This window comes from Sturnus vulgaris, chromosome 3 (assembly GCF_052056855.1).
Source record: "Sturnus vulgaris isolate bStuVul1 chromosome 3, bStuVul1.hap1, whole genome shotgun sequence".
NCBI classification, from domain to species: domain Eukaryota; kingdom Metazoa; phylum Chordata; class Aves; order Passeriformes; family Sturnidae; genus Sturnus; species Sturnus vulgaris.
In genome coordinates this window covers 58,519,179-58,807,536 of record NC_142245.1, presented here as the reverse complement: position 1 = coordinate 58,807,536, position 288,358 = coordinate 58,519,179, and the positions used below count along the sequence as shown (strand labels likewise).

The window sequence follows — 288,358 nt, the reverse complement described above, 5'->3', positions numbered from 1 at the left end:
GTTTTGTGCCCTTGGAAAGGCTCCTGGCCTTCCTTGGGCTGTCACTTGCTTAACAACACGAGCTTTCTCTGCTCTGGAACTGCGCCTGTGCAGTTCAGTCAGACTGAAAAATGAAAGTAATTTAAAATCTGCTCAGACTGGCATGTCCCGTTTGGCTGACCTGGCTCAGCAGACAGGGCCATTGGCCACGGTACAAGCAGAGCCCAGCCACCACTGCATGCCCTGGCATGGGGCTGTGCTGGGAGGGGAGTGCACCAGGCAGGGAGGGAGATGACATCCACTACCACTAGGAAAGAGTGTAGGGGAAATCTGGCATCATGGAGAGGCAGGGGAAAGGAAAGCCATGTGGACCTCTGCAGGAGGATGAGGTGGTGCCTGGAGCCAATGAAGAAAGCAGTAGAAGAAAGTCACAATTGAGACACTGTAGGAGAAGAGAGAGGGAGAGGAAGAGGGAGGTCGATTTGACAGGCAATATAAAGACCCCTTCTTTTCCTATCCAATTACTGGCTACTTCTACAGTCCAAAATTAGCTACTGTAGTCCATAACAATTACAGGCCTCGTTAAAGCCATGGAAGAATGAGCTGTCAGACTGAAGAGCTGTCAAGCCTTTTCGTCTAAGGAAAAGAATTGGGGGCCCAGGCTGGTGCAAGCCACACCGCAGGCAGCCTCAGCCAACAGGCAGGGATTTTCTCTGGAAACAGGCTTGGGGTGTGTATTGGAAAGGCAAAGCCAGGGGGATTTGTGCCTAAAGTGCGTGGCAGCTTGAGTTTGACAAGCTGCCGTGCTAGCAAGTTTGGGAACAGCTGAATTGGAAGGCATTTCTACCCCTCCTGCCTCTTTGGGAAATGGGGCTGCCATACTTCCTTAGGGGTGCATGATGGGATCATGTCAGATATCCTCCATTTGTATAACTGGTTCTTGCTCTAAGGGAAACTGTCCTCCAAGTGACTTCCCCCAGTCACATCAACTGGACAGTGTCACTGGCTGGGCCATGCAATGCAATGCCCTTCAGATGCATCCTTTCATTCATTCCTTCATTCATCCAGATGTGTTTCAGCCTACAAGAATATAGATTTTATGTACCTTGGGGTGTGGAGGGGAAGGCAGGACTGATCACATATGCTATGCCAAGGCTATCTGACATGTACAAATACATGGTTCTGCATGTTGGCATGAACATGGTTGCTTCAGCCAGTCTCATATCAGCCAGAATTCAGCCCCATGGCATGTGCCTACCAGATAAGAAGTTCAAGAGTGTGTACTCAACACAATATCTCTGATCACTTATGGTGCAAAGGTCTCCTTGCAACCAGATTGCAGGTCACCAGCTCCATCTCCTCCATCTTCCCAGCATTTGGCCTGTTCATATTTCCTCTTTTCTGGGAGATGGAATGAGATTTAAAGACTATTTAATGCTTAAAAAATCCACGCAGCCGTGTTCTACTTAACAGAGAAATTTTACATGGAAAATGTGTTGTTATTTCCATTATGTTAACTTCTCACAGCTCGGCCTGCCAGTGGTAGCTCTTTGTTTTCAAGCTACTGATGAGCCTCAGCATCTGTTCTTCTGGGCATCCAGACCATTTGCAGATTCTTAAAAGCAAAAGCCATGACATGCTCTTTTTAGAAATGATTGGATGTCTTCCAGGGTTGGAGTCAATTAGTGAAACAGCCCTCAATGTATTGCTGAAATTATGCTGCAAGAAAAGTAGGCTCACAGCTTGTCCATTCATTCTAAGGCTATTCTGCCTTCTTTTGTTCTAACCTCACCGGCAGAATTCCCCCAGGCACTGGGAAGGGGTTGGAGAAGTCAGTCTTTCTAGTACATGTCAAGTTGAAAAAATAGTTCTGAGTAGTGCTGACAGCCTAGATGCTCTTTAGACCTGCAACAGAACAAGGTCTTCTGACTTGGAAACAAATCACACTTTTAACAAGGCAAAAATGCAAGCAAAATCTCTGCATAAAACTCTGATGGCATTTTCCAGCTAGTAAAACTAGAACCTTACATTTTATAGCTGGAAAGGAAAGTATTCAACAGCTGTATGGGAATGAAGCCAAAGTTTTGTGACAAAGATTGTCACTCCTTCAGTATCCAGCCAAGTTTTACCCGTAGAGCTTTTTGACAGTATTGCTTTTAGTTTTTAGTGAATCTCACACAGAAAGAGCACACCTTATCCATTGCTGTTAATATTCAGGCAGGCAGGAGAGCCCAAAGGGAGAGATTATCTTTTGCTAATCTTCTCCAAATGAAGGCTCAGAATTCCTCCTGGACAGCAGAATCAAAGGTTTTACTAAGCAATGCACTGAGCTCTGTACTTTCATCACTGCTGAGGTGTTCTTGGACATGTAATTTTTTCATACTACTGCCAAGTCTGGGAAAGAGACAGTATGATGCCTGAATGTGAGTGAGAAGTAGCTTTCAGTGACTGCAAAGTTTTCACTTCATTACTTGCTGTAGCAGTTTTGACTGTTCATCCTGGGCCATTGTCACTTCAGGGGTACAAGGAACTGGAAACTAGTGTCACAGAAATGGAGACATAACACCAAAATTTATGAGAGTCTGCTTCCCATCTCTGACCAGATCCCTCTTGAGAAAGTCAAGGAAAGAGAGATGGCAAGGCAACATGAGTCTGTGTAAAGCTGCCATCACTGCTGGTGCAGTGTCAGTGTGCACGTGGCATAAGCCAGTCAAGTCCTGCCTCAAAATGGGAAGTGGACAGGAATAAGTCTAAGCAATTCTCAGTATATGTATCTCTTGGTCTGGATGCAAGTCCATTAATCAAGCTCCTTTTTGATCTTTTTTCCCCTTTTCATCAAGCTGGTCTTCCAAAGATATTTTGTCTCTTTCCATTCTCCCCCTTTTCATCATGCCAGTGACAGCAGCACTAAGATGGATGTGTATACAGCCCAGAGCTGGGCTGGTGTCTCAAATTCCCCTGTGCTGCAGACAATTGCATGACCTCACCCTCTGGTCACACAGCAGAAGGCCGAGGGGCTGCCAGCCAGCAATGCCCACCACTGTGCAGGAGTGGCTGCTCCCAGTTCACTGGCACCTGAAGAGATGAAATTCAGCAAGGGATACAAAGGCAGCATACCTCTGTCAAGAGGAAAACCATAGGGAGCAGGTTGGGGATGGGCTGTGCCTGTGTGTGTCTCCACCCCCCAGTTCATCCATCTGGAGAGACTGAGCAGGCTCAGATGCATGTGGGTGAATTTGCACCATACCTGGCTAGCCACAGTCTGGCTAGTGTGTACATCACTGTGTGTGTCACACCCTGCCCCAGGACACTTTAATGTGGAGCTAAGTCTTGCCCCGTGGCTCTGCAGGACAGCCCTATCAACTGTTTCTGATGTCTGAGGCAAAGTGAGGGAAACAAGCCCCCTTCTGAACAGACCACTGTGGGGCCAGCTCAGTGAGCATCACTATCACAGCCTTGCTTTCTCCCAGTTTGAAGTTTAGACATGGCAGAAGGGTAACTCCAGTTGTTTTACAGACTGTTTTGTTGCAATTCTGGTGAAAGGTGAAATGCCCATCTTCATTTTAACTTCATAAGTTCTCTGCTGTTACACAGGCTGAGGACATTGACAGTACCTGATCTTGGCTTCTGCTTTCCAGAGGCATATGATGAATTTCTGGCTTTACCTGCTGAAGGTCTGAAATTTGCTGTAAGGTGTTGGAGAGTACGCTGTGGCTACCAGCACTCGGTGTGTGGGGTCTGCCACCCATCCCAGCACACACAGCCCAGCCCTGGTCACCAGCTAGTCCCAAAGACAGGACCCAGAAACCCAGTTTTTTCCTAACCCAACATTGCTTAATTGCTTAATTAATCCCAGATAACAGCAGAGGTGGGTTTCAGTGTTTCAGAGTCCTTCAGAGATTTAACAAAGCAAATCAAGCTGGGAAGCTTGATCCCAGTTTGGGGCAAAAAAAGAAGATTTTATAAAGAGCATTGTTTTTCTCGTATTGCTTTCTTTAGAAATGTCCTCTAAAGCAATTTCACATTTCAAGTAGTTTAGGAATGCTCAGATTTCATCTCTGTTTTCAGACTCTTCTGCCACACTGAGGGAATATGGTGAAGGTTGGTTTGCAATGAGCCAAACTCAGACAACTGAGGCAGGTATTTTTGTTGCCTCCAATAGATTTCCCCATCCCCAATTTCCCCATCGGGATTTCCCTATTTCCCCATGCTGACTTACATATGTCTAAGAAAATCTTCTCTATGAGGCATGATCTTGAGACATTTTTTTTGCTAGGCTTTTTCCTGGTGATTTTGTAGTCAGATGGATCACAAAATCATGTATGTACTGGATGTCACCACCTTCATTTAGTATGAATTGCCACCTCAGCAGCACACTGTTCAGGAGCTGGTCCCATAATTGACTTTCTGAATCTTTTTCACATCCTGAAGCAGAGCTGGAACTCTTGCAGTGCCCACTTCTTGGATGAAGGCCAAGGCCAAATGCACATTTTAATGGATGTCACACAAATGAAGAAGATAAACCATATCATATTATCAAATGGCTCAATGTGTACTCTTTCCAGTACTAGTTCTAATGCTGAATGTGGTGTGTGAAAATATGAAACAACCACAGAGAAAATATGAAACAACCACAGAGAACAGAAGCCAAAACTCCCTGCAGATGTATGCTAGTCAAAAGGCCAAATCTGAGATGCAGCTTTGAACACCCTTTTCTCTCAACTTCTGTTATAAGAACAATACTTTAAATAATAAGAGAAACACCTGTGGTTTCACCTGATAAACTTCCTTCTTTGTCCTGGGGATTTAAAGTGGTCACAGCTTGCATGGTAGAAAGATGTTCTAACAGGTATTATGAAAGAGATTTTTTCCTACTCTGTTGTTTCCCTACAGGAAAGCTGTTGCAAATGGGTAATAAAGGAAAACTGAAACTTTTCACAAATAGGTGAAAAAATAAATGGAAGGGAAAGGGGTGCCTGGAGTCAAAGAGCTACAGGGCTGCATGGATGTTCATAGATCTTTCCTCCACCATTGTGCAGAACCATCAGCTCCACCCTTGAGGGCAGCTAAAAGTGTTTACAAGCCATTTTGGTACTAAGGAACATAGAACTCTCACACAGAAGAGGTCAAATCCCAGCACGAAAATCCTTGATAGCACACTGTGATTAAAGTAAGCATCTATATTAAAATGTACATAATTCCAAGTTGTTGTACATGTCAACAAATTATAGACACACTGCTGATAATGTCTCTCCTGTGCCCCACTAACAAATTGTAATTTGTAATTCTAAAGAACACTGTCATTTCCAATCTGATCTCCTCCAAGTTTTCTTATCATATTCAGAGCATAAAATGAGAAGAATTTAAATCTCGGGGAGCTGAGAGTCTTTTTTTTTTATGCACTTTCTCATCTTTGCTTTAGATATCTGAATCATAATTGCTTTGCAAATGGAGCTTTTTCCATCATTAAAATAACTGGGACTCATAATGTAGTGAGCTAAACAATGCTGTTTCTAGTGGGAATGCCACAAAAAATGAGAGGTGATGGTCAATATTTTGAGTTTCAGATGAGCTAGGCAAAAAACCAGTCCTAGCAGCAAAGAATTTGACTGCTGTGTCTAATTACAACTCTCCCCAGGGACCTTGGCATGGAAAGGTCTGGTGTCCACACCCCAGTCTCTGTTTTTTGGGAAGGGGCTGATGGGACTGAAGTGGAGTGTGTTTGCCCCAGAGCTTATGGGGAAGGGGGAGACAGCCACTTTCACCTCAGCTGAGCCAGGCATCTCCAAAGCAATTGATGGCAACCTTGGTGCTGCCCTGTTTCTGGCACTCAGGTCACCTTGCTCAAGGTAATCCTATGTATCTCCGTACTTACAGTGCTCTATTATAGAATCATCATTCAATCATAGCATGCCCTAAGTTGGAAGGGACCCACAAGGATCACTTATTGAGTCCAGCTCCTGGCCCTGCACAGGACAACCCCAAGAATCACACCACGTTCCTGAGAGCTTCTTGAAAAGCTTCTTGAACTCCATCAGGTTTGGTGCTATAAACATGTCCCTGGGGAGTCTAATCCAGTGCCCAACCACCTTCTGGGTGTAGAAACATTTCCCAACCTCCCCTGGCAGAGTTTCATATCATTCCCTCAGGACTTACAGCTGGTGGCTGGAGAGGAGACCTACACCCCTTTCCCCTTGTGAGGAAGCTGTAGACTGTTAGTTTCCCCCCTCAATCTCCTCTTCTCTAGGCTGAATAAACCAAGATCTATGTAGATGTTCCCATGGAAATCTAATTTCCTGACTTAGGAGAACAAAACTGGAAGCGAGACTTAAACCTTTCTGAAATTTACTCCCTTATTATATTTAGTTCTGCATTAGCTTTGCAAAAACTCAGCTGAATTTGCAACTACACCCCACGACCCCTCCAAGGAAAAGAAACCAAACCAGAATCTTAAACTATCCTTTGAAATTTCTGCCTCCTTCAAGGGTTTGGCAGGGTTAGGTCTTCCATGTGAAATGGACCAGTGTCCCAGTGTAGGTCCACTCATGTGTTACCACATTCTCCTCTAGGACTGTGGAAGGTTTAAAATGATCAGGGAAGTCCATGAATATAATTTTTTTCCCTCAGAATTAATCTTCTGTTCTCTTTTCATGTGAGAAGTTACCTGAATGAAGCACAGTGAATTATTTTCCTGGTGTGCCTTTCCACATTATTGTAAAATATAATCAGATTAGAAGCTATTCAGGGTGGATTAATACCAAGCAGAAACTAAGGTTTACTGTGGAGATCATCCAATAGAAATTTCTTTTTTCTCACCACAATTTTATATGGGATTAAAATCATATTCATCAGCACTTTTGAAAATATTTTTCACTGACATTGCAACTGATGTTTTCTCTTACTATTTTAAACAGCTTGATCAATTACCAAGCACAATAAGTTCCCAGTAATCCCATCTGTGTTATAAGAAGGAAGGTGTTTTATTAAGGTTTGGAAATTTCTGTTTACCACAGACATATGTTCAACATAGCCCTTCCAAGAGTTTGGAGCCACAGTTGTTAATTTTCTTCTTCCTTGGAAGGATGCCTGGTCATAACTGAGGTTCTTTTGCTTGTTGCACTGCTGTTGCATGTAAGGACTAACACTGCTTGTATAGATTTTGAAAAATGAAAGTTTGGAAAGGAATGGAAGGAGAGTGAGGTGGTGAGCAGGAGCAGGGTATCCACTGAAAGGAAAGGGACAAAGCTTAGCTATTTTTTTAATGCAAAAATGTGCTGGCCCTTCCCCTGTAGAGCCTGTTTCTAAGCATCTGAAGTAGTCTCAACAGTTTGGGACTGCTGCTTCTCACTGGCCGCATGGATAAAACTGTAAAAGCCTGTGACATTATTTCCACTTATCACCAGCAGCAGCAGGCAAATGCCTGGTTTCATTTCTGCTGTCCAGATGGAGGGATGGGAGCCAGGTTTACCCTCCATCCATGTGCATCAGACTATCTGGTTAAGGCAGACAGTTACACTGGGCATCTGAAAGCATCCAGCTGTCCTCCTGTCTTCTGGCTTGTGTAAGGAGATACTCACAGCTGGGCCAGGCTTCAGGACAACTTCAGTTTGAGACGAGTTTATGACAGCAGGTTTGAATGCATGCTGTGCCTCTGGCTTCCCACCACATTCTCCTGGATGTTGAAATATTTATGGGGAAAACAATCTTCTGAGCTGAAAGAAAGAGATAACAAGCTACAAAACTGCTGATTGCCGTAAGGACTCATCCTCCTCTGCTGACTTGAGTTTCTCCTACTGACTTGCAGAGATAAGCTTTCTGAAATGGAAATGACTGCAGTCCAGCATTTCATTTGTGTGATGAAATGGAAATAAACACCTCGCAGCCAGTAGCTCTTTCCAAGATTCATTCTGTCATTATTGTCCTTTCCAGTTCAGAAGGGTGAAGTCTTGCGACATAAACTGGGTGAGATTTTCCTTAAATCTCCAATCTATACTTGCTTTCCAAGTCACAATACTTTCCAAATTTTACATGGAATCCCCTATTTTTTTTCCCTTTTTCATCTCCTTTTTTTGCTTTCCTTTATTCATTTCTCTTTTTTCTTTTTTTCACAATGGCAGTAAAATGTTCCTTTGATTGATAGCAGAACTCAGACTCCATCAAGGTTCAAGCCACAGATTCCCCATGGCAGCCAAAACCACTGAGTAAGGGAGCTCAGCTTGGAAGGATTTAGGGGAGAGCAGTTCTGGGAACTCAGATTTGGGATGCCTGGAAGATGCTGGGAATGCGATGCAACTCAGTTTAGGGATTTCAAGATGTCATGAATTGTACTTCAGAGGAGGCAAGCTGGAGAAGCATTGATTCTGGTAGGCAGGTGGATAAAAACAATGAAATTGTTTTACATATCATTCTGAGATGCAATCCTAAAGCTAAGAAATCCCATTCTAGGATCAGTGCAGAAAGTCTTTCATATCATTAAAACCCATCAGGTGGCTACTTGCCCTAAGAACCAAGGATGTTTTCCTAGAAGATTTATATGGTTCTGCTGGCTGCCAGACCATTCCACACCAATTTTCTCTGGAATTATACAGTGGCAGCCAGTGTGAGCAGAGAAGCTCCCATCTCTGCAGTGAGCAAACATGGGAGTCATATCTGAAAAGAATAGGATGCAACACTTGTCTTTTAAGAGGGGTTGATATGGTCAGAAGCAAACTGGAACAAAGTGGGGCTGCTGAAGACCATAAGTACCTCCAGCTGTCACTGCTGACACACTGCTGGAAGGAAGACAAGTCCTTATGGCTTTAGGTCAAAACCTCACTCACAGGTACCTTCTGCATGGAGTGGAGGCCACATGGGTGGTGGGTGAGGGTCCTTTTGAAGCTGGCCTTTGTGGGAGCAGCCAGAACCAGCCTGGCCACCAGAGCCATGCCATGGGCAAACCCCTGTCTCTAGCCTTCCCCACATCTTGACAGGGAGCTGCCAGAGTCCTCACACCCCTGTACATCTCAGTGCAAAAAGAAAAGTTGGGGAAGAGTTGGAACATTTGGATTGTCTGGCATCCCAAGGATTTCCTTTCTAGCATTTGAAACGGCATTCCCTTTTGAAAGATTTGTTACTTGAGAAGAAAAAACATTTGGAAACATTTTAAAAAGGTCAAAATCAAAATAAAGATTTGGAAAATAGAGAATCCAGTCACTCAGTGTGAAATGTTAATTTCTTTTGGAATTGTTATATATAATTTTTCTTTTTTTTCCAGGACTTCAATATTTCTTCTTTTCTGGTCAGAAAAGAATGTCAGATCCTGTCAGTCCTTGTAGGGCTGGAGGAGCCTCTTCCACCTGGCCCTTGTATGCACACATCATTCCTATCAGGAACTTGGACCATAAACCAGCTCAGCAATTTGCTTCCAAAAGGAAACCACCACCAGAGTAGAAAAAGATGCCGAGAACAAAAGTTATTGCTTACTGTCGTAAAGAAAATCAGTGTTGAAAACAGCTTCCAGTGTATTCCATTTCCTACACTTGTCATTTGAAAACTAAGATTCTACTCTCTCTCTTCCACAGGCTTGACCTAAAGCTTATCTTTCTCCCAGTTATGTGTCACCTGAATTCCCTCAATTTTACCTTCCCTCTCTGACTTTGCTTGTTGGGGCCACAGTGCAGGGACACATTTGTTAGCTGCTTTCCAAAGCACAGTAGGCTACTGCTCCCTGATGCAGGCACTATACCAGTACAGATAATAAACAAAGGGGAACACGCCAAGCCATACAAGAGTTAGAACTTTGAAGTTTTCTCTCTCTGTTTTTCTCATTGCAATTTTAATGGAGTTATTTTAGAAGTTAATATATTTCCCCCTTGCTGCTCACTGAATATACTTGACTCAGCAGAGATGTAGAGCTGCTGAACACACTTAAAGCAAGGAGAAATTGATTGCCAAACAGATGCAGAACATTATTACTAATTTCTTGGTTTTCATCATTCCTCTCCAGTAAAAAAAAAAAATAAAATCACTAAAGTCTGAAACTGGTAACAGACCCTATGGCATTTGGATTCTGAAATAAAAGAGAAAGCCTGTGTCTGCACTCAGCCGGCAATCTGTCCTTTAGCCTAAATATGTTTGTTGTCCTTGGCGTTAATTTTAAAGCATCTCTATTTCAAAAGTGATCCTCTGACAAGTGGGGATTTCTAAGGTATTGGTGGTGCCCTCTCTCTGACCCTGTGGAGGCAACAGTCTGGGATATCTCTTGGTTTCACTGACCAGGCTATTGGCAAATACGGGCTTAATTGCCCTGCCTTTATTCTCACTATTGCCCTGGTACACCAAACGTGATGAAGCCACGACAAATATTTTGGTCCTACCATAGTGCAGGTTTCACAGTGATACTCCCTGAGTGTTGGGGTGCTGCCAGGAAGAATTTTGGCTTTGCATTCACCTTCACTGCCTTGCCCAAATATAGGTGCCTAAGGACGGGCACCCTGGGGGGTAAAACAACAGACCTATAGGTGATCCACAGTTTCCCGTGATCATGTCCAGGGACCACACAAGATACACTACTGGGACAGGCCTTAGGGACACCTTAGGGACAGGTCTGTGTTTAGGCATCTGAGTCCTACCTCTAGGAAGCAGCAAGCACCAACACTCAGGTGTTTGCCTAGAGCTACATCCCTCCCCTAATTCAGGGTGAGATGAGTCTTTCCATAAAACCTGTCAGTTTATTTTCTTTGACTGCACAGGAAATCCACCCAGCTGTGCTGCAGGTGCAAGGAGAATGCTGTGACCACCACCACCACATAGATAAACATTGAGGGGCTCTTCATGTTTGTGTGGCAAAATTCTTTGGAAGTATTGACTTCTTTCCAAGGAAATGTTTTAGCCATTTAAGGTGGAGAGAACAGTGGGAAATTATTTTGTTTCTTGTGAAATAAATATCAGGTTGACAAATTTATTTAACACTGACTAGCATGCATTTCTTTCCCATTTTAGTTTTGAAGTTTGCTAAAAACTTTGTGACTGCACATTCATTCCTCACATTGATGTTAAAGGCAAGCAGTGCTGCAGGCTGAAACCTCATCTAGCCAAAAATGATGGAAAGTCTCCTATGAACATCAGTAAGGGCAAGATTTTACCCCTATTTTTTGTGGGCAAAATATTTCCACAGACTCTAGCTCTCCAGCATATGATTGTTAGCTGGCCTACATCAGCACCGCAGTGAAAATTCAGATAAGTTGCTCTGAGATCTTACAGTGGGGCAGAAATACCCTTAAAGATCACATGCTTGCACAGGGATGCTACAAGGGAATTTTAAAGCAGTAGAGCAATAAAAAGCTGCAGGAGACTCTCAGGAGTAGAAATGGTTCTGGAGGAGGTAGGAGAAAAGCAAGGTGAGGACATTTCTCTGAACTGCGTGAGACTGCAGCTGGAAACTCGGTGAAAGATGCTGCCTTTATCCAAACCAGATTTCCTAGATTCACTCTCTGTATGCAGGATTATTTTTTAGTTATTATTTCCTAGTTTTCCTGTTGCTGTATGTAATCACTCCAAGGAATGCTCAGCTATTTTCAAAACTCTGTGCTTAATAACCCAGGTAGATTTTCGAGAGGCTGTGACTTTTTCTGCACCAACATGCAGTGTAGCACAGCTGGAACAGGTCTGGGAGTGGGTCAGTGCTGAGGACCCACCTCACATCACTCAGCTCTCCTCCAGCCTGGTTCAGATGCCCATGAAGGTTTGGCACATGCTACAAGGACTCCCAGGGATCCTTCTCAGCCTCATTTCACCTGCCAGTCTGAGTTCCCTGAAGCCAGTCTGCAGTACAAATCTTTGCAGGTTGTGCATGGGGAATGCAGATACCTCAAAAGCACACTCCTGCTGCAAGAGAATGCTGGTGTCAGCACAGCCCCAGGTTTCTGTAATGCAGGGGCAGCAGAGTAACTTCCCTCTTTGCCTCCATTAGAGCAGACAGAACCACAGTGCTCCTAGGCAGAGCCAGGCTGCTCAGCAAGTGTCAGTGGCACCAGAAATGAAATGAGCCTGAAGGGCTAGATGTGGCTGCTATTAGGATGTTAAATGTATTCAGCTCCAGCTATTTTTTCCACAAGCCACAGCAAACCATGCTGATCCAACCCATCCAAAACATCTGTGCCTACAGAAACTAGTGTGTAGGAAGTGATTAACAATTAGTTAAACGTGAAGCTGTCATTGTCAGGAGAAGGAGAAAGCTCTTTTCCAGTAACCTCTCCCAAAACGGGAGAGGGGTAACCTCATTTGGGTAACCTCTCCCAAATCAGTGCTAGCAAGTTAAGCTAAAGAGGCAACAGCTCAGCTTGCACTCAGGTGCTGAGAGTTTCCTGTTGGGATGTGAGTAACATCTGCCAGGATGCTTGCAGTTCATCCAGCTTGTAAAAACATAAATCACCTAACCTCTGGACTGAGCTTGAAGGGAGTCAGTAGCTCAGGTTCATTTTAATTGTAATTTATGTGACTATTCCTGCTTGGAGGAGCAGGCAGCAAAGAGGGAAGACCCTGCAGCCCTGTTCTCTCTGTGTTCACTGACCCATCTCTACCCTAACAGGGATGACAGATGCAGTTAGTGCAGTGAAAGATGGAGCTGTCATGCAACAGCACAGCACTGCCCAAATGCAGCACTGTCAGCTCTTAGGGACAAGTCTGCCATCTTTGAGGACAATTCTTGCAGTGCTTGCCCTCTGGTGTTCTGCTTGCCCTCTAACTGCTGAAAGCAAAGTAGCAGAAGTGTATCAGAGGAATTCCATTTCTCAAACCCAGCTTTTGCAGTTTTATGGGAAACACTGAGAGCAAAATGCTCCAATTCAAGAATGTAAATGAAGAGAACTTTAAATTTGTTGTTTAAAAAAATATTTCATTTACATGACTATATTTGGGGTGAGAAGTAGACTAACACTTGGTGATTTCGTGTGAATTGCAATATCTAAATAGCACTAAATCTGGACTATTAATAGACTAAGCACTTAGTCTAAGTCTAAGGGCTATCTAAGCTCTTCTTCTCTATCTCTCTTCTAAATTAAGTCAGTACTTCATATGTGCTTGCAGTCTCCTTATCCAGGAACAGATTCTCATCCCTAAAAACAGTTCAAAATCTTTAATTTGAATGACCTGAAACATTTTCCAGAATCCATAAAGACATAGCTCCTCCATTTAAGTCAGAAATTTCTTAAATCAAATGTTTCATGTTCTGATCCTGCAAATGCTCATAAGCAAATAAATCATAGAATCACGGGATATGCTGAGTTGGAAGGGAGCCATCAGGATCACCAAATCCAACTCCTGGCCCTGCACAGGACACCCCAAGAGTCACACCATGTGCCTGAGAGTGTTGTCCAAATGCTTCTTGAACTCTGTCAGGCTTGGTGCTGTCACCACTTCCCTGGGGAGCCTGTTCCAGTGCCCAACCACCCTCTGAGTGAAAAACTTTTTCCTGATACCTGTACTAAGCCTCCTCTGACTCAGCTTCACGCTGTTTCCTCAAGTCCTCCCACTGGTCACGAGAGTGAAGAGATCGGTACCTGCCCTTCTGCTTCCCCTCGTGAGGATGTTGAAGACCACAATGAGGTCTCTCCTCAGTCTCCTCCAAGCTGAACAAACCAAGTGACCTCAGCCCCTCCTCATATGGCTTCCTCTTTCTTTCCCTTCTTGAAAACCAGGACAATGTTCACCACCTTCCAGTCAGCTGGAACATCTCTGGATTCCCAAGACCACTCAGAAATCACCTGTGGAAATTGCTCTTGTGCATAAGTGTTTCAGATGGTTTACCTAAAAGGATATTCTTAGTAATGGTCAGAAAAATGCTGGTTATACTTACATAAACCTTGTGGATCGACAATGCTTGGCTGCAAATACAAGCAGTAAGAAAGTGGAAAGAATTTCTGCTATTAGTCAGACCCCTGAAGAGCAAAGAGCATCATGAGGAAGAAAAAAACACTGGAAATTAAGTTAACCAAACTTTGCTGAAATTGCAATCTGTAGCTGCAGATGGAAAGAATATGATATATTACCAGAAACAGCCAACCTTTCCAGGTTCATTGCAGTCAACCCTTCAGCAGATTTGTAACTTCAGTCTTCTTGTTTTCTGAAATGCAGCATGTCACTGCTCCAGGCTCCTGATCAGAGTCTATGTCTGAGTCATAGTCTATAATGCTATTGTCCTGCTGCTGGTGGCAACAGTCCCCCCAGGTCTCAGTAGGCAGCTGACCTGAAGCCCATGCAAGTGTTTCCCAAGCAGCACCATGACCATAAGTGCAAAGTATGTGAAAAAGGAATCACAGATGTAGACAGTCAGCTCAGCTCGATGAAGGAATACATTTTCCTTTGGCTCTCACTGACTTCATAAAGCCAGCATTTCACCACCTCTCTGAATTTCTGTATCAATTTTGTGTCTGCAATGCTGGAAAGAGCTCCACTATCAGCAGGGACACTGTACAGTCATGCAGCTCAGTATATGACACACTTGCAATGGAGCATGGGGGCCTCACAAGGTAGAGCTCTGAGGGAAACCTAGAGGGGTGATGCAGGTCTCTTAAGTCCCAGAAAACTCATGGCTAGTGTTTTGTGCACCAGTCACATGGAAGTGTAGGAAATTGGACGAGCAGTTAAAGATTCAGGCTGACAGCATCATGGAATTTGGTCTTGTGCTAGGCAGGGAGGAGGTGCCTGCCCAAAAAGGTTTTTGTGTAGAGCTGGGAGGTGAATTTAGCTGTATGAATCAGATAAACAGCAGTTTCTTCTGCATTCATCTCCTGAAGTTTTAATAGTTAGCAGTTTACAGATTCACTGGGTTTAGTGGTTCAAGGTATTTTAGCTATTTTTAAAAATTGGTTTCTGCATTCCCCCTGCTGCTCTTCTCCTTAGCTCATGATGGGAGACCAAGCCCAACTACTGAGGCTGAAAGCTGTTTACTCTGATCCAAATTCTGCTCTCAGGCCTGCCAGGATAAAATTAGTGGCTAATTTAAGCATGAGCAAAATCAGGACTGTTCTCTTGTCCTTTCAGTCCAAAGGCAGCAGAGAAGGCCAGCAGCTCCCTGAGCTGTGTGAGCAGAAGCACAGTCAGCAGATCAAGAGATGTCTGCTTTTTCCACTCAGCACTGAACAGACCACATGCAGAATACCACGTGGAATTTTGAAGTTCCCAATACTAGGAGCACATCAATAAGCTGGAGAAATTTCAGTGGAAGGCCACCAGTATGGCCAGGACTAAAGCACTTGCCTTGTGAGTAGAAGGTGAGGGAGCTGGGTTTGCTCAGCCTGCAGAAGAGAGTTTCAGTGAGATCTGAGAGCAGCACCCCCATACCTGCTGGCCTAATTTGTGAAGGAAGGTATGGGTGACCAGGTTGGCTAGAGAAGAGCTGTGGTCTGTGACATCAGTCTTATGGTCCCCAGCTGTCTGAACTTCCCTCCATCCTCATGCCATTCCATTACTGGACATGGTTAAGGGACCTGGCCAGCCAGAGTGCTTGGGTCTACTTAGCTCTCAGCAAGGAACACATTCCTCACTCCTGCTCTGAAGCAAACATCACATTTCAAAAGTGTTCAAATAGCTCAGCATTTTCTTGACAGAAGAACAAGTCTTTCTAAACACTGAATTCATAGTGAGACTTAATAGATGGGGGTGCTGGGGTTCTTTTCGTGATTGCTGTACTCCCCAAATTTCTAAAGGGCTTGTAATCGAAGTGCCAAACAGGGTATGTAACGTAGGTCTGCTTTTTAATAGCATTTTAGTTTCAGCATTGTATTTATAAAATGGAAAATGAACTACGGTTGTGGAAGCTACTTACTACAGCAAACTTACCTGTGACTTGCAGGAGGCAAGAGAAGCCTGGACCTGGAACAGGATGTCTCAGTCACAGAGGAAAGTGATTTGGCTTGAAAAGCACAGCATTACAGCTGCTCAATACCATCACTCTGTGCTGTACTGGCTGTACCGAGCAGACACAAACTCATCTGGGCCAGCCATGGTCTGGCTGTAATGTAGATACCCACCTCAGAATGTTCTGGCTCTGTTAGGGCTTTGCACTTCCCACTCCTGGCCCTTTCTCCTACTTCATACGTTTGGGAGGACAATTTGAACCATGGATGAGGGAGTAGTGTTCTGGCAGTGGCATTAGCAGGAGCTGTGTACTTTGGAATGTCTTCTCAGCACAGGCTAAAGAGTGAAACCACTGAAACCCCAAACTATGCTGATGACTTTTCATTTCTTGAGGGATTTTTATCCCTGTCCCAAACATCTTGGAAATGACAAGGAATGTAGAATTATTTTTCAGTATAAGATATTAAGGACTTTTGCAATGTTCATTAGGAAAAAAATTCTTGTACTTCAGTGCTTTGAAAGGTTTATTGGTGGGGGATGGGGTGGAAAGAGCAAATATTGGTATATGAATAATGTGTGGAGTACAAAAAGGGGAAATATAAATTGGGTTAAATATTTTTTTCTTATCTCTAACTCACTACACTTTTGTGCTTTTTCCATCTCAGCAGGACTTTTAACTAACTCACATGTTGCCTCAGAGACCCATAAAAGTTCTACAGCCCAGAAAAAGCCCCATAAAATAAGTAAAACCTCCCAGTGTGAAGTTCTGCCTCCCTCTCACTCAGCAATTAACTCTTCTTCCTCCCAATTTCATAGCAGTTGGCTTTCCACACAGTAGATGCCAAGTTTTCTGCTACTTCTTTTTCACACCAGCCTCAAGAGAAGGACATGGATTTTTAACCATTCTGTCCTTGGACTGTGCTGTGTTCTTGTCACCTCCAAATCTTTCCTGGGACAGCTGCAATCTGCTATGGGCCTGTCCCAATTTTATTTGCCATTGAAGGACACTCCATCTCCTTGCTTTCTCCTGTGGGAATATGTCTTAACCCTACCTAAATATCTTCCTCTTTCTTACTACCATCTGTCCTACCAGCTTAGAGGGAAACACACTGGCCTCTGGAAGCAAAGTTCTGGTGAAGGTCTTGACATTTGACAGCTCTTTTGCCTTGTGTCAGGCACATAGAGTGGTTACAGTAAAATAAAGTCCATTGGTCTAAGGCAACTCCCACATCTCCCTGTGACACAGCCCCAGCACTGCCCTAGCTCTCATCTCTCCTTCTTTGTTAATGGCAGACCTCCTAAAGGTCTCTTTTGGAGACCCATATTCACCTTCTTAATTTTTTCGTGCCCCTTTTTTTTTTCCTGGAAGATGAGAAAACATTTTTACCCTCCATTTCCTTTTCCTGCCACTCTAGATTATAGCTACTTACTGTCTGAGCATGTTTGCTCAGAAACTCTGGAAGCACAGTGCAGTTTGTTTCAAAGACCATTTGCAAGTGGAAAATATCAAATGTTGGTAGTGGTGCCAAGATTTATTATATGGAGTTTCCCCTGTAGCTGGTTTATATGAAGTATTCATCACACAGCATTGAAAAAAGCATGTGATTGATTGACTGGAACAGTGGAGCCTATTCTGTAGCTGGCTCCCAGACCCTCAACAACTGGCTAGCTTCTGCTAGCTTCATAGGGACAACCTGGATAAGCAAATTCATGTGTCTGGATGTGGCTACTTAACCTCTGTACAAAAAGTTGACAGCTCTGGAATACAAGTCTAAGCAAGCAAGATATAGTCAGATGTGGATGCACCATTCCTTGAGTGCTTCCTGGAATTCCAGAGCAGGTTAAGCTGTCCATGTCAACACAGACATCAGCTAGACCATCTGCACATCAAGGGAGCCAAATGCTGGATTCTCTGTGAGCCCATTTCCTACCTAGGTGCAAGAACTGCAATTCATCTGAGGATTGACTCTTTCTGTCCAACCATACCTGTATGTTCTGACGTGCATTATTTCCCATTAGATTTCTTCAGATCTTGAAGGAGAGCCACCTCCCTGCTTAACACCATAAAACACAAAACAACATAACAGTAGCCAAATAAATATTTCTCATAGAATAGGGAAACACAGCAATAATATGCATGTAGAGAAAGCCACATTAGCAGTGTGACTAAAACGGATGCCTAGAATCATTCGGGAAGGGAGGAAATGGCAAACAGATCCTTACGTGGCACTGCACTAAAATATTAATTTCTCTTTAGTCACTTCTGGCCTCAAAGTAATGACCCTCTCAGGTGAAGCTCAACAGAGGCATCTCTGCTGACCCACAGCATGAGTTTGTGGTCACAGCTGCTCTGCTCTCCTGCCAGCACATGGGGGCAGAAACTACAGCGTGAGACTGAACAAAAGCATTCAATTTACTGCATCTGTAAACAGTTAAGTTGTCCAATTTTATACACCTATTTAAATACAAGATCTCTAAATGTTCTTCTGTGGAGCTGAGAAAACTGAAATGTAACTGTAACTTGTCCCCAGTCCAGTACTGAGTCAACTAACTACTAATTAATGTCCCTTTTTTAATAGGAAACCTCAGCTTTTCAGAAGGCAGATTTTGCATTTTCAAGAAGTGAAAAGATCTTCTACTGCAATATAGGGAAGGAGGTGGGGATTAATCATCTGGTCTGAAGCCTCCAACTCCAGACTGTCTCCTTGTAGCTGTTGGCAGCTGGCTAACCTAAAAATGAAGGAGGAAGTTGTAATTCCAGCTGATAGTTGAGACCCTGAAAAAGACTACAGAACCATGTGTGTGAAATGTGTGGAGTCTGTACCAAAGTGCCTTTTTACAAAGTTTTTTCAGGCTCAGTGACAACAACAGAAACAAAAGCTTGTGGAAAAGATGCAAGATTGAAAACAAGACCCCATACTGAGGGTCTTTTCCTATAACTGGGCTTCCTAAACAATGCACAAGTCTCTAGAGAGCAGTGAAACTTGGAAAAACCCATGACCAAATTTTGTCCCACGCTGAGAGATCCCCAAGATATCTGAAGTTCAGTCCTGTGAAGCATCAGGAGTCAGTGGGGATTCCAAAGAGTCCCTTTTATACTTCCGTAATTGCATGAGCAACATTAAGACAAGGATAATATTTATCAAGGGGTTTTCTTGTAGAGGAAAACCCTCAGAGATTGTTCCATTGACATTCTTGCAATCTCCTTTCCTGTTATTCTTTGGGAGAGTGAGAACTGAGAGGATCAAATAGGCATTGGTTTGGTGTAGTGCTATTGAATTAAGTTTTTAACATAAGGAGACCTCAGGTTTAGTTGCATGCAGAGGATGAACAAGGCAGACTTGGCAAAGTCAGCAAAACTCCAGAGGGCACTGGGCCATTGTACTGATTCTTGTTTGGAAAACAAATGTGTTGGTTTTGATGTGGCTGGTGGAAGACAACAGCTATAGAAAAGTGGATGCCCACCATGGAGGAGCATGCTCACCTCCACAATAATGGAACCAACAACCAAAGCCTTGAAGGGAGAGAGGCAAATTAGGCAATCTCACTTGTTTTACACAGCAGCTATAAAAATCTCAGCATTCTACACAGTGCAGATATTAACCCACACCACAACATTTTTACCTCCCAAGTGACACATTACAGGATTATTCCAAGAAAAGGTTTTTCACAAGCCTGAAGCTCTTCTTCAGAGCTGCGACCTCCCAGGTGAAAGGAATGTTTGCAAAAATGAAAATTTGGATGATGAGAAAGGAAATCTGCAGTTACACACCAGGATGACAGGAACACCCCCCAGCACAGAGAAACTAGACACCTGTCTTCAGCAGCTTGCTTTTGCTACACAGCAAAGATCCCTGAACCAAGAACATTTCCATTGGCAGTCTGTGGTCTGTCTCTTTTTGAAAAGGAAGCCAAGGCCTGTGAATCTCAGAAGTTTGAGGGATCACAAAAAGTGCATCACATTTTAATCACTCAGCTTAATTAAGCTCAAGCTGTTTGGAGTAACTGGCAGTACCAAGGGACATTCAGTCTCTTGAGAGTGTTGTAAAAGGTGAACCAGTGAAAGTTTTCCAAATGTTTTCAGAATTTTTCAAGTTGTAAGCATCATAATTCTTCTAATACCTACTTAATCCACTTGTTAGAAACATCAGCATATCTCTAGAACTCACTAAGAATTTGTTATATACCATGTATTGTTCATATTATATCCTTCAGTGCCATACATTTTTCTCCTCAGATGCAACTCAAACAATCCTTTTGAAACATTCTGTCCCTTTATCTTAAATGCTGCCCCTTTAAAGCAATTCTGGTTTTAGTACAGGTTACTCAAATGTCTTCTGATATATTGATTGATGTATGAAATAATATACTATATAATTAACATAATAATTCACTAACTGTATGAATACTCTGAGCAGCATGGGGTTTTTTTTTCTGGTTGCTGAACCTTTGGTGTTTTAAGGAAAAACAGTCCAAGCAGATTTCTCAGCAGAGTTTTCTTTGCAATAAAAGATCTTGAAGCATGTTTCTAGTAGGGGAGCTAAAATCCAGAAAAAGAATATAACCTTAAAATGTGAAATAAGAGCTGCAGCAGCAGTAAAGGTAACTGGGAAATGGTTGGTCAGCCCTAATCTAACCTAGACCATTTCTGTGCAAAAAAAGCAAGCAGTAAAACTAGAAATCACCAGCCTTCCCATCAGAGAAAGATTCCCCATCATCTTGAAAGTAATTCCACGTTTGTTGGCAAGATGAGTTTTGAGCCTGTGCAGACTGAGGACCAGCAGAGTACCTGGTAGGAGAGCAAAGGGGCTGCAGCATCACCACAGATGATCTGTGCAGGAGCCAGGCTGATGCAGTAGTGGAGATGATCCAGTGGAGAAGACCATCAGTGTGCAGTTTTGCAAGTTTCAGAGCAGGAGAGTACCAAAAGATGAAGAGTGGATGCAATAATAACCCATAATGCTACTTGAAATGAATGGACAGGTCCTCATTCTGGTTGGTTATTTCTCTGTTTTGTTTAGGTTACACTGCCTAAAGCTGTTGTTGATAATACTAGTAATTTTGTAGGTTTTGTTTTTTCTCACATTTAGGGAGAGGAAATTGTACTATATTTAGAGCTTGGAACAATTTTCTCTTGTTTATTCACTGCTGATTACCAGCATAAACTAAACAGACCTCAGCTGACTTGTATTTACATATTCTGCTGTTTCAGTAGAGAACAAAAAAATACACAGAGTATCTGCTCTGGGCAGCCTCTCCTGGGTATGCTCTTGCCTTTAGGCAGCTCTGTCTGTATGGGTTACCATGGCACAGGTTTGGGCTCTCACCTTGCCCTTCCCTGGGGGAAGGGACTCCCAGTATCTGCCCACAGATGTCTGTCAGGGTGGCAGGTGCAGCAGTGCAGATGGCCTCTGCCTTTCTCAAAGCTGTCCCAGCCAAAGAGCAAGGCAGCTGTAACACTCTGAGGAGACATTTGGAGCAGCCTCTCCCCTCCCCTCCCCTCTCTTCCAAAACAGATCTATGATCTATCCAAAGTGATCCTCACCTGTTGGAGTCAGTAACTCAGGAGTCCCTCTGATTTCTTCAGAGAGAAATCAGAGTGCAGGGATCGAATTAAAGCCTTTGAATGGAATGAGTAAGTGAATAGATGGAGTGAATAAGTAAGTAAATGGAATAAGTTTTAAGTGCTTTTAGTGAGTAAAAGGTCTTAGATGCCTGAGAAGTAGTACATGTTCTAGTTGAAAAACATACTAGTGTTTCCTTAGAGGCTCCAAGAACCTGGCTTCAGACATAATAGAGTTAGAGTTAAGAATATTGCTTACATTTTTCAGTTAGAACAAGATAGGCCATGTACGTAGGCTATACATAGCCTGGCGTGCTAAGAAACCAGAATTCTAATAGGTTAAGGAGTAGTGGTCCGAGTTTGTGTCTTAGCTACTTGGAAAGTTTCTATAAAAGAGCATGCATCAGGGAGAGCTGGGGCTCTATGCCATGGCTCTATGCCATGTGCATTTTGCCATTGCATTTTGCCACTGCAGCTTTGCCATTGCTTTATGCCTTTGCTTTGCTTTGGCTTTTGAGACTGATGTGCTTCTACAATAAATAACTTTACAGCAACTATTAGCTGCCTTACTTTTTACACAAAAGGAGAATAAGCCCGACAGTGTGGGTGCTCAAGAGGCACCCAGAGGTTTGCCTAAAACTCACACTCACCACCCAGCTTGATGGCTTGTGCAGTCTTGGGCCAAGGTGACTCACTGGTGACTGACCAGCTCAGGAGCTTGCCCCAGTCAGGAGGTGCCATGCAGGCACTGCTGCTCAGCAGGGACACCCGTGGGCAGCACAAGAAGGGCTCACTTAGGAGAGCATTTGCAGCCCGGGCCAGGCAAGACAGGGGCCAGCATGAAGACAGAGATGCTGGGTGAGGTGAAGGAGCAGAGAAAATCTGATCCCAGGCCCTCTCCTGTGTTTTATTGCCTCTGTTTTATTCCCTCATGACGCTAATGACCAGAGGGAAGGAGGAAATGCTGCTACATTTTTTTTGGAGTTTGTGGCATCAACATATGCTATGCTTATGCAGGAAAGAAATGTGTGGGCAAGGCAGGTTAAACACCTGCTAGCAGACATTGAATGGGACAATACAGATCACGCCCATGGTTGCTAGGCAAGAACACCAACCTTTGAGTGAATTTGTGAAATATTTTTGGATATAGCTTAGATCATACTTTCAAGACATAGTGCTTCAAGAAAGACACTCAGCTCCAAGAAAGAATATCCAATTACCAAAGGAAGAAAGTAAATGAAGGGGGAAAATAGAGGTAAATTATGGAGAATCAACAAAAGTTTCTGGGAATTTATCAGCAGTTTAAACAAATACAGTCCCTGTTTTTAATGATGAAGAAGAAGACCATATAACAAAGACTTTCAGAAGAATGGAAGTGTGGAAAGTAATTAGGTGGGCAGAAACACTATTGCTACTACATTCAAGAAGAGTTTGAAAGCCTCCTGGAAATAGTCAGTAATGCTTTTATTCCTACTGCAAGAGAAACTGGTTCTTGTTGCCCATAGTACCCCTGAGAAAATCACATTGCCTGCAACCTTAGGAAAATTATCACCTGTGAAAGCCCAGCAGAATCACACAAAATCGCAGTGTTTTTGTACTTGTTTCAACTTACAACCTTCCAAAGCTTCAGAGAGAGCAGGCTGCAAGTTTTGTCTTGTGAGGGACAGACTTCTTCCTGAAGATTCTCTCTAAGTAAGACCTGAGAATACACTTTGCTGCTCCTGAACCAAAACTGTGCCTTCATTTTAAGAATTTTCTCACAATGTGTGTGGAATGATGAATGCACACAGAAGAGAATCATAGAATATGCTGAGTTGGAAGAGATCCATCAGGATCATCGAATCCAGCTCCTGGCCCTGCACAGGACACCCCAAGAGTCACACCATGTGTCTGAGAGCATTGTCCAAATGCTTCTTGAACTCTGTCAGGCTTGGTGCTGTCACCACTTCCCTGGGGAGCCTGTTCCAGTGCCCAGCCACCCACTGGGTGAAAAATATTTTCCCTGCTATCCGACCTAAACTTCCATTCCTCTGCCTCTCCACTCATGCCCCGCAGCACGGACCTGCTGTAAGACCTGGCCAAACAGCATCTCCTGCCATCTAGAGGCTTTCTGCAACACCATGAGGGCATTGCCCACAGCCATGCCTGACCTGATCCTCAGGCTCAGCTCAGAGCTTCCACAAGTCACATCTGGAAAGCAGGTGCAGGAGATACTCGCAAGAAGAAACCAAGGTCAGAAATTCTTCATGAGAGCCTAGAAGACTACACTCCTTCCCTGCTTTTGCCCTCAGAGCCTCCCTCACTTCCTCACAAATGACCATGGATTATCTGGGAGCCAGCTTGCAACTTCCATTTGGGAAAAAAACCCTACTTTTTTAAAAAATTGAAGATGTTTATATCCCTTTTATTCAGTGTTCCACACCTGGAGTCCTCTGTGTTCAAGTACAGATTCTCCAGTACAAGACAGATATGGACATAATGGAGAAAATCCAATGAAGGGCCATGAAGGGGATGAGGGAACAGGAGCACTTCTGATATAACAAAAGTCTGGGAGACCTGTGGCTTTTCAGTCTGGAAGCACAGTGGAATCATATCCTTGATGTGGTAGAGCCAGGTTCTTCTCAGTGATATCCAGTCGCAGATAGAAATCAATGGGCACAAAAACTCAAATACAGGAAAATCTGTTTAAATAAGAGAAATTTTTTTAATTGTGGGATGGTGGTTAAACACTGATCTGGGTTTCAGGCAAACTGTAGAGTTTGCATCATTAGAGATCTTTAAAATGCAAGAGGACATGGTCTTGCTATAGCTAACATGGCCTCCAGCAGGATTGGACTAGATGTTTCTCAATGGTCCCTTGCCACCTCAGCCATTCTGTGAATTTATGATAATTTTTGTCCAACAAATAAATCCACTGTGGAAAACATGTGGATATGGAACTTTGTGTTTTATGAAATTTTGGTTCTGGCTTTGTCTGGATGCATAAAGCAGTGGATGGTATCATTCACAGACTTGTATTCTCCAGGTTGGAGGAAGCTTTGAAAATCAGATCCAACACACTTGAACCTCAAAGCAAGGCCAGCATCAAAGTTAGATCAGGTTGCTCATGGCCTGTTATGAGCCCCTTCAGGGATGGAGTTTTCCCTCCCTCTCTGGGCTGCTGTCCCTGTACTTGGTAAGTTTGATGATACAGACATTTTCTTAGTATTTCCTGGAATTTCTCATGTTGCAGTCTGTATCCATTGCCCCTCACTCTTTCAGTGTGTGTATCACTCACAAAAGTGTGGGAACACCTTCCTTATGATTCCATTGGGCCATTTGAGATATCAAATCACTGCCAGCCAAGCCTTCCCTTCCCAAGGCTGAACAAACCCAGTGCTCAGCCTTTCCCTGTATGTCCACCCCCCTAACCATCATCATTATCCTCTCGTAGATGCTCCATGTGCAGGCTCTCCTCTGCTGAGGAGAGAAGAACGTCCCTGAGCCCACTGGCTGTGTCCCTGCTCATGCAGCATGGCCTGTGGCTCAGCTTTGCTAACACAAATATGTGCTGACCGGCATGTGGACATGTGGAGCTTCTCCAGCTCTTCTCCTGCTGCTCAGGCCATGTTTGGAGCTGGGTGACACTGGCACTGGCAACACTGAGGAGTGTCCTAGGGTGACTTTATGATGCTTATATCCCCAGTCATCCGTTCTGTTTGTGATGGATATTAAGTTCTACAACTTTAAGACTAATTCCAAAAGTCAAGGGGGAGAAAAAAAGCACAAAATTTGTTACGAAAAATTACACTTGCTCTCCCACATCTTTCACACAAACTGTATTGTCTATAACAGCCAGCAAGAAAAAGCTCTCCTTTACTTTTAGTTAGTTTTTAACCTGAACCAGAAGAAGGAGTTATGGCAAATTATAGTACCTGAGGGCCTGTCCCCCAGGCTGTTGCCTTAGACACCTGGCTTGCCAGTGTTGACACCAAGATTTTTGCACTCAGCTACAATTCCTGTGTTATTCTCTCCGAGTGCTCATTCTCACCAGGGCCATACATTTCACTGGCTGTTGTGATGCAGTTGGCAGAGTGACGTGGCAGATGTCCTGTGGGACTGCTTCCTGCTTTTTGGGACTCACAGGCATGGTGAGAAAAGGAGCAGCAGTACAAGGCATGGCTTTGTTTTCAAATGTTACCAGCTAAGGGCCCTCAGGCAGGCTGGCAGGGCTCTGTGGGTGGGACTTTAAACATCCATGGATTCCAGTTTTGCCTTAGGAAGCAGAGCTGGGCTACTGCCACATTGACCTCATTCCCTTCTGCATGTACCTCTTTCTCTTCTGCCAGAGGGACACAGCTTTTCACTTGAATAACATCTCTCTGCCTGGTAAGAAAAGAGGACGTGAGTTCTGCAGACAGAAAACTGTATAGTAGAGAGGAACTGCAAGGATCATTTCACATTGTTCAAAGCGTTGGGTTACCTCCCACAAAAGCCTTCTATTATCTTTCCAAGTGACACTCAGTGCTTCCTTCATCACCAAAGAGTTCCTCTGTTCACATGCTGGGTCCACATGCAGGGATTTGGCTGTCCCTCAGAACCCTTGGCATTTGTCACATGTTGGCAATTGTTCCTGCTGCCTTTGAGGCAGAAATCCTAATTCTCACACAAATATGGTACAGTGATCAGAGATTAGCATCTGGAACTGACCAGGCCAGACAATGCTTTGAGCGGCTTGCTTGTCTTTTCCTCCCCACCCCTTGCTCTGTTGTGTTTTTCTCCCTTTCTTTTACAGCTCTGCACAATTCCCCACTAGGCAGGGCCCTGGCATCCCTCCACCCCTGAGAGACTTGGACCGGAGGCAATGCAGGCCCAAGCTGTGTGAATTTTCTCTCTGTGGGGATCCTCCTCCTCCTCCATCCTGTTCCCTCAAGGTCACTTAGACAAGAAAGCAGGGGTGGTGCAACAGCCCTCAGAGCCTCTGAAGGGACATGGCATTCTCTGAGCTGGCACCAGGAGCTTGAAAACCAGATGCAGATGTGGTGTTGCCAGTAAGAGGGGCATGGGAGGAGAGCTGGGAGACGAAAAGACCCGTTCCTCTCCCATTAGCACTAACCAAAGTTGTATGACACTCCCCGACATGCAGGGCAGACACAAAGCTGTAAATTGAGAGCCAGTTTAGCTCCCAAGTGGGTGTGCTGCTTCTCCTATGCTGGCATGGCAGGACCAGTGTATCATGGGGACAGCAGGGAAGTAGGAAAGGAAAGGAGAGGATTGCCTGTTGTTCAGGACACTGACAGAGCCTTGGAGAAATAATCTGTATTGGGATATGGCTTTCCTGATCCAAATGGCTTTCAGTCACCACTGTAATGCCACCACCTCTTAGATGAACAAAGGGCAAGATCAGCATTAGCTCTTCAAGAAACTACCTAGTATCACCATAATATGTTTACCCTATGCACGGGGCAAAGGATGCAAATGTGTCAATCAGGTCGCCTTGTACAGCACAGAGGACGTATCAAAGTGAAGGCAACAGACTGCATACCATTGTACTTCATGTGTTTCCCTGCTGTTCCTTACTGCTGACTCTGCCCTGGCTGGTTTAGCCTCAGAGAAGATTTACACTGAAGGGGATTAGTGCACAATGCCCTCCACCCCTACCCCAGCACTGCCCAGTTCCTCCTCAGCTGAGACTGCAGAAAAAACAACTGTCTCAGATCTTGACCCCCAGTGACATCTCTGAATGGGACTGTCTCACCCCAAAGGTATTTCCAGCAAGAAATGAAGGAACCATGTCTCTTCACATGAACAAATTAGAATTTACATGTATTCTCTGAAGGTGTAATGCAGCTCTTCTGCAAAGCTGCTCTCTGGGCAGTCATCCCAGCCTGTATTGCCAAAAGGACCAACATGTCAGACTTTTCACTTCCCTTTGCTGAACTTCATGAGTTTCCTGACATCTCATTTCTCCAGCCCATAGAAGTCCCTCTTTTGAGCAGCTCTCAGCTCGAAAACCACTCCTCAGCCCCAGTTTAGTATCAGTGTCAAGTGCTGATGGTGTACTCCATCCATGCACTCCATCCCACTGTACAGGTCATTAGACTGTTACTGGACCCAGGACTGGCCTCTGGGGCTGGTGCTTGCAACCAGCTGTCGTTTGGACTTCACACTATTTTTGATCACAACCTTTTGAGCCTCACAACACAGTTAATTTCACATCCACCTTAAAGACCAACTCTCCAAGCCATGTTCCACCAGTTTTGCTACAAGGGGATAGTGGGAGACCATGCCAAGTGCTTTATGGAAGCCACTGACATTCCCTTTTCTCCCCTGTGCACGGCTGCAGTCATTTCAATAAAGAGGATGGTCGGGCATGATTTGCCTCTGGTAACACCACACTAGCTGCTAACCATCTTTGAAAGAGAACAACACATTCATGTGCTTCCATTCTCTTACAAAAAGTTTACACGTAGTCCTGTCCCAGGGTGGACTTTCTGAAAGCTAACGATTTGTCATTTAGATTATTTGACACAGATGACTAGAAAGGATGAAATAGAAATGGAACCATGTATCATAGATTTATTAGGGAAAAAAAATTATACTCAAGACCATATATTTGGCACTGTACTGAAGCAAAAATATGTGAGAAAAATTAAAATGTTAAAACCCAAATCACCATGAAAAAGAAAATGCTCCTTTAATCACTTTAATTCCCTTTTTTGCCCCCATACAATTTAAAAGAACTACAGGAAGCAACTCAAAGAGGTGTTAGACCTACACTACATGTAAGCTGGAACAAGAGTGAAAGATGGACCAAGACTGGATCTGTCCCCCAGGTTACTGCTTCTCTCCCATGCTGCCAGAACAGGTGAGTCTTACTAACATGAGCAAAGTTCTTCGAGATGTTACCATGAAACCTTATTGCAAGCTTCCAAATGCGTTCTAAAAAATAATCATTACACCTTTCATTCATGTCACTTTCTGCTTTCTGGTCTGCTTGGAAGAGATGTTGGTAGTATTTTAAATGATTGTATCCCAATTTGTTCCCAAACAATTATTTTTTGTTTTGTTTTTGCATTTTGTTGCTGCATAGTATTTGCATCATATGCCCCTCTCTTTCACAGTCAAATCAGCTTCCTGCTAGTTGACTCCCATATTGGTGTCTTGGGCTTCTTTTTGGAGGGCAAGTAAGTTAAAAGCAGTTTCTAATTTCCAAATTACTTATCCTGTGCCTCGGCACAGTAACATAAAAGATACTGACAAGGAATAAATAACATACAAAATAAGATGAGAATGGATTAAAGGAAAGTTGCACTAAAACTTTTAAATAGTAAAGGATAGAAAGCTTTACTGATGCTGACAAACTGCTGTGTATGTGTTTTTGCTGAACTATACAGTGCCAGTCTAACATGGATAGAGGGGTAGAATCCCACTGAATGTCCAGTCCAAAGGCAGTCAAGGAAGTAGGACACAGGTCTTTATCAATAATTCAAATGTTACATCAACAGTACTCACAAGAAGAATACAGCTCTTTCCTTGGTTAATATATTGTGCATAGCAATATTTCAAGGAATTAACAGCACCTTTTACATAAAAATTCCAAACATATTTATCTAGTGAACAAGAAGATCTCAGCATCTCTAAGAAGTATTTCTGCAGATGTACAGTACTGTATTTATATAGATATAGATACAGATATATCTCAAAGTGAATTTACACTGTGACCTGGTGATTAGTCCAGCAGTGAGTGAACCCACAGGGTAAGTCTTCAGAAGAATATACTGCCTTTGGTGGGTGGCCAGTTACATGGCATGATTGCATAGGGGAGCCCCATTGGGCAGCAGAAGACAGTTTAGCATCCCATTAAGCAAGCACAGCATGCTTAGGTCGTTCCTGTAAGATATAATAAACTTCCAAATTTTCATGGCTAACACAGTTCTAATTTTCACAGGTTGCACACATTGCAACCTTCTCTTTGTGCCTTAAAGACACAGAAGAGGAAGGTAGGACACCAGACTTATATCCTATCCCTTCTTCCAAGCAGAAATCAAGTAGCACCAAAGATTTAGGCTGGTAAAGGGTGTCCATGTTTGTCTTCATGAGGGTTTCTTGAGCAGCTGGTCTTCACTGGTTTACCCCATTTATTTTTTTTCCTTTTCCAAATCAGTTGCTCACAGTCCTCTGGTAGAAATAATTTGAAAAGCATGATCTACGTAAGGCAGGAAAGCAGACTGCTACCATTTCCCTGGGATGGGCACACCACATTCATACCAGCCCACATAGTAGTAGGGTGTTGTGTATCCAATGCGTCCAAATGATACAGGCTCCTGGCGGTACTGGCGGTAATACCCTGTCGGGAGAAAAGCACCCATTTCTACTCCAGAACACAGACACAGCAATTCAACCAGAGCAGCAGATGCAGTGAGAGTCAATCCCACAGCACAAACAAACAAACTGTCTGGCAGGGAGTTGTATCAAAAGGGTATTGGCTAGCCCTGGTATTTGGCCGAGATCTTTCTTGAATGATCTAATTCTGGTCCTTCATATTTCTTGTAGTTTTGATTGGTTTTACTGCTCAAAATCTCTTTAACTATTGTGTAATGCTGTGGTCTGCCAAAGAGCTTCTGCATTTCATTCCAAAAGGTGGGCATATTTCAGCTGTGTTTATGAAGTTTTAAAGTCAGTTTAAATATATGAAGGACTCTGGGACAAAAAATACCATCAAATCACATTATTTCACAGGGCTTAAGAGACTATCAGCAAAAGTCAGCTTTTCACAAAACAAAAGGGTATCATTTCATGCAGTAAATACTGAGTTAAGCCCTCCCTTTCCCTTTTAATTCATCTGCAGAAAGAATGTGACTGCTTAAAGCGTTAGAAGAGGTGCAGCATTCTTGTCTGCATAGCTCGTGCGTTGGAACATCTGAAACACCCATGGCTTGTGCCAATAATAAAACTTCTGTGTGCTCTCTATCTCTGTCTCCTAGACCTAGTATATACACATCTGGATTAATCATCTGTCTTCTGAGCTAAGAAGTGCAATACTTCATAGTGATATATAAAGGACTATTTCAGTTTCTTCCTGGTAACACCACCATGCAAAGAATATCGACACATAATTTAACATGGAAACCACTAATAATTTAAACCAACAGACTTACTGAAGAGACTGGCTGACTTCCATGATTGGTTTCATTTTGTGAAGCAACTTGTCTTCTACTTGGTTATGTGAGGTGAGCAATTTGCTCAGAGGAACTCCTTCAAGGTAAGAATTTTCCCTCTGAGAAAGGAATCTACCAGGCCAGAATAAAACACTGACCTTAAGTCACTAGACATATTCCTTTGTGTTTTGCATTGAATGAACTAATAGAAATAATTCACAAAAGCTGTGCTTGCAAAGATGGTCCCTTGCAGCTGGTCCCTTTAGGCACATGGAAGAGGTCTTGCATCTCAAATCAATGAAGTAGGTCTTATCAATAAGAGAAAGGCTTCACAGACCTATACAATTATTTTTTGTTTTGTTTTCGCATTTTGTTGCTGCATAATATTTGCATCATATGCCCCTCTCTTTCTGTATCTGTCTCTCTCTCTCTGCACCCACAAGCCCTCTGGGACTTGCATCATCTGCTCTCAGCTACTGCATCAGCTGTACTCCTTGGAGAGCTGCCAGCAGCCATGGACAGAGCTCCACTCTGTGCTCTGCTCCTTACCACTTAATCCTACAGATGGGATAACAGGCTCCTGGCCAGCATCCCACCCCCCCATTGCTGTACCTCGGATCGTGGGCAGGGCTTCAATGTATGACTGAGGTCCTGTTCTTCCATCCAGGTGTGAATCCACGAATTGGCAGTGGTCCTCACCCCTTCCCCAGCTATCCCCAATGCTGTAGAAGGTATCTGAAGAGTGATACAGACAGATTACTGAACTCAGCAATACTTTGGGATACTCTTTACCACCAGGAAAGCAGGTGTGGAAGAAAGCAGGAAGAATGTTGCAGTGACACACACAGTATTACCAATGAACAAATAGTGACTGGAAAGAGGAAAAATGCTACCTCCACAGTATGGAAGCAGAAATTAAGGAAAATAAATGGGTTACAGCTCAGTAAGGATTAATCCCCATTTTGCAAGTCCATGGGCAGTGCACCACAGGTGACAGGTGGAGAGAATTTCAACTGGATTAGTTGAAATATATCATGTGAAAGCAAGAAACTCTCAATATGTAAATACCATTAGTTTGACTTCAGTTTCAAATGAAAACTAAAAACTGTGGAGCTCTCTTTCTCAGCCAGGGCTCTTTATCTCTTATTATTCAAAGACAGTATTGAAACTACACCAAGGCACTACAATAGTCATAAGCAGAGTCTGAAAGGCCATTGACATGATTCCATTAACCCAGCTCAACAATATGGAAAGCTTTTTCATTATCTCTCAGGCAATGCACCTGTGTAAGGGCTACTGCTAATTCTTCTTGAGAGGACTCTCACATACAATTCTGACACATATGAAATGAAGAAAAACAGAAGATGAAGAGACAAGTAATCGTGTAGCAGGAAATTAATCACGGTGCCTACCTTTCAGGTCATCACTGAGGTAAATTTTGTACCTTAAGGAGTTGCAAAGAACCACTCCTACAAACTTGCGGTACCAAGTTCGTTTCACGTACTGCTTGCCAGTGCAGTCTGAGTAGGTGGGGTCATACTTAAAAGTGAATGGGATCCAGATAGGCTCACCACCTTGGAGAAAAAAGGTAAATTCCACATTAGGGACAGACTTTAACACTTCAGTCCAAGTTTTGCAGAGTTCAACATCTAATAATATGTTTCACAAGACATGCTGCAACAGATTAATGCATGACTTTTTTATATTCGGAAATAGTACTTCAAGAAAAAATATTAATTGAAAATAAAGTTAGAGACTTTATTAAATCCCTCCTAGGCAGTAGACAAAAATAACTGTTAAAATGATTAAAATATGATTTCATGTACTGAGCCACAGCTTTAAGTAAACAATCTTAATTGTTTCAGTAAGACTTCTTCTCTACCTCGTATTACACAGTTTCTCGTCTTAGCACAGCCTGATCTTAGGTCTGACAGCGACAGCAACTTGCGTTTTAAGACTATAAAACATAACCCTTTTATAGAAGAACAGATGTTAAGAACTCTGTGGTGAGCAACAGCTTGTGAAGTATCTTTTTGCTATTTGGTTTAAAAGATCATATCACAAATGTACTTTTCAGTTTTGTTTTCCCAGATTGCATCAAAACAGATTAGTTGCCAATAATAGACAAGTGAGACTTTTCCTGGGGAACCCTGTTCAGAGCATTGCTGCAGATAAGACTGCTTGATTGTATTGCAAAGGAATAATTTGAATAATTCGAATTCCTACTGGCTTACCAAAATATTTGCTTTGTACTACCAAGACGAAATAATTTATTTTGAAATTGCTGTTGTATTAATGTATACAGAATGATACAAAAAGCTTCCAGTGTGATAATTGGTATTTTTCTCTCTAGCAACAGCCCAAAGCCCTGTTTTTACTCTGCTATTTCTAGGTGGTTTACAAATGAGATTGGAAGTTTCTTCTGTTAGGCATTCTTCCTCTCACTAGGCACATGGACCAAATCCTGCAAACACTTGCATGTGAGAAGCAATCACTGGTTAGCAATCCTCAGAGACTTCCGAGGACACAAAGAAACCAGACTAGCAAGCACAATAAAACGGAGAAGGAAGGGATACACTGGACACTGCTTTCATGAGAAATGTAGCAAAAAATCCAGAACCAACCCTCTTAACTCCTTAGGAAAGCTGGCACAGCATAGGAACCATGAGGTCTTTTTTCCTGCATCTCTTCTAAGAGCACATACTGCCTGGGGTTACACCACCAATGTTCATGCCAGCAAGGTTAGTCCTAGCACCAGGAAATCAGATCTTCTGATTATGGGCTGAACTAGTTCATTGCAAATTTGGAAATACAAAGCAAGCTAAACAGCTTTGTGGCATATTATTTAGCTCAGTAACAAATCCTTGAATTTTTGAGCATTTATAAGGGCATGATGATTTGTACAGATGAGCACCAGAACTAGAGAGAGAGAGAAACCTGATCCTGCTCTACAAGCTACACTTAGGCAACTGAAGGACACAGATACTGAAGTAACATACTTTTCTGCTTTTTACCAAGCGATTAAAGCTGTTGTACCAGGGAGAAAGATGGGCCAAAATCAAGTGCTTATTTGAACATATCTTAACAAGATTTCTTTTCAGAAAATAAAAATACAGGTTCCTAAGACAAAAAAAGTTTTATGAATTAGTCCCATTAATTGCTACCTGTTCCCACTGAAAAACTGTACCTAAAACTGCATGTTTAAATGTTTCTAATTCCTATAATCTGTTTTGCACAGGCTTTATGCACTTCATGAATGAAACAACAGAGAAAGACTTACCAGGTGGCCTGACAATGAGTAGAGGATTGTCTAGAAGAAAAAAAATACAGAAAATTTAGTATTTTGTTCCAAACCTTGCTTTATAACATGAAACATACGAAGTGACTGATAGAGCATTTTCAATAAGATGCTTCATCCTATGATGGCATTCTTTATTGAATATTCCCAGCTCAAACCTTACACTTGCATTAGAAGACCACTGAATTAGCAATTTCTTTCTCTCATGACTTATTCCATCACTTTAACTGTACCACCTGGCCTTGCATTTAGCCAATGCTTTTTGTACTTGTGACAGCTGCAAAGCCACCTTTGGCCATGACAAATGAAAAGATCAGTGCTGCAAACTAAAATTTTAACTTTAACATGTTATATAAAGCTAACAAAGGAGTTGATTTTGGATGGGAAAACTAGGCATTCAGGCCCATATGCTGACAGTAGGAAAATGATCTGCAAGATGCAGCACAGAATCGTGGAATTGTTTAGGTTGGAAAACGGTCTTTAATATCAGTGAGTCCACTGTCAACCAAGCATTGCCAAGTTCTCCACTAAATCATGTCCCTCAGTGCCACATCTACACATCTTTTAAATACCTTCAGGGATGGGGACTCCACCACTTCCCTGGGCAGCCTGTTCCAAAGCTTTACAGCCCTTCTCTAAACATTCCAGCTCCTCAAAGTCTTCCTTGTAGTGAGGGGCCCAAAACTGAACACAGGACGTGAGATGTGACCTCACCAGTGCCAAGTGCAGAGGCACAATCCCTGCCCTGCTCCTGCTGGCCACTCTATTGCTGATCCAGGCCAAGATGCCATTGGCCTTTTTGGCCACCTGGGCAATGTCAAATATTATGCTTGCATTAATACTTGAGGCTCTTACTCATTTAATGAAAATCTGAATACATTATCCAGGACCATGGACCTATCTCACATCTCTGTGATGATTTACTTCCACAGTTGGTGGAGCTTCTGAAGTGAGCCATACAGAGTGAAGTCACATGAGCAAGGGCAGAGACTGTATAAACCCCATGCCATTGAAAGGGCAAAATTTGCAAGAAACAACAAGACCTTTCATTCACGTAAAGACTGAAAAATTTGTTCTTTATTATTCAGTGGAGTCATGGGCCTCTGGCTCAATGGAAGTAGAAACAGCAAAAAAATAGCTCATTTAAACCTACTATTTTTAGAAGGGGGTGCTGCTTTTGAATGTACTGTTAGCCTTGTGAAAGAGCAGCATGCCATGTCAAAAAAAAAAAAGAACAGAGAGCTTCGCCTGTCTGATGGAACTATATTTCTTCCAGAGACAACTGCTTCCAACTAATTAGGAACTAATTAGGAAACTAATTTACTAAATGTTAGGTCAATCTATCAAAGACCTTAAACTGCCCATTGCTTCTGTATTGATTAACATTACTAGCCCTTTGTATTTGAAATTAAATTTCCCCTTCCCCTTGAGCTGACTTTAACATCACTTATATTTTCATCGTGGCATTAGGAGTGCATATTATTTTCCTAGCTTAACTGAAAACAAATAATTAAAGTTTAAAAAACCCCAGCATAATATGAAAGCAGCAAGTCCAGAATGATCACTGTTATTGGCATGCTGGCTTCAGTCATTGCCCAGACACATCTGTTATTATGAGTTTTGAGATGAAAACAAAAAGCAAACCGTACCAGATTCCGTGATAAATGAGACTGAAGAGCTAACAGGTCCATAACCAAAGGGATTCTTTGCTTGGACTTTAAAATAATACCTGAAACAAGAAGAGAGGGGAAATAATATTGAAATAGATTTCACTGCAATGGCTAAATGACAAATAATACTAAAATAGGGTAAGAATCAAAGCAGAAGAATTCCACTGAGTATCCTTTGCATTAAATGGAGTTGGATATTGAGCCAGATTATGAGCTGGTTGTTACAGACAAATGTCTCCTTTTTGCAATTGCTCCCATGCATATTTTTGGAACACATATTAATATATCATCTCCCTTCCAAAACCCACATACGAAGACATCCACTTACTACAAAACAATAAATAGCAAAAGACAAATAGAAAAAGTTGCTAGGAAATAAAATTCTGATCTCAGGAACAGTTTTAAACCAGTTTTAAACCAGATTCACTCCTAGGAAAGCAGCGGAGTAAACTGCAAACTGAAACTGCATTATATTTATATGAGATCAGAAGTTAAGCTTTTGACTTTTTTGTAAAAACTCCGGCAGCATTAAGATCACAATACTTGAATAAAAGAAGAAAGCATCACATGATGTCTTATTGATTCCTCCAAAGTATTTAAATCACATGCTTAACTCAAAGCACATGAATCACCATTAGGACTCCATTCTTTGCTCATCAGAAGCAAATTTATCCTCACCCTTACAGAAGAATACATGTAAGCACATTTTTAGTTCATTTCCAAACACTATGACTTTTAGTTGATGCCTACCCTGACATTTTCTCCCAGATAATGTTTTCTTCTTTTCATTTTATATTTGTACCAATCCAACAGAAACCAAATGGAATGGAAGATTACTTAAAAATTTCCAGCACAGCATTTTTTAAATTCCTGAGCTTAGGTTTTCTTTTCTTGCCTGCTTCCTCAATTTCATTCTTGTAAAGAAATTCCTAAAAAAACCTAAAATTACTGTGCCTCGGTAATCTCCACATAGCATTTGGATCTTGATTTAGCCTCTCATCCAAAAGCAGACATGTCTAAAATCTCTACACACATAACAGGGCAAGTATGAAGCTATTCACAATGATAAACCAGAGGGGACATGGTTGAAACAGCCCTTTGGCAAAACTGATTTTTTTTTCGTTAAAAGGAATATCTTTTAACAGAAGATGTAGGAAGTAAGGTGAACTGCTCTGCCTTAAAATCAAACTGATCTTTATGAAAAGGTAGGAAAGATGTGCAAATCCTTCTTCTTTGGCCAAAGGGCGGTAGTCACATGGACACTGTGTTTTGCCAAGAAGCAAGGTGGTTATCTCCAGGGCATGAGCTAGGGCATCTTGTTAATTCCTTTAAAATTACATGTAGGTTGTCTAGGTGAAATCAATGTGGAAGCTACCAGAACTAAAATATACTGGACTTCATCAGTGGCACCAGATTTACCTTGTATCTGTGTTGTACCTGGAGCACATGCATGGTCAGACCCTCTGTGGGACACATTCCCAAATCTGCATGAGGGCCATGTCCCCTGTCCCTGCTGTGTCCTGCAGCTGATACTAGAAAAGTACACTATTGCTTTCTGCAGCCAGTTCTGCCTTCAATTAATGAGTATACTATGCTCACAAACAACTCATGGGTTTTTTTTAAAAGACACATATGCTGTGGTAAAAAGAAAACATGATAAATAGCAGAATTCAGCAAGGCTGCACTTTTTGCTCCTGCCCAGCACAATCCTTTTGCTGGCAGAAAAGTTTGCCCCTGTTTTTAACCACTGACCTAGATTTTTTGTATAAAAGAGTGTTTAGCGTGTCTGGGGAAAGAGGAGAGGGAAGGCAAAAAGGCTCCAATGTTCTTCTCCACTTCTGGCCACCCAAGCAGAGCATGGCAGCCTGAGCACTGCTTTAAACCCAAGTTGTCAATGCTCTCATGGGGCATCCACATTCATCCACACCTCCTTCACCAGCACTTTTGTCACCTGGGTCGGGACAGGGCTGAGCAGCACAGGCGGGATCCATCCATAGGGATGGGACACAAAGCAACAATTCCTCACTCTGGTTCCCAAAAGAGCTGCAACACAGCACCAAGCTTTACTGACTTAGCTCAGTGTTTGCTGTAACTGCCTCAGAAGAGCAGGAGAAAAATGTTTGCTAGCCCACACCTTTCCCATAATGCTCCAAAGCATAGTGGAAAGTATGGATGCCTGACTTCCCACTGCCTCCAAAGAAGTATAATCAGATACCACCTTTCAACACACTGAGTAACCCTTTAAATACACTTAATACACATGTATTCGTGGAAGCCTCAAAGCATTCCCATCAGACAGACATATGAGTGCCATAATCCCCCTTCTAACAGCAGAGAGAGCAGCCCAAGAACCTTGTACACCTCTTTAAGTGGGGAAAAACACGCAGATTTGTATCCAATGCATAATGCAGGAATTTATTACCTGTCAGTCAGGACGACTGTGCATTCAGCTATCCTGTTACACACATAGAAGCCCATGTAGGGCATATGATGGCTCATGTTGCCTGCCTGACTGTCTTAAAAATAAAAAAAGTGATGAAGTCATGAGTACATTTTTCTTCACTAAATTGGAAAATTGATTCCTAAGCCTTTATATACACAAGAAGGCTCTAGTCGTACCAGAAAGAGAGCCAATCTCATGACTTGTTGACCTGTGATTTAAACATAGACATGCTATGACTGCTGTATTAAGAACATCAATAAAATAATGCAGTTGGGATATCTTTCTTTCTCAGACATGACAAATAAAAAAATTAAATTGCCAAAGTCATTCTAGGTCCAGGAATCTGACATTTTCATTAGTCAAAATCCTTCAGCTGATGAATTTGCCAGGAAATCTTAAATCAGTATAACACAACTGGTTTTCATCACATAAATACATGAATAAAATTTGCAATATATAATTTGATTTACACTTTGCTTAGGCAGAACTGTATGAATTGTTGCCATTAGACACAGAAGAATCACAACATATGCAGTACCATTTGTTGTTAATTTTCCATACAGACAAGAAAAACCCTTTTCCTCCTGAGAATAAACTTCCCTTGAGATTTTATATACCAATTCTAGTGATACATCAAGAAAGGACATAGTGAACTGTAACAGTGCATTGAATATATAGCACGTTTTTTCATTTAGACTACATGACTAATCGTTCAACATACCTGTCATTTGGAGCAAAATTATTCTTTGACTTAATTCAAGATGTCTCCCGTCTGTTAGAATTAAATAGTTGGCACTCACAGTGCAAAGTTGAGATGATCACTCAGCATTATAATTAGGGAAACAGCTTTAAAAAAAAATTAGTTAGCTGTAAATTGCTTTTTCCAGACTTTCCAAAGGCATGCCTCCATGGATCCTCAGCCCTGTACTCTGTTCAGTGGCAGGCTGAGATGGCAGGATGCACCCCTACAGCAAGGGCTAAATTCCTCTTCCTGTAACTACACCATTCCTCAATAAGAAAAATGCATAAGAAAAATGTGTAAATCAGTGCCTGAAGGTTCTCCCTCCATCTAAAATGGCCCACTACCATATCCCTCATCAATATTTACCACTAATTTTATAATAAGACATTAGAGTCAAGCTGTCAGAGGAGCTTCCTACAGAGCTGGTGCGAGGTAGGTATGTGCCACACAGGTCTACCACTTGCACAGTTTCAAGGACATCTTAGCTCTTTTGTGTGGCCCTGGTGGCACAAAGCAGCCGTCTGTGGTTGATGCTGCTTGTTGGACACACTGTGGCTTTGTTTTAATGGAGATATACAAAGGAAATTGAAATTTTTGGTGCATCTGGCCCCCTGAAACAGAAGATTCAGGTTCTGTTTGCAGTTGTAAGCCCTGAGTAAATGTTTAAGAACCTCCTACAAAATACTTTGTACAGCACTGGAATTGGTAGCAGGCACTGTGGGATCAAAATATCCCCAGAAGGACAAAACCCAAGTGAACAGAAAGATTTCAGGAGACATGGAGATGGTGTTTTAAATCATGAGACTATCTAGCTACTCCCAGCAGACACTGACACAGCTTTCCTGAAAAAGTCTAACCATGCTCAGGAAGCAGAGTGAAATGTTTATGGCAAGGATTGTAATGTTTCTGACTGCAAAAGACTGGATTTAGTGGTTGAATATATGCTGTCCAACCCTTTGCATCATCTTCTGTGACAGCTTAGAATTAAAGTTAGGGAAGGGACCTTTTCAAGGGACCCGGTTTAAAGATTTAATGTGGTTTAAAGTAATTTTACTGTTTACAATCACATGTCACAAGGAAGCAGCTCCTGTGCCCACTGAAGCCGACAAGATTCATTAATGGAAGAACTTCCAAGTTTCAAATGGAGGTCAGACCAGGCCTCAGAAGAAAATTTATGACATGGATTAAACATGGATTTCTGTTCTGTTTGTAAAACCTAAATAGCAGGCAGATGTTTTCCAGGATACGTTGACAGCTTGAAATCTTCTCTGGTGATGACTTCAGCCAAGATGCCAACCTGCTTCTCATACACTGCACATGCTGCAAAATTGCACCACCCATAGCCCCTTGTGGGATGCCCAGTAGCCAACAGCATCTGCTTACAGTAAATGACTTAATCAGACATTTCTCACAAAATGCACTAACAATGCAGACACAAAAATTTTAGACTAACTTCAGCTTTCATGCCATATTTTCTTAGGCATGGTATCTTTTTCTAGTGGTTAGGGAGTTATTTTTAAGACAGAAGGTATGCAATCAATTCAGTCTGTGGGTTTGGAGAACGTAAATGAGAATAACTGATACTTGCAATTTATCATGTTATAAAGACCCTTCCTTCTCCATCACAGACCCCACAAAAAGCCTTTATTGTCCTCACAGAGCATACAATAGGGGCCAATAGATTATACCATCTTCAGGAAGATGCTAGTGAAACAATATGCTTAAGTAAATAGCACTTGCTTGAACTTCCCCATCATGAAACAGAACCTTAATTCTGGGTCACTAGGTTCATGGAGATGCATGAATCTATAGCTTTGCTGATCCTATAAAACTCCATTCAAACAAGGACAAACTGTGATTTTCTGAAGCCTGGAGTTAATGTACAACTCAGACATGCTGACACCTCAACTCACACCAATTCCTGCACTGAGCATGGCATGGACAGCAGCTGCAGAACTGGGAGCTTTCACTGCAAACTCTCCTGGTGTTCCGGAGCCCTTCAGGTGTTGGGTATGAGAAACAGAGAGTTGTCTCTGGCCTTCAACACTGTCCTCTGGGCATCAGGAGAGGAAGACTTGACTGAAAGACTGAAAAGGTGAGGAGCTTCAGTTGGAAGGTGAAAATGGCACAGAAGCAAGAGACGGAGGGCTGCAGCCAGGAGAAGCTGGGGTGTAAAGACAGTGCCTCCCTGGCCTGCAAGGGAGACAAAGTGAGAGGGGAGGAATGAATACGGGGAAGGGGAAAAAGGCTGGGCATACAGAGGAGTCTGGGATATGGAGGCAGGAACGGATTCTAGCAGCAAGAGGAGCGTTGTTTAAGGAAAGGGAGTCCTCAAGTCACAAGGATGAAGACATACAAAGGCAGAATGGTCTGCAACTGCTTCAATCACTATCTAGGAACAGGAGATCTCAAACCTCTTCTACCTTGTTATAATGGGTGAAACCCACAGAGAGCTGTGCCACACACCACCCTGTATACATTTGCAACAACGTTTTGTAAGGAGAGCGCTAGCAGATGCAGAGTATACCACTGAAGCTCCCCACTGTGAAGTAATTTTGCTTTAACACACCATGAACCAGCCTTAAAGACTGTCACTAAGGTCTAGATTACCAATCTTCTGATTAAGTGGCCTTTTTTCAGCTTGGATATGTAAGAAAATGCCTCATGAAGCGTGTGATTGACAGTACTGTAGACAGAACAGGAGAGGATAAGATGGACCACATTTTCCTGTAACATCTTATTTCTGTACTTTCAACTCTATAGGTGCTCTGAACGTGCTTATCCTGCTTCTCCATAATTAGCATTCCCCTACAAATTTTCCAGGTCTTTGACACTGCAGGTGTCCTCTGCTGAACATGACCCTTGTGCAACCACATAAGGAGCTGCTGCTGAAGTTGCTCAGGTTGTGGCTCTCTCAAGGAGATGTCATGTCCTCAGAACTCTTTGGTTGGGGGGAAGTCTCTGTGGAGGAGAGAGGTGAGCACACTCCCTTCTTTAAACATACTGCGATTTGTTGGTGCTTGGATGTTTCCCAGACAGGAGGAGCAGCCGCAGGGGTAAACCTGTGTGAGCCTATGCTGAAGTCTGGAGAAGTGTCATAATGTGGTCAGAAAAATATGCCTTATCATATTTGACACCCAATTGGCTACACTGCACTGGCTTTTCATAATTTATCTTATTTTATCTTTTTGTCTATTAAGGTTTTAGATGAAGACCATGCTCAAACAATTCTGTTTTCTAGGCAGAGGCTCTCAATCAGCTACTTTTAACGCTCAGAACCTATTTTGCCTATGAATTGTCTTGGAAAGAAAATATACTTTGGCTGACTGTGTTTCTTTCTTCTGTGTTGTCCTAGCACAAACCCTATGTCCCTGTCCAAGCAGTCAGTCCTCAGGTCTGCAGTATCACCATCAAGTAAGGGATGCTAATTCCAGCCCACAATCCCAGTGCATCTTCTCCACTGTGTGAGCAGCACCTTCCACCGGTGCCTAAGAGACTGCAGACAGCAGTCTTTCCCCCCCAGTGGCCACAAATTATTCCAGTATCATGTGAAGCATGCGTTCTTGTTCTGCCATCTCAGTCAGATTTTTTTGTAAGATAAAGACCTAATGCTCCTGCTAAACTGACTTCTGAGCAATTGCCACAGCCTCACTTTATACCACCAAGCCTTCTCTTCCAGCACTATTTATGCAAACAGAAAGCAAAAACAGTGGGCAGCATTTCCCCAGCAGCCTTTAGGCATCAAATCTTGGCCACATATGTTGGAATGGCCCACATCACATCAAGTCACATCACGGGTATATTTTAGTATATTTTAGTGCACTTTCCAACATTTGATTCAGTTATGCAAAGGACTAGAAAATGCATTTTAAAACAATATTTTCTTTGTTACTGATATGTGTTTTCATACACGCAAACACGTATACATGTACACACTGCCATCTGTTCCAGGGTTAATATGGTAAAGATATGTTGTTGTGCAGTTTATAGAGCAATTTGCTGTCCAACAGAATGAGTAAAATCTAAATCAGATGTAAACATTTATAGTAAGACCAAGAAAAACAATTCTCAAAATTTGTTTCATTTCCTTAATAGAACTGAAAAGGAGTGGCTCAAATCCTTACCGTGTGTTGGGCTTCAGGTTCTCAATTGGCAAGTGAGTAGACCCTGCAGTCCTGGTTGACCACTTATTCTTTAAAAAGTCGTCATAGGATGCACTGTAAACCAGATAACCTGTAAACAGGAAAGAGAAATAATTGTGAGGATTCTAATTAAATTTTAAATAAATTATATACCTAGGTGTCATGGTAAATTTTAAGTATTAAAGGGAGTTGAAACATCTTTAAATATGCAAGTGATTCCATGCCTAACTCTCCTGGAAAATCCTGGCCTATAAGAATTTTGCATCATTAGCTAATGATGGAGCATTACATCAGAGGATGGCACCCAGTTGTGAATTCTGATTTAAAACACAGTAAAGGCAAAAAGATGACAGAGGTAACCCACTCACTGTTTTAAGTAATACACTGACTGTGCAGACACTGGTACAAATGGTCATTTAGGACAACCTTCCCCACTCTCCCATCAGGAGAGAAACCCTCAGGAGAGTACCTGTTACCATGTCTCCTTGAGCAGGCTTGGCCCAGTCCACAATGACAAAGGAGTGACAACCTTCAACTGCCACAACTGTGATGTTGTGAGGGGCTTTCAGGGGACGCTGATCTTTCTCTCTGAAGTCGTTGGGAATGATTTCATCAAGGCTCTCCACTTGGAAATGCTCCAGGGCCTCTGTCAAGGAGCAGGGGGCTGCTGGATCCTTATTGAGATAGGTCACATAAGGAGCTAGAAAAGACAGGGAAGGGTGGCATTTAGTTAGCAGTTTGAGGTATCCCAGAGTAGCACACAGCCTGGCAATTTCCTAAAGAGAGTCAGGTTTTGTGGTGCATTTCTAAATTCCTCACCTCCCAGTCCAGAGGCTGCTGCCAACAAAGCATGGCTTACAGCCAATTTGATTGAGAAGGGGGAACGGGATGCCAACACTTGGGTTTACCTACCCCACACTCACAACTGTACCAAATTATGCAAAGATGGAAGGGCTGTCTTTGGTACAAGAGGCAGAGAGAAGTCTGACTGCAGCACCCTCTGCACACTACCTCCAGCTGCTCCGGAAGGTGGGATGAAAATGCTGCCCAAATTCTACCTTTCCAACATGGGAAGAGATTCCTGACAGGGCCTTCAATCACCTAAGACTTTAGAGGTCTAAATGGTTGGTTCTTACACAAACATCCTGAAGCTGGAGCAAACCAACAAAAGAAACGTGAAGAGTAATTCCAAGGGGAAGTCCAACCAGTTTAAAGGGATTATTGTGGTCCCCTGGGTACTAAGGGACCAGGAGTCATGAGTCCCTACCTTCCAGGCATGTGCTCCCAACCTGTAACTTCTATTTTTAAAAGCTTTATACTGACTGGAATTGCACTTCAGTTCAGGAAAAGATTAAACCATCTTTTTATTGCCTTAAAAGTCACCGTAACATTCAAAGTAAGGACTATAAAACTTGCTTTGGAAATGTTTATTCAGTTGCAATAATACAATTCATTGAAATGGTAATATTTCCCTAGTGCCTTGAAATGTTCATAAACCAACGCTTCTTGGTTTATCTTATTGGATTTCATGCCCTAAAGGAATTTTTTCCAGATCTTGAAATGAAGTTAATTTTAGTCTCTCCAGCTAAATGAATCAAGAAGCACTGTCAGTGAGAGAACCGAATAGAAACATCATGAAATGGTTTGCACAGGGAAACTGAAGATGCACTGGAAAAAGTTTTGGCATATATAAAAACAAATCTTTTATTCCATCAGCAGAGTTCCACTCTAAGCCACATGAAGCTTATGGATATTGGAAGGGAAGCCAAGATATGTCAAAGATGATTCTCCATCTCCTGAACTCTTTTCTGAAATTCCAGGTGAGTCAGCAGCTGACCTGACCTCAGTTTAAGTGCCAGAAATATGTAAAGGGCTGCAGGGGGTGTCACTAGCCTGGGGTGGAGGCTGGAATGCAGTGCCCTACAGTCTCCAAATCCCTCTGTTCTGGCCCCCAGCTGACAAAGAAGCAGAGCAGCTCTGAAGTCAATGCTGCAGCACCAACCTACACACTTGAATGGCTCGTGTACACAGGAGACATGGCTCATGTAATGGGGGTTCCTTCACCAAACGTCTTCTACTGAGAAAACATTCAAATACCAAAATCATAGTTATCTCTACTGGATTTACTTTTTGGAAAGTTTATATCCAAAATACCATTCATTCCTTGACTTTGAAGCACCCTATTGACATACATAGTTGTGCAAGGTGGATGAAATCACTGGGTTGAAGAGATCAGTGGAAGAGAATCAGATCCCCCAATGGAAGACTCACACCTACTGGAGACTTGCCCTGCTGGAACTACTGGTGTGAGGTTAGATGCGGTTAAGCTGAACTAAGCACTGGTGTAGACATTCTTGCTCTCTTACAAACTTCAGCTAGATCAAACATGATGCAGGACACAGAGAAGAGCACTTTATACTGAAAGAGCACAAAGAAGTTTTAACTGCTTCAACAAAATCATTGTGGGCTCACACATAGATGTGCAAGCATTGAAGCAAGGAAAAAGGTACTGCTGTTTGGGTTTCCAAGGTGGCAATCCTTAAAAGGACCACACATACATCTACTGGATGTGTTAGTGCAATGGTGTCAGCTTAAGGACTGGCCTTACTGGAACAAGAATTCTTTGCAGCACAAGTAGTAAGCTACATAATGCAAATGCATCCTTACCAGTGAAGCGTTTCTTCCCAGCAATATCATATTCTGACACAGGGCCAGTGCCAGCAACACTGATCTCTGGATAGACAGCCTCCAATTCTGTTGTTGTAGAAGCAGTGGTAGTGGTGACGGTGGTGGTGGTTGGTGGCAAAGTGCTCTCAAAAAACTCATAGTCTTCAGAGGAAACATAAGAAGAAAATGTTAGCACACTTCATCTAATTTTGGCTTAACTATGAGAAGGGAAACAATTCTGTCACCAGCTAGAGTCCCAAAGAAGTGTGACACACCCCACCCTGGCCACTGCACACTCCTTACAGAACTCTGTGTCGAGGTTGGTCGCACTTCAGCCTTGCAATGGTTTCTACCAAAATGATGGACAGGGAGAACAGTCTTTGTCTCAGAATACTCATGTCACTGCTGATTTAGACCTCACTCACACAGTTAAACAAATGTCTTTGTACAGCAATATCCTGAATGGGCATCTGCCACCTCCTCTCACAACTCCCAGGAGAAGAAGGCACAGTAATTGAATCCCTGGCCAAAGCCCTCAGATGCTGAAGGAAGTAGAGAAGGGAGAGAAAAAAATGGCTTTCTAAGAAAACTCTGTGCTGCTATTCTAAAGCCCTAGGTGTGACTCATGCTGCTCTCAAACCCTCCTGTGACTGGATGTGTGGAGTCCAGTACTTCCCATTTGTGGTCCCTGCAAGGCTGTGAAGGAAGGCAAACTGTCCCCCACAAATCTCATTATGTTCGGTCCTATTAAATTCAGTGTTCTTTGAAAAGCTACTGTGCTACATGATTGGCACACAAAATGAAGGGAAAGTAGCAATTGGTATCCCTGTCATGATCTCATGCAAGCTCTCAGCTCTCAGCTGTCTTTGAGTGTTTTGTGCTTAAATTGCTAAAGCGTATGTTTTCTGCAGGTGACCTGCACCTACGGGAAGGCCTGGCAAAAGACCTGTGCACTGAGGATATTCTGCATCCATGGAGATGTAAGGAATATGGGATGTATGTCTTGTGCAGTTTCTAGTCCATCCCCTCCTCCCCACATTCTAAATGTCAGTTTCAGTATTAAGTGATTGGAATTAAAAGTACAAATGTCTATGATATCTTCCACTCAGCTGCTGCACTCTCTTTTTAAATGTTTTTCTGTTGTTAGTTAGACTTAAGATCCCAGCACTACAACCACAAATAAAAAAACTTTCATTGTTCTACAGCCATTAAATTCTACTAAAAAACATTTTGTTTAACTGAGGTCTGTACTTATCCACTTCCATATGTGGGGGAAGGAGCAGGAATTTGAGGACTAAAAGGGACAGAACATCAGATTCACTGATGGCAGAAAGTGAATTTCAGTTCCAGTAATTGACAATTTGCAGTCCCTATGCAAACTTACAATTAAATGTTGTGACTTGATGCTTCCTCTTCAGCTAAGTTTTGTATGTCCTTGATTATAATATCAAGATGGCATGAATATAACTCTGAAAAAAATATTTCCCTCTTTTCCTTCATCTGATTTCAAATCTCTTTGATTTAAATTCCATATGAATTAAGCCGATTAGTTACTTTATATATAGGTGATCTCATTCAGTATGAGCATGCTTAATTGTCTAAATGCAGATTACACATTAAAGAAACAACTCACTAAGGTATTTCAATGGTTCAGGGCTTGAATGTTATTTGGATTTTGTATTTTAGAGGAGGTAATTGACTTTGACCGGGTTGGAGTTAGAAGCTGTACCAGAGAAGGTGAATCTAGGACTGAAGCAGTGTCTGTATGATACAGTTCTGAAAAGTAATTTATTTCCTCAATAGGTTCCTGTTAGATTTCAGGACTGATAGAAAGGGACTTTTATGTCCAGAAACAGATGGTTTTGGACCCCTTTCTCTTCACATGTGATGCAGAACTGTTTTGCATCTCACCACCACTTGCTTAAGCTCCCATTCACCAATCTGCCTCCTTGAACCTGGTTTCAAAGAAAGATGACAGAAAAAAAAGCATCATGCCACTTGCAATAGACTTCTACAGTTAAACCATACCATCATCATATATCACATATGCTTCTGGAGTTGCTGTCACATCCGAATCCAGTCCTGAGAATGTATCTATTGACAGAGAAAGAAAAAAATGCTATAGGAATTCAATAAAATAATTCTGGAATAAAGTTTAAAATAAAAATACTTAGCCAGTTGAATTGCAAAGAAATAAGATAATTTCTTGGTTTCCAAATAATGCAGCAACAGTCCACTCTGCACATCAAGAATAACAGAAGAGAAGCTAAGTGCAGTTGTCAGGAGTTTTGCTGGGGGAGAATGGGTTCATGGCTGCTACACAAAATTCATAGTAATCACCTTCCAGCAGCTCTGCCCCAGGCCTCAGCTGCTCCGGAGCAAAGGTAGGCTGCCAGCAACTACATAATGGTCACATCTGGATTTAACAATATTTTATAGTCTCAGAAGCAGCAAATGTGAAAACATTATATGCCAAAAAAATCAACCAAGCAATTAAATATTTCTACCCAAATATTTTTGTGGAGGTATAAAAACAAGCAGCCCACAGAGCCATGACATTTATAGACTATGTCAATGGTCTTGCAAGGAATGCAGCCCAAAAGGAATAGATTTGTAGAATAAAGTAATTAGTGCTGGATTTTCTGGGGTTTTACTTTGCACTAGCTCTCCTCTGATCCTATGGAATGGCTGCCTTTTACAGGTTGGGCCACATAAGTGGAATCCTGAAGCACTGCTTCTGCATTAGTTTCATCCAACATGAATTCAGTTCAGGAAATCAAAGTGAGATTTCTCCAGGATGCAAACGAAAGCACAGCAAGGATAGGTGATTATGAGGTGCCCATCAAAAATACTCTGCTGATCCATCCCAAAACCGAATGCAGATGCACCAATAGATTTCCTAGCTGACTATTCCTTTACATTATTTCATTATCTCTGCAGGACACGAATCCAGCACCAGATACATCAACCATCAAGTACCTCATCTGTTGAATCCCAAAGGCTTTCCTGCACACTCTGAGGAAAGTTTCTCCATGTTATTCAGGGAAGCCAAAGAGTACACAAAGCTCAGCACAGCCATACAAAGCCATGCAAACAAAGCAAAAGCACTGTGCTGTAACCTGCTGCAGGTACCATCAGAAGTCTCCAGTGCAATGCTGGGGCTGGGGAGTGGCCAGCATGTGAACAAAGACAAGAGAAAGAGAGCTTTGACCTCAGGACACTTCACTTACATTGGTCACATTCCTGTAACACTCAATATGGAACCAACAGTGTTATTTTTACTAAACCAGAACTGCAAACAGTGCAAACTGCCAATGTTAAATAGTTCACAAATAAATATAATCAGAACGATACATTTTCATTTTGCTATTTTTTTTCTTAGAACCAACAATTATTGTATAACTGGGTTTTTTTCTCCTAAAATAATTTTCTTTTAAATACACTGTGTGATTTTAATGCCAAAATAAGCTCTAAAACACAGGAAATGGGTTTATTCTTGTCAGGCTTTCATACATTAGAATCTGACATTTCCTCATGGTAGACTTCTGCACCACTCTTCAGGAGATGATCCCTCTGCAAGTCACTTGACTTCTCTGAGGGCAGTCAGTCACAAAGTAGATTCTTTGCTGAATTCTGCAGATCTAACCACAACTGGCCAACATCAACCAACGTCTATAATGTATGCACTTACCTTTGACTGCCTACATCCAAGTAATCAAGAGGATCAGATATGCAGAAATTTGAAATCTTTCATGGGCAGATTTCAGCTCATCCATGCTTATTAGCTAGTAAGTCTTTGGCCTACCTACAGTCCAGCAAAGCCAAATTGCATTTCCTATTTTTGTACTCAATTTCAGTGTCTGTGCTTGTTTAGCATTAGCTGTGTCATGGTGACGATAAGAGTACTTCCCAATAGACCTCTCATTTTATTATTTTCTGTACATACTCCAGCTGCAGTTCTTCACCTTGCTCCATCACCCTTTGCTGAAGCTCTTGAGTAAACCCTGCCTGTAACAAACGAGGCCAAATCTTCCTATGACCACTTGCTGCAGGCTTTTGGAATCTGTAAGGACAGTCTTGATGTCTTATTTGTCTTACAAAATCCATCACTTGATTTTATCACATGTAACATGTGGTTAAGTCTGTTTTTTCCTTTGTGAGTTCATGAATAAAGTTTAGTTGATTTCACTGACAAATCACGCTTGTGTGGCCCAACTCCTCCTTGGAAGTTAAAGATTGCTGAATCTAGTGAAAAGCTGACAAATTCTGCTGGATCGAGAAAAAATCCTGCCAGAGATAAAATAATTTGCCAAAGCTTAAGTAGAATGTTTGGAGCTGGGTTTTGGCACTTGCAGCCCTTGTCTGTTTGTGAGTAAAGCACTTAGCAACAAATATCAAGCTTTGGCAGAAAAAGTATTTCACTAAATAATGTGGAGTAGTTTCTAGAGACAGATTAAAGAGAAAGAAAAGACAAAAATATAATTTAATATTATATGGAAATGGTCAAGTGAAAATTGCATTGTTTTGATAATTCAAGTAGTTTGTTTACCCCTCTTGAAATATACACTTCCCTTGTTAAACAATAACAGCCATAATTAAATAAGTATCACAAAGATCTTTTCTTTTCAAGCAGGTTCCTTTGTAGAACAGGCAGGCTGTTTTGTTCTGTTTATCTAATCCTGAAGCAGGTCACTAGGATTTAAAAAAAAGTAAAAAACAAAACGAACAAACCAAAGACTCTTCAAAGAAGCTTTCAGCATTCTAAGGCAGGGACTAATAGTGCTGAAGCTGTAAGGTAAGAAATATTAAGAGGCAGGTAAGAAGCAGAAATCCAGCACCATCTTGTCCTTTCAGTCTCCCACTGTGAGGCACTTGCAGACATATTGTCAAAATGCCAGGCAGTCTATGAGTTACTTAAAGGCCATTCTCATTGAACACACAGTCTGAATAAAAACTTAAGTTTTCATTATGCCTCTGTCAAGTTCAAAGGTTTCAGCAAGCCCATCTGGTAGAAGGCAAAAAAACCAAGCAGAATTTTTTTATGTGTTCAGAAAATCACATGAAAATTCCCCAGCCCTCAACTCTGCTAAATTTTAACAGATTTTGTTGCTCAGCTTCTGGAGCTTACTTTCAGTTTAATCCCAGATATATATAATGACCTTCTACTGTTCTTACAATGTGTATTCTCAGAAGAGGTCTTCCAGGTACCAAACAGCACAGGCCAAAAAAAAAAAAAGGAAACATTACAGGATGTAATCAACAATTAAGGTAAAGAAAAGGAACTGGGGGGTGTGGAAGGAATTCTAACTACCAAAAATCATTATTCTCTTTAGGCAATTTTGAAAATATGAGAGTATATTGTATATTATATATTATACTATATATAAAAATACAATAAAACTCTATAGCATTATATTTCTAACTCTTTTGTAAGTACAATTAAGAACCATGAACTTTCCATAGGGAAAAGCAAAACTCTTCATATTAATATTTAATGATGATATGATTTTTACGTACATATGATTGTGTGTGTACACATCTGTGCATATCTACACAGGAGATACATGCCCACTTCTATAACTGCACACTGTCAAACGTGGCTAATTGTTAATAAATACTAATGCTATAACTCATTGTAATTTCACCTGCACAAGGAACTGACATCTCTGACTCATTAGCTACCTAGGGCCGCTGGTAAGGGAATTTTGTTTTCTGCTCCTGAGATGTTCTCCCAAGATGCCATCCTTAGACTCACTGTGAGTTGCTGAAGCCACACCTTTCTATATCACTGCCCTTTTCAAAGTCATAGTTCAGCTTCCTAGGTCATGGTTTCATGACCTACTTGTAAATCTACCTTGACTTAACAGATACAGGTGTATGGGAGAAAGGTAAAGGGCCTTCATTACCCACTATAAAACTGGCTGCTGCAGTTGTGAGGTATCTGACTGCCAACATACTGGTAAAGTTATGGCTCTGCTGCTATTGCCCATTAGTAGACTGAGCTGAGGATTACCTACAAATGGGAAGGATAAGGGTTAGTACCATGGCGCTTCCTGGTCTGGTTTGGCAAAATTAGCACAATTCACTTGCAATACAACATCCAGGTGTTGAAAGCATAAAACATAATAGGGAACAGGCTCAACACCCAAAGACTCTAGAGCATTTATATGTGTTGACTTTGGATTTCAGTTTGGCACCACAACCTAAGCTGCAACAGGAAAAATGGCATGCACTGACACTGGTTCGTATCTTCAGATATTAAAGAAGACAGTGTACAATTCTGCCTTATCTGTGCAGAACCTGAGTCGCCTTTCACCAGCTTCATCTGTGCTGTGCTGCATTCCTGCTAGACAATCTATCTCCAAGAGCTGGCAAGAGAGCAAGAATCTCACTTTGCAAATGCTGTTTCCACCATGGCTCAAAAGAGAGACTTTTCAGAATTCATTGTGATAAGTGAACACAAAATAGACAAAATGTATAGCTTCCCTGGGTCCTACCTGGCCTGAAATGGAATGAGAAAAACTTATATGTAAGTGTTTTGACCACAAAGCTACTGTCTATACTTGTACCCCTGTGAGTGAACACACGTGATAAAAATGGATCTAATACAATGTAAGAAATTAGCTGAAAACAACACAATTCCACAAAAAACCTCAGTTTTTCTGAAAGCTGGATTTTTCCAGTGAAAATCCATTTAACACCCAAACCCTTCTTCATATGCTCTAATCTCAGCTCCTACCTTATCAAACAGACCAAAATCTTCAGAGTCAGATTCTCTACCATTCCTGATCTATGTAACTGTTCTATACAGACAGCACAGCCACGGAAATTCAAACAGCACAAAAGGAAATTACCTTCTGCATTGCACTCTGGAAGGCCATCGAACCCCAGGAGTAAGTTGCCTTCCTCATCATACTGTCCATAGGTGCCTGGAGGACAGGTTGGTGCGGGTTTCTCGGTGGGTGGGTCAGTGGTGGTGGGCTCAGGAGTGGTGGTGGTGGTGGTTGTAGCAACAGTTGTTGTGGTGGTTGTGGTGGTTGTGGTGGTAGTTGTTGTAGGTATTGTTGTAGTAGTAGTTGAGGGAGTGGTTGTTTTCTTAATCATTTCAAGACCAATCAGAGGCTTTCCCCCAAGGCTTATTATTGGTTTATCTTGTGCACTTGCGACGGGTTTACTAAATCTGCTATGTCCAAACAAAGGCAATCCATCAGGACTCACCATTGGAGCACCCTTTTCATCTAAGAGAAGAGAACGAAACCAAAAAATCTCACCATTAATCCACTTCAGTCTTATAGCATTAAGAATTAGTGTTTTATCGCAGTAGATGCCACAAAAGCACTGAATACAGCCTCCTGTAAGTAAACTGACAGAGAAGGAGGGTGCTACTTAGGAAAGAACCATGGCTAAGGAAGCTGGAAAATGGTTCAGAAGAACCTCAGAGAAACTACAGTGGTGTTCACATTTTTCAGCTCTTTGATAAACACTCCAGGGAGGCTTCATTTCAGAATCACAATGTGCAGACAATGACGGCATTTCTTCTAAGTCACTGTCATAACTGTTGATGAAACGTATGATGAATACATATTCTGCTCCTTAATGTCAAACATGTGCAAGGATAAACTGGGATGAGCAGGCAAGATGCTGTCACTGCAGATAAACTTGTGTGCCAAATTCTGGGTACTGTAAATATTCATGGGAGCCAGGTTAACAATAGGCACTGAATTTGTATTCAAGAGATCTGTACAGATGGACCGACATGCAAACAGCAGTGTCTTCAGAGAACACAAACAGTGTTTCTTACTATTTGTGGTCGGTTTCAGAAGAAGAAATTGAAATAAACACACCCATATGGCTGGTACAGTGCTAGCAGCGGGAAATAATTATTTCTATGTATACAAAGATATAAACAATCATCAATCCTTGTTCCAATCAATCCTTATTCTGGTTCAGTTCTGCGGTCCTTTCTAATGCTGAGACAAGTGAGATGGACTTGAGTGACTCTTGCTGCCTCATACTCTGGAGTCCCACAGGGTGACTCAAAGCCTTCCCAGGTCCTGCAATGTGCTGGTGGAGACTTGAGGTACAAGCAACTCCGAATGGCTTTCATGGGACTTGGGGATGCATGAAGCATTCAACAGATTTGTACTATGTGTACAAAAACTGTAGAGCTTTTTTCTGTAAGAAGGAAGTTGTAACTTACCAACAATTGTACGTCCATCCCCTCCTAATTTCACTCGGAGAGGGTTGCCTTGGGAGTCTTGGAGGTATTTTCCTTCAGCATTTAACACTAGCCCTCGGTCAAGATCTACAATCTAAGAGCAATAAATGGACTCAAATTTAGCTAACCCAAGATGAGGTGAAATGAAATTTCACTGCAACAGAAATCCTAGGGAAATTCAGACACGAAGTGTGATGTTCAGGAATAGCTACAACATACTTGAACTTTTAAACCTACGTGTATAGTAATCACTCAAATATCATTGCCAAAGAAAGCAGATTCCCAGGAACTGGCCTCAGAGCTGCACAGCCATATTCACATCACCTACTGTAGCTCTCTGCAAATGAGCAAATCCCTTGATTTTCTTGGGCTGTGCAACTCCTAAGGTGAATTCCTGTAATACTGATTTCAGTATGATGCTTAGTCATTTTGAAGATGGGATTTAGAATTATGTCTAACTAAAAAAAATTAAATAAATATTAAAAATTAAAACATTAGACTAGTTACTTTATATTAAAAGGGCAGTGAAAACAAAATAGCTAAGATTTTAATTGGGGTAGGAGATGGAAAAAAGCCTCTGTCTCATAAAGCAAATATGTCTGAGAGCTTGGACTGAATTCCAGAGCTAACTGCAGTTAAAATTCAATCCTTGTTGCTATTTCAACCCAAAATAGCTGAACTGTATGCTGTTTTAACCTGAGGTAACAGACAGTGAGCCATAGAACACAAAAATGCAAAAGGTGTTAAGTGCTGTGAGGAAACCAGGAAGGGGATAGAACAGCAATTCCACATTGGCAAGACAGACTTGTATTTGGTGCTGAGGGAATGACTGCAGCAGGAAGGACAGCAGGTGATGAGATCAGTCTCTGAAGCCCTCCAGGCCCCAGATTTGGCATAGATCTTCTTGCTTTACAAGGCGTTCATCCTGCTTGCAGCAATGCCTTCCCCTCGAGAGGCAGAGAAATTCCCTGTGGCATTCCAAGGACCTTTCTAGCCCAGTTCCTGGAGTCCATAGGAAGGACTTTGGGGATGCTTTTCAAAATGTCTCCCTTGAATGTAACACACCTGATGCACTTTTTAATGTTCCTCTAACGAAAATGGTAAAATTGAAGTGGCCATAAAATAAATGTCTTTATGTGTCATGCCATGTGCAAGCAGCTCTGCTGATGCCTCAGTAGGAGGATGATCACAGACTGCTCAGCACTTGGGAAAACATGCAGAAGCACCAGTTCCTTCCCTTGCTTTCCTTGGTTAAAAACTCATTGTAAAGGATTTCAAAAGACAAGGTATGGGCATATGTGCAGCTTATGGGGCTTTCCTACCAATGGCATCTGAGCTCTTCTGCATCTACCTCTGGAAACACGTCTGTAAGAATGGCAAAACCTACATGAGTGCATTTAAAACATGGTGACAGTTGTGGAGACACTTTTATTTCAGAAGTCTTGCTCAGGAGCTTCTACTGAAGTGCAAGTCTGGGAGAAGCATTGCTGAACATGTTCTTTCGCAGTAGCTATCCCAGGCAATCTCCACTCACACTGCACAGCAGACAAGAGCCTGCTGTGTCAGGAATCCCTGGTCACTGGGGAGCACAAATCTCACTGACTCTAATGAAAAAATGTTTCTCTAAATTTTATAGGAATAATGTTATCATTTAAACTTCAACCCCCCAACCTTTAAATTTAAAATGTTAAAATAACAAACCCAGAATTTGTCATTACATTTCAGTGGAACAGTGGAGATGAAACCACTAAGTATAGCTTCTCTTTACAGCTGAGGACACTGCTTGCCTGTCTTTTCTTAATGAAAATACAAGTACAATAAAAGGCCAAAACATCTTGAATTTAGAGAGAAAATCACCCTACCCACTTTGCTCCTTGAGGGCCATTAATTACTTTCTGTCCACTTGGTTTTCCATTATTACCAGGGATTACTTTTCCATTTCCATTTCCATTTTTCGTTGTAAGATTTGGTCTGCCATTATAACCTGAAACAGGGAAGAAAACACACTATGTTGAAGAGAGCTGTGCAGCCTACCATATTTTAAATTGCAAGTAAATGCATTTCTGGCTGATCTGAATATAAATGAGAATAGATAGAGGCGTCACCACACTCCGCAAACCAGGCACACATTTCTTCTTGGAGCAACTGTTGTGACACTCAGATTTTTGCACCTGACACAAGAATCTGAAATTGTTTTTTCTGAAGAGGTTTAACACTCATTGTTCATCTCTATCATGTTTGTTTGGCCTCTCTATTCCCTCTTTGTTTTAAGAAAGCAGGGCAACATTTCTTCATGGCACTACAGTCATGAAAATGTTTGTGATTTTTTTAAGAGATCTTTCAGAAGTGGGATGAAGGAAGAAACCATTATTAAACACAAACACTTGTTCAATCCTATCCTTATACAAAGCTGTAGTGACAAACTGAAAGAAGAGGGCATGGGAATTATCTCTACACCTATTTTTTTAACCTGGAAAAGGAAGAAATCTCCTTCCCTAGCTGAAAAACCACTGCTAAACAGAAGTACACTCAGGTCAGAAGTGGAGAAGCAGTAGCACTGAGTTGTAGGCCCCCCAGCTCTGAAAGGGCAGAAATTTTCACATCTTATCTCAGAGACTTGCCTCCAGAAAAACATAATGGGGAAAAAAATAGAGACTGGTAAAAAAAAATTAACTGAACAGTTGTTGGCTATAACTTCACAATTGCATTGCTAGTAGTAACCTTAAATAACCTCCATACAGAAATCTGTTAATTTTTTTCATGCCATACATCTCATCCTCCATGGTATTATTCAAGGTTTACTCCCATCTTAAAGCTTTTTAGGCTGATGAACCTCTACACAGCACTGAGTCTGACTAAGGCATATCAGATGCAACAGCCCAGCTGCACAGTCCTCATTGTGCAACAGTGAGGCCACTTTGAACAAAACATTACTACCTACAGATAACAGAGAAGGTATTTACTAAAACACTCAGGTTACTAAATATTTTGGTCACCACTATTTTGGATGCCCATGCATTGGAGGGAGAAGAAATATTTCTACCTAGCAAAGTCACTGAGGCTGTCAGGGATTTTCCATAGGTGACATAAGGAATCAATACCTTGATGTGTAGTGGACCCTCTATTCTACTACTCAGGTCCACAGCTATTCTGAGAGAAAGTAAGTCTCTAACTTTTTGGGTAAATCACAGCCATAAAGGTATTAAATAGCCTGGCTGTGATGGGCACAATCTTCAACAGGTATGGGCAACCCTGAGCTGTCACTTAGAAAAAAGAGGAAAGGGGCTTAAAAATTTATCAAAGAAAACATGGAATGCCAGGGCATCATGAGGAAACACCTTTACTGTCCACGCATGGGCAAGGTACTATGGAGCCTACAAAGGCCTTTTAGCAATCCACGGTGAAGAGCTGTGTACCTGAGAGGCCATCATATTCTGAGTACAAATGGGCTTTCAATGAGCATCCTGTGAAGTCATTGCTCAGTAAGGAACTTTTCCAATTCAGCATCTAACTGTCACCCTCTCTGTGGATCACAGGATCCTGTGCAGATCAGACTACAGGAAAAAGGGTCTGGGGCACCACATTACACCAAATAGGCAATGCCCTCAAGAACTGGGCTTCCCAGCAACCACCAAAATAGAAAGCAACACATTACACTAAATAACTGGACTGGTATCCTGCTGGAGGACTTTTCATCTGCCTGCTGATCTTAGGAAAACACAATTAGTGACATTAGTACAACAAAGGCAGGATACCTGGTCTATAAGGAGGTCTAACAAAGTGCCGCTGAGAAGGGCTCCCTAGCCTGGAGTTCAGTAGTCGCTGACGAGGAGACGAAGTGGAAGAAACTGCTGGAGAAATGGTGTGTGAGGTGGTAGATGCAGAAGAACGTGGCCAGACAAAGCTTGGTTTAGATGGGGTATGTTTGTTAGAGGTCTGAGTAATCTGTGATGCTATGGCAGAGCTTCTTGGTGATTCAGAAGACACTTTTAATATTGCAGGTTTTTCCATCTCTTCTTCTTCAGAACTTACTTTGTGAGGTAGAAGAGTGTCCATAGATTTTCTTTTATTGCTAGCAGTGTCTTCATATACATTTTTGTTACCTCTAGAAAGAGAAGGGGACCGTTTTGCTGCCAAAGATGTCGGTTTCTCTTCCATTTCTTTCTGATCATATTCACTGTAATAATCATCCTCTTCATTAGAAACTGACTTATGAGATTTAGATGAAGAAGGGGAAGGAACTTTTTGAGGAAGTTCAGTGTTAGACATTTTTGAGGGCAACAGGCCATATTTTTTCTCTGTTTGGGACTCTTTTCTTGTAGCAACTCCTGAGCGAGTAGGTAATGAAGGACGAGCTTGTCTCGAAGTGGGTGACAACCTTTGATTATACTGGTTGTCTTTTGCTGTATCACTGGCAGAACTGGAGTCTGGCTGAGTATGTTTTGGTTTGTAGGAAGGTACCTGAGAGCCTGGCTGCTGTTGCTTTGAATGAGATGAACTTGAGCTTCCCTGAGAGAAAGATGCAGATAATCCCCTAGAAGAGGACACCTCTTTAACAAACACAGAGCGCCTGCTTGCTGTGTCACTGCCTTCTGCTCCATCCTCATCGTCGTCTTCCTGCAACTCTTCGTTACTTTGGGATGAGACATGAGATGGGAGGCGCCGGCCCCTTGAATGCAGTATGGAAGGACTGGTTTGTGCCTTCTGTGAAGGCTCAGAGTGGGAGGTCTTCTCCACTGGAAGTCGAGAAGATAATGTCTTTCTAGGCAAAGACTCGCTTGGTTTTGATCGAGCAAGCGTTTCTTTCACCTCTCGATTGCCCTGCTCTTCAGGTTTGTGTTTGGAAAGAGAAGACTGCAAAAGAGAATGCTTTTCTGGAGCAGCTGTTTGACTTCGTTGTTCTTCTGAGTCAGGGTGGGGTGATTTTTCACCATGTGTCTCTCTGGGGCGAGAATCAGAATCAACCTGAGGATTTCTTCTCTTGGAATAGATTGCTGAAGATGACTTCCTGGAAGAGGGCAAAGAAGGAAATAAGGGGTTTACATCTTGTGAGACCTCCTTATAATCCTTATCAACATCCTTTCCCTTGGATTTGGCACTGGTGGAGGAGTGAGAGTGAGGTGAAGTGTAACCAGGAACAGCAGACCTCGATGAGACTGCTGCTGCAGCTGATTTTGAATCCTTCCATGCACGGGAACTGGTGCCTGAGGATAGCCTTGTTTGCTGTGACCTAGAACTGGGCTGTCCTCCTCTGTCCTCTTCTTCTTCACTGTCAAACTCATTATTGCTATCACGAGCATGGGAATCTGCTGATTTGGAAGCAGGTTGATGTGAATGACCTAGAGAGCCAGACCTACTGCGATGGCCTAAGACACCCTCGTGAGAGACGGCAGACTGTCGATTTGATGGCAAGGCCTGGCGACCAGGCTCCGAAGTTTTAGAAGATGCTTTCACCAGCATGGGGTCAGGCTTCTCTTCCACATTACTCCCAAGACCATTATTTTTGGTGAGCAGAGGATGGGAAGAGGTCTTAGAAGGCACGCTGTTGTTGCTTTGTCTCAATTGCTTTGTTTCATTATCTGTGTATCTGGGCAGGGACGAGGCAGGAGAGTGTTGTGCTGATGATGGTGACAGTGCTGGTGGCTCACGTTTCTCTGCGCTCGTTTGGCTTGACACCTCAGATGTGTGGGTTCGAACAGACATCCTCCCTGAGGCAAGGACAGGGTGGACTGGCCGACTAGGGGACAAGGGTTTAACATTCCTCCTCTGGTCCTGGGCTTTTGGTGGTGACGCTGTAGCCTCCTGGGAGGAATCGTGATCATCTGTCACCTCAGTGGATTGGAGGTCAGGTTCCAGATCTCCTGTCTTTCTAGAAGGTAACTGAGATTTACTTAGGGCCCCTCGAGTCAAGATTTTGTTCTTATATTCAGAAAGAAGACTCTTTTTATCACTAACACTAGTTGAATGGACAGACAACTGCTTAGAAGAAGATGACAGCTGGGCTTTGGAAGAAACAGAAGAACTTTGAGAAGGAGATGAGCCAGCATTCCCAGTCTTTTTAGCCTCTGAATTATCTTGAATATTTGTCTTTTGCTGAGCAACTGAATCCTCATGAGCAGCTAGGGGCAAAAAGAAAAGTGTTTATTCACAACAATAGAAGATTCACAAAAACTGACCAAAAGCAGAAACCACCAAGGTAGCAAGAACAAAACAACTTATGAAAATATGAGACAACAATTATTTCCGTATTAACCAGGCTGTGGAGTCCAGCCAAGCTAAGTTTTGGGTTGTAGGAAGGTACCTATTTGGAAATACTGTAGCTTGGGGAAAACTTAGACCAACTGAAATCAAATATCTCAAATCAGGGACTGCAACACCCTTTCAGGGGAGCCAAATCTTCCGCAGAATTTAGTCATGTTGATGGCATGGTGCTGCATTATCCCATGTAAGGCTGTGGCTCACCTTTTTAGCTAATCCAGCAAATACTCTGTTCCTACAACAGTAACTTTTTGGCAAGAGCCAAACACAAGGAGCGGTATCTGAGTAAGACACTAAGTGACTTTCAAGAGCAGGAGCTGTCAGGAACAGAGCAGCCAAAGACCCAGAGCATTGCATTCTTTGTCCTTTGGATAACAAGAGAACATAACATTGTCATAGATTATAGCATGAATTCATTTAAGAAGAAAAAATGTTCATAAATATGTCCTTTTACATGCCACAGAGAGACAAAGACTTATTTGGACAATATAATGATGAAAAGAGCAAGCAGAAACAATATTAAGGAAGTCAAACGCCCCAGGTCAGACAGAGTGCAGAGGAGTTGAGTCAGTAAGAATTAACACAGCTGGGACCAAGGCAAGAGTGGGTGAACTGCAGCACTGGTTCATGGCTTGGTGCTCACCTGCTGGGATGGCGACACTGAAGGCTTTTGACTGAGGACCCGGTCCCCTCCTGTTTGCTGCACGAATTTTGAAAATATAGCGCTCCCCGGCCTGCAGACCATCTATTATGGCTGATGTTGTAGCTCCAGAGTAGGTGATGGACTTTGCTCCAAATGGCTTGAGAGCCGGGGCGTATGAGAGAATGTATTCTGAAATGATTTGGCAGACGGTTGGAAGGAGGAAACTGAAAACAGTCCTGTTTCCAGCGGACAGACTGTATGGGTAGGATGAATTAGAACGTGCATTACTAAAATTAATACACTAGCAATGCACGCCGAGTCAACAGCTGGAGTATAAAGACATGAGAGAGAGATACACGCATATATGTAGGTTAAGTTGAATATTTGTTCTTATTCAGAAGAGATATTTCTACCAGAAAATATCAGCACTGCAGATTTGCCAAATGGTAGCAACACCATGCCTGTCCAACAAAATCAAAATATGATACACTGTGCTTAGCCAGAGCTAGGGCCAAACACCACAGCAGAGAGAGCAAAGCAAGGTTTGCCACTTTGAAACTCACCCTGCTCTCACCTTCGGGTTTTGAATTACTGTGATACCTGTGCTCTGTCTTAGCTTTCTGTATTGAGAGAAATTTCACCCCTATAGGAACAATTCTGGGCACGAAGAGGAATCTTCCCATTATACTCCCAAGGAGTGCAGGTGAGATCTCAGACATGTGCAAGCTCTGTTTTCTTTTCAAATCCTCTGTAAGAGGCACAGGTATCAGACAAAACCATGGTTTTGATAATAAATTTCATGGGCTGCCAGCTTTCTCTCTTTAGACCAAAACCTGCATTAATACCAACAATAAGGTGCCACAATAAGAAAACTCTAGAACATAATGGCATCTTTTTTTTTTTCTGAAAGTGAGCCCATATTCATTGTGTTAAGAAATAAGCCATGCACAGTTCATCAAAATCAAGGAAAAAAATCATCAATATTTTATATGCAAATACATTTAATGCTCCACTGAAAAACAAATCAAGGTATCAGAAGGCAGGAATCTTTTTTCTTTTCCTTTTTTTTTACACAGGAGTTGCTTTCACGGCAGAGACACTGGTGTAGCTTCTGATAACTCTCAAATAGCTACTGGAGGACAATTTTTTCCATTATTTTAATATGTGATATAAATACATAAAAGGACAAGGTTGAAAAACATAAGGATCAAAAGACAAAAAATTCTGATTATCACATGCTATCAAAATGACTGTGAAATGCTAATTTAGTGATTTTAGTTAACCAATAAGAATATCTTGTCATTTATTTAGTTTAAAAATGCCTCTCCGGTAAATGCCTCTTTTCATACTCAAACAATGATATATTAGATGTGTACAAGCATTCAGCCCTTGATTATTAGGTATCTTTCAAATTATTGCCTTGGATGAATTATCTAATAACAATGCAGACAAAACTGCACAAAGGGCTACAGATTGGACAAAATTAGGAGCAGACTTCAAATATCAGAAAATGTCCCTGCATGACCCTTCTTACAGAAATAATGATTCTTGGACACAACTGCAGCTCCATTGAAGCAATTGGCAAGACTTCTACTGACTTCAAAAAAGGAAGGAATTCCACCACTGTCCTGAATAACACATAAAGTAGGTCTTGCAGACATGGTGTACCTCCCTTCAGGCCAATGATTTTTCAAATCCTGAGATGCTGTAGTGCTGATAAGGTACCTCCAAAGACTTTTGTAATTTGAGAACTCAATCCTGTTAACCACTGAAGAACAGGAGGCTAAAAGTCAGCCTCATTTTCAGAGAGAAACAGGAAAAAAAATTCCCAGAAATGGCTTTTTCTTTTTCTTTAATTCTATGCAAAAACTTAGCCAACTGGCAAATTATCTCTATGACTATGTACAATAACACTATAGTACACAAGATTTATGCATGATATCTACTGAAATCAAATTTTTGTTTGCTTCTTAAGCTGAGGATTTCCTTTCATGGCAAACCAGAATTAAAATGCTACATAAACTCACTCACTTTCTTGGCAACTACCCAACATTTTCCTCTTCAACTAATTCTTACAAATCTTTCTGGAAACTTCCTTCTTGAGCCTCATTTTCACCTGCCTACTTATGGAAGAAGAGGTAAAATGTGCATGCATGGTACCCCAGGAATCTGTGACATCCCAGGCAGACAGTGACAGTGGCTTCTCAGTGGCACTGTGGAGACACTGGGCTGGAAACATGAAGATCTTCCTTGGGTTAAATCAAGTGAAAGAATCCTGGCACAGCCAAGGTTCCAGCTTACTGCAGGGCAGCAGTCTGCCTTTGAGAACACCAGCTCCTTGAGGGAGTTAGAAACCAACAATGAAGACTCACCTTTGACTTTTCCTTCGCTCTCTGGAAGAGCATCCCAGGATGCTGCTACAGAGGTTGGTTTCCCCTTTAATGGCCAAACATCCAAATTTTCAGGTGCACTGGAAGGAGCTGGGAAACAGCCATACGCAGAAGAAGAGCAAGTAAGAATCAACACAGCATACACCTTTTGCTCCATGGCAGAGATTCCTATACAGCTACTTCAAAGATAAATGTCTCATGGCTCAGGTCCCTGCTTGTCTCTGTCACATCTCTCTCTCAGACTACCACAGTGAAATTTTATTCCATATTTTTAGGAACAGGAGGTCTGCACAAGACTGCTGTTGTGGCTGAGCTGGAATGACACAGTAATTTGGTTGTTATGGACCACTTCCCTCTACCAAAGGGGCCTGACAGCTTCTCCATGGTGGAGGGAGACTTTAAATTTGCTGTCCACAGAGAGGAATGGAAGCCAGGTTGCTGTTCTCAAAGGAAGGGGTACATCTAGCTGCAAGGGTCCAAGGTGCTGACCCATCCCACAAAAATACCTAAGCCGCCTCCCCTTGCTCTCCTTGCAGCACAAGAGCAGCTCGATGTGCTCCCCTGGTGTGCTTCACTTCTGCAGAGATTCAGGCAGCAGCACTGAGGCATTTCCCATACTCTCAGCCCCCTGCTGCCCCAAGAAATCCCTTGGCTTATTCTGGCTTTCCCTCAAGTCAGCCCTATTCCACAGCTCCAACCATACAACTTATGTTACCACAAGGACCCTAGGAATGCCTACCTGCCTCTGGGGTCCGCTGGTAAACAGACACGCTCCACTTGCCTTCCTTTTCTCCCTCCAAGATTTGGATGGCAAACTCGTACATGGTGTCTGGCACTAGGTTCTCCACCAGTGCCCGCCGGTTGGACACCTGCTTGTAATCCCACCTTGCTGACTCCCCCTTTTCCCGATAGCGAACATTATACTGCCTGGCATCAGAAACACAGGAAAACAAAAGCTCGCATGTGGAAGCCTGGTATTAGCAGAACCAGAGTGGGACAGGGATGCTCTGCCCTCAAGTAGACTGCTGGGGCTTAGGGAGGAACCTACCAAAGTGCAAACAACAAAGTACCAACATCAAAATCCAGCGTATTTTTTCCTTCCTCTAATGGAATGTGATTGCTTTCACCCCAAAGGATGGACCACTCTTTGAAGACTCTTACTCAAAACACCCTCTTCCCTGTGGGAAACCTGAAGGATTTCCTGAACACAGCCAGGCATCCTGGTGGGTTCCACATGACCATCTGACTGCCCCATGGCCATGAGCATGGATGGACTGTTGGCAGGTCCTTGCTCCCAGAGCAGCACCAGTGGCTCTGTTCCCACCTGTCTGACTAGATAACTGCTTCCACAAAGAAATTGATAACATCTACAATTACTAGTTTTTCAGCTGTGACTCAGGGTATTTCAGCACCAGTTTGCACAGCTCTTCAGTGTTCCCAGGCTGAGCAACACAATCCAGTGCTTTCAGATCTTTGGCAGTTTCCAGCCCATTTCCTTGTTTGTTTTGGTCTCCAACTCCTGCAGCATGCTGCCACAAGCCAAGCTCTCACTCACAGGAGCCCCAGCCTGCTCAGCCTCAGCTGCATGGGGCTTCTGGAAGGTCAGAGGATGTAGAGTGCAATGATGGGTATACTTCCCACGGCAGTGATGCTTCCTCCTCCACCCACAGTATGGTCATCTCGAAGTCTGTTTTGACAACTCAACTCAACACCTCACCTCTGTGGGCTGTGCCTTGTCCCCCACTCCCTCTTTCCACATGCATCTTTGGGGATTTGCTGACTGTGGTGATATACCAACACTGGAACAGACAAATACCCGAGCTGGTGCTGGCAACATTTCAGAAGAGAAGTAAACTCCTGTAGTACAACACTCACACACATCTCTAAATGCTAATGAGCAGGGCGCTAGGAGGCAAGCTAAATTATTCTCACAATCAACAGCAATTAAATAAATGCAAAAGCTTTCAGTAGAGCATTGGCAGCAGTTCCCCTTCAGTACCTATTTAAAAACCCCAGGGCTAAGTACCTATTTGCTGCAACCTTCCTCCTTTCATACAGTGGGTCTGTCCAAGTAACAAGCACAGATTGAGAGGACATAACTCGAACAGTTATGTCTTGTGCCACCTCCACCTCTTCCTCCTCTGAAATGGCAAAACAGAACAGCATATCACTAACAACATTGGAGTTCTCATAAAATACTGCTAATGTCTCCACCTGACACTATAATATTCACACAGTACAGTTGACTTAGGAATACAGGTGGGAGTGGAAAACTAATTACATTGATTACTGATGGTATTTCATGGAAAGATAATTTCTTTTGTTAGCTGTGTGCCTGCAAGACCACAGTACTAATACATTCTACAGTCCTTCAATATTCTGTTCATCCCCAAACTGTTATTCACAGCAAATGTTTTATAAACATACTGATAATCGCCATCTCTGGCAAAAAATTAACATACTGAGATCTACCATCTCTGCTAGAGGTACCTAGAAAGCAGAAATTTTGTCTTAAAGGAAAATCTGACATTTTAAAATCGGATTTTATTTTGAAGGGCAATAAAACCTCCTTCAAAAAATTTTAACAAGGTAGAATTAGTGTATATTTTACATTTTTGAGTGCTTCAAGTAAATTGTTCTAATTCAGGTTTAATTTTTTATGGTATACAAGAAAAAAAAGAAAAAATCATTGAAGTGGCCTGTTTTGACATATCTGAGTACCTTTTGCAAATAATTTATACAATTTTAAAATTAAGTTAAACTAATTTGATATTTTGAGAGTTTTCAATGTTGATGAGGTTCCCTTTTCTATCTGTCCATCAGAGTTGTTTTAGTCTAGTCTATCTACTGGCCAATGAAAGATTTACTACTTTTCCTTACTAGTGTAATAGTAACTATTTCCAAGTCTCCCAAAGGCACAGAATGTACAAGGCACGACCTTCCAGACAGAGTTTTATAGACAAGTAACATTGGAAAAAATATCAATGTCTCAGGAAAGGAAAGGAGCCAGTAAACTCTGGAGAATGATCTCATTCTCTAGGGATCTTACTCATATATAACTGAAATTCAGGGAGAGATTGCCCTTCTCTTCAGCAAGTGGCACATTAGCCCAAAACCCAGCACTGCTTGCACAGATGGCAGGCAGCAGGGAGGCACATTTCTCCGCTTTCAAATAGGTTTTTAACACAGAGGGTTTTCAGACAGTTCCAGGTTTTCGAAGCCAAACAGCTACTACACAAAAATGGCCAAGAGGATCCATCCACACAAGTAGTTTAGGGGGCAAAGTTTTTCAATGGGAGCCCCTGAAGAAAGAAAATGAGCATGAGAAATGGGTGAGCATCACATCTCCATAAAAGGAGTGAGATGGATTTCAATACAGTTCAACCACAATTCTCAGTTCTAGCATAGGTGTTCATCACCATCAAAATCTCCAAAACACTTTGCCATTCCCATGCCATTCACATCACAGTGTGAGGGGGCAAAAAAGCACACTGGCATGGAGATGACAGAATGTCACTCATCCTTTTTAACCATGGCAGCAGCATGTAATAACTTCTTTCCAAAAGAAAGTGAAAACTTTTGCTGACCAGGTTGACACTTCTGGTAAACAACCCTTCAGAAAAGGGGTTATAGATCTCAGAAAAAGAAGGCATATCATTTTGGGGGTCCTGGCTTTGATTTGATCAAGTCTTCTCATACAGTTACTGCAATGCATAACATTTGTCAGTAGATAGGGAGGAGATTAAAGAAAAAAAAAAACAAAAACCCAGGACCTTAGAAACTCTACTAACCATGTTATACCATTGTATTATTTTATAAATTCTGCTTGAATTACAAAATTAGAGACATCCATCAAGCTCTTCACCAAACAGAGAAAAAACTAGTAGCTCCAGCACCAAAAGACTTACAGCGTAAAAATCACAAAGTTATCTCTTTGCACCCAATTGTCTCCACTCATTGACAGTAGATGTGCAAGAAACATACCTGTGACTTTTCTTTTAGTTAAAGATGACCTATAGACAGGTTGGCTCCGTCCTGGTGAGCTCCTTGATGGCATCGAAACCACATGAACTGATTCAGAGGCTGTGCATGCAGGGAAAGAACAGAAGGTTTCCTGTAACCTTTTTCATTTAAAAGAAAGAATGGATTTCAGAGCTGTCCCACCACATGCAAGCAGAATCTGAGCTATGGCTCTCCCTGCCACCCTTTCCCTCTGCTGCTAACATGACAAACTTGCACATGGTGTCTCTAATATAGCATCAAGTTCTCCACAATTTCTACACTATTCTCTACATAATATCCTCCCACTGCTAAAATACAGACCACAATTGTAACAAGTATTTTCATTTATAGGAAGAAGGGTTTTTGATAGCTAGGACAGCATGTGATGTGTGCTCACCTAGCAGCCATAGGGGACTACAAAAGTGTGCCAGATAAGCCAGGTGCTATCAGGGAAATTTGACTCACCTAGTTTTCTCACTTCCTGGTTTTGTCGCTCTTGTGGCATCGGAGCATAGCTCATCCTTCGGTTGCTCTCTCCATATCCACGGGGATAACCTTGGGATCTGCCCTGTGGACCTCTGAAGCCTGCTCCATAAGGTGGTTTCCACCGAAAAGGTAACTTGCCATCTGGAGACTGGGCTCGCACTCTCAGAGGTCTTCTTGGCATGTCTTTCTCTTCACAAAATAAGCAAACACACACACAAACCCCATGACAGTTACTAGGAAGCTTGTGACATGTACAGCCATCCACATATGTCTGTTGCAAGCACATCTGTTAAGATCAGAATAAAGGGCATAATTTTACAGCTTTTTAATTTTTTCTGTGAAAGCAAACTGGAGTAACAACAAGCTTTCCAAGAGGAATGTACAATACTCAACAGTGTCTTTTCCCAGGCCCTTCAGACAGACTAGTGCAAGACCTTGCAAGTGAAAACATATTGAAATACAAGAACTCCTGCCAGAAACTGGGGATGTCTTGTAGCTTTCCTGTTTAAATTTTTCCTTTTTTAAAACCCCCTTTCCCTAGTTCAGGCACACCAGTGCATTATATTTTTTTTGAGAAGAGCTAAAGTTCAGTGTAAAATGAAGCACAGAGCAGTTTTACTATTAAAAGCAGGTTCTTTTCTCCTAAACCCATCTCTAAAGCTTCTGCTCCCCAACAGACTCATATCTAAAATGTCTGTTCTGCACATACATCAACCCCTGACTTCCCAAACTCCCATTGTATGATCCCTTGCACACTGTAAAAGGTACCTCAGGCAAGTTGGGTATTTTTTAACATTTGCTGACAAGTTGGCAGCGTTCTTTTAAGAAGTGACACTGATACTGATACAAGGCTTGACAGCTCTTTCAGTGAAAAAAATTTCCTAGTATCCAATCTAAATCTCCTCTTGGGTAACTTGAGACCATTTCCTCTTGTTCTGTCACCTGCAACTTGGGAGAAGAGACTGATTCCCACCACGCTACAACCTCCTTTCAAGCAGTTGTAGAGATTAACAAGGCCTCCCCTGAGACCTTTTCTCCAGGCTGAACACCTCCAGCTCCCACAACATTCCTTTATAAGACCTGTGCTCCAGATCCTTCCAAGCCTTGTTGCCCCTTTCTGGACTTCTTCCAGCACCTCAATCTAGTGAGGGGCCCAAAACTGGACACAGAACCCAAAGTAGTTGAGTATCAGTAGTCCAAGCACAGGGGTATGATTCCTTTGCTGGTCCTGCTGGCCACACTACTTCTCATACATTTTCCTCATGTCCAGCCCAAACCTCCCAAACAGCCACCTGCAGCTGCTGCCCAGTGTTAGTGCCCTACATGTGCCTTGCTCCCACCAACAAGTGACTTTCTTGCAGCCTTCCATCAAGGAGCAGCTGGCTGCTGAGAGATGTTTCCCTGCCCTCCTGTTTGTCCACTGGCCAGCCCCATTCCCTTGGGCTCTCACAGGAGCCCGTGTACCAGTGGTAGCCACCACATCCCCCGGATCTCAACATTTCTCTGGAGCATCTCCTAGCCCTGGCTGAGGGGAGTAACATCTTCTCTCAACCAGCCATGCTCTCCCAGTTGCCTGCAGTTTTCCAGGCTGCAGTGGAAGCACACTATGCTAGTTTTCTCTCAGCAGCCCTGTATGTTCTGGAACACTGCAGCCCAACAGCTCTGCTTCCTCAGTCAAAGCTGCAGCTTTGATCTGCAATTAAAATAGAGAGTTGCAAGGGATGAAAGATACAAAGGTAACCAGCCCAGCCTGAGAGCCATATGGAAAATATTCAATTTAAAACAAATGTGGTTTTAGGCAAAAAGAATTGTATCAACCCTAAGGCTGAATGAAGGGGATCAGCTGAGATTTTAAAACCAGGGCTTTCCAAGGCTTCAGTCACTTTCCTCATGGTAGCACCACACTCTACCACCCACTGTTCCCATTTCATTAGTTAGTTCCAGTTTCTATTTATCATTCCTCATCAGAGTTTGACCAGCAGGAGTCTGAAGGCGCCCAAGATGGAGTTATCAGCAATGGTTAAAATGGCATTGCTGATAACTGCTGATCCATCAAAAACAGCATTTTTGTGTGAAGACTGTGCCTGTCTTTACAAGAAAAAGACTTCTCATTAAAAATGAAGAGCAGCAGCAGGAACTTACCACAGGCCAGGAGCCATCAGTCTGGTCTGGGATAAGGCTGAAGGCCCTGACCTTAGCCACACAGGGGAAGATGAAGCTGGGTTCACACCTCCTTATAGAAGCACCTACCAAGTTACTGTCCCACCAGGTTTAGCTATGCCAAAGGGTTGGCACTTCCCAGTCAGAAGGATATTTCACACTCCTTAACTCCCCAACAGAGCCACTGTCTCCTGCAGTCACAGCCCCTGCACCTCAGCATATCCTTGTCCTGGTCTCCTGCTCTCAGAAAAAAAATCTGAATTTCCACAAGGAGGATAACCCTGGGACTGTAGACAGTGAGCAACAAGAAAAACGCGTTGTATCCTAAAGACCAGAGTTTTGTCCTCCTAGCCAGGCTCATTCATGTTAAAAAAAAATTCCTCAGAACCACCGCCACCAAAAATCACACCAAAAAATTAGGATGGTGCTAAACAAGCTACACTCACTAGAGAAGGAATGGGAGGAGGAAGTAGCAAAACCTATGCATCATTTAAGTCATTCAACTCCCAATGCAGCCCCTTCCTGTGGGGATACTGAGCTCCCAAGGAACAATAGCCTTAAACAGTCTTAAAAGAATTAGCTACCAAGTACTTGACTGAGCTTAAGGTTGAGTCTTCCTCATCTGCCCATTATTTACCCCTGTAAACGTCTCTAAGTATTTTTTCTCTTTTCTTCCAAAACTGGATTAACAGCTTTCTGGACTTCCACTCTTGTCAAACTAAATCAACTGGTAATCATCTTCAGAATTCATCTAAAGAGCTACCTGCAATTACATTAAAATAAAATGTTTTTCTATATTCTGGAAAATGACTAAGTACTCTCTTCAGTCTAGAAATCCAACATTACTTAGAACTGCAGGAATCTGTGTTCACTATCTTGGCCCCAAAAATTCAGGGCTGATTAAAGCCTTGGTATTGACTTTTCGCAGATGAAACGTCCACTAGTATTGCCAAAATTTCTCCATTTGTCAGTACTGTAGGAAAGTATTTTACAAATTACATAAGCCCAAAGCACAAGGTCTAAGCTGAGGGTAAAACACCCTTTGAACAACCACACAAGGAGGCAGCTTGCACTTGCCAAATTATACAAATTCTTCAAGGGTCTCATCAATTATCTAGCAAAGGAAAACATAAAATAGTTCCAGAAGAAAAGGGAAGTACTGACCCCTAGCAATCAATCTATAACTGCAGGGGAAAATATACCAAACAACTCAAACCTATTAAGATACAAGCACAAAAAGTAGTTGAAATTTGAGGTCACAAAAAATCAGGTACTTCAATTTGCCACCACAAGTCTAGGTACAAATTTTTCCTTTTGCCTTCCATAGTCAACAAAAACTTTTCTACACTTTGTGCAACATAACTTCAGGACTGGAAAACTGGACCTATAAAATGTATTCTGCTGCAGAGATGACACATAACTTGGCACAGTCAGTAGACAACATCCATATATTTTATAAACAAATATCAATCTCTCTTTTCACTTCAGGCAGAAGTCTGGGAGACTGAGTACAGTGACCCAGTCATGGCCAAAGTAGCAGCTTGGAGGCAGAAATTGTAGCTGCTAGGAGATAACAAAGTCATCAGAAAAGGCCAAAAATGGTAGCTGGTAAATGAAATCGTGCATGGGCAACTTGACCAAAAATCATCAGAATCTGCACTGCAACAGCAAACTGGTGGGCTTTTTGTGTGTTTTTTTTAGGAGAAGAGTGGTGTTTTTTGTTTTTTATTATTATTTTAAATTAAGTCCTAAGCATCAAATGAGACTTACTGATTCTGAACCCTGTACTTGAGACTACTGCTGCTTTACCAGACAAAAAGGTACTGAACTGCTCAGGTCATTTATTCTTCTCAGAAGGTAGATTCCTGTCTTAAGAAGTCCTTAACTGCTCCCTAAGCTCAACCAATTATCCTCTGAGGTAAGAACCTTGCACCACTGACAATCTGCAATCCAATTTCAGAGATGAGCTGCTCAGTTTACAGACACTCTGCACTTTTCCACTCAAAACCACCACCAGGACTAGAAAAGTACCTCAGCCAGATGCAGTTCCTAGATCTCTGAGCTATTTCTTTGAGAAACACTCTGTATATTATGCATTTCCATAAACAGCCAAGCCCTACCTCCATGAAGAGGTTAGCTGTACTTGTAGCAAAAAATGATAGTTAATCAATGAACAGGAAAAAAGGAGACACTATACTTTAATTATTTGGCTGGCAATTCTAAATTTAATTCCATTTGTGAGGAAAGGCTTTTTGTAAAACATTCATACTCATAAAACCTATTGTATTGTCCACTCCTAAATGCAACTGCTTGAGTTGCACTTAAACACTCAAATTCAGGACACACATAGCAAACACATCCTAAGGCAACTCTACAGATGCCCTTTTTGGGCAGCTTGTGAAAACAAGACAGGATTCTGCCCTGGGGTGCAGAAAGACTGAGGAATGCCAGCCCTGCAGAAAGCACCAGGGAAGTCAGAGTGTAGAGCCCCAAACTCATGTGGCAACACTCATGTGCTGGCTGTATCATGGCCAGACCTTCACCAGAAAAAAATGTTTATTATTTTCAAAAATACTTTGCAATGTGATCACTTCTTTCTTCTTCATGCCCCATGAGGTGCTGTTTTCCACATGGTGCTTTACCATCTTCCAGTAGGAAAATAATTTTGTATATTGGCTTTAAGGGTTGGGGCAATTCAGATACACCATCTTGTTTTTTCACTCGATTTGAAATAGATTATGAAACAGTGTTTTTGACAACGTGAAAGCAGAGCTTTTCCAGCAAAGCAGGCATGTAAGCTAATTTGTGCAACTTAAGGCCTTCAACCTTTGTTGATTATTTGTGAACAGAAAAATAAAAAAGTCATTTTACCATAACTAAAAAGCACAGGGTAAAGAAAACATCTCACATTTTTCATCCAGCAATCCACACAGGGGTGTGGCTGCTCTCCTCCTCACCTTCACATACTCTGACTGTTACCTGTCACCATACAGCTATCCCCAAACCACATCAGCAGAAAAGAAAAGAAGAAAGAGGACAAACACAACATCACAGAAGAATAGTTGTTTTCCACCCAAAAATTAATGTCCCATGTGACTTTGGCTAAGTGTTACTGGATTTTTTTAAATTGATGGTTTGACCCAAGCTCAGTTAAGAAAATGTGAGCAATTCCACCAGCTTCAATGAGGGCTGGATTGGGGCCATCCCAAGAAGAGTTCAGTCTGCAAAGATATTTCCTGCAGTGGGTGAGCCAGCTCAAACAGTGCTGATGTGGCCCTCCGAACTGCAATGTGCTGACTGCTCCAAACGCACAAGACTCTGGGCTCAGTGATTTCCCTCAGACCTGCCCTGGCACAGAGCAGAACACGAGCTCTAGCAGGGATCTTCAGACTACTGCAGCACTTAACACGTGTAAGAGCCTAAGTATATGACCAGAGAAAGGAGGACTGAAATGGAAAAACAAATTCACCCTGAGGCTTACTGGGTCAGTAGGCTCCCTAGCATTTTAAAAGGCACTGTTAAACTTTTCCCTGATCAACTCTTGTGATGCCATTAATTTATACACTCAACATCAGATCTCCTCCTGGAAATAAGTTAATCAGTTAAAGCAGTAGAGGCAAGCAACAGAAAAATCCTTTGTTTCTTGCAGAAAAAAAAAAAAAAAGTTTAGCACATTTCCACACACTTCTGCTTGGCGCAGAAAGCAGGGACTGGAACGCTTTAGCTCCTGCAAAGCACAATGGAATCTGTGCCATAATTCATTGGGCTCTGGTCAGGAGTTTTGGGCAGAGGACCAGTATCCAAGAGTAATGTCTGATTTAAGGACAGCCATTCATTATACATCTGTAGAGGAGTTACCTGGCATCCGGAGGACATTCTTTAAATTGACAGTGTCAACAGAAGTTTCCAGTGCTCCCTTTGAAGAGCCCTCTGAATGCTAAGCACAGTGGACCAGGGCATTTTTCAAACTCAGGAATGTAACTCTACACGATTAACACGTGTATTACGACTTAGGAAAAACCAACAGTGAATTACTGAGGGCTTCACATTCTCCCATTGACATCAATGCACAGGCTTCCTTCTGCATCAGTGACCTTTGAAGGGAGCCCACTGAGGCTGGGCTATGTCTGTCTCACACCCACTGGCTTTGGATGCCTCACATCTGGGCTTCTCCAGTGATCCAACCACTGTGCAAAGGTTGCCTGGAACCTCACAAAGGCTGTCAGAGCACACTGCAGCCATGGCCCTGGTCTGCAAGTTCCCATCCAGGGTGTTGTCCAACACCTGCCCGTTCAATGAGTTGGACAAAAGGCAGTAGTGGAGTGACAACAGCTTTGGGGGTTCGTTGATGGGGCAGAGCAGGTGAAACTGGCTGGCAAAGGCACAGGGCTGCCCTCAACACTACTGGCTTCACCCACAGGCTGGGCTGGGCAAGGCAACTCCTTTTCATTAGCTTGTTGGGCTATAACTGTCTGTCTGCTCTCCCTGAAGACTGTACCCTTGGTATCTTGCCCTAATCATGATGTTGCTCATTACATCTGCTAGTGTATTTATACAGCCAAAACCTCTAAACTGCAAGGCAGCCTCAGTGACCATACTGCTCACCAGGCAGGTATGGGCACTGCAGAGAACTCCAGCATCAAAGCAAGCTGCAAGCACATGTGAGGTATGGACAACAGGTATGTGACTGTGCACATTCCTTGGCAGGACATCCTTCTGCTTTCAGTCACCACAAGGACAGAGCTGCCTTCTGACCCTGCTGCCTTGTAGGTGTCACTGCTTGAACAGGCATTGCAGGTGATGGAAAAGCATCATTTGTATCAGTGCAACCATCCATAGCATATACCTGGGCAAGGGTTTGTCAGCTGAGACTTCCAGAGAAAAGTAACAAAGGTACCACATAGGGAAATGCAGGGATGGATTAAGGCCCACCTGTGGTTCCCTCTAAAATGACAACTACAAAGGCATGGATAGTGTCTCCAGACAGCATGACAAAGGGGTAAAATCATGACAGTTGCCAAGGGAGAACTGAGAAACAGTAAGCTGTGCTTTGCAGAATGCATTAACCAAGCAACAAAAACTTATGGAAACAGTTCCTCCAACTGGGCCCAGAGCTGCAACAGCAAAAGCCATCCATTCTGAGCCATACAGCTCCCAGCACACCACTGTTATAATTTTAAAACTTTCATTTTCCATCTTTCTCTTTCCACATTCTTCTCAAGAGATGCCATGGACAGCTATGCCTTAAGAACAGCTCCCTTGCTTTATTTTACATAGCTGTGCCACTACAACATACATTTTTCACTTATAATTGTCACTTGGAGACTGACATTAATCTCATGAGCACTTAAAAATATCCCTCACCACATGCATTTGAGTTCTTTGATTCAAGATTACATTCAAAGCCCTTCACTGCTCTCACACCTTAAACCTTCATGGCTCCCAGCTTGGTAGCACACTTCATCTCCAACTTATTTTGAAACCTACTCCTTCTCCAGAGGTAGAGGCATCAAGTCATTGCTCCTTTAGGTCCAATGAGAGGATAGAAACCCCTAACAGTCCAGAAGAACGGAGCAGGTGGTTTTCAAGCTCTCCTGGCTGCACAGCTCTGGCCCTGGGGCTCCGTGTTGCTACCCACACTAATGTGCATGGCCTGGGCTCCAAAACATATGGTTTACATCAGGCCACTGTTTCAGTTCCTGGAGAAATACAGCCCACTGCTCAACTCAGCAGCCACTTCTGGGAGAGCAAAACATGAAACCTATTCCAGCAGCAGGCCTCCTGAAAGCTTCCAAACATCAGGCAGTGAGACGGATATGGATGGATGTAGCATATTCTGTAAATCAGGCACAGTATGTAGGGGTATGACCCTTCTAAAATAAAATCCTCAATCGCTAATATAAAAGGGAGCAGCATGCATGAAGAATGTGCTTTGTATGTCATAAAAACTTTAATTATTCCCAATTCCCTAATAAGTAAAACACGGAAAAAGTTGAATATTTGGCAGACCCATTTCGGAAGTATTTTTAAAACCAGCTACTCCAAAACCAGCACTGAAAGGTGGCTTTTAAATCTGTCACTCAAACTATCCCTTCGTCTAGATACATTTCCTCCACCTGGCTGTCTAACACTAGCTCACATTGATATTGGTCTATTCTTCTTTGGGATTCTTGTCAATGAATCTTTCAAGGTCCTGATAATATTAGCTTGCTTACATTTGAAGTCTTAGAAGTTCTTCATCTGGTGAAAATAATTTTGTTTCTGGTGGACTGTTCTCTTTTACATGGCTTATCCGTATCAGCCAGACATACTGCCAAAATGACTGACAACATAAGGATTTTTCTTCCTATGCAGGACAGAGTCATAATTCTGACTCCAGTTGTTCCTTGAGAGTCCAGAAAGCAGTCAGAGGATTAGGTGGTATCATCAGCAGAACTAGGCTTACAGCCTTTAAGTTTTTGATAACAAATAAAAATCAGATCTATAATATTTGACTAAGTTTCAAATGCTAAAACAATGCTTTCAATCTTTGTTTACAGGCTTCAAGTCTAACCTTTTCTAAACTTAAAAATGGAAGACTGTAAGGAGGGACTGGATGCCTGTGGTACTCCAGTTTGACCCAAAGGTCCCTGGCTTCAGTGGAAACCTCTGCTTTATCAGGCCTGTCACTGGAAATTTTATTTGCAAGAAGGGGGACTCACTGATTTTACAGAAAAACAAGTTTATAGCAAAGCTCACCTATTTCTTTTACATCAGCAAGGAGGAATAGCTTGAGGTGTCAATGGATCTGATGAAGCCATTGATCCCAAATGATTCCATATACACCCCTTCAACTCCTCATCTACAGGATAAAGGCAATATTAGTGCTTCTCCTCTGAAATGCACCTGAAGTTTCCCAGTGCTGATGCCACACTGCCTCATGAGACTCCTGGCTGTCTCAACTAGCAGCTTCTGTGACACTCAAATTCTTCCTAGTGTGCATGAAACCTGTATTTCATGGCTTCACTGGGCATTCGATTATAGAAATGGCACAAATATCAACTTACAACATCTTAACCCCTGAGATAAATCAGAGCCTGAGGCTGCTTTAAATGGTGCAGTCTGAATTTAATCTGACTGCAATTACAAACATGACAAAAGCACAGGATAAAGTTAGAACTGAGCTTGTTTTTCTCTAGATAATCCTTGTACAGACTGTCCTCTAGCCCTAGTCAGAAGTTCAGTGATTGGAAGGAAACCTACTTGAGAAAATTAGAACATGAACCCACCACACCAAGCAACTCATGCCATGGCAAGACATTGTCAGAAATAAAACTCCTCCTTTAAAATCTGTGTATTTCCACCCCATATTCATGACTGTAGTCACCACATTGTTTTCACCTACACTTTGTTCTTGTTTTCATATTTGTGTTCTTTATCTACTACAAACTGTGGCAACTTCTTTGTTTCTAACAAACTAAGATGAAGCACACACACTACATCAAAACCATGTCAGGAAAATTAAGAGCAAACATAACATTGCCACAAAGCTAACAGACCTACAATTTTGGTTAGTTTCTTCTTTAAAACTGGGGACACCTAACTCATACTACTTTTTAGTGTGTATTTTTGTTGTCAAAGAAGGAATTGAAAACACACTGTCCATTTAAGAGACGTAGACAGCACAGAAGAGAAGCCCACAACACGATCCTGAATACTTGGAAGCCACATCTTCCCTTGGACATCCCTGACTTCCACCTGCACACATGCACCATCCTCACAGACTGGAGGTGGGTCCTGGATGTTTGAGTTACTGCACTGCAGCTCACTCACATTTACTGTCACCTCCATGCAGGCTGGAAAATGAGACAGCTTATTTCCCTTTAGCTGGACCTCAAAGGATGCCCACAGGTGAGGTAGTAAAAAAAGAGAGAGTATTGTTTCTAGGCTGTCAGGCATCCCCTCCACCACTGCTCCCTCTCCCTGTGCCCACAGCCTGAGGTGGCTTTGAAGTGGGTTGGCAGGGGACACAAGTCAGAGCCAGACCATGTGCTTCTGTGAGCCAACCTCTGTCCTGCTCCCCACAGCTATGACCATAGATCTCCAGTAAGGAAAACACCTATTAAAATTGCACTGCTCATTAGGAGGCTAGCTTAAGCATGGCAGCATCTTTATGCTGTGCACCTGCATCATTTCTTATGAAACCAAAGCTTCACTCCATTGCTCTCCTTTCACATCTGTGCAATCTCATTAAAACCAGTGGCATGTTATAGAAGCACTCAAGTGAAGAATGAGGCCCTGCTCATTCAGAGGCTGAAGAAAACATTGTATGTAATTATCTTGATGGAAGATATGGACTAGGCTTATGGGAAGTCACAGCAGGAAGCACAGTTCTCTTTCTGCTTTCACTCCAATCTCATCAGGCAGTGGTTACCAACATCCATAAAGCACAAAGCTTCACATGCTTTGTTTGTATTATTAACTTTATCAGAGAATTGTATTTTTAATTAAATATTTCTATCCAAACACCCAGTTTCCTTCCAAATTTCTCTCAGCTGTTGTTGCTGGGATGTTTCATGGCCCAGCCTCAAAGTGGGAGATAAATGGTAGCCTATAGCCTAGTCTATATTGGTTTGTGACAGGCTGTGGGAGCAAAGTGACAACTCTCAGTCACCTTCACATCCCCTGAAAAACTTGTTAATCTCAGCCACTTTAACACTCAGCAAATGGATTACATCAGTCATTTGTGGACACAGCAACAAGCATTAACTAAGCCATAACTAGTAAAAAAACCCTAATGGCTTCAACTGTTATTCAGAAATCTAGGATTTTGAAAATTTTAGAAAACTGATTTCCACTTATTTAAAAAAAAAGAAAAGGAAAAATATGATCAGTAAGATACTTCTGAAATGAAGACTGGGTTTGAATCCAAAGCATTGGCAATCTGGATGCTGTGACTCTGCTTTTAGTTCATTTCTTTATGAATATCACAGACTTCACCAAATCATCCCCAAGCATCCTACTTACATTTGGGGTGGTTGGTTTGCACCTCTCTCCAAAACCACCTCAATATAGATAAATTTGCTCCCTTACCCAGTGAAATAGCACAGATTTTTTAATCTACTGGAGATTCATATGTTTATGTAAAGTCTTTCCATTCCATCTCTAGTTGAAGTGCATGTTCAACTTTCCATCCGAAACTGCCAAAAATGCCTCAGACTCACAAAGTCAGAGAGTAGGAATTCAAGCTTCATCATGCATTGAAGGAAAATAAAATTTAAAACTGTCCGTTTTTATTTCACATTTCAAAGCCTTTTATAAATCAGAAAAGTTAGTTTCCCAAGGTGCAGTTTTACTAAGAACAAAACTCAGGCTCAACATTAGTCTCTGCTCTTTCATTAGCAGCTCTCAGAGATTACGTTTCTTTACAGAGACTGGAAAACATAAATCTTAAAATAACATAGCCCTTTCTGTTTCTTCTTAATGGAAATGCAAATAAAAACCACTAAAATATTATTCATCTATCTCTAATATAGAGTGGCTCAAAATTCATTTCTTGATGTAATACCCTCTCTGATTCTTCTACCTAACTTTATTCCACATTATTTATTGCAAAAGTTCTTTCAAAAAGCACACATGTAGCTTGTACCCTAAAAGGGAAGCTGGTGGTGCACCCTCCAAGGCTCCCAAAGTGCAAAACTCATAGATCCTAGATAAAGTGCATGCCAGGGAAATGGAGAGAATACTATGACTGCTATTCTTAGGAGCTCTGTATTGAGTTGGGCTCAGACAGGCACAGATCTTCATTACTGATAAATTGCTTTCTTATTTAATTTATTTTCCAAAGAGCAACTTTCTGCAGTCATATTCAAAGCAATGTCTTCATGCAAAGCCCTGGGCTGTTTCACACATTAAAAGCAGTTCTATCATAGCTGAGCAGACACAACTGGGACACAGGGCAGCAGCCACTTGGATTCACCTCATCATGGTTTGTCAAGAACTGGGACAGCTGGCAAACATTTTATCCAATTAATAACCTTGAAAAGCATCTCAACATATAAAAAAGATGCAGTCACAGTTGTGCAAGTTTGTAAAAGAGAATTCATGCCATCTTCCTTGGGTTAGTCCAGAGATATCTAGAACTGAAAATACACCTATCTTCATTGGTTTGGTCTCCAGTGTTGAGGTTCAAGACTTGCAGCTTCTCCCCACAGATATATCCCTGAATGTACAGCAAGAGGAGCCTCTGGGGAAGAAAATCAATCCTTTCTGTTAACAAAGCCTCTGCAAAAATCAGGAGACCAAATCTCAGGAAGGACTTCCAGAGTCTTCAACATGCCATAGATAGCAGCCTGCTAGAGTTATGTACCAATGTACCCGGACTCCTATTTTATGCTATTCGTGTTTGGTGTTTGAACACCCAAAGTGTTTGGAAGATTTGGAAGGAAGGATGCAGTGGAAGGGTGTATGGATGCAGAACACACTCTGACTGCTGCTAGGTGATCTGTGACACCAAGCTGGCAATGGTGCAGTTCAGAGGAATGAAGCTTTCTAATACCAAAGCACCCACCCAGCACTGCCTGCTTTGTTTGTGAGCTCTGACCCACCCATCACCAATGTTGGTGACCTATAATTATGTGGTGATGAACAATAATTCCCCCTCTCTTCAAACCTGAGCTTTTGATGAAAATCAACCCTTACTTCTGTGGCAGTGGTACCCTCTACTGTCACAGGGCTTATACCAGATCTGCATGGCAAGGACAGGTTACCCAAGAGAGCTATGGGCAGCCTGGATCTGGGTGTTCTGTGTGGCCAGTGCCAGGGAAGCAGCCCTGTAGCAACAGCAGAGACAAGGTCCAAGCTTGGATCCCTCAAACCAAGGCTGGCTGCTAAGAGCAAGGCAAGGAAATTTGCACTATTTTACAAGTAGCTTAAGCAACTCGCTACCGTTTTGTGGGTTGGCCATCTGCTACCATTCAGTAGCACAAACATTTTGCTGAAGCTGCAAAGCTTCCTGAAACACAGTGATTTCCTTCCATACAAAAGGGCCCCAAATTACTCAAAAGCTTCCTGAAACACATTTTGAAGTTTCACTATTTGCCTTCTCAGTTTTTATAGGGACTACTTGCAAGAATAACAAAAGTTTGAAGGTTTTAAAAATATATATTTATACAGCACAAGCAGAGAAAAAAATATATTTGCAAATGTTCAACTGCTGAAAAAGCCAATGGTTCATTTCATATTGCCAAAAATCTTGCAAACTCTATGTCTAATTTCATGAGGCTCTTATATTTGGATTCATAGGATCTGTTTCTGCCGCCCATACTACAATTACTAGCAGCTTGTTCTGTAAGGGTCCAGTCCTAAGAAAACTCTTGCTTCTCCCAGAGGAAAGCAACAGGTAGAATGGTAGGCATGTGCTGGAAATAATTCCCCCTGTCTTCAAACACACCACCCAGTTTCAGAAACATCCATACTAACTCATCAGATACTCTGATGCTTGCACCCACCAGACCCTGAGGTCCATCAGTAATCTGAGCTCTCACTTCAGCTCTCTCCACTGGGCTGAATCCTTCCTCTCCCCTGCTGGTGTTAGGAAAAAAAAACTTGTTTTTTCTTCCTTCTCCCTCTCCTCTGTTGACACACACATGAGTGGTTCCTTCCCTCCACTCCCACTGGGAGTGTGGACACCATCCTCTCGCAGACACATTCCCACAGCTGTGCCCACACCACCCTGCCTGACTACCCTGTGCTAGCATAACATGGGACAGCTGGCTTGACACCACCACAAGGAAAGACTTAAGCCAGTTCAAAGCCATTTCTCTATTAATTTCACTTAAGTAGTGGTTTGAAATCAGTTTCCATCCCTCCAAGGTTTCACACTCATTCCCATTCCCACGTCACATCATCAGCTGCAGGTTTCCAGCCCAACCTGCATGATGAGATACCAAACACAACCAGAATCCCACAATGTCTCATACCACTAATCATCCCTCCCTGAGGGTAATTTAAACAGCTGTTTTTGCAGAGGAAAGAAAGAAAGTGTGTTTGCAGAGGTGTCTGACCCTCAGCAATCAGCATTTCCAAGGGGCATGGCACATCCTGCACTGGGGGTTGACCTGCTGGGCAGATGAGGAGCACATATGGTCTGAGACATCTTGTGGCAATAAATTTGTGCTCAGCGACTGAAACCCAGCAGCTCTGACCTGACTGGGAAGAGCTTTCATGAAAATATGTACAGTGCCCACTGGGCATTCAGTCCCCTGACTCCCATTTAAACATGTAGTCAGGCTCTTGGAGGACTGGCTTGACTTAGAGTAGCCATTAAGAGTGAAGAAAAGGAACTCTGTGCCCTGGCAGAGGAATCATCCCATTGCAAACAAAGTAATACATCACTGTACACATCTAACATGGAAATTTGGCCTGCTAATATTGCTGTTTAAGGTTTAGACTTTCTAGGTTTTCAATACTGTTGCTGTGCTATCACAGAAGAGTGCTTTTCTGGTTAATTTGATTTTCTTACGGCTTTGTTTCTTCGCAAAGACAGTAATTTTCCTTCTGCATACATTTAGCTTTGGGCAATTGGGCAATTCACAAGACATCAGTCATTACTTCTTGTTTGGAAAACTTCAAGTAGAAGAGAATAGGGCCTTAGCTTGGGCAGTTCTTCAGCACTGCAGCATGGAAAAAGCATTCAACACATTTTTAAGCCAAAGCCAGTGGAGCTTGGAAAGGTGAGATGTCATTTTCAAAGTTTGTTGTAGACTTTTGAATGAAACCAGGCCTTGTGATCCCCAACCCACCTCCCCATTAACGCAGCCTTAGACACTTATCAAATACACATATTAAAAATACATGCAACCTGAAATCAGCCTGAAGTCTCAGACCAGTAAAGCCAAATGGAGCATTTCCATCACTGCCATTCGGTTTTAAATTGTTACTAGCACCTCTGCTTTGGGAGAACTGAAACATCAACCCAAAGGCACAGCTGGGACAGAGGCTGACACGAAGCTCAGCTGATGCAAGGCTGCAAACACATAACCCAGAGCACCCACTCCTGCCAAGTGCAGCAAGCCCTCACTGCTGCAGCCTCTTGGAGCAGGAGCTGAGGACCATCTGCAATGCATCCTGTGCTAAAGAGCACACAATTATGCCACCAAGCTCGGCATGGCTTCAAAAGGTGATGAAAGGGAAAGACATGCAGACTATGTGAAAGTGCAGCTCAGTTACTTATGCAGGGACAGATTCCGATGCTGTTAGATACTTCCATGGGGCTGCCACATGAAGCAAGATGCTACCCAGCAGGAGTTACAGCACCTAAATCCAGCTCCCCATCTATCTGGCTACAGCCTGTGTCCTGCAGAGCTCTCAGATGTGCCCCAACACGTGCCCCTCTCAGCAGCAAAGGCAAAATTAAACACTGTCTTCCTGGGGTGAAAACATGAAGCCTGGCTACTTCTCAGGCTGTGGGATGGGTCCTAGGGTTGGGAACTGGGTGCTGCTCCCACACTCCCCTCCCTCAGCAGCAGGAGCATCCAGGGCCTCTGAGAGGGCTGGCCAGGCAGGTGGCAGGGCCTGGGCTGGTCTCTGGGTACCACAAGATTCCAGTCATGGTAGCATGTTTTGCCAGTTTTGCTGTTTTCCATTGCAGAAATTTTAAAGCACACTCCGTAGTTTTTCCCCGATGCCAGCTAAACCCTTCTGTACAGCCTTCCAAGGACACCACTCTGAAAGAAGGGATTAAGCACTTCATAACAGAATACCAAAACAAATTACACTGGCCATTCAATTTCTCTTATTTCTGTCTTCTTTTTTTTTTTTTTTTTTACGGACATGGAAACACTAACATTCCAGCTTCAGCAGTCCTGCACTTTTTCCCAAAAATAAGTTTCAGCCAAAATATTGCAGTCAACTCTACAGTAAACATGACAAATAACCATTTGAAGAGTATTTATTTTACAAGAAATGTATATATTAAGAACAACCAACTCCTCCAATGGAAAAATAATCAGTTTAGCTCAGGAAGAATACAACAGTCGGAAAGATTTGCTGGAACCAGGACCATTGCAGGATGCCCAAGAGGACTTAATAACTATGTAATAGTGGAATAGCTGCACTGGAACTGTGAAATATGAACACAGTCCACAGTCCTCAAAGAGTAATTTACTCTGTTTAATGAAGAACTGATTTCATGACTCAGTTACTCACTGAAGAGGGATGATTTAAAATGCACACTTCTCCAGACCACTTTTTAATGTGTACATAGTTAAATTTGGATGTACATTTTATATGCTCTTCCAGGATGAGGAGAAGCTTGGACTGCCTTCCTTACCACTGGATTTCAGTATTACATTTGATGTAACTAACAATTTCTCTTTGTTTAGGAAAAGCTCTCTATTTAGAGCACACAATTTCTACATGTCTTGGGTCTTTCTTCCACTTTTCCTTGCTTCTCCACTCCTTAAGACTATTTGCTTTAAATACAGACCTGCCACATGCAAGCATGCCAAAATGGAGATACATGCCGGCTGATTTCAGAGGCACTGAAATGTGTGTCTCTGCCCTCCCCACAGCTCAGAGATGTGTCACAGCCAGGGTACACAACCCAACCTGGCACGTGGGAAAAGCTGCTCTGTCCCACTGCACAGATGTCATTTATGAAGAGCTAACAGTGGGACAGAGGTTACAAGTTCAGTGAGAGTAAGGTACAGTGACTGCTGCTTGAGAAAGGCATAATTTAACCCAGAGAGATTTTAACCATCCTCAAAGTGCTGTGAACAGTACAAAACATGCTGAAGTTTAAACACACATTTGCAGAAACTTTGAGTAGGAGAAAAGACTTTACATGACATCCCAGACAGCAGTTCCAGGGAACTGAGATGGGGAATTTGCCATTTCCAGAGCTACGTGACCCAGCAGCCATGTGCCTTAGGAGGGCAGGACATAGGACAAGAGGTCTGGAGAGAGGGGGGTACCAGGTCCCATTCAGCAGAGAGGAGCAGAGGGAGCTCAGCAGCCTGCACAGGTCTTGCTGGGGACCAGAAGCAAATGAGCTGTCAGCACAAGCTCTCATCTCCCCAGGCAAATCAAGATCATGCAATGAAGGGGACACTGTGTAAATGCTGTTTGATGTCGCTCTTGTTAACTCTGCTACTGGCATAGCAGTTAAGCACTCAACCATGTGCTACACTGTGGAAAACGTTATTTTTCATTACAAGCTTGCCTAAAGTTTAAAGAGGAACAAGGGAAAGCAGACACTTTCCAGGTGCTTGTACATCCCCCAACGGAAATGACTCCAACTACAGAGGTGCTGCAGGCAAAAGCTGCTGGTGCCTCAAGTAAGAATAAATGTGAGAGCCGGGATCAGAGTGTCCATAGTCAATCTAGCCAGGTACAAGGGCTGTGCAAAATCCTGCTGGTCTAAATGCCTCTTTGGTAAGAGGCAAGGAGATGCAGGACACCGCCCCTCTAAATCCCTAGGCATCCAGGGTGTGGAGGAAAGTTAAGGAACGTGTGTCCCGAGACTCAGAGAACAGACAGCAAAGCAGAAGATCTCAGCAGTTCTTGGTTTTCTTTGAATCTTGTGCAATTTAAGCCACTGTCTTGATCTTGGCAGTGCTTATTTTGGCATGTCAGCTTGTGAACATTCAACACAGACTGTAGGTTTTGCAGCCAACAGTGCAGCAGAATAAGCAGCGGTATAGCAAACATATAAGAAAATGAAAACATGATTTCAAAGGCTTGCTATTGGGTCATGCACAGCAAAGGATCCTTCAGACAACCTCACATTTCTTCAAGACACCCATCACTCCTCTACTGACCTGAAAATGTAAGCCATGCCACTTCTCAGGGGCTATGATGTTAGTGCAAACATAGCCAAAATGCAAGTTCTCAGCACACATGGAAGCAAAATACTTCGGCTTCTCATGGGCCAGAGGAAAGGGATCTCCCCAGCTTCAGTGTCGGCTGCACTCCTCTGGATTTCACTGCCTCACAACCCAGCTGCTCATCCCTCCCTCTCGTGCTGGGCAGGGGCACTAGCTGCAGAGATGAAGCCATCTTTCTCATCTTGGGGAATAATGAAAACATTCATAGTTCCAAGTGAATTAAATTTCATGTGCGTTTAAAGGAATAAAAACAATCGTGCAGTGCAGCACAACAGTGAAAATGTTGCTGCTTTAGGGAGCTGTAAAAGAGAAATGACACGTGGCAATTTCAGGGGTAGTAAAAGACAATAAGGAGTGGTGACACCTGCCTGAAGGATCAGTACAGAGTCTGCAGGGCTGGGAGAACCCTCTCAAGGCTGCACAAAAGTGTGGTACACCTGCAGCTTGGGGGAGAAATTAACAGCATGGAGCACATCAATGTCCACACCATTTCTTCTGGGGAAGTGACCACTTCTCCTGCTTAGTGCATTAGCAGTCTGTGGGAAACATGCCTATCATCCATGCTCCTTTCTCTTTCCCAGCAGAAAGCATAACAAAAGGTAAATGTTCCCATGATATGTGCATGCACCTAGCTATGGTTTGCTTGGGCAGGCAAAGTGGGGAGTAAAGGAATACTAATTTATGAAGACAGGTAACTCAGGTTAAACAAGATAAGCAGATCCTGACACTTCAAATCTAAGGAAAAAAATCTAAGGGAAAAAAAAGTGTTGATTTGGCTGAATTTTTTTTGCATATTTGGGATCCCACCCAAGCTACTAAACACAGGTTCACTCTAGAGGTCTTCGGTTAGGAAGAGGTTCCAGTCCTGATTATACTTGAGCTCCAACAGCATACATTTAAGAGATCTAATGCCTGGTGCCAGCACATCTCAATGACAACTTAGCCACACTCCTGAGCAGTGACAGATGGAGATGTGTTACATAACTCCCAGCTAGAGAAACCATGGGTCCTAGACATGCACCAGAAACTGAGCCTGGTAGAAATACTGCTATGCTTCCTTCATGTGAAGACAACAGCCCACCTGCAGACAGCTGCACACAAAGTGAAGCAGATATAAAGTCCAACCTAAGTTACTTGGAGAACGTAGAAGTCACATTTCAGTGTCCTGCGTAGGAAATATGACCACTGAATGTGCCTGAGCTATATTTTTGGGCAACTGAATGCTCACTAAACACACTGGATCATAGATGCAAGATCCCATTCCCCCTGCTGGTGTGTCTTTGTCTTGCTGCATCATCTACTCAGTTCCCCCTCTAATTTCTTTCTGTATAGATCAGCTTCTGAAAGCATCTTCTTAACCCCACGTCCAGCCAAAATCAGACCATGTGCCGTCTGAAGAGCTGGAATCACAGACTTGGACGGCACAGGAGCTTTCATACATCTGACACACCCAGAGGCTGGTACAGAGCTATACAGTTAAGACCATTACAGCACTGTCCTAAATAACTGAGAAGATACATTCCTTAGAGCTAAATGAAGTGGAAAATTCCCTTGGAGAACCTTCTGCTTTCTCTGTTTATGTCAGACAGTCTAGACAAGGAAGGAAAATGAGAGTTAGTGCTGCTGTCAGAAAGGCTCTTGCTCTGAGCATAGCCTCTTAATGTTTCACCCAAATTTCTCCCACTGGCTGCAGGTGGTTCTTGAATACTGTTTGTCTAAGCTAATAGGATGGGTGGGTGACTACTGTTTTCTGTAGTCAGTATCCATTCTTCCACACATGGGATCTGGCAGCAAGCAACAAATTGCTCCTGGCAATACACAAATAGGATCTGCCCCCTAAGTTGGCTCCAGCACAACACCCTTCTCTTACGCTTTCTTGGCCCGAGGACTGCCCAACAATCCTGGGCACTGGCCCCACACTGACTTGCTATTTTGATAAACAGAACACAGTCAATGACAGCACCAGCCCAATGCCAGACCCTTACTGGCGAAAAATCTTTCCCAGACAAAAACTGAAGGGCTCTTTCTTCATTGGAGCCTGTCTGCTGAGCCACGGCAGCCTCCCTGTCTCACAGGCTCCAAAGTGCAGAGTGAGTTTGGGATAGGTCCCCTAGACAGAGCATATGCAGCAAAGCTGGTCAGCAGGACCATTTCAAACACAGCTAGAGTGTGAGAAAGCAGGACCAAGTGCAGCAAAAATGCTCAGCAATGGCTTTTACCCCCTGAGAAGGAACTCCAGAACCCGCCAGCTCTCCTGCCTGAAACTGCACTTGCTTGTCCTGACACAGCCTGTGTTAGTAGCTTATAAACTATTCTCTAGACTGGAGAAGGACAGGGAACACACATGCAGCCCACATCCAGTCCTGTCCAAGCACTCTGGGGTTAACAGTGCAGTATTCCCACTCCAGCAGGTTTTGGTGTGCTCCAGAGTTCCGTAGCTGGGAAGCACGCAGAGCTCTGTGCAGCACTATGCCAACACATTTGGGTTTGTTCAGAAATTGGCCTAATTTTTACAGCACATTAATGTGGGACTGCAAACAAGAAAAGACTATATGGATCTTACATGCAAAAATTTTAGTGAGGTATCAGAATCTCCAAAAATCACTTTAGACATTACACAGGGAAGCAGGAGCCCACACGCACTCAACAGCTAACAATATTTCTCAGAGGCTATGACATTTCTCACAATGTTTCCCTCACTAGCAGAACACAAATTCCTCTGCTCCCTTCCCTCCTCCTCTCACTTGCCAGCAGGCAGACCCAGAGATCCAGTTCCCCCTCCATTTAGCTCTGCCACAAGGGAGCACTATTATAAAACCGCTTCCAGGAGTGCGATCCCAAGCTTAACTTGGATGAGCACAGCAACTTGCAGAGAAACTACAGTTCAGGTTAAGCAGATCATTCCTTTCTAGTTGTTTAGCTCTAAAACTCACCAGAAGCCACGGGTGACATGAAATCCCGGGCTCTGCCGCACAGCCAGAGCTGCAGGGAGGGCTGGGGAGGATGCTATCGTCCTTGGCTGGCTCCTCTGCGACTCGGGTGGGACAGCCACCACATCCGGAGCCTGGGGGCAAGTGTCTCTGTGCCGCTCTGGCTACTGTAACCCCAACAGATACAATCTGGCGCTGAAATGCCTCTGTATGTGTGTCTATACCCCCTCTTTAGCCGTGCTCTGGTGCAGATCTTGTGGCCACAAGCTGAGGAGATTCGGTTCAGCATTGCCTGCGGTACAAAAAGTGCCGCGAGGGCTGCAGTGTCGTACACTGCTTCCACAAGGGAAAGGACAGGGCAGACCTGCCACTGCCTCCCACAACGCCACCTCCAGAGCACCTTAAACCTGAGCCTGCGGGCCCGGGGAGCTCTGACAGCAGCGCCAGCCTCGCCAAGGGTGGTACAGGGTTCGATCCACAGGACTCCGACGGCAAGGATGAAAAGAGGGATCTCTCCCGACTTCCCGGGGAGATGCAGCGCTGAGCTGCTGGTCAGTGCCGCTAACCACGCCAGCGGGGCTCCTCAGCAGAGCCCAGATAGGACGATGGGACCAGCAGGCGGTTCCAGGGGGGAAAAGGCATCCACGGGCTGAAGGCAAGCGGGAGGCTGTCACCCTCCGGTGCCACCTGCTCACGCCTGGCCACGAGCGTCCTTGTCGGCTGCAGCCCTGCGCTCCGGAGCTGCCCGAAGCGCAGCAGAGCCGCAGCGGGCTAACTCCGAGAGCCGGGTGACCCTCGGTGCCGAGGCTTGCCCGGCTTTGCAGCTCCCCTCCCCGCTCAGGTGCCCCTCCGTTCCCACCGCGGGTGGCACCGCACACACAGGGGACAGCGGCAGGTGCCGGGACAGGGGTTCGGCCGGGCTGTGCCCGCGGTGCCACCACAGCGCTGTCCCGTGCCGGGCGGGGCAGAGAGCGGCGCCGCCGGGCATCCGTCCCCATCACCGCGTCGCCCCCGAGCCCCCCGCCCCGCGGCACCTCCGCGCCCCACGCCGGGCAGGACACGCGTGGGACGGCAGCCTCACGCCGCGCAGCTCCCCGTACCTGGCAGGGCGGCGGCCAGCAGGGCGGCCAGCAGCAGCAGCAGGGCGGCCCAGGGGCCGGCGGGCCCCGCCATGGGGCCGGGGCGCGGGGCGCGGGCGGCGGGAGCGGCGGGGCGCGGAGCTGCCGCCCGCCCGGCGATCGTCTCGGCGGGGCTGCCCCGCTGCTGCCTGCGCGCCCCGCCGTCTCCTCCTCCCGGGCTGCCGGGACACTGCAGCGGGGCGGCCCCGCGGAGGCGAGAGCCGGCCCTCCGCCCCCCGCGGCCCCGGCCCGCCCGGCGCCCCGGCCCGCCCGCCCCGGCCGCCCGTGCCCGCAGCATCCCCTGCCTTGGCGTGCGCGCACCTGGCTCCTTCGGGAAACATCTCCCCCAGGAGGCGACGAACTCCGAGCTTGCCCCTCGCCATCCAGGGGAATTTCAGCTGGCCCACGCGTGCTACACCCGCTCTCGTGCTGCCTTCCGTCTTCTCCCCTTGTGGCGCCGAGTTCTCCTAGCTGCGATGGGCATTCAGTCCTGCGTGGGCATAGGGTTCACTACACAAAACTTTCTACACCGGGTTGTCTTTCCTTCTTCACATCATCTTTTGTTCTTTCTGAACTTCCACCCCATATCTGGCTGGGTTTTTTGCTTCAGTAGCCTTGCACTGTTAGATCTACAAGGCACTTCACTTTCCGACTTCTCTGGCTCTTCTCACAACTCTCCAACCCATATTCCCCATCTACTTTTTGCTGCATTGCTGAAGGATATTTCAGTAACAATTAATAATGGATCCTCTGCTGTGGAAACTAAGCAAAAATAAAACCAAAACAAAACTAAATGGGGCATAAAACTTCTTGCCTGCTATGAAGGGAGAGGAAAGATACTGGGAAAAATAAATACCATATTTTGGGGGAAAACAAAGAAACAAACAGACCAAATAAACAAAAGCACAAATCAAAGGAAGGCAAGTAACAGAGAAAGTCTTTGCACGGGAATCTGGCTCCACACCCACTTCTGCCCAGACATTGGCTTTGGCTTGCTGCTGCCCAGCTCCATGGCTGAGCATATGGAGGACTGACACAGAGTGGCTCCAAAGTCTCAGGCTACATCTCTGCAGCTGGATGTACCTGCTTCTGGGACTCTGGCCCTACTCACCAGCCTGGCCCTCCTGGCCAAGCTGCTCAGGGTCCCACAGCCCACAGGAGCACACTGGTCATGTCCCCAGTGGTATCAGTGAATACACAGTATCCTTCATGCGCTGAGTGTTACATATGTGCATTCTCCTCATCTGCAGCATCCAAAATGAGGTGCATCATATTAGCTGATGAGCTGAATGTGTGTTCACAGCAGAACACTGTAGGCTACACACCCTGTGATGTTACCGTGGGATGGTGGTGGAGAGCTCTGTGGGACACAGGGAGCCAAATCTGGCAGCTGTTCATCCATACTGGATATGGGGCAGCCTCCTGCAGAACTACACCTGGGTTTTGTTTCATTGCAAGGTGACAACTGCACTCTGTAAGGAAGCCTGGGAGCAAGCTGAGACTGGAGCAGCCATGCATAAGGTAGGGATTGTAGTCCAGAACTGAAGCAGGAAGGGACACTGGAACAAGCAAAGGGAGTCCTGAGTTGTGGGCATCTCCCGAAGGCTGTCTTTCACCACTCTTGGAATATTTCCTCCTAGAAGCTGACTGCTACAGCCTGGAAGAGGCTTTTAAAAACAAAGCAGCATACCAAACAGAAGAAGTCTCTAGATGGCAGGATTTCAGGAAGCTTGAGTTAAGGCACATCTGTAATACCACCTTTTTAGTAGATTGCTGTCTGTTGCAGCCTCCTGGCTTTGCATCACACCAGGCATCATTATTCACTGTACTCCTCATTGCTCTGAACGATGCCCCTCCTGCTTGAGTATCACTGCTTCGTTGTCTCCTTTCGGCTTTGGTTCTCTCCTTCCTAAGTGGCATTCTCGAGGATGTGGTTCGCAGTGCAACGGCATTAGTCATATAGTGAGGAATGGAATGCCAAAGTGCACCTTTGAAAGGCCTTTTCTGGATTATGAATCAAGGACTGAACTTGAACACTGACTGGTTAAAGACATGCAATTTTCACAAGGGACACCAGCTGTTTCTGAGAGAAAGTACACTTCACTAGCAAGGCATGACAGCTAGAGGAAAAAACCAAAAACAACCACACTGAGAGATCTGGATATTTGGGTCAAAAGTTTTAGCAAGTAAGCCTGGGTAAAGTGTATCTATTAGAGTCAGAGGTCTCAGCATCACAGAAATCCAAATCCTGCTTGTTACCACAGCAAGAGCTGTTCTGTGTAAGGAAGGTATCATTGTACATGGTGGCGTTTGGGAATTGCAGTGGGTGTAGTAGTTAGTGGAGCAATGTGACTGTGCCAGTATTCCTTGACAAGGATGTCTGAGCTTGCCCTAAGAGAAAATGGTACCTGGCAAGTCAGGAGGAATAGCCTTAGCCTGCCCCTCCAGCACCCACACAGCCCCCCTCACCCCACAGCTGGTCACGGGTGGCCATGGCTTCCCATGGAAGCTGACATTACTCAGCAGGCTCAAGCCCACTTGCTGCTTTTTAAATCATAGCTTTGAAAAGGGAAAAACCATGGCACTTACTAACGAGGTAAAATTGTATATAGGTGTATTGGAAAGGGTGAATCTTTGCAGAGTACACAAATCTGAAAGGGGATTTATTTTCCTCAGTTGTTTCTTCATTGCTTACTCTATGCAAGTGCATCCAGGAGATACAGAGCGTTGAACATGCAGGGGTGAAGCCATCTGTCTGGATGAAACTACCCACCATGCTCTTGTATGGGCTGTGCAATCTTGGAGGCTTTTCATTTAAAAGTAAAAATTCCATTGAGAATGTGGATTACTCAGGAAACAACCAAGATGCTATACTGCAATGAGTATGGATTTGTTCCTATGACAATGTGAAATTTGTTTCTTTGCAGGAAAGAAATTTTCTGTAATTAGACCAGCTGATATTAGTGTAACATTTAAGATTAAACCAAGACAAGGGATATTTGGGATTGCTGATTCTTTCTCTCTTGTTTATGCAAATGCTTCTCTTGAAGCCATATGAGGCCAGACAAATAATCACTGTATGATGGAAAATCTTGAGCAGAGAAGATGCAAGGCACTAGCAGTTTGTTTTCAGGATTTCTAGAAAACTCCTTGAAACAGGTCTTCAGCTGGCACAGTCTAGCAGAGCTTCTTGCCTCACCTCCTTTCATTCTCTGTGGAGCTCATTTATTTACACCAGCTAATGGAACAGTTTTTGCATTTGGCAAACAAACTTACTGATTCTTGATTTCTAGAATGTTTGCCATTGATGCAAAGGAAAAATAGCTGCGGGCTGTGAGATAGAAATGGCACTCCCAAAGAGTTTGTAGGGACAGGTTTACAAATGGAAGACACAGACAGACAGAGATATATAAAGAAAGAATTTTAGTGAGCCAAATTGTCCGGATACTTATAAGCAATTTCAAGGGCTCTGTAAAGAGAGTTTCTGTCCTCTGTAATTCTCTGCAGCACTGGCTGCAGCTCACTTGGATACAAGCAAGCAGATTAAGCCCCAGCATCAGCCCAAGTATGGCAGCATGGGCAACAATATAGGCATGGTTCAGCACCCAACAGCTAAAGCCACATATGCTGTGGAGTGTCTTCTACACAATCTGCAATCACAGCTTCAGATCCAAGTAAAAACATACCAACCTTTTACTAAATTCCTGTGACATTTGCTTTATTTATTATAAAATATTTATTATATGCACAAGAAAGGAGGAATGCCACATTAAATACTGCCAAGAAAGTTTCTGACCACTTACTCTAATGGCAACCACCATTCCACACAATTTTGTTTAAACAATCTAAGACCCCTGTCTTGTAAATATTTTGCATGTTTAACACTAAACCTGTACAAAATGCAAAGGATATTTAAATGCATAAGCCTAAGTGTCTATTTTACTCCAAAATTAACAGAAACAGTTTTAATCATGTAATTCTTTTGAGTTGAAGTGTACAATTCTGTTGAAGGCTAAGTGTACAATTCTGTTCTCACTAACAGAGAGAAAAGAGGCTGAAAGAGAGCCAGGAAATATCTTCCAGCAATGCAAAACTATGTGCACCTGGTAACCACTCCTTTTCCGTTCAGGTTGCCCTATTTCAGTGTGAGCTATAGGTTGGTAGAAGCACAAATACCTGCATCATATAAAATAAGTGCTCATTTTTAAAAAATAAGACAGCATAGAAGATATATTTGTTATGGGCAAATCATAAGTAGCCAATAGCTTATTTGCTGAATGTTGCCTTTCTTCTGGTTTATTTGCCTGGTAATAGCTTCTTTAATGTATTTGTTAATTATTTACATTTATATGGGGAGGGTTTTGGTAACCCTCCAACTTAAACCGAAAGAAAGATTTCTGTTTTTTTAACAACAAAATGGTTCAGGCACGTGTTCTTGAAGATATGTGGTGTATTTACCCAATCCAGCTTCTAGATAGGGATTAAAAAAAAAAGAAAAAAAAACTGCCAGAAGAAAATGAAAAGCTGCTTAAGTTAAATGAAATTGCCAGATGAGTGTCAGTTCAATCAGAATTTTTGTATGCCCATCTGGTAGACTCATTTAAACAAAAACTAAAGAAGAGGAGATTATGTCACTAAAGAATGCTGCAAACAAACAAGGAGTAACTAAAGTTTTTAGGCAGCTGTAGAGCAGGCATGCCTTGTTTCTCGTGTTATGTCTGAAAATATGTATTTTCCATGCCATTCTTCTATAGCAATGTCAGTGTTTTGGATTTGGTTGAGCTCAGTGATCTTAAGGGTCTTTTCTAAACTAAGCAATTCTCTGATTCTATGACTTTCATGGACAAAGTGCCCAGCACTACTTTTGAGCTCCATTTTAGTAGCTCCTCCTGGATGCCAGGTGCCCACCAGAGCCACTTTATCATTCCCCTCCTCAGCTGGACAGGGGAGAGAAAATACAGCAAAAGACACATGGGTTGAGAGTAGGGAGAGATCATTCAACAATTACAGTCACAGGCAAACAGGCTTGACTTGGGAAAATTAATTTATTTATTACAAATCAAATCAGAGTAGGGTAATGATAAATAAAACCAAAACACCTTCCTCCTACTCCTCTCTTCTTCACCAGCTTACTTGACTCAGATTTTCTCTACTTCCTCCCCCACTGCAGCACAGGGACAGGGGGAATGAGGTTGTGGTCAGTTCAGCACATTATCACTGCAGCTCCTTCCTCTTTAAGAGAAGGACTCCTCACACTCCTCCTCTGCTCCAGTGTGGGGTCTCTCCCTCGGGAGACAGTCTTCCATTAACTTCTCCAATGTGAGTTCTTCCCACAGCCTGCATGAATGGCTCCAGCGTGGGTCCCCTCCACAGGATACAGTCCTTGAGGAACAGACTGCTCCAGTGTTCTGGGGCTGGGTCACAAGTCCTGCCAGCAAACCTGCTCCAGTGTGAGCTTCTCGCTCTCCCCATGGGCCCACAGTTTCTTCCAGGAGCCTGCTCCAGTGCACACTTCCCAAGGGGTCACAGCCTCCTTCAGAGCATTCTGCTCTGGCATGGGATCCTTCATGGTCTGCTCCACCACGGACTTGTATCGACTGCAGTGGGACAGCAGCCTCACCATGGTCTTCTCCATGGGCTTCAGAGGAATCTCTGCTTCAGTACTGGGCACCTTCTCCTTCTGGTATTTGGTACCTGCTCCTTTGGTACCTGCTCCTTCACTCACCTGGGTGCCTGCAGATCTATTTCTCTCATATATTCTCATTTCTCTGGCTGAAGCTGCTGTTGTGCAATTTTTTCCCCTTCTTAAACATGTCATCCCAGAGGTGCTGCTACTGTCACTCATGGGTTCAACCTTGACCACTGGCAGATCTGTTCTCGAGCTGACAGGCATTGCTTTATCAGACATGGGGAAGCTTCTAGCAGCTTCTCATAGAAGCCACGCCTGTAATTCTCCCACTCCTTGACATGTACCACAATAGAAGGTGGCAGCAATGCTGCTTCTCTCCATTAAACTGCTTCAGCTTCTGGAGCAAATTAATATTTTCCTTTGAGTGTTTATACATATGGCGATATCTGTGTTATTCTACCAAGCTGTTTTGTCAGAACAGTGAATGTAATAATGCCATGTCATGATCCCCTATTCTTCATCTCTTGGTGAGACTGAGTTGATATAACTCAGCCATTGCTGCCTTGCCAAACACCTTTCAACACTGACTAGTCAGCATTAAAATAGCAGAATATAAGTGCTACTTACGAAGGTCTTCACAAAATTTGTATTCAAAGCCTCAAGAAGAAGTTCCCTGTGTTCCTGCCTAGTGTCACAAAACCCGGGTCCAGCTTTGGAAATGACAACCTAATGAGAAGCAAGGTGGATAAATGAAGAAATCCCTGAAGCATTTCAAATCTGGGTGCTGTTGACTGCCTGAAGCACACAGTCCCCGGTGGTACAGGATCTCTGCCAGTCTGATGCCTGGACAGCAATGTTCACACCCTGGGAACTGTCAGGAGACAGACTGATTGACACAGGCTTTGATGATGGGTGCCATCAGAGATGCAACACTGTCTGTCCAGGTTCAAGGCCATTTCAGCTGCTAAAGCTCAGTTGGCACAATGAAGTGTCGAGTCCTGAAAGCTTCATCATGGCAAGCAGCAGTCTAATAAAAGGTGTGTCAGCTTGGCAACTCTTACCATGAGTTCTTCCAAATTAAACACGATTGTAGCTGCTTCTAAAACAGGAAAAAATGCCTCATCCCTCTGTACTGAGCCCTCCACAATGGAAGAGCACTGAACTAGAACAGCACATGGAGTGATTCCAAGCTTCCATTACTGCATGGTACTTGTACCCACCCCCCCCATTGCAGATGGTGGTAACTTTGAGACACAGGAAAAAAAACCTTCCAGTAGAAACTTGGTGAGTTTGAGGCTCTACACAAACCCCTGACCTTTGCCATTTTGCCAAAATAAACAGATTTTCATGACAACACTGGGAGATAGAGGTGATCTGAGTTGCATGGACAGTCCCTGCAGCACAGCCTGTCTACATGATGGAGAGTTTAGGACTTCTAGACCATCATTTTCACCCCCCTCTCCTTAACTCCTACAGCAGCCAGCTACTCTGACAGAAACTAGGAGCATTAAGGACATAGTCCAGGAGAGGCTACCCTTACTACTCCTCTTTGTCTGATGATACCATGGCCAGCAGCTCAGAGCAGTGATTGCAGGGACATTAATGTGCTGCTGGCCCAGGGAGGGTGCCTGGGACGGGGATGGAGACAGAGATAGGGAGCTCTGGTCCTGTGAGGAAAGAGCTCTCACTAAGCACAGCAGTCACAGGATTGTGAGAGGATGTCCTTTGTGAATTTGAGAGCCTCAGAAGATTAATCTCCCAACTAATGAATGTCTGCTGGGCCCATACAAACTCCACTGATTTACAAAGTTGTCCAAGCTTTTTTGCCCTGACAATCCCCTTGCCCCACCAGTACGAGCAAGCGACAGCCCATTCCTGATAGGCACCTCCATGAAACTCATGTTCCCGGAAATTTAAAGTGAGAAGACAACTCTAATTTTGCAGCAGTAGAGGAAATTTGTTCTCGGAGATATTTCTGTTAAAAGAGAAGGCTATTGTTATGGCTCTATTTGGAAAGAAAAGAACTAAAAAGGATTGATCAACAGCTTAGGCTTACTGTTTCCTTAATGACTGCAATTGCTTTGCTCTCACAGTGTTTTTTTAGGGATATTGTTTACTCCAATAAACTTCAGCCCTACTCAGGATACTTGGAATTCAAATAAACTGCATTGCACTGCATTTTCTGGCAGGCACCCAGTGCAATGAATTTCAAACTAGTGTTTGATTTTGACAGCTACAAGGCAGAGAGGCATCTCACTAGTCAAGACTAATTCTTCCAGTTGCTACACAGTGTGACCCTATGAATTTACTGTCAGTCACATTGCTGAGGTCACATTATCCCTCAGTAACAGTACTCTGAAAACATGGTAAAGTGCAGATGGTGATCTGCAGAGTTAGGTGACTTTGCATCTGTGGTATTTAAGACCTGAAATTAACTGTGGGTGTATCTACTGATATTTGGAACAAAAATAAAGGATTTTTAACCTTTAGGATGACTCGCATAGACTTAAAATATTTGGAGTTATTTGTGGTTGCAGATTTTAAACAGATAATTGAAAAGGTGTGGGACAGACATAATGACTTCTCATTAATTAAATAGAAAAGAAGAATAAATGCACTTTCTGAGGTCAAAAATCATCCCCAAAATATTATTCACCACCCCTCCTCCCCCCCGCCCCCCAACATTATATATATTTGCAAATCAGGGTTTCTCAAAGAGCTTTACAAAATGCTGCTTGGTGAGCATAAAGATAAAGTATCACTCAGATCTATTAAATACTCTGGCCCATGCACAGAGCAGGTTATTTAAGGCTATCTTGAAAGGGCAATCCTGGCCAAGGCATCCTCCCTCCTGCTCATTTTGCATACAGGAATTAGCCAAAACTCACAGGTTCCTCACATGCTCCAAGCAAGTCTCCAGCAGCACTGAGATGTTTGTGCTTCCTCCTTTGCAGAAAGGGCCCTCCTGCCGAGCAGCTCCATTGCCTAAATCTTCATGTCAGCCTGCTGACTGGAAACAATGCTGCCATTGCACAAGAAGATCCTCAAAACATTGAAGGGTTGTGCCTAATTTCTTCATGAATGGTCTTCCTGTCACCAGGGCCATGAGGAAGGCCAGATCCATGTGCAGCTGTGGCTGCCACCCTACAAGACCCGGCTGCTCCTGCTCCTGAGCTCAGCAGCAGGAGTGTTGATATTTGGCTCTTAGGACTCATTGCCTGAAGGTTTCCCTGAGAAGGATGCCCCCAGAGTGGCCCAGTGTTGCCTGGTTGAACTCACGGGGGCAGCTCAGAGGGCAGAACTGTCCCTGGGCACACCTGGGGCTGCCCGATGGGGCTGGAAGACACTACCAACACAGGCCAGCTGTGCCCGTGTCCCAGGCAAGGAGGATGCCCTGCTGAACATGACACTATCATGCTGTGAGGAGCACGGCTCTCTTGCTCTTGCCTCAGAATAAAGTTTTTTTCAATGCATGGTGGCTCTGCATACTTGAAGCACCAGTTTGGAAACAAAACACAGGGCAAAGCTCTTCTGGGGTATTTATGTCATCCAGAGCGTTCTACCATTGAGCTTTGCATCGATGAATTTCTCTCTCTACTTCAGGGACAAGGTACTTTTATTTGAGACACGTGGCATGGGACTGTGGATTATGGACTGCTGGGATTCAGGTACCACAAAGGGAGAGGGAACTCAGCCTGTCACAGGAAGAACTAGTAGTGGTTTGAGTACACTGCGACTGCCAGAGTCACCTCTGAGTCACAGGCACCGGCATTTTCCTCCCCTTCTGTCCAGAACTGTAAGAGCCCTGGAGTCCAAGTAACATTTTTAAAGGGTCTCTTCCACCTGCACCTGCCTCCCTGTCTTCTCCAGCACTATTGTTTTGCCTTCCCTCAGTTTTCCTTTGCCCAATCATATTTCCTCCCTTTTTGTTAACTTTTCACTCCTTATCTTCAAATAGCATCTCACCATTTTTTCATTCTTGTGGTTGCTTTACTCCTTCCTTTTCTTTCCCACATCTTTCTTAGCAATTAATTATTCCAGGGATAAAAAAAGTGGAAAAAAGTTGCTGTGCTTTTCTTCTCAATATCAATAATTCCAGCACCTCCCTGCTCTTTCTTACCCTCTTCCCCTCATCACCACTTCATCCAACTTCCCTCTATGTCCCATCCTGACACTGCTGTGCCATGATAACTCTTGGATGACCTCTCTTGGAGGTCATGACTTGGAGGTCATCACCTTTCCCTCACATCATTACCTTTTAACCACAGCTTCACTAATTCTCACCTCCACACTGGTGCCCATCTGATTACCTGGCATCTTTCTTTCATTGATTTGCCCTGCAGCTACGGTCTATATTTCATACAGAAATTAATCCACCAGAATGGATCTCACCTTTGCCCTGGACTACTCCCTCACTGGTCTGTTTGGCTGCGATGTTGATATCTGCTTTAGCACTGCCCTCTGTGTTTCACTGGTCAATACCAGATTCCTCTAAGTCCCCTCTACCCTTTTCCTGGATATTATCTTTGACTTACACTGTCCTCTGGATATGACTGTTTCTATGCCTCAGCTTTCTTACCTTCCTCAGCCTCTCTAAAATCTGTCATTTCTTCTCATCCTTTCACAGCCCTTCTCCTTTCCAGTTTTGTCCTCTTTTACACCCACTCCCTTCAGAACAAATACTACCAACCATTTTCTTAACTCTCTATTTTTATCCTCTTGCTTCCTAGCACCCACTGGCTATACCTCATCAACGGCTTCTATTTTTACCTTTCAGACCTTCCCTAGGTTATCATTCTCAGCCTCTGTCATCTTTCAGCCTTTGGTGTTGCCTTGCTTTCTCCTGTGTAGATTTTCTGCAAGTGACAAATTGCTCTCAAGGGCTGATGTCTGCTCAACCTCATCTCTTTAACAAGGTACTCAATTTTCTCATTTCTGACACTAAGAAGAATGATTCTTCTTCCTTCTGTCCTTCCTTCTCCCAGCCTCAGCTTGGAAAAGAGAACAGTACCATGACCTGTCTACCATAGAAAACTAAAAAAAAAAAAATACCAGTGGAACTCATGAAAATTGTGAAGTGAAACTGGTTTAATGGCATCAACCAGGTCATCTTCACTTTGAACAAGAACACCTGTGCAGACAGATAGAGATGAAATTTAACTAATTCCCTTTGCACTTATACTTCCAGGTAATCTAATTTCCACAGGCCTTTGAAAAACCCTCACCACATCATGGTCATTATTCAGCAGTCTCTGGTGCCTTTCCCTTGTATGCAAGAGCTTATGTATGTATTCTTCTGCCTGTACTTCTGGGCAGGGTTAATCTCTTTTCTCCTGCTGTATGAAATCCAGAAGAACCAGACCTCTACCCCTGTTGGACTCTGGCAGCATCAGAATGAACAAGGTCTATGACAGGTGTGGCAGAACCCCATCCAAACCACACTGAAAGGGGAACAGCCATCAATTTTCTGGGAGATGAGGCCATCTGGAGCAAATCTGCTACTGCAAGTCAGATGCAGAATTCAGTATTTCCTCATACTTGGAATACTTGGCACAGTGATTATGAAAATAAATGACAATCAACTCTTTTTCCAAAGAAGTGGGTACAAAGATAATTTTGATGCAAATTCTTTTCAGAAACCAATTTTCCCCATGAGAATGCTGGCATTTAAATGCATTTTAAGAGCTAAGAAAACACTTAATTTATTCTTTGTTTCCAGACAGGAACGTTGTGTTTCAGATTTGTCTCAAAAACTTCCTGAGCAAGTGGGATTGCCTTGTTAACCTCACTCTTAGTTGTGGTTAGCTTCTGCTAGGTGCCAATAGTGCTTTGAGCCCATTGATTGTTTTTCAGGATAGGAAAGAGATTAATGTTTTGAAAATACATCAGAACTTACCTTCACTGTTCAAAAAGGACACATAATTGAAACAAAGATAAGGCTCTTATTTTAAAATAAAACAGGCAGAAAATTATTTTTAATTTCTTTTTCATGAAGACACCAAACCACTCATTCTGGTTCAGGAAATGAAAGGTTTTGCTACCCCTCTTGGGTTTTGTTATCTTGAGCTATCTTGATTTTGTACCATTCATTGAAATGGTGTAAAACTGAAGGAACTGAATCTTCACTGATCAGTGTTGTCACCATCTAGATGGCTAACCAAGGGAATTTGTTATAGTCAACATTGAAGTGATTTCCAATGGGTCCATTACAACTTCTCAGTTGAGGTGGTGGGAATTTAGCCTTAGGACAAACAGGGCCAGGGAAAACTGCCCACTAGAATTGTTCCAAGTCTCTGAAAGGGCAATTGAACATAAAGGCATCATCTCTAGCTCAATGAATCTGTCAACTGGAAATCATTGCTGATCAGAGAAGTACTGTAGGGAGCAATTGCTATACATTTGCTCTATTCTTATCTTCTTTGCAAGGTGTCAGCCTTTGGCCATTCCCAAAGACAGGACACTGACAAAGACAGGATCTAGCTGAAACTTTGGTTTCACCCAAAAAGACATTTCTGGTGCTGTAACGTGAGTTGCCACTACAGAGAGTGAATCATGGTTTTAAAAAGTTAGAATTTTTGCTAAGAGCAGAAGTAGTTTCCATGACCAAGATGTAAGTTAGGTAGGTAAATGGTAGGTTAATAATTACTAGATGCTTAGGCTAGAGCTAATTGGTATAATTATCTGCTATTATAAATTTACGTACAGAAGAACGTAAAATAAGTAAACTGTTAACCATGAAGCACGGAGCCTTGGATCGTGCCAGAGGGTCACTGAGACCTGATGAAGACTCTCCTGACTTCATCCTTTGAGACCACTGACCCATTTTGAGACCACCGACCCAAATTCAAGAGAAGAGCTGCGCACGCGTGAAGAACTAATGGGTTCATTTTAATATTGGATGGGGATGGGAGGTGCTGGGGTTATGCATGTGTATTGTATGTAACATCTTGGGGAATAAATAGATGGCAAAGAACCTTGTTCGGGGCGGTCACGCCTTTCGGAGGTGACTCCCATGCTGCCCGCCCGTGAATAAACATACCACTTTCTAACTTTAATTAGTTAGAGGGTCTTTGTCCGTGATTATACCTTTTATTTTAACGATTCAAGAGCAGCAACTCTGGTCAAAGTTTCAGGAGAAAGCTCACATAAAGGGAAGGGGTAAAAATCTCATCCCATCCACATCATCCATGAAAAGGATCTACATGGACTTCCACCAAAGATAACTGGACCCAAACTTTATGTTTCTGACCCATAAAAGAGCATGAACAAGGGCTGCTCTGGTCAAACACTCCCTGCATCATGCAGAGAGGACAGCTATCCTTCCTCCCAAACTAGAGCTGAGGAAAGCTAAGGGAGATGCTATGTTTTTAGTCAAGTACTGTTCAGAATGAAGTCTTAATCCTGAGTACATCCATAAAGCAGCTAGACAAATCTATCCAGCTTCTAGTTATCTACTAAACATGACCCAGCATGATCCAGGCTGCACTTAAGCAACTTGTGTAAATAAGCAGAAAGCCATGAGAATGCTTCTTTCCTTGCAGCCCATTGGTGTGCAGCATCCTAGTAACACATGTCACTGCAGACACACTTACATACCCCTGCTGCTCTGTCACAGTCTCACAGAGAATTGATTCAGGTTCAACATCTGAGACACTCGTCCCTGAGGCACTGTGGGTTCGTGTCCCTGCAAGTCCAAAAGGCTTCCTGCTACAGCAGGGCAATGATTGCAGCTGACAAGTTAACTCCACGTCAAGGCACCAGTGGTTTGGGTGCCAGAGAGACTCTTACCTGAGAGCTCGCACAAGCCTAAGATTGCCAAGAGGTGCATGGAGCCCAGCATTGCAAGCCCCCACACAGGAATCAAGCTGACCAGCTTCTGGCCCGTGGGGACACAAGTCAAGGCCAGGTTGGACCGGGCTTTGAGCAGGCTGGTCTGGTGGAAGGTGGAACTGGCCGATCTTTAAGGACCCTTCCAATCCAAACAGTATCATAATTTCCAACCCAACTGTTATCAGTCTGTAACAGCGGTGTCTGCTGGGACTGGGGCAGCAACATGAGGCAAACACTCTTCTCTCTCCCATTCATTAGTTTCCCAGTAATCTCAAAGAACATCACTAGCATTTCCCAGGGGCACAGTGATTCTCGTATTTGGTACAATGATTCTGTTCTTTGATGTGTCTTAGGTGATGATATTCTGGCTTAATTACATTGTGCTGGTACCAGTCAATCTGGGATCACTGAGATTTCTGAGTCTGAGGTGCTATGGCCTGAGGAGCTGTCATGCTGATCCAGGATTTCCTCTGCAAAACAAGGAGGAGAGAATACACATTTCAAACTCTCCAGTCCAAAGGATTTAGTGAAAGTCCTTCGGTTCTAGTTCACTGACAATACCTTAAGCCCCATCTTCTGGTGAATTACTGAAGTGCAGGGAGAGGCAACACTGAGTCAAGTTAAAGCAAGAATTTTCAAGACAATACAATTAAAATAGAAAAATGCCTGACCCTTTAGAAGAAGCCACTGATCTTCGACAAAATGTCGAAAAAATAGTTTTAAAAGGCATCAAGTAGTTTTATCATGTTGGATTCCATTTTCTTAATTTGATATAAACTGTCATGCTATAAAATAAACTTTATGTTTTAAGCAGTTTCCTCACTCTGCTCAGTAGTGGCAGTGTGCACACACAAATCAAAACGAGTCTGATCATAACCACAGGCTGAATTATGGGATGGCTCTAGGAAGTTGTGAGAGAACAGGAAGAAACAGGGCAATGGCCCAAGAAGATGCTTTTCAGTTGAAAAGCACCCTCTGAAAAGAGGTTTCTCACTAACTTGTGCTAACCAAGACGACAAAACATCCACTTCTGAAATCTCTTAAAGTTACTGAAGAACCTGAGGCACAGGTTTTAAAACGTGACCTAGAGATACCACATCAAGCCAAAATCACATCGATATCTTTTTCCCCCATCTAAACTACAGCAACTGTTAGCCACAGTGAAGTGTCTCTGAAGTAAGGCAAGCTACAGAAACATAATCTTTAATTTATGTATGGCCATAAATAAAGATGGAAGAGAGTTCCACCTCCTTTTGGCACAACTTTCAGTCTTTAATACCCAGCAGCTCAAACTTAACAAGACACTGTTCTAGTTCCTGATGGAACTAGAGATGAGAAATGTTCCCAAATATCCCAGTCAAAGAGGTTGGAAGGAAGAGGCAGACAGATGGACAGCAAGATCTTGTTCTCTTATTATAAAGTCACCTACCAATGTTATTTCAGAAATTTTAAAGTCACTCACCAATAACAAGAATAAGGATTACAAGAATATGGTAATGCTTTCATCTATTAGTCCTATTGGAGAGAAACTGAAAATTCTTCTCTTCAAAGGAAATGCTTCAATGATCTATAATAGTCAAGTCTACTTTCCATGTGGAATGAGGCATTTATCTGTCAGCACAAATGGAAACAAGCTGGCCACCATATCTTGCTTAGGAAGACCATGGTTTGGATCATTACATGTTACTTCTGTCCGTAATCTGACTTTCAAAGTTCCACATCCACTGCTGTCAGAAGATGCTGTGAAACAGAACATAAAATGTATTGCATCCTGTGCTACCCTCACACAGCAAAAGAAAACATCAAATGAAACACAGTTCTCTTCACACAGGATGACTGCCATTTCTCAGCACAAGAACTGCTCCCCTTTTACTGGGAGAAGGCAGCAGGTAGTGATGATCAGGTGTCTATGTATGGCCAGTAAATTACTTTTCTCTTAGATATAACTGAACACAAAATGCACAATTTAGAATATTTATAACAGGACAAGGGCTGTGAAAGATGAGTGACCTGGTTTTGTTCTCACTTTTGTGGGGAAACTAAACACAAATCGAGTGGATACAATCATGGAAGAGGAAATAATATTAAGGCCTGCAGGTCTACAAGACTTCACGGTTTAAAAAGAAAATACAATTAAATAATGATGTGGCACACATCCTCCCTCACTCATGCTTCCCCAGTTTGTCACCTCACCTCTACGCAAAAGAACTTAAGCTAGACCCAGCTACACAAGCAAACCCCTGGGCTTACCTGCCCTGATGCAGAGGTCTGCTCAGGAGGATGAACTGTATTCAAATCATTCCAGCATAGGCTCAAGTACTTCCTCAAAGTTCAGAGCTCTTGGTTATGAATCCCTCAAAGCAAAGTGTGTTCCTTGCATAGTAAAATCGTGGTGCCACAGGGGGGAGCTTGGAGCTTGTGCTGTTGCTAAAGCTCATCACTTCCAGATCAAGAGAAAAGGACAGCTCAGCAGCATTAACAACTGCAGAGACTGGAAACGCTGTTCTGGAAAGGCTGGTTAAAAATCACGACACGTGCATACATACTGCACAAACACTTTATTAAAGATGCTCCTTTTCAACATGATCTTAGGAGACACTCATTGACTTTGCCTTGAAAAAGCAGTCAGACCCATAACTTACAGCAGAACAGACCACATTTTCCCCTAAATGCACCTGTGAAAGAATCTGTTGATCTTTGAACACTTGCAAGCCATTGCTAATTACTAAACATTACTAAACATTACTAATACCTTTATCTTACTCCCCACCAAAGGAAGCAAGCTGTCCCAGCACAGCGCTAGGAAATACCTACCTTTTTTTTTTACACATTATTTTCTAATTGGTGCTACATTTTACTGCATGCTTATTCTTTTTTTTTTTTATGTTGTTACAAAGTGTGAGCAGGAAGACACATCATTTTAATCATTTGCACAGCAGCTATTCAAATCCATTATAAAAACGTATTCTTATGTAAAGACTTTTAATTAGGCAAGAAATGTGCTTCCTTTGGACAATGGGCTAGGTTCACAGCAATAACTGTGTAATTAATGTTTATTTATTATAAAAGCATCCCTGAATCAGTAAATGGAGCTATTGACTTTGTTGCAAACCACTATGTCAGTCTTTGAAGTGTTTGTTTCTATGAGCACCAAATCCCAGATAAGATCAGACTTATGGTCCCTGGTGTGCAGCTCCCAGTACGCTGGCTCTGTACATACACACCCCAAAGGCACACCAGGCAACACTGACAGTGCACCTGTGCCTCCATCCAGGGCTCTGCAGAGCCTGAGCAGCACTGGCACTGCTACCAGACCACTGGGACTTCTGCAACATGATCCCTTTTTCTAGTAGATTCCTATTAAGACTCTTGTTGGAATCTGGGAAAGCAGGCCCTACCCTGCATTTCCTATTTCTCAGGAGACTGCCAGAGTCATTGTGATTTTCTGTTGCTGGGACTGCTGTCACATTCTGCTAAGAACTACAGGAATCCTAAATAAATGAACACAAATCTCCCTCTAATTTCCATCTAAAAAGCTTCTAACTAGGTCTACTGCTAAGTACTTTGCTCTTTGGAATCTCATGTTCCCAGCAGTTTGGAAATGAGAACACTCAGGAGCAGACAATATTCAAATAAAAAGGTAAAGACTTCCCACCAACAGGAGGTGGGAGAAAGCTGAATTTCCCAACATAAGCACTGGCCTCAGTAATGTGTGCTTCTGTAAGAGCTGTTTTCTGTTGCACCAAAAAGGCAGCTTTTGACTGCACAGAGCACAGCGAGGTGAGCAATAACTGGTTCTGCTCTGTGACTTGGAATAGATTTCAGGTGCAGCAGGAGTGATGAGGTCAGATAAGGAGAAACAATCAATTCCCATGCAGAGAAGCTTTACCTTAATTCCCAAACTACTTATGTCCCCCATTTTTTTTCTAACGGCATCCAGAGCACCTCACTTTCACATTTTGTATGCTTTTTGCAAGACAATTATTCTACTTTATTGTTGTTAATATTATATTATTATTATTATTATTATTATTATTATTATTATTATTATTATTATTATTATTATTATTATATTTTTTGTGCTGATTGTCACAGAAAAGTAAGTATACACTTAACAAAAGTCTGCATTTAGGAACTCAATATTCGTTTCACTTACACAGCTTCACACTTCACATTCATTTCATATCTCACATAAATGTCCTTTCTAAATTTGCATCTTCTCTACATAGATATGCATGGAAATGTTCAGATGCATTCCATGAGAATACCAAAAAAATTTTCAATCCCACTAGCTGAAAAGAAATCAGCTGCAGTGTCACAGCTACAGTGCAGGACACTGCCACTGGACTGATTCACAGAGAAGGAAAGGATTTTATCTTATTCCCTGCCTTTGACAGCATCCAACAGGATCTGCACTCCTGTGGAATGAGATGATGGTGATAGTGATATGGATGGGCCCCCTTTCCATTCAGAATCATATGCACTAGAATACAATGAATAACTGCTTTTTATGAGACTGCCTAGTCCTAAACTGACCACCTTTCAAGGAAAACAGATGATGCTTACTTACAATACTATGATGTTTTTAATAGGACACACCCTTTTCAGAGTTGGTCTCCAGCTCCAAGGCAGGATATACCTTTTATCAATTAAAGTAGGGCACCTCTCTTGAGTGTATAACTATTGGCTTGCTGCACATCAGGTAATTAATCCCATTTTGTGGACAATGCTGTGAGTAGGCTGCCAGGGAACCTGTCCTGCAGGAGATGGCGAAAATGAAAGGCACACAGCCACACTGCCCCAGAAGCAACCTCCTATGGCAGAGTACATATTTTGATGTGGATCACTCAGCTTTTGAGCATGGTGCACACTGAGGGGCTGTGTGCTTATTTTTTACCCAGTCTACCTCACAGATATTAATTAGAGGGTTTCAAAACGATTAACAAATATTTACTGTGAATACATGGTCACAACATGACCTATAGTACTGTGGGCACCTCTGAAAGGACAGACAAGCAAAGAGAATTTATTCCCTTCCCGTAGTGCACACGATGTAGGGTGTTCTTGGACTTACGTGTTACAGCTGGACTCATCTAAACAGGCTTATTGCCTTCTAAAGAAGGGATCCTGCTTCCCAGCATAGAGTACTTCTGCTTCAGGCCACTGTCTTCACTTCTTTCCAGATCATGCTCTGGTACTCATCACATAATGAGTTGGTCCAAGTCACTAAACTGCTGTAAAACTATTTCTCTTTTTTTATTGCTGGATTTGTTTTCTGCCAGATTAGTGACCTGAATTGACTCACGGTACAGTAAAATGGAACCAGAGAAGAGGAAAGGGGGGAGCAGGAGCTGGGAGTGCAGAGGTGTGTGTAGATTGGTGAGAGCAGGATCTCCTCTTTAAGTAGCAGTAAAAGTAATAGCAGATCTAGTAACACCTTTATAAACAGGCAAGCAGAGAATTTACTTTTAGATGCTATACTGCTGCAGGACGGTCCTGGAGACAGAGCTGGCTGGTCCTGGGGACAAGATTTGTACCGCAGGGCGTTGTGTTCTGCCTCCACGTTGTGCTGTCATTGAGTGGTTGACAGTGTTGTATAGTTTTTGTGAGTTTACTCCTAGTCTGTATGTCAATTCAGAATTGATTCAAGGCTGGTTTTAAGCCATCCATACAACAGTTATCGACAGAAGAAAGCACTATAGCACACCTTGCATTTATTATTCTGACACTTTAGGAGGAATGTAAATGGTACATCAGTCTCATGCAAGCCTTTGCTGCCTGAAATTTAACTATTTACTTGCTACTCTAAGTACTCTTTGCACTTCAGTAAGAAAACATACTACTAAGAGTAGGCTTTTATCACTCTCTTTAGTCATAAAAGAAACTAAATCCTAATTTCCTTCTTCTTTACACTGGCTTCTGCCTCCTAATAACCCGAGCCTGTAATGAAGGTTCAAAGAAAAAACGGTTTTTCACAATTACTTAGACAGGTCAAAGACATCACTTTCAACTTAAATAAAAATCCAATGAACTTCTGGCACTCTTCACAGCAACTCAAGCAGTATCAATACTATCTATTTTAAAATGATGCATATTCTAATAACAGTTTAAAATGTCAGGACATGTTCACTGGCAGACTGGAGGAGCCTAAGAGCCTCATAGCTGAGCCCAAAGGGAAAGCCTTGTTATGCTCCCAGCTTTTCCTGAGCACTGAGTAGCTCCTCTTTCACCCAAGGACAGTTAACCTGTGAAACTGATCATAAGTTACTTAGTTATTGCAAAGAATTTTACAATTGACATTAAATGAAACTGTTATGACATCTGTTACACTGGGAGACTAATGGAAGCTTTGAAATTTGAAGAAAATAGAAATACTTGAAAGCAATATTAGTCCATCATTTTTGATGTTTTAATCAAGTTCCAGTAGAATAAAAAGAGAGTAAGACATAGGATTGAAGAAAAGAGGTGGAAAAGATGGGAAGAAAAAGGAAGGAACAATGGAAACAGAAACAGAAGGAAAGCACTGCTTGATAGGTAGTTAGCAGGCAACTTGCAAATAGAGATAGTAAAAAATGAATAGGCATTAGTCTACTACTCCAGTTCAGTGAGATACTAAACTCCTCAAGGTCAGCTCAGAACCCAACCTGAATTTTGCTGAATCTATAAATTCTGCAGATCAGAGATCTTTGCTTCCCTCCATTTTAACGTACCCCAATAACATTAATCATTATGCCTCTGGTACATTTCGTAAACATTTGGAGTAATGAATCTATTACGCAAAACACTGTACTATTCTGCTGGAAAGCAACCCCCACTCTGACTTCTAGAGAATGCAACTCATAGTTATGAATGTCGGTAATTTAAACTTCCTCCCACCAGCACATGCAAATGAGTGCAAGTACTGACAAGAGCTGCATTCTGACAGCCCTCATATCCCTGAACATGCTCCTGCAGCCCTTTTGGGGAGCTCACTTACCTCATAGCTCTCTGCCTCATGAGACTGCACAGTGAACAGATCTTTTACCTATTGCTTTCAGTTTACCAAGCACGACAAATTAAAAAAAAAAAAAAATCAAAAAATCTTAAGGACAAGTATGTGAGAAATGAGATAAACTAGGTGATGGTGAACAAAGGTGATGGAAATTAAGATGTCAGCTTTTATCCCTTCTTCTGTTACTGACTTCTGTGGATAGTACAAATGCAATTAGCTCTGTTTTTCGTGATCTCTAAAACAGTAGGAACTGCTGATGATAATTGTGTTTAGGAATTAAATAGTTGAGGGTTTCATGGAAGTGTGTGAAACGTACTTCACAATATACGACTCTCTTAAGCCTCGTTTTCCAATGTCTTGTTCCTTGTGCCAGATGTTCGTATCAGTGTCTCATGAATGGGAACTGAATACAAAGTAAGACGTTTCTGTGGGTTTTATGATTTATGTTATCAAGGAATAGGGGGTCATAGAGCAATACAAAATCAGGCTGAAGATCGCTTCAACAGGACAGCTAATTTATGGCAGCACTAAAATCTCCCTAGACCAGGTGTTCAATATATCTGCCACGCTTACCATTTTTTGCTAAAAGGTAAGGCAATATTTCCTGGTGCAAATAAAACACTTGTTATCTTCAAATCCAATGAGGACTTGGTAGTCCAGCTTGTTTTCTTCGTCTTTGCTTGACACTTCCATGGCTTTGACTGCCACTACTAAGATTCCCTCTGCTTTCTCTTCTTTGGGATGATGACCTCTAGCTCTTGCAAACTTTATCTTGTGCTTTCTTCCTTTCCGATGACTCTTTTCGCTCCCTCCTGGAGCACTCTGTCTGCTTTTGCTTTCCAGAACCCTTTCTCGCAGTGTGGTGCCGAGGCCTCAGCCCGGTATTGCTCCGGCCCTAGGGCCCTCTCCACGCAGAGCAGGTGACAACAGCAGGCGCCTCACGACATACGCCGGCCATTTCACAAGCAGCTGCGATTATTAACGCTATCTATTACGGGTACCTCTCGTAATGCCTACAAAGGCTGCAATCGCCTATTAAACGTAGGCGCAGCTCCGTACTCCTGCCTTACTCCGCAAGGCCGAACCCGCGATCTCCTGGCGGCGGCGCTACCCGGCCAGGGGCAGGGACAGTGACAGGGGCAGGGCCCGGGCAGGGCCGGCCCCCTCCTGGCGCCTTCCCCGCTTCCTCCCGGCCCCGCCTGTTGATGTTTCACTTGCTTTTAATTCCCGGGTCGCAAGATGGAGGCGGCGCTGGGACGTCGGGAGCTGCGGCTGTTGCCGCTGTCGCTGCTGCTGCCGCCTCTGGCCGCCGCTCTGCTGGGCCCGGCCGCGCCGCTGGGACAGGTACCGCCGGGACCAGCCGGTTATCCCTGCCCTGCCACTTTCCCTGCCCCTCTCCCTGTCCCTACCCCTCTCCCTGTTCCTCTTCCTGCCCCTGCCCCGCTCCCTCACAGGGGTGAGCCGGACCCTGCCGCGGGGTGAAAGGGTTTCTTTCCCCTCTCCCTGTGCTGGTTCGCCTGTATAGGGTTCGATGTGCCGTGTGTGACAGGTCTGAGGGGGGAAATGGTTACTTCTGTGCGGTGTGGGTGTGTTTATATTGTGTTTTCAGGCTTGTCCGCCTACATCTCCGTGGTTCAGTGCCGTAGAAGTACGCACTGCGTTAGGTCACACTTGTGCCTAGCCTGCTCGTGAATCCAACCGAGGAAAGGGTTTTGATGTGTTGGTGTATATCTGTAAATACACAGGGCATTGTGTTGCCTGTTTTTCTGTTGCAGTATCTATGCTGTATCTTGGTGACATCAGTTTTAAATTTGGTGGCTTTTTGAAAGAGTGGAAGGAATGTTTTGGGTACTACTTAGGAGAACTTTCCAGTGGGAATAAAAAGATTTGCCACAGAACCAGGTGAGCTCTGACCTGTGGAATTACAGAAGGACTGGGTACTTCTGCCTGAGCTGGAATCGTGATCACAAATATCCTCTGAAATTGTTTTAATTGTGAATCCAAAGTGTAAGATCACAGAGGGAAGAGTTGTGAGGAGTTTGTAGTCAACTTGTGTTGCCAAAGTGAAGTTAACTGTTACCTGACCAAATTTATTATGTCTTTTTTCCTTCCAAAGTTATTTATTTGTTAGTGTAATTTAAGTAAAACATTTCCAAGAAAGCCTGACAGAGGCCCTGCACTGGCACATTCTGTGTTGTGAAGCAGGATTCATTCCTGGCCTTACTTCCTGGTTTCTGCTTCTCTTCATGAACTTTTGAAGAGAGACCTCCTTAGCTCTGATTTCAAAACGGGGATCCGGATCTTCGGACACCTGTAAAAGTGCCTGAATGCCTGAAGTGAGGTGTGCTAAATAGAACAGAGGGAGCTCAGCCTTTGGGTACTTTGCTTATCCCTCTGAGAAGGGGAGTGCTGAATTTGCTGAAAGGCTTATTAAGTGACAGTAATTAAGTGAGAAGTCTGTGTAATACAGACTCTTGCTCACCTTCTACCCAGAAACTGTCACATTTCCACACTGAAACTACAGCTTGGTAGCATTAAAGTTCTCTGTCACTGCTGGCAGTTTTAAAGGACAGGGAGGCACATTTGTGTCTGCTGTCTCTGGATGTGAGCAGGGCACAGGGGTGCCGGGGCAGTCCCACATGAGGCAGCTTGGGCTCAGAGACAGAGCAGGTATGTTCTGGAGTGTGAGTAGGGCCTGGCTTAGGAACTGTGATGCCTTATGGGCACAGCCGTGCTGTTTGTGGGGTTGAGTTTGTCCATTTGTGCCGTACTGCTCAGGTGGTCTTGTGAGCTCATGATTTGCTAGTTTGGAAGTGTCTGCCCTCTTTTAGTTTTATATGGGTCTGGTGGCCTAAGTAAGTGCAGAAAATTTCTTCTAAGAGTCAAAAAGGGACATACAAGTGCTTACTTCAGTGGGTTTTTTTCTTTTTAAATGTTAAATTTAGCAAAATGAAAACTTCTTTTCTCCTGCACTATTTAGTTTCATACATACAGGACCAGTTTTGATGCAAAAGGAGCAGTGTGTCTCGAGAAAATTTTGAGTAGAAGAATCGATTTTTTTGACAGTGAGCTGTTTTTTGGTGGGCTGTTAGGAACAGAAATGCCTAAGGCAGTGGGGATGGGCAGAGTGGGAATGCCGTGTTGTCAAATTGCCTTCAGAAGCCATGAGCTCAGTGGCAGTGGGTGATGGGGTCAGAATAACTGTGTTTCCTCAGGATGGCTTGGGACTGCAGACTGGTTGGGAGCAGGCAGCATCAATGTGTTCAGCTTTGCCTTGGCTGGACTGTGCTCTACAACTCTGTGAACTCACTGCCTGCACTCCACTAACATTCACATTTTGTTAACTCTTCCATGTGGGGATTAAAGCTGGTGTTAAGGTTTACCTCCTTGCTGATGGCAATGGTGTTACAGAAACCATAGAGGAAGAACCTTAAGACACTGGAATAGCATTTTGTAAGGCTGAAATGCTTTTGTTCAGCTTTGGAATGTGAATGCCTCAACTGTTGTGCAATGCTTGTAATTTCTTTAAAAAGCTGTTTTGAAATCTGGACTTTTTTTTTAACATTAGTATGTCTGTTTTGGTTTTTATTTTTCCTCAAAAAATTTGGATATGCAAAACTGGACCAAAAATGGATTGATTTTAGACAAAATTGGGGGTTTGTTGTTGTTGTTTTGGGCTTTTTTTTTTTGCTTTAAAAAAATTCAAGGGAATGATGCAATAAGACAACTGACTTTCACATTGAAGTAACGTTTCTGGTGCAAGGTCAGGAGTAAGGTTTTGTGCTTTAGAATATTTTTTTAATGTGCTGATAGGAATTAGCTAAAACCAGTGCTAACACCATATTATTTGCTTATTCTGTTTACCTCTTGATAATTTAGGCAGCAGAGTTCTTTCTAAATAACGTACTTGCCTACCAGACTTTTTTTTAGTTCAAATCAGTTGCATGGAAGAAAAATGTTTTTATATTATTTGTTGTCTGCAAGAAACCTCTGTTTGAATGAGTTGTTTCACAACAGCAGGAAATAATCTTCACTACCTCAACCATTTGATGCAGTGAGTACAATGTATTTTAATCAAAGAAGAAACTTGTTAATAGCAACATGCTGGAATGTTTCTTCCATTGCTTTATGCCAGTTTCTCTACCAGCAGCCCAGCACATATGAATTTTAGACCTAAAAGAGCTGACATCATCTTCCCATGTATATTTGATTAAATTAAAGCAGTATGATGCAATTGTGTCTCCGTGATATGAGGCTGAGTATTCACCTTTAAAACTCGTGATAAAATATCATAGTAAGAGTTGGTTTAATTGGGAGGATACAAAGGCAGTTAATTCTACTACCACACATAGGAGAAAGGGAAGGATAAGCCATGTTATAATAAGAGTCATTGTAAAACAAGGGAGGAATGAAAATAAGTGTGCTTGTTCAGGAAAGCAAAAGCATCCTGTTAGATTATTATATTAAGAAAGAGTTCAGCTTTAGCTAGTTAAGAAAATATTGGATGTAGTTATCTTACCCTAAATACTGTCATGCAGTTTAATAATGCCATATCTTAATGGAGAAAAATTTGTACTAAAATTTTCTGAAATACAAGGGACAGATTATCGTCCTGCAAACTTGTGAAATTCTAACTTGTCATGTCACACTTTTGCCATGGTTACCTCTCAATTCAGTCATGCCTGATTGCAGTTAAGACTCTACAACATAGTTCTGTTTTGATTCTTATAAAAGAATTATGTGAAGCATGGATCATGGAGCCCCGGATTGCAATATATAATTACACTATTTGGAGCCAGTTGTCCATGTGAGTACCAGGACTCAAGTGGCATGAGATCATGTGGTGGTTTTGTTATCTATTCAGACACTTCCCATAATCTCTTCTCAAATTTAGAAACAGGTTATTGGTTTTGTCTATTTTTGACCTGTTTGGCAACCTGCATTGGACTTTACATTTTTCAGTCACAAACAGGATCTCAGCAGTGCCTGTGCAGTGGCTGTGAGGAGACTGTCTGCCTTTCGAGTCTCTGTACAGCTGGCCATCTTGTAAGGCATTGTGCCATCTGTTCCTAGGGCTGCCCGCTTGGCTTCCCACAGGCCTTGTAGTGCAGAAAGAGCCTTGTTTGGAGAGCCTCAATAGAGAACAGCTGTGCTTTAAGTGGGCCGGCTGCTAGCAGCAGAATCATGATGGGCTTTGTGTGACTGATGCAGCTGTGTAGGACTCAACAGCTAGCCCTTTACTGGGAGAAACTGTCCAGTGCACCCCATCAGGTATTCACTGCCTGTGGATGAAGTTTTTCCATGATTCTTTAATCAGATAATCAGATCTGTTTGAAGTTCCCGAGTGATTGGACCCATCAGCTTTTTCTTTTACAGCATTTTTCTTTTTTAAAAAATTTTCTTAGGTGAACGGTTCTCTGTAGATTTGTGTGGTGTTAGTCTTTGAGAATTAATGAATATTCCCTTTTAACTTATGCCAGATGCTTTATATTCTTTGTTGACATCTTTTCCCCTTCTTGCTCTTCTGCTGCTACTGCGATTATACTGCCCCAGTTAACAGTCCTGGGTTCTGTTGCAGCAGACAGTGAAAGAGAAAAGGATTAGAAAATGATCACTACCTGCTTTACCTCTGCTGATCCAAGCTCAGAAATTCACTAGTTTACTGTACCTGTGCCATCACACTGTTAGTGCTGCTGCCTAGCTGTCCTAGAACAGAATGACTTACCTCTTTGCAGGTTCTGTGACCATTACCACTGTAAATGTCACTGCTGGAGCACTAAAACAGAGATGAGAAATCATAGGAAATGTCTCAGGAGAGATATTTAGATCCTATAAGAGCATTAAGAATGATTGAGCCATTTTTAGTGCAGATTGGAGTTTTGTGTGAAGGCATTTACCAGCACAGGAGGAGACAAGGGGCTGGTGGTATGGAATGAGGTCAATGGTAAGCTGAAAGCACACCCCAATTCTTAGGGACTTGAATTGTTTCTTGGGACTGTCCTTTCATTCTGGCTCTGTCAAAGCACTGCTTTTTAAAATATTCTAGTGAATTCAGAGCCTTTTAAATTACAGGCCTGTCTGAAACTTGCGTGATACTGCATTGTAAGTTACACAATCAAGCTTTACACTCATAGTTGAGGCTTCTCCAGAATTTGACAGTGCGATAGTATGGACTACTGCAGAATTCCCGTGTTCTGCTCTCAGTGGCTTTGTTACTGCAGGATTGGCTTGCTATGCTTTTACAAAATAAGGGATGTGGGGTTACATACCTTTCTTAGTACTGAAGTACATAACCGCAAGACATATCTACAAAGCACTATAAAACGCTTTCTTCCCCTCCACCCTCAGGTTGTGAATTTTATTATGGTAACATAAAAAAAAAATTCCTCTGCTGAAATTAAAGGATGTTTTGTAAGTGTGTGAGTCTTCAGCCCCAGGACTGGAAAGACGGGGATTTGAATTATCACTGGAGCACTTTCTGGCAGTGGCATTTCATCCTGAAAAAGACTGGTACAAGAGCTGTTGGCCTGCAACATCTGTTTCCCTCCCCTTTAGGAGGCATAAACAACGTATGGCTCTTGAGCACTTATCAACATGCAGATATTGAAGGGGTACCAGTCAGGCTTGTGATAACAAGGACAGTGCCATGCATCGCTTCTTCCCTGCTGTGGGTGAAAGTGGATTAGCTGGGATGGTGCTCTGCTCTCCTGCCTAGCTTTTCATTGCATTGGGCATGCCTCTTGTTGTTTTTGCCATCCTGTAGATTTTGTTATGGGGTATGTGTAGGGTCAGGAAGATTGGCCACAGCAGGACCTATTGAGTTTTGAGTGTTACACTGAAGGAGACACCAGTGGGAAGCTATGGGAAGACAGCAGTGTGAAACTCACTTTCACGGAAGGGTTAAGACTGAGCTGGAGCACCGCTATTTTCCGTGGGAAGATAGGAAGAATAGTGAACAACCTGTCATAAATTGCAAAATGAAAGCATATGACAACTGAGTAGAATGGATGTACAGGATATGGGAAGATATCAGTAGAATTTGTTGGATCTGGATGTGAACAGACTAATCTCAGGAATGGCAACAGTATGAGTTCTCTGCTGTGTGTGAACACAAAATTGCTGTAGGGGAATATTGATCATTGCTCTGAGTTACTGAGTAGCTTTATGAACCTGTACCATTAAGGAGGTGCATCACCTTCACTGAGATGATGCTGAGGACAGACGTCTCCCAAGGAGATGCTGCAAGGTCAGACAAAGGCAGTCTGATAATCTGTGTCCATCAGAACAAGGAGCCCAGCTCATTCTTCCCAGCTGTGTTCTTGTATCTCTTGTGCTTGCCCAGCTCTTCCTTGCTTCTTACATCTGACTGGAAAATGGTCTGGCAGAAAAGGGAAAGTTTTTGTGCCCATTTAATGAGCTAAATTACCTCACTGACTTGGGATGGATGAGAGGGAAGGATGATGTGCAGGAGAGAGCTGCACTCTCTTTTTCAGTGGCAGAGACAGCAAGTGGTTAAACTGTCTTATTTGTCTGCACCTTACGATCTGATTTTTCAGCATTTGACAGCAAAATCCACTGAAATATTTTATTTCTTAAACATGTAACATGCTCTTCAAGTGAAAGTTTTAAGTATGTTCTGGAATTCATAACAGTTCTTGTGGATACTGTGTCAACAGAGCTGACAACTGTTTTGAAGGAAGTTAATCATTGTATGTATAGCTAACTTTGTACATTTAACAGTCAATTGTTGAGCATATCTAGCTTCCTTCATGCCTTTCAAATAAAGCATTTGATTAAAAAAAAGGAGGGGATTTTCCTATTTTTTGTCAGTCGTTTCCTTTTTCTTGTAATCTCAGTAAGTCCCTTTGTAGATGTCGAAAAAAGATTGTGAAATGCTTTCTGTGTAAAAAAGCCTCAGATATAATTTGTGGCTTTAAAAACGAAGGACTGTTAAGACTGCCTGGAAAATCTATCTTTTGTGCCCTTTGAATTCCCAGAAAACAGAAAAACCTAGGAAGTGATGCCACAAAGTTTTGGTAATCTGTTAAACAGTTTGAGAGTGTAAAAGACTGACAGTTGTGAATGCTAAGAGATCTAAAAGTTTGGTGGATTTTTATTTTATTATTAATATACACAATTCTTAAAATATGAGAATGAAGTGGTTTGAGGAAATTACAGGAAGACAGGATACAATGTATCCTATGTTTACACTGTTAAGCCAGTTTATATTTTCAGTTACAGGCTTCACTTGTCTGACTAATTTGGTAATTTTCATTTCCTTTGAATAGCTGGATTTAAGTTTTGAAGAAAAGTCAGTATAAAAACCTGTTTCATAGAAGAGGCATTGAGGAAGAGATTTCTCTTTGGTTTAGTGGCCAGATAGTTTTACTACTGATATGCCAAATAGGTCTAAAGTATTTCCAAGTCACTTTGAACCAAAAGGTTATCTGTGTTAGGTTTTAAACCATTCTTCTCATGATGCCAGATTCCAGCTGAATTGGACTTGGAGGTTGTTTTTCAGTTTTTGACTGTTCTGGCTACTTGAGTATGCTCAATAACACCCATTATTTCAATGATTTTTTGACACTATAGTCGCGTTTCAGAAGTTTTCTGCTCATGAACTGGGACTGTATTATGTTAGGTATTGTATATTTCACATATTTGCAGGCTGAAAATCTAGTGTTGTGTAAAAATAATAAATGAAAAGTCTTTCAATGTATTTACATTTTATTTATTTTAAATTCTCAGCATGTTCAATTTTTTATTGAGACATGACTCACTTTTTAACTGTTGGTTGCGAAACAATTACTTAACTACAGAGCTAAAGAAGATACTGAAGGTATGGAGACATTTTCCAGAGGTTGGGAAAGACCTCTAAGAGCAAGTCCAGCCTTTGACCACCACCCAGTTAACTTGACCATATCACTATGTCCAGGTGTTCATGAAATAAAGTTATATTTATTTAAGGTTCCCACAAACCAAATATGGAGCTTAACATTATTTTTGAAGAATTGTCTGAGGAAAGCAGTGTGGCAGTCATTACTTTTATCTATGTGCAAGCAAGATTTGAATTTTGTGTGTCATTTTTTTCAGGGACAGACTTGGGAGATTTAATGTCCCATTTGCAAAGCAGCCCCTGAAATTACAATGGAGAAGTGAGAGGACAGAATGAGTGATTCAATAAATTACAGCAATTAGGGTTTGAAAGAAAGAAGCAAATCCCCATTTTCTGTGAGTTTGAGGTGTCCCATGAGGCATAAATTGGGAATCATAACCAAAGAAACGAGATTTCTGCTGACAAAACTAAATGTTTTTTACTATAGACTAACATGTATTAAACTTCATTTTGAAGACTAATTGGAGTGCTTAAAACAACATTTAGAGAATCTGATTTTTACCTTTTGCAGTGTGTTATTTTTTGGCTAATATGAGAGACTTCCATTATATCCTTGTGAAACAATTGATTATTATTATTTTATCACAAAAAAACACGAACTATACATAGCGGGATGCAGATGTCATTCTTTCTCATCAATCCTCTTTATTAAAAAGAGAGGTGAAGAAACCAGACTAATCCTTACATGAAACAAGAAAACATATTCCTTTTCCTTCAGTGTGCTGGATAGAAAGCTTGGGAATGTACTCTGGGGTTAATATAAAATCATTCTGCCAGGATAGTACACGAAAGTTGCGTGCAGTGGCTCATGTGTTTTCTCAAACTTACGTCTCTTCTCACTGTTTTTTTTTCCAGGAAGCAATCAGAGTTGGTGTTACGATGCTGAACACCAGTGGAGAAGTTCACAAAGGACAGGTTTGTCCGGTTTTTTGTTTATTCAGTGAATTGATATGCAGTGAAAGAAAGTCTGCAGCAGCTGCAAGTATAACCTTTATTCTGACATCAGTCAGTATGGAGTGTGTTCCTCTGAGAGCAGAATTGCAGCACAGGGGCAGGAAACATACACTCATTCTGGCTGTCTTTCTTTCAGGTTCTTTTTAATATCACCTATGTTAATGGACAGGTCTATCTAAATGACTTTCCCATGAAAAGCGGGGTTGCCCACGTAACTTGTCAAACAATAATATGTGAGTATTCTCTTTTTTTTTTTTTTTTTTTTTCTTTTTTTAAATTTTACTCCCTCCCCTGAGGTATTTGGCTTCCCTGTTGTCTAGTAACCAAAGCTCACAATGGCTATGTGTTCTACATTTTGTTAACCAGAGCATTGTGGAAGCAAAACATTTCCCAAGGTAGGACAATTTTGATATTAAAATTGATCAAAAAAATCTTACCGCCTTCATCACAAGTCAGATTAACAGGCTTGTGAGTAAATGGTCTAATCTGAAATCCAGACACTGCCCATATTTTCAAAAGAATGTTTTGCACTACAAGCTAGACAATGTAAACAGAAGGATGCAACTCCACCCTGCTAATGGCTGTGTCCCTAGGTTGGTTGGCATATAGCCAGAAGGAGATTCAATAAGAAAAGTATGAATTGTTGTTAGGAAGATCTTTTAATGATATCACTTCTGTGTCTATTGGACAAACGAGTTTCTGCTGGATAGGATATTATAGCACAAATACTGCACGGCTGCTAGGGTCCTGCAGAAGTAAATGACTTCAAATTGTCTTGAACCTGCTGTTTTTCCACTGATTCAATGCTACATTTTTTGTGAAAAAACAGAAAGTACTGCAATGTTTTTGGAGATTCACAGAGCGTACTGTAAATTAATTAAACAAGGACCATTAAGCTTATTTGATTTAAGCTTCTGTTGTATTGAGAACAATCTTCTGCTGCATGAGATGCAGTCAGTCTCTAGGTTGGTATCTGAGGTCATCCTCATCAGGCACTTACAGAATACTAACACTTTTTCAAATTGCTTCTCAGAGCTATGACCTTTTTGCTTGAACCCTTCTTTCCCAAGCATGATCAATTATTAATTTGACAGTACTTATTTTCTGGAGAGGGAGAACAGTAATCAGTTTCTCTTTTTCTGGTACAAAACCATGGCAAAATGTAATTTACTTGCAAAATAACGTACTCCAGAAAAATAGATATGATTTTATTGACTAATTCTGAGAGTTCCTGAGCATTTTTCTATAGTTCCTGTTAATTTCCCAAATCATAGTTAGAGCACTTGCAGTGACTAGTTTTGAATCTGAAACAGTGAGGAAAATACTTACTTGACCTGGGAACTAGAAACCTAGAACTCTTTATTTCCATGTTTGGGTCTGAGTCCCCAGTACAGTACCTCTCTCTGTTACCTGTAATATAATGTTTCTACTATTTACTTACTAAATTATTGACAACAGATTCAGGTGTTGTTTGTAAAATGCTAAAGAAATATCAAGATACTTACTAATAGAGGGAGGAAATACTCCTGAGTGTATATGAAAACAAAACTTGACCTTAGTAATCACGCTTTTGAATATTAGAGGCCATGTACTCTGACATCGTTGTCAGATCATTCTTGGCACCTACATCTCCACTTGAAGTTCCCCCAGATGTCAGTTTTGGAAGTGTATCTGTCACTTCTGTGAATGTGGAGGTGGTTGAACAGCCTGACAAAGGGTAAAAGCTGGGAACACAGGGAGCTTCAGCTGCCTGGCATCTTAAAAGCTTTGGGCCTTTAATGCGTGCTTGCTGCTCCAAGTCAGAAAACATTTCAGCAACCAGGTTAGTGCCCTGCCTCGCACCTGTAAGGAACTTTCTTTCTGCCACTTATTTTGGCAATGGAAGACATTACTAAATTGTGCCATAAAGTATTTTTCTGTATTTTACATAAGAAAAATAGCTTTATGAGGACAGGGATTACAGCATAAAATTAGTGGACACACTGAGTAGTTACTGTGTGACTGAGAGACCCAAATTGAGCCTTATCCCACATCATCTGGCAGGCTCAGCACTGCAAGTGACACACATAGCACCAGTGACTGATCAGCAGGGATGGTTTGGTCTCAGTTCATGTCCCTTAGTATCTGCATGCTGGAGAGATCCCTCACCTCCACTCTTGTGCTTCTCCAAGACTTCAGTTCTAGCATGGCCTCACCTGAAGCAGACGTGGTGTAATTGGGAGAAGGAGACTAAGGCTGTGCAGAAACAGCCAGGGTAGAAAGGCAGTTCTGTGTGTACTTGTAGAATATTAAATTGTTGAAATAGCTGAAAGCTTTTGGGTAGGAAAAGAGGTTGAGGTGTCACCAGTCACATGTGAAAACAGAGAGGGGGACTGAAAAATATGTAGGAGGGAACTGGCACTCATCTTGAGCAGGAGATGCAGTGTGCCTGGAAAAGAGCATATTTTTTTTCTGTTATCAGAGGAAGGGGAATGTTGTGCAAACCAAGATGTTTACACAGGTGGCTGGCTAGGCTGTGGCAATTACTTCTATGAGCTCCTTTGGACAACTGAAATAAGAATGCAGCAATAACCAAGCCAAAGAGCTCTGCTTAGAGTGCTTAAATGTAAACCTCAAAGGCAGAGGTGCAACACTGTTTGCAGGCTCCTTGAGTCAGGGGATTGTACAGCTCTGCTTTGTTATGAGACCTGCTCTGAGTCTGATTTGGTGACATACTGGTAAAAAAAAATCACGATATCTGTTTTAGCTGTTGCAGAGATTAGTACTGGTTGTGAAAGGAGTTACTGGAAGTGTTAAGGACATCAGCATAGTGCAGATGTTCTGTTGTGCTCTTCTGGCATCTCTGGTTTGATGCTAGTGGTACTCTGACTTCTCCATTCAGGTGCTGCATGTGCAAAGGCATCTATGTCAGAGTTGCACCTGTTTTCTCTGTGGCAGGGTACTGCTTTGTGGTTGAGGTGGTTTCTCTTTGAAAATCATGACATTGTGTGTTAACAGTGGAGAACAGAAGCTTGGATAACTTACCAGATCAGCAGCGCCTCGGAACTGTCCGTGTCCGCATCATGGTTCACGAGTGGCCTTTGGCATCCACTTCTGATTTGCAGCTGATTGTCATTCAGGAAGAAGTGACAGAAATTGATGGAAAACAGGTAAAGAAAAAAAATCCCTGCTACAACATTCTGCTTGTTTTTAATTTAGGAGAGGCAAGTAGTTCCCAAGGATTAAAAGGTTTACATGTATCTGGCTGGTGATTACAACATGAAGTTGTTAACTTCATATATTTAATGTTAACTAACACAGTACTGAGGGAGATAACACAAGAGTTGGCAACATAGTGGGGGTGTTTAATGAGGAAACTTCAAGTTTGAATGCTTCTATTCATATTTTAATAATTATTTACTCTATTACATGCACTTTGAATAAGTGAACTTGTGCAAGCAAAGCCAGAGAGTTGATTTATAAAATAATGTACAAAACAAACAAAAGGGGCATGGGCTCATTCTGCATCTTGAGGTTTTCCCCATTGTTTATTCCAAGCTAACAAAAGGTTTCAAGCAGGTAGCATGGGGAAGAGCTTGCATCAGGAAACTTACAGCAAGTGGGCGTATTGTGAAAGCCCACTACACCTGAGAGCTTAGCCTTAGAAGACTACATGTAAGATCATTTTAATCTTGATAATGAACATGGATTTTGAGATAAGCAAGCACCTCCATCCCTCCAGTTCTAACTGTATTTGCACAAATAGCAGGCAGTGTGAGGGGTTGCAATTCTAGCTGAGATTGAAATGTGAAGAACTGAGTTCTCAAAATCACCTGTATGGTGTAGTTGATACACTAACCAAAGAGATTCTGTAGAAAAGATCAAGCTGCTGAAGCCAGCAAGTGCTTTATTTCTGTGTCATATTTCTGTTTCTGCACGTCTGCATCTTACATGTGGTCAGGCTTTTTTGAAGCTGGTTTGTGTTCTGCTGCCTTTTTCTTTTTTTAAAGGATAATGATGATAATACCATTGATTCTTGATTAATTGCATGGTCAGCATGTAGTATTTTTTACAGGGATCTGTATCATGTCAGAATCTAACTCTTAGTGAAAAGCCCCACTGAGAGGTCTGTGGCTTTTCCAATGAGATCTTTATCCCACTGATAATAGCCTAAGATAGCATGATTTGATTCAGTTGTTACACAACAGTGGCATTGTATTTCAGGCCTCAAACTAGACATCACAATGCATTTCACATTTTCATAGGAGCTTAGTAAAAACAACCAGGAAGCTAATACTGTTTCCTTGATTGTTCCTTTAAATCAAAAGCAGTCTCACATAAGCACAGTAGAGGAGCAGAATCACCTCCCTCAGCCTTTTGCCCACACTGCTTTTGATGCAGCCCCAGGACAGAGTTTGCTTTCTGGAATGTGAGTGCACATTGCCAGGTCAGTGTTGAGCTTTTCATCCACCAACACTCAAAGTCCTCTCTAAGGCTGCTCTTTATCCATTTGCTGCCTAGCCTGTACTTGTGCTTGGAACTGCCCCAACCCGGGGGCACCTTGCACTTGGCCTTGTTGAACTTCATGAGGGGTTCATCTCTCAGGCCTGTTCAGCTGCTTCTGGATGGCATCTCTTCCCTTCAGCAGGCTGACCACATGGTATCATCAACAAACTTTTTGGGGGTGCACTCAGTCTCACTGTCCATGCTGCCAGCAAAGTTGTTAAACAGCAGCAGTGCAAATACCCATTCCTGAGGACACCACTTGTCACTGATGTCCACTTGGATATGGAGCCATTGACAGCAACTTTCTAGAGTGCAACCATCCAGCCAATGCCTTATCCACTGCCTGGTCCATCTGTCAAGTGCACGTCTCTTGTTTGGAAACAAGGATGTCAAGCTGTCAAATGCTGCGACACCTGGCTTTCAGTTGTTGAAAACAAGCAATGTTCCTGCAAAAGCTGAAGTGTCAGTCTTGCTTCAGCAACGCTTTTAATGTTTGCAAGTGCTTTCACTACATACCCGAGTTTTCCATGCCCTAAAATGCCTCCCTGCAAAAGGATAGTGATGTGCTATATAAGATTTGGTTAAGAGCCAATGGATTGACTACCATATGCTTTGGTAGGGAGAGAGACCCAGTCTGTTCAGCATATTTTCTGATGTGGTATGGTCTACTGAAGTGTGATATGTGAAAACAAAGAATACTAATTCGTGTTATAACAGCCCTCTGTGTACATCTTAGTGGCCTGGAGTTTTCTGGGTGTCCTCTGCCAGCCTGCTTCAGTCTTGCTTTAAACTCAATAATATCATGTTTGCATCTTTTGTAGGTTCAGCAGGAAGAAGTAACAGAAGTAGATATTTTAGTAAAGGACCTGAGAGTACTTAGACATTCCAGCTACACTGTGCCTTTGAAAGAGAGCATGCTGTATTCCACGCCAAGGGACAACGACGTGTTATTTACACTGCCCAACCTCTCAGGAAAAGGTATCTCAGCTGTTAATTAGTATTTTCATCCCTATTAGATGTACTGCTTTACAGGGTAAGAGAGCATCATTTATCCTTTGTTTTACATAGCAAAAGAGTTTCTTCATTAAGAGGGTTTTCTTGTATATGTCTTAGTTTTTTTGGTTTTTTTTAACACCTAAATTCAACTCTTTATATTAGGTTTTTATTTGTTTGTTTTCAAATCTGTTCTCCTTTGAAGTACTTGATACTTGGCAGTCTGCAATCCAGACATCTGACAGGAATAGATTTCTCTCTCAGATCTGCAATAGAAGTTTCTCTACAGCTCCCCGTTTTTCCAGAGAATGAAAGAGAACTGTAGAGGAAATACCTGTCTGGGTCAATTCCAAACCACAGAACAGTTTTTTGTTATTAAACTTGAATAACTTAAAAGCAGTATAAGTTATTTGATGCCTTAATTTTATTTCTGTTTTGTTTAATCAAAAACTGTCAAGGATTTAATTGGAGTAGAGTATTTTGATCTAGTCCATCACCTTTTAGTCTGATGACAGCTGAAATTTACAGCTAAGGCCATAGCTAAAGGCAGCACTGTAACACTGTTTCTGCTTCTTATCAAGTTCACTACTCAAGTAAAAAAAAAAAAGCCTTCTGTGTTCTTGCTGTAAATGTGTGAGAACTGTACCCTCTGTAGAGAAACACAGCATGTCTTTATTTTCCTGCAGAGTGAGCCAAACAAAAAGCAAACTCTCCACTAAATGTAGCTTTTCTTCTTCAGATATTCAAGATCCTCTGCAAACTACCAGTCAGTACCTCATCCAGCAGGTAGAAACTACAGTGGATGAAGAGACATTACCTGGCAAGTTACCAGAGACCCCTCTTAGGATAGAACCTCCATCTTCTTACAAGGTGCTTTTGTTGTTTGTTTGCTTATTTTAATTATTAGTATAATTATTACTATATAAATACAATTATTTAGTAAGACCAGTGGATTTCTGCAGATAAACAAACCCCAAGTAAACCAAAAAATGCCCCCTCCTAAATAACCATTCAGCAGTGACAAGTCCAGTAGGAATGCATTGGGCTTCTAAATCTTGCTATGTTCTGACTACACAGGTACTTCATGATAGTCACTTGTGATATTTACATTATCCTGAGCTAAGCGTTTATGACGATTTCAAATACTGCTTAGCTTTAAATTCCACCATTTTCTCCTGACTCTGCTGAAGTTCTTACCCCTCTGAGAAATGGACCACTGGTCTCACCTGCTGTAGGAAACACAGTAACAGCTGGAGAAGTATCAGTTCCAGCTTAGGCAAGGATGGGTTTCATGGCCTCCTCTGTGGCCAACTCACAGTTAGAACCCACTGTCAGCTTTGTTAAAACAGACACTATTTTCCAAAAAGGCCTTTAATGAACAGATAAGTAAACCACTTGTTTCAAACTTTGAACAATAAAGGTATCTGAGCCACCAGTGAATCCCATCATGCTTTTATGTGTAAGTAAAATTATCACCATGTAATGTGATTTATCAGTAGCTAAAAAAAACCCCAAAAACCCAGCAGTTGCTTTGTTTTACAATCTTTATATTTTTACCTGTTTTGTAGGTGATGTGCCAGTGGGTAGAAGACTTGAGAAAAGGATTGTGCAGATTCTGGTTTCAATCTTTACCCATCTTGTTTAGTTTCATGGAAGTTGTTGTTGTTGGAATTGTTGGAGCAACGCTTATTATCAAAGTGTTAAAGGTGATTCTCCCTTCCTGTGAAAATAAGTAAGTAATTTTTATAATTCTTTTTTTGCTCTGATGAAGGCAAAATATTGACTAAAAGAATCTTCCAAGAAGCAGGTGCATTCTGTAGGATAATGGTAGCAAGAATTTAATGAGAAAGCTACTGGTAACTCTCCATTCCAAGTGCACTTCTGACACATAGGCATTTCACAGAGAAGTGGGAAAGTATTTCATTGGACATGTCTTTAGCTGAGCTGTCATACTGCCAAATTTTTATCAAGTCTTCTGAGGACTACATTATGAGATGCTATTAGCATAGTTCCAATAAAGGAGGGTAGAAACTAGGGCTAAACAATTCCAACATCTCCAGATCTTTTCCTACTCCTACCATGTTGTAGTTTTGCAGTAGTTCTGAAAGGCCTCAAATTTGGCTTCACAAATTTGCGTGGGAATTCTCCAAGGGGGACCTACTTCTGTAGGCAGCTTCCAAGCCAAAATGACTGGTGCTGGCATAGGTGGCAAGAGGTGACAAATAAAGCTGATTGCCTGCAAGGGCTGTGTCCACTCGCTGTGTTCCCAGCAACACTAACATTTTTCGGGAAAGCAAGGTCTCAGAACAAGGGGCAGAAAGATGAATTAGTAACTGCAGGTAATAAATCACTGTAGATTTAGTGCTGGAATGGGCAGACACCTGCACTTTACAGCAACTTTAGGCAGCTCTGGAAGAGCTGTCCCTTGGAACTTTATGTTCTTTGGGAAGCAACTGACAGCGCAGTGTGCTTCATCAGTTCCAAGCACAGCTGATATCTCAAATGCAGCTGATCAGCTGTGTCTCTGAATGGCCCTGCATGCAGTCAATTTATGTGTACTCCCAGGGGAGGGGCCTTGGTCCTGCTGACAAACCAGGAAAGTGGAGGGTTGGAAGATCAGGGAGGTTGGAAACTGCAGTGACAAAAGAGGCAGTGCTTCCCCTGGCATTTCACACAGTGTGCTGTTAGATAGGAAGGCTTCCCTGGTTAGAGCAGAAACAGTGGAGAAGCACTTTGTACTTTCCCCAGCAGTAAGTAGCTTACCACTGGCAGTAAGTAGCTTATCACTGCCAGGTATGAAACTGAGCTAAGTAGAACTGGGAAGAAAATTCTAATCCAAACAAAAGGTTCAGCAAAGTGGATGGTGGCCTGTCCATAGCAGGGGTCAGGATGGAGCACAGAAACCAGCTTGCAGTATGTTGAGGAACATGGGGCTTACTCATGCCTTGTTAGAGTGTATAAAAAAATTGAATCGCCTCCTCCACTTTAAAAATACAAACCAACCAGACAAGAAAACCCCAAAAAACCAGCCTCTAAACCACACAGTTATTTATTGCTACCTGTGTAAAGCAGTCCTCTAAAGAATGGTAAAGGTTTAACTCAGGATTGTAAACCAGTAAGAATGAGCAGAGCACCTCATCTGGCAAATGACAGTGGCAGATGTGAGTTGGGACCACATTTGAAGTCTTTAATGCCCTTCTACGTTACACTGATAAAACTGGAGGTTCTTGCTGAATCCTGGAGAATCAGCTGTAGGTCCTGACAGCAATTGGATTTAGGCTACTGTGAAACTGAGCAGATGGAGCCTACACTGCTGACATTTCAGATGTAGAAACTGGGCAAAGGGAGCTCTCAGAAACCACAGCCAGTACAATTTGGAAGCATTTTTCATTGCAAGTTCATGTAAAAGATATTATGAGAGTAATACTTAGTTGATGCATTGATTTAAACTAAGTTTGGGGAGTTAAAGAATAAGTCTAATTTTTAGAACACAGAATCGTTTTGTGTATTGTTTTCTAATGCCAGGTAACCTTACCTTTCAGAGGCATCCTTCTCCTGGATCAAGTCAGCTTTGTACCTGTAACTACCATCAGCCTGCCTTCAGACCTTTCAGACAAGAAAAATAATTTAGATGAGAAAGCATGTACTTAAAATCGTATTTACTTTGGAGTTACTGGTTTTTAAAAACACTTTTAGTTGATCTGATATTTGGCACCTGATCTTAATACCTTGGTTTTTTCCTACTAAGAAAACTAAGTCAGTTGATTAATTGATAAAGAGCCACTCAGGCCGAGGCCCAAAGCTGACTTCCTTGTGCCTCTCCATAAACAAGCAGCCTTTTCAGAAGCTTCAAAGTAGAACAGCTGCCTTTTCAGAAGCTTCAAAAATAGAGCAGCTTTCCACCCTGAGGGCTACCATTGGTTTTAACTTCTGTGAAGTCACTTTTCCACACCTCAGACAGGATGCTGGCTGCCTTCATGTCCATAAATGAAGTCAGCTGTCCTGACTAACAAGATGATGAAATTCAGGGTGTCCTTAAATCCACAGATAGCATTCTTCATAAAAAGATGAGGAAATGTTGCAAACAGCAGCTGTGCCTGCAAACCTAAGCAAAGCTGCCCCACCTGGTGCCAGGTCTCATACAAGTGTGTCTTGCAAAGAAGATACCACTACCAAACACTTGTTTTACTCAAAAGATCTGACATTTTATATATGCAAAACAAAAATTTGAACAGCAGATTTATATTTCAAGCACTTTACATATTTATGGTCCCTTCCACTCATAAAAATTGTTAGCAGTTGTAACCAGCTTGCTTTTTGTATCTGTGACAGCAGTACTCTATGAAGTCCCAAAAGAGAAAAGGAAATTCCATTAAATTCTACAGAAATACTGGCTTACTGTTGCTGAGTAGGCCCAGTCTACTCCTGCCAGTTTGTACTGTTAACATTTTTCAAATAAACATTTAAGTTGTTTATTAGAGTGTGTTCACGTGTGCATTTATATAGTTCATGAAAGAGCAGTTGGTCAAACATTACAGACTCTGGGCATTATCTGTTTCTTAACTTTTCATTGTTCTTACTTACAAAAATTTTTGTCAAAAGAATGAATAGGAAAAAAGCCCTCAGAACTCTAACTACTCGGCACTAGACTGACCAGTTATCTTCTGAATGATCAGAATTACCCGTGTTCAGCTGGAGTTGTTAGAGTGAGAAACAAAAGCTGGGATTCCCCCCTTCTCCTGCCCTAAGGAAACATTATCGTTAGTTTAATGAGATCCAGGTTACTCAGACGCTGGTCATTACAGCTGGTCTGTGACAGGAACAACTCTCATCGTCTCAGTGAATTGAAAGCACTGCAGTGATAAAAGGAACATTTCTAACACTGACTTGGTCTTGCAAAAAAAACCAAACCAGACTTCACCACCCAGCCGTGTGCTGTGGTACACACCACACCAGCTCAAGGTAATGGGGACGCTGCTCAAGCTTCCCCTTGTTTTTTAATTTTATTTTTTGTTCTGGTACCTTGTGGGTGGCAAAGAGATTGCAAGGATTAGCACAGGAAGGGTGACTGCACAGAGAAGAGCAAGTCTTCAAACAGGTGTAGACAAACTTCTCTGTACATGGGTAGTCCCTGGCCCTCCATTAGTGTAGTTCAAGAAGAAGTGATGTACAAGGCTGAAGTTAGTTTCCTCTGGAAAAAAAATAGGATGGACAAGAAACACAATAGTTCTCCCTTAGTGCACAAGCACAGTAGGAATTACACTGCAGATGGAAACTCAGCAGCTGTGTGCATATGCTCTTTGCATCCCTCCTGATGAAACTGGAAACCAAGCACCTGCAAAAGCCACAAGGAGATTTAGCTGTTCTAAACAGCTGCAAAAAGTGCATGGTTAAGCCTGAAAGTGTTGATACTGCTTCATAACTTGGCTGATTTCTGCGAAGTTACAAAGCAGGAAAGAAGTATCACCATCAGGTTAAAGAAATTCTAAAAATAGTGCAGGACTTGAACACATTAACTGCCAGTTTTTGCTGCTTCAAGGAGCTGGAGTTATCAAGTCTTTAAAAAGTTAAAGCTTTTGTGTTTCTGCTTTAGCATGCACATGATCATCCCAACTAACAAGTCTCATGCCTTTCAGAAGAGTGCTACTCTGAGCTGGCACCATTCTGAACTATTTTGTAAATCGATTAAAAAAACTGCCTCATCAAACTAAGATGGTAAGGAAAGGGCAACTGTCCTGCATGCCAGTCATGGCAGGTCTCATTCTTCTAGGACATGAACTGATCAGGATACATGTGCCCTCTAGGGGAAGGTGTGTGGGAGGGACTGGGAACTGAAAAAAAAAAACCAAAAACCAAAAACCACACCAAAACCTATCTACGCAAAAAATTCCCTGGTGGGGTAGTTGTAGGTCTGTAGAAACAGCAACATGATCTCCTCACAAGCACCTCACTGCAGTCCTTCTTGCCCTCAGAACTGTGTATCACTCACTACACTGTGTGTTCCAAACCAAAATGAACCTCTGAGCTACAAATTCAGCCTCTATCAGCTTTTCTTTCCTGTACTATGCATTACAGAGATGTTCATTCAGAGTGAACAGGGCTAGTTGAGTGCTAAGCTACCGCTTTTAAGTTGAAGTTTACTTTAGGAGACTTTATCTCAAACTACATCACTTAGACTAATGGCTCCTTCATGGACTGCTGCCAAGGACCAAAGCTTGTCTATTCTCCCTTCTTATGTGGGAGACAGATTAAGTATTCTGGTTTGTTTGCAGTGAATAATGAGAAGACATCTCCTGCAACAACAGCTGACAGCTACACTCTCATCTTTACATACAAAATAAAGAGTACCCACATCTTGAAAATATTGCGTATTTTTATTAACTCTGACACATGAGACTACCTGAAAATAGTAAACTGGTCTTCCATTCTGGAAATGAAAGTCTATAAATGTACTCACTTGCATACTCACTCAACCTTTTCCTTTCATTTCTGGGTTCATCATGCCAGGTCCACCTAGGGATTCAGGAGCTCTCACAAGATCTCAGTGTCTTGAGCCTCTCATTGCTGACACTGCTGGAAGTCCCTTTTCAGCATGTCCAGCTGTCACTCACAGCATAGCAATGAATTTTAGGCACATGAACAAGATGCTCACAATAATGGCATTTACACAGCTGTGTCTTTGAGATGCACTTGCCTCAGACTGCAACTTTGTATTACCATTTGTCCTTCCTGCCTACCTTGCAGCATCTGAAGAGACACATGAGCAGGGATTCCACAGCCAGCTTTATACAGCATGTACCTACCAGCTGGAACAAGTCCAGACCTATCTGATTAATGAAAAACTATGAAGTTTACCCATAAGCAGAACTACAGCTGGCTGCACTGGGAGGAGCTAGCAGGAGGAAGTGTTGCCCAAACAGTAGAAGATGGATAGAAATTAAAGGTGGTCTAGTCACAATTACCACTGTTCAGCAAAATCTAAAATTATTACCTGGATGATTACTGCAGAACTATTCTCAGATAATAAGTGGCATGTAGAAGCAATTAAGTAATGAAAAACAAGAATTTAGCTTTTATATCAATTGTAAAGTCAGGGTTATCAATTGAGCACAACCAAAACATATGCTGCCTTATCAGAACAGCCTTACCAGAAACCAGGACCCAACTCACCAGTGTAGTGTTTTGCTGTTTGCCGTACCAGACAGTCAAGGAAGGAACACCTATTTCAGAATTAATGCCAGAAAGCTTTTGATTTCTCAGACTAACAAGGAAACTACACTTGTGACAGTATCACTGCTGGCTGCACAGAATTAGTTTACACCAGCTGGACATATTTTAATATTATTTAACAGCTACTGTAAGCCCATAAAGATCAAAACCCTTGCTCAAACTTCACAGACTCCATTGACTGTTCCAGCATGTGGGCTGCTGTTTCACATCTCAACCTTTGCACAGGTTCTTTAACCACAGTTTGAGGGTAGAATTCTCCAAGATCAGCTAGGAAAACTGTCTGTGTAACTGCATCTTGTTTGTCCCATTTTCAAGTTCTCAGCATCCCTGACTCACTTAGCAGGGCTAATTTGGGGGGTTTTATTGACAACAGCAATTTTTCAAGAGTAAATACTCAGATGAAAGGAGTTCTGGTATTAAAGTAATTTTAAAATCTTGAAAATCAAAAACCATATACCCATCAGCATTTGAGAAAAACGGGTGACTTCTGAGCCAGTTCAAAGAGAGCTAGGCAGAACTTGCATTTTAGAAAAAAATTTATTTAGACATCTGTTGCTCTTAAATTATAAAAGTTAAAAAGAGCATGCAGTGCACTGACACATCACCGATTACTTCTAAAGCTGTTTTAAGACACAAGGTGGTTTCTTCGAGAGAAGACAACTCAACATGATCCAAACTCAACTATCCATTTCTCGTATTTCTCAATGTCCGCAGCAGAAACAGATTTAGAAACTTTCTTCAAAGCTATTTCAAAGTCTTCCATAGTTGTTGGCATGTGCATTTCATCTCGGGGAAGATTTCTTATTTCTTCTGGTGTCAAGCCTTCAATACGCCTCCTCATTGCCATCAATGACGCATCTCTAATCAGGAGGGTAAGAAAATAACATCATTACTCAATACAGGATGGTGAGTTGAGTTGTTTGAAAGATTCAACACAGCATATTTGAATTAAGCTGCTGCATTCAAAAAAGACTCAACAAAGAACTGTAAACATTTATGAGAAGATCTCCAAGTGCTTGTACAACCTACAATACCATGTTATCCATATTTTTCAAACATGGCAATACCAGGTACCTGAACAGCTACTATTGACAGGCTAGGCAAAAGAGGTAAAGACACTGGTTCAGCTGATGTCACTGAATGCCTATGATGTAGCTGCTGTTTACAGTATTTTTAAACAGGAACAAGGCAATAAAAATTTCACTCCTCCTAGATATAGAAGGAGTAGCTGGAGTGTGTTGAATGTTTCCTGGTTTGAACAGGAATCCCACTTCAAAGACAGGAGTATCTACCTCCAACCCATACACTCAAGAGCTAAATGTTAAACAAAATCTGTTCTGTCTGTAGCTCCTCAAACTTCTAGCCTTAACGAGCACTGACTGTTTTTACAAGTGTGTCATTTTCTTCCGTGTTAGGTTCGACTACATTTAGATTTCCAGCAGTAAATCTGGTAGCAGCAGGTGATGAGCTGGTGAGGTGATAATTAGGTAACACTGGAAGGATAATGTTCCTGCTAATTCATTGTTACATATCTTATTATAACAAGAAAATGCTGCTTATCATCTAGCAGTAAAAAAGATGGAAGTTTAATCTCAGTGATATCACAATAGTATATTGTGTTGTATCAGATGGTGAGAATCCAAAGACAGAAAAACTTACAAGTTGTCTTGTGGAAGGATTTAGAAAAATGGTTTGAGCATATTCTGTTTCAGTACTATCCCCTCCCGCTAAAGGAAACCATTACAGTCAGACTTCAGGAATTGACTAAATAATTCACAGAATCACATAATATTCCAAGTTGGAAGGGACTCACAAGGATCACCAAGTCTAAGTCTTAAATGAGCAGCCTGTACAGGGATCAAATCCATAACCTTGATATTAATAGCAAAATGCTCTGACCAACTAATGAGCTAATCTCAGTGTTAATAATAAATTAAAATCTCTAATACAGGAACTAAAATTTCAGCCCAACCAGAATGTTGCTTGTTGAACTCTATCTCAACCAAATATCACCATGCTTCCCTGTTACCGCATCATTTGTAAACCATAGGCTACTGTTACACAATGGGGTGGGGGGGACATTCCATGCATCTAATTTGCTTCCAAACAGCAGTTAAAAAAAGAGTCCAGCAAAAACAATCCAACCAACCAACCAAGCAGCCCATCACACCTTAACACACTGACAGAGCCGAAATGCAAACTTAACTCCAGGTGCTTTCTCAAATGCACTCTTGGGGCCTGGAGTTGCGCTAAAGCTCTATTCGAAAAATCAGGCAGCCACCCACAGGAAGACACAGCAGGGGCCAATTCTATTCTAAAGGCCTTTCAACATTGACAGTCCCCTTAAAACGACAATTCTAAGTTAGTTCACGCTCACATCTTATCTGCAATTTGGGTGTATTTTGTATTTCCTGAACATCGTTTTAAAATGAAGGTTCATCTTCATTTCTCCCTGGTTGTATGTGACTGCTGGGAACTGTAGTGTTACCTCTGGTTTTCACTCTGGCTCAGCAAACTTTGGACTTCACCTCAAATTCTTTAAGATAGGAGGGGCATTTCAGCAAACCAGAGATCTTGGTCCACTCACGTGTTGCTTGTGTCACTATCAAGGACTGTCATACAGGTTTGAACTTTACTATGCTTATATACTAAGAGCCTGAACCATAAAAAAAGCAGTTTTAAATCATCCACATACTTTGTCTCAATGTAAATGAAACAATCATATCCAAGAGCTATTTCTCCTGACACCATGAACAACATGTAAATACACAGGTTAATAAGATACTTTCTTAGTGATTTCAAACCATGTACATCCAAATCTCAGACGCTGCTGCCACCTCAGTCATCACTTCAGAGACTGCCATAAATAGAAGATTCAGATGTTTCTTTGTGGTTTTTAAATCTGTTTACCCTTTTTTTTGTTTAATAGTATTTGTACAAAGGGGCTTCGGTTAAAAAAATCAAAAATAATTGTGCACAAATACATACACACATAAAATTCAATGAAAAACATTACATGTATTTTCACTTCTAAAAGAAGTGTATTAATATTCAGTATAAAATTAATTACAACAACAAACACTGACAAGACTGAAGGAGACAAACTGCAACTAAAATGCACAAAGCAGCAGACCAAATAAACTCTCTTTCATATAACATGAACTCATTAGCACAAACTCCTTTCAAAGCAGAATTGAGACTGATCAAAAGAACACCAGAAATTCATCTCACAAACCTACAAATGAAACAAATCTCCACAACAAGATTCAGAGCAACTAACGTACCATTCTCTTCACAGACACTGCACAAGGTTTGTTCAGCAAACCTTACTGAGGCTCCGAACTTTTAGCTCAGTCTGCAGTGGCCCTGCTGACAGTCTTTGGTGGCAGCTTTGTGTACAGGCTACTTGCTTTCATCCCTGTGGCACAGCACACTGTCCTCTCAGCTGTGCTGACATGTGTCTGCAGAGCCGTGCTAAGAATCTAGGCAAGAAATGATCCGCATTTGAGGAAGCAGCTTTTACTCCAGCTCTCTCACCCTGCTCAAAGCACAGCCCCACAAATGTTGGGCTGGAACACCAGGAGCTCAAGCCTTGCCCTGCCACACTTCAGTGCTACCTCCAAAGCCTGAAAACAGCATTACACAGGTGATTATCAGATGACAACAGCATCTTAAACAACTTCAGTTCTCTGTCCTGTGCTGCAGATCTCAGTCTGCCACTGCCACAACTGTGCCAGTGCAAGTCTTTTAATGTAAAAGGACAACTGACACTTGTCTCTTAACATACCAATCTTCTCCTTTCCAATTTTTCAAAGAAAATATAAGGGAAGAATTAGAAGGTATTTTTAGTTAATTATTTCAGGAATCTAGGCTAGAGAATAGGCCCACAAACAACTGTATGCCAACAGTACAGAGGAGACAGGGAAATGAAGGAGGTAGCAGAAAACTTTAGTCAGTCTCATCACAAAAACCAATGTGCTGAGTACACAGCTCTTGTACCATCACACAAGACTCTACACCTTTTCCAAATCATGAAAGAAGAAAACTCCACGTTTTCACTTTAGTTATTCCAATCTCTATCACTGTTGCCTCTTACATATGGATTTCTGCAGAAGTCATATAGCTCAAGCAAAATGACTGCAACTCTACAAGTGAAAGTTTACCATCCTCTGGACAGTCCTCTTGCATGGCATTTAGTCTATATGAAAGACAATACCTAAATCACAGCTTATTATATTACTAGGTTGCAACTACTCTTCAAATGGAAATTCAGGAAATCTGTTAATGCAGTACTTCACGTTTTAGCCATATATAAAAGACAAGTTACAGTCTATTTTTATCCAGTAATTTTAATCATGTAAACTGGTTATCTTAAAGTTTTCCCAAAATTTGCAGCAGTAATAACACAAATGATGCAATGTCAACTTACCTGCATACATTGGTAATGTCTGCACCTGAATAACCCTCCATTTTCTCAGCTATGTTTGCAAGGTCAACATCATCAGCCAGTTCCAGCTCTCGCAGATTTATTTTTAGGAGTTCCTCTCTACCTTTGGCTAATCACAGAAAAGAAAATTAAGTCTGTACAATTTCCTTTTGAAGATAAATAACAAGTTGAAGGAGGATAAGAGGGAAGAATGAGAAAAATCTGTACTTGCTACAAAAGTAAATGTTCATGTTTAGATTTAAGCTGATCCTGAATCTGTAAGTGAATCTGCATACACGTATCAATTAAATTTTTAAACCAATTGATCAGAACTACAGGACTGTTGATAAAGTTTAGATTTTAGAATTTTTAACCACTCCTTTCCCTAGTTCTTCATACCTGATGGTAAAGGAATGTAAATTCTCTTTTCTAGCCTCCGTCTTAGGGCTTCATCAATATCCCAAGGAAAATTAGTAGCAGCAAGTACCATGACCATCTTAGAAGGATCATCATTTTCAGTAGCCCCCCCAACACCTGCAGTGGAGAAAAGAGGAGGTAAAAGATACATATGTTTTTTGAAATTTCACCTACAGAGAAAACAGTTCTGCAGTATTAAAGCAGCTGCTCTATTGCACTTTAATGAGCCCAAGCATAACAGAATCACCCAGTGCAACAGAGTTTGCTGTTTCATCTCTATGACAGCCTGCAAGCATAAATGGAAGCTTGGTTTGAACAGCAGCAAGGGCAGAGGCCACTGCTAAGACCAGGAGTTCCTCTCTATCATGGCTAGAAGTTGCTTGTACTCCTGCCACAACAGTGGTTCCATTTTTGTGTCAACATCTTGTAGCAGCATGTGAGGAAACAAAACACCCAACATCATCACCACACCAAAAAACAACATCCCTCACAGTATTCACCAACAGCCACACAAAAGCAGCATGACTCCCCTACAAGGTGTCTTCACTTCTGAGGTCAGGCCAAAGATTTCTTATGTACAGGTGGACTGTACAAACTGCTGAAGTGGATGTTTAAATTTGGATTTTGGACTAAATCACAACTTCTTAGAGACAGACAGAACACCTCAGTTTCTAAATACTATGAATCTGCTACAACTGGAAGAAGGTAATTTTGTTTAAGTTACTGCTCTCTATATCTACTGTTTTGCTTAGAACAACAAGATTAGGCTGTGGGATAGCCACTGCACCTAGTCTGCCTGGGACTCTGCATATAAAACACCATTTATGAATGCCCAAGTAAAAGGATTCAAATAGTTCTTACTAATAAAAATTAGATTATGTACATACTTGATATGAGAACAGTATTAGAGCTCTGCTGCTCTTTAAAGACAAAAATAAAAGGGTACCAACATCAGAGGAGGAGAAATAAATATGCAAATCCTCTGACTCATGGAATTCTATCACAAATCAGTCCATAGATTAGCACTTCTCAGTAGTTCCCTTCCTCCTCCCTGCTCCCCAGAATATAAAATGGATACCTCTATAGCAACTCTGCGTTGTTACCTACTTTTGAACGTTGTTGATATTAACCACATATCTGTAAGTGAACTCAGTATTTTAAAATGAAAACTCTCCCAACCACTTCTAAAACAGAAGACCTTCACTTGTTATTTATATTTTTAGAAGAAAAAGAGATCCCAAAGAAATTAAATGGAATGCTGCCTTTGAAGTTTAAATAGAAACAGGTAACAGTTCTTTTGAACCACTTTTTACTTAATTTTAAAGAAGTGAGTGATAGGCCAAACAGACTGAGAAGCAGGGTTTTTTTCTGCTGCTCTTTTGAAATCTTGTGCTTTCCACTGAATCTTCCATATTCTGGGTCATTAACACAAGATCATTTCAAAAAACTGCTTCTAAAGAATGAAGTTTTCCTTTTTTTTCCCCTCTTTCTTTGTGCCTCAAGTTTCCTCCAGTCCAGCAGCTCCCAGTGATCAGGTTATTTACCATCCATTTGAACCAGCAGCTCTGCCTTCACACGTCGGCTGGCTTCGTGTTCCTCCGAAGTTCCCCTGCGGCTGCAGATGGAGTCTATCTCATCAATAAATATGGTTGTTGGGGCATAAAATCGAGCCTGAAGAAAGCAAAATATAAAGCAGAAGCTGAAATAGCAGTTCACTCCCATTTAAGAAGCAGCAGCATATTCAGAGCTGAGCAGTGATGTATTTACCCCAGTTTCTAAGTATCAAATTATCCCCACCCTTCCCTCTCTTGGACCCCAGCACTCAGGTACAGAGCAGCTGAGCATTCATTCAGAGCATTTGACTAGAAGAGCTTTTGGCAAAGTCCTGTAGTTTTTTCGGGCCATAAACAAACATTTCATAAGCTATAGGTAGTTTCCCACATTAGGAGTAACATTTTTAGCTGTGAAAGTCATCACAGAAAGCTTGAGTAAGATTTTAGTTAAGGCCAAGATGAATGTTAAGCTGGGAAACCATGACATGGAACCTGTCCAAGCGATAGGTCAACTGCAAAATAATTGACCTTTTCGAAAACAAGAGCATTTAAAGACAAGGATCCAGGATAATACATGCTATTGTATTAAAGCAGTTGAAATGCTCTTCATTTTGTTATCTGCATTTTTGACCAATCACATTAAACGAGCTGGTATCCTGCCTAACAAACTATAATGTAAAAGATCTTTTATTTCCTGCCTTTTCTGATTACTGCAATTGCAACTTTGCTGTCCCCTTTAGCATTGGGCACCCTAGCAAGCACTGCACATACACCTGCTAACACATTGAAAAAAAAAAGACAACTATTTTCTGAGTATTCTTGCAAGCACTATGTGCTGTGAAGCCAGCTACAGTTTGGAAGGTCACTTCTTTTAACCACAAACAAAAAACCACCCACAAAAACAACAAAATGCACAGCCTAAATAGGGTTCTCACCCAGAAAGCAATTAATTCCATCCCTAGATTTACATTCAGGTATGTTCTGCAGTATTCACCAGCTTACAGTGAGCTACCTCTAATGTAGCAAGCTAATCTTGAAAGTAAAAGACAACCTATTCTTCAGCTTTTATAAATCCATTTAGGAATAATCTTGAAATGTAAATGGACAAGTCAGAAATGCCCCAAGCGTTTGAAGCTTGAAGAGCTGTAAATGAATGCTGAGTTCGAAACCTTGGTAAGGTTTCACTGTTCTAGAGGTGATTCTACTTCATTATCCCACTGTTCATGTTCAGAAACTTAAATCACCATTTCAAACAGCAGACGAACAAGTTTCTCAGATTCTCCTCTGTATTTTGAGGTAAGTGTGGAGGAAGAAACATTGAAAAAAGTTGTCTTGCATTCAGTGGCTACAGCTTTTGCTAGGAGGGTCTTTCCAGTACCAGGAGGACCAACCATCAGCACACCCTATTAAAATGAAAAAGAACCACTTTTAGGACAAGGATCAAACCAGAATTTTACAGTTTATCTAGGGTAATAGTAAATAGTAAAATAGTAAACTTTTCCATTGGAAAGTTATTCAAAGGTAAGTAATGAATTCACTGTGAACTTGCAAACATGGAGCTGAAGACTGTGCAGGTATCTGGCTGACATCTTTATTTTGTTATTATTTACGATACATTTTGTTACTAAAACACAGGAAGAATTTATTTAAACTGTTAAACTTTGGATCTTGGCAGAACAAGAAATTTCAAATCTCAAAATCCTACTTATGGTCACAGCAGCAGATTTTTTCATACCTTCCACGGTCTCCTAATCCCCTTGAAAAACTCTGGCATCCACATTGGTAAAACTACAGCTTCCTTAAGCAGCTTTTTGGCTTCTACTAAATCAGCAATGTCATCCCTGACAAGAAAGAGAAAGTTGACAGACTCAGATAGCAGGCAAGAAGAATCACTCCACACCTCAAAAAACCACACAATTAAACTTTTTGTTATGCATTGGCTGTCCCATAAATCCAATTCATTTTCCTGAATTATTTACGTTCTAATGGCAAAAGCCTGTAACAGCTACAGTTGACATCTGCCTGGCAGACTCCAGATGGATGCAAAAGCAAAAAAAAACATGAACTATTTCACTAAAGCACCACTGTCAGCATTCCAAGAAAGACAAGCAGAAGAAAACAGGTTGGTTAAACTTAGGCTAACTACCAATCATGCTTTCTTGTTCTGCTGAGAGTTTGGATATCCATGAAACTTAAATACCATCTTCCACTGCTACAAGAACAACTTGCTGAAGACTAGTAAATGTAGCAGAATTCTATTTAATTTAGAATTATTTTTCAGAGTTACAAAATCATTAATTCTTAGAGATACATTATAGGCTGGTCTTATTTCCTTGAAAGTAACTTTCAGGGAATTCGTCTTATCAGCATGTGCCCAAGTAACATTTTGGTTTCAAAACACATCTATATGAAGAATTAGTTTCAAATCTGAAGTTGCAATTTAAGATTCAATATAAAAACTGAAACATGTATTTAAATATTAAACTGAAATACAAGACCGTTGCATGCACACAAAGTGTTTTGAGGGACCATTCGGGTTTTTTTAAAGCCTACTTTATTTGCCAGAAGATTTTTGCTCAGTTAATCCTCACAAAACCACCTAAGCTTGGAAACATTTGGAACATAAGACATCCTTTATATAAGGTTTAATATTTAACACATTTATGTAAAGGTACTGGCACAGGGTTATATTTTATACTAGTGGCCACATTACATCCAGCAACATTTCAAAGGGTTCTGATATTGACATATCTTCTTTGTTAAGCAGTTTTCTGTCTTGATAGCGTAGCAAAACAGATTTTCAAATGAAGAGACACTGACAGACACTACAAACTTTTACATTGCAAAAGACTATCTCAAAAACTGATTTTACGACTCAGAAAATTTTGAGAAGCTTCATATGGGCCAAGTTGGACAGGACTTTAGGCAACCTGATTTAGAGAAGGATGCCCCTGCCATGGCAGGGTACTGCCTTAGCTGATCTTTAAAGGTCCCATCAAGTCCAAATTATTATATGAATCTATGTGTGGAAAAAAAATTTTTTGACCTCTAGAAGGATTCAACTACATAAGAAGTTTAGTTGCTTATTTAAAGGCAGTATAGAAAACTTGTATGCACTTTTTATATGTAAGTATCTGTTAAAATACTTCATTCTTGTCATCTCACATGAGAGGAAATAGGAACAATCAAGAGACTAGCAGCAGTACTCAAACTTACCATCGAATGTTGGGATTCTGAGAAATTATATCTCTTTCCAAAGCTTCTACTAAATCTTTGTCATATCCAGTACTATCAAATTTCTTTGGTTCAGACTCTGAAATCTCAGATGTGGATTTGTTCTACATATAAAGGATATAACAATGTAAATATGTAACAATGGTTATGCTACTAATTAATTTTTGCCACAAGTCCACAACAGCATCATATTTTTAGAAGGCGGCAACATAAACCAGCATGAAAATTATGAAGCATCCATATTACAGCTGCACTGCAGGATGGATCTGTGTTTCACCCAGATTTCTGTACTGCCCTGGTTCCATTTTCTTCTCCCCAAAGCCAGCATATTGTAGTGATACAGTTTCTTTGTTTTGGTGCCTAATCAAAACTGGATACACCTATCCCAGCGTAACAGTTCCTGCCTCTTCTCCCACAGAGGTCTGAAACTGAGACAGAGTAGGGGAAAATTACCTGTACAACTGGACTACAAAGTGTCACACTGAGAGTATCCCAAATTCTCAAAGTGTCATAAATATGCCATGTATGTGGGACACAAAAAAAAAAAAAAAAAAAGCATGACTTCCATATGTAGAATGAGCAATGGTGATCTGCAGGGAGACCATACAGGTAAAACCAGAGCTAATTAACTGATACAGAAGCATGGATATGAACAGCAGAGAAGCAGCTCTGCAGCAGAGTTGAAGTAAAGAACCTACACAGTTGAAAGGGCTTAAACAGCAGAGACCATGCAACTGAAAGGAAATAAAATGCACTAGACATACCCTGGTTCTATACATTTAACAGCAAGCACTGGTGATGGCAGAACAACTGTAAAAGAGAAAAAGAGACCTATCCTGTCTCTCTGTGGGTATATTCTGACGGACAGAGGATTATCACTCAAAGACAATCTAATTTAGCTCCCAAAAAAAGTAGTAGCTTACAACAGATAAACAATTCCACTCTTGTAGATTATACTATTTCCACAGGCCATGACATCTTGCCACAACTTAAAGGCTGCTGAAGCGAACAAACTATTGCATGGATGTTTGATTTATTTAGACCCTGGAAAAATATCAATCTACTGTTTCCTGTATGGTCTCTTACCTTGGTTATCTGCCAAATTTATAAAGACCAGAGTACAAAGCAAAAATTAAAGCACTCTGATTGCCAAGTACAGATCACAATACAAGTATACTGGGGTTTTGTTCACTTACAACTGAAGAGTATGGAGCTACAACATAGCTTCAAAAGAAAAAAAAAAGGTAAGGGTCTCATTTAAGGATTAAGTAAACCTTTGTATGCTTTGGAAGTCAATCTTGGTTTAAATTATACTCAAAGCAATTAAGCCACAAGGACGTCCCCATGTGAATGAGCTCCACCATGCTCTATTTCAGAAATTCAGCGTCATAATTTCAAACAACTGCCTTCAAGTTGCAGTAAACACATAATGGAATCACAGAATGGGTCAGGCTAGAAGGGACCACAGTGGGACATCTGCTCCAGCCTTCCTGCTCAAGCAGGGTTGTCCCACAGCACATGGCACAGGATTGTGTCCAGACAGTTCTTGAGTATCTCCAGTGAGGGAGACTCCACAACCTCTCTGGACAATTTGTTCCAGTGCATGGTTACCCACACTGTAAAGAAGTTCCTCCTCATGTTCAGGTGGAACTTCTGTGCATCAGCTTCTGCTGTTGCCTCTTGTCCTATTACTGGGCACCACCAAGAAGAGCCTGGAAACATCCTATTGGCACCCACCTTCAGATACATTTACCAGATCCCAATTTCCCAGAGCGACTGTTTGTTTTTAATTAATCCAATATATATAACCAATACTGTGCACGAACAAAAGACACCTTACAAGGTGAGATTTATATCAGCACACTGACATGAACAGAAGAAACATTTTATAGGCATGTCATTTTATAACACGCTCAGTAGAAAGAAAGAACAACCGAGTTTCTCAACTCCATGAAATTATTTGCACGTTTACCTTTTCCTCTTTTCCTTTATTTTGCTGATCCTTTTTTTCCCGGCTGCGGACTGCCTTCCCTTTATCATTGGGGTTTCGAGAGGATGGACGGTGAGAGCCTCTGGCAGCTGCACTTACACGATTATTGTGACCTCTGCAATCACTGCACGGAGCAGACTGGCGCTTCCTGGGTCCTGGCGAAGGTCTAATTAGTTGTAACACATGCAAAAAGCCTCAGTGTAAAGCCACTGGTGAGCATTACATAACCAAATCAACTAGTTACAAACTGAAAAGCCATTTTGCTCAAGATAAAAATCCGTATGTCAGGAACAAGACAGGTATTTTTGGACAGTGACTAAAAATCCATTTTACCTATGCCACAAGCTCAGTGTCTACTTGCTTAAAACAAGTGCCTTGCTTTGTATATTTCATCAGTAGAAGTAATAGGGAGTTTAGAAAAAATTAACAAACGAACAACAATTTGACAACACAGCGAAAGTAATCTAACAGTCACTTTCTGTCAAAATGCACAGTTTTGTGTCTGCTTTGCACGTACTCCTATCCCCTCCCTCATGCTACCACAGGAATGTGTTAGAACCTCCACTGAACCAGGTCAGATAGCTACTCACAAAAAAAGACAGAAAAAAACAAACAAAAAAACCACTAGACACACAGAACAATGTCTTCAGCATCCTGAACCAGCTAATTAATGCCAACAGAGACAAAAGTGAAATAAAAACTCAAAACCAAGAACCAAACAACTCAGGCAATAGCGTGGGGAGGGAAGCTTGACATTAGTCAGGACTATGTAAGATAAAACCCCAGAACATTCTGGATTAGGCTGTCTCAAAATGACACTTCCTTCACCACAAATGGTATCAAGCTGCTGCTGTGAGTGTTACACATCTAAGCTCAAGAACAAAAATTACACCACAACAGGCTGAAGTCAAAGCACACTTTGTCCTGATAAATATTAATTTAGGCCTTCAGTTTTTCCTCTTACCTACGTTCAGCAGGTACTGGCAAAGACCAGACTTCTGCATCATGAGCTGGTAATTCTTGTTGTGAGGCTTTCAATGGAGTATTGTCTAGTTTAAAACTCTCCAGTGTTTTCATTATATCTTTCACATGCTTAGCTTCCACACTTATCTCCTGCCAAACCTGATTTAAAAAAAAAAAAAAAAAAAAAGGTAGATTAAGCACATTGGAAATAACTTTGTAACAGTCCTCTGTTCAAGCCCATGTAATGCCTGGATGGATTCCAGGTTTAACAAGCTACCTAATTCTACTTCAATAAACAAAAACTACGCACATTAGATATTAAGGAGGTTTTCTGCCTTCCTCAGCACATTTAAAGAACAAACAAAGATTTTGGATTTAACATCAAAGAGACTTGACAAATTTGCAGATTAAACAGGTATGACAGAACCTAATAGACTAAATAGCAATCAAAAATAACAACCTAATAGGCAGAACATCAATGAAAAAAAAGAGGGGTTTTGTTGAGGACAAATTATCAACTTGCTATTAAGGACCTTAGTCTAACTAAAACATTGAGGGAAACAAGACCTAAATGATACCAGACTAAAAAACTTGAGCATAACAGGGGTACTCATCAGCATAGCTGCTGTGAGGGCAGACAGTGCAGTGGCTCCTCAGAGACATATTCCATTGACTGCTCTGCCACTAACAGACAAAGAAGTCATAAAGATGACTTAAACAAGTCTATTTTCCCTCAAATCATCCCAGAAAAGTACTGCTTACCTGCTGCCATTTCTGTTGCAGATAGGTATCTCTCACAGAGTACAAATACTTATTCATTTGGTCAAGAACTCCCTGGTAGTAGACCATAGCAGAGTCATAATTTCCCAGTAAGGCATATTCACGGGCCAACTTCACATTCTCAATGATCATAACAAGGCTCATGTTCAACATGAAGCTGAAAAAGAAAATAGGAAATATTAAGGAAGTAAAAAACAGAGTACTGAAACGGTTTTTGCAAGTATTTTCATATGCTTATTATCTCATTTGGCATATCAAAACATAGAAGCTGAGAAAATGCTGCTTACCAAAAAAAGGCCTAAAATAAATGTCATGCATATAAATAAGATAATTGACTTTCTATTAGTAGAAATTAAAGTTTTCATGTCACAGCTTTGTTTCTTGTCATGGAGATTCTGTCAAAAAGCCCATGTAAGATAAGTAGATTTAAATGCAGTATTACAAGTCACAGTTGCATACTCTCTTTAACTCTTTATTCTACCGTAAGATAAATTAGTATTTTACTGCACCTGGCCTGTGCTGTGTGGTTTAAACAAAAAAAACCCACAACCAAAAAACACCAAACAAGCAATAAATCAAAGCCCTTCTTCCTAATGCATTAGGTTTCATTAATTTTTTTTCACTTTAACATTCTGTGCATGTGAATTTTAATAGCCTGATTTTGCATTGTGGAGTACACTATTCTTCCATTAGTTTGATTTTACAATTCTTCGATTTTATTTAATGTTTCTTTGAAACAAGTATCTACCTTCCATGCCTAGCTTGTACCTTCCTATCACCTTTCTTACACCTAAAAAGAAATCCCTGAAAAACATCCAGGCTGTTTAAGTTATCACTGAAAGGTAAGCAAAAGCCACAATCAAATATTTAGCGTTTAACTACCCTTTTTATTTAAATTATTGTTCAAACCATGCTGATTTTCCCTATCAGTGGTGCTTGTTTGTGTTTTTTTGGAGCAAACATCATAAAGATTGTGACTCCTTCCACTTTGCAGCACTAATAGAATCTGCGCTTTTAGATTAGAATAGCACAGAAGTATTATTTATACAAGTACAGCAGAAGTAGTAGAAGTAGACTCATTCTTTACAGTGCCACTGTCCATAGAGCAGATGTTCCACATTATTGTCAGTGGCTTGTACACCCCATCCCCTTCTTAAGATACTCGTGCTGTCCCTGCTTTTCTTGTCTCTTACACACCAAGAATTTCCCCACTCTCCTCAGAATTTCCTAACCAGGCACAGAAAACATGAAAAACAGCAAAAAACACGCCTGCAAGAAAGTCATCCTGCCCTCATTTTGGTACCTGTACCCAGTGCTAGGAAGAAGCAACTGCAGACAAGCAATTCCAGCTAAGCCCTGGGATGAAGCATACTTGATACAGATCAACTATTTAAAGAATGTAAGAGGCACTGAATTCACATGCGCAATAAACAGACTTAAGACTGAATATATTTCAAGACCAGGTCAGGGTCGAGTTCGGACACACTATCAGAGGCTTCAGAAGCTACTCTTTGCACACACCTGCCAACCTATTGCTAAAATGCGAGCTCTCTATTGTGAAGAGGGGCTGCTAAGTACAAATCAAACATTTTAGGGCTTTCACTCCTTTTTATGTCTCCTTCCCAAGTAGTTTCATGCACAGAAACACAGCTCAGGCATTCCTGAGCCAACATCCTTTTCTTTTTTTGCTTCCTTCCCCAGCTTCCCTTGGAGCAAATAGCTGCTGTCAAAATTTTCAGTCCAGAACAGCAAAACTCTGGCAGCAGAGGAGCTGAAGAGGCTTTTGAGAGCCCACACCCATCCCGGCAGAGGGGACCCGCAGGGGTGAGCAGGAAAGCTGCTATCACAGAACCTACAGGGTGTCATCTCACTCTGGCCAGACACTCGCCCAGCTGGCCATGATGTCTACAAGCTGATGCAGTTAATGTGACCACCAACTACAAAGCCTAACATATCCCAGGCTAATTAGGATTTGGCGACACAGTTTGGCTTGGGAGTTTTGCTGATTTTAAGCTCAGGAAAAGAGAAAGAGCCTGAAGATGTTTGTCAGCTGCTCTATGGATCATCACACAGATGTTAACCAAGTTTTCCCTGCTGTATTTAGGAGCAAGCTTTTCCACTCCTGCTCATCCTACCAGATACACCTGTTTGCCTGTCCTGAGAATTCAAACCGATGACTAACACCACTGAAATCACAAGTTGAGCAAGATGCTAATAGACATTTTAAAAATCAAGTAATAGCAAGTTACTAAAACCAAACTAGACTTTTAAATACAGAGGGAAGTCATAGGTAACTTTTTTCACTGAATGCTAAAGAGCAACCCAAGCAGAACAGCAACTTTATATATACAGAAAAAGAAAAATAAAGTCTGTAAGAATAGTTTTCACCTGGAAATGCGAAAATAACTAGAATTAAAAAAACAAACTAAAGAGGCTAAGTCTGAAACATATGAAAGCTTGGGACCAAAAGGATAGCACTGCACATAATCAAAGAGTCAATGACATTTTCAGGTTAGAAAGGGCAGAGAATGTAAGGACAAAGTAGAAACTGACATGTAAGCAGAATAAGCTAGCAACTCGAGGAAAGGAAAAAAAGAAAAAAGAAGGTACTCATTCAAGTTTATAATGCTATTAGAATCTATCTGTTTCATCAGTGCTATTGAAAATGCAAGATAATTTGGTGCAAACTAGAAAACTAATTTAATTTGTTGCTTCATCTTGACTAATGAGAGCAAAAGAGCTTGAAGTGGCTTCCAAATACAAGGCTCTTGAGTAGAAGTGAGGCAGAAAAAGCTGCTGGCTCGGCTTATGTCTGGACACACCACTGCTGCTGCCACTTGCCTTCAGGCAGTGTCAGCAGCTGATACACTAACGACAGTCCATGGGTATGCAGCACTCCTAAGTGAAGATGGTAAAGCAGTTCTAAGGGGGAAAAAAGAAGAGTTAGAGCACTAATCTGTAGATTGAAGTAGACTGAAGTTTGTGGCAGAAGGTCAGAATATACTGGGGCAGCTCAGCAGGGTGGAGGACACGAGAGAAGCGTGACTACACACAAATCCAGAGTTAAACCAGAAGTGAAGGGATTAAAACTCTCACAAAACTAATCCTGCACTACTTAATAATTTTTAAAGTGTGTACTTAGCAATATCACATGTGTTTACAAATACTTGGTGCTATCACGTAACAGGATGTCAAAGCAGCAGGTCTGCACTTATCAGCCACGACCTTTCCATGAATCATGACCAGTGGAGTTATCTAGGTTCCAACAGCTGCTGAAACAGTGAAGAGCTCATCAAGTTTACAGTGAACAGGATAAAAAGAAAATAACCTAAGCACTTTGCCTTGCAAGTTTAATTCTTCACTGTGTACAAACATACAGACTTCACAACAAAAATAATCACTCTTCACACCAGCTGTGAGTATATAAGGTTCCCTGAAACTAACCCATCTCTAGTTACAAAATACATTTTATTATTTGCTCCAAGGACGTAAAATATTTCTAGAGTTGAGAATAGTCAAGTCCAGCAAGGGTTGAACCTAACAAAAGCTTGTGACAATGAGGTTTTGGAACTTATTTTTATATTTCATTTTAAAGATACCAGCCTAACTATAGGGATATTTCATGTTTTCCATAATAACTTCAAGAAATCATTAGTGGAAATGACTGTAAGTAATTTCTGTTCGCAGCCATATGCCAGAATCCAGGAACACTGCATCAATCCTGTAACACAAAGAAGTCCCCCAAACTTTAAAAAATAAAAGAAGAAATTGATGTGTAGATATTAAAAGTGAATATTAACACTGGAGTGTATAAATTACTGTGGTGGACCTGCTAACTCGAAGAACAGCATGAGCCATAGATGGAAAATACTTCCAATGAGTTCTTTGCTCCAACCTTAATGACTGGACTAAGTCAGAGCCTGAATTTTGGCAGAGCGCACACGTTTCCATTATTTCATCCTGCTATACAGGCTCTGACATCAAAGCAACCGTGTAATATTTGCAAAGTTCTCTTGGCAAGCCAGATGAGAAAAAACCACCCCAAAGTAACAGCTTTCAGGAATTAGGAGTTTTTACTGATGACACGATGGCGTGCATCACCTCTGAGCTCCCTTTCACCTTTAATACTCTTCATAACATCCATGGCCAGCAACATTTGGTATCAACAAGTGATTGCGTTGATTACTTGGGAAGAAGAGCTGCCAGACTTACGGGATACTAAACAAAATGGTTGTCATGCAGTTGCTGCATTTAACAGTAATAGCAGCCACAAACTTAAGCACGGCTGGCAGTTTGTGCAAAATAAAAAACATTTTTAAAATCAATCACTAGATATACACCTGGCATGTGATTTTACGTTTTCCAGGCTAAGCCTTTCAGAAGGCTTTATTAAACAGACTACTTTCTCCCCTCTTCACTCTTTTTGATGATCAATGTTAAATTAACAAATTCCTCTGGAATTTTAGAGAGGTCCGCGGCTGAATAGATATTTGGAATTGCTGTCTGCAGCTTCTCTCTATCTGGAGAGAAAACTTTCATCACTGCAGATTACCGCACACTAACAAAAAGCCCGAAAACTAACAAAGCAGGTGGAGGGCGAAGGGAGACTGAGGAAGCAGAGCCCTGTGCCCGGGCCAGCGCGGCAGCCCCGGAGCGCAGCCGGGCGGGTTGCGGGGCCGGGCGCGCCGGCCGCACACCTGCGGGCAGCGGCAGCCCCCGACGGCGATGCCCCGTGCGGCGCCGAGCACGTGTGAGACGCAGCCCGGACATCATGAGCTCCGTGCTCGTGGTCCCGGCTGTCGCGACAGCAGCTCCGGCAGCGGGGCAAAGCAGCCGGAGCCCGCCCGTGCCCGGGAGCGCTCGGGGTGGCCCCGCCACGCGGGGCGCGGCCATCGCCCCCCGCCCCGGGCCCGCCTGTGCCGGCGGCCCGGAGCGCACTCGCGGGCCCCTCTCGCTCACTTACTCCTCTCCGGTGCTCGCACCCGCGGCGGCAGCAGCAGCTCCCGGCGGCACCAAGCACGACCCCTTTACTTCTTCCGCCCCCTTCCTCCTGCAGCGGCTCTGGCCCCGCCCCGGCCCTGCCCGCCGCCTCCTCCCGCCGCCGCCGGCAATTTTTGAAGGCAAATCCGGCTGCGTCACTTCCAGCCTGGTGGGACGGGGAGAAGGTGCGCTCGGCCGGGCTGGCACGGAGTTGGTGTCAGTTGAAGCGTTATTGCTAAAAGCGACGAACTGATTTTGTTTTAAATTTTAAAGAGCAGGTGGCGGGGGGGGAAAAAAAATTTAAAAGCCGGCTAGAAAAGAGCGACTGCATTGGCCGGGAATCGAACCCGGGCCTCCCGCGTGGCAGGCGAGAATTCTACCACTGAACCACCAATGCTTGCGCGACAGAGGGGTCGTGCTTTCGTCACTCAAAGATGACGAAGGAGAAATTCCTCTACTCCAGCACCTACCTGAGATCCTGCCCTGGTGGTCGAGAGCTTTCCTTCGGCTATTTCCTTTCTATAACTCACAAGTGTGAGTTTTGCCGTGTTAGTACGAAGCACCCACTTCTGTCTATCTGTTCTTTGCTTGGGAGTTGTCTGCACTTCTTCAAACTTTCATAGATTGTATTGTTCCGGGGAAGAAAACGCATCTGAGAGTGCTGAGTGCTGCTTAACAGCAGAGTCAGACCAGAAAACTGCCCTTTAAGTGTCCCTGATGGAGCAATACCTCGTCACCTGTCTAAACAGACTCAGCTGCTTAGCAACAAATAGGATCTAAAGGCTGGGCACAATGCAAGAGGTTTATGATAGTCCTTCAGGGTGAACTCCAAACCCCCATAGCAGTATGTCATTTACGTCCTTTAATTAAGTATATCACATCCATTCTTACTCGTCTCTCGCTATTCTATTTGTACCCATTCTTAAACTGTCAGTTTGTCCATCCCTTTAATGAGTGTTGACATTTGAAACAATCAATCCTACAGTACTTCAGCTGTAAAGACACAGAAAGCTGCCGCTGATGCATCACATGATTTGGTTGATGAGAGCTGGAGGAATTTCCTTTCTCCCATTTGTAGGTGGGCTAGTGAATAAAAACCGGTGCTGTACTTCCATAACCTCCTCCCCAAATGTAGAATTAGGATATAACTCAGTCTCTCCAACAACACATTCGTTTCTGCATTAGCACTTGGCGATGTGCACTTAAAGAAGGGGATTTTCACAAAGACAAATACAGATGAAAGCTGTGATACATTGTCCTTTTAAGGAACAGCTTCATTGTACGTAATGCATGCATAATAAATAATAAAAAGAGTAACAGTAATTCATAAGATTTACTTATTTTGATGAAAGAGGCAGTCGAGGACGTGGAAAGAACACCAACAAATTGAACTCTTGAACATCAATATGTGTACTTTCGAGAACAGCTTACAAACATGAGGTGACAACCAAGTAAATAGTATTCCTGCTGTTACACTTGTGCGATTTTATTGTTAAACAGTAGAGCAGTTGCAGCATAAACAGGACTTGTAGAAGAGGGATGTGAAGGACAGAAAAATAAATGTAACTGGGCACTTAGTGTTTACATTTCATGTTTGACTAGTCAAAATAAGAATGTGATTTTCACTTCTTATAAAGATTCAGTCTGGCGTTTATTATTCCATCAAGTGCTACACTACAGAAACCAATTCTGAGAAAATAGGAACATTTTCTGTAACTCAGGAATGTCACCAACTACTAGTAGCCAATAATTCAGTCAGAGCTGGAACTCTTTCTCTTATCCTGAAATAAGTTTTAAGAAGGTGTCAGTGCAACCACTCACATCCCATCCCCCATGTCAAACACTCATGCTGTGTGTTCAGTCAGCAGGGGCAAGGAAGCCTCCACTGCTCGACTGCTGGGCACTGACAAACTGGATACCTGGTACTCCTGGACGAAGGGGATGGATGCTCCAGTGTACCTACTGGAAAAATCAGCAAAGATGCATATTCTCTTCATATGAACATCAGGAGTCTTGGAGATCATGGTCCAAGCCACCACCCCATGAGCCCCTAAGACTCAAATGTGCCAATGGGCATTCAGAGATCACATGGCACAAATGTAACTGGATTGCAGGAGACCTGGCAATAGGGGATGCCCAGGTCATGATTGAGGCAAGTAAAGAATACTCAAAAAAACAGTGAATAACTTACTATGGCCATGAGATAATGTGAGATTGTCAAGTTTACTAGCTAGACACAGAATAAATGAATGATCCGCTTAAGCAGAATTGTGGGATGGTCTATGTATTTAATTGGAGAATCCAAAAGAACTGACAGTCTTATAATACAAAAAAGACATTGTATATACATATACACACAGAATATGTCTATATATATCTATATAGATATATATAAATCAGTAAACTTGAATAGTGCCTTTATCATGAGCATCTTAAGGCATTCAAACATTTTACTATGACACTGACCCAATTCATTATCTTTTTGCTTTGGCTGAAATAAAGCAAATAGATTTAAAGGTCTGATCTGAAACACCCACAACATCTGAAACAAAAGCCTAATAGTATCTTCAGTGACAGCAGCATCATCTAAGAACCCACCCACTGCACTGCCTATCAGCTGAATAATATTAAAAAGAGTCTAAATAAATCATTCCCACTCACAGTTTTTGCAACAGCGGAAGATACATCAGTCTCAAAGAGACTTTCTAGCCATATATTCTATAGATTCTATTACAAATTGAGGATAGAAAAGATACAGCAAGAGGGCCTGCCCGAGGATAGAATGCCACTGAATATCAAATAATATTTACAGTACAAGTTATAGGATTATAGAACATTTTATAAATACAATTAATATGTATACAAGGGCACATAAAAGAGAAACTTGTTTTCATGCTTTACAAAGTAAAAGTAACCTGAACTAAAACTTACTGCAGAATTCCACAGCTGCTGGCTAGGAGCCTCTCTTCTCCACTGCCTGTACAAACCAATCCCCATTATAGGTCACCAGTGAAACACCCATGTTTTAAGCAGCAACTATGAAGAATCTCAACAGACTCTGAATCTATGTATGAAACATCAAGTTTCAAAACATGGGTAAGGCAGAGCATGCTGGAGAGTTGTACAACATACACGTGTAACTTTCTCAGAGGAGAACCTAGACTGTAACGAACTGCAATTTTTGCAAGGAAATACATAATACTGCAGCATATAGGTGGCAAAATTCAAACAAGGTACATTACAATTTCTAACATGTGATATTAGAAAATGCCAGAAGCATCTACCAAATTCTAAAGATGTGAGCGCTTCCTGTATTTGTTGAAAAAAGGCAAAAGAGTATTTAGTATTTCAGTACTTGCGCATGTCCTTAAAAGAATCAATAATTTCCTTTAATAAAAGCAATTGGTTTTGCTTTTTAGAACAACGGTGCTTTTACAGGACACTTTTATATCCTTTTTTAGAATTATTTTTAAATTGCCTAAGATCAGTAATAGTATTAAATAGGAATATACCATAGTATAGTGCAGGCGGAGGAGATACGTACTCAGATGAAAAGGCAATTCTAAGAGTCAGTTTAATGAATTGACATTATTTTGTCTGCACACTTCAAAAATGGTGAGGCAGGCTTGATTAAATTACCTTTAACCAGCAATATATTATACTTTTTCCAAGACAAGTAGACCAGTTTTACTGGGATACTTACTATGAAGGAGGATAATCTCTGAAGTTTATTTACATGAAAAGCAATTTACATAATATATAAAATGGAGTAGTTATGCACTGCAGCCATTTTATAATAATTAAGCTAAATGAAATTAATCTTAAAAGCTACTCTATTTCAACAGCTGTGGGAAAGGCAGAACAGGAATTGTTTTATTAAGCTGCAAACTCATTTTCATTATAGAAAGCAACTAACTACTTGTTTGAGAAAACAACTTCTCATTACCATCTTCTAATCATTATTAACACTTCACAGTAGAGGGGTGAACTTCCACAAACATTTTCTTCTGTGACAAAGTATGTTTAGAAGTTTCCTCACTGCCAACCTGCTGCAGTTCTTCAGTTATGTCAATATAAATCATTTTTGGACCACACTAGAAACTGGACCACTCAAATGACCACACTTACAAGAAAGGAAACTCCAAATGCCAACCAAAAAGCACTTTCTTTGCTGATCCAGTATTTAGGACAGTACTAGAGACAGTTGCACTGGCACAAAGAGAGACACTGGACTAGAGCACAGAAAGAGAAAAAATGGCCATAAGCAAACAAACCAGCTTGTTGAGAAAAGTACACTGGGAACTGATGTTTGCTGTGAGAACAGCTATGAACATCAGTTTCATGATGTTTAGACAGCCACAAGGCCAGTGCAATGGCACAAATAATTTAGGAAAGCAGTAATGCTTACATGCATGTTATTAGATTATCCATTGGAATTCAATTCCAAGGAAGAAGAAATGTTTCAGAAGACATTAAGTTTACTAAAAATAGTGCATTTTTTTTATCACCGTGTTTATTTTAGGAAAAAGGATGGAGACAAAAATGTAATTCTTTCTGCCTCTCAGCACTAACTCCTGGTTTTGTCTGAGAAAGCTGCTTAGAGTGATGTTCCCATCCCTACTCCACGTAGCCTCAACAGGCTCGGAATCTCTCACCATGAGACCCTAGGAGATACCTGAGCATTTGCTGCTGCAAATTATGGAAGCAGTAATGCAAAAGGCAGCTGTTCCTAATTCTGTTCTGAATCGGGCTGTGAAAGACAGAGCACTGAAATTGTATTTGCCAGCTTAGACAGACCCGTGCACAGCCCTTCTCCTCAGGGCTTGTGTAACCAGGAGGAAAACTGCTCCAGCCAAAGGAAATGGGTCTCCATAACAAGTCTCAAAAGTCATAATTTATAACCTTTTTCCATTACTATCTCAAATTTATCATAAAGACACTACTCTAGAATTTATTTTTCATACTAAAAATTCCAACAAAAACAGCACTGTACCCACTTCACAGTTTGGCTGTAGTCAGAAAATTGAACTAGATTTCAGACACTGTTGTTTCTAAGGTTTCTTTTCCCCTTACATCTATAGAACTGATGACAGGAGACAATCAAGTTGTTTCTGAGTGAGCAGTCCTGCTTTGAGAGTACCATTCCCAAGCTACAGTGTTACTAATATTAAATCAAATTACTATTTAATAAAATACTAGTTCTAGTGTTTTATCATCTTGCAATCATACTATAGCCAAGACTGACACTTTCTTGTTTCAAAGCTGAGAACTAGGCCCACAGCAGCTGGAAATGTTTCACCAGATAGGTGGCTGTTTTTCCAACACTGTGAATAAGGCTAAATACAGTGAGAAGTGAGGGTACAGCAGCCTTTTTTTTTCTCTTCAGAAATGTATCAGAGAACTTTATTAGCATAAAGTAGGTGTTATATTTGGTCAATGCATAGAAAAACTGTGATTAAAAATTCTGAAGCAGAGATTTGTTCTCTAAAATTATTCAATATATGTATAAATAGATATCAGCCATCTTAGGGGAAAAAAAAAATCACTATTTCCTATTTTGAGTACTTAGAGTACAGAGGACCAGTAACAATATTCAAATGATTTTTTTTTTTTTTTACCTAATATCAAATCTCTTCTAAATTAAACAATTAACATCACTGGAATAAATTAATTTTTGAGAAGGATTTCCCTGTATTCTGGGGAAACAAAATGTACAGAGAGGGAAAGTGAAGAAATGGGTTTTTTTAGCATTATAAAAAAGTGTGCACATATTTACTCTAACAATCTTCTTTCAATGCTCTTAAAGGAAGAGACTTTTCAAAAGCTATAGCTGCAAAATTGATTACTTCATTTTTGACCTTTATTCCTCTACTAAACATAAACCAGATCACGACTCTGAACTCGTCTACCTGCCTGTTCATCATCATCATCATCATCTGACTGCTGTTCCGAGTTTTGGGAACTACCATACTCATACTCAATGGGCTTTGGATTGTTGTATGGGTAGCCATTGTCATCAAAAAACCTTCGGAAGGTGAACTCATAGAAAGCATGCTCAGGATGTTTCCCATTTTTGTACCACCCATTAAGGGTATCATTTCTGTTCCCCTCCTTATCATCATCACTCCACAGTTTATCTGGATCAACTGGGTCAAAGTTTGATGTGTCCGTAGGATGGGCAATTTTGGGAATGTAGAAAGCAGACTGTCGCCGTAGATCGCTTGAAAAATCAATTGTTTTGAAAAATGGATGAGCTTTTATTTCATCTGCGCCGTTTTTGCCTAAACGATCTTCTGGCCCTCGGCAGAGTTTAATAATAAGGTCGGAGGCCTCTGGAGTCAATTTAGCCTGAGGTGGAATATGAAGTGCAGTTTGCCAGTTGATAACCTTAAAAGAAAAAGATGTGTTATTTATAATTTTGCATAAAGGAAAAAATACATTAAAACAACAAAACAAATGACCACAAAGAAGTAATTCACGATGTGTAAGGTTTTTCACAGTAGAGGGGAAAACATGAAGCTGCTCTTTCAGAAACACAAGGAATATTTTGTCTGGAAATCTGGCAAAATGCAGGTAGTTGATTCACATTCCAAATCTAAACTAGAGTCTGGCATATAAGACCCCTGCTATAAACCAACAAAGACACCAGCACCTGGAACCTAAGATTAGGTACATGGTTTACAATCCTAAAAAGGTGAGGCAGATAAGTTTTGAGTTATATGATGTACTGTACAGACTAACAGATTTCAAGTTAAAAAAAAAAAAAAATCAATACTGCACTACATTTACAATTTTTCAAAAATACAAAGACTGCCTTGATGCTTTCTCTGAAACAGCAGAGGATCAGGAAGGAAAAGACCAATGGCTCTGAGCTGTCAGTAGCCCGGAGCAGGCAGTGATCTGCTGCTCCTTCACCTTCCCATGCTAAGCACCTGCAGGTACATCGCCAAAGGAAATCCTCTGCAGGCAAACAGGCAGGGAAGCCAAGAGGTGGGAAAAGAGCACACAGATACTGGAAGAGGGAAGAGGAAATGGGAGAAGAGGGGAGAGGAAATAACAACTGGAACAGATAAAAACAGCGAAAGGCTGAGATGTGATGTGATTTTTAGTTGGCATGTTTACTGTATGACCAGGTAAGTTATGAATGTGATTCTAGCAGTCCCTTTATAAATTAAGTGCACCTCCACAGTAATATAAAGTTTAAAACCTCCATAGTTTGTATCATGCTTGGATAGGCAGCACTCTCAAACATCACCTTTGTTTCCTTACAAATTAGGAAGACTACGTAAGTTTCAAGCCTTTTTCAGACTGTTAATACCAGACTTTTAAAGTTACCTTCATTTGTGTTTCCAGTGGTGTTTGTGCCAGGAATGGAGGCTGCCCCACTAGCATCTCAAAGAGAATTACTCCAACACTCCACCAGTCACACAACTGTGTGTAACCTGAAATAAAGTTCAAATGAGGTAGTATAGTTTTAACCTTGAACTTCTAAGAACAAAAAAGTTCGCATGAGAATTCAATTCTATTCAATACTTAAGATTTTCTTATTAACAACTATTGATTTTTTTGTTAAAATAGCGCATCCTTGGGAAAAGCAGGAATGTGGGAAAGGCGAAGCAGGACACGGGAATACAGTTACTTCACAGTGAGACGGCAGCACAAGGGTGCATTCATTACCTGTCCGTAACAACACTTCTGGTGCGATGTAGTTGGGTGTGCCCACCAGGGAATGGGCCAGGCAGCGCTGGTGCTGCCGTGCAGCCCTGCGCTCCAGCGGCTTCAGCCGATCCCCACACCTGCAGTTCGCCGGGTCCCCCCACTCACTGCTGAAATCCATACTGTCCTGGCGGGCATGGTCACCTGCCATGGAGTGACACGGGTGGCAAAGTTGAGGATTACTTTAGTTCTTATCTAATATGAAATTTTCTTTATCTGTTAACATTTTTGTGCTACTAGACAGAATCTGTTTCAGTTTCAATATGCAACCTGAGAGTTAAAACTGAAATTGAGATGTCCATTTTTGTTTATGACATAAAATACCAACCTCTGAGGACACAATTTTTTAAAACTAATTTTGACATTACAATGAGAAAATACCAATCTCGATACTTTTCATATTTTTCTTAACATCACCACATTGGGTGGATAAGATGTATACTGTTTTTACACTTACGTAAACATAAAACCTCTAACATGTAAATAATCAAAAAATAAAATCAGATTTGAAATCTTTATCTTCTCACCAGAGACTGTGTAACAGTCTGGTCTAAGATATGTCATATTTTGAGAAAAACTAGCCAAAATTAATTTAAACCTTGGTTTTGAAGGCATGTTTTTATTTTTGGAAGCTAAAAAAAATTATCACATAATCTGTATTTCACCACTCTCAAAACTGTGATTTCTCTTTCACTCACAACTTTTTCTTCAGCTGTTGTTTTAAGTAATCAAGTAGGATTCTGAAAAGCCTCCTTCAACCTTATCATAAAGGAAACTGCAAAGTCATCTTTCTACTAATTTGTAATTTAATTCCTTGTAAAGAATAATTGTGTTTCTCTTACCACTCTGGTAGTATTTTGAGTCATGGGTCCATCGAAAACCAGTACAGAGCCCGAAGTCAGTCAATTTGATATGACCATCACGGTCTATCAAGATATTGTCAGGTTTAATATCTCTGTGGATGAAGCCCATTTTATGAACACTCTCAACTGCACACGTCAGCTCTGCTGTGTAGAACCGTGCCAGATTTTCTGGAAAGACACCCATTCTAATTAGAAGACTCATCATATCACCTCCTGGAATGTAGTCCATTACAAAGTACAAATTGTCCTTATCTTGGAATGAATAGTACAGGCGAACCACCCATTCATTATCAGCTTCTGCAAGGATATCCCGCTCAGCTTTAACATGAGCAACTTGATTTCTAAGCAAGACATCTTTTTTCCTCAGAGTCTTTGTTGCATATAGAGCATTAGTATCCACCTTTCTTGCTAGGCAAACTTCTCCAAATGCACCAACTCCCAGGGTTTTAATTTTTACAAACATTGACTTGTCCATTTTAGCTCTTCTTAGCCGAATGTAATTTGACTCTTTCTGGCACAACATTTTCCTCATTTGATCCCGGGCTTCTGGTGACAATCCAACCTGTGCAGCAAACAGAATTAAATCTGAAGAGTGAACAGTACTCTTAATTCTTGGTGATCTTCTCATAATTAATTACTAGGCTTAGGCAAAGCAAACCATATACTTATACATAGCACAAGAAATAATACTTAAAGGGATTTGGTTTTGTTTTAATTTACACATTAGGATTCCATGAAAACATATAGGAGTGATAAAAAACTGAAACGTGATTGTTTTCAACAGCAAAATGCACAAGGTGCCATGCACCAGGAGGTTTTAGAAAAGGCTCTACTACATTCTTAAGAAAGGTAATTTACAAATTACTGATCAAAAACACTGCAAATAATATTATCTGAATAACAAAGTGCATCAGCTGCCTCCCTGATTCTCTTTACAGGGTTAAAGAAAGTCAAGACTTCTCCTCAGCCCCTGCTGAGGGCTAAGGAGCTGCCATGGGAATGGCAGCCTAGCTGGAGCAGAAGTCACTGAACTTCCTGACCATGCTCTAGAATTTCAGCTGCAGGAGGGAGCATGCACTCCCTCTCACTCTCTCACTTCCATGTAGCTACCCAAACCAGATCCTGCTGGCACTGCTTCCTACTGCCCGCCTACACCAAGCCCGTGCCTCTGCCACAAACCTGGATCTGATATTCCCTCTTATCACATAACGCACCCCTTTCTAACAGGACTTCGCTCTCACTCTCACCGCTGCTCTCCACTCTACCTAGGAATCAGCTGAGCAGAGCACTTTTTTTTGAAGAGGCTCACTCCTCCTGACAGTATCTTTTCTTGACTCCCATCTGTGTACATATCTCTGACTTGACTGAATATCCCTGGTATTCCAGCCAATGCCACCAACATTCTGGTGTTGGCAGCTGAAACACTCACAGGCCTCACCTACAGTGTGGAAACCCTGATCTACAAGAAATACATTGATCACTCTCATTGTACTCCAACCAGCATGCCCTCCTGGTGTATTTTTGCTGGTTTCATATCCCTTAAGAGTCCCATTCAATTTTGTTGCCATTTTTCTTGGCAAATTTCAGGGCCTGGAATCAGAATAATCCTTCTTTGTTTTAATGTGAATAGAATCTGTCTTCAATTTTTTGTATTTTTTCTCTGTGACACTATCCCCATGTAGCTTGATATTCATTCCTTCTTTTGTTTTCTGACAGCATTTTCAAATTACCGTATGCTACCTTTCTCACACCATCTCAATTATTTTATCTGCCTACCTGGCTTGAAAACACCATCCCACACCAATGATTTCCAAGTTCAACCTATAGCATACTTCCTTATTTTTTCATGGACATGTTGACCATAAACTCAAACATGGCCACACTGAACCCCTGCAAACATCACAACTGTACTCAAGCACTATTTTAAAAGTTTTCCATTTCTTACTGTCACATCTTATCAATTCTTGATACCAAATCTTGCAGCTTTTATCTCTTTAAAGCCTCAAACATCTGAGATATTGTCTGCAAAGCAGTAGTCGGGACCATCAACAGGACTAAGTAACTAGTCTAGGCCTGTTATAGTCTGTATGTTAATAGATTACTTCAGCCTTGCCTGACTTCCAACATAACTTGAAACAAAATATAATAGATGTGACTGAGAAAAAAGGCAAAAAAAAAATCAATTAGATATCATTCAGTATTTTAAAAATGCTTTCATGAGTTACTATATGTCACCTAGTAAAGAAAATACTGTTAGAAAACAGAAAATTTCTTACAGGCATCATAGCAAAAATGGATCCAAAGGAGATGCAATTAGGAAAATGCATACAATTTGCTTGTCTACCTAAACGAATTTCACAAGTTATACAAATTTGATGAGATTTAAATGGGGAAGGCTGTCTCAAATTTCAGACAAAAAATTTTATAGAGATAAGATAGGCAGTAGTTAGGACTGGTTAGGTGTAGTTACAAGACTGGTATGGGAAATAGGTTCAACTATATATTTTGAATCAAAAAATTGTCTTATTGTTGGAATATCTGTGTAGTGTCTTTCAACACAGAAACATCTGAAGTTTTCTATGAATGAACAGGCTTAAGGCACACCTCAACACAGAAGGAAGGATGTTTTTAAGACTAAGAAATGTCAATAAGGCAACTGAACACCTGAACCTGGTAAAGCTGAGACAATGGTGGGTTACCTTCCTAAGGTCCATCTGAACCCTAAAGTTTGTCTCAGTACAGATCCACTTGACACAAACTGAGCCCCACCTATCACTGACAAAGCTGGCAAAGAAACAATCCCCAGGAGTGACACTCGATATAATAATTAATCACTGCAACACATACAGAGTCTCCAAAGCCCTTGCAGCTTTGCTTTCTTCCACCTGCTCTCTAACTGTTGTATCTTCGGTTTTATAGTAAAAAACTAGCCCAAGTACTGCAATTTGTCATCTCTTCCCTCAACCCACCTTCATTTTTCCCTGTCATCCACTAAACCAAATGTTAATTACAAACTTTCTCTCTGAATTGCTGCATTTTCCCTAGAACTCTCCTCAGCTTCAGCATTTCCCAAAAGTTAACAAACTGTCAGCTGCACCAACTTTTCTGCCAATTACTTCAAGAAAATATCACATACCAAAGGTTTCCTGACTCGCTCTCCATCATCACACAATTTGCTCTAATTTTGCTTCCTTCTCATCTGGCTGTGCCTTAAAGAGTGACTTAAGTTTCTCTTTGCAGGAAAAACACCTATTGTAACTCTTAGCCAAACTCACGCATCTAAATCAAACATTTTTGAGACCCTCAACTCCTAGGAGACCTGACACCATGGAAGTATGTCACAAATGTTAGAAATACAGCATCCAGTGAAAGTAGGTATTTTCATAGGGATGCATTCTGAGGTTTTTCTTTCGAAATTCAAAGGGGACAAAAAAGGGGATTCAATACTCGCTTAATCTTCTTTAAACTTTCTGAAAATAAAAAATGAGCATGTTTCCCTTTCTCCTTCTCATGAAGACCCAAAATATACTTTATTGCCGTGACATTCCTCTCCTGTATGCTTACGAAAAACGAGGTCTGCTACTGCACAATAACTCATCTTCCACCCTCCAGCCTGTAATTAAACATCCCAGCTTTAAATCTAGCATAAACTATTAAAACTCTAGCATTGATATAATAAATATGATAAAATACCCCTACTAAGGTGCTTTAAAAGCACAAGAAAAATATCAAGAAAAGTTATATCAGTGCTTTCATATAAGTAATACTTATTCTTAGATACTACAGAACACAACACAGTAAGAAGGGAAAGTGAAATTTGCAAATCAACATTAATTATAATCTTACATTTAAGTACTCAAAATAGCCAAAATAAATTCATGCTTAATTTTGATGCAGGATTGCATGCAAAGCCCTCTAAAAAGGGATCATGCTATTCTTAAGAAACACTGTTGCTTCAGAATCTTACTTGTCTACACAGGGATGGAGGCTACAGAGAGTTCAGGATAGCTTCCCACACCTTAACAGTTTAAATCAGCTGTTAGTGAAGTGAAAAAGGAAAGAGAGAAGACTAAGAACAAAGATCTAATAAGAGTTCCAGGATGAAATCTTGCTAACATTTACATATTTGTGATTAAGCAAACACTTATAAAAGACTACAGCTTACAGTAAGAATTTTCAGAGTAAGAAAACACAGATTTAAGAAACAGCATGTCAAGAAAGCAGCATAAGCCAAATACATACTCTCATTGAATAAATAAAAAGGAACATCATACTTATGTCAAACTTTCAGCTACAATTACTAAGAAATATATATGTGACACATCTCAATTTCACTTTTCTGCAAATCCTAGTTTCACTACTTCTCAGTATTTTCTCTTGTGAAATGACATACGCTTGTCAGCTCCAGTTTTTACCCTTTTCATGTATTTTAACAGAACACTGAAATACTAGAAATACACCACTGACTCCGTGAAGGTACAAAAAAAATTGATTTCACATGTATTTGTTTTATAATGATGCCCTTCGATTGCTCTTGATTAAACAGATACATTTATAGTGCAGATTACAAAATAATTTGAAAAAAGACACTGTCTCTTTCATTAAAAAAAAAAACAACTAACCTTTAAATATTTTGGTTTTGTTTTTTAATTTGAACTTTAAAAACTATCCCTACTGGTAAAAAACTGCAGAATGTAAAAAATATCACTGTTTGAGCGTCCGTATAAGTGCACTAGCCAGCCTCCACTTGTCCCCAATTTCCTTGTACCTTCAATACTTATAAAAAGAAATAGAAATATTTTTTAAAATCATTAAAATGTTGCCTATAACTCAAAAAACAGGATTAAATAGAACCCATAACAAAAAGCTATGAGCCATGTAACTACATCTCAGTTCATGCAACAATATTTTGCTTCTGCCGCCTTACTGTATGTAGGCCATACAAATTACTTTCAGGCATGCAAAAAACTTACTTAAAAATCAGTATCTAAGAAGAAAATTAAATATGTAAACAGGACAAGGAAGAAACCTGCCACATCTCAAATACAAAGATTAAAAATAGACTTCAATACCAGAATTTTAAATGTTCTACTTATCTGTACTATTTAATTCTACAATTAAGACTATCTCATAAAAGTAATACAGTAACAGTTTAGTCATAGATTTAGGAAGAAGGAAGCGTTTACCCGCATCATTTCATTCTCTAGTTGCTTTTTCCGATGCAAACGCTGCTGGTGTGACTTGAGTATATTCTCCACATGCTGCTCCATGAAGAATTTAAAGGCTTGAGGGGAATAACTTTGAATGCGAGATTCTCTTCTTTCTTCATCTTTCTTGTTTTTTCTAACAGGAACAGGTGAGGTTGTAATTTGTTTCTTTTCTTTATCTGTTGAATCAACACATTCATAATTCTTTTCATTCTCATCCTCCCTGGATAAAGGAGGTGGCTCCTCCTTGTTGAGCTTGGGTCCTGCCTCATACATATTGACAGAAGGATTCTGATGTAACAAGTGTTTAGGGTATGGTGGTGGGGGACCCTGGTAATTTGGAGCCTCTGCAACAGGAGACATAACTGCTATATTGGTAGAGGGACTGTCGGAGAAGGGAATGGTCTGAACAGTTTGCACGGGCTGCGGCATCCAGGAAGGGTGAGTGGGTGCCAAGGCAGTCTGCAGCTCTGGTTTCAACACTCGCATGCTTTTCACTGGCTGCTGAATGGGAGCTGGCGTTATGGCTGTCACTGTGGTGGCTGATGGCTGGGAGCTGCCAGAGTGACTCTGCCTGCTGCCATGATGGTTGTTGAAGGAGTTTGACCGCACAGGAACACTGGGTTGCCATGTAGGCATGTCATGCCCACTGCCCGGCGATGACTGCGGCTGCACAGGGGAAGGCTGTGACCAGGATGCAGGTATTCCAGCTACATTTGTGTTGTAAAGTTCCAGATTGTGACTATTCCTGTTTGGCACCATTATTGCCTGAGGAAGATTCCCATTGGTGTATGCTGAAGGAGGAGCAGATCCTCCTGCCTGCATCTGTAGTGCTGTGGGACTCTGCCTGTTAGTTGGATTCATTGGGTATGGGGGTGGCTGGCGACTCACCGAATTTCCAGACACCACATTCTGGTGGACTATGAATTCTGCCTGACAATTGCCATTTTGCATTCCAGCTCTTCCTGAGGGAAAACTAAATTTGCTGTTGGCAGAACTCTGCATGATTATCGGTTGCCTGCCAATGGGGACAGCACTCATGCCTCTCTGACCCTGTGCGGATGAATTCATAGGAGGAGGATTCATAGGTGGAGGTGGATACCCATCCTGCCATGCTCCTGGTGGCACTGGAGAAATACGGGAGATCACATATTCCATGTTTCCAGAGTACCGCTTTGTTTGAGAATTTGGCTCCCAGGAAGGAGGTGGAGGAGTAGTTCCCCTTGGAGGGGGTGTCTGCCCCCGAGGAGGTGGAGGAGGAGGAGTGACACTCCTTATCTGCGGTAGAGGTGGGGGATTCACTCTTTGTCCATTGCCAGGATGAGCCTGAGCAAATGCTGCAATGCCAGATCCAGATAATGGCCTTCCTACATCAGGCTGGGAGCTGGGACTTTCTGAGCGATAAACCACACCCTCTGCCAGGGAAGGGCCATGCCGCTGAGGAACCAAGGACTCCTTAGAACCCTTCCAGCTCTGCTTGCGGTTAACTGACTGCTGGACAGCCCCTGCTTCCACAAGAAGAAAACACAGCATTTATATTATTGGAAATTATTCCTATTTACTGCTCTAAATACTTTGTTCTTCTGTGTTAACTACTACAGAAACAGGACTTGAATTCTCTGACACAATATAATCCACTGTACTTCATATGAAAACTATTTCTAGTAATACACAGCATGCTAACATGCTCAGTGTACATATAAGAGGGAAAAAACCCCAAACATTGAAACTATAAAACTGTAATACCAGAAGGTGATTTTTCAGAAATCACTTTTCTGAAAATGCATTTTGCTTCAGTAAAAATGCAAAATTTAACTAAAAAAAGTGGTAGCATGGAAAATTATTAGTCACACAATGTATTTTTAATCACATGTACAAGAAACTCTCAGAATTTCAGCATAAATGCAAAAAAAGTAATAGCATGGAAAAATATGTTATGTTGCTATCCCTTCCAGTTAACACTTGCAAAACACTTAGTGTTCTTCAACTAAAATTTAACTGAATGCTGTAAAATCAAGGCTCACATCCTTATACGCACACAGATCACTAAGACTTATATTCCCATCATGCAGAATTTTACTAAGTATTTTAAATTAAAAAGTTGCAACTTTTTGAGTAAAAGTGCTGTAAATAGACAGACAATAATTACAACTGCATGAATGCAAAACTTCCAGAACAAAACCCTGCAATATATTTACTTTGCAGATGCTATTTTGCATCATATAAACAAAATATACAACGAACTGACTGCAGGCAGTCTTACTGTGGTTTTTATAACGTTAACACTAAGATATGTGTAAACACATGCAGTACTGTAACTGCTGAAAATCACCCTCTCCTCACTTAAAGTATGTGTTAATTACTATATTTTTGCAGGTAACAATGAAAACTATGTCTAAATGGTGGAATTTACCTATGAACTTCATACAAGTACCAATTAATCCTGCTTAACAGACTAAAGGAAAATAACGCTGTTCTTTGCAACTCCTAATTTTTCCTCCTACCTATACTGTTAATTTAAAATCTAACTCCAGCACTAGCAGCACAGCACCCAACTTTATTCAAATAAAAGTTCAGTATTTCTGCTGCATTTTAAAGATTTTTAGGTGTATGCTACTAAAAAGGCATCAAGTTGTTTTACAAATGTGCTAGCATCTGTTAGGAAAGCAACATTAGCAAGTGGCAAAATTCTGACTCCTAGTCACAGTCCATCCTCTAACATCTCTAAGAACATGAAGCCTGCCTTAAAAACTATGCAGACAAAAGTTGGAACCAATCAGGAAATTAAGCAGAGAATGATCCTGAAACATAACATCCTAAAATACAAATATTGTAGTGGCATGATATAAAAATACACACATAGACACATATAGACACAAAAAAACATGCACAGAATGCTGCTGTGTGGGAGTGTGTGTGAACAGAGAGAAAAAATTAAAATAATTCAACACTCAGTGCTTATTTCTAAGTGGTGTCTGACACCGAACAAAATACAGGCACCAATTCAGCAAGGTAATAGCAATTACCAAAATTAGATCCTAATGCCATTCCTTGTAAAAAATGTTTATACACAGTAATAAAACCATGCAGTTATAAAACAATGCTTAAGAAATTCAAGTCAAATTGACCCATCTTTCAGGAAGATTACATCAGATAAGTTAAATGCTGTTTTTAAACGCAAAAACCTGTATCTCAGAATCTCTGTTCTACTGCGAGCACATGAAGGCAAAATTTACTATGTTCTATTTCTCACTTATAAGCATACACTCAGTGAGTTACTGAGTCACCATGGATACACCTACCTGGTGGTTTCATACCTGCGTTTACAGGTCTTGCTGCTGCTGCAACCATCTGTTCCCGACGAGGATCTTGGTAGCTCATTTTACTTATAAATTCAATGGCAGCTTCAATACTACGGTTGTTAGTTTGTCTAAGAGCTTGTATAACCATATCCTAAAGATAAAATGATATACGGAAAATGATTTACAAGAAAATCACAAAAAAACCCCAAAAACATGGTTATGTAGACAAATATCCTCCACTAATTTTACCAAAGTAATTTTACAAAGTATTGTTTCTCTCAATTGTTTTAAAACTAATTTTAAAATGCCTTCTCCAGAAAAGATCATCCACAATAGTACTGCAATCTTGATGTTCAGAAGAAAAGTTAACTTGTTGAAGCACTGTAGTTTGATGTAAATCATGTCGTTTTGCTATTCATACAACAGCTTGGTCATACAATCCTTAAAAAAGGATTTTATAATAAAAAAACCTGTACAATAAAGTTGCCACAATCTTTATGGACCAGCTGGTATTAGAAAAAGCAGATACAACATTTTCAGCTCCAAAATTTGGTCACCTATGTGATACAAGGTATTCGATGTCTTAAAGAGTATCACTATACCCAGAACATACGAGGATTGAACTTGAATCATCGCAAGCAAAAGAGATTTTCTGTAAGCTATTTGGGATAAAAAAGCCCTGAATACAATGAACACCATTCTACCCTGATTATTACACATATACATGTATATGTGTATACATATATATACAAAACTGTCTATACACACCTGATACTTACTGGTATCTATCTGTTCCACTTTAACCCTTAATACTACCTGAGAGATGGGGGGAAATAACCAGAATGTGTGCAATATTTCATTTGGGAAAAAAAAATCAATACATTTTGAAACTTCTCAACCAAGAAAAATGCTTTCCTACTTCAGCTGTATCTGTTCCTAGTGATGTACGTGGATCAGTGCCATATGGGCTATTGTGGCAACACAACTGTAGGTTAACAAATGGCAGAAAGGGCTAATGCTGGCACTGTGCCTGAAAAAAGCTCCATATAATCACAAGTGTCATGGGAATTTGCAGTTGTATCCAAGAACAAAGGGTAGGAGCAAAAGGCTTCAAGATCCAACAAAGGATCCAACAAAAAGTCCAACTTAAGATACCTTTCTAGTTTACTGTCCAGCCACATACCACAATCTTCAGTTTGCAAAACCGGCTGCAGGTTCAATCTGTAAAAACGGAGCTAAGAGCTGATCTACTTTGAAAAAGCAAATGCACATTCCTCCTTGGCCCAGAATCCCACACAACAAAGACAAAAAAGCTTCCTCAACCTCAGCAATGAACCACAGAGCTGGAGCAAATTATTACAAAAATCATTTATCACTATAAAATCCTTCCACTCTCCCTGACACACAGTATGGATTGTGTATTTGATCAAGTGAAAGGAACATGAAAAGCCACTATCAGCACTTGACACTGGGATGCTGTTTAGGAAAAGTCAGTTGGTAGTTTTGGAGAGGTAAATCTCTCTGTAAATATCAAAGCATCACAGACAGCAGAACTCATGAGCTGGTCACTACTGCAAGCAGTGCACGCCTGTGAAATTAATCCCTGTTGTGATACTGTCCCTTTTTCCTTTGGAAAGATGAATGGTTTGCTAGCTCTTTTTAAAACATGCTCTTGTACCCAGGTTTACAAAGAAAACAAGTGTGATTTACTTTGATGTGCAGGTCCCAGTGAAAACACAGGAGCCGTAAGTGTATTCATTTTTCCTTTCTGAAAACCACATTTCAGATTAATTTCCAAAATATTTGGTATTGCCTTTCAATTTAGAATGGCCGTATTTTATTAACCTATTTTAACTGAGCACAATCCAAAATTACTTTGTGTATCAGAGGCAAAATGCATCTTCTAGAGAGTCCAGTCCTGTCTGCCTAAAATTAAATAAATAATTAAAACAACCTACCACATAAGAACAATCCAGACAAGATGCTTAAAAAAAACCAAAGCTAAGTCTCTCTAAATCCTTCTCGTCCTCTTCTACATCTCCCACTATTACCAGTTTCATGTCCTAATCAGAAACCTAGCAAATTTTGAAGCTTTTTGCTTATCATGCTGTTCTAACATTCCCTGACCAACATCCCCTCCAACATGCATTAATAGTTTATAGCTAGCAGAAAACCAAATCTTCAAAATAAAATACTTCACCTCATCAAAACCAGCAGCTTGCAAGTCTTGCAGCATTTGTCGATTAACTTCTGATGTTCCTTTGACAGCTGAGGTCGCTTCATTTGCAAAAGGCAGAAGTGAGTTTCTTATCTCCTGCAAAACCTTGTGATATGTTACAAATTTGGGGGGATTTCGGCCTTGCCTAGGATCTTCAGGTAACATTTTGCCCATGCTGTGATCAGCTTTAGCAGCATCTGAGGGTTTAGGCAAATTCCTGAGGCTCTCTCGTATTTCCTGTAGCATCTGCTGGCTGCTGCCAGTATAATTACTGGCAGGAAAAGTTTTAGGCCTCATTTGTCTGTAACCTTCTGGCTTCTCACTTCTCTTCATGAAAACATGTATATATGCAACCTCCACCAAGGACTCGCACACACCAGAATTCAAGGAAGACTGGCTGATGTCAGAACTCGTGAAAGCAGTGGCTCTTCACTGTGAAACCTTGGTTCCTGTAGTGCTGGGGTTTGTCACAACCCAAAACTGCTATTCTGTTAACAAAACAAACAAAACAAATCACATTTAACAGAGCAGTAAAAAAATTCACTGGTGGTGAAATGTTCTCATGCAGCACTGCCTTCACAGATATTAAAAGCATGCTAAGCAAATTCTCCAGGCAGTCTTTACTCAACCTAATTTACAAACCATGTTGGGTTTTAAACTATCTGTTAACAATGAATGTTTCAGGCACCTCAAGTCTAAACAGTCCTGAACTGCAAAGGATGTGGACACAGTAAAGAGGGACTCCTCTGTGTGGTGGACAAAGCTTTAAAGAGCAGATATGAACAACTGCTGTGTACTAACCCAGTATTGCTTCTTTGCCTCCCCTCCCTCCTATGTCCATTTGTCACCTATGTTCTCCTCATCAACACCTTTATAGGCAGAACAGCCAACTCCACTACCCAGTCAGCCAGGATACGGGTCAAATAACCCTGCTGTTCAAGGATTCTGACATCCAGCTCCAGAAAAAGATGGAAGTGAGAAGTACACCAGTAAGAGCATGTAATTATAGTGATTTTATCCATTCTCTAGCAGTCACATGTGTTTAAAGTAAACACTTGCCTAGCTCATCACATGCAACTTTATGATTTCTTGTACCATCTGCCACTTGAATCTGTTTAAGGGTTTAGATTCTGAGGCTTTCACAGTCTCTTAGCTCAAGCCTCCTTGAACCAGTCTTCATCAATAATTAAGCAATTTTAAAATTTATTTTGCATAAGGGAAAATGAGAGCAGGAAGAGAAATAAAGAAAATTTAATCAGCTTTTTTTTGTAACTGTAAAATTGTTTAACAACTCAACATCAAATTCCCTGAGAGCATAGCTATGACATTTGGTAAGGGAAACAGAATTTTCTGCCAAAAGCCAAATAAAAAACGTTTGCATTTTGAAGGCGCTGACTCATCAGGGAAAGAGCCCCGTGTCTGTAGAGAACTCAAATCTCTGTGTCCAGGCTGGGCACTAATTATTACTGCAACTGCCATGGCAAAGGATAAAGCAACCACAGTGAAACACTGAGGAAATTGCAGAGCATTTGCCTCTTTAGAGTATCATGAAATAAAACTTTCTCAATCTCTACTGCTTCACAGAGGAAGATCAGTTACTAAGACAGTGCAAGATAAACCAAATGTTTCAGAGTTATCTTTTCTTCACAGGCAACAAAAATGTTCAATCTCAACTCACACTGTTCCTTTACTACTGTGCTGCTAAGTGTTTCTCACACTAGACATAAATTAAACAAGAACCTAAATTTTACACAGTCTACAAAAACATCACTCTTTCTTCATTCAAATTTCATTTTTATAATACTTGCACTGTCACAAACCAATTAGTGATTCAGCAATTGAGGAAGAATATGACAAGTTAATAGGAAAAAGAACCCTCTGAAACACATGCAAATTATATGAATTAAATACTCATGCTACCCATATATGAATAAAACTTGAAAGCTGGGAAGTACTACATAAATGAGGACTGCAAAAAGAAACACAAGGGAGACCCACTTAATCCCATTCTACTTGAAGAAACATTTCAGAAATAACAGAATTTCTCCTATGAAACTTTCTAAATCTTAAGGGGTATAACTGCATCCACAAACTTTCTTTGTACTGTGATAGTTTTGAAACCTTAAATGAGTGTAGTTGTGTAGTTATGTTTTTTAGTACAGTCTGATAGCATGTAATTCTTCAGTGCTCACTGAATAAGGAAGAGATCATCAGGCATTAAGAGTGAATTTTAATAATTAACAGTGAAATTTTGCTTGAAGTATTAAGAAATCCAGAAATCAGCAGAAAGTACAGCATGAGAGCAATTAAAATGTAATTTAATTTTGGCCACTTTCAAAATAATTTTCCAAACATGCTGTATTTAAGACCACATTGAAAATACTTTTTCCAAAGAAAATGAAGTAAGAACTTGACAAAATACCCATACAAAAGCTTTTAACAAATTCCAAAGGCCATAATTCAGGAAAAAACAGGGGGTTTGCACCTACATATTTTGCAAATTTCATCTGGTATTTCAGTATTCACTTTATGGTCACACCTTGGGTAGCTGAGATAGACAAATCTAACCCCTCTAAGAGAAATCAAAGTTAAATTAACAGGACGCTAAAATCATAAATCAGGAGCAGTCTCGGAAAATAAAGCTGCACTCTAACTTAAATTCTTAGCAGCAGCTTAGGTTTAGGAGTGTAAACCAGCCAGCCCACTTATCTCCCACCACTCATCACAGAAAGCATAACTGTTTTTAAGGCCACACAGAATCTATCAAGCTAAGGAACTTTTTGGTGGGCTGTTCTTTTTGGGAGCACTGATGGGTACCTGCACATACGTGTGAAACTAAGCCTTAATTCTCAGAAAACAAATTAAATTAGTCCTCCAGAAAGCAGGAATTACTATGGGTTACCCTGCTTTATAGATGAACCTCAAAATTCACAGATATTATAGACATTGGCACACATTTTAAAGGAAGAGAGTGTTGACTGCTGAGTAAGAAATGCATCTCAACTTTGTGCTTCTAACTACCAAACACGAACTGTATCCAAGGGAACTGATGTCTATTCCCTCTTGTAGTTCTGTGTCCTGAAATGATCTGTTTGTTAATGCAGCTGTTTTTCCCGATTAAATTCTCTTCCCTAAAGGAGTTGGAAAAAAAATCTTTCATTTCTTATCAAAATAGGGAATACAGTATTTTCTTCTACAGGTCAAACCATAAGGGGAAAAAAAGCCCGCCTTGTTTTTTTTTTTTTACATTATAATAATAAAAATTATATAAATTATAAAAGATTATATAAATAAGTGCTTGAATGAAAACTCAGAAGTGTTCAAGGCCAGGCTGGATGAGGCTTGGAGCAACCTGGTCTAGCGGCAAGGGGTTGGAACCAGATGATTTCTAAGGTCCTTCCAACCCAAACGAGTATGTGATGCTCTCAATGGCAACAAGCAACTGTCAATGACTCACATGATTTTCTGAGGGAAAAAATACACAGCTTTATAATCCAACTTTTAACATTCCTTAGAAAAATATTTTCAATGCTCGTATTTCCAACTGAGTACTGAACATCACATATTAATGTATCTATGTACCCTCCCTCCTGTACCTATTCTAACAGCTTATTTTATACATAATCACAATGCTTCACTCCAAGGGATAAAGAAAGTAACAGAGACTTTGCAAGTCGTAAAATTAAGTTTGTAGGGACTTGGCTCAGACCAACTAAAGGAAGCTCTTCTTTTAGGTAACAAGTCATTGAGCTGCAACAGCAATTTCCCAAAGGATGCATTTCTAATGCTAAAAGTTTTCATAGGATGACGAGAAAACTAGACCCTGAAATTAGCACATAAGCACAACTACATACGGTCAGAGAAGCTAGAGCTGGAAAGAACCAGAGGCCAGCTGAACACTAGGAACACAGTGCATTCACTCGGTTTGTTTCCATTCTTACGCTTTGCTATCTCCTCTAGCAGGACACAGCTCTTCCACGCACACAAGTATTCCCAGGAGCAGCAGGAGCTAGTTCAGGGGCACCTCGGAGCGATCTTCACGGCTAACAACAGCAGGGCAGCCTCTGAGCACCAAAGCCCCGCTGCGCTGGCTCAGGCCGGCACCGATTCCTGCAGGACAGCAGGACGCGGCCTCCCAAGGACCACGCAGGCCAGGAGGGTTTCACCGCCGGGAGAAGTATCCCGAACGTGCCCCGCTGGGACACCTGTGCTTCTGCCGCCCCGCCGGCCCCAGACCGTGACCCGAGGTCGCTCCCGCCACGGCTGCGTCCCGCAGAGGGCCCAGGACGCCGGGCCGAGCCGGAGCGGGCCCGTTACCGGCCCGACCCCCTCCGGCCCCCGCACGGCGGACTCTACCTGCGGCGAGGAGGCGGCAGCGCCCCGGGCGCTCGGAGCTCGGCCCCGCCCTTCCCTTCCTTCCGCCCTTCCTCCGCCCCTCGGCGATGCCGGCAGCGCCCGCTCGGTCCCTCCGCCAGCGCCCGCCGCCGCCCCGGGCCGCTCAGTTCGGCGCCGCCATTTTGTCAGTGTCCCCGCCGCGGAGCCGCCCGGATATGGGCAGATCCCGGCCTGCCTCGCGCGGCTCCTGCCGCTCCCGGATGGAGCGGAGCGGCTCCCGCCCGCCCCGGCGGCTCCCGGCAGCGCCCCGCCAGCCCTGAGCGGCAGCCGCACGCACGGCACAGCCCCCCTGCTCCTGCCCAAATACAGAGGTTCCTCCAGCCTTCACATTCAATACCCAGGCTCAATCCAAATCAATTCCTGCAAGCACATCTATTCGAATTATTTTAGTAAATAAGACCACAGTTTTTGTGCAAAACATTTTATTAAAAAGAGAAAGGGTTCTTTATAACAAAAAGCAGGTACAATGCTAATAATAAAATTTAACTTCTCAAAGATTTCAATAAACCAGATGTGAATTTTTAACCAAGACTATGTCTCAAGTTTAGAAAGTCTTATTCTTACACCTGAAAACACAGCCAACACATCTGTCAATTTATGACTTCTTAATTATAAACCCCACTTTTCTTCTGGGAGATTTACTGGTGCATTATCAAGTTTTAACATGCAGCATCCATGATGAAGCTGTAAATAATTCAAAATAATGTTGCTAGAATGCTTCAATTCCTATAGAACCTTTCACATTTCATAGCTTTAACAGTTTTTCTTCCAACTCTCATGGACTAACATTAAAAGTTATGTTCCCCTATATATATAAAAAAACTGAGCTTAAAAAAAAACCAATCTCTCTCAGATGACATAAAAAGAATTTCAACGAATCCCACAGTTTTGCTTTAGAAATAATACTTGAAAAATACCTTTACAGGGAAAAATAAAAATCCAGGGTTTACCTTCTATTTCTATGTGCATGTGCATTATGGACATCACTTTATAGCAAAGATTTTGCCCTTAGTGACTACTTTCCTGCTTGTCAAAACCAAGCAGGCAGCAGGGAAGAAATGGCATGTAAGCTTGCCCAGTCACCCCTCATGGAGCATCAAATGACAGCTGTCAGAATGTCAGTACCTCACTTCTTCCAGAGCACCAGGACCAAGCCGAGGCCTCTCCCACACATGCCAATAACAGACTAACGAGTAGCATTAAGAATGAACCTGACATTTCTCCGTAGTTCAAGCTGGTCGATACTCCCAAGGGATACTGCAGTCACTTCAAGCAAAAAGTTGTCTGTTCACATAAATCGCCTCCGCGTCAGTACCATACACCAGGCATGGTCCTAGAACGTCTAAACTATTCACAGACAAAGTCTGATTTGGAATCAGGTTGGTGATTTCCATGCGGTCTTTGGTCGGATCATTGCTTAGCCAGGCACTTACTACAGACTGGTTAATGGTACTGTGGGAAAGATAGGCAGTGCTTCTTCCTCCTGGAAGAAGGAAAGAGGGAAGACAAGGAATTAAGTTTCAACTCTGTTTATATATTCTCAGAATTTGGAGAAACACAGTAGATATGGGTAAGACATAATGGAAACATAATTTTACATTTAAGTCAGTTTTCAGATTAGTTGAGATGTCATTTCTTTGGTAAATTAAGGAAAAAATAGCTTAAAAAATCAAGTACTTGAAACAATTACAAATATTTCCTACCAGCTCTACCCTCAGTTAAGACAAATGTATCATAACAGCTATTAACTCATCTCACTGAACAGACAGTGTAAGTACCTGCAAGTTTCTCTAGCCAGATACCAAAGCAAGGACACAAGAACAAAAGTCTATTTAAGGAGCATCTTGCTCTATTTGGGGTGTTCAGCTTTGCTTCAATAACAGTTATTCCCTACTGCTCCTCTTCTCTACTTACTCTGTAGCAAGCAATGTATCTGTATTTGACTTTGAATTTTTTCCACATAACATTTTACATTCAAACTGAAGTCTTACACTCTAAGAACTCATTCAGCATAAGATTAGCAGGTGTCAGAAGTGATGCTAATGGATTTATACTTCATATACTTGAAAACATGCACAGTCCAACTCAAATCAGTAATCCTATCATTTCCATAGATAAAACTTAACTCTGAATGACAACTTTGAGACCAAAGGCAGCAGGTAACATCTGAAAGTTTCCCCACTATTTGCAGTCTAAAGTAGCAAGCACCTAGCAGTCTTTATGATTAGGATGTGAAAATAAATGCTTAAATTAAAAGTCAGTATCATAACTTTAAAATCCTGCCACCATGCAAAAGGATCCAGTTTCTTTATTGTAAGTTCCAATTATTACCCTGAATTGTAAATTCATAATTCTATTATCTCATTAACCTATCAATTACTTTTGTATTCTAACTCTCTCAGAGATTCAATATTGTCAGTCAGGCTGCCTCTGTTTCTTTTCTACAGACAGATGATTTTTAAGTGAACACAGTCTATCTTTGAAATCATAGATGTGCCCCTTCACGCATTGGTCAGAGGGTAGCAGATTAAAAAAACCCAGACCAGACCACGAAAAACTGCACAACTGCTTGCCATACGTAGTTTTCCTCAAGTGCCTATCAGGACTTGCTTTCTAAGAAAAGAAACCTGCTTTTAATTTTCTGTATTGGGACTATGTTATTAATTAGGTCATGTGAGAATACTGACTGTAATTATGTTACCAATTCACAAATTCAGTGCAGATGGACTTCAAACATCCTTACCTTGATGAAGAAAAGATGGTTTTTCAGATACGTTTGTGGAAGTATCCCAGTGCCAAAGGGATCCATCTTCAGAACATGTAAATAAATGATCAGGGTCGGAGGGATGGAAGTGAACTTCCCACACTGGAAGTATGAAAAACAAGGACTTCAGAACAAGTCTCAAGTACTTCGATCAATACGTTTGGATAGTATCATATAGACATGCATCATACAAGAACCCATGCCTTCACCAAAACTTTTCATTTTTACTTGTGTGTGGGTAGGAAACCCAAAGCCTCATTCTAAGTTATATACTGCAGTTTTCCCTCGGCTAGTGGGGAGAAGAGGGAAAGAAAGCAAGAAGAAAAAAAAAAAAAAGTTTAAATCTGCACATAGCATGCATTCTCTCCCAGGACGCAGATTATTTTGTGTCTAAACACCACAACTGCAGAAGACAATGAAGTCAGTAAATATCAAGAAATATTTTTACTCCTTTAATTTAACTGCAACATCAAATCACAGAATTTTCAGGATAAAATTAATTGCTGTCTTGTTTATGTAGTTACCAGGAAAGTAAGCTGGTTCAGCACTGTGGAGACATCAAATGAATGTTGAGTCTCCCCTTCTTCCTCATGTTTTCAAGTTTGTTAGTATCTGCATTCCACTTTATCTGCCTAACACTGCACCAGATTCCATGACTATTTATACACCTACTGTGCTAGAAAAACAGCCATTCTGATCAAATGCATCTAACAGCTCATTAAAGAATTGCTTACTAAGTCTTTTCGTTTAGAGTTCACTTTTAAATAAGAAGGGCCTGCTATACAGAGAAGGAAGCCAACCGGCTGAAAGCACATGGAGTAGTAGTAGGTATTCAATGTAAGTACCAAGTATGCGATTGTTTTCTACCACAGTTACAACTTATTTTTACAAGAATCAGAAACTTCTCTAACATGCCACCTTCCTCTCCCCACTTCATTTCAGATACTTACTTTCTGCTTCGTGAGCATTTAGCAGCGACACTGGCATAGTACCCTGCCTGATGTCCCATATACTCAGCATTCCATCCTGGCCCCCTGTGGCCACAATATGCTGCTGATTGGGATGCCTATCCACGCAGTGCAGTGGAACTCTGTCACCTGCCCTGCAAAGAGGAAAGAACGAAACAACCATATAACCCAAAGAAGAATTTTTTATTTAGCTTCTATTTTCCCCTTCTTAATCCCTAATTCTGCATCAGGAGCATTGACAAGTGAGGTACCAGTACCGAGAGCACCTTCAATTCCTGTAACATCCGACCACCCGAGGCTGAAGGCACCTGACATCTACTGGAAACCAGAGGTATGGCAATAACATGAAACTACAATTGGGTTCCGTGCCCTATGGTACCCATCTGACATCAACACAGCATCTGACAGCTTTATAGGAGGCAGAAGCCTTGCAGGCAAATAATACTCTACATATAATACTAATAATGCTAATACTAATACTAACACTAACAATAGTAACAACAATAATAATAAAATTATGATGCATAATATAATTATAGTTTTAGTATATACTAAGAATTTAAAAGGGAAACTGGGCATTAACTAAAATCAAGTACTTAAACCACAGTCTAGGAACAGCAATGGGAATTATTACACAGACAACAGGATTGAAATCTAGCTCATTTTGTTTTCTCACAGTACCTTATAAGGACCAAAGTTACCATTCAAAGATATCCCAAATGTCAGAAACCTTACATTAGGCCTGTGGAGAAAAGCCAGTATAAACAGGTAAAGAGTTTGGGGTTGAGGACTGAATGATTTTTTTCTCAAAAAAGAGAAGCTTACAAGTGTAATAGTCCTTCAAAAGTTAAATCATAAAACAGACCTGCTAAGCACAATGCTGAGTCACAACAGTGGTTCAGCCATTAAGCAGTCTGCCTTTGCTTATTTAAGTAACAAAGAAGTTAAGATCCTTTTTTTAAAAAAATCAGTAATTTACCATCGTTAGGAAGCTATTAGGAAAGATTTGAATCAGATGATATAAAGTAGCACATGCTTTTCAATAAATAAGTAAAAAAGTGGAGGTCTTACAAAGAAAAGATTTGAGACGGCTCGTTTCTTTGCTGTCTGAGGTCCCATATTTTTAACTGTCCAATTGAATTTACTGTCAAGATCTCAGTTGTGCGAAGGAAAGTCACTGCATGGAGCGTACTGCTGTCTGCGTTGTCTGCAAGAGATGAGGAAAGCATTCAGGTAAACCCATGGAATGCTAGTCTCCATTTAATTGCAACGAAATAACCGAGTAGAGAACAGAACTTAAACATGTACATAACCTCTGCAGTCTCAAAGTAAGAGAATGTCTGGTATCTGCAAATACCCCGTGAAAAAGGAGCCCTTGCTTACTAGATGAATGACTACTGAGACAAATCTGTGAGAAGACGTATTAAATTAGCTCTGGTGATTACTGAAATACTTGTTGATTCGTAAGATTTCTTTTTGTAGCTCCTAGAAGAGGAATCAATTCAGCCAAGTTTATGGTTCTCCAAAGTTTTCTTTATAGGGCCAGCACCTACTGACAGGAAGCAGCTACGGAACTTTTCATAACGGAGTTCTAAACACAAGAAACAGTAACTCTGTTACTGTTACAGCATTAAGCAGTTTTATACAGAAACAATTAACTCACCAACTTTTAGACCTTTTCTGAACTACCAATGTTAAACCCAAATTATGCTGTGCTTGTTAATAACTGAATAGCAAGGCCTTTTTTTTCAAGTCCTTTTCTTCAGTGCCTCCTTTTGTCAGAGTAATTTACAATGTCAAACAATTCACAGCTTTGAGGTGAAACTTTTAAGGCCTCCTGAAAAAACAGACACTATTTTCTTGTATTTTATTTCTGTTACTATATATAAACTTTTCGTCTTGATTATGACGGGGTAACTCTGTTAAGTCTGCTTTCACCTCAAGTATTATAAAATTCTTTGTGTAAACCCATACGGAAAATATGTTATTATTATATTAATTAGAATTATATATATACTATAATGTATATATTTCTGCATAAGATGGAAACGTTTTCTGATATTGAAACAAAAAAGTTACACTGATGACTAGTTACAAATATTAGAATGACTTTTCTGCCTACTGTTTAAATGAAAGCAGAGGGGAAGAAAAAGCTCGGCAGAAAACTATTAAAAAGAAATGTCAGATTACTGAATACTGAGGTTCTAGTGCATTTAAAGTTTTATGACAGACTAACACTAAGTGGTTTAGCAATGATGGCTCCAAAAGATTTTTACATAATCTCTAACTTTACAGATTTTTTCCCTACCTTAATTGACTACAAACCTATGCACTTTGTACTGTACACTTAAATCCACTAAACAGTAACAAAAATAACAAGGCATTCCTTTGCAATTACTGAATGATGTACAAGAGTTCTATCTTCATGTTAAGGATACAGCTTAGTGCCTGGGAAATGTCAAGGTGTCATTGAATTGGGAAGCAGTAAAACAGATTGCTTATACCATAGAACTCCATCCTAAATTACCTGAGAGCATCTTCCAAGATGTTCTCTCTCTTCCCTCTCCAACTATTACTGTAAAACCATGAACTTACAAATACCTAGATGAATATAGAAATATATCTGAAATACACTTCAAGTATTGGAATTCTGGAGCAATATCTGGAACAAGCATGTTTAACCTGGAATACTGAAATCAATACTCAATTAACTTTTTTGTTTTGTTTTAATAAACTGAAAACCAAACAATCCCCTCCAAATTAGACTAATTTAAAAAAAAACAGATATTCTACATACCTATAGTTCTTACTGCATCCCTTTGGTCTGCTCTAAAGAGATTTATTCTACCATCTTCTCCAACAGTGACGATTTCTGGGTTATTGCAGACCACTCCAGTACAGGCTGCTCCACCACAAGATGTGTCTTGATCCACATGATAATGGGCTTTCTCCCACCGGTGGTTGGCAGATAACGTCTAAGTGATAACCAGACATAAAATTATGGTCTTAAATAATGAACCTGATAGAACAAAGCTTCCCGAATATTCATGAAACCAGGAAACAAGGAAAGCAAAACTATTTCATGGGAATGAGAGCCTCCTATACAAATAAAAATCAAGAGATCTAAATTTTCATCAACTCTTAAGACACAACTCTTCCACAAAACGTTAATTATTTCTTCTCTGAACCACTGTTTTCACACGACCTAGTAATTAGAAATAACACTATGGACTGTAAAATGTCTTTCACTAGGCTGATGTCTTCAGTATCTCCCCACAACAGGGGAAAAGAACTGAGGCCCTTAGAAAATAAAAGGTCAAATTCACATCTTGACTGCAAGGAACTTAGTTTATTTTAGGTACCACACCAATTTCTTAACCAACATTCACCTTTACTGTGTCATTGTGAACATATATAAAAAGGTAATTATGCATTTATTTTCCGTGATTTATAACCAAAGTAAAATACTAGAGTTTACATGACCTCCTTCATGGCATGCTCATGAGAATTCATTTATAATTTGTATGAATTGAACATGAGTCATTTAGTTCAAGAATGCAAAAACTCTAATAAGGCAGGTACAAGTCCATTAATACCTACTGCCCCCAAAACACTCTAATGTCTTAAAGTATGTTTTCAATGAACTGGCTGTTTGGTTACAGATACAGACAAGAAGATAACCCAGTCTGTCTCACTCTGAAATCTTGTTAATGCAGCATGTGTGCAAAATGCTATTTTCTTTCCTCATATCTGTAAAGTCAAAGCTTTTTTTAACAGACTTTAAAAAGAAACTGACTTTGGTAGTCAGAAGTTTTTTATGCTAAGATCAAAGTGACCTGTATTACAGAAAATAGCATCTTAAAGACAGCATGTCACATACCTGGTTGTTTTGATGATGACGAAATATAGTTACAGTTCCTGTTGATGAGGCAACCACGATTCTCTCTTGATCCAAAAACTAGAGGGAGATAACAAGAATGCTATAAGTCAATGTTAGTACCGAGGTGATAATTTTGATTTTAGAGTAATCTAAATAATTGGTAGGTGGAGGAAAAAAAACCCAAACCCACAAAGCAATATTGATTGGTTTTGTCCCTTTTCTTCATAAGAATTTTTTGGCCAATCTCAGCATTTTGATAGTTCACTCTCACTTAACTTCTTCTAAGTGACAAGCCCTTAAAAAATACAGGTATATTCAACACAGCTATTTTACCTGCATATCCATAACGTCACCGTTGTGCTGGATGTCACACAGCAGATGAGGCTCTCCATGATATTCACCATTGAGGCTCGCATTTCCAAGGTCGCCAGCAGACCAAATGGAGACTCTGTTATCCTGAACGAAAACAATACCACATTTACTCGAGAATGCTTTTGAAAGTACCAAGCAATAAGCCTCAGCCAGGGAAAGCAATAGGCTGCGGGCTGCGCACCGCTCCTGAGGAAGCCTCAGCTGGCCGGAGGAAAGCGCTTGCCCAGGGGAAAACGCTGCCGTGCGCCGGGGCGGCCCCACGGCTTCCTTGGGGACACGAGCACGGCACGGTCAAGCGAAGGGCGGGACTGCCGAGCCAGGCAGTGCTCACGGCCGGCTCCGGGCCCGCTCTCCCGCACCAAGCGGCGGAGGCGCAGGGGACTGAGGCGGCGTGGGGTGCCGCCGCTGCCCGCTGCCCGCCCCGCGCCCCGGCGGGAAGATCGCGCCGCGCCTCCAGGCCGGGCCAGCCGCTACCTCGTTGTCCCAGGAGCCGGTGGCGAAGAGGTCGGGGGGCTGGAGCGCGGCGGCGGGAAGGGGCCGCCAGCGCGTCCGGCTGATCTTCTGCGACACGAACTTGGCGCTCACGTCCTCCATGGCCGCACCGCCCCGCGCCCGCTCCCGCCCGCCCCGCGCCGCGCGCGCTGATTGGCTGCGGCGCGACGGCGAGCGCGGAGGGACAGCCACGGGCGCGGCGGGGGCGCGGGCCGTGCCGGGAGCGGCGCTGAGGCGGCCGCGCCCCGCCGGCCGTAGGAGCCGGTTGGCGTCAGCTGCCCGTGGTTACCGGGCCGGGGCTGGCCCTGCCTGGCCTCTGCGAGCCGCTGCACCGGTGCGTATCGGCTCGGCGTCGGTTGCAGGTCGGGTCCGGAGAGGAGGAAATAGAGGAAGAAGTGATCGTGCCGCTGTGTTTCATGTCTGCTCGACTGGGCCGTGTCCACCGGAACGTTGTGTCCGTGTATCACCTTTGCATGACATGCACCAACTTCTGTTTTCTCAAAATGAGTGATTTACACAACAACTAAGCATTCTAGTCTAGATCTGCTTTTAAGTATGCCCTGCTTTCAGCTGGGGCAGAGTTAATTTTCTTCCGAGTAGCAGCCACAGCGCTGTGTTTCGGATTTAATGTGAGAATAATGTTGACAACACAGTGATGCGTCACTCGTTGCTGAGTGGCGCTTACCCCAAGTGCAGATCTTTCATCCTCGCTCTGCTGCTGAGCAGGTGGACGAGAAGCCAGGAGGGAGCATGGCCAGGACAGCTGACCCAAACGGGCAAGAAGGATACTCCATACCATAGAATATCACACGCAGTGTGTAAACTGGGGGACATTGGCCATGAGGGACCCATTACTGCCCAGGGACAGGCTCTCTATCTTCTTTGATTTAAATTATTAAAGTTATTATGAGATAAGTTATTCTTAACGCATGTTTTTTACCTTTGTTTTATTCCAATTATCCTCCCCATTCCTCATGGGGTGGGCTGGGAGGGGTTGTGGGGCTTATGTGACCAAATATTTGCCTGGAACTTGCTGGCTGGGGTTAAACCATGATAATGTACTTCCGAGTGATACTCTCCTTGCTCTGACAGATTCCTACCTGTACAGAAATAAACAGATTTTTTTTTTTGTCCCAATTGGCATGTTAAATCAAAGAGGAGCACACATGTACTTCCTTTCTAGTATTTCACTTGAGACCTAAACAACTGAAATAAAAAGTTCAGAGGTTAGTTGTAAAAGTAAAGGCTGACCCAGTTGTGTTGTCTGTTGTCATTTCAGAGGATGAGACTATTGGTCCAGTCACTGCAGTCCAGTAAGGAACTTTCTCAAAAAGATTTTTACAGCTTTGTTTACTGCTGCATTTTTTTTTTCCCAAAGTTGATGCTGCCAGGTCTCAGAGGTTCTGTCAGATGGACTTAACAATGACTTGGACAAATTTTCCACTGTGTTACTGCAGTTTTTTTGCTAAAGGCATTGTCAGATTTCTTCTATACAGTATTTTTGAGTTCCTCATCAAGTCTGCTATGCTGTTTTGTAATCTCTCCGGTGTGATACCAAGCCAGTGATATTTTAGGTGCTTTATGCAGCATTTGAACTTCATTTAACGTTTTTTTTCTCATAATTACATTCAGCAGAATCCAACACTGAACATAGTCCAAAAGCTGGATGCTATAGTAGTCTATCATACTGCAAACATACCTTATAACAGCTGTGTTGTACATGGCAGTAGCATTGTTATTCTACAGTAGCAAATGCTTCTGGCACCCTTTATTAAGCTGCCATTCTGCAAGTCACTGTCGACTCCAGGGGTATTTTCAGCTAATTCTTATAACACTTGTGAGAAATATCAATAGGCAGCCTCAGAATACAGCTACAGACCAGACAGCTGAAGAGAAAACACTTTGAGATTATGGAAAATGTTTATTAGGCAAATATTTTGGTTGGTTAGTTTGTGATTTCTGTGTGTATTTTTTACATTGTGCTTTTAAATTATTTCTTTCTTTGCTCAGGATTGCTTGTTCAAGAGCATTTGGGAAGTATTAAGGGAAGTAAGCTGGACATACTGGCTTATTTTCACTTAGAGGAAAAGAAGAATCACAGTTTTTCTTCCCTGTCCTACATTTTTTAAAGAAAATGTTATGCATGTTATATGACGGAAGTGAGAGCTGTGATAGATTTAGGGCTGCTTTGTAAACCCTTAAATATATTCTCTGTGCTTGATCCTTATGAAAGATGTGTACTGACTGTGTTAGTATATCATTTCAATGTGATGACAGATTTAAATAACCATATTAAAGGCGAAAATAAGCACCTGAAGAATATACGCCTCATCTAGTTTTCAAAAAGGATGTTTAGTCTAGATGAAGCTGACTCTGAGCGTTGGATCCAAACATATCAGCTGAGACAACAAGAAGCATCTATGGATTACCCTTAAATATACTTAAAGCTAGGAGTGTGAGTGAAAGGGGAGAAAACTGAAAGCATGCCTGTCTCTGAGAGAAGGCAAGGAGCCTGAGAACAAAGGCACTTACTAGATCAGTGGTTGTTCTAGGGCAGGATAAAGCTAATTCTGAACTGGATTTGTTTATAATCTGCTTTCCTCCAATCATCATTGAACAATATTTAAAGAAAGTTGTTTGGAGATGCCAAAACAATGTTTACAGCTGGTAAGAATTCCTGGAGCTGTGCCCAGTTCTTTCTCTTGAACATGTACACTTACAGTGGTTTACAGCTGGTAAGAATTCCTGGAGCTGTGCCCAGTTCTTTCTCTTGAACATGTACACTTAAAGTGCAGGGCACTGCAGAGCAGATGTAACAGCAGAGGGCCCATCCCTGAGTGCACTCATAAGTCTTGTCCTTGGTTTGGGCTCCCATCTGGGCTGGGGCACCCTGCTCTTGGCCTGAGCTGTGTTGTAGCTGGCTTGACTTGAGGCCTGACTTGTCACTCCACTTGATGGCAAAACCATTCCTGTCCCCAGCCCTGCTCTGTTTGCTTTGCTTGGATGCTGTGGGATGGTGTGTCATCTGGAAGGTCTCGTCTGGAAGGCTGACCTTCCTTCATGAAGGGGTCCCAGTTCTGCTGCTCTCTAATGGGGAAAGTCACTGATGTCACCTCATCTTTGAGTGCAGAGCTGGTAAAACGTGGATGTGGAGTTCAAAATAATGTAAACTTATGAAATGGTAATACAAAAGGAAGGTACACACCAAACTGGCTTGAGCTTATAGGAAAAGAAATGAGATGAAAGAGAGTGATTAAGATAAACAGAATGGAGTCAAGAAGAGGAGGGAGTGTAGGTGTAAAAGCCAATTAGCGTAGGTCTTGGGACATAACTGCGGAAATGTACAGCAGGAACATTTCACAAGGAAATTTCTGCTTGTGGTATGCAGAAACAGATGGGAGCAGACAGTGATGAGCAATTTTTCAAATTCTTTCTAAATTCAAAGAATTTAAAAAAATCTAATGGACTTATGAGGTGGGAGGGGAGGAATGGAACAGAAATAGTAGCTCGGAAGGGCTTATATATAAAAGTATGTAAGTACAGCTAGAGGATTGGGATGTGGGTGAATGTGCAGCAGAGGAAGAAGAACCGATGTGCTTACAGTTGGTGCGATTTTCATGTCAGAACAATCATATGGTGGCCCACTCTGGCTGCTGGCATTTCCTGTGCCTTTTCCCTAAGAAGATTCTCCATGCAGCAGCTCCCTGGAGAGTCTAGGGAAATGGCTCTACATGTGGAAAATGGAAGTGCCTGAAATTGACAGTGGGTATCCAGGGACCAAGGTGCTCACACTGGTTTGGACAAGTGAGGGGGAGTAGGATACAGAAATCTTGAGTATCAGAGCAAATGGAGAGGTTCCACATGAATGATGATGGCCAGAAAGCAATTTTTTTCATTATTTCTGCTTGTATTTTACTCTAGTAAAGAATATTGCTTTAAGTTTTGTCTCAATGGATGTGCTCCATTTTTAAGTGGACTTATGGCCTGGGATTGTGGAACTGAAAGAGTTAGGGACTCCTACATTTGTTTACTGCATAAATAGGTGCATCCTGCCACTATTGGTGCATGTTAGTTTCTCAGGGCCCTTGGAGGCAACTTGGCTTGTCTTGAGTTCCTGGAAGCCTCCCAAGCCTTAAATGCTGTTTCCTTCACACATGCCTAGTATCCATCCAAGACACCCCAGATATTGTTAAGGAAGGCCCACACTTGTTTTAATTCTCTTAATACTCATGTCAAAAACATGGGAAATAGATACATTCAGTCAGAAAGTGACTGGGTGAGACTGTGAACTCCTAAGAGAGAAACATGGGCTTGCCCTTGGTGCTCTGTGACAAGCTTAAGCCTAATTCGAGCTGCTCCTGGTAAGCAGCATCAGTTTGTATGTAAATGGTTTATGTTGTGTTTTTGGTCTCCCAAGAGGGTAAGCATCCCTGGAATGCTTTTAAACACAGGCCAGCTATTTTCTTGCCAGTAACCTCTCTCTGTGAGAGCAATGCAGTTTGCTTGCATCTGACAACAGAAAATGTCTTTTGCATTTAAAACAATTAAGTATTTCTGTGCTGTACTTTTACAATGTCTATCTGTTCTCTGTACTTGCTGCCCTTTGGGAATTCCTCTAACTCCATGGCTTCTTTCCTTCTCTCTCAGCCCACTGGTTGTAACAGGGAGACCTTTTATATTCTGGGACAGGCTGGGAGCTTCATGAGGACTGCAGTTGCCAGATCATGCTTAGGAGAAGTTAGACTGAGAACATAGAATGAAGCAGTGGATCTGTCTCCAGGATTAAAAGAACCAGATGGAAAATCTATGGAAGGGATCTGGTATATGCATTGAGGAACTGTCAGATTTGCCCTGGGCTGACTGCAAAGTAGAGAAGCAGATTCCCAGCTTCACCTCTTCACCTGAACCAGCAATGATTGGATGAAATAGATGTGCTGTATGGAGCTGGAACAGTTTCAACACTCCCAGCCAAGATGAGCTCTCTTACAGAAGACATAATCTGTACAATCTCCCATGGTGGTATTTTAGGCTGTGTCCTTGTATCAGAAATGTTTTTAAGAAACAATACAACACTTGAAATTATATCTGCTGGATTACACCTTATTTTCCCCAATGTTTATACAATATACTATTGACAGGGCCACCTTCTCCATGGTTATGTATCACTATTCCCATGTTTCAAAAGCCAAGAACTGAAAACCCTCATGTCTGGTACTATGTAGATGAAATACCTGTGCCAGTGTACCTGGTTAAGAAAGGAAGTGCTGTAAAACTATTCTCAGATGTGTGAAGCCCATTTGCAGAGAACAGAAGGCAAGACAAATGCAGAAGTAACAGCACTGACAGTGGATTCCCCAAAATTGCAAAGATGGTATATGATATGTTCTTTAAACAATAGAAACCTTCAGAAATAATAGGTGGCAAAAGAATATTTGTTGCAATTATTATGTCAAGACAGACTGAACTGGCATTACCACTGGTCCTTTATTAGAGAACTTTACTTGCCTTCTTTCAGTGAAGTTCTCTCAAGCAACTCTGACTCCTTCCCTCATAGGCAGCTTCACACAGTACTGATTCCTTTTCTTACAGGCAGCTTCACACAGCCCTGACTCCTTCTCTCATCCCTAAAAGTTTCCTTCTATATGACTGGCTAAATCCCAACCTGGCCCTTACCCAGCCACCTAGCCCTATGTGTCCCTCACACAGCATCTTCTTATCTGTCCCTTGCATGACCGCATATCCCTTATCTCCTCACAGCACAGCCAGCAGACTCCATCCCAAATTCCTGCAGACTCTAGATCTCAAGCTCTAACTCGAACTGCAAATAGTGGCCAGCTAACTCACTCTTCTAGAACACCCAAACTCATTGGGCAGGCACAGATCTTTCCACTCCTCAGCAATCAGTACAGCTGTAATTCATCAGGAGAGATTGGCTTCTGTACTATCCTTTCAACCTATCTTCCCACAAATATTGACGGCAAAATAAATCATAAAGGAGTTTCAGAGAAGGGAAAAATACTACATGACGGTAAAAAGTGAATTCTCTGTTTTTCCTCGTTAGGTTAACAGGCTTTGGAAGGATCCGAAGGTGCTATTTTTCCCTTAAGATTGCTACTGCATCATGTGCCTATACTGGGACAGAATAAAGGCCCATCGGAATTTACTAAATTCTGTACTATTGTCCCGGACACCTTTTAAAATTAATTTTAATTTGTAACTTTGTCCCACGTCATCGGCATTGCACCGGCAGATGCTCCTGTGAAACATCGGTACTTCGCCAGCTACGCCAACTCTCCGTACCCTTCCACCCCTCCAATTCTCGCGTTGTTTCCCGGGCGCGGGTCGCACCCGCCCTGCCCCGTCCCCACCGTGGCCTGCCGCGGACGCACACACGGGACACGCAGCTCCCGCGCCACCTGACCAATGGCAGCCGCCAACACGTAGGCCAGGCCCGCGCGGGCTGGCCGCAGCCAATAGGCGCGTCCCATGCAAAACACCGCGCCGGGGAGACGCGGCTAATTGGCTCAGTCGCAAGGGCGGCGGGTCGAGCGCTGGTCCGGCGCCCGGTGCTGGCGGCGCAGCCACCGTGATGGGGCTCGCCAGCCCCGACACCGCCTTCTCCGGTACCCGGTGTGTACCGACTTGTGTCACAGGAGCGGCTAAGGCCGGGGCAGGGGGGAAAGTGCGTGCCGAGGTGCCGTTTCGCTATCTCATTCATTAACAGAGCTCCTAAATTCACACACCCGCGTCCCCAGACTCGCCCCGCCGCCGTTTCTCCGGCGAGGGCGGGACTGGGGTCTCGCAGCCGGCGCGGGCTCCAGGGCCTCGGCAACAAAACGCGCGGGCCGGGAGCAGCCGCTGAGCATCCCCGCCCCGGCGCGCGAGAATCTCCCCACGCGCGCCCCTGGGCGCGGTGGGCGCGCATGCGCGGGGGGGGTGGGGGGGCACGGCGCGGGCCGGCAGAGTGGCGGCGGCGGCGGCGGCCGGGGCATGTCGGGCGCGCGGGGCGGTGGGCGCGTGGCCCCTCCCCTCGGCGAGCGCGCGGCAGCCGCTGCGGCGGCGGCCGCGGGAGGAGGTGGCGAGGAGGCGGCGCCTGTGTCGGCGCTGGAGGTTGTGTCCTTCCTGGGGAAGCTGCTGTGCGCAGTCGCGGCGCTGAAGGCGGCTCTGTACCTGCTCCGCAGAGTGTGCCTAGCGATGGCCTGGAAGTCGGGCGGCGCCAGCCACTCCGAGCTCATCCACAACCTCCGCAGTGAGTCCCGGGGTGGGGGCGCGGGCGGGCAGGGCCCCTGGGCTGCGGGGCGGCCGTTACCGGCCGCCCGGTGACCGTTAGCGACCGCGCGCTCCCGCGGCTCCCGCCCGACCCGCCGCCAACTGTCACAGGGAGCGGCACCGGCGCCCGGCCGCGCGTGTCAATGTTGCCTGTCCGTCCGTGTCTGTATGTGCGTGTCGCTGTGTCCGGCCGGGGGTGTGTCCGTGCGTGCCCGGGTGCTCGGGCGGGGGGTGTGTGTCCGGGCGGCGGCCGGTGTCGCAGGGCGGGCCGAGCTGTTGTTGCGGGAGGCAGTGCGGCGGGCGGGGTGGCGCCGATGGCGGTCCCGGAGGGGAAGCGCCGTGCGGCGGCCGTGGCTGTTCCCTACTCGCCGCGTCCCCCCCCTCGCCGGCCCCGTTCCCGCCGCCTCGTCCCCGTCTGCCTTGTGCCTTGAGCTGAGGCGAGGCCGCCGCGGCAGTACCGGAGGGCCCGTGATCCCCCGCACCGGGATCGGCGTCCGTCTGGCTTCGCTCCGGCCGGCGGGAGTGGTGGTGTCGGCGGGCGCCCTCCGGTCTTTCAGGCCCGGGCTGAACAACGCAGCGGGAGCCGCCTGATTTGGGAAACGCGCCGAAGAGGCCGCGGCTGTTTGTGTTGGGTGAAAGGGGGCGTGTGGCGGCAGTCCCTCCTCCCCCCTCCCCGGCGGGGTCCAGAGCGGCTTTGCTGGAAGGGGTGGGCTGGGACCGCAGGGAGAGGACAGGACAGGAGAGGAGCTGTCGGCGTTGCGGACTCGTGCTGTGACAGCCGAGCTTTGCGATGTCTGCCTGGCACCCGGCGCTCCCTTGTGCTCACCGAGGGTTTGTGCTGTCCCCGTGCTGAACGTGGAAGGTGTCGGGAGGGCGCTTCTTCGCCGATGTACTTCAGTACATCCTGAAGTCTGCAGGTCCTGAGAGGACAGTACCTTCTGTATTCAGAGCTTCCATTTTTCAGAATAGAATTAACATCTCTTAAATATACTGACAGTGTCTCGTCTCTGCTCCTGGCCTTTCCCCTCCTCTTCTCAAGTCTCTGTCCTAGATGTAAAAGGATGTAGATTTGGAGCCTGTATTATGGCAGTTGTCTTATTTCAGTGATGCTGCAAGACCACAGACAAGTTCAGCTGTGTGACCTCCTCGTTATTCTGGTGTCATAGGAGAATCACCCTTGTTTTCTCTTTCCGCTTTTTCTCTGCTTATCTGATACTGTGGTCTTTTCCAGTATTTTCTCTTGAGAAGTATCACATCCAGCAGAATAATACATGCTGAAGTGACTTTCAGTTTCCCTGTAAAAACTACTAATTGTTGTAGAGTTTCTCTGTTTTATAAATAGATAACTTATGTAGTTACAATTGTTGCAATTTTTTTTTGTTTTGTTTTGTTCTGCAACTGAAAGGGCTAGAAATACTGTTTTAGTGAAATACTGTTCTCTTACGCAGCAAGGAAAAACTTTCTGACATAAAAATCAACATTAAGCTCCAAAATATATCCAAAAAGCAATTATTGCCAGAATAGTCTATGGCACTCAGAACCTGAAGGCAAAGCCAGTTTCTTTGTTGCAGAAGACAATGACAGTTTTTCAGCACATGGAAACTGTTTAGGGCATTGCAAATAATGATGACGAAGCTAAAAACCATTGTAGTTAGTATACAGCAATAGTTGTATAGGAAGAGGAAAGTAAAATAGAAGCCCTCAGTATTGTAATCTCAAAGTATACTGATGGTAATTTCCTGGAAAATTGCAGTCTGTAATTTCCCCCACTCTGTTTTGCATATTCATGCCAAAATGTTTTAAGGGGTACTAAATAGGGAAATAGTGGATTGGCAGTAAAATATTGTGGAAGCACAGAGGCCTTTGATCTTGCAGCAAGATTGTGTTGTCACCTTCAGTGGGACTCTAGTCATGCTGTAAGGGCTTTATGAGTGCAGAGCAGTTACTGAATTAAGACCATACCTTTCAACTTAGATTTCCTCAGGTAAGATGATACCTTGTTGCTAAACTTGGGAACAGATTTAGAAGAAAGTACTGTTTAATGTGATACAATTCTCCCAGATGTGTTTTAACAAATTTAAAAATTACTGGTTATTAGAAAGACTAAAATGTTCCAGAGAATTCATTTGGAGTAAGAGATCTATCAATGTGTTTTCCCCTCTCTAAAAACAGCTACATAGCATTTACAGCATTTTATGCTAAAAGTAAGAATGCAAATTGAATATGGTTAATTTGATGTTGTCCAATGTTTGTCTTATGTGTAACTTAGTAAATGTGTGTGTAATGTAGTGTATATTTGGCATAACTTAAAGAAAATAATGCAGGTTGTAGTGACACAGTAAGTTTTCTTCTGCAGCAAATCCTGGTAGAGAGGCTCTTGCCCCTGCCTTTATGCTGCAATTCTCCCCTTACCTGTTCTTGTAGAATTGCTTGTGAGGGAGGCAGTGCTGCAAGACTGGGTCACTTTCTCATGACTTGTGAAACATCAAGATTTAAACTCCTCAATGTCTGTAAGCTGTTGTAATATGATGGTTAGAGAAGCAGTGAACTTGGTTGTGGGTAAATGAGGACTGGAGAGAATGGGAACTTATTAAAGTGGTTTTGCTTCTAAATAAAAACATCATTGGAAGATTCCTCTAAGCTACATGTTCTTTTCCTTTAAAACGGCTATAAAGATTATTCTTCATTATAAGCTGTTATTGACAATTACTAGTACTTCTATTTTGTGGCAATAAAGTTCTCCATTTCATGACATTCACTTCACTGCTCATTTCACTGTTGCCTTAACTATAGGATTAACTTTTCTGTAATGGTAACAATCATTGTGTTAGGGCTGTGACAAGTGATTTTTGATATTTGCAATGCAGATTTAGGCGATTCTTTATAGGCTTTATCTTTGCTGTCCTGTCTTAAAAGGGACAAACTAATAAAGAGGGCCCTGGAACTTGCATATTTTTCAGCATATGCTTAAGGACAAGTGACTGAAGAATGTTGCAGTACATTGTTTTGTTGTTTTGATTTTTAACTTGTTGCATTGTAAACATGTTTTTGCGCTGTTAATTTGAGGCGTCATAGATGCACAATTTGACATACACCAAATAAACTTATTTAAAACACACTCTTCACAATGAAAATGCTGTCCTTGGATGTGCTGTTGCTACGAGGTGTTCAGCTGCTTTGTTTCAGTGATTCTTCAAAGTACTTCTCATTTTTTAAAAGTGCCTTTGTTAATCTGAATGGTTCTTTCTTCATTAAAGTCTTAAAACAAATATTTTTCACCTTCACAGAGTAATTTAAATCTTTGTTTCTTCTTAACTGAAAATAGTGCCTTTTGAACATGTGCCTTCAAACTTGAGTAAACTTCCCCCTGAAATATATTTAAAGTAAGATCTTTTAGCAGACAATATTTCTAGGAAGCTCTAAATGTAGGTTACTGTAGGGTTAGAAATCATGCTAAAAACAGAAATTGTTGCCTTTGTTTAAATAAATAACTCTGTCAGGAGTTTTTTTTTTAAATTATGAATCTGTCATATAGAGGTGCTGAGGAAGGAGGAAAAGAATTGGTGAGTTATTTACTGGTGTCCTGCTTGATTGAAAATATTTTGATTCTAAATCTGTAACTTTTTTCCCCTTTCTGTACCTTCAGCTCTCTACTGATAGGTCACTGTTAGATCATTTCAGTTTCTGTCTTTCATACTTGGGCTTTTTCCAAGTCCTTTTACTTTACATGCCAACATCTTAGAAATAAGTTTTTCTTTCCCACCTGAAAGACAGAAAAAGTGTTTCCCTGTCCAATTCACAAGCAATCAAAGTTCATTAAGTTTCCTTTTTGCTCCAGTCAGTGTCATGCTGCCCTATGACAAGCTTGCTTTGCTTATTTCTCTGATCATGTTGTGTCAATGGTGTTTCTCGAATCCACGTTTCTCAGTGAACGTGATGGTTAGTTAACCTGGGTGTGGCTGAAGTTGTTAACCATCTGTGGATTTGTTTCTTTCTACATTATTTTACCTTCCTCACCTAATAAACTTGTATTGCAAAAGTTAGCAACTCTAATTTACAAGATTCCATAGAATTTTGCACCTCGCATAGGATCAGATTCTTAATTTTTCAGCGTAAATGATGCTTCCAATCCGTATTTATTCATATATTATCAGGGTCTGGGAATTCTATTTTTAAACATGCTAAAGGTATTTCTCCAAGTGTTTTAATTATTTAGATGTTAAATAATTAAAAATGACATCTTGGCATGCTTCGTCATGATGAAGGCTTATCTGCAATGAATCTGCATCTTTGGTGCAGGTTTCTGGTTGCTGAGGACAAATCTCTTTGGGAACTGCCGTGAGTGGGAAAGCATTGGATATAGTAAGCCTAAGCTAGGTTCATCAAGCAGTAAACATTGGTTTTGTTTTATTTTTCCCTGTCATGTCTTTTCCCTTGGTTTATCCAAATCTCTTCTACATCTGTCTAATTTTGCTTAAGGAAGAGTAATGTAACTTGGATGAACATGAAGAAAGGAAATGATAATGGAAAATTAGACCAAATTTAATGGCTCCCCTGCACAAGCACTTACGCTGCTGCCTGTTATGTGCGTTCAGCGACCACCCTTTCCTTCATCATAAATGTATTGAGGCCTCAGTGTCTAAGCATTGTAACTTATGACCAGGTAGTGAAATGGTTAGAAAGTGAACTATTTTTTCAGTTAAAAATTAACACATCCACTGATATGTTAACTTAAGAATATCTAAAATTTCTTAAATTTAGTTCATGTCTCAGGTGGCAGTCTTGAAATCTGTGATGCTATTTTTTTGAGCATTGAGATTTTTAAAAAAATTTGTTAGCAAGTAATTTGAATAATTGCCTAAAGGAGTTCCTGTGAAACTTATTTATTTTTGAGTAAGATTTAAGTATTTCTTAATGATTTGCCCATACCAGTGAAATGTTTTGAAGGAATTTTGACACCCATGATCTTTTAAGAGGCAGGTCTTCAAGTAAATCAAGACAACTAAATATCCCAGATAATAGGAAATGATAACAGAAGGAAAAACAACAACCTAAATTTAAAAACATTTATCATATTTTATTGGTGTATAAATTAAGATTGTGTTCTTAACTGGTTCTTTCTTGTTGGCATATTTTTTTCACTTTATTGTTAGACAGCGTGTCAATGTAATGTTAAAAACATACCTATACTTTCTCAGAAACTCCCAAAATTCAGCACATCGAAATCCAAGTCCTTGATAATTCAACAAAAAGAGGGCATTTTTTGCTGATTATTTACATCACAAATCTTTATAACTCCTAATAAATCATTTTAATTAAAATGTTCAGTTCTTTTGCTTGATTGAAGATATATTTTTGTATGTGAATGTAATAGCATGATACAGTTGTTTTTCCTGGTGGTCTGAAGCTGCCTAGTAATCCATAGCAAAATGGAAATGATACCGCAAATGTATCTAAAACAGGTCATTACTGCTGCACGTAGGCATTTTTAAAAGAAGGAATCTCCTATTAGTATAATTCGTATAACTCTAAGCTTTTCTTTTAATGCTACTTTTTCTTTCATCCTGATGTAGAATCAAGAGATCATTAAGAGCATAAGAATGTTATCCCTCAAAGTCATGTTCTTTAGTGCTTCATAACACTTTAAGTAAATATTTTAATGAGGTTAATTTTATTAATGTTTTAATTTTTAATTTAAATTACCAACATTTGGCAAAAAGTGAGTCAACTCTTTTAAAGCTTGAGATCAGTAAGCTGTGGACTTCTCCTGGACTGGCTGACTTGTGAGTTACATTTTAAGACTTCAGAACCTGAATACTTCTATAGTGGACTTGAGCACAGAATAGTTTCAAATGCTTCAGAATTCTTTGGAATTTCTGCTAGTAGGACAGCTTTTTGTCATTTTGTCCCAAGAGTCAGGGTTATATTTTCCTGATATTCTGATCTTCCTCAACTTTCATGTAGTACTAGTTCCTGTCTTAATGAAACCATAATAACAAACTCTTCGTGTGGTCTAGCTGCTGGTCCTAACAGCATTGGGTTTTCTGAAAACTGCAGAGTAGTTGCATGGAATCTGCTCAGTAAGGTATGAGATGTGCACAATCTGCCTTTACAGATCTGCTAAAGCTGTAAGTAGTTTTGCCTCAAGCCTTACTGGGAAGAGAGTTCCCTGTCTATCTGTCTGATCCAGCTAAGTTTATCCTAACCTCTGCAACATTTTTTCATTATTACTGATGGTTGTTGCCAGTTCGTATTGAACTCTTCCGTTTTGACTTTCCATGTGATGTGTAAGTGAAGTTCAGCCTTCTCAAATGTTGAAGGATTGAGGAGTGCTTGGAGGTTAAAGTCTTCCCTCATCTGCACGTGAGTGGTTCTATGTTTTTGCGTGCTGAAACCAACCTTAAAGTTACCTTTTTCTTTCATGTACTCCTCAAAGTTTTGTCATTTAGCTGCTGGTACAGATCTAGAAAAAATCAACATAACCATTACGATAAATGTGAGTACATTACAGAGAACTTCTGTATAAATCTGTGTGCTGTGTTAGCACACCTTTCTCCTCCCCTGGAGAAAAAAATGGTTAAGACCAACTTTGCAACGTTGGCTTACAGTAGGAGGGGAAAATACAGCTGTGGTTAAAATGTCTGAATTAGTTAACTGCAGACTTTCAGATCCATGAAAATAAATAGAAAACTCTTACCCATTACACCAAAGTGGATGGGTTGCTTTTGAAGGTGATTCTTAAGAAATGGAGAAGGAATACTACCTTAAAGTAAAAGTGAAATGTTGACAGGTAAGTTTGTATTTAAACTGAAGCTTGAGGCTGTATACTAGTTTGTTGTGTTGAGCTTAGCTTATGATTCCCATGTTGTTTTACCTCTGCAGGTTTTGAGTAGCATTTAAATGGTAATTGAATATTTATTATTATTATTATTACTCCCATTATTTTTAATTTCTGTCACTTTGGAATTTTCATGGGACTTGATAGTTTTTTTTCATTTCTAGATTAGCTCTGATGGACTCTTGCTTTCCTCAGTCTTTGTCGTTTTATCTCTGAAAGATAGACTCTCAAGTGATTCCTTCCAGTGAGCTGTATGCAACATCCTGTTTGGATAATGTTTGGGTATTGTGAATCCAAATCACAGCGACAGTAGATGGGCAGCTGAATGTTTGAGGCATATAGTTCTTAAATTATCAGCGAAGCACAAGAAGTTTGCATGTATGAGTGGTATAAGAAACACTTGTTTACAAACACCTACTTTCACTTTCTTTAGCACAAAGAGCTTTGTATGTTTTGGGTCCGTGTCCGTTATTGGATCCTAGTGATGCATCACTTCTTGTTCTAAGTGCTTTCTTTGTGTTCATGCTTTACAGTGAAATCTTGCTATGCTCATTACTTAAATAAAATTGTATTAACTGAACCACATTCTTTGCCATCTTTTTTCTTCCTCTGCTCAAACAAAAAGACCCTGACTTTAAAAATGTCAGTTGGTCAGATGGTTAAAACCAACAATCTTCACATTGCTTGCAAATCAGGATGTGATTCTGTTCCCAGCCCTTTCTCCTCTGGAAAGCTGCTAGCTGGTTTGCGTGGTTCAGATGGAGACTGTCATTTGACACTGTCCTGTACTATATCCATGTCTTTAAAAGTGAGTGGCATGGATTAGACCAATGAACCATTTGATAGATAAGGCTGAGTGGTAGCACTGAAAAGAGTTGTGGTCAAATACTCTATGTTCAAGTATAGACTCTGACAAGTGCTCTTCCTCAGGGGTTGGCACTTGGACTGGTGTTGTTTAACATCTTTGTCATTGACATTGACAGTGGGATCAAGTACACCCTCTGCAAGTTTGTGGAGAGCAAACTGTCCAGCATCAAAAGCAGCGTGGCCAGCAGGCAAGGGAGGCAATTCTGCCCCTCTGTTCTGCTCTGCCCTGCCCTGGTGAGACCCCAGCTGGAATGCTACATCCAGCTCTGGGGCCCCCAACATAAGGAGGAACTAGTTGGCTTTTAAGGTTTCTTCTAACCCAAACCATACTATGATTTGTCACATCAGTAATTTTAATCTACATGAATGAATCTTTTGTAACATAAAGCTGTATGTGCTTTGCATCATGCCTTAAGACCTCTGTCTGATTTTTAAATTTCCCTGTTTCGCTGAAAATTTGTCTTCCTAAGTGAAGTATTCTGCAGTGGTAATGGAGAAAGTAATCTAAGAAGCTGAACTATGTGGATGCTGAAGTAGTTGCACAGTAAGTGGTTTTGGGATCTGCAGGAGCGTTTTTTAAATACATAAAGTCAGCCCAGGAGGAGTTTGAGTAGGTGTTATGGTTTGTATAGTAAGCTTGTGTGCTGGGTCATGTGGCAATGACACATCTTCTTCTCTGATCTGGAAGCCAGTGTGAGTGTAAATGTTGACTACTAGTATATTATGGTTTGGTTAGAAACATGTTTGATCTACAGTGAGGTAGGCAATTCTTTGAAACATAAGCATTTCAGTAGTGCATTTGTTGCTAAATAAAGACAAAATGAAAAGATAGGTTGTTTACTTGTTGAAAGTCCATGGTGCCTTTTCAGACTCTTCTTTTCTTGCTCTCTGACAGCCAACTGCCCAGTTTCCCAGGTTACGTTCAACAGTGGTGTAGTCCCACCTTCAAGCCCAAGGACTGCTCTGAGCTCTTTTCCTGTTTTCATGGTGTTATTTGTGGAAAAGAGGCAGACCAGAGAGAGTTTTCAAAACATGCTCCAATTATGTCAAGTTGTCATTGCCACAGCCTCTGCACAGAGTAACTCTTGAACTTGGCAGGCAGTGCTCCACTGTTAAGTACTTACTTTTCGGCTTCAGCCCTTTGAAGCTTGGAAGTTGTGCTGATATAACTGGGTGTTTTTTAGTTTGCTTTTTATTTCAAGCTGTCAGTGTGTTTGTGTATTATCCTTTGCTCGTAAACACTTTAATATCTGATTAGTTTGCAGTACAAACTGATTATCAGTCATGAAACCCAACAGTCTCCTCAAGGAGAGTTTTCTCTGCACATTATAATTGGAAAGGATATTCTACTATATATTTAATTGTGAATTATTTTCTTGCAATATACAGCTTCGTTCTAAGATTCAGAAAATGTTTTTAGCTTGCATTTTATTAATAGTTTATTTATTTTTTATTGTTTTGGCTTTTTGGTAGAGATGGCATGAAATTAGAATGTCTTCTTTGCAATATAAGCTTCTATTATTGGCTTCTTTAGGGGATATCCTTTTTTCTGGACTTAATTGAGAATTTGATAGAGACACGTTTCAGACAGAATTAAGATCCTGGCAGCTGGTCATCTTGGGACTGACTATTGTAGGAAGGAAAGGACTTTTTTGTAGTTCGGTACCTTACAGTTGCTATGTTCCTCTTTATTCAGCTGTGAGACTAAGAATATTGTTATCAACAAAATAAAAATTACAACTAACTCAATACTGACCTTACTGTTTAGGGCTTGATTGTTTTTCTTAATTCCCACCTAAAATGTCATGCTGTCTCCATCTAAAAATAAGCAAATTGAAAAGCAGACTTAATCTATGGAGGGATAGCTGAGAGGGTGTTGTTTGTTTTATGAGGATAGAGTGTTATTCAATAATTGAAATAAATGGATGACAGCAGATTCAGCTTTTCCCACTGGTTCTGCTGGGGACTCTGAGTATGGGTAACTTCAATTTTTATTTACTGACGAAAAAGACGGCAATAATCAAAGACAGTACAAGAGTCAGCAAATCTCATGATTGTTTGCTGAATGAGAGCATCCTGAATGCTCAAAATCTGTAGAATATTAGTAGTTTCTGTTTTCAGGGTTTTTTTGTAATTTGCCTGTCAGTGTAAGCATCTTATTTAATGTTGTATGTACTTTGACTGGAGCTAAGTTTTGTGAAATTAGAGAAAGTTCTTGGCCTTATCATAGGGCCCTGCAGTTGCACTTCCAAGCTGGAAACTTGTTCTTTTTGGTCTCTGCATGTTTATTCCACAAGGCACAAAAGGAAAGAGCAGGTGGCTACCTATAGTTCTAGAATATATGCACCTATCTGCATGTAAAGAAATAAATCACTATTTTAGACCTTTTGTGAAGGCTTCTTGGCTACTGCTTTTTGACATCCCTTCAGCCCCCTAGAGCCTTTATCTCCTCACTTTTGTTATAATCAGCCTTGCTTCTTCTTCTTTTTTAAAAATACATTTGGTTTGGAGATACTAACTTTTTAGTGATTCCTAATGAGACTCGAAGAGTAAAAGTTTGATTCTTTTGGTTTCTATGCTTTGTTCACAGAACTGCTATACAACTCATCCAGCTAATTTCTAGTGGTCAGGGAAGACGTTTTTTTCCTCCTTATTACCCTCTATTGTTCATGCCCGTCTATTAATGGATTGATTTGTTTGTTTTCTTTTGGTACAATTTTCCTTGGTAAGTAAATTTACGAGCTGCTGCAAATGCCTACTGAAACCTTGGATTGAAATGAGTTTCCTTTAACTGGAACTGCTATAGTGTTCAGTTCAAAATGAAATCAAAGAACAGGATAAGTCTAATGTGTGGGGACTGTGAGTGGAGTGTATGCTTTTTCTGGGACTTACCAGATACCAGAAATAGTTTAAAAAATAATATTTTTTAAAAAGGAATTGTTTTCCTTAAAATTTTCCTTAGTAATAGTATATTCCTTTTGCAGTTCTATGTGATAATTTGTCTTCAGACCAAAAAGGAATATGATCTGAGGAGTTATTTTCCTTTCTGAATTCAAGAGTACGTTATATAAGATAATTAATTCTGGACTCAGTTAGTAGATTAAAAAAAAAAAAGGAAAGGCAAATCTCATGATTAATAGGTGTAGTTGAGAGCACCCACTAAAAACTCAGGAAGATCTCTGCAGAAGTTAGCCCAGTCCTGGGCAGAGATGTGTTTTGTTGGTGGTACTTCAAAAAAAACCACTGGTGCAACTTCAGGACAATCTTACACAAGTTCTACAATTTGATTTTCATGTTTTGGGTTAGATATTAATGGTGCTCAAATGATCTGGCTTTTTTTGTTTTTCTTTTAAAGTATAGTTTTGCAAATAAATCCTTATTTAAAGAAAGTAGTTAATGAAGCAATCCATCATTGAAATGTCAGTTATTTGTAGTTTATATCTTCTTTTAATGCAAGTAATTAGTTAATTTCTTCTATTTGTTTTCCAAAGTGTTCTGTTATTCATTAATGTACTCTTCAGAACTTAAAAAAATAGAATTATCGATGTTAAAAAAAAACTTCAGTAAAACAGCAAGGAAAAATGGCTGCTTCTGACATTTTACTTGCAAGCACATTTATATTTTATTTTGAAAGGTGAAAAAGATTCAGAGTGTTTTGATTTAAAAACATTTTGGCCTCAGTCTGCCCCAGATTCAGTGGGAGTTTCTTTACAAAATAATTTTTTTTCTTCGCTAACACAAGACAGAGCTGGAAACTTAAGTACCAAGCAATGATGCTTCAACTTTACATTTCTAACTTGCTTTTGTATCTTTTTCAATAATTACTTGTATAGCTTCTTAGAAATATGAACTATATCTTGTTTGGTGTGCATAGTAGTTCTCATTTCTTGAATATATTTTCAGGATTTATCAAAGTAATGCATGAAGTTGAGTTTTCTTAAAGGGTAGATCTTTGCAAATGGTTTTGGAAAAGTATTTGTAACTGCTGGGAAAATCTTTTTCAACATTCACTGGCTTAAACATTATTTGATATCTGGACCCCAGAGTTAATTTTAGTATCACAGAAGGGCTTGGGCTAGAAGGGACCTTTAAAGATGATGTAGTCAAACCTCTGCCATGGGCAATATGATGAGGGTAAGAGAGTTAGAGGTCTGTGTAAGGCACATGATTTCTCCCAATGCTATGAATATGTTAACACATTTCACTGACTCCTGCACTGAAACAATGCCTTCATTTTTATATATTTGTTCATAGAAAATGGAATAATCAAAACAGACAAGGTATTTGAAGTAATGCTTGCTACAGACCGTTGCCACTATGCAAAATACAACCCTTACATGGACTCTCCACAGTCTATAGGTAAGAGCATCTTGCAAAAGTGTTTGAGATTGTTTTCATTTGTGTGACTGTGACTGCTTTTGTGATTTGTGTGTTAAGAATGTGAAAATAATTTCTTTAATTTGGAAGGTTGTTTAGTTCTTCATCAATTTATTCCATACCTTTTAACTAAGCTTCAGTTTCTTGCAGAATGCAGTTGGCATATTTGGATCAAGAAAAAAGAAATTAGTACATTTATATAGCTCATTCTCTTGTCTTGAAAAGATAAAACCGGGATTTGGATGGGAAACAACTGCCCTATGCGTAAACCTTCCCATTCAAAGCCTGTTTTTAAAGATTTCACATAATGGTTTATGAAACTTTGCATTGGTCCCAACTGAATAATTTCTATAAAGATAGGGAATGTTTCTACCATAAAGGGGATGCAAATTATTTTAAGTATTTACATCAGCTGCACCATCACAAATTGCTGGAGTTTGAAAAATAAACACATATTTACGCATATTAATATTTCTGAAAAACACCTCTCTACCTGATGTATCCAAATATGCCAACTGCATTCTGCAAGAAACTGAAGCTTTGTTAGTCGTATAGGAAAATTAAAAAACATTTTAAGATACGTACTCAAAGGCTTATGTATATTTATAAAAACAAATATAGGTGAGTGTGCCTCCCATTGTTTTAGGTGTTCTCATTTGCTGTTGGCAAAATGCACAAGGTTGTTCTCCAGATGTTCTGTGGTTGCCACTACATGAAACTCAAACGAACAAATTCAGGTTTTAACATAGGGACTGAGTGAAAAAGGAATTACATGATTCTAGGAGAAATTACTCTTCTGAATTAAACCTACTTGCTCAATATGTGATATTCATTCTGTGTATAGTGACAGAGTGGAGATTGTAACTGAGATCAAGGATCAAACCCTTTTTTTTCTCCTGTCCAGAGCTGACATAGCATAGCTCTCAGCTGGTGTACTGTAACTCTTGATGTAGAGTACCTGTGTAACTCTTGGGGTGTGGATGTTGTACCCTGAATGAGAATGACAGTGAAGGTGTTGCACTTCACAGTCAAGGTAATAAAGACTACGAGGTTGCTGTCTGAACAACATCTTCCCTTCTCTTCTTTTACAGGTTTCCAAGCAACAATCAGTGCTCCACATATGGTAAGCTTAAACCTAGGTTATTAGTATAGCGATTTTATAAACATCCAGATGCTTTTGACCATTTACCCTAGTAAATTTAATGAGCACTTGATTGCAGCGACACTTTTGTGAATTGCTACTGGGAGGAAGTGGAAAAAATTGATCAAGATTTTTTTTGCTGATGTGCAGTAATAGAATGAGTGGGCAAAAAATGCAACATAGGAAATTCTGATTAGTTTCTAGAGTTAAAAAAAAAACTTTGAGGGTAGTTAAGCACTGAAACAGGCTTTGCAGCTTGTGGAAATTTTGTCCTTTGATGTACAAAGAAGCTGACTGAACAGGGTTCTAAGCCGCTTAATTTAAAATGCCCATGTATTGAAAGAGGACTGAACCAGAAGATTTACAGAGATCTTTCTATTGTAAATTCCTCTATAATTTATAAAATCATAAGAATTCAGGAGTAAATGACGGCGATTCCTACAGTATGGTACTGCTATAGTGCTTTTAAATCATTGGACATGAAAAAAGATATATTGTACTGAGTTGCAGGTTTTTTGCCAATCAGTTTGAGACCAGGGTGAGTGTTCCAGTTGGGATTTCAGTGCGTACATCTAACTGAGATACAATTTTTCTATGTTTATTTATTTGAGATAAGAGGTGAATAGAAGCATGTATTTTGTCTTTGTGATGTTTGGAAAGTGTCAAAACATAGTAAAAGTTTGCTTCTCTTCTAGTTGGCTTAGTTATCAATATAAAAAGATCAGGAATTATGTATAGCGATGTTAACAATATTATTCAAGAAAAGACAGAAAAAAGTACTGTTGCTAAGGGGAAAAATAAGTATTAATAATTATAAATTATGCTTTAGAATTTTAAGTTCCTTAAGCCATTATTTTTCCAATGCTTAGCTGTAGTAGTATATGAAGTGTTAGAGCAAAAAGGTAACATATCCTCTAAGCAAATATTAACAAGAAGTGTTCTAACAGAATATTTTAATTATTTCTGTTTTCTGGGTGGGATGGATTAAGCTGAAAGAGTGTGGTAATGCTTATCTCTGAAACATGAAAGAACAAATTGTTTTTTCAGTGTGCAGCCTAAGCTTAGTTTGTGTATTGGTCTACCACGTAGCAAAGCAAAAGTCGTGAAGTGTGTATAGACTACTGCATTTCATACGTGAGCCTGGTTCTCTGCCTTTGTAAGAGACAACTTCTTTTTCCTATTCTTTGATTCATCCAATGTGAAGGTAATACAGGAGGTAGTTTTAATAGCCATTTTCCTTAATGTTCTAGAGGTGCCTTCTTCCTAGCTAGCTTTTGTACCAGCTTATTCCAATGCATATAGCATAACGATAAATTAAATTCTTTATTTGCCATATACTGCCAGAATAGTAAGAGCCACCAGACCTGAGGAGAAATAAACTGATTTATGACGTCTTTCCCAATGTATTAATAGAGTCTGTGCTAGAAGCTTGAATGGTCAGATGAGGCTTTGTATATGGATACTAACAAAAAAAATACACTCATTAAATTTGTTGAAGCTAATGAAATAACAGTGATTATATAATGTAGTTAACTCCTTCCTCTCCATTTTTTTATAATGGAAATTATTCTGAAATTTCTTACACAGATACTCAGGCCATTTCTCAAAATTTCTGAATAAATTAACATATATTGAGTAAAACAGACATTTAAAATAATTTAAGATTTTCTCTCTCTGTCTTCTCTTAGCATGCATATGCACTTGAACTTCTGTCTGATCAGTTACATGAAGGAGCCAAAGCACTTGATGTAGGATCTGGAAGTGGAATTCTTACAGCATGCTTTTCGCGAATGGTGAGTTATTTAGTTTAATCACTTGATCATCAGAACTGCTTGAACTCAAGTGTAACTCTGAATTACAGGGAAAAAAAAAAAGCATCCTTGGTAGTGGAGTGAAGTATATTATATAGAAAATAATTTACTCTCCTGGGTGTGATTGGTACCCATTTCTTATGGTAGCTCATAATAGATGTTCAAGTTAAATAGTCCAATAAATTTTGTAATGGTGAAGAAACCACCTAGTGAGGAGACTTAGGGTTTTAGGATTGTTTTGGAGTTTTTTTTAATTACTGAATTTTAGTTGCTTTATATCTTGAAGGAAGAGTTGTTTGTCTTGGACAGTTCAATTTTTGTTACCTTGTGTGGCTGTGGATGTTCTTATTGTGATAAATTGTCATGGATTCTTGTTACAGTGAGGGCTTAGTGAAGTGTAAAAGAATCCTGTTTCCACAGGAAAATACTTGTGTATAGATGTAAATTGTCTTTTAATTTAATTGCTTTCTTGTTATATTGCACAAACATTACTAGAAGTATCCATTTAACCTTTTATAAGTCAGATATTAATTTGAATTTTATATCTTTACCGAGTAACTTAATCTCAGTTGGTTATTCAACCTGTATCTAAGGAATTTTTTGTGTTCTTCACTATCTTACATCAGGAAAAAAAAAAGATTAAAAAAATTGGGTTTTAGTGGCTGTAGCTATTGTATTGTTAGACTGATTCATGAAGAGTAATAATGAGTTCTTTCTCTGTTCCAGGGCTTTATAATTGCTTTACGATTAGTAGAGACCTTCATTAAACTGCCAGCTAGATTCTTTGTTTTGTCTTTCTGCAAAGTTAATTTGAAATGTGTTGCTACATATGGTAATTTCTCATTTATGTCTTTGCTACTTAGTTTGCTGTTTTCAAGCACCAATCTGAGTCCACGAGCACTTCTGTTTCTCTGTGTTAAGAATTAGCTGAGAATATTTAAGACTGAGCAATGAACTTGCAAAAGTATTCAGGTTTCTTAGTGTTAGCTGCAAAATTAAAAAAAAAAAAGAAATAAAGTAGTTGAAATAAGTTAACCAAACTGCAGTTTAGAGGAGATCTTAAATGGCACTTAATTCAACTTACTACCTGTTATTTTTGGTCTGTGAAGTCAGTAATCAAATGCTAGCATGGGAGTGCCAATCCTAGAAAGATTAAAACTTTTGTCCAGGCTATATGTATTTCTCACTGAAGTTATGAATGTGTAAAGGATTAGCCATTTTCAATAGGACTTGCTAAATTATGGTTGTGCACTTTTTTCTACTAAAACAGCTGTGAAGAAGTCAGAATCAGCACAAAAAGGAAATCTCTTTTCAAATTTCCTGAAGTTAATTAATCCCTCTGTCTTTTTATTGCTATATGAATGTCATGTGTCTCTTACAAACCTCCTTGATGGTTTGCATTGAAATGGCTTACATACATGTGTTGTGAAAAATTGAGTAAATGCTTTAATTCTGCTTGATAGCACTGCTCACAGTAACAAAAACGTGAAAGAAGTATATTATGGGAATTAATGGTAGACTGTTTTGCCACCAAAATTCAGTTGGGGATGTGCTTTTTGTGACTATGCTTATGTTGCTTCTCAGTCTACTTGAGATCTAGAATTAGTAGTTTACATTTGAGGCACAAATGTCTCAGTACACATAGATAACAAGTTTACTCTTAGAATCTCATTTGTGGTACCTCTGGGAAAGCTTAATGTTTACTTAGACTAGTGAAATATCTTTAAGATTGTTGTTTGGATTTTCATGTTAAAATTCTGTGATAAACTTATCTACATAGCTTGCAAAATTAAGTTTTTTTTACATTCGAAGTTTGCTAGGAAATTAAATGAATTACAGTTTTCTTCCTGTCAATACTGAATTTATGAAAAGAGTGGGGTATATTTTTATTCCTAACATAGATATCCCAAAAAAATGTGCCATCTTTCTGTTGTCTCAGTTGCATGTGCTTCACAGTTCCAGGGTAATAGACAGATGTAAGTGATGAGGACTCAGAAACAGCACAATGGGCTGTCACATGCAGCAGGAGGTTCTCTTACTTTATCAGGTTATCTCATCCTCTGACCATTTTGCTAAATTTCCATTTCTGTGACATTGCTGTTTGGAATGTACTGGGTCTTTGCTGACTTATAGTACAACTGACTGCCAGGCATTCCTCCAAACAACAACCCATGGCTGTCATAGTGAAAACTTGGTCTCTGTCTTGCTCTGTTTCAAAGGCTGGGGTGGTGGTCTTCCACGCAAACAAGAAAAGCTAACACTGCTCTTTTAATGTTTTTAACATAGGACTTGTTCATAATAAACAAATTCCCCAGGATAACCAGTTACTAATTGTCAATGTCTTAACAGTATTAAAATGTAAGATACAGACACATAAACAGTGTGTTCAGATGTGTCCAAAGACAGTTGTTAAGCAACATAGGCTGCTGCTAGGACATTCTCTGCTATTGTGATCTTTGAGCTGGATTCTGTTAAAAGTGGTCAGATTTTTGAAGATTTGGATTGGTTTTGAATGTTTTTTTCTGGACTAAAGACAAAATTCTGGAAGAAATACCTGTAATGGAGAAGTTTTGGTAGTAGAGCTTTTTTCCCCTCTCAGAATACAGAGATTTTGTGACCTTTTTTGAGTTAAGAGCTCTCAGAAGTTCCACTCTTCCTGTGGAGGAGAGCTGTAAATCTGAAAGTAGGCTCATGAATGCAAGGGTGAGTGGAAGGTAATTTGTCCCTGACTGTTAATTGCAGCATTTGCTTCTGAAAGAATAGGACTCTTGAGATGATTCTGAATAAAAATCATTATTTAATCCTTGAAGTAAAGTCTTCTCTAGAAAAATCGTAATCCTTAGTAAGTTTTGTTCAGTGTGAAAGGAGACCAGTTCTAGTCTTTGTCCTTGACGTTGTTACTTTTCATTGCAGTTAATGAAAACAAACATGATCAAATTTAACTTCTAAAAATTCCAAGAAGAAATCTCCACTAACAATATAACAGAACTGAATCGCATCTCAAAAAGATCACTCTAACAAGTATTTATAAAACTGTGCAGGCATACTTTCATTATCAGGTGCTTCTAGCAGTCAGGATTTGTCATTTCTAGCAGTAGTTTTAATAACATTGGGAAAATATACTTCTACTTTGCTGTTTTTGTTTTTATCTTAGAGAAATGGGGTCAGGAAGTATAAGTAATCATTCTGTAAACAAAACCAGTAGAAATTGTTCAACTATATATTTTTATTCCAGGTTGGTCCCAAAGGACAAGTTGTAGGAATTGATCATATCAAAGAACTAGTAGATGACTCAATAAATAATGTCAAAAAAGACGATCCCACATTGCTGTCTTCAGGAAGAGTGAAACTGATTGGTGAGCATAAACTGATATTCTTTCTAGCACCTGGTTGAAAATGACTGAATTGGATGCTATTAAAAGTTTGAATTTAAGAAGTTAAACCCAAGAAAGAGAAGCCAGATGAAATTGTCTTTAGGCCTTTGAAAAACAGTATCCTCCCCTAGTTTTCAGAATATGACTTCTAGTGATCTCAAAGACTGTGTAATCATTCTACTAGAAAAGGTTAACAGGGAAGTGTTTTTTTGGTTTGTCATGTTGTATTTGCTGTTTAAAATTGGGGTTGAATTCACAATTATTCTTGAATAAATACCCTGTCATCTAAATTTGAGTGTTTTAACAAAGCCTTCACACTTCTGATAGAGTAGTTGAAAAAGCTGCATGTGAAGATTCAAGTAGAAAAAGTACTAGTTTGGCAGTATGAACTACTGAAGCTTATTTAACTTGCTTTTAAAATTGACAGTAGTTGTCTGTTAGAGAAGTGTTTGTCACCAAAGTACTTTAATTCAATTAGTGTTACTGAGAGGAAATAATGCCCAAATGATACAAGGACAGTGAATTATTTTGTATAATGTTTTTTACTAAAAAAAAAATATTTGGGGGGATTTTTTGTTTGGTTTTATTGGGGGGATTTTTTGTTTGGTTTTATTCTTTGTTTGGGATTTTTTGTTTGGTCATTGTTTTTCTTAGAAGATGCAAGGCTGGCAGGAGCAAAGTGTTACTCTATTCAGTAAGTTTAAAAAAGAAGTTGAAGGTCTGGATGTTTTTTTGAGGCTTCTTACAAGAACACTTGGAAAAATGATTACGTGATGTTTGGCTTTTAGCTTAATAACCATTTTGATTCTTGGTCTTTTCTTATAAATGAGGGACTTTTAAAAATGTTTTTTAAATAAGTTTATCAGCACATATGCATGTATAAAATGCAATGTATCTCGCTGAGAACACTTATGTCTCAGAACTTCTTGGAAAAGGGCTGTAGAAGGGAGAATGAGGGAATAGTTTTCCATTGTTGCTGTACAAAAGCAATTTTGACTTATGCTTCTGGTCATTCCTGAAACAAACTCTGGTGCTCTTGCAAGTCTGGAATTCTAAGTAAACATCATTATCTATATTATTTTTGACTATATAGCAGGGTGACTAAGAGACTTGCAGATAGTTTTGTTGTGAGGTACATTTAAAAAGTACAGATGGGCAAGTAATACTTCTGTGAATTAGGTTGAGAAGAATGTTTCAACTGTGCTGGGTTCCTGGGAGCTCTCTGATGTGGAGCAAGAATCCAGACAGCTGTTCATTTAAAACAAAAAGAAAGCAACAGAAAACCACACCCAAAACCTCCCATCCCAAACACACAAAGAAAGAAGTTGTGAAAACCAGTTGGTTGATGATGGGAGCTGTATTAAATAAGACAGGTGTGTCAGTTGCTGGCTTTTCATAGTGTGCTTCAGACATTCTACTCTGCTTTGTCATATCTCACATATACCCTAACTGCATTTCAGGAACACAAAAATTATTTTGGGATGTCTCAGTAGAACTGAACTGAGAAGTTGGGAATAGGTATACTGGATTAACATGTCTTTGTTAATCTTTGGGTCTTTTGGCTTTTTTTTTTAATAGCTTGATTTTTGTTTTGTTTCCTCTTAATATCAGGAGGAAGCCTTTGAGGTGAATCTCTCACGTGCTACTTCCCACTCTTTGGCTCACATGAGAGTACTCCTGGAAAGCACAAAATTTGATTCCTTTTGGATGAAACTAGACAAGATTATGTGTTCCAAGAAGCAACTAAATATGTTTGATATGTGGATATTAAGACAGTAAGACTTAGGATCTAGACTGCAGCGATTATCCTGAAATGCATATGTTGTATGGATGCCAGGTTCTCAGCAAAAACTTTTGCTGTACAGTTCTGCTTCTATTGTACTGCACTATTTGCTGATGCAGCCAGCGGGCATGAGGGATTCTAAATGACTGAGGGAAGTAATTTTCTTCTGTTTTTGTGCTCATGCTACAACTCTGTGAAACAGGTCTGTATAGAGGCACTGAAGGCTTGAGTATTGTGATCAACAGGTCAGGTCTAGATTTATAAACAAGCTACAGAACCCTTTTAAATCAAAAAGTCCTGACATTTCCTCATCACCACCTGCCACCCACCACCACAATTACTTCTCTAACAGGCTGCATGTAGCTGGAGATGTGAGTAGGATAGGTGACATTATTCAGGATGTAAACACAAGCTGAAAATTTGGGCTGCTGTTTCCCCTTGGACATTGAATAATATAATAAATTGAATTACATTGAATATATGAATGCCAACTTAACTATTTTTTAAATCATCTGAATATCTAAAAGTGTGTTGCTGTTGTGGGTGGATATATTTCTTCTGTAACATAAGAATTTTTGTAGATTTTAAAAGGGAAGAGCCATGCTGTGCCTGATGCATATGAAGGAGCATGATTTTTGTTTTTTCCCTCTTTGGTCGGGTGTGTGCTGTATTTGAAGATGTTAGCTATTGATTCTAAGAGCAAGGGGGTTAGTTGTTTTTGGGTATTTTACTGCTGTCAGTAAAGTGATAAGATGTGCAGAAATCACATTAAAACTTCTCTGGAGAGTGCACTAGGGACATTTATATCTCAGAATATATGTGTTCTTCTTCAGAAGTGACAGCAGTTTCTTTCACAGCTGCTTCTTCAAGTTGGCAATCACTTCATTTGCGAGCAGTACTGGAGATCACTGCTTCTAATACCTGCTGTGCACCCTGGGGAATGAGGGTCTGCCTCCTTGTGTAACTAAAACAATTTTTATCAGTATCTGTATGAATAAGCTAAAGAAGTCTTTCTCTGTTGCCATCTCTGATGGAACAGCAGCTTGATACAGTAACACATCATTGCTGCTTCTTTAGAAGAGTTGTACAGTGCTTCTAAGACACACAAATATAAATTATATACTTGACTGCATTGAGGTGATTGTTCCAGTAGAGCCCACTTTGGCAGTCAGAGGGATTACACCCTGGAAATATTGGAACTTTCATTACTGGTGATCTCTGTTGCCATCTGATTTAGTGGAAATGGTGATCGATAGGGATGAGTTCTCTTGAAGCACTGGTACTTGTTCCTTGGCAGCTTCTGCTTGTGGCCCTTGGTTGGAGCTTGTGCTGGTCAGAATTGATGATATGAGTATTTATGTCACTGACCTCTAAGAGGCTTCTCAGCTTCTGAGGAAATATGCTCTCTTAAAGAGCATGGGTGCAGAAGATCCTTGCCAGGGTCATCTTTTAGGACTTCATTAGGAAGATGACAAACACCTCAGTTTTAACTGTTTGGAGGAGCTGTCCAGGTCTTCCTGTACTGTCTAGGATACCTAAGGGTGTTCTTGCTAGCCAGATGGCCCTCTTTATCATGGAGGTCAAAATGAAACCTGCAGTGGTGACCATGTATTTTTCCTGCCTTGTGAGTTGTTGGGAGAGAAAAAGCTGACAGACTTTCAGCCTCTGACTGGGGCATAGCACTTCTTTTAACTCTTTCAGTTTTAATTAACCTGTGATATTGGTGTTTTCACAGAAGTAAAAGCTCAGCCCAAAGATGAGAAACCCCAAATTACTTGTGCTGATTCTTGACTGATTATTGGAACTTCTGTAATCACAGAGTATGAATTTATGAACGGTTCATCCTCATTTATTACATTTGTTCTAAAGAACTCTAGAGAGAGCCTGCCTAACTTGCTCTGATTTCCTGTTGCTTTCCTGTAAATACTATGGATGCCATATTCACATCTTCTTTCAAAACTTAATTCAGGGTCCAGTTTAGTTTGTCACATTGTATTGGCTTAAAACCCCCAACCCATTACTCCTTCCTTCTGCATAACTGGGATGATTTGAGACATCCCTGATAGAGTGCTTCCCACTCCACCAAAGCTGAAGCAGCACTGGTAACCTCTGAAAATCTTAATTACTCCTAGCATCTTCCAAGCAGCCACCTGGGGCTTTAGCCATGAGTCTGACCTGGCTCTCTGTGTTAGTCCAGTGATTATCTGCAGGAAGAATAGTGAGGCCCATCTGCTGGAACTGGGGTGTGCAGAGGTTACTGCAGTACTGCATTAATGTATGCATATTGGTGTGGGCTTTTGTTCTGACTGGTAGTGCAGTTGTAGGCATATTGTCCATGGGAGCACTTCTTTTGTCTTTTCCTTATCTTTGGAGTCTTCTGATATGTGCTTCTGACATTTAATGCTTTGGACTTATGATTTGCATTATATTTAGGAATGGTGTGCATGAAGACAAGGCAGAGTAAAGTGTATGTTCTAAGAGGGTAAATGAGGGGGGAAACTCACCTGCACTGGAATTGGTAGGGAACATAAATACATTAGTATGTTTTCTAGGTGAACCATGTGTTTCCAAGGACTTTCATTATAAATCCATGCTTTCTAATTTCAGATGCTTCAGTAGTATTTAGTGTATTTTGTAAGCCTGTATATGCACATATGAGGGTTATTTTGGTGCATTTATTTTACAAATGTGTTTATTTTTTACATACAGATACGGGAAACCAGATGTTTTCTCTAGTCTCTTTAAAAATGTTTTAAAAAATGTTTTCTTGCAGTGGGAGATGGACGAATGGGATATGCAGAAGAAGCTCCCTATGATGCGATTCATGTTGGAGCTGCAGCCCCAGTTGTGCCCCAAGCAGTAAGCCTTGATGTTTTGTGTGTGTGTTTCTGTACTATCTTAGCTGTAGAGAATGCTTTGCATACATCTATATGTACAATACTTGGTAGCTTGCACTGCTGGGAGTATCAGTGGGCAGTGTGGTATTACTGTATGGTGCGGGGTTTTTGTCTCTGTTACAGTTGGGCTTCCTGTTGGTTTGATAAAGCTGTATGTTCTAATAACTCTGCTCTAAATAAACATATTTTAAAATTACATGTGTGCAACCCTCTATTACAACAATGAACTGGAGCATTTTATTTAATAAGATAATTCAGTTTTATCAAACACGGAGTTACAAAATTTAAGTGTGTTTCCCAAGTTCCAAAGCACTGAGTCTGTTGAAAGTAAAATGCTCATCTGGAAGTACAAACAGTGCCATTTGTTCATAGCTTTCAGAGTGGATAAAGGGCAGTTCTTAGTAGAGAAGCTGAAGAGTAACTAGGGGCTTTACATACATATAGTCCATTTTTGCAGATAAGATTTTTTCTCTTCCTTTCCTGAGGCACATGGTAATACATAGCATGACTTTTACATGCTAGATGCCACTTAAGGTTTTTACAGGGAGGGATAGTAAAAGACTGGGCTTTGAGGTGTTAGAGACATATTGGACCTTTTCAGATCACTGTGATCAGTGGTGGTGGGATTTGGGATTTTTTTGCTTCAATTTTTTTAAACTTGGTTGTGTTTTTAGTTTTTCTTCGAGAGGGATTTATTTGTTTGGGTTTTGTTGTTTGAGTTTTTTTGTTGCCTTTTTTTTTGTAGGGCTGTGCGGGAGGGAGAGTGTTCCCAGCAAAATGTTGACTTTAAAAAGTAATTGAAATCCTATTTGTGAATGAAACAGTTTTTTATTACAACTTTTGTTAGCAATGGCGATTGTGTGTGTTTTTTTTCACATCTAGGAAGTATGAAATTTTCCTTGAGACTACTGTGATTAGCCACCTTTAACTAGGAAAAAAAATGCAAGCGTTTCTCACGTACTATGTTAACATGCCACTTATCTTGCTTATATTCATATATTTTAGACTAGTTTCATAAAAGGCTATTCCATTCACAGAATGAAAAAGGAGCTGTTGTGTAATGAGTGTGTTGTTGATGAAATTTTTCCAGGAAGAGAAATAATAACTCAGCAATCTCAAATCTTATTCTGAAGGCTGAAGGGGAGATCAGTTACCCCCAGAATTTTTGACAATGGGCCTGTATTGATGCACAATAACTAATGAACAGTTAAACAGTTTCAAAAAATTGAATCTACTGTAAAAATACTTTGTGATTTACATGTATCTCCTACATATATAAAAAATAAAACTGGAAGCTATCCAGTTAATTAAATTATTTTACTGTAATACCCGTTGTTGTACCATGTTGCTGTGATACTCTCATTTTCAGTGCACTTTTTATTTTTCCTAATGGAAGTAGTTACCTATTGCATAAAAGTAGATAGATACATAATGGCAAAGCTATTAATCTACTGTAACAAACTTTGGATCCAGCTTCTCTGAAGTGGCTGGTTACATTCTAATTTCTGTGTTGTGTTCTAGCTTATAGACCAGTTAAAACCTGGCGGAAGATTGATATTACCAGTTGGCCCTGCTGGGGGAAACCAGATGCTCGAACAGTATGACAAACTAGAAGATGGCAGTGTCAAAATGAAGCCTCTGATGGGAGTGATATATGTGCCTTTAACAGATAAAGAGAAGCAGTGGTCCAGGTGGAAGTGATTTTCTGTTCCACTTACTTCTTCCACACACTTGCAAGGTGAAAGGGTGTGAATTTTAAGCAGATAGACTGCAAGGCCTGCCTTTGCTGCTGTCATTGCTTTCTGCTCCTCCATGTCATGAAAAGTGACTCAGTCTGCATTACTACATCACCCAAAGGAGGTTATGCTAAGTTTGAGTTAAATTAAAAGCGGAAGAAAAATATTGCATGGGTTGCACTTTGTCTTTTTGGACATGTTTTCTTTAGTCTTTGGTGTTTTGAAGATTCTTATTTGTTGTTTTAAACACAGTATTTTCTAAGGTTAAATTTCACTTTTAATGAACTTTTTATAACTATTTTGCCCAATAATTAGGGTGAAGTGTAAAATTTTACCTAATAAATACTGTTTTGTCCTTTAAGTTAGTGGCAATTGGGTGTTCATTTTTTATTTTTCTGAAATACTACAAATGAAGAAAAATCTTTGCAAAATCCTTTGTGGAAAATGTAGATGCTCTTGCAAGCACTTTTCCTTTAGCCCCCAAGTAGCAAAAAGTAGAGAAGATAATTCCTTCTTCCCTGAAGTATAAATGTGGTTGAGTAGTGTTCAGAAAATTTTCTCAAGCATGTTATTAGAAGTCTGTCATCTGTCTCTACTGATGGGGCAGTATTTGTGTTTGCCAGTACAGCAAACTCTAAAGGCCTTTCTAGAAGTAGGAAATGTTTCAGTTTGCTGAATTGAACAGCCAGTAATAAATAAATAAATAGACTTCATGCAGCTGTCAGCTTAAGCCATGCTAGGCATTAGTATGTGAATGAACAAAACAGCAGTGCTGTTTTGCTTCCTGGCAGAAAGTGCTTGTGAATGTATTATTGGCATTAGTGAAGTGCAGAGATGTACATTGAGTCCTGAAAACAACTCTTGAGCTTTATAACCTAAATTTAGGGTTTTGGCTTTTTTCCCTTGATATTCTGGAGTATAGCTTGTGATTTGAATACATGAAATCTTAGTCTAACCTATCAAAATATTCATAAAAGGTACAAATAAAGCATTTGCATACTGTTGCTTAGTGAAACCTCATTTCAGTGTTTCTTGGATTCCTATATAGCCACCACGTACAAATTATTCTTAAAACAACTTCATTGAAATACTGCTTAGTTCAAAGCTTGTTATTCAAGCGTGCTTGTTATTCAAATGTTTTGTATTTTTTATGCAAATGAATGCTTTGGCCTCGAATATTGCCAGTATTCCCTCAGTGTGGTACTCGGGGGTTTCCTGCCTCTTGTAAGGCTTTGGAAGCTTTCTTTTGTGGTTGGTTTCCTCCTCTGGCGAATGTTTTATTTAAGTTTGGAGTTCATGCTTCGCTTGCTCTAAAAAAGTGTAGTCATCCTTCCTTCTCTCAGAGAGGTTTCATAGATTTTTCTCCATTTCCACCTGACATGATTATTAGTAGCAACTGGGATATTTTTGGTAGCAATAGTGTGTGTTCATAAAACACTTTAAGAAGGGTTTCTCAAATGATAGTGTTTATCCCTTGCTACAAGTGAAGGGGGGATACTGTGTTAAGAACTAGAATTCTGAGGTTTTTGCTTCTCTTCGGTGCAGTTTGATATTTTGTTTTGTCTTCTAAGCTGGGAAGAGCTAATAGTTTTTCTTTGGGCCTTCTTCAGTCATGCATGCTGTAGGGTTATTTTCCTCAGAAGTTTTTACCAGCTTCTGTGCTTTTCTGAAACACTTCTTGATTTTATTTATTTTTAACTTAAGAATTTACAGTGGTGTTATCAGAAAATATAAATGCTTAGCCTGAAGGGTTCATCTGCAATGGCATAGAGGCTGTATCTTGCTATGCCCATTTAAATTTCCTTCAGTCTTGGAACTGTTAAAGAAAATCTCAGATGTCCACTTCTTGTAACATTTGATATTTATTTGTCCTTTTTGTGATCTGAAGAAAATTCCCATTCCATTTTCTTGGATAGCTCTCAGTGCACTGCTGACATTACAGGAGGTTGCATCTTTCTTTTTTTTGGTTTTTCCTTGTTGGTGACTATTAAATGTATGGTCAGCCAGCTGCTGCTAAGGAAATTACCAATTATAAGTCAGCATTTGCTATCTATGCTGGCATCAAAGATGAAAGAGGTGTTTTTTCTTCACTTCCTAGATTTCAGTTTTTCTTTTCTAAATTGCTCAAGATTTATGAGCAGAGTTCAGTTAGAGATCCTTTTTCAGAGGAGTCTCTAAGTGTTTCTGTAATAAAAATCTTTAGTGTATGGGAGACTAGTTGCTGTAAATCTCAAATTCATTAAATAATAATAATTTTAAGATTAGCTAAATTCTGTATGTTTAGTTTGTCATTCTTTTAGTTTACTTGATGTGATTTCATTCCTAATACAGGTAACTTTTGTCACATTGAATGAAGAATTGGTGTCCCTTCACAGAATACAGTTGATAGGCCAGCAGCATTTTCCTAGGCTAGCAGACCTTCCAGTTGGCAGGAAAGAAGCTGTTTAAATTTTTGCTGAGCCATTCATGTTTTGAATGTTCTTTAATGGGGATGCAAGGTGCTTTTGCAAAGCAGCACAACACTCTAAAGTGGTGTTTGAAGTCAAACCTGTCTTCAGGTATTTTGTACCTCATACTTCACTATGTAAAACTGGAACTTGTAGCAAAAGGAAGTCAGGACTAGCTGGAAGGGAAAGATCCCTTGTTAAAAAAATCTATTGCTAAATAAAGCATCTTATTTGTAAATATTGTAAAATTTCTTTAAATTTAGGCCATGAGTTTCTAGTTTTGGTTCAGTTGCAGCAGTATTTTTTTAAGCTCCCAATATTAGTGGGAAACCTGTCAAATGTGACTCCCTGGGACATTTGGAAGTAGAATATACACAGGAACCCTATCTCTGGTACAAAAAAAGCAATGCAGTGTGCCAGAGATCTAGCAGCCAATGCTCAGTTATGTGATTATACTGATAAGGGTATCCTTTCACATAAAATATATCAATTGTTTTGGCTTTTTTTACTGAAAAATAGGATGGAGAGAAGGCCTCTTGTATAGCACAGTTAGGAACATGGCTTGATGGCTGCCTTATTGCCAGATTTTGTATAAGTTAGGATCTCTCTGGTTTTATTTCACTGTGAGAGTTTACTTACTACTTATATAGAAAGACAATTTTTAAAGTCACAGAATCATGGTATTATCTAGGACAGAAAACATGTTTAAGGTCATTGAGTCTGACTGTTAACCCTTTAGTGCTGCCAAGTCCACCACTAAGCCATGTTCCTAAAGGCCACATCTACACATCCTTTAAATACTTCCAGGTGATACCTTGTCCTGCTGGTCATACTATTGCTGATACAGAGGCATAAGAGAATAACAGTGTAAATAGCACTTAGGAGTGAGTCTCTGTTGCATTTTGAGTTTGATTTCCAGACAGACAGCCATTTATAAATGTTAACTACTTTTGTCTTACATATTGTATTAGTAGAAATGATTTATTAATGTCATGCTAAATTAATACTTGCTGATAAAATACAAAATTATAATGACAGTATGACCTTTCTGAGCAAAAACTTCCCTGACTAAACTGGGGCTGTTACTGTACCCCACTTACCTGTACATAAACCACGATTAACACCCTTTTGGAAAATGTATTTATTAGGATATGTTTTAATAGGCTTCTGCTTAGAAACTCTTACTCAGTGTTTCAAGTGCCCCTGATGAGCTAGTTGACCAATTTAATTTGAAATTAGCAGGTATTGTTTGCTGGAATCCCTCAGGCCATACAGAATACTGATTATGGCTCAAGTTTTTATTTTACTTTGGCAAAAAGAATCTCTGCACAAAATATTTTCGGTTAAATTTAAGAATTATGTATTACTGTGGTGGTTTGACCCCAACTGAATACCAGGTGCTCACAAAGCCACTCCCTCCACAACTGGACAGAGGAGAGGGAATACAACGGAAGGCTTGTGAGTTAAGAACAGGGAGAGATCACTCATCAGTTACCACCATGGATACAACAGACTTGACTTGGGGATATTAAGTGAAATTATTGCCAAGCAAAATCAAAGCAGGATAATGAGAAGTAAAACAAACCTTAAAAACACCTTTCCTGCACCCCTTCTCCCCCTCCTTCCTAGCTCTACCTCCTGTCCCCAGCAGTGCAAGGAGGCAAGGAGTGGGGTTTACAGCCACTTAATCACGTGTTCTTCCTACTGCTGCTCAGGGAGAGGAGTCCTTCCTCTGCTCCTGTATGGGGTCCCTCCCACAGGACACTGTTCTTCATGAACTTCTCCAACATGAATCCTTCCTGTGGGCTACAGTTCTTCATGAACTGCTCCAAGGTGGGTCACTGTTCTTGTAGACACAGCCTGCTCCGGTGTAGGCTCTCTACAGGGTGACAAGTCCTGGCAGGAAACCTGCTCCAGCATGGGCTCCTCTCTCCATGGGTCTGCAGGTCCCTGCCAGGAGCCTGCTCCAGCACATTTCCCACAGGTTCACAGCCTCCTCTCAGGCATCCAACTGCTCCAGCCTGGGCTCCTCCATAGGCTGCAGGTGGATCTCTGCATCCCTGTGATCCTTTATGGGCTAGAGGTGGATCTCTGCATCCCTGTGATCCTCCATGGGCTGCAGGGGCACAGCAGCCTCACCACGGGCTGCACCACAGACTACAGAGGAATCTCAGCTCCGGGACCTGGAGCAGCTCCTGCCCCTTCTCCTCTGATGTGGGTGTCTGAAGGGCTGTTCCTCTCACATGTTCTCACCCTGCTCTTCTCTGCACAATAATTTTTTTTCTTTCTTAAATGTGTTACCACAGAGGTGTCACTTCCATTCCTCACTGACCAGTTGGCCAGTGGAGGGTCGGTCTAGGAGCCAGCTGGTGTTGGCTCTGTAGAACATGGAGGAAGCTTCTGGCACCTTCTCACAGAAGCCACCTCTGCAGCCCCTCCACTCCCCCACTAACAAAACTTTGCCAGGCAAACCCAATGCAATTATGTACAAGTGCATATATTGATACATTGATACAGTAGATTACGGAAAAAATTCCTTCATCATTCCAATTTACTCTCAGTTTTATGATTGAACATAGCAAATAATAAATATTTTATAATAGCACCTTTCCAGATTAAAAATTAAAACAAGTCTAAATATTGCATCCTTAAAGTTATAAAGTGAGAAATAATGGGCTGCTGAAACACTGAGTAGATGCTGTACTTCTAAGTTATAAAAGGCTACACTCTTGATTTCACTTTTAGTAATGACAACATGTTTTCCATAGATGAATGACATTGAAATGCCTAATGACAAGAAAATTGAAGTGGATCTAAAAGAGTGAGATATAGTCTTCAGATAGATTTATAAATGTTAGTTCAAATATTTAATTTGAATGCTGTCCACTAAAGAGGTGGTGAGGGATCACAAAGCTGTATGACTTACTTGTATCCCAAACTCATTGTTGATAAGATTATTGATTCTTTATTTTATTTCAGGACAAACTCTTATCATTTACGTGAAATGGCTGCCTATTAGATTTTTTCTGAGAATGTTTCTTGGTTTGTTGTTGGATATTCATAATGGGAAGTGTAGAATATTCATGCATATATTTTCCCTAGTAGTAAGCCAAAATTTTTCAAGCTTTCTTGAATTTTTTTCAAGAATAGTAATTTTGAGCTAATGACTTCTGAAATTTGCTTTAGCTTGAGCTTACAAAGTTGCTTTAATGCCTAGGTTGACAGATGAGTGATTCTCTTGCTGGAATTCCAAAGGCCTGAGAAGGACTACTATGGTGATTTAAACCCTATATGTATATTGCTTGCTAAGCAGGAGCTGGTAAGCAGATTGGAAGGAGTGCCTACATGAAGGTGGAGGGAAATTACATGAGTTGTGTAAGAGTCACAGCAAATATCTGTGGACAGAAAGAATACAAATTAGTAGATCTTTCCTGTGGCTCTAGAGGACAACAAGATAGTTTTAACTAGGAAAGAACAATCTTTGAGTCTCTTTTTTAGCTTTGTAGCAGGATAGATTTTGTTGTACCCCTGGGAGGATAGGCCTGTATCCTGATTCTTAGCAGTAGCTGAAACCTGATGGATTTCATAGCTTAGCAGCTTCTCGATCCATACAGGATCAGCTCATGTCAGCTGATGCTGGTTTGCAATATGTATTTGTGTCTGCAAGCTGTGCTACATTAGGGAGAAAGCTGACTGTTACCTGTCAGGTGATCTGAGACTTTTCTGGAACTTTCTAATACATACAGTCCAATAATGCACATATAAATTCAATTTCTATCTGTAGAAAATAAATGCTGTATAATTTTAACATGTGGATTGTTTTGGGCTGGCAAGTTGCTAGATTAATGAGTAGTGAAGAGCAAGTAAAAAATCTCTTGAGGAAAGCTGATCCCCTTAATACAGTAAATATTCTAAAAAATAAAATATGAAAATCCATATTTTGAATGTCACATATAGGATGTAGTGGTCAGGAATACATCAAAGCAATGAAAAACACCAACAATTCAAACATTACCATGTTAATATAATTTTTTCTAAATTACGTATTTATATAATGCATATTTTAAGTAGAAATATCATTTTGGAAAAGAAAAAACAAATCCACACTTTTAATACCTTACATGCATTAGCAAGATTATGCAAAAGCCTTGCTAACACCTGCAGCTGGGTAAAATAATTGTGTTTTAATATTTTTGAAGTAAGTACAGAATGTTTCTTAGGCTTACAGTTTCTTGAGGATCTACCTTGGCTTTGAAGGATTAAGAATTGCCTGTCACAGTAAAAGATGAGGGTTTTGTAAAGCTGTGAGTGTGTGGTAGGAATCAGGATAAAAATCACACCCACAATTAGGCATATGAGACTAAGCCAGCAATAGAAGTAGTCATTACTTACTTACACTTCTTGAAGTTGTAAAATTAACTGATGATGCAGCTCCTGGAAGTGTTAGGGATGAATGAAGCACTTGTCCTGAATTCACTGGCACTGTATTTTAAACTGGGTATCAGATGTTCATTTCTTTTTTTCTGTTTAAAGTAAATAAATACCCATTCTGTGAGATAGGCAAATATGGAGAGCTTCCAAACCTTTAGCTATAAACAGATTTTTCTTTATCCGTGCCAAGATGTGTTCTTCCACCTCCTGCTTTTTTTCTGCTGTCTGTAATTACTGCAGTGCTCAAAGCTGTGTCATTAGTACCTTACTATTAGGAGGCAGTGCAAAGTGCAAAGAATGCAAATATTTATCACTTAAAATCACAAGGTTTGCATCCCAACTGCATTGGATAGAAAACTAGTCATTTAAGCACTAGTTTCTACAGCCTTTTCAGTTGCTTTTAAGATATTTTGCATGCTGTCATTCCATGCTGTATGATTCCTGGAGCATAATAATGGCTTTATAACTTAAAGGTTTTGTATGTGTGCATGTAGAACTATATTTTTGTGGATTAGTTTGCATGATAGCTGGAAATACTACTGTGTATTGAGCCAGCAATCACATTACTGAGGTTTTTTCTAATTCAGTTTGCTTTGGCTAATGAGGCTGATGCACCTACTAAAAGAAAAATAGCAGCAAATTCATTCTGAATTTATAGATCACTTGCATCTTGTGAAAAAAAAAGAGGCAAAGCACTTCTCTTTGAGTTTTCCAGCACTCAGGGTGGCACAGTGCACAGCTTTCAGATTTGATGGGTGTTTTGCATAAAAATTAATGCTTTAGAAATACTTCAACACATCACTACTATGTGATAACTTAATGGTTGGAATATAGGTTTCGATGGGTTTTGTGTTTCAATGTGTTTTAAATGTCCTACAGAAACAAACTTCTGCATTTTCTAGATTCCTTTCAGCGATTTAGAGAGACTTTTTGATGCATCCGTTCTCCAAACTAGATCCCCTTTTAGCTCACACACATACACACACTGCCTTGCCCCCAGTCTTTCCATAACCTACTCCTCATTTATCATAGCTCCTTCAGGAGCTAATCAAGTTCATCTGAGAAATAAATAAACTAGGTGGTACAAACTGCATGACAGGGATGCAAGATTGTGTTCCCACTTTCTTGAGAGACTGCAGCTGAAGCTAAACTTGCCTTTTTGACAGCTACAGAGGATGGATTTTGCCAATACTCTGTCTAGTAAGTTGGCTCAGTTGCTTGCCAGTGTGTAGCCAGCAGAATTCGGATGGCAGGTAGCAGTGTTTACTAGCTGTGCAGTGTGTGAGGTTTCCTTAAGGCAAGTGATCCATTAAATGTAAAATAGAGGGACCCATTCACAATAAGTCACATATTAGTATGAGATAATATGAGATTGCTGTTGCCTTTCCTTTGGTGTTTGTTTTTTTTTTCTCAAATGCTTGAAGAGATTGCAATTTTGCTGATGTGTGTGAACACTTAAATGTAACCTGATTCAATATCAAAACTTTTCAAATATCATTTTCAAGGGGAGAAGAAACATAACTGCATGTGTTTTCTTTCTACAGGGATGAATTGTAAAAGCTACATCATCTTGACCCAAACATAGTGTTACAGTGGACTGCTCATCTCCAGTTCTAAAAGCTTTTTGAAAACCAACAGCATTGCAGCTTGTTTGGACTTTGTTATACTGTTGTTATCAGCATGGAAAAGCGTGGTGTTTGTTTTATTTTTTTAGATGCTCAAGGCAAACCTGATAAAGAAATGGTGGAAAGTTTTATGTGGGCACTGTTTTATTTAACATGCCTTTATTTCACTTTCATCTGTTCAAAGTGAATTTCTGCAAAATTGCAGATAAAGACCTACAGCTTGTGAACTCTAATTTTGATGGAGGAACTTGAACACTCACTTCTCTCAGCTCCTGTGTCCCTTGGTAAAACTGCTTCTGTGCACCTTACGACACTGCATAGGTAATACCAGGTTTTCTGTGTTCCAACGTCTGCTAGATGCTACTAAAAGGAGATGAACTTCCTTTCTAAGCTTTTGACATGGTGTCATAGACTAGCATGTAGTAGATACAATCAGCAGCTTTTTTTACCTTAAAACCAGGCATTTGTATATATTAAATTTCAAGACATCAGAGGTAGGTGGCTGCTCTTATCAAACATTGCTGTTTAAGCTGGACATAACAGACATGGTTTTCCCTTCTAAAATTGATTGATGTAATCTTGAAATTCTGTTGTGGTTTATAGCTCAGTGCTGGTGTGATACACATGGATCTAACTCCATGAATGTGAGGTGAGGTGTGTTCCAATCACTGAATAATTTCTGCAATGCTGCTTTGCCAAATAAAGTTAAAAGCAAAAGTGGGGGTTTGTGCATGTGTGGAAGATTAGGATCGGTAGGTAGTCTGAGATATGGACTGGTAGGTTCTTTATTAAAAACCAAAACCCCCTTTGGTCCTAAAAGAAAGTTGCTTTTGGCAAAGCCATTTGCTGTATTAACATTTTTATTTTTATAACTGTGGGCACCCAGGAAAAATTCTGGCTTTTTAGAAAGTGAATTCTGAATTGCTATAGAAGGAACACATCATACTTGCAGAAAGAATCCTGGACTCCTAAGTACAGATAGATGCACTTGTTCAGTTTTCATATAGAATAGTTGGAAGGCTATAAGCATTTTTTTCTGCCCTAAGTTTTCTCTTTTGGTACTGTACAATGTTAACAGCAAATTGTGAAGCAGTACAGTAAGGTGGGCTGCTTTGGGAAAGGGGGTGAAGTGTGTCTTCAGTCATCTTGCTCAAATTTGAGCAACCAGGAATTAAAGTAAACAGTGTATTATCTTTTTCTTTATTTCTTTTTCTTTTTTTGTTTCTTTTTTTTTTTTTTTTTCTTTTTTAATGATAAGAAGGATGCTAGAATAAAACAACCCATAGTGATCACTGGAAAAAACCCCAGAACACCTTTTTATGATAGAAGAGTAATAATTTTGTGATAGGATTAATCCCTGGAAGCATTAAGGTTAAAATTCAAAGGCCTATGAATATGGAAAAGGAATATTTAAAAAAATTTGCCTTTTGAGGACCAGCCCCATTTTGTTCCTCTGTAAAAGATAGTATATGAATTAATTTATTTAGATGTTTGTAAGTTAATGTACCACCTCCTGATCTGACTGCAGCCTGGGAGCACTTGCACAAGATTAATCTTACAAAGAAATTAATATAGCGAGTATTCTAGAAAATACAATCCAGAAAAATCCACTTGCGTCTGACAAATTTGTACTAACCCACAAACAACTGTGACTCTAGTTCTTGGTGTTGAAGTGAAATATCTTAACTGATGCATGCTAATGTTCAACCTTTTGGTCGCTGTATCTTCCAGTTTGAGTTCAGCTTTATTTACATCTTCTCACTAATTATATCAGTTAAATGAAAGATATGAGCTCAACTGTATCCAAATTCCTGTCTCTGGACACTGTAGTAAGCTAGCCTGACTTGGAAGTGGTGTTAAAGCTGAGACCCAATGACAACTTCCTGGGGGAGAACCACTTCAGGAGGTGTAAGGCTTCAGGGACCAAGGCTGATGGGAGTAGTGCACCCATTCCTCTGAAGGGGTTGATGATAGTCAAGGTACTCGGACAGAAAGGAGTATCCCGGAGTAGCATTTACGAGTCAAAAATGGAAACTCCTCCATGATGGAGCAATGGTTCTGAAGTAAAAACTCGGAGACAAGGACAAGTTGAAATGTAGAAGACTTGAAGAGCTTGAATAAATGCTGTGTGAACTGTCTGAGTTGCTACTTTGCCAAATAAAACAAATTGAGAGGAAGCTGTACCTAGGTGTCTGTCTCATTTTGTGGTTGGTTTTGTTGTTTTTTAACTGTCAACAGGATTTCACATATCCAAAAGAAAATGTGTAAATATACTGGTTTGCTAACTGATCAACTACATGTCCATTTTCAGTCAATTAATGTATTGCAGCAGTTACAAAGCGTGTTAATACTAGCTGAAATGTAAATGGGGTTTTTGGTGGCTGTTTGGAATTTCTCATAGTTCACATCTGTGTGTTTTGGTGAACAGGCTCTGTGCAAAGTTCTGTCTGCTGCCCATAGTTGAATTCAGCTACCTCGGAGAGTGATTGGCCACTTGCAAGGATTAAAGTTTTATCTCTTTCTAAGAGGTGCAGTCATGTTTCACTGGGCTGTGGCTATCACCTCTAAGCCAGAAGAGCTTTGGAGAACGGAGTGGCTGAACTCTGAGTTGCTTATCTGGTTGTTTCTGGGATCCAGTAGAAGACCTGGAAAGCCAATACCTGTGTCTTGAAAACCCATCAAGAGTTGTGGGTTCTCTGCAGAGGAGTTTGATGTGCTGTATGGATGCTTTCTGTTTATGTAGCAAGAATCACCTATGTACTTTTTCCATTCAGATGGTCAGCTGGCTTGAGGCCACAGAGCCTGTAACATGAACTTTTTCTGGAGGGAAACCAGCACACAGCGCGTGTGCATCAGCACTGCTGATGAAGCCACCTGGATGATTCCTGAAATGTTCTGTAGTCATCGAGTTTGAAATGGACAGTAATGCCTGGAGGCAGGGGGGCTCTGCCTGGTAGGCTCTGGAGCTTCCAGCTGGCAGCAGTTCTCTCCACATATACAGTGGTTTTGTGACAGGGTGACAAGCTCTAGGATTTTTGAGTGTGGAGGGACTGTGGATTTAACACATCAGCACAAAGAGGTAAAGTAAAATACTTAGAGGAAAATTCTGAACTAGTACTCTCCTTCCTGTCAGGAAGAGTGTTAAACTATTCTTACAGTAGCGGTATTTTCTTCCTTGTTAATGTGCCCTAGGTTGTGCTGCTTCTGATTTAAATGCAGTTCACAGAAGGAGGACATGAGACAATTCCTTCTGAACTTTGACATGGTATAAAGGGTAAGTAATGCAAAGCACGCTCATGATTTGTAACTTTTGTTCTATTTAGCTGATTTTAAATATATTAGGATGCAGTTCAAAAGAGGAATAGTTACCTTTATGGAACCTTGATCCGTGTCCCAAGCAATGTGGAACAGGTATTCTGCTGAAGTGAATGAGGGGTGGTCCTGGTTCAGAAAAAAGGCAGGTGGTGAGGTCACACAAGCACATTGTGCAGAACTAAACAAAAAAAAATCAGAGAGGAAGTGTTGCCTCAAAGATGGCACGGAGGATGCAGGAGATGATGAGCTCTGAAATAGGTCTTTGGCATTTCAGGATGTTCAGACTTCATAGATCAGGAAGGGTAAGAGTTTAAGTACTGTATAGCTTCAAGTATGGGGTTTAAGTTGGTTTTGTGGGTTCATACGTTTTGCCTTTTTTGGGTCTATTTGAGTTTTGTCCATCTGCTTTTAACTGAAAGGGTGTGAACAGCAGACCAGTTATGGTAAGTGCATAGACACTCTTAAGCTATCATAACCCTGCTTTGCCTTTACTATAAATAACTCCTACATGCTCAGACCCCCTAGCTGGCTAAGTTTGGAGTTCCATGCCTCAGCCAGGTCTGAGGAAATAAGATTGGATTAAAACTTGGCCTTATGCTGGCAGAGGTGATGTAAACTTCCCTCTACCTGGCCTATTTACCTCCCATACTTCATCCTTGACATACAGGGGTGCTTTCTGTTCCAGGTAGTAGCTTTTTACACAGCACAAATTCATGATGCAGCTGATGCACTCTGAACTTTCCTATGAAAGGCTGTTACTGTTCTCTGTTGCTCTTGGCAGGGTGTTAGTGAGATGCTCAGTGGGATGTGCTCAGAAACTAAAATTGTACTTCTTTAAATTATTGAGTGGACATAGTTATTACTGAAACACGTATGGAGGAGATCCAGCTGCCCATTGAGAATTGCTTGAAAGCTTCAGGAAGGAGAAATGAAAATAACTCACTTCGTGTCTCATCATACCAAACTTAGAAGTTGAGACAATCCTGTGCCTTTTAGCAAAACTTTTTTTAGCAGCAACAGACTATTTTCATCAAGACTGTTGAGAACTCACTTTGATTCTCTATGGTTTCTTTGTAGTCCAGTCATTTTTGTCATATGCTTCTAAACAACTGACCTGGTAGATACTCTTGAAAACCTTCCCTAATGTTTCTGAGAAGCTGAAGTCCTTTTTTCAGCCATGTTTGGGCTTATGTTTGCATTTTATGTGTTTGTACTATGAACAGGCCGTGTTTCTTGCTAATTATGTTCTGCCAAATCCTTTTGCAGCTATAATGGAGAAGTGGCATCTGAGATAAATCAGTAACTTTTATTGCAGGTATAGCCTTATGGACTAGGAGGACACTCTGGAAGGCCTCTGGTTAGGACGATGGGTGATTCAAGAACACCTACCAAGACTACTGCTCTATGAGAGCTCTAGAGAAGCTCATCTCCTCTGGATATAGAGGCAGCCTCAGGATAGCCACCTCTTGGGCATGGAATTAGCCTTCAGGGATGCCCTGCCTATAGTCCCATCTTCCACTGGGCTGCCTGCTTTCAAGTCCTTTACAGTCCTGCACTCATTCAGGTTCCCTGTTCACTCTATATCTGTGTTGTCCAGTCATTTCGTTTGAGCGTAGAAATCTTAAATGCAGCTCTTTAATTCATTAGGATCTGGTAGTTTTAAGAACTATGTTAAAATGTCTTGCTCTGTCCTCATTAGAACAGGATTATACCTTTCTTTGGCCAAGGAAGTGGTTGACTCTCAGTTGGTCATGAAACTTTCTGCCTTGTCTGGTTTCTGCCAGCTTGCTCAAAATACACTTTTAATTGATTTATGAGTAGTTTGTAACTGTCAGCCAGGAGCCTTGCAACTGCAAAAATTAAAATTTTAGCAGGTGTATTTAAAGTCTTGTTTCTGAAGTGTGCTGATCCAGTTGTTCTAGATTTCTCTTTGTGTTTCAGGGCTCCAGTGCAGGGTGCATCACTTTTTCAGTTGTTTTAAGTAACTATTACTTGAAAAATATAGAGCAGATTTACTTTAACACAATTTTCCCCTTTAAATATTCCTTGTTTACAGCATGTCTCCATGTCACTCAACTCAGACCGATTGTGTCGATTGTGTAGTAGGCACTTTTTCATATTAATTACTCTGTATTTATTGCCTCTGTCTGGTCTTTATGCCCATCAGTGTTCTTTGAATCTTCTCTAGCTTTTTGTCCCCTTTGCTCCTCCTCTTTTAGCTTTTGCCATTAGAAACTGAAAAATACCAATTCCTGCTGCACATGAAAACAGTCAGGCAGACCTTAGTGATGCATGACTGTGGATTCTGTTAGGGCTTACTAGAAAGGCTCTCCCTTTGTTTTGGGGTGGCGTGTTTGTGTTGCTATTGGTTCATGCCTCTGACTGGCTCTGTGCAGTTTGGGATTGAAACTCTTAACGCTTTATCTAGGATTTGGAAAGCAAATGGAGCATCACACTGACCTATTTGAGCCTTTTTGTTTTGCAAATGTGCTCTTGGAACTGCCCCTGCTATTATCCTACAGTGCTATGGAGTGATTACAGCGAGATATTCAGGCTAGGATCCCCTGCAAAAGTGGGCAGCAAGCAGCCCATATGAAAAAAAACCGCCTTACTTCTAAATATGGATCAAACCTAGGTAAGTATTGTATTGTTTGCTGCTCTGAAGTAATTTGTACCCTTAAGAGCTGTCTGAAGGGCAAAACAGTTTTTAAAAGGCAGTCTAAGTGAAATAAGAATCTTGATCAACATTAAAATACACTGACAAAATAAATTTTAATGACCTCTCCTAATACACAGATGGGGAACATCCACTGGGCTATGCAGTCAGGGTAGTCAATATTCTCTGCTTACCTAAGGTGCTGGTGAGAACAGGTGGACTGAGCATATTCACAGTTACGTAGATAGACGAATGTCAGCGTTTAGGACAGGATAAACAGATCTGACAGACTTCAAATAGTGACAACTTTCACACAAAGTGTCTCACTTCTGCTACAGGATAAATACTCATAGGTCCCTTTCGACTCAGAATATTCTGTGATCTGTGACTGTAAAACTGCCCAGCTCTGAGTTCTGCATGAGAGGCCATGAATGCAGTTTCAGCAGTGCAGCCAAGAAGATGGGCTAGAAGCACTGCCTGCTCTGAGCACTCCTTTTACATCAGAGGGAAGAACCCCAACCTTGGGAGTGGCTGGGAGGGGCTACAGAAGTGGTGTCAGCAGCAGGCAGTGGCTGGGAGCTGCCTGGGGAGAAGGCGAAAAGCATCCTGAGCTTGTAGACGGTATTTTCTGCTACTCCTAGGTGTGCTCTAGCTCAGTAGTTCAGTATGCCTTATTTAAAATCAAATAGCATGAAAGCTACTAAATGCAAACACATGGTATTGAGACCAGTGTGTGTTAATTGCAGGAGCTGCCAAGCCAATCTGTTACCTTGCTAACTTTGTCTTGCTGTGCATCCAGCTGACAACGCCCTTAGGCTCTCTGGTAAAGTGAAAACTATTTTATTTTATTCCAGCCGTGGAATTTGCTGTTGCCTGGGAAGCAACAGGCCTCAAGCTGGCTGCCTGCAGGGCAGCAACTGTCCCCATCTCCCCTCCCAGAAAGAAGAGTCTCTGGGAAGACTGTGGCAACTCTAGCGCAGCACTAGCCAGACTCCTGTACCGTGCTTGCTGTCTGCTGCTCTCTGCTTGGAGGCATTCATTCTCAGCTGTCACATGCCAAATCCTGAAGGTTTATTCCACTAGCAGCAGCACAGACACAAGGCCTGCTGTTGGGTAAAGTGACTGGAAAGCTGAGCAGCCTCTTGCATCACGGCTGTACTGGCTGGCTTGTGCTTTGTGCCAGATCTTGCCCAGCAGAACAAAACCAAACCTTTTGTTCTGCTGCTGGCTGTGTGCCAGGGTAATGGGTTTTGGTGATAGGAGCACACTGGGCAGAGAGAAAAAGGCACTTTTCTTGCTGCTTTGCTAATGGTGAAGGACATTTAGGTATTTAATTAAAAGCCAACACAAATTTCAATGATGGAAAATAAGACGCCAACCAAATGGGTAGTGAGTCTTCCCTAGAAGGCTGTATTTAGTGTGGTCTTTTGGGTCTTGCAGTATTTGCCATGTCTGCTGGGGGCAGGGATGGAAGAGAGGCCGTACTCCCAAACTGGAAATGGGCAGCATCAGCAGATGGTCTCCTGGACCCACTGTGACACCAAAGTACAAACAACCAGACTTTGCCTCACATGGCACAACCAAATGGTTGGAACAGCCAGCTCTACAACTGCTGTCCTGCTCAGCTTAAGCACTGCTCGAGACAGGTCACACAGGTAGATGCCCTGTCCTTCTTTGTCTCCAAAACACAAGTATCTCAACAACTCCCCCCACCATACACATTCCATCTTCTTGTAAGGCTGTTTTACAGAAAGGAGGAATGTACTTCTGTCTGCTCTCATGATGCAATCTTTTAGCACAAAATTTAGCTGGCAATGGAAACAAAAGACAATGCAATAAATATAAGAATAGAATCGGTTTATTAGAGCTATTTTACATGAAGAAATCAAGAACAAATTACTTGAAGAACTATTTGTATACCATGGCAATATTCTTGCTAACTCAAAGTTACTGAAGTACAAAAGACAACATACAAAACAATGCATGCCTCATTTGACTCTGGTATTATTGAGACCCATGAGGAATGTGACATCCTTGGACAGCCAAACAAGACAGACAGCACAGTGTGTGTATATATGTATGTATATATAACATGTACTGTACACATTTTACTGGTAACACATCTGCAGTTCACTCACACATTATCAATTACTTGCTCTAATTCTATGAGAATTTTTCTGGGTGAGGGCAGATCACCAAAGCTTTCAAGCTTTGCAGGGAGCTATGGGATAACCAGCAGGAATCCTACACTCTGGCATCTTGGATAAAAACTGCTGTGTGCTGCGTTCTCATGCTGCAGGAGGGTGGTGGGCTGGATGTGGAAAAGGCTGAACAAGACCTGAGCTCTGAGGAGAGACACTGCTCTGAGACTGTACACGGAATCATAGAGGGGTTTGGGTTGGAAAGGACCTTAAAGATCATTTAGCTGCAACCCCCCTGCCATGGGCAGGGACACCTTCCACTAGACCAGGTTGCTCAGAACTCCATCCAGCCTAGGCTTGAACATTGCCAGCAATGGGGCGTCCACAACTGCTTTAGGCAGCAGTACACGACTGCTGCTGAGCACTGGGAAGTTCAAGCTCATCTGCTGAGAAGCTGCATTTTTTTATTTCAGCATTTAGCAAGCATAGCTATCTGGTAGCAGCACAGAGGTTTAAACTGAGTGAAAATAAGATGCTTTCTTCCTTAAATCACAATTTTCTTTGCAAAAGGAGGTGCTTGGATAGCAATTGCTTTTAATTAACAAAGCAAGACACATTCTCTAATTAAAATATTCCCAGTGCATCAGGTGGAAAGAACACAGTTGGTCTCTGCTGGACGATGAAGGAACGTGTTGGCTGGAGCATCCCAGTGCCCACAGTGAAGCACTGAGAAGAGCAAGGTGGCACAGGCTTCCCCCCACACCTTGGCCAACACAGCTGGGCTCTGGAGCCTTGGCTGCTCCAGTGCCCAGGCCCTGGGGTACACTCAGCCCTGGCTGAGACCCCAACTGCTGTGGGGAGGGCAAGGGCACCCCACATCCAGTCTGGGGTCTCCTCACCTTGTAGTGTCTTCTGCACAACAATCAACTGGAGCTACTCTCTGGAGCCTGAACGTTTCTTATTTTCTGAGCAAGGACATCTACCCATTTTTTATATTATCAACGAAGGGGAAGAGTATGTTCTTCATCTCATAGGCTTCTTCTACGCTTGAAAATAAACTAAGGATTTTGGTCGTTTTATAGAGGCAGAGATTCATGGACACAGAAGAAAGGGGAGAAAACAATCGACCCAAATCCAGCTTTTAGAGATACATCCCATTGATGAGGTAATCAGACTCTTCAGATGTAATGGGTCGAGCTTTTTTGAGCTTCTGTTTCACTAAGCGCAGTCTGCAAGCAACCATAAGCAGCAGCAAAGCAGTGATTGCCAAGCCTAAGGCTAAGGGTAACACAGCACCTACAATGAGGTTAAGAGAAATTACATTTTATTTAACACAGTGAGATACTGGTAGAGAAAACCTGAAATTTTTCTTTAAAAATACAGCTAGTCTGTCACTTAGATGTTAATAATTAGAACAACTCATATATGAAACTAAACTGTGTGATCATGTTAGGGACAGTTCAGAATATGTAAATACATTATTCAATTCTTGGCCACTTTATCTGTATCTATTAGCACCTGACTGAAAAACTGACATAATTCAAAATTAATTCACTTGGTTGGTCTTACCTGTTTCTGGGACTGGGCGACGACCTCCAAGCTGATCTCTCTTTGGCATCATTATGCCATCCCCATTTTTATCATCTGTTCTTTTCCCTGAGGAACTGTTATCTGCACAAAATCAAGCAAGATAAATGAATACTGCAGTTCAGTGACTCAGGAAGTCTTATCCGCAGGACATTAGTATTAAATAATATGAAGTGCTTAAACATAGGGGAAAAAACAAAAAAGAACAGCTAAGAACTTCTGACTCCGACTGTCTAACCTGAATTTTTGAAATAATGTGAAACTAAAGCTAAAATTTAAATTCAGTTTTACATCCCAAACCACAGTGCATCTCATCCAAAAGCAAGGGGACTTTGTGCTGTGATACATTTGCTGGCAGCCTTCAGAATTGTGACAGAGCTAACAGAAACACACGATGCTACAAGATCTGTAGAATGTGAAATGTTGTAATTGGAATGACATATAGTGGTGGGTGCTAAGGAAGTGTTTAAGTCAATGAGCTTGGAACGTGCACTGTGTGTAAGTCCCACCCACCACCACCAGCTCTGAAGAGCTGCAGAAGGTGTCCCTGGCGGGGGCAGCAGCAGTACACACAACTGCTAATTAAAGCTTCAATTGTTTCACTGGAACTGTCATGAAAGTCCATGCTAATGTTCCCACCCCAAGGCAGAATGCAGCCTCCCAGGCTGCAGCTTTATTGCCCTGCTATTTTGGCTGGGGGTGCATAAACACCAATTTCACCCTCAGGGAATGCTGTAGAAAGAAGCCATGGCCCTCTCCTCGTTGGGCTCCTAACGTTGTCCTGGCATGTAAAGCGGGCTTGAAAAAATCCTAAGAGTAAATGCAAATCCAGCAGCTGTTTTCTGCTTCTGTTATTCCTGAATTAAACTAAATATTTGTCTTTATTTTGGAAATACCTAAAAGGCATCAGCTCTTTTTTAGAACTGCTCCAGCCTGCATCTAAATGCCTGTTTTAGAAATTTGTTTCCCTGCCATTTAAGTAAAGGGAATATTTAAGTCAACTGCTTGTAAAGAAATTTGGCAAATATAAAGATAAGTTTCATGGAAAATTTTTGGAAGGGTAGAAGAATAGAATAATTTCTATAAAGCTTGTAGGGTTTTGCTAGACTTGTGGCTGTTCTTATATGACTGAAGAGATATCAGAGTCAATGCTGCTCAGTATCTTATCTATTATCTCTAGAACACAAAGAGCAATTTCCCCAAAGAAGTTTAGGAGCCTAGCATAAAACATTTTACATGGGTTTAATTTGGTTTTCACTTTCTCTTGATTTTCTAGTCTATTCTGAAGAAATTGCCATTTACAGCCCTTTCCAATTACCCTAAATTACAGATCTAGGTTACGGCTACTACTGTGGGTGCCTCTGCAGTAAAAACATGACTAAGGCTTGGGCACTCAGTCAAATGTTGTAATCCCCGAACAGCACTGCACGGGCAGCCTGGGAGAGGCAGAGACCCTGTGCCAGGGGAATGCAAAGCTGTTATGGTGATTAATACACTTGGGTTGGCTGTGCTGGAGAATGCAAATCTTCAGGCTGCTCGTGAATTCAACCCGTCTGCATGACCCTGTTTGCTACTGGCCACTGCTGCTTAGAAACCAGCCCACTGCTCACTCCAGAGTGCTGTGCTGCTACTGAGGGTTTTCTATATTCATCTGCAAGTTCGGGAGTGCCAGAATATGCAGCTGGACTTAAGAACTTCCCTGGAGAAGGACACTGGGGCTATTTGGAGGCAGCCGTGCAGAAATGCTGTGCTGGCCTTTGCAGGAGATGCAGTCTGGGTAACTTTACTACCATGTCTGCAGAAAGAGAAAGGACTCTTTTATTAACATCAAATGCCTCTTCCTCCACCCACTCCTGACTCTGAAAGAAAATGTTTGGCCTTTCAGCTTGGGCAAAAGAAGACCATGAGTCTGTTGCAGAAGAGTCAGTGCCCTGAGTGTCTGAGGGGGCAGAAGTCAGATTCCATGTTCCCCTCGGACTTGCCCTGCTGTAGAGGAATCCCATTGAAAAGGCAGCAGTGCAGAACAAGATTTACCTATTGTAAACAATCAATGATTTTTGTGTTTTGTTTTGGTTGGTTGTGGTTTTTTTCTCTTTACTGTGAATAGATGCCCCCTTAGGTCAGGCAGACGTTTTAAACAGTCCTTAACTTGGATTTGCATATTTTCATACTTCAGTGTAATCCTTAAAAAGTTTGTATCAAGTCAGAGCTAAGCATGAAGGGCCACTGTAAGGAAGGTTAAAGGAAATTTGGAACAAAGAAACTATTAAGAGAAAATAGATTCTGGAAGAAAGTTCCTCTAGTATGACCCTCATAGGTAAAAAGCTCATATATCTGCTGCCAGGAACTATCTCACAGTCCAAAATATTACAACTTAGCCCAGCTCCTTTGGAGAAAAAGAGAAAAGATAAATATGGTCGTACTTGACAAGGAAGTTCCTTTATTAGACATCTTTATTGAATTCTCAGAGATTGAGCTTGTTTATGGAGAGGTAAGTAGCAGAAGGGACAGGTCTTTACTGGTACCTTAGCCATCACTAATAAAAACACAAATGTAAAAAAGAAAGCAAAGTAACTCCCCAGTCCTGCAATGTCTTGGGAAAAACTTCTCTTTTTAAAAAATCAACTGAAAGCTCCTGTATCAAGCATCGAATCTAGCAGCCAGCTGGAATGTGCCACATGCTGTCTCCAGTAGGCAAAACCTTCACTTACTTTGCTTTGCAAGTCACTGGATTTAAGAGCATCACGTTTTCCTTCTTGGATTGTATTTCCATGATGATCTGAAATTGTCAGCTGAGAATTAAGAAAAATGTGGCCCTGAATGGAGCACTTGCAAGTGAAAAGCCAGAACCTGTCCTGCTACTGTAAAGCCATATCCCCCTAATATGTATCTTAAATAGGCAGCTTTTCACCATAGTGATATTAAAAGCACTAAAGCTTAATTTCAAAATTTATGTAAAATAGTATGTAAGATGTTTCAATGTCAGCTCCAGGCCAACAAGAACATGATTGCCTTGGTGCAACAAAGACCTTTACAGTGATTCAGAGGCAGAGGTTCTACCTTGGCACCAGCAGCAGGAAATATAATCCCTTCCAGAACATGATTTCTGACAGTGGAATTACTGAACTTCTGAGGCTGCTGCTATGATTTCTGCTCAGCATTGCTTATCTCTCCTCAAAAATGCATCTAGCATTATTGCCCTCCTGGACACATTTCCAGATGAGCTTCATGGAGCTGCTCCAGCATTTCTGTGTCTCTCATTTCTGTATCACTTAATTGTTAGATTTGGTCTGTAACCTCCCTGAGATGGCAGTGGTGGAGGGAAGTCTAATTAATGGATCTGGGTGGATTTTAAGGAACAGGTTAGATGCCTGTCTATTCAACTCCATAAAGACTGTGGTGCTTCTCAGTGGGACAGGAGCCTCTCTGCACCTCTGTGAATCATTAAAGCACAGAATGGGACTCTATGAAGTCTCAGTGTCTGCAGGAGAAGACAGCAGCTCAGAGCAGGTTTTGGAAGAGCAATTTTTGGCAGCTGCCCTTCAGACCCATGTACCTAGCATGTACCTAGCATCTCTTCACATCCCATCCATGCACCCTAACTGGAATTGATCTGTAGGCAATGTTAAACCTCGCTGAGCTGTTTGCTGCTTTTTTTGGTTAGAAGTATTGGGCTCTTGGATCAGTAAAGACTGGATCCTTCTATTCCACATGGAAATTATTAAGCATCTAGAATTAAATTTTGACTGAGCCCTGTCAAACGAAAAATATTAAACCCACAAGAATTAAAACAGCTTGAAATCTTGCCTGTTGAAAATTAGAAGATTACAACAGGTACTGGTAGTACACTAATCATTGAAGGCCCATTACACTTCTTTACTTTTCTAAGAATCTTTTTCTTTGCTTATGTACTGCTGTGCAAAAGGCTACCTTTAGAACAAAACTGGTGCAAGTAAGTTACTATGCAATGGGTAAACACAGAAAATGATTATGCAAAAATACTTCTGCATTGTACTTCCAGTTATAACCCTGGATTATCAGTTGCTGAAGGTGGTGACCTCAGTTCTGGTTTCATGCCTGGATTCACAAGCCAAATGATTTTTGAAACCTACTTAGCAGGTGACTTCCCACTGGAGCCTGCAAAGCTCTTTGGAAGTTTGATGTTTAGTTCGGGTGGCCCCATATCAGGTGTTGCTCAAGACTATGTGAGTGAGAAGGGTTTGAAGCAGACTTCAGAATTTTAGTCAGCAGTGAGGAGTCATCTAGAGGTCATCAATACTGACAGAAAAGGGGAAAACATTTGGGACAGGATTTTGCTGTCAATCCCCACACATTCACTAAGGCCATCAAATTCTGGAGAACATTGTTTTCACTCCCTTTACAGAGTGTTCACAAAGTGCTCCCTTTGCAGAGTTTTCATTCCTTCTGCACTCCACAGATGAAGTACAAGCACCTTGAAGAGACGTACAGGTGCCAATCCGGGCAGTGCCCCTTTCCGGAGTCGACAGCAGAGGGCACTGAGCCCTGCTCTGTTGTAACTGGGAAATAAAGCTGGTTATAAATAGCTGTGTCTTGGGCACACGAATCAGTCTAAGCCATGAATAAATAAAAGTGAGGGGTTTGTACTGATTTTAGGCTCTGTGCACACAGTTTTGCTTTCATATAACTGCCATTTCAGATGATTTTAATTCATCAATTAAAATTAACACATCAATTTCATTGCAGCTTCTGGAGCTTTACCAAGGTCAGGGTTGGGGCTCTGTCTGTAACATCACACAATGGCTCACTATAGGCTTGCAGCCACTGTGCAGAACAATACTGGGGACCTGTACATGGACACCTGAGACGGCTTGTTACCAAAGCCTGAGACTTTTCTACAGTGATGAAAGACTTCTCCTGGCCTGGAGACAGAGTTCAGAAAAAAAAAAAGCGCCCACAATAGTAAAGATATTAGTTCAGGAAAAAAAAAAGAGAAGTAATGCTTAGCACCAGGAGAAAAGCAATTACTCTCACCAAAGCTGAACAGTACTTTATTATGTTCTCCTGAAGTACTCTCCTACAGATTTAAAGAGCCTTAATACATCAGCCTACACAGCTGAACTTGTGGCAGAATTTTTATTTAATTCACTGCACATTTTGTTCCTTAGACTGTATTATTTCCCTAGTATTCCTACATTTTAACTTTTTTTTTGCACCTAGTAAAAAACAGACTTGACAATAATAAATTGAAACCTACTTAGGACTTCATCATTACAGGTTTCTTTTGTATTTACTTACATTTATAATTCTTCTCCTTTTAGACAGGCAGAAAAAGACAATTAAATTAAATTCAAGGTGCAAGACGCTTCCTTTAAGAAGGGTTTATTGAAATTGATTAAATTCTTACCTGGCACAAATTCACTGATTTGTTTCTTTGGTCCCTGAGAAAGCGATTGGTTAGACATGTCTGCATCCACTGAGAGAAGTGGTTGATTTCTGGCAGTGGCTTTCAGGGTATTCTCTGCAGAGTCTTCCTCTGTGTTTTCAGTCACTCCTGCAGTCCTTTGCTGGGTAGTGCCAAGAGCTACATGTGTCACCGTCTTCCGACCTGAGCTGACTGTGAACAGAAAAAAAAATTTTGTACAAAATTGAAGGGAATGGAAGTGTTCTTAAGGAAGACTATCCAAGATGGGCCTTGAGGCAGAGTAAACAACTTCCTAAGGTTCACACATATGATGAAATGTGAGTCACAGGTACCTAACACTTCCTCGCAAGAGTGCACTCATGACCCCTACAGTGAAATCCAGCAACTAAAATACAATGAAAGAGTGGTTGGCCATTGTGTCCAATCACCCTCTGATGGTTTTTATTCACTTAGCTGAGCATGGGCACATGCTGAGGGAATGACTAACGAAAACAAACAGCATAATGGTCAATCAATTGGTTTCCTTGTGTGTCCACAGTGTTTCAGATTCTTGCAAGGTGTCTAACAGCACTGTGAAGGGTACCTCTGAGACACCCTTTCAGACAGAGACCACGGTTTTTGTTTCCAGAATCATCATGCAAATGCAAAACCAATCTTTTAACCGCTGAACACAAAACCTGTCACTTAGAGACCCTTGACAGTTTTAATATGCTTTGAAGACAACTTCTGAGCACCTGAGTATGTGGATATTAAACCTTCCCATGTGCTAATTCCAGTGAAAGGCTGGGAGCAAACTGCTTGCTCTCAGGGGGAGGCCACAGAAGCGGGCTCATCCCCCTTTGGTCACTGAGGCTGTGGTTACTTTCACAGTCTACTGTGCCACTGTGGCCTGGCACACTTACGATTCTGGCAGAAAGTCTCATCTGATCCATCAGGACACTGTCTCACACCATCACACGCAAACGTGATGTCAATGCAGCAGCCATCATCACAGATAAACTGGTAGCGAGAGCAAACCCCAGCGCAGGCTGTTGAGAAACAATTCCCAAATTACCAAAAGAGAAATCCAAGTAGTAAATACTGAGTAAGTGACTCAAATCTGCAGCACAGAGGAAAGAGCAAAATCACGCTATGTCAAGAAGCACCATGAACAAGGCAGAAAATCCAGACTCAGCTGTGTGACATCATATTGACACAGAAGAAAATATAGGCAACAGCTGTTTCTGTCATCTTCATCACTAGGTAATCTCTTTATTACAGGAATACTCAACCTGGAGGCTGTTGCACCTTACACCTTGTGCAGCACCCTTACAGTGCTTTGAATTCTGCTGGCCTAAGCTGAAAGGAGATCTTCCTAGGCTTAAAAGATGCAGAACAGTCCTGAAAATAAATAAATGAAATCTCCGTGGCTATAACTGCATCCCTCCAACATGTAATTCCTACTACATATCCATTCAACACCAGTATGTTGTTTTACATGCACACATTTGGACTAAATGGGACCTTTCATGGCATATTTTCTGCAACCAAATTAAAATACAAAGAATGCTCATCGTTTATTGACATCAGCAATCCAGTGACTTCAATACAGCACAGACCAGAATAGGACTAGGTCCCATTCTCACAAATTACTTTCACCCGAAAGGACTGCTGCCTGCTTTAATATTCAGATGCCCCTGGAAATTGAGAGTATCCCTGGATGTTCCATTTTGCATACTCAAAGCTTTTCTGAAACCCATTCTGATCCTTTAATGATCAAGTGTTTACATCTGTGCTTTTGTCTTTCCAACAGCCATGCGGTTCATCACTTTGTAAAGCACTATCAAGTTCAGTGCTTGATTAGTGTCATAAGAGCAAATTAATTTGCATAAGGGAGTCACAGCCAAAATTGTAAGGCTTTGGTTGTTATCCTGCTGTGTGCCAAATGCTGCACCACACTAAGGGAAGGATGCCAGGAATGCAGACAACTGTTTAAAACCCCTAAAATCTGAAAATGCATCTCCTGAACTTCAGTACTAGTAATAGCACTGATCTTGTGTGTATTAAGGCATCAGGAACTGGTTTAGCTATAGCAGTAGCACTTGAATTGCTAATGGAGCTTGGGAATTAGAAAAATAAAAAAGACAGCAAATCCCCTATGTGCTCCATACAAAAGATACTCCAGATACCCACAGCAGCAAATAAACAAACCATCAGACCTCTCTGGCTGCCTTAGCTGGATTAAACATTAAAGAATACAACTCTATAATCTGTTATTGGAACACAGGCATTATAAAGGAGATTTTTTTATAATAACAGCTTATTGCCACAGGGACTACCCTCTCACATAGAGATATTATGCTGGTGCAGAGCAAGATTTTCACTGGTTCTGCTGAACATGGTGATAATGCTATTTAACTTTGTGCCAGAGCAGCAGATCTGCACTAGCAACTTGTTAATTACAATGTAATTAGACGTTATTACAGTTAAGAGCAGGATTGACAGCCACTGAAATCTAATTTACTTTCTACCTTTTATGCTTTTTACATAAAAGTTTCAGTTTCCCCAGTAGCATAAGGCTTCAATAACAAACATGAGACAGAAAAACTTAAAAGCATTAAAACAAAAACCATGCCAACTTTCATACTACAGATGCTGATCAGTATTATTATTAATCTGCCTCAAATACACTATTAAATAATTTTAACTGTGTCTTCCCTATAGCACAAGCCCTGTCATGTTGCCCACACCATCTGACTGTTACAATGCACCTGATACCTGGGTCAATATTTCACTCTTCCAAACTGCACGCCTATTAGCAACAGAAGGACAAATACTCAGTGCCTGAAAGTATTACTGCTCGAACAGGAAGGTGATGCTTGCTTCTTTCCTCACTTTGAAAGCACAATTCAAAGCTGAAAGAGATGTCCCTATGTAATGAACAAGGGCAAAATAAAACGCTGAAAATGGAGAGTAACATTTTTATCTTTATCAAGACCCTTGCTCTGCTCTGAATACCATACCCTGAGTGTCACAGAAGCAACAGCTCCAGTCATTTTCTCACCTGCTGCAGAATGAACCATGGGCAGAACGCTCACAGAGACGTTGTCAGAGCTCTGCTGACCTGCAGTGTCTGTCACTGTTAGCTGGAAAGTGTACCTGCCTTCCTCAATGTGGGACAGTTTCAGTGTTCCTGGCTGCGGTACCTGAGGAAAGGCACACAGTAAAAAAAACATATTGGTACAATGCATCCTCCGTGACCTTGCAGGAATAAGGAGCTCATCATGCAGATTAAATACCTCCTGCAGTCGAGTCAGCCTATTCAAGCATGTATTTCAGCATGGAACAAACATTTGATCTTTTTTTTTTTTTTTTTTTTTTTTTTTTGTAAAAAACCCCACAACAATCAGGTAGTGTTTTCATGATCTACTCAGTTACCTGGAGCTGTGGATCTCAGCACAAATAGAGAACAAATGGTCACATACATTTAACTCAATTTTTGAGTAATGAGAAATGTAATTTTAGAGGATAGGCAGTAAAATATTGGCCTTTTGTTCTTTATCAGGTTAGTCTGTAGACAATATAACATGTATCCACAGAAATAAATTTTCATGCCTGAAAGAGAACAAGAATTTTTGATTAATATGGTCATAGAGTCCTAGACCTTCCATTATAGAAGAATGTAATGATAAACACTTTTTTTCTCTCAATGAGAAAACTTCTTAACTGAAATTTCTTTCCTTTTCTATTTACATGAATACACTCAGTTATCTGATCACTGTTGAGTACCTCCTGATGGAGCATATGACCCCTTAGAATTTCATTCTTTACTATGTTAAAGAAATTATGATGCTCTAAAAAACACCTGCTGTTGTTCACTGTGATTGCTGGGAGAGCAAGTGTGGTATTTAAAACTCATGAGCCATGGAGCCCAAGTCTCTTCCCAGAGCAGAGACAGAGAAATGCCACTGAATCCTGAATATGCCACCACTCCTCCCAGTGACCTCCCTGCTTTCTTTTTTATCTTCATGCTGCTCTGAAGAATGCTGGCTTGTATCTCCTTACACAGAAACTTTGTCTCAAAATAGATAATCAGCATTTTAAAAGAACCCCAACCCATTACCATCCCTAGATGTCCAGGAGCTGTGCAGAGTGGGGGCAGCAATTAGAGAAGCAAATTATCTAAAAAAGAATAATCAGTCACAATAGAAAAAAAAAAAGGCTTCCTTGTACAATATGATAAGATCTCTTTATAGCAGTCCTTCCCCCTCCCCTGCCTTCTATTTATTCTTTGCTACATAAGAGCAATGCAACAGCTGCCTTTTATCTTAGTTAAACACACTCCCCTTCTCCCTTGTAGCTATGGATTCATACATTATTCTCAAAGAATAAATGACACGAATCCAGTAACTTCAGGGCAGTAACCAAAGCACTAAAGACATCAACTGAAGAATGCATTAAAAAAAATCACAGTTATTAATTCAACCCTAAAATTTAAATTATCAAGGCTAATCACCAGGGTATATATCTATAGGAGAAATCCCTGCTCATTTGAACATAATGGAAAAGTATTTATTTAAGCATAACTGTGTGTCAAATTCATTTTCTGTTAACAAATACAAAGCAGCCACCAAGGTTAATGTGAATTTTACAAGTTTGAATGGATGTAAGACTTTCCTCTATTTTATAAAATGACTTTGAGTAATATTAAAAATGTAAACTTTAAATGTTTTTATTAAATTCTAGTTTTTGTCTTACTATATGTTACCAAATCACGGATTAATTTAAAAAGTATTTAATTGCTCTTTAAAGAAAATAAGGCTGCAAGGGGTCAGATTAACAAGTCTTTGAAAATAAAGTATTCCTTTTATGTAGATGATATCTAGCAACTATTCTTAAAGCTTCATTTTGGTTCACGCTCTCTTGCCTCTATATATCCCTCCTGTTCTAGGTGGAGTTCCCAGTGCGCCCCGGATGTTGTGGGCTGTGAACAGACTACAAGTAGAGTCTGTGGACCTGAGAAACTTTTTCTTTCTTTTTCTGCTGATCCTAGAGCATTCACAAAAAAGACTAAAATGAAGAATCCCTCTCTTCATGAGTCATTTTAATTTTAAACCAAAGTGCAGCAGAAAATGTATGGATAAAATATCTCATAAGGTCTTCATCACATTTCTTTGTATCTTCTCCATAAGCACTGACAAGAGACTGTTGGTGAAAATCCCTTATCATTTTTAGTAACTGAATTACTGAGGGGTCTCCAACTGGGGTGACAGAAGGTGAAAACCAAGTGCAGCAAGTACAAAGCAGAGCTCAAATACAGTATTTTCCTATCGGGAGTATTATCATCTACTCGTTTGCTGCTGGCTGTCCCATGCCATCCAGGATAGAGATTAACTGTGTAAGCCACTAGAAATAATCACTGCGACTACCCAGGGACACAGTGTAGCCTCCTTCACTGGAGGTCTTCAAGATGGGATTGGACAGATAAAATAATCTCACTGAGGCTCCTTGTCCCACAAATGGTTGGACCAGATGATCTTTTGAGGTCTCTTCTAACCTGGGCTGCTCTACATTTCTGTGAAATAAATGTTCGAGTTGTACAGGCATCCTAATTTTGGTGCCTGGTAGACAGATTTGAGTATATTTAATATTTTTAGCTGTGCAACTAAAACTTGAGCACAGCAATCTGGAAGTAGCTGGCCACAGGGGGGACTGCACATGTACCTGCATTTCAACGGATGAGTCACCCTGCAGCAGTGTCCACTCATAGTGCACAATTCCATGGTCATCAGAACTTTCTCGGCCATCCAAGAGCACCCAGTCCACAGGTGACTGCAGCACAATGTCTTGGCCCGCCTTACACTGTGGAGGCTCATCGTATTCTTCTTCTTCAATAAAAAAAGACAAGATCAGTTATTTATGAGGGGAGGCTGAGTGGTTATTTCTATAAACCACTTTTTTTTCTTAGTTAAGGTATTGTTTCACCTCTGTGCAACTTCTTGAAAGAGGAACATGTTCATTAGTGCACATTTTGTTAAGCAAAGTAGTATATGCTTCAATTTTAGTTAATTGTTCTATGCTGTCTTCAAGAATAAACATTGGAAACACACAGCATAGAAAACCTCTCTTGCTGGATGGTTCAGCAATACAACAAACAGGATTATTATTATAACAAAACCTCATAATTCTATCTTAATTTTATCTCTGCTGGTCTATGTCACATCTGACAGATGTTTGAATAAAAGTTCGTTCTCCTTTGTGGCTTTGCTTCAGCTCCAGTGTAATTGCATTAAGAAATCATAATCCTCTGTTTCCAATACCACCATCACCCACAAGGCAGACTTTTAAATAAAACCAACAGGACACAGAGCAATTTGCAGACTAGGAACTGAAATTGCCCTGCAAGTCCAGTGCTGATAGTCAGAAAAGCTGTCAAAAAGGCAAAGCATTTAAGAACTCCAGAATTCAAGAATTCAAGGAGTTCAAGAAATTCAAGATTTCTAATAGTTAGAGCATAATTTGTACAATATATTATTTATACTGTGCCACAACTGCACTCTAAATTAATTCCAGGTTTTAACAAATTAAGGCAGTTCAAAATGAAGCCTAATTCTGTGTGACTTTCATGTAAAATCTCATCTTAAGCCTTCTATCATGTAAGTGTATACAGACATATGAAATACAATTACCCCGAAAATGCTACATAAATAATACTATGGAACTAATACTCTTCCTGTTGAAAATGTCAAAATCACATCTTGGGTTTTTCTGGTACCTTAAGCTTGCCTCATCTCTATTGCTGTAAGATCTTTCCTTATAGCTCTCTAATGTACCTGCCCATGCACTTTGCAAAAAATATCGAGGCATCATAATGCCTCTAAAAATTGAGCCCCTGCTCTCTCATATTTCCAGGGAATCCCCATTGACATTCTCATGAAACATGCAGGACTGAATGGACCTCAAGCCTGAGGTCTCCCTTCCCAGGACAGCAGTAACAGCAGGCATATCTGGGCACTGTTTTCATCCACACCAACACCAGGTCTTCTTCCTGTTGCATGCAGTGACTAATTTACTTCTGATGAGATCTATTGCTGAGTAAGATGCAGATGACATTTGGGAAAGAGCTGTCCACAGAGATAATGAAATTAAGTCAAAATTCGTTAAGAGGAGACTCTTTAACAACAGGAGGTGAAGGAAGACAAATAAATTCCTTGAATTAGGTGCTAGGAAACAGATTGCAAATTTAGAAATCCAGATTTGTTTTCATCTACAGCTGCTTGCTCTGGATTATATTATTCTTTAATATGCTCCAGAGTTGAACAAACTGCTGCTTTTGATGTGGCCTAGTTTCCAGAGGTGCTTGTGGAGAATGCTCATGCTGTGTCTGGACTACTGGAGAGGTATCCGTGTCTTCTTCAGTCTAGCTCTCGAGTTCTTATGCACAAAACATCTTGATTTAAGTGAGTAAGAGCTGTCTTAGGCAATGACTTTTGGACAGCACCCCCAAGAAGGGCATGTGCTTGCTCTCAAGTTATGGCATAGCTGGGACCAGCACTCCATGCTTTCCAAGGTGCCCAATACACAGAGTTCCTGGGGAGCTGGGACTTCTCTGGTTCCCCAGGAAGCACGGGGCTAGTGAACGTGCACATCCCACTGTCTGGCTCCCAGCCACCGGCTGGCTGGCACAGTGCCCCACCAAGGCTCTGCAGAGGCACAGGTGTTAAGGGATGGGTTTCCCCAAGCCCAAATAGCCCCAAAGCTCTCACAGCACGGTTCGGGTCAGAAGGGACCACAGTGGGTCATTTGGTCTGACTTCCCTGCTCAAGCAGGGTCATCCCACAGCACATGGCACAGGATTGTGTCCAGATGGATCCTAAGTATCTCCTGTGAGGGAGACTCCATAACCTCTCTTTTCAACCTCTCTTGTCCAGCTGGAACTTCCTGTGCATCAGTTTCTGTCCATTACCTCTTGTCCTATTGCTGGCACCACCAAGAAGAGACTGGAAGCATCCTCTTGGAACCTCCCTTCCCTTCAGGTATTTACACACGTTGGTAAGGTTCCCTTGGGCACGGCCGGACCGCCTCTCCGGGCCCAGGGAACCCCGGCGAAGAGCACGGCGCAGCCCGGCTCTCCTCGTCCCGTCCTCCCACCGGCGACGCCCCACCACCCGGGAGGGGACCCGGGAGGGGTTCCCGGCCTCGGGGCAGCCGCACGGACGCTCCCGCTCCCCGCTCCCCGCCGGCGGCGGCTCCGCGGCCCTGCCGCCCCCGCGGGCCCGAGCGCCGCCATCTCCCCGCCGCCTCTGCCGCCGCGCAAGCCGCTTACCCGTGGGCGGCGGGGCGATGCCGGCGGTCCGGCGGCTGTAGGAGCTGTAGCCGCGGTGCGGGGCGAAGCGGCACACGGGGCGGCCGCGGTGCGTGCAGTTGAAGAGGTAGCAGCCCGGCTCGGCCGCCGTGCCCCGCGGGCGGGCGGGCCCCTGCACCACGGCCAGCGTGCAGCGCGGCTCGGCGCAGCAGGCGTCCAGGCACTGCCGCCAGCCCGACACGGCGCCGGGCGCCCGCAGGAAGGTGGCGCCGGCCGCGATGGAGTCCTTGGTGCGGATGATGGAGTCGGGCCTGGCGGAGAAGCCGCCGCTTCCCCCGCACCGCTCCCCTCCTCCCCCTCCGCCGCCCGCTGTCGCCGGCGGTCCCGGCTCCTCCTGCTGAAGCTGCCGGCGGAACTCCTCCAGCAGCGTCTCCACGCCCGAGATCTGCGAGCGCAGGTCGGCCAGCGGCGCCGCGCAGCGCCCGCCCGGCAGCACGGCCCGCCCGCCCAGCGCCGCCAGCAGCAGCAGCACCAGCGCCGCCATGGCCCCGGGCGGCGGCGGCGGCGGGAGCGGCTCCCCCCGGGGCACCCGCAGCGAGCGCGGCGCGGGGAGGCGCCGGCCCCGCCCGGCTGCACCAGGCGGAGCGGCCGCGCTCAGCACCCGCCGCCCCGAACAGCTCCGGCGGGCCCCGCCCCGGGACCGCCCCCCTGAGGGACATTCCTTCGGCAGCCGCGGTGGTGGGAGCAGGCCTAAGGGGTTCAAACTGAAAGAGGGGAATTTTAAGATGTGTATTGGAAAGAAACTCTTTACTATGAGGGTGATGAGACTGTGAAACGGGTTGCTCAGGGAAGCTGTGAATGCCCCATTCCTGAAAGTGTTCAAGGCCAGATTGGATAAGGCCTTTCACAGTGTAGTCTACTTGAAGGTGCCCCTACCCATGGCAGGAAGATTGGGGTTAGATGACCTTTAAGGTCCCTTCCATTCTCTGGAAGCCCTTAACATTCAACAGCTCTATGACTCCACACGGGGGGGTGACACCTGCAAATAATCGGAGTTGGGTGGGGGTCACTGAAACTGCTGGTGGTTCTGTGAACCTGAGGAAACAAATAAAGAGACAAAAAAGAAATTGTGGAATACTCCATCCCAGGCATGGCATTTCTGTTCGGAAATTGCATAAAAAGAAAGCCAGTAGTCAAAAACATAATGCGCAAATCTGTGACCTCTTGACGTGCAAAAAAAATCCCAGATAGATAGGATCTTAACCCCCCAAAACAACGGTGAAGAACTCCCCATGCAAGTTTTTTAAGTCTTTGCCTAACGAGTTTCAGAGAAATACTTGCAATTAAATTAATTAGTTTTATGTCTGTCACAGCTTCTGTTTTATCATGAAATTATTGCTGATTCTGTAACACAATAACAGCATTAAACGTGAAAATCAGCTATCCTTCAAAACAGCTGCTTTGTTATTTTTCGTCAGATGCATGGAGCCTCAAAGTGCTAGAATGGCACATTGAGACCTGTCTATGAACACTGAAAAATATAAGCTTACCTGTAAATATAGAGAGGTGGCGATGGGTTTTGAGCTGTGTGCTAAGGGATGTGGTAACATGTCAAATGATAGCTCTGTGTTTTCATTTTCATTTGGTTCATTCTTCCAAGCATCTTTAAGCAGACTCATTCATTTCTTAAATTACTGGAAAAAGCTTAATAGCTGCATCAAAAATATCATTATGCCAGGATGCTTAGAATAAGTAGCAAAAAAAAAAAAAAAAAAAAAAAAAAACATTAGGAACGGTTTTAAGACATCTTTGTACTCCTTCATATTTTTTGCTATTTTTAGGCCATGCTCCCAGCATAACTCAGAATTGCCTCTAAATGGCATCATGGAGCCTTGGGTGTTGCCCAGGAAATTCACATGAAGCTTGTAGTTTGGATTATGATTTCTCCTTCTCCTCTCCCAAATCACAGAAATGTAGATCAGTGATTCATTGAAGCATGTTGGCTTGTCAGCAGTGCAACTGTTGAAGATTGATTTTCTCTGGCTATGCGCTCTAAAAGTTTTCTAAATTTCTATAAACTATATTTTTTGACACTTTCAATTTCCCGTCAATTTTAGTTGAAACTGATCAATACATTCAAAAATTATAGGAAGATGGAGGAGCTAGACAGTAAGATGATATAATCCTCATTTACTTTGAAAATCAGGCTAAAGTGCCACAATTTTATTTTTAGGAATATTTTGGAGAAGTGATCAATCTATTTATAACAGAAGTACTGACTGTGAAGCACTGACTTACTAGAGTTGACACTAGTATGCTGCTGCTCTGCTGCTGTACCCTCTGATTCTACTTTTACTTCCAGAATATAAACCAAAATAAAACTCAGGCCAGCATATGCACATTGAAGTTGGCAGAGGAAAAATAAAAAGCACCAGGTCATCCCTTCTCAGAATCATCAAAGATTTGGAACTACTCTGAGCAGAAGCTTCTTGTTCTGGATCAGCACACAGCTAGTGTTGGTTACTAGGGCCCCATTTACAGGGCACAGAGGGTCGCTCATCCCCCCATCCTTGTATCCAGTTCTACCAGAAAGCTGATCCCTGGTTGTCAGTGGTGGTGACACTGAAGCAGCAGGTTCTTGCAGAGAACACAAAGAAAAGTGATCACTTTCTAATACCTTATAGTGAGGAAGCTGTGGTTGGAAGGTATCTCCAAGGAGAGTAGACTCTTCTTCAAGCAGGTGAGCATTTAAAAAGGGAAGAAGGATTTGGCTAAAGGGAGTAACAACAGTCCTGTTGTCTTCCTTCAGTGTCACATTTACCAGTTTGAAAGGTAGTAGGATGTCAGAACATCTTCCTAAGCTAGGATGAGGATGGCATGCTTACATTTTTGTGTGGAAGTGTTGACACCACCCTCAGATTAGCTTCTTGAGCAATATTTTCGAAGTGCACCAGATTTTTTTTGTATTGATGCTGGAGCAGAACTTGTTTTGTTGCCTAATTTTCTTGGCTCACAATGTGTTTGTTGTTACCCTGGCCTTGTGAGAAAGATGGCATTTGTAGTCATGCTGAGCTTCTTTCAGAAGGTGGCAGCAGTTTATTACTTATATAAAACAGATTGCTGCTAAACATCAATGTCTGCCTGAGGGAAATCATAGATTCATAACTACTTATACTTAATTTCACATTTCTTTACTGCATCATTGTTGTGAATGCCTCAGCTTTTTGTTGGGTTTTAGAGTTGCAGATAAAAATAATAGTTCGCTTATAGTAACACTAAAAATATTTTATTCCAGTCTCTAATCGAATTGAAGTTTTGGGATGGCTGATTTTCATTCAGAGGACCTTAAAAGTTTATAAAGATATTTGTCAGGTTTTACTTTCCCCCCCCCCCCTTTTCAAAGGATACATGCATGTACCATAGTTTATTGTCCAAAAATGTCCACTTCATCAGACAGCTAAAGAGGCTGCTAGATTTCTTTTACAAAAGTGGAAATTAGACTGCATGTATGTTCTTTACATCCAAACAATACCTGGCAAAGTAATACAGGATTTCATTAATATTCATGTTTCCAACCATCTGTTGATTAATTTCAATCTCTATTCATATTCAAAATTCTTAAAATAGCTGAAACTGTGGGAATAAAGTCTGAGTGCTTCTGCTTTTCTCTTCCTTTAGTTGATTTTTTCCAAAGTAGCAGAATAACAGGAATTTAAAAAGTGGAGGACACAAAAGCAATGGAGTAGGGTAAAATGGAACATGTAGAAAGGAAGCAGGAAGAAAAGGCAAAGTTATGTCTAGGCTTCCTCATCTTCCTATGGAGTCATGATTTTTTAAATTTTCTTTTGTTGGAATATGTGCTCAGAAAAAGAAACATGTCTTGCTTTTCATTTGATGTCTTCCAGACGCTCTGCAAACAGTAAACACATAATGCAAATGTTATCTGCAGAAAACGTGTTGTCGGCATGATGTTATCATTAGGCACATTTTCTCTGCTCCAGTTTGCTCGTGAGAATCTGTCGAGTAAACACCCATGATAGATACAAATCAGCTCAGATGCTGGAGTGGACTGTTGATTGACAGCTGAGTTTGAGCAATTTGCCCACGAATGAATTGAAGTGATAACCTTTTCTTTGCAGCTTGACAATTCAGGTTTCTGACCGTGAGAGTAAGAGGAGTTCTGCATAAATAACAGAAGATAGTGTGGTAAATGTTAGGAGTGGAGGCAAAGGAATTAACTCAGGTATTTAACTCAGGTTTTGTCTTTTTTAATATTTCATATCCCTCTCAAGAAAAATTGTGGAGTGCTGTGGTACCAGTGTTATGAAAATAGCAGGAGGAATAATTTTTCAAATTCCTGAATGAAAAATGTAAATGTGATCATGAAAGTGCTTCATATCATATTGATTTTATGAACATCCCATGGTGATGCAAATTAAAAAGGTACAACTGGTTCCAGCTTGAGACCATTTTAGTCCAAGTATGGTAAACCGTTTTCCTTGCCCTCTTAAAGGAGAGAAAAATAGTCAAGCCCTGTCTTTCGAATGTGTATCAGTGTGTATAATTGTGCTTGTCTTTCTACTGCTGTGTTAAATATCAGTGTACTAAAAATGAGAGCTCTCCTGATTGATAAAGTGGAATATTATTAACAACGCCCCTCCTTTCTATGTGCCTGCATTTGTGCCTAACACAAAGCAAGTATTTTAGGACAAAACTGGGAAGGAGACAGAGAATGAAAAAAAAAGGCAGGAGACTGCGTTTGAGAGACCCTTCTCCACTAGCAGCAGAGGTAAGGATCGGGCTGAGACATCAGGTGACTGCTTTACCGTAGCTTTACGTTCATTCGTGCTGCGATCGCTTCTCTGCCCAGATACTGCATAATTGACTGCACAGCATTAGCCAGGCACCACGTGGTAGCAGCACACATACTCTGACGGCAAAAGCACTGAGGTTCTGCTACCGAGACAAATATTCCAAAAAAAAAAAAAAACAAAAAACCCCTCCTTGTAAAAAACAAGGATGGGTAGGGGTAAGAAGGAGGGAGCCATTTCTGTGAAGGTTAGTTAGCAGTGTTTATTAACTAATGTAAGGTGAAATTCTCTCTGAGGTCACATAATCATCATGCTCCTTGCTGCCTTCTCCTAAGTCATGACTAGGGTGAACTGACTGTTTTACCAAAATCAAAATCAGGGGGGTAAAAAGAGAGATAGGGTAAAGCTAAGGAAATAAGTCCTAGTATTGCTGACAGAATAACACCACTCTTACTACACATCTCTGCTGGATCTTGGAAGAACACAATTCTTTTCAACTGGAATCCACCAAATACTCCTTCAGCATCCTTCTGGTCAGTGCAACAGCAGTGGCAGCTGCTTCTTGGGGCAGTAAAACTACAGTCTGAGAGATGAAGGACAGTTATTTAAAAATAAATAATAAAGTGCTTCTCTAGGAAAGCATTAGTTAGGAATTAGAGCTGCAGATTTTTACCCAGAATTTCAGTCAGTTCTGTTGAAATAAGTTACCAATGATTTACAAACAGCAAAAGCCTAATTTAACAGCCACAGCCCAGGTTAAGCTAGGAGCAGAAAAATTAATTTTCCTTGTAAACATCATCATTGAGAGGAGAACAGTTGAGAGAAGATGAATCAATACTATGCATTGTTTTTACAGCCAGCATATTATAACCTTTGAAGACACTGTTTCTGTCTGTATTTGTACTGTAGCAAAACAACTTGTGCTCCAAGGTGTTCGCCAAACAAAGATTTGTACAAGGTGTGTCCAATAGTCATTGAAGAAAATTCCTACTGCACATTGAAAGTGTGGAAAACTACTTCATGTACTGTCTGAACATACAGAACTGACAGCCTAAATCCTTTATGCTTGGGTTTTTGGAGGCTTTTTTTTGAAATGCATGAAGTTTTGATATGCATAAAACTACAAAGGATTGCCTTCCAGAAGGAAAATACCTAGCTGAAAAAATTACTCATTGCTATTTCATCCATGGAATCTTCTGCAGCACAGCATGGTGATAAAAATCAGTTGGGTAATACACTCATGATTAGTGAGTCAATGGGAGCTGGTGGCAGCCCTGACATTGATCAATAATGTCAAGATTTTGAAACAGGTTGCAAAATAATAGCGGGCTCTGCAGATGCCACTGATTTAACAAATATATTGGATGTAACTACCAACACTCCCTTTTCTGTAAGTGATCCCTCATGATTTTTGTAGAAAGGACAAAAAGAAGCCAAAGAGTTGGTCACTGGGAGCAGTTTTATATGGAATTCTTCATTTATGCACTCTATCATTCAGTATGCTCCTCTTACATGAATAGTTTTGAGCTTCTCAGCACTTCTTCCTTTTTGGCAGTTTCCAAACTATTTGGGAATTTTTTTGCAATGGCAGCAGAGCCTTTGTATCCTGATTCTACAGGAAAACAGAAATATAATGATGATAATGTTTACTGGCAACAGTAAAAATCATGGGCTGACTGGAAAGCTTGATCTGTACTGAAAGGAGTCCTCTTCCTCCATTCCATTTTTTTTTTAAGGCTCCCTTTTAACCTCCATTGCAAAAAACAAAACTCCTTGTAAACTCAAATATACTTCCATTTTCTTCCAGACTTCTCTGTTTTCTGCTCTTTTCTTGGGGATGTTAAATTATGGTAATGAGTGTAGCAATCGTTGCATATAATTTTAACCCATTGTGTTACAGCTAATAGATTTATCAGTGACATTTCAAAAGCAATTTCCTCAGAGCTTTGTCTCTGAGAATGCATTGGGTGGTTTAATAAATCAGCTAGCACTGGGAAAATGTGCAGTTTGGTTCAATCAGTCACCCGAGTTGATGCTTTGTTATCCTTCTACTGTCTTAAGTGCACACAGCCATGATTAGGTGGAAAGATGATAAAATGTAAAAGAATTCTGAACCTTGTTGTTAAAAAATAGTAGAAGACTGTTCTTAGGTTTTCACTTAATTTTTAAAAATTGAAGTGCTAGCTCATGGCCTTGCCATGTTGGTTTGCCTAGCTAGTATTTTGTCAAAGAAGTAGGACCCAATGCATTTTTCTGTTGCAGGCAGAAAAAGTGAACCCATGATAGTTGGAAGCACAATGTTTTTTCGTAGTCTAAAGGTTTAAAAAAAAAAGATCACATAGCTTGTCTTCTCAGCTCTGACAAAAGTTTTCTGCTGGCTTTAGTTGTCTTTGGGTCAGATTCAAAACCTTCTTCTCTTATTTGCAAATTGGAAATGCTAATAGATATCTATAAATGGAAAGTTGCAGTAGAAAAATTAATATTAATAACACACTTTGAGGCCATTGTGTTGAATAACTAAGTGATGCAATTAAAAATATTGTTGTCTGCTTTCTCACTCAGTACCATTCAGTTCCTCTTTTGCTGTTGATCTGACTGTGTTTGCCTTTGATTTCTTTGTTTGGATATCTGTGGGGGTTTTTTAAGCACTCTGACTGTATAATTCTAGCAGTTGCATTGTAGGTCACACACGCACACAAATCTCTCCAGATGAAATCAGTGGTGTGGTGTAGTGGTGTTTCTGCTTTGCTACCAGTGGAGAAACAGGTTTTAGGTGTGTCATAACTGGCCTGTTAATTGGAGCACTTATGAGTCTTATCCCAAGCATTTTATTCCTATCATCATTAAAAGTCTTTCTGGACTTCAAAGCAGGAAGGCTGTTAAATTAACTTAGACAGATGAGAGAGTGGGATTTTCTTTAAATTGGGCTGCAAATCACAGATTTTGTATTGAAGCTTGAGGCAAAATGACTTGAATGCAAATAATCCTCCAATGTTCTTCCTACTGTACTCCATAATGTGCCTCCAAGGATGCATAGGCTTCCTCACAGGTGACAAACTTGGCTAAGCAAATAACACACAGGGTGTCAGCATAAAAAAATCCCAGTCATTTTATATCAGTCATCTGTAATTTAAGTGTTCTCACAGTATATATACTGTGGTGAGAGAATATCTGCATTTCAATACAGATTACCCAGAGTAATTGTGCAATGAAGATCATTGATTGCATTAACCAAAAAAGGTCCTAAATAGATAGAGATAGACTTTGATATGAACTTTGTTTCAGGGAGTGTAAGTTTCAAAATTTTCCCAACACTTCAGATTTCATTATTATTTAAGAACACATAGCTTGAATACATGTGGAAGCTATTGCATATTACAGTTTCCAGAACTGGCTGATAATATTATTAAAAAATACTTCTCAAATGCACATGAATACTTCTTATTACTTCAAATGTGGATTTGAAATGTTGGGATAACAACCATTTTCTCAGAGCTTCTACACTTCTTGTCTGAGCTAATCTGGAAACCCTTTATTTCAGACCCTCAGAAACAACTCCTCTGAAGCTCAGTTATGGGTAGGAAATAGTTATATAGGGCATGAAGGTTCCAGCAAACCAGTTTGTCCCTTCTTATGTTTCTTTAGAGAGAGAGAAAGAAAACAAGGAAGCTGGAGAGGGACCCTTCATCAGGAACAGAACTGGTAGGAAGAGGACTAATGGGTTCAAACTGAAAGAGGGGAAATTTAGGCTGGATATTAGAAAGACATTCCTTACTGTGAGGATGGTGAAGTACTGGAACAGGTTTCCCAGAGAACTTATTGATGCACCATCCCTGGCAGTTTTCAAGGCCACGTTGGATGGGACTTTGAGCAACCTGGTCTGTGAAAGTTGTCCCTACCCATGGCAGGGAGTTTGGAACCGGATGAACTTCAGGGTCCTTTCTAACCCAAACCATTCTGTGATTCTATGATTCTATGATTCTGTGATTCTATTTCTATTTCTGTTCTATGATTCTATCTTTCTTATAGAAGATACTACATTCTACTTAAACCAGACAGTGCTTTAGCCAGTGCAAAGGGCTGTGACAGAACACAGTTTAAATTCATTGCACAGTATACCTTTCACCTAGGTGGATTTCCCATTGCTAATATTGTACAGAAATTATTTATACCTGAAACTTGGAAACTGTGATTAGAATTGGTGCAATTCACAGTAAGAGTGTACTCGATTTGAATCATGAAGCCATTTTAAAAGGCTTTCCCTGAACAGTCAAATTATTGTGTAGTGCATATGTGCTTGGCACTTCTGGAGTTGAAAGCCTACCCATATTTTTACATCTCCAGCATCTATAGAAAAGCCAAAGGACTAATCCTGAGCCCATGTCCCCAGTGTAATATTAGCTCTCTGAGTGAGATGTCTTTTGCTGGTAACTCATATTCCTCACTGGAACTCATATCATACTCAGCAGTTAGTGAGCCTTTGCTATAGGATATTATGGAGCTACTTGACTGTAGAACATCCTCATTATGATTGTTTGATTGTAAAGCATGCACACACTGAAATAGCTCATTTTGATAAAATTACTGTATTTATTTGTTCTTCTAATCTAAGTAAGTGTTGTAGAGTAGATCTTGCTGGATCTCTTCCAGCTTGGCCAAACTTCAACCCCTTGCTCTCTGCCAATTCTACAAGTGTTCAGATTCCTAATGCTTAGATAAATACTGGAATGCATACCTTTTCTTTTCCATTCTTCTTTCTCTATATAAAAAATGAAAGTCTTCTCCAAGGGCTAAGAAATTTGGCTATGTGTGGGACAAATATTCCAATGTGTTGCTTAGTTAGATCAACCTCACAAATCACACTGTGGGGTCCATCCAGACTGGAATCTGAGGAATTTTCTCAGGTTCTGTATAAACTTCCTGCCAGATGGTATAGAAAGTTTGGATAGTGTGTGGGATTGACAGTTTATTTGAGAGGTAGATTAAAGTGATAATGTTATGTGCTATAGGGTTTTCTGGTATTTTTGAAAATCTCTCAGGAAAGTTTGTATGCTTCATTTAATGTTGTTAAAAAAGATCTCTCCTCTAATTCCTTAGCTTTTCCATTTTTATCATCAACTTTTTCAATCCAGAAGAGGCAACAATATGTTTACCATCTTTTCTTTTTTTTTTTTCTAAAGAAAAGGGGCAGAAGCATAATGTAATATAAGGTTTACATGAATTAGCAATTTAACCACAGTGTCATAATATTTTATTTATGTAATTGTTACTCAACTCCTATTTTCAAGAAAAAAACTGGGTGAAAAATATTTATGTACTTTCCATACTTCATAGAAAAAAATTTAAGCTCCTGCAGCAAAACTCTTCTTTATGGAAATACAGTTTTTGTGAGTAAGCATCCTCTTCAAAAATAATAATAACGTGATATTTTTCTAAGAATAGTGCCATTATCCAGTTAATGTTTTAGTTACAGCATGCATGGCAAAGAGAGAAACACTTTACTGTTGTTTTGTCAGCTATGGTATTAATAGGGCATTCCAGCTTTGCTCACTCACTTTCCATGAGTTGTTGAAACTTCAAGTCTGAGGATCATTTCTTCGGTGTTACTCCATATTCGGTATGTCGTGAGATGAAATATCATCTCAAGGTAAAGACTGCTTAAAATCTGGGATCTGATTCCTTGATATCTGGGTCTTCCATGACCTCTGGATAGTCTCTCTTTTTCTCTCCATTGGTCTGACACAGAAAGGAATGGCAGATGTGTTACACATTTAAAAATTGCTTAAGCACCTGTAGGCTGTTCAGTGACTGTAACACACCTATCCATAGGCCAGCACTGCCTTTGGTTAAGATGCCATTTAGCCATGCTCTTATTCTTAATGGAGTTTGGGATCCTGCTTTATTTTGCACCATGTGTCCCTTGATTACAGCAAATTTATCCTCCCATTCCTTTAAGCTGTTTCAATTTATTAATCTGTGTATTGCTTTAAAGAGCTTAGCAATTGCCTGCATGAATAAGCCAGTATAATTTTCTCCTACAATAAAGCTGCTAAATCCTTGCAATATATTGCCCAACCATCACCCTGCTGTGCCTCAGCTAGCCCATGGCCTTTCAAGATCCAGGCAGCCACACTAATCCAGGCTGCCTTTCCAAAACCAGAGACAGTGAGATCATGCCTACACAACACTTCAGCTTTAGAATTTGAGAAATAGCATGTTGTGGTTTTTTGTTTTGTTTTGTTCTTTTAATCTAAGGAGGTGTTATTATTTTGGTATTGTGGGATATAACATTTGTTAGACAACAAGAATAAAAGGAACATCTGCTTAAACAACTTCTACATTCGACAGTTTTTGAAAAAGTGAATTCCTTCCATACCTTCGACATCCTGAAGAAAATCCTCAGTGCTGTTCTTGCAGTTATTTCCCTAGGATATCCCAGTTCTGGATCAGGACACTGAGTAAGTGGAGCTTGATTGGTTGGAGGAGTCTGACCCTGCACTTTGAGGAGTAGCTTTAGTTTGTACTGAAATAAATGTGCATTCCTTACACCACAAGTCTGTATGATGAATAGACCTTGCACCCTGTCTCTCTTAAACAGGCCACAGCCCTTAGGAATTTTCTCTCCTTCCCTACACTAGCCAGCATCACATCTCACTTCTCCCAAGCAGGACATAACCCCTCTACTCCCTTTTCCCCTGCCCTCTCTTCCTCTATCTTCTTCAGCACATGCCACCAAACAGGACAAAACCTTACAGCCCTTTTCCTTCCTCTGCACATTGGGACCAGCTCTCCCAGCCAGACCTCCATGCTAGTGTTCCTCTGTTCTCCCTTTCAGGCCCATAACCTTCTTCCAGCTAAATGTGATCTGGGTTTAATTCTATTAAAAAACCCCAACCCCTTATTTGATTTATTCTAGTTGTGCAAAAAGAGGAGAGAGACTTCTGGGTGTAAAGCCTTCATTATATACAGTACAGTGAAAGTAAAGGAATGCATTAACATGCTCACCGAGGTCATGAAAAGGCTGTGTTGTGCCTCCTTTTCTCAGTAAGGTCCCAGAGCTGTTGCACTATTTCTAGCTTGTCTAGCTGAGACAAGTTTGTGCATCTTTGACTACATTAAAATAATGGAATAAGAATTTAGAAATTTTGTCTGATAATTTTCCATTCCTTTTATTGAAAAAAAATCTTGTGATTCATCTGGGGAATGACAACAAAGCACTTTTATCCTGGTCTGCTCTGGAAAGACATAGATTGAGACCAGAGTTTTCTGCATCCCTTTTACTGAATTGTTTGTGGATCAGGCTTGCCATGGTGTGGAGAGTTGCTCAAGAAGACTTCAGTTAAGCCAAACCATCTCTACTGTCACACTGAATGACAGGAGCTGAAGAAGCTTAGCCAGGTCTTGAGTCTTTGCGTTCCAAATTTTTTTCTGCCAACCCATTTACACACGGGTTAATCCAGCTCTGCCCCTTAACCATGCCCTACAAATGTACACAGCCCTACTCCCAAACTTTTATATGGAAACCTGCATACTGTCCCCCAGCTGCCACCTAGCACTACTTCCACACAAAGCCGCTCAGTCCTCTAGGCAGCCAAAACATTCCAAGAGCTGGAGCAGCCTTGTGGTTGCCTGCACAGCACAGTTGAGTTGGTATGAGTTAAAGAAGAGGTGTGTTTGAAGGCTGGATGTCAGTGAGGCATTTACTAAGCAGCCAGGTTCTTACTGAGAGAAAAGAAGATACAGGACCTGATAAGAAACAGAGAGACTGCTTGGAAGATGAGGGAAATGAGTGAACTCTCTATCAGAGTGGAAAATCTTGTGGTCTCCATGCTTCTTCCTCAATTTGAGTGCTGCAAATAATCTACATGTTTGGGACATGGTGAAGCACATTGTCATTGTCACCCCAGCATGCTGTTACCTGAAGTCTGCAGGCAGCCTGGAGCTCTAGCTCAGAGCTGTGCCAACCTCTGCATTCTTACAAGGGTGTTCTCTCTTACACATTTGGTGTTTCTGTGATTTCACACACTTGGTGATTCTGGCACATGCAGAGTGAGTGCTCCATTATGCTTCATGTGGCTTTTCATTTTACTTTCTTCATAGTAATATCCAAGCACAAGTCTGAAGTGATGGATCTGCTATTTGCCACTAACAGCTCAGCCTCATGGCTCTCTTGGGGAAAATTGTGCATTTGGAGCACTGCTTTGTTTTAATAGGTTTTTGTTTTCTTTAATAGGGTCTTGTTTCTGTTCTATATATAAATAAAATAAATAGGCATATATTTATATGTATAAACCTATGCAAATGTACTTAAAGTTTTGGGTTTTTTTTCCAGAGAAGGCAAGGCTCAAGAGGAATGTCTCTTTTGAAAGGCAGGGAGGGTAATGTTTAAGGTGGTTCTCAGTGGATGCAAGAGTTCATTCTTTAGCCTGAATGAGGCCCTGTCCTGAAGATGATATTGATAGGTGGACTTTATCCTTACAGTGGAAATTGTCACATTATCTTAGGAATGGAGTTTTAACGGCACTCTTTATGTCTTTTACAAATGCATGAGTTACTGTGCTATTCCTTCCACCTGCTTTTCAACATCAAAATACCAGATTTACTGTTAAAAAGTCTAGGCCATTGATAACCATCATCAGCTGGGATGCTGCCAGTGGTAAAAATGTTACCAGCAAGCTCCATCAGTAGACTGAAATTTACTTCAATATCAGTTGAATGGAAAAAAAAAAAAAGGCAGGTTTGCATTTGAGGCATAAACTACCTGAGAGTGAGATAAGATTACTGTAATATATTAAAAGAATAGTTTCCTATCTGCCCTCATATATTGTAGTTAACCTGTATGAGGCCAGAACTATGCATTATACATGAGGTGAGAGATCCAAGATCTCTGTAGACTAGGCAACTTACCTACTTGTGTTAGTATGGGGCCGTGTTTTGGATTTGTGCTGAACACAGGGTTGATAATACAGAGATCTTTGTTATTGCTGAGCAGGGCTCACACAGAGCCAAGGCCTTTTTTGCTTTTCCTACTGTTACATGGCAAGGGAAGTTGGGGGTGAACAAGAGGCTGGGAAGAAAAACAGCCAGGACAGGTGACCCAAACTGACCACAGGGGTATTCCAGACCATATCACATCATGTTCAGTATATAAAGTGGGGAGAAGAAGGAGAGGATATTTGGAGTGATAGAGTTTGTCTTCCCAAGTAACCATTGCATGTGATGCAGCCCTGCCCTCCTGGAGATGAACACCTGCTATGGGAAGCAGGGAATTAATACCTTGTTTTGCTCTGCTTGTTTGCATGGCTATTACTTTATTAACCTGTCTTTATCACAACCTATGAGTTTTCAAGCTTTTACCCTTCTGATTTTCTCTTGAATCCAGCTGGTGGGAGAGTGATTGAGCAGCTGCTTGGTTGCTGGCTGGGCTTAAACCACAACACTGCTTCACAAAGCAGTATAGACTGAGTATAGACTTTAAAGTCCTTCATTTTAAACAATAGTCTCACAATCTGCAATTGCAATATACTGCTGTAAAAGATCTTTACCATACTCTGTATTACCTTTGTGGCCACTCATCCCTATGTAGGCTCTGAAAGGATAATTCAAAGTTTTGTTTAGTTTTGATTGATACTTCCTCAGCACCATAATATGCATTGTTAGGTTAGCAAGCACTCCCTGCTCTTCTATTCAATTCCAGTTATCTCTGTCAATCTCCAGTTTTGCAATCACACTCAGAGACCTTTTCATAATTCCTGGCTGGGGCACTGCTTTCAATTCACTCCCTATGGAATTTATCCTGTGTGCATAGGATTCTGTGACACAAAATATAGACATTAACACTTTCATCTGCACTGTAGATGAAGCTGTAGATCTGACGTAGACCAGGTGCACTAACTATAATGTTAAAATTGCTTATCATTGTCTACAAAAGGAAGTGTGAAATTTCAGGATTCATAATTCGCATTACAGGGGAAGGACATACAAAGTGGATGCAATATGTGGAGTGAAATAATCAGGTTTTATTCCTCTATGCTTAAGAAATATGCTTTAGAAAAACTTTGACGTTTAAGTAGGCCATTTTGTATACTGTGTTTAGGACAAGTGAATGAAAATTAAAAGGTGGTATCTCTGCATCTCTGAAATTCTGAGTAGAAATGATACGGAGCTCTGCTAGCTTGGATAAGTTTCAATTACCTGAATACTCAGTCTTGATAGGAATTAAGATACAAACTGGTGTGAAAGAAATATGCAGTGTGCCTTTGTATTTGTTTGTCTATCCTTCAGTAGAATCCTTTTTCCTTGACACTACCTCCCTTAAACCCCAAGTCATGCTCACAAGTTCTGTGCAAATGTGTTGCCAGATTGTGCATTGCCCCATGGTTGATGGGGTGCAACCAGAGCCAGCCAGCTTACTCCTACAGTAGCACACAGGCAATTTCTTAAAAAGATTAATAAATGTGCAGTTTTCTCTGGTTCTTAGTAGAGAGCATGGAAGTGAACAAAGGACTAAAGTCATAGAGGTAGATGTGGCTCTGTACAAAAAAAGGAGTAGATGAATGGTGAAGCCCTTTCATTCATAGGGATGAATTTCACAAAATAAGGAATATATTTAGTATCCCAGACTGAGCAGTGACACGCTGAAGTCTGAGGCCAACTTCAGCTCCCTGTTTTATTTTAAAAACTGTGATTGTGTGGTATCAGCTGTCCCCTCTAGATGTGTGTAGCTCCTGTGTCTGCAGGTGTCAAAGGATCCTAATGTTTTTAGGCATGCATTTGGGGCCAGACAGGGACCATGCAACCTCTGCCCAACCCAGAACACCTTTATGTTAGGGAAGAGCAGAAGGCTGCTGTGCTGTGGGGGAGAGCAGAGCTTGCTGGAGGTACCTAAAAACTCTCCCAGGATGTTTCAGTGATTTCAACAAATCTAGCTGCCCCCAGCACAGCCCCACTGCATATAGCTGCACATTTGCATGCTGGCCCACAACAAGATGAACCACATTTTTATGTTTTCCTTGAATTATCCAGTGTTATGAAACCCATTTGGATTTTGGAAGAGGCCATAGACTTCCTGGAGATCTGGAGTAAGGAAACAGTCCAATTATGCCTTAACCACAGATTTTTCATAACTGCAAAACACTCAGGTGTAGATCAAAGAGAGTGAAGGAGCGGCATCAAACGTGTGCCAGTGCCAAAAGAAAGGGGGAAAAGCTTTGCAGACAAAACACAGAGAAGGAGATCAACATTGCCTCTGTCAGTGCATCTCCTATCAGTACCTGCCTTCACAAGCCGGGCAGATCCTGCACTATAAACCACTTGAGGAAATTCTTGTCTGGCTTTGAGGGTGCTTAGCACAGGCAGCCATACCTCCACTGTCTGGGGTGCCAGGCAAAAGCACACTGGGCCTCTCCCATGGACAGGCACATGGCTTTCCTTACAGGCAGAACCCAAAGAAAAGCACAGATGGGACAGGCAAGGAGGCCTGGCTTGCATAAACCAGTTAAGGAAACAATGAGCAGAAGACTCAGCATCTTCCACTAGTGAATCCCAAAGTAAAAGGTAAGCCAAGGTTAGGACAAAGGACAAAGTCAGAGACCCTTCTGTTTTCTCCCCGTGGTTTGTGAAAGTGAGGAGTTAACTCAGCATATCAAGTGGCTGAGTCATGAATCAGAAGACTTTAGCAGCAGAGTACAGCAATAAAACATCAAATGAAGCACTTGCCATCTCTGAAACAGGGACCTTCCAGAATGCTTGAGAATCTTCATTATTTATGCTGCACAATTAAATATTCACCATTTCCTGCTAAATTTAGGTTTATTGAAGTAAACAATGATGCATAAGGGCAGAACTGGACAATTCCATTTTGAGGTATTAATAATTCAGAACGGTATTTGAAAACAACAGAGAGATATGTACAATACATCATAGAGGTTTTTATTATATCCACCCACTACCTATCCACCCACACAGAGATCTGGATACCGTTTCTACTTGGAAACAATATAGCATCATCATATTTTAGGCTTGTTTAAGTGTACAGATACACAGGATACATTTACAAGAATGCAGTGTTTTTTGTTAAGCTGATGACTCACTCTTTTTTCCTGCAACCAAATCAGTCTCTTATTATTTAAAGTTGGTATTGACAAACATTCATGCTTAGGATAACAGAAACTATGTTTATCAGATTACATGAAAATAAAGAACACTGTATCTGCAATGTGGAAAATATTATTCTGGGAAAAAACTCTGACGGGGAGTTATCAGTTTTAGTATTACCTTTAAAATCTGAACACTTTTATCACATTATTTATCTTGCTGTCACTTAATGACATGTAAAAATTTTATTGCTTTGGGACATATCTGATAAATTCCTTGTGCAACACTGGCTATTATCTGCATGGTCCACCTCTGACACCAGTACAGCCACAGCACAAAGAGCTATGTGAGGTGTGTGGAAAGAGCAAGAAAAGAAAAGGAGAGACAGTGGATGCATCTCTTAGGGATGTATTTTTCCTGCAGTGTAGGGTTGTAGTTTTTGTTTAAGGACTGACACCTTTGCTGTCGTTCAACAACTTCAAGATTGATTTAGCTTAAGTTAAGGAGGTTTCAGAGTTTCTGCTTGCCCATGGTGCTAAGCAATGCCTGCAGAGACATAAGTATCACTCCTGCCTCATCAGCCTCAGGATCTCTTCATCCCAGCTGCCACCCTTAGGATGGGCTGAGGAGAAATTAATGTAAGACTGATTTCAGCTTTCTGGAGGTCAGTCTAGATGATGGTCCATAGACGAAGTATAAGAGATTTGACAAGAGATTTAGTAATATAAGGATCCAAATTCAAGCTGGAGAAAGAAGAGAAATTTCCAGCAAGTAAATCCCCGTGTCCAAATTAAGGAAAGACAAAAGATACACCTCAAGTGAAAGAGGTAAACAGCTCAGTCCTTTCAATGAAATTGTTTCAGGTTTATTTAGGTGAAATGAAAATAAGAACTTGCCTGGAAGGAGCTTGCTTTATTTTATAGCTATCTGGTTATTTTTTCTGCTGCCCAGACCATCTGTTCCATTGGTGGGTATGTCATCATTCACACACCCACTGAATGCCAAATTAATCCAAGTCACACAGCTTACACCTCCCTTCTGACTTAGACCAAAACTATATTTTATTCCAGAATAAAATAGGCATCAGAGCTAAGTTTTCCTCACTCACTTCCAAGGAGGAAAAACAGTGAGGTTTGGAACTTACTGTGATCCTTTAAGGGGACAACCATAAAACACCAGAACTTTTGTAGCAGGCCTGTCACAGCTCATCAGCACTGGGCAATAATGATGCACAGCAGAAAAAGGGATGGAGAAACAGAGCAAGGACACAGCCATGCTGCCAGACCCCTCTCTCACACTCCCAGGGTCTCCGTCTTTGGAAAACTCTGAGTCTCTGTATCCAGGAATTCTCAACAAATTCCTTTTCTGTGATTCTTTTAAGCTCCAGAGACTTTTTGTGCCCACAGAATGCTGTGGCAATGAGTTACACAGCTGAACTGTAGGTCGAAAAGATACCTCTTTTTGCTTGATTTGAGACTACCTGATTGATTCCATTTCATGCTGTACTGGAAGACAATGAACACTTTTTCTCCATCTGCTTCCTTCCAGGCACTTAAAATTATTTATTATATATCATGTGCCCTCCCTGGTTTTCTCTTCTCCCAGACAAAGGTTCCTGATCCTGTTGACCATTCCTTACACCAAAACTTTTACAGATTTTGCAGCATCTTTGTTTATTTCTCCACACAGTTCTTTGAGCTGGGAGGATGGGGACAGAGGAACTCACACTATTTAAGTGCAGTCACACAGTTAAGTCTATACAGCAACTTCATGCTATTTTCTGATTTGGTCTTAATTTCTTTCCCAATATTTGGTTTGCTTTTTAAAATGCTACTGAGCACTGAGCTGACATTTTCATGGGCCTCTCCATAATAACCTCAGCAATATAAAGATTGCTTTCCACGGTAGTAACAGCTACTTTGGTGACTATCATTGCATATGTATAGTTGGGCTTTTTCTCCCTTGTGCATTACTTTACATTTATCAATATTGAATTGGACTGCATTTTTATTTCCAAGACATTCTGCATTATGATATCCCTCTTCAGCTCTTAGCAGTTGGCTCTAAATTTACTTCTTTGAATAGTATTATCAGCAAATTTTGTTCCTTTATCTCATCCCACTTTCCAGGTCACTTAGGACTAGATCAATCAGCGTATTCCTGTGGGAATACACAGTATATAATATATAACAACACATAATACAGAACAGTGGGACTCCACTGGTGATCTTCCTCCAAGGACTTTTATCCTTTGTGTCCTATCCTTTAACCATTTCTTTCTCCATGAGAGTACAGTCTTTTTATCTCGTTGCAACATAAGTTCTTTACTTTCAGATAAGCTTTGTCCCACTGACAATGCAGCGTAATGATTTGGAAAGGAATTTGAACCTTGTTTGTATCCAAAAGCAACTGAGTGAGACTCTGTGGAGACAGAACCAAACTCACTGTTTTTTGCCACAACTCAAAAAATTTTATCTCTCCCAATGATCATGAAAGGGTGCCTGAGACAAACTTCTCTTGCACAAGCAAGCCCCAAGGACATTCACACTCCAACAGAAGATGTGTGTAGATATCTACAGAAACAAAGATTGTACGTGTTGGCAAAGATCTAGGTTTGTTCCACATTTGATTCACTGGGATGCACTAGAGCTTCCTGTCTGTAGAGGAGTATAATTATCTGTGCTTTAGGGGCTGGATTTGTTGATCTGAGTATATGTCAAGTGTGAGAGAGACTGTGGCCTGCAGAGATGAGGTCACTGAAATGTAGGGTTGGGAGACAACTTTGGGAGCTGCTGGCAGATTTGCAGACCTGCGAGGCAAACAGTAATGATGGCCTTGGGAAGAAAGGGCAATGGAGGTAATTACTGAGTGAGACATTTCACAAGGCAGTTCTGCACTGAATGCCAGAGCAGCAGTGATTTAGTGTTAAGGGCAGTCAAACCAATAGCAACAAAATATATTTTAAAAAAGAGAATTGTGAAACTAAAGGGCAAATACATAACTGCCACATAGGACTCCTTGTTACAAGATATTGCCAAAATGACAATTTCATTCGAGTTCAGATTCAGTGTGGACTAAATCAACTATGGAGTGTCAGGTCTGTCCTTTCAACTCTGATACAGATGCTATAAAACAGCTTTCTCTGGTGATTATTCCCATCCACCCACCCCATGTCTTTTTGTCTAGTCCTAACCACATTTTTCATATGCCTATTCATTCAGCAAAGTTTATATTCCTTTCCAATGGCTTTTTCTTTTCCCTCTTCTTGACAAAAAGATGTTCTATATCTGATTTCATCTCTTACTTTAAAAAACATGGAGTATTTCATGCTTTCAATTCTTTGAATCCTCCACTGAATAGGCTTCATCTCCTTTATCCCTGGGTGTATCAAAGTTGGCCTTTTAGGTGGGAAGAGCCTTAACTCCTCCTCTCTTTCTGTCTAACTTAAAAGTAGGTCCTTCCACTCAAAATGTTGATGCACTTAAAATAAAATGTGATCAGAGCATGGCAGGATTGAACTCCCTGAACTGGAGCATGAGTCAGAGAGGGTTAACAGTGAGTAAGGTTGGTGAAGGCAAACCCACTTCTTGTAAATGAGCCAGCATCTGGAAGAAGCTGTTGTAACCTGTAGTAGAAAATTTTGACTAAAACTTGATGGCTGAAAAGTGAGTTGTAAAGCAGAGACAGCACAGTGCTGAGGCAGGGAGCTGTGGCATAGCTATGAAATGGCCTCCTAGGTGATGGCAGCTCAGGGACAGCTGTAGCTGAGACCACGGCAGGTACAAAGGGAGACAGCACTTGTCCCTCGGGTGAAACACTAAAAGAGCAGTGACTACTGCTTCTGAACCAGAGATGGGGATTTTTCTGATTCAGAGTCTGTGGTTCACAAGGGAGGTAGTCAGAAGGAAGCTGGAAGCCTGTAGGGGGAAAGGTGGGGAGTTCCTGTTGCTGGAGCTGCAGGCAGGCATGACGCAGTGCACCTCCCCACTGTGGCACCAATCTCTCCAAAGGCAGGCTGGGGGGCTGTGCAATAAGGCAGCCAAACGTGTCTCAAAGAGATGGCTGCTTTAGTGCCACTAGTGAGCAGATGGGATCCACAGTGACCTCCTACAGCCAAGCAAGGTCAGGGAGTGCTGAGGGAGAGGGAGCAAAAGACTATCAGCATGTCCAGATGAGAGAAAAGTCTCTGAGAACAGAAATCTGACAAAAATAATCTGGTGACAGGGCCCCAGGGGCACCCTCTTCCCTGATTGTCCCTGCCAGCCCCCAGGGGCTCCCCACAGCCCAGCACCCCATGTCAGCCCCCAGGGCTCTCTCCCAGCCATGCTGCAGCAGGGCTGGTCTCCAGCTGCCCACAGCCAAACCTGCCCCTGTGCCCATCCCTGGGAGATGCCCAGGGTTGGGGCTGCTCCCAGTGGGGGGTGGGATGGAACCCAATGGAGAGCTCCTGGCCAGGCGTTTGCTGAAGCAGAATTCATTTCTGGTCAAGCAGCTGTCTCAGCACATCCCAAGCAGGGCTGGAAGAACAATTTTGTAGCACCTGAGCATTGTGACCATGGCAGTGCTGATTCATTGCCTGTTTCATAGTTCTCAAGCAGAAGACAGGTGAGGTTTTGTGCCAGGCCAAAAAGTGCTGGGTTGATTCCTGTGAGCATTAAAGCTTATGGCTGCACCTGTGTGCCTCATGTCCTTGTTGGTCCTGGAGAAGAACCTTTCCTGCTCCTCATGCCACCACGGCTTGTGTCTAGTGAATGTCAGTGTCTCTCTCTGTGTTTGGGAAATCTGGTAGGTGCCTGTGGGGAGTTGTGGGGAATACACACACAGGTGTGATCTCACTCTGCAGAAGCTGCAGTCATCCCTGATAACCCATTTAGTGTGTAGGCAATGCCACAGAGCTCTCCTTGGGCTTGTGAAGCTGGGATAACAGTGCAGAAGAAGAGCTACAGCCTGAAAAGCTGACTGCAAGACGCTAGAGTATAGTCACAGGATGATACTTCAAGAGCAGTTCTGTCAGGAGCTGGCTGTATCCCCTCCAAGCATTAGACTGAACAGACTTTTTTGTCAATAAAACGCAGGTGTTCAGATGTCCAAACCTGTCACACACAAAAAAATTTGCAATTATTTAATTCTTAAACTATTTGTGTTTAACTAGTGAGATGCATAAGACAGAGAAGTTTCTATTTTCAGGCATATAACTGGACATACAACAGTGTCCAGTCTTTATGATCAATAGATGTAACATTGAAAGTGGACTTTGGGAAAGGTAGCTTGTAAGGTCTCCCAGGGGTATATGGTCCTAAGGATTAACAGTCTCTTTATTTTCTATTGATGTGTTTCAAAATGGGTAACTGTGGGTTTCATCCTAAGCAGTGCTGGATCACTGAAAGCAAGTAGTGCTTTTGTGAGTCTTATTTTATCAGAACTCTTGTGCTTTTGGACAGACTGAAAATGGAAAGAGAATTGCAAATCATTTTTTGTAATAAATGTGGCTCTCAAGCTGATTCTCAGTGGGTGGAGACAGGTAGCAGTACAGAAAATAATCTCTTACTGGTAACTGAGCAAATGTAAATATAGATGTGGAGTATAAAATCTTTCTGGCAAATGTAGACCTGGTTCCTATGATAGAAATGGCAGCACAGTGGAGTAGAGCTCCATGCAGGTATGCCATTTCTGACAGAAGCCTGGTATCCGCAAATTCATATGCAAAGAGCAAACAGAATGGTTTTCAGTCCCTGCTTCAGTTTGTGTGTGGGCTATTAAGACTGAAGGGGGAATTATGCGATTCAGGCACAATATGGAGCTGCCTGACAGATTGCAGACAGATGTAAGCTTGCTTTGCCTGAGCTCTGCACTGACTGAAGCTCAGCTAATATATTCTGTTTCTCTGTCAGGCTTATTGCATCAAGCTCAGCATTATGCTGATAATGCAGTCACATGGCCTCTGCATCCAAACTGGCTCGCTTCCCACCAGCTTGAAGCAAACTTGCATCTGTCTTCAGAATAGGATGTAGACATAACCTTTTAACAGGCCAGCACTTCTCAGCCCACATACTGGGGAGCTGGGACATGCTCAAAGCAGAAGGGAAAGGATCAGAGGTTGTTCAAACTCTTTTAAGTAGAAGGGATTTAAAGATATGTGGGGATACATAGGAACCTGGAAGGGGTTACAGGGAGTAGGAGCAGATGGTGGCTTGACTGACAAGTGGAGATGCAGAGCATCTAAGTATACCAAACTAAGTGGGTCTCTGGAAGCAGGAAATCAAACAGAGTGTGTTTCACACAAGCTTGTTACTATGGCTATTCCCTGACTAGCAGATTCCACCTATGGGTGAAGGTCCCTCTTTACTTCTGTGATGTGCTCCCTACTTGTGATGCAGAGCAACCAAGCAATTTGACTGCCATGCTGATACAGATGCTTTGAGAGATTTCATTTGCACAGAAGATGTCATTTTGTCATAAATATGGAAATATTGATTGCTCCACAAATTATACCGATTATAAGTCAGAGCATAAAAGGGACTAGTGAGGTGGCTAGAGAATGTCAGAAAGAATGCACCTACTTCCTTCTGAGCAGGAAAAAATGTAACTCTTTTATTTACAGTATTAGTCAAGAATACTATATGCACTCACAGTTAACTCTAAGTGCTTCTTGCTTTAAATTTGAAACTTGAAGTAGGAGCTCCTTTTTTGAACTTTATTTAAAAAAACCCCAATGATATAGAGAGTAAGATTCTAATGGGCTCGAAGTGTTCTATTCTGCTGTAAGTCCCACTTTGTTTATATTTGGAAGAACAGCACTTACCATAAAGACAAATATATGATGCAGATTCAAATTTCCCCTTTTTCCTAAACAGTCCATATCACTCCTTTAAAATGCAAATGGATTAAAAAAATACTATTACTGTCCTAGTATGAAATATATTAGTTCCTGTATAATGGAGATGTTTTCTAAGCTTAGGCAAATTTTGTTAAGTGTCAAAATGTGTGTGCCCATCACTTCCAGCTAATTTTCCAGAGAAAAGGATGCAAAAAATGAAAACATTTATAATCCTTGGAATTGATTGAAATGAAGACAGTAATTCCTACTACAACAGAGGTGTGTGTATGTACAACCTAACCACCAACAAAAATATTATATTATTCACTTTAATTTGTATAATAAGAAAGAATGACACCATTTAGCAATAATTTTTTTATAATGTTAATATAAAGTTGCAAATATAGTTATTTACAAGGCCCTATATTCAATCTTGTGTTTAGTTTGCCATTTACTGTTTAAAATTAATACCTTTCATACTTCAAAAAGTTTGTACACAATTAAGCTTTCTCCAGGACCTTCATTCATTGACAAAATATCCCTGTCCTGCTTTCCACTGTAGCAGGACTGGCTCCTATGTCTTTTGCTATTCTGAAATTTCTAGTGTTGAGATGCTGAATGTTTTTACCTCCAGGTGACATATATAACTTCATGTGTTGTTCAAACAAAGAACCTTTTCAATGAAAAAAAGACTGTATCAGTCTTCTATGACGTTAACACTGGTGGTTTGAGGCTGAGGAGAGCATTCAAATAGCGTAACTCTTAGGTGCTCTACCTAATTGCTATTACAATAGACTTTTTTCTTATTTCAGTTTTTATGAAAACCTTGATGATAAAGATCTAACTTGAGACAACTTCTCTGAAAACCCAGAAGGACTTCTGAATACTCTGATGGTTTTGCGTATGCTTTATAAAGCAAAAACTTGCTTTTTATTTGTTTTAATTTCTTCAAGCCTCTGATGTGGTGTCTCATGGCCAGTAGAGTGTGAATATATAGTTTCAATACTTCAAAACCACAGAACAATTAGCAGTGTTTATTAGCCAGCTGAGCAAGCCACTTCCCACCTGAATATTGGAAAAATTGTTTCTCCACTTAAGAAAGAGAGTGAAAGGTCCATAGTTTGGCCTCACAGAACCAGCAAATGGAAAGAGAGCCTGGCCTGCTTCAGCAGTGGGCAATTTGTTGTGCTGAAGACATGCTTGTGCATCTGCACATTTATGTGAGATACACATTTAAACTGTTAATAATGCTATGTCAAGATCCTATAAAACAGTGGATTTATCCCTTACTCCTTCAGTTAAGTCTCCACTACTTCCCTGCTGGATACTCCAGTCTTGAACTGCCATTAACCATTAGAAAGATTTTCCATAAGGTCATCTGAAATCTCTCATGCTGTAGCATAAATGGTTGCTTTTTTCCCTGTCTTCAGTCACATGGGAATTTATTCATTCAGGCTATTTTGCAATAATGTTTAAAATACTGAAAGGCTTCTCACATCCCCCATTTTCTAGACTAAACAACCCCTTTTTTCTGACAACTCTTCTTCTTGCCTACCCTGGGCTTTTTCCAGATGATCTGCATCTTTCCTAAAGCATGTGATATAAACAACTGTACGCAGAACTCTAGTTGGATGCTTACATACATCACTCCTGTCTCTAAGAGACTTTGTTCCTGAAATATTCAGCTCTGAAGCTTTGTCAGTAAAATACATACCTACAGAGCATAATGTAAAATGTATAAAAAAATATATGTAGGAGAGTGAAGTGAGGTTCTGTAGGAATCTTCTTTCTAGGGTACAAACTGGCTTTGGTGGAAAACTGGTACTGAGCAAAACATGGCAGCAGGTGTGAGGTGTTTTGTAAGACCCAGGGGCAAATATAATGCAGAAATGAAGCTAATTAAAGGACTTAGAGTATTAATGTGCCTACCTATTTAATAGCCCTTTCTGAGCACTTTGGGTGATTACATTCCACTGCACGAAGAATTAAATCCATTATTCTATGCAAAACTTGAACAGCTATCAGTGAACTGACTGTATTTTCACTAACTTCAAAGAGGGAATATCTAAATACTCAGGACCTCAGCCTTGGTTGCTGACAAACAGCAGTGCTGAGATATAGACTATAAGCCTTACACTTGCCTTGCAGTGAGTGTTTACTCCTTGGGCTATGTTTTAGAGTAAGTGGAGATCCCTAAATGTTCAAAAGCTTCCTAGCATTTCATTTGGGTGTATGTTAGGAGGTCCTAAATTCAAGCTTTTCTGAGTCCAAATCAGGAGGGAAGATTCCTGTCTCTGTCACCAAACACTTGAAAAAAGCCTGTAAATCTCAAACCAATACTTCTCATTTTCTTAGCTAATGAGGTGAAATTTGAGCAATTGAACAAGTGACTAGAGAGAGAAAAAGTGATTGTGTTCAGAAATGGAAAAACAGTGGCAAAAACAAGATACAGTCATTTCACTTTTCCTGGGTTTTTTGAAGCAAGGCTATTTGTGGAACAGGGAAACATAGTCTAGAGGACAGACTCGACTCAACAAGAGCTTGCCTGAAAGGAATCCACTGCTTGCTTTTCCCAGTTTCCTTCTCTCACGCTTTCCTGGCAGTTCACGGATTACTTTGCTTCCATAAGGAAGGGGTCATCTCAGCAGCGCTGTAGCAAATGCAGCAGAGCAGAGTGAGGACTCGGGCTTCTGAGCCTTCCCAGCTCACTCTGGGAACCAAAGGCAGCCAGTTTTTCTCCTGACACAGCTCAGCACCCATTGCTCTGGGGGCAGAGGTGGTTAGGGTGGCAATCGTTAGCAATATTAATCCCTACCATGTTTAAGGGACTCACAGATCAGGAACCCTTGCTGATTTTACCCCAGCTGACTCTCCTCCCATTTGATTCACCCTGGAGTTAGACTTTTTTACCTCCTCAAAATGGAAGCTTTAATTGCCCTTTTGTTAAACCTCGTTGTGGTTACAGTACATGTAATTAGATGACTTCAGGCAAAAACTGAGTCTTTCAATAAATTGGCATTATTATTGGCTGCCAGTCTATTGACCTGCTGCTTCTCATCTCTTGCATTTACTCCAAAAACTGAGCAACAATCTAAGTTGATCTGTTTTTGTATTTCAAGGGTGTGCCAAAGAAGTTTACATAGACCTCTATGTACTGCTCTATAAAATTTTTTCTTTATTTCACATATCCAGTAGACATATAGTACAGTAGGCATTAAATGTAATGTTCAATACATATGGCCAAAGGAAGTGTGTTTAGAAAGCATGGCTAATAGTGTAGGGACAAATTCCATTTTGTTTCCCGTAGATATTAAGGCTGACAGACTGTTAGTTGCATGATCATTAGCTAAAGTGAGCTCCACAGCAATGCTTGAGGCAAAATAATAATAATATGGTGGCAGATGAACCAGGAACAGCACAAGTCAGCAGCATCCAGCCAGCAGTTAGCAATTCTTTTGCTTATTAGCAGACTGTTCAGAGTCAAGACAGAATTGTTAAATTGGGTTTTTTTAAATTTGTCTTTCTAAATCCTTCCTATCTTCAGATCTTGCATCCTTATTGATATCAGTTTTTCAAAGCAATACCTAGAGACTATGAATTAAATTTTCTTTGAACAAGCATATGGGTAAGGGAAGTTTTTCATGGCCTACAAGACTCTGTGTTTTATAGCAGCATGCATTCTTCAGGTTCCTAATTACCACTGCATTTAAAAAATAATTTATGCATATTTATTATTAGGACCCCAAAATTATAATGTAAACATCTGTGTCCTGTTGCCTATCCCTAGGATTAGAACACAAAATAACACCAAAAATCTGTCTGTAAAAAAACCCTGCTTTTTTTTGTCTTTTTACTTGAAATTCAGAAAAGCCCAGGAGGATAATAAGGACTTAAATACATTGTTCATGATCTGTGTTTCTTACACTGACTGTCATAACAGTTATGCATTTTATAGGTTTGCTCAAAGTCAATCAAATGTGAAACAACCTATACAGAGTGGTGTTTGGTTGCCAAGGGACACATCCATGAAGAACCATGAAGTCATATTTCATAATGACATATCTGCAATGCATGGTTAAGCCTTCAAATTTCACAGGCACAGCAAGTTATTGTAGTCTCATTTTATTTTTTACATCGGTTTCCAGCTGAAGTCAGCCAGTTCTCCACATTACTTAGAACTTCTTCAGACAGTGTCTGGTCTCTGGCTGCCTTCTCAAGAGTGAGTCAGCTCAGCAGCACCACTCTGACCACCTCAGTGCTGTGCTGTGCTGTGCTGGGAGGGACTCTAAGACACCCTTCAGAATGTGGTTGAAACAGGGCTACAGAGCCCAAAAAACTATTCCAGGAGGTGTGTGTGTGCATTGTTCAGCCTGGAGAAGGGAAGGCTCTGGAAGAACCTCATTGCAGCCTTACCATTCATACAGGGGGCTTATAAAAAGGGAGGGAGGGTGACTTCTTACATGCGTAAATGGTGACAGGACAAGGGGGAAGGTTTTAAACTAGAAGAGGAGAGGTTTAGAAAAGATGTCAGGAAGAAATTCTTTACCCAAAGGATGGTGAGGCACTGGCACAGGTTGCCAGGTGGATGCCCCATCCTGGAAGGGTTCAAGGCCAGGTTGGATGGGGCCCTGAGAAACCTGTTCTAGTGGGTGGCACCCCTATTCATGGCAGGGTGGTTGGAACTAGATGTCCTTTCCAATCCTAATGATTCTATGATTTAAATCAGAATTTACCTTCAACACAGTGACTAGTCAAGGCATTAGAGTTGCATAATTCTTTACTGATAGATGTCTAGTCTCATAGATGTTGAGGAATTTTTTGCATTTTTCTCTTTTAGGAATAAGTCAGAAGTCCTTTATCTTCTGATATTAACCAGGGTGCCTGCAGTCTGGTCTAAGAAGAAAAAAACTCGTGCTAGACTGGATTGCTTTTAAAGTAATATTTGACAGAAGTGACTAAATAATGGATGCTCCCTAATCATAGCACATGTATAAGCACTTGTGATTTCTCTCAAGATGTATTATTAGAAATTTTTTAACCACTTGTGTTTACGTTTTTACAAAGTTTCTGGGCAATAGCATGGTGTCAGCTATTTAAGCATACTAGTCAATATGGCACCCAGTCTCCACGTCCCCCAGTCTCATTACAGCTTCAGTTCTGGGGTCCTGCATGTCAATAGATGAACTTAAACTGTGCCTGGAGGAAGTCTTCGAGATGGAAGCACACAGTTAGATATTGCCCACAATATGGAGGGATTTACCTGCTATCCTAAACTCAGAAATGTGTGAGCATTTCTAGCAAGAGCAATTGCTCATGCTAATGCAAACTCATTAGCCATGAATACTTGCATGTGCAGCTTTGTAAGAAATGAAGTGTAAATACTGTTGTCAGTCAACATTTTAATCGACCAAATGTTTGCGGAAAGCCAATTTGAGATAATATGAACATGCTAAAAGTGAATTCACTCTGAAATTTTGGTACTTCATTATGAGAGTATTTGCAGTACTGACCCATCTCCACCTGGAGCTTTATCATTGCTATGATTTTTTTTCTAGTTCTAAAATTGGTCTTGTAATAATAGAAACGTGAAATTTGCTGACAGATTTCCCAGTGAGCTATGATGGGCTGAAGATGCTATTTTAAGCACCCTTGTGAGAAAAGTGATTGGTAGTATGTGCACTGAGCCCTGATTCAGCAAGAATTGGTGCAGGATCCCTGCTTCGTGTTCAAGCTACAAGAAACATTGATGAGGAACTCCACATAAATGAATGGATAGAAACACTGAAAGATGCTTGGAAAAGCAAATTACTAAGTATGCTAGTAATAAAGAACTTAAGATTACTCAGAAATGTTTAGCTCTAGTCAGTCTCAGATGCTGAAAATGAGCAGAAATTCAATTAATTCAACAGGGTTATAATGATTTTGCACTTACTCAGGATTTGATCTTACATCTAAGTGTGAATTTATTTCATAACAATTTAATCACAGCTTCTGTCACTTGAATACTATTACATCTTGTTGTTCTGCAATGAAGACAAAACTGGTTTCCACCTCTGTATGCTCAGCTTGAACAAAATGGGAAAGTGGTGGAACAAGCAGACCATTTAAAGCCTTTGGTAGAAATTTAACATCATGCACCTGGAAGTGAAATTGTTTTTAAGGGTGATCATTCAGATCACCACATGCTAAAACAGCCTGGGAAAAGAGGATGTTTTAAAATAGTGGTTAGTAGTTTTAGTTACTCTGCTGTTGAGATCTAAAGCATAGTGAGCTGAATTAGTTGCATATTTCTTTTCAGCTGAGGCTGGATTTAGCTGGGATTATCTCCTGGCATGGCATGAAGTTAAACATGATTTAGAAAGTCACTCTCTATAATAACTTTAGTGGTTTTGCGCTTACTTAATTTTATTTTGTCAAGATCAAATTAAGCCAATTCTAGAGCATTAGGGAGGTGTGTGCACAATGAGCCTGGGGATGTGGAAGGGAGAATGAGCCTTTGGCTGCGTGGATGCCAGCCTGGACAGATTTCATACTCTCTTCCCAGGGGGGATGGAAAGAATGATGGAGCCCAGCCGATTTTATCTGCATGTGATACTTAGTGGTATTAAAAGGGAATTTCAGGGTGTGGAGTTAACCCTCAGAAGTCTGTGTAACTATGTCATGTAATAGGTGTCAGATAAAATACATTTGGGGGTCCCTGGTGAGTCTTGCTCTTTGTTCTCTCTTATAATCGCCTTTGTCCACTGATGTTCTCCCCAGTGCTACTGCAAATGGAGAAGCTTAGGCCTTCTCCACACCGCCACACTTTTCTCTGTCACTCAAGGAGCATCTCCTACATCTTTCTACTCTTGTCCCGTGTCTAACTCTCCCTCACTCTGACTTACACAAGAGCTGTATGCCACTAATGTCTCATTGTTTCATTATTTGAACGAGGGAAGTGCTTTCGGGTATGCAGCTGTTTGGAGAAAACAAGAGTAATCTGGGATGGAAGAGTATAAAACAAGCAACATGCAGTCCAACACAGGCTTTATGGTTTGTTTGTTTGTTTGTTTGCTTGATGGATTTTGGTTTGGTTTTGGGGTTTTGTTTGTTTGGGGTTCTTTTGCTTTTACTTGTTTGGGTTTGCATGTCTTTGTGATTTTTTGTTTATTTGTTTTTGTTAAAAATGGTGTACCTTGGGGTACCTCACATGAATTAAGTCTCCAGAGATTAAAAGAACCAAAACGACCGTGTAGATAATACCCTGCAAATTTAGTACAGAATAAATGAGTTTAACCTGAAAGGGTGTTTGGAGACAAGAGGAAGAGGCAGAGTTTAGTTCTTTTCCCCACTGAGTTTTTCTTGCAGCAAAAGACTACAAACTGCCATACCCATTCTCTCATGTCGGTTTATCACATGCCCATTATTTACTCCAAAGTAAAGAAAACATCTTTTCTTTCCCTTAGGAAGTGTTAAAGACAAAGCCTCCGTCTCCTTTTCCAAGCCTGCCTGCCTTTCTGGGCAGCCTGCCCGCAGCACAGGATCCTTGTTCATCCCAAGCAGGGCAAAACAGAGCAGAGAGAGGAGTCTTTTCCAGGGGGGCTGGTGGGATCCAGGGACCGGGGCTGCTGCCGAGCCCACCTGGCACAGCTGCCGGGGCGAGTCCCCGGGGAGCTGCAGGCAGAGAAACCCACACCGCACGTGTAGGAGCTGAGGGAGCAGAGCGCATCCCTGCCCACCCACGGAAAACGGCAACGGTGGGAAAAACTCCAGAAAAGCTGTGTGCTGCCTTTAACAGCACGGCAGAATGCTGGGTTTCCCCGCAGCCACACTGGGACGAATTCCTCTCTGGGGTTGCACTGGGCAGAACACGTCCACGCAGCTTCTTCTTGCAGGCTGTGGCTTACCATTTCAGCTAGATCCTAACTATATGTTTGATTCCACACGTTGCCTTGCCTGCCAAGAAGTAAAAATCAAACCTCCATTTCTTTGTGGGTTGTTCTTTTTTTGATCTCTGAAAACTGCACCCCTGAACTGCACTTTCAGTAATTGCAAGATTTATTTTTGTGTTGCTGTACATTAATCACATTGAAATATGAGGAAAGAAAAAATAGAGAAGTGCATAATTTTTGAGCAGGAAGAATAAAATCAAAACATTAATATCTAATTTTCTGAGACGCTTGAAAACAATGGTGCGGTTTGGGGGATTAAAAAAAAAGTAGAAGGAGCAAGCTGCCAAAAAAGTGCATAAAAGCAAGTCAAAACTGCACAAAAGGCATGATGTTCCTTTAAAAAGCTGTATGTAATCACCAAGATACCTGACTAACTGGTACATAACATGTTCTTCTAAGCACAGTAACTCTCCCACTGAGAGAAACACTGAGTCAAACAAGAATATACATGCTTTGGAAATACTTTTCCAGAATCATGACACTTGTTCCATTAGTCAATCTGGTACACTTTCAACGGGTAGAAAATTGTTGAGCCTTAAAAGAAACAGTCACACAGAAAATAGAGAAGCCAGGAACTAAGTTTCAGAAAATTAAACTTCTGCAGAAAAGAAAATATGAGAACAAGCTAGATCCTGTTGGGGTCAGGTCCTGTTAGAGGCCCTCAAAATGTTGCTGTAGTCCAAGCCACAGAAATTCCCACTATTTTCAAGCAAAGATAAAGCTGCAATAATCTTGCAAATAAATTAACCAAAAAGAATAAAGAAAGAACTGAAATCTGTAGTATTTATGCAAAGAAATAAATTTTCATGTATTTCCAAATCTCTTCAGGTCTGTTATGCCTGACTTACTGCTGCCTTTGTGTTTTTTGGAAATTAGGTTAATTTTTCTGGATAATGTGTGGTTGTCCCTGAGGCAAAAAATACACCATCAGCCTAAAAGCCAGCCCTGAGGAAAGGAGGGATTCCCAGTAAAGACTCTGAATTTTTGCTCTGCCATCAGTCAGTGCCATCTGTAAGCAGGGTGATGGCAGAAGGGTAAGAGTTTTGGTCCAAAGTCTAGAAAAAAGCAAAACATTGTCTACTCCCTCTCTGTCAGGGCCCTTTGCAATTAAGTGTGGGAGAAACAAATAAATTATGTGAAATCTCTGTTGCTCTGCAGTGCTATGGTCACATGGATGGCATTCCACGTGGATCTGCTGGACTGGGTGGCAGCAAGGGGCAGGTGGAGCATCTGGCACTGTCACCTGCTCAAGGCTTCAGTTCCACTGAACTGGGCTTGCTCTGTTTCAAAGCTGCAAACTGAGCAAAATTTCCAATTCCTTTCCAAATAAAATTCAATGTGTTGTTGATGGTGCCTGAAATATTGATGAACCTTCAAGATTTTTTTTCCTGCACTCTGATTGATTTCTGGTGCCCGGTAAATGTAAGAAAAGCCCTACATATGTGAAATGGTTCCCTGCTGAAATAAGGGAAGAAAACCTCACAACAACAATCAAGATCTGATACTTCTTCTACCTAGCTGGCTATAGAAGCCAGATTTGCTCCAAATCAAACCTGTTCCATTAATAATAAGAGCAAATGAAGTGCACCTGAGAAGTGAAAAAGTATTATAGAAATCAAAACACCTGCTTCCAATGGTCATCAGAGATTGTGCCAAGGGAAGGCATGAGTGGCCAACTTGCTGAGAGACAGTACTGCCACAATAGAGCAGTTCTGGTGAGCTTCCCCTAAAGCTGTCTTTGAACTGGGGTTTCAGCTATAGATTTCAGTAAGTCTTCAGTGTTCAGGAAAGAATGACGATTTCAAGGGTTTTACTGGTTCTTGATCTAGGTAGATGCTTTGACTCTACACAGTGCGTGCTCCTGACCAGGCATCAAACGTGCAGGATGTCCCCAGTGAAACACGGGACAAAACTGCAGCTATTGAAGTACATATTGGTGGCTTTAATGTTATTTTTGGCTGAGACACAAATTGCTGTATTTGAACGCATTTGGCTTTTGAAATTGTGTCAGAACACCTTGACGTTGTGTTTGGGTTCACACATCTCAAAAATAGCATGTTTGCTCAGTCTTTTTCCCACAGACACTAAGGCTGAACGAGGAGAGCCACTTTGTAGCTCCAGGCAGCAGCTGAATTTCTTCTGCACAGGTGGAGTTTTGCTGTTGACTTCAGTGAGACTGCCTCGCATCCTGAGGCTTCAAACTGAGCATGGAAAGGAGGAGCAGGGTTAGAATGGATAGCTGAAGAATGGGCAGTGGGAAGGCTTCTGCCAGCCATGCTGTGACCTGCCTGAGTCTCTGCATCCTCCAGGCATGCCAGAGTGCAGTGGGCATGGGTCTGGCATCACAGGGAAGTAGCAGTGGTATGCACATCCAAAGTCGCCACATGGCTCTACAGAGGGGACTGACGTGACTGCCCTAAACCTGCCCCAGCACAGCTCTGCTGTGAACCTTCCTCCATCTGTGCTGGGAGAGCAGGACCTGTTGGATGTTGCCAGAAACGAGTCAGGAATTAGTTATAAACAGAACTGCTTTTGGATAAACGAATGAATTTCAGGGCCTATTTGTACTTCTGGATTGTTTTGTTTGCTTTCACTCGTTTTTAGCTCAACCTTTTTGCCCTGTTCTCCAGGTAAAAGAGGTGATGATGCAGCCTTTCCCTGACACCAGGCAGGGTCCTCCTCTTACCTGAGTGCCATAAATCTACTTTTGTCTTTCTCCCTGCTATGCCCTCTGGGAAGCAAAACACAGTTCCAAACCCTAAAATGTATTAATGGAAACGATGCTTTTATAATGCTCTTCAGGACTTTTCTGTCATTTTTCTAAATTGGATGACTACATAACCTCAGTATGGCAATTAATGACAATTAAATATAAATTGAGAATGAGTATCTGCCAACTTGATCTGATGTAGTCCTACGAGGCATTTCAGGCTGTTTCCTATGGAAATCAGTATTCTTCAATTACACTGTTCCATCTTTGTCAGTTAGAGTATAACTTGTGTATGTTGCTTTTCAGATTAACGAAAATCTTGGCATTGTAACAGGGAAGAAGCATGGCATCTGCAAAAAAAATGCCAAAATCCTGGAAGCTGCTCTACAAGCCCGAGTACTGTGTGCAAAGCAGATGGTAGGAAACCGAGCACATAAAAAAATTCACGAGCTGCGTTGCATGTAACTGCATTGCTACATTTTATTAAAGGTGAGTTTTCTTCAATGTGTACAATATACTGAAATATATATTAAAGCTCTGGTAATGCTCTCTGGAACAAGTGCCATTCTTAGCATTTGTGCAATAAAATAAAGCAGTAGAGAGAGAGAGAGAAGATTGTTGTGGACCATAAGGATGATTTGGAAAGAACACGAAAAATGCTGCCTGTTCATCAATGGGGACAAACTCCAACATCACAGGATGCAGTTTCCAACCTTCATCTTGTGTAATGAAGTGAGCCACGTTACACATGGGAATGAACGCTTATTTAATAAATGTTACCATGATTTTCCAAGTGCATTAGTAATCCAATAAAATAATTCCCGTGCTTCAATTAGATATGTGTGTATTTTTCCCCCTATCTAATCAGGACCAGCTGAATTACATCAGATGGGGCCATCATGCCTCCTTAGGCACGGGCTGGCAGTTGTAAGATAGCAGAGCACTGCATTCCTGGCACAGGCAGAGGATTATAACCTGTCGAGTCAAAGTCTTAATCTTTTCTCAGCGATGAGTCAGTGTTGAAATGACAGTCAGAACATGCACAGGCAGCAAGAGAAAGATTTGTTGTGGCTAATGGGAACACTAAGGGAGAAAAAACTTCATCTGACTTTGTAAAAAATGTAGAGTGCTCTGTTAAGAACTAAATTTATTGACAGTACTCATAAGAAAATTAGAAATAAACAACCTAAACATGCTATGAGAGAGGTTTATTTTAAACTTTCTATTAATTTTTACAAGTACACTGTAAATGTTTTGACATAAAAGGAAACATGTCATATCATGTTAGTCTACGAACCAAAAGGAATCAGAACTAACAAATCCCATAGGTAATACAGGAAAGATGGAGATCAGCTGGGTAAAAAAAATTAAACAAACACACAGTAATTTCTGAATTTCTTAATGGAAAAAATAATTACTCCCATTAATACCCTATCTCTTATAAAAATAACAATATTGTACAGTATAATATATCCATCCAGGCGTGGTAAAATAGAGAGGACTATCAGTTCAGAGTAAATTCAGAATAATTCCTCCATTTCCCTTCAGCAAACAAGGAACATCTGTTTTTTAATTTTTAGAAAGAGATCCCTAAAAATATAATTTACACAACCACTGTGCCACCTTCTTTTGAAGGATGCAGGGATGTGCAGCATCTGCTATCAAGTATATCAGACTAGAGATGAAGCCAGGCATGTATCTTTTCATTGAAGCATCTCTTTTTTTTTTTTAAATTATGATACTATGATTTTTATTTTTTTTTTCACTAAGAAACAGTAGGCCAAAATCCCCAATGGCCCCAAATCTGAGGGAAGAGAACTGAGAAAGCCTAGCAGGATACACTGGCTCCATCCATGAAAGAGTGAAACAGTTTACTTAAGAACACACAGAAAGGCTGTTTATTAGTATTTTTCATGACAATTGCTGGCAGAAGTTTTTAGGGTGTGACAGGCTTACTAACTCTAAGGAGAGGTGTTTGTTTTCCATTGCCTAAAGAGCAACTTCATAGTCAAAAGACTTGCATAGAAAGATGAAGAAGCTGACTATAGAATTGCTTCAGTCACCCTAAAAAAGTGCCTCTTCCCAGGAGGCTCCTCTGGTGCCTGCCGGGGCTGCCCCCACAGCTTCTGCTGAAGTCACACTGTGAGAAGCAGGCTAAACAAACCCCAGTAAAATGCTGCAAAACTTAGCCACATTGCTAAGCTGTTCCTAGCTCTCATTCACAATCAGTGGAGGCAATTCGGAACGAGGCTCACTGCTTCAGACTCAATTTAGGCAACTTCTGCAAAAGCAAGAGGTTTGGCTTCGTTTCTGAGATGCCTCTTGTACTGTGTAGAAAATGTATCTGCCTAACCATGGGCTTGGGATTCAGCTCTGAAAGGGGAAGGCAGTCAAAGGGGATTTATTAACTTTACCTACAACTGCCTCATTTCCTAGTGCTGCAGAGCTGGACTATGCATCATAGCAGGAATTATTTAGATGGGTGAATATAAATGTACTATTGCTAGAAAAAATATCAGTGTGAAGTGCACTTATGTATCAAAAAATAGTCACAGGTAGATAATTCAACAACAGGGCATCTGAGCTGAAGGACCATTTCACACAGCAACAAACATTGGTTCAATCTTCTTCATATGCTCTGCCTCTCTAGTTTTTTCAAACTCACCTTTCATTTTCTAGAACAGCTGCTTTAGATACAGCCTCATCATCAGAAAGCACATAACTTAGCCAGGTGTATCTTATCAAATTCAATTTCTGACTGATTTTTCTTTGATTCATTAAGCTCCCATTCTCAGGATGATCCATGGCAGATTGCAATCTTTTCCCATTTACAACATACCAGGGACATTTAATTGTCTGTTCTGTAGAAATGAATTACTAATGTATTCAGCCACAGAAGCTAGCACACATCTACATATCATTTCTTCAAATGCCAAGGGTTTTTTTGGAGGTCAATCTAGTGAGTTTTTCAGAATCAATAGAGAGGGGCATAGGAATAATAATCATTAGAAATGTCCTAAATGATTAATTTAACATTTAGCTATGTTATGCCATATTTAAAAGTAGAAACATACTGCCACTTTTTAAGTGCAAAATGTTACAAACATATCTCAATACTGTGCCTTTTGCATTGCATAGGACCAAAATTTAAGTAGAATTAATATTTTTTTCATAACTTATATTTTATGTAGCAGTGTGTGATGGAGGGGCATTCGCAGTCTGTGGGGCAGACGAAGATTGAACTATGAAATAAAATTCATGCATAAATTACTAATGGTAGCCTATCTAAGGCTAATATATTGACTAACCCTCCTGTGAACATCAAACAGGTCAGTGCACTAAGAGGTTACTAACTAGCTGATGCCTGTGGTGTTTTTCTTGTGGGGGTTTAAAAGAAAAAGAAAATAACCGTGACCTTTTTCAGATGGTAATTTCACTACTGTGAGAAATATATGGGTTCATTTCGCAACACTTTTCTGAACTTCAATTTAGGAAACAGTTTTATGAAGTGCTGATACCCAGACTCTCAGTGGTGCTTAGAAACATGCAAAGCCAGAATGATGAAATAGCTTTAAATTTTACTACTGTTGAAAGAGAACAACTAGTTTTTACGGAATGCTGACAGCATTTCACTCTCCTCCCATTACAATTAGAATGTTAAATACAGGACAAAATAGGTAAAAGCCCCCAGATCATCTCTGAGCTACCCAATTCTTTGAGGCTTGTTAAATGGAGACAATCTGGACAGCATTTAAGAGATTAACCAATATGTATGTTTGTACAAGAAAAGGAAGTTTTGGAGCAGTCATGTCATTGTATACAGCTTACTAGCTGAACTTCCTGGAAAATTACTTAAGCCTACGAGGGGGAGGAAATGCTAAATTGTCCTTTATACTAAAAATTACTTAAGAAAATGTTCTTACTTGACCATGACTTTTTTTACCTGTGCACCGTTTGGGACAGGGAGTGTCTCTTGCTACAGATTTGTAAAGTATTTAGGATAATGGGACTTTCATCTTGGTAATACTGCAATGAATTATTATAGCTATTTTTTATTTATGAGCATCTTATGCATGCACATAGAATGCTTCTTTTCCTATGTTATTTATACAGAGCTACTAAGTACAACAAAATTGCATGAATGCCCCAGAGCTTGTTGTTGTACACATAAAAGCTTATTCACTTAATTCACTTAAATTAGAGAGGGCTTTTGGATTCTCCTTGTTAAAAATAGCTTAGTACAGAAATACCCAGAAAAATTAGGACTGGAGGGCATTTTTAGGCTTGTCTTTACAAGAAATGGGGTCATGACCTCTTCTTTCTCCCTGAGGGTAAATACCATGGTGCAGAGGAATACTTTCCCCCCATATAGAAAAGCATTGTCCAACATCCATGGATGTTGGGGACAGTCTTTGGAGATTATTTCCTCAGGTCAGTGACCAGGGAAGGGTTGAGCTCTAATGGGGACAACCCTGGTGGCTTTGTGAGTAGCTGGGTGTCAGTGCTTGAGCCTTCTCCTGACCCTTGAGAGCTTAGGGGGATAGGTGTAGCCTGAGAGACTCCTGGTTCATCTCGTTACCTTCAGGCTGGATAAGGTCTGTAGAGAAATAAGTAAACAATAAATATTTGCCTTTTTCTTTCTGAAAAACCTCTGAAGATGTGGATTACACAGTCTCCCTAGGCAGCATGTTTTATCGTTTCTCTGTCCCTACTGTTTGAAATTTTTTCAGTGCATTCAATCAAAATCTCCTTTACTTCAGTTTAGGCTCATTATTCCCTGCACTCACCACATGAGATCCAGAGCATGTTATTTCCCCCATCTTGATCTACACATCTGCATTTTATAAAAAAATATTAGTTTCCTTTAGTCTTTCCCTGTAGGATATTACAAAAAGGGTATGTCTTTTAGACATCCAGTCATTCCAGTTGCTTCTCTTCAATTCTTCCAAACTGGTCCAATCTCTTCTGGGGTCTCACAGTCTTAACAAGTGAGAATTAAGAGTTCTTACCCACAGAATCTTGCACAGTCAAGTTACCTTGTGTCTTATATGCATGACATATTTCGTTATATACTCATCTGCAATGTAGCTTTTTTCAGCACAGCATGTTTTTGAATCATGTTCAGTCTGCAATTCAGATCTCTTGTTGGTCCTCGTTGGTAGAACTGCTGGCAAATTCACATTTTCCAATTGTGTATTTGTGTAGCTGACTACTCCAGATTAATATGGAGTGATTGTACTTCTTTTATTGAATTGTTTCTTGTTATATACATATAAAACTGATGAACTGGTTTTGTTGCAGTTCTATATATTGCTGTTCTCCTGTCTTCATGTGCCCTCCATGTTTTTAATTTACTAGATTCTGAGTGGCATCTTGGAATATCCAATAATTTGAAAAATCTGTTCAGCACTCTTCTAAAAATCTTTCAGAAAGGCACCTAAGAAGTATTGTTCTACTTCTGCTCCTTGTTTTGTTCTCTATTCAAACCCTAGCTGATAGCTTTCACCAGCAACCCTTCTTGATTGTTTATGCCTCCTCCTTCAAAATGGCATTTAGCTTGAAAGAGAATGCACTGGGATGGCATCCATTACTTCATGTTTTTAATGTGCTCTTGGCATCTCTTGTTATAGCCAGAGAGGGCACAGGCTCTCTCTATGCTAAACAGCCCAGTAGAGTTCCTGCTTTCCCAAAGGAGGTAACTAAGGACTTGGGAAATTTAGCATGCCCATCTTGTACAACAACCAAGAACAGCCAGGTTTTAGCTGCCAGTTTTCAGACAATCTTGGGCTCACTCTGCATACATTCTTCTGCACAATGCATTAAGAAGCAGGGGTGAGAGGACCTGAAGGAAAGCAGGACTATTGGCATCAAAATTTCTAAGTCACTCCTTTCAGTCTAGCTTTCTTTTTTTTTTTCTTCCCAAATTCAAGCACCTAAATTCCACCACTCACCACTAATTGCCAAGCAAAATGGGGAAAACACATTATGTCTTTCCTTTACAGGCTGGCCAAGTTATGCAGAATAACATATTATCATTCTTCATTATTTCTTGAGTGCAAGTGAAATGGAGTGTGTAGCAGAGGTCACAGCTACCAGTCTGGGAGATGACTGATCCTAACAATTATCAGTCTAGATACTAATGTCTTGCTCTCTAACCCCTACTATCTTTTAATATTTTGTTTTTCTCTTTTTTATGAACTAATACAAATACTTTCACTCACTTTAATTCATTCAAAGGGTTAATACTTCTATGTAAGCAGAGTGGGATTCAAGGGCAAAACAACAATCAATATTACTAGAGGCTGTGAGATGTTAATTGTCCAGCCCTGCTTCCTGGTTTGTTTTGCTGTTGGCTTTTTTTTCAAATCTTTGCCTTTATTGATTCCCTACCTCCCCACTAATCCCTTCCAGAAAAAAAGGATGGCTGTCACATCTTTCTAAATAAAAGTGACAGCTCGGATGGTAGTGCTCAGGTGAACAATCATAGGCTATTTGTACCAGGAATTGCTGATGTTATTGAAGGCAAGTGCAAGTAAACAGAGGTTACCCACTTCTTTAGTTGCTACCTCTCCTCCACACAAAGTGCCATGACAGCACAGTCTGTGCCTCCTAACATGCCTGTACAGCAGGCACCAGAGATGCTTGGAGGTGTTTACCTGCCACTTGAGAGCTCTCTGAGTTTCTGACTGCTTTCTGAGACACATCAGTGGGCACCCAGGCTGCCTGCCTTTGCACACTGAAGCCCTTTCACAGAGACCTCTGCTCTAAGGGACCCTGCCTCCTTTTCCCACTGCAAGAGCAGCTGGACGAACCAGAGCTGAACATCCTGGATCCCATGTATACTGCCAAGACAGGGTGTCACAAGGAGCCTGAAGGGCAGGTATCTGCCTTCTGAGGACACTGGCTGGGCAGCCATCAGCAGAACTGGGG

General features: G+C 41.2%; 7 protein-coding genes, 1 long non-coding RNA gene, 1 other non-coding gene and 1 pseudogene across 22 annotated transcripts; 3 read left to right on the top strand and 7 right to left on the bottom strand.

Moving 5' to 3' along the window:
- Window positions 1–28,818: 28,818 nt before the first annotated feature.
- On the bottom strand, window positions 28,819–89,637 carry FNDC1 (fibronectin type III domain containing 1). The gene is made up of 20 exons (XM_014874274.2): window positions 89,535–89,637; window positions 67,458–67,667; window positions 66,975–67,073; window positions 65,017–65,131; window positions 63,730–63,917; window positions 62,973–63,080; window positions 60,601–60,789; window positions 57,455–59,818; window positions 55,562–55,683; window positions 53,682–53,793; window positions 52,336–52,719; window positions 47,510–47,575; window positions 45,482–45,643; window positions 43,284–43,514; window positions 42,797–42,905; window positions 35,467–35,546; window positions 33,800–33,829; window positions 31,932–32,093; window positions 31,132–31,254; window positions 28,819–29,708 (listed from the first exon to the last, which is right to left on the bottom strand). The coding sequence occupies exons 1-20, from the start codon at window positions 89,605–89,607 to the stop codon at window positions 29,593–29,595; spliced, it is 5,043 nt and encodes a 1,680-aa protein (XP_014729760.2). The 5' UTR covers window positions 89,608–89,637; the 3' UTR covers window positions 28,819–29,592.
- A 14,036-nt stretch (window positions 89,638–103,673) lies between these two features.
- On the top strand, window positions 103,674–105,224 carry LOC148224364 (uncharacterized; annotated as a pseudogene).
- A 3,019-nt stretch (window positions 105,225–108,243) lies between these two features.
- LOC148224363 (uncharacterized) lies at window positions 108,244–111,113 on the bottom strand. The gene is made up of 2 exons (XR_015802474.1): window positions 110,576–111,113; window positions 108,244–109,256 (listed from the first exon to the last, which is right to left on the bottom strand). It is a non-coding gene; the product is annotated as an uncharacterized LOC148224363 (long non-coding RNA).
- On the top strand, window positions 110,859–129,808 carry GINM1 (glycosylated integral membrane protein 1). Of its 3 annotated transcripts, none has more exons than XM_014874192.2 (8): window positions 110,859–111,346; window positions 119,754–119,813; window positions 119,989–120,085; window positions 122,850–123,001; window positions 125,159–125,315; window positions 126,070–126,200; window positions 126,899–127,062; window positions 128,873–129,808. In XM_014874192.2, the coding sequence occupies exons 1-8, from the start codon at window positions 111,242–111,244 to the stop codon at window positions 128,979–128,981; spliced, it is 975 nt and encodes a 324-aa protein (XP_014729678.1). In that variant the 5' UTR covers window positions 110,859–111,241; the 3' UTR covers window positions 128,982–129,808. The 3 variants fall into 3 exon arrangements, with proteins under 3 accessions (XP_014729678.1, XP_088017873.1, XP_088017872.1); XM_088161747.1 differs by lacking the exon at window positions 110,859–111,346 and adding an exon at window positions 119,095–119,233; XM_088161746.1 differs by lacking the exon at window positions 110,859–111,346 and having other exon boundaries at window positions 119,520–119,813.
- A 3,270-nt stretch (window positions 129,809–133,078) lies between these two features.
- On the bottom strand, window positions 133,079–151,044 carry KATNA1 (katanin catalytic subunit A1). 2 transcript variants are annotated; one of them, XR_015802473.1, is made up of 12 exons: window positions 150,887–151,020; window positions 145,906–146,080; window positions 145,145–145,302; window positions 144,163–144,346; window positions 142,173–142,294; window positions 140,692–140,797; window positions 140,201–140,359; window positions 138,948–139,074; window positions 137,386–137,520; window positions 136,990–137,116; window positions 135,845–136,042; window positions 133,282–133,420 (listed from the first exon to the last, which is right to left on the bottom strand). XR_015802473.1 is itself a non-coding variant. In XM_014874190.2 (11 exons), the coding sequence occupies exons 2-11, from the start codon at window positions 146,074–146,076 to the stop codon at window positions 133,222–133,224; spliced, it is 1,488 nt and encodes a 495-aa protein (XP_014729676.1). In that variant the 5' UTR covers window positions 146,077–146,080; window positions 150,887–151,044; the 3' UTR covers window positions 133,079–133,221. The 2 variants fall into 2 exon arrangements, 1 of the variants encoding a protein (XP_014729676.1); XM_014874190.2 differs by lacking the exon at window positions 135,845–136,042 and having other exon boundaries at window positions 133,079–133,420; window positions 150,887–151,044.
- Window positions 151,045–151,229: 185 nt separating this feature from the next.
- On the bottom strand, window positions 151,230–151,300 carry TRNAG-GCC (transfer RNA glycine (anticodon GCC)). The gene has a single exon. It is a non-coding gene; the product is annotated as a tRNA-Gly (tRNA).
- Window positions 151,301–153,171: 1,871 nt separating this feature from the next.
- On the bottom strand, window positions 153,172–174,631 carry LATS1 (large tumor suppressor kinase 1). Of its 5 annotated transcripts, none has more exons than XM_014874187.2 (8): window positions 174,566–174,631; window positions 170,192–170,697; window positions 167,992–168,142; window positions 164,669–166,197; window positions 159,462–160,044; window positions 158,581–158,763; window positions 158,239–158,345; window positions 153,172–157,290 (listed from the first exon to the last, which is right to left on the bottom strand). In XM_014874187.2, exons 2-8 carry the CDS (start codon window positions 170,540–170,542, stop codon window positions 156,775–156,777), a joined length of 3,420 nt encoding a protein of 1,139 aa, XP_014729673.2. In that variant the 5' UTR covers window positions 170,543–170,697; window positions 174,566–174,631; the 3' UTR covers window positions 153,172–156,774. The 5 variants fall into 5 exon arrangements, with proteins under 5 accessions (XP_014729673.2, XP_014729674.2, XP_088017868.1 ...); XM_014874188.2 differs by having other exon boundaries at window positions 164,669–166,194; XM_088161742.1 differs by having other exon boundaries at window positions 168,007–168,142.
- A 378-nt stretch (window positions 174,632–175,009) lies between these two features.
- On the bottom strand, window positions 175,010–183,215 carry NUP43 (nucleoporin 43). Its single transcript, XM_014874191.2, has 8 exons — window positions 183,063–183,215; window positions 182,550–182,672; window positions 182,217–182,294; window positions 181,134–181,311; window positions 179,408–179,543; window positions 178,319–178,470; window positions 177,348–177,470; window positions 175,010–176,087 (listed from the first exon to the last, which is right to left on the bottom strand). Exons 1-8 carry the CDS (start codon window positions 183,180–183,182, stop codon window positions 175,873–175,875), a joined length of 1,125 nt encoding a protein of 374 aa, XP_014729677.1. The 5' UTR covers window positions 183,183–183,215; the 3' UTR covers window positions 175,010–175,872.
- Window positions 183,216–190,042: 6,827 nt separating this feature from the next.
- On the top strand, window positions 190,043–225,859 carry PCMT1 (protein-L-isoaspartate (D-aspartate) O-methyltransferase). Of its 3 annotated transcripts, none has more exons than XM_014874227.2 (8): window positions 190,043–190,329; window positions 202,309–202,413; window positions 203,523–203,554; window positions 205,261–205,365; window positions 208,619–208,739; window positions 213,314–213,399; window positions 214,959–215,128; window positions 223,596–225,859. In XM_014874227.2, the coding sequence occupies exons 1-8, from the start codon at window positions 190,071–190,073 to the stop codon at window positions 223,606–223,608; spliced, it is 891 nt and encodes a 296-aa protein (XP_014729713.2). In that variant the 5' UTR covers window positions 190,043–190,070; the 3' UTR covers window positions 223,609–225,859. The 3 variants fall into 3 exon arrangements, with proteins under 3 accessions (XP_014729713.2, XP_014729714.2, XP_088017870.1); XM_014874228.2 differs by having other exon boundaries at window positions 214,959–215,175; XM_088161744.1 differs by lacking the exon at window positions 214,959–215,128.
- LRP11 (LDL receptor related protein 11) lies at window positions 195,406–247,659 on the bottom strand. 5 transcript variants are annotated; one of them, XR_015802472.1, is made up of 9 exons: window positions 247,085–247,607; window positions 244,483–244,646; window positions 241,823–241,964; window positions 239,682–239,807; window positions 238,762–238,971; window positions 233,358–233,459; window positions 227,046–227,117; window positions 222,017–222,143; window positions 195,406–196,812 (listed from the first exon to the last, which is right to left on the bottom strand). XR_015802472.1 is itself a non-coding variant. In XM_088161743.1 (8 exons), exons 1-8 carry the CDS (start codon window positions 247,605–247,607, stop codon window positions 222,130–222,132), a joined length of 1,353 nt encoding a protein of 450 aa, XP_088017869.1. In that variant the 3' UTR covers window positions 218,964–222,129. The 5 variants fall into 5 exon arrangements, 2 of the variants coding, with proteins under 2 accessions (XP_088017869.1, XP_014729635.2); XR_015802470.1 differs by lacking the exon at window positions 195,406–196,812 and adding an exon at window positions 218,964–221,015 and having other exon boundaries at window positions 222,013–222,143; XR_015802471.1 differs by lacking the exon at window positions 195,406–196,812 and adding an exon at window positions 218,964–221,015.
- Between the last annotated feature and the right edge of the window lie 40,699 nt (window positions 247,660–288,358).

What these genes read in the sequence shown, in the direction of transcription:
- LRP11 (XM_014874149.2), bottom strand. Translation starts at nt 247,607, where the DNA reads ATGGCGGCGCTGGTGCTGCTGCTGCTGGCGGCGCTGGGCGGGCGGGCC. An exon ending in CATCGCCCCGCCGCCCACGG is followed by an intron (nt 244,647 to 247,084) that starts GTAAGCGGCTTG and finishes TTTTTATTGAAG; the next exon opens with AAGAAGAATACGATGAGCCT. An exon ending in TCGCCCAGTCCCAGAAACAG is followed by an intron (nt 233,085 to 233,357) that starts GTAAGACCAACC and finishes ACCTCATTGTAG; the next exon opens with GTGCTGTGTTACCCTTAGCC.
- NUP43 (XM_014874191.2), bottom strand. Translation starts at nt 183,182, where the DNA reads ATGGAGGACGTGAGCGCCAAGTTCGTGTCGCAGAAGATCAGCCGGACG. An exon ending in GTGACGTTATGGATATGCAG is followed by an intron (nt 182,295 to 182,549) that starts GTAAAATAGCTG and finishes ATCTCCCTCTAG; the next exon opens with TTTTTGGATCAAGAGAGAAT. An exon ending in CCGTCTCAAATCTTTTCTTT is followed by an intron (nt 178,471 to 179,407) that starts GTAAGACCTCCA and finishes TCCTCTTTGCAG; the next exon opens with GGCAGGTGACAGAGTTCCAC.
- KATNA1 (XM_014874190.2), bottom strand. Translation starts at nt 146,076, where the DNA reads ATGTTGAACATGAGCCTTGTTATGATCATTGAGAATGTGAAGTTGGCC. An exon ending in CCAGTACCTGCTGAACGTAG is followed by an intron (nt 144,347 to 145,144) that starts GTAAGAGGAAAA and finishes ACAACTAATTAG; the next exon opens with ACCTTCGCCAGGACCCAGGA. An exon ending in TTCGTCTGCTGTTTGAAATG is followed by an intron (nt 139,075 to 140,200) that starts GTGATTTAAGTT and finishes TGCTTTCTTCAG; the next exon opens with GCTCGATTTTATGCCCCAAC.
- FNDC1 (XM_014874274.2), bottom strand. Translation starts at nt 89,607, where the DNA reads ATGGCGGGGCCCGCCGGCCCCTGGGCCGCCCTGCTGCTGCTGCTGGCC. An exon ending in TCCAGAGTGCAATGCAGAAG is followed by an intron (nt 47,576 to 52,335) that starts GTAATTTCCTTT and finishes CTCTGTCAATAG; the next exon opens with ATACATTCTCAGGACTGGAT. An exon ending in CCTCAGTGATGACCTGAAAG is followed by an intron (nt 31,255 to 31,931) that starts GTAGGCACCGTG and finishes ATCACTCTTCAG; the next exon opens with ATACCTTCTACAGCATTGGG.
- GINM1 (XM_088161746.1), top strand. Translation starts at nt 119,640, where the DNA reads ATGTACTCTGGGGTTAATATAAAATCATTCTGCCAGGATAGTACACGA. An exon ending in GAGAAGTTCACAAAGGACAG is followed by an intron (nt 119,814 to 119,988) that starts GTTTGTCCGGTT and finishes TCTTTCTTTCAG; the next exon opens with GTTCTTTTTAATATCACCTA. An exon ending in GCCCAACCTCTCAGGAAAAG is followed by an intron (nt 125,316 to 126,069) that starts GTATCTCAGCTG and finishes TTTCTTCTTCAG; the next exon opens with ATATTCAAGATCCTCTGCAA.
- LATS1 (XM_014874187.2), bottom strand. Translation starts at nt 170,542, where the DNA reads ATGAAGAGAAGTGAGAAGCCAGAAGGTTACAGACAAATGAGGCCTAAA. An exon ending in CGCAGGTATGAAACCACCAG is followed by an intron (nt 166,198 to 167,991) that starts GTAGGTGTATCC and finishes TTCTTGTGGAAG; the next exon opens with CAGGGGCTGTCCAGCAGTCA. An exon ending in CACTGGAAACACAAATGAAG is followed by an intron (nt 157,291 to 158,238) that starts GTAACTTTAAAA and finishes TTTTCTTTTAAG; the next exon opens with GTTATCAACTGGCAAACTGC.
- PCMT1 (XM_014874227.2), top strand. Translation starts at nt 190,071, where the DNA reads ATGTCGGGCGCGCGGGGCGGTGGGCGCGTGGCCCCTCCCCTCGGCGAG. An exon ending in CAGCATGCTTTTCGCGAATG is followed by an intron (nt 205,366 to 208,618) that starts GTGAGTTATTTA and finishes TTTTTATTCCAG; the next exon opens with GTTGGTCCCAAAGGACAAGT. An exon ending in CCCCAGTTGTGCCCCAAGCA is followed by an intron (nt 213,400 to 214,958) that starts GTAAGCCTTGAT and finishes GTTGTGTTCTAG; the next exon opens with CTTATAGACCAGTTAAAACC.